This window comes from Cricetulus griseus (genome assembly GCF_003668045.3).
Source record: "Cricetulus griseus strain 17A/GY chromosome 1 unlocalized genomic scaffold, alternate assembly CriGri-PICRH-1.0 chr1_0, whole genome shotgun sequence".
NCBI lineage: Eukaryota > Metazoa > Chordata > Mammalia > Rodentia > Cricetidae > Cricetulus > Cricetulus griseus.
In genome coordinates, this window is record NW_023276806.1 from 25,982,466 (window position 1) to 26,225,074 (window position 242,609).

General features: G+C 40.1%; 3 protein-coding genes and 1 non-coding gene across 13 annotated transcripts; 2 read left to right on the forward strand and 2 right to left on the reverse strand.

Moving 5' to 3' along the window:
• Positions 1–6,173: 6,173 nt before the first annotated feature.
• Positions 6,174–25,789, reverse strand: Ints12 (integrator complex subunit 12). Of its 2 annotated transcripts, none has more exons than XM_027395740.2 (7): positions 25,653–25,789; positions 19,410–19,574; positions 17,488–17,640; positions 14,911–15,095; positions 13,208–13,367; positions 8,605–8,751; positions 6,174–6,916 (listed from the first exon to the last, which is right to left on the reverse strand). In XM_027395740.2, the coding sequence occupies exons 1-7, from the start codon at positions 25,656–25,658 to the stop codon at positions 6,332–6,334; spliced, it is 1,401 nt and encodes a 466-aa protein (XP_027251541.1). In that variant the 5' UTR covers positions 25,659–25,789; the 3' UTR covers positions 6,174–6,331. The 2 variants fall into 2 exon arrangements, with proteins under 2 accessions (XP_027251541.1, XP_027251542.1); XM_027395741.2 differs by having other exon boundaries at positions 25,591–25,726.
• Positions 25,479–124,549, forward strand: LOC100755927 (glutathione S-transferase C-terminal domain-containing protein). Of its 6 annotated transcripts, none has more exons than XM_035452041.1 (13): positions 25,782–25,976; positions 27,517–27,611; positions 32,128–32,568; positions 35,321–35,785; positions 46,087–46,338; positions 49,834–49,927; positions 108,185–108,300; positions 108,403–108,447; positions 109,927–110,055; positions 115,124–115,257; positions 117,867–117,897; positions 120,679–120,748; positions 123,869–124,533. In XM_035452041.1, the coding sequence occupies exons 3-13, from the start codon at positions 32,149–32,151 to the stop codon at positions 124,003–124,005; spliced, it is 1,893 nt and encodes a 630-aa protein (XP_035307932.1). In that variant the 5' UTR covers positions 25,782–25,976; positions 27,517–27,611; positions 32,128–32,148; the 3' UTR covers positions 124,006–124,533. The 6 variants fall into 6 exon arrangements, with proteins under 6 accessions (XP_035307934.1, XP_035307933.1, XP_035307932.1 ...); XM_027395739.2 differs by lacking the exon at positions 25,782–25,976 and adding an exon at positions 26,311–26,329 and having other exon boundaries at positions 123,869–124,549; XM_035452043.1 differs by lacking the exons at positions 25,782–25,976; positions 27,517–27,611 and adding an exon at positions 25,479–25,676 and having other exon boundaries at positions 123,869–124,549.
• A 28,306-nt stretch (positions 124,550–152,855) lies between these two features.
• Positions 152,856–217,950, forward strand: Npnt (nephronectin). Of its 4 annotated transcripts, XM_027395733.2 has the most exons (14): positions 152,856–152,926; positions 154,848–154,948; positions 170,078–170,128; positions 185,686–185,778; positions 188,770–188,862; positions 192,967–193,086; positions 194,497–194,616; positions 196,147–196,281; positions 196,551–196,673; positions 197,896–198,291; positions 209,727–209,813; positions 210,327–210,425; positions 215,207–215,463; positions 216,765–217,950. In XM_027395733.2, exons 1-14 carry the CDS (start codon positions 152,856–152,858, stop codon positions 216,846–216,848), a joined length of 1,830 nt encoding a protein of 609 aa, XP_027251534.1. In that variant the 3' UTR covers positions 216,849–217,950. The 4 variants fall into 4 exon arrangements, with proteins under 4 accessions (XP_027251534.1, XP_027251536.1, XP_027251535.1 ...); XM_027395735.2 differs by lacking the exon at positions 188,770–188,862; XM_027395734.2 differs by lacking the exon at positions 170,078–170,128.
• On the reverse strand, positions 161,179–161,280 carry LOC113831857. The gene has a single exon (XR_003481340.1). It is a non-coding gene; the product is annotated as a U6 spliceosomal RNA (small nuclear RNA).
• Positions 217,951–242,609: the final 24,659 nt, after the last annotated feature.

Sequence of the window (242,609 nt, forward strand, 5' to 3'; positions counted from 1 at the left end):
ATATTTTTTTAGTGGACTTTGCCTTAAACATATTTTTTTACACTTCTTATTTGCAAATATTCATGTTTACATGCACACATATATTCTGCAGTTTATACATGATGAGTTTAATACAGATTATACAAATATGTAGCACTCACAGAATAAACTAATTACACATAAAAATGATTAGCTGCCAATTAGAAATCTTTAATATGGGGGTCCGTTTTTTTAAACACATTTTGAATTGAAAGGGAAACATTATATATGGAGAATATCCAAAACTTATTAGAAGTGTTCACACGATAAACATGGCTTTAAATGATATATATATATATATATATGTATATATATATATGTATGTATATGTATACTAATTTAGTGTAACATAAAGAGTATGCATTGCTAACAAGTGATTGAGGTGGGTCAAAGTGGGGCAGCGTGGTTCCAAGGTCCCTGTTCCTAATGCCTGCACCACACACACTCCTTGAGTGCAAAACAGTGGTGTGAATCATGGACCTGGAGGAAACCATTCTTCTCTCTGATCCACACTTCAATATTAAGCAGCTTTTCAAAATTAGGAGCTTTCAAAGACTTCCTCATGAGCCAGGGAGAGAAAAATGAAGCGTCCAGACTTACTATTCGTTCTTTTATTGTTGTGATTAAGCACATTTGAAAGTGGAATTGCTTCAAAGCTGTCCTACATGATTATTGATGAAGCTTTAATGAGGAGACGTTTCAGATCACTCAGTGATTCGGAGACGCAGGAGGAGCGTGCATCCTACTCAGAGTCAGGGTGTAAATACCTCACTGGGCAGTTTTTATGCAGACAAGGCACTGAGGATTGCATTAGCTCTCACCATGCTCAGGGCACTGTGCTTTAATTTGGGTACTGCCCAGAGAACCATCTGTCCTCCAAAATTTCAAGCATATTCATTCAGTTAAGATATGTACCTGGATTAAAACAGTTAGTGGGACAGACACCGGGGTGAAATGAGCCCGGGAGAATGCTCACAAGAAGAGGAAAACAACAATAGTTGGATGAAACAACTTTAAAGAGAAAGTTTTATGAAGACCAAACTGTCTGGCATATGTACACTAGGTTAGCATTTGCTAAATACCTTCTGTATATCAGGAGCTCTGGCAGATTGGAGGGTATTAGCACATTTCAAATCAACGCAGTGCCTGGCCATGTAAAGTTTACATTCTAATGAGGACAGTCCTATTTATAGAACTAGAACCATGATGACCACTAGCAATAAACACAGTGTGTTTCCAGGACCCCGTAACACTGAGACTTCTAATTTTGTTTGACTTTAGTGGATACTCATTACTAAGGTAGATTTTAATTGCCCATAAAAATCCAAATGACACATTTTAAGATTTCTTACTCTGAAAGATTGGATCCATTTGATGCACAATATTATATTTATTACTGAGCAATATCTATAACAAAATAAGAGTTCTACTTCTCCTAGTGTAGCTGACTGAATCTCATACCCTCCTCTCTTATATAAAGGAAAGTTTATACTACTACTTAATTCACTAAGACAGCTTTATAAAATTTTCCTGACATTGCATTTGCATATTTTCTTTTACAAGTAGGATAACAAACAATTTTCTAAAAGATGTTAGAGACTTCAAATTTTTCTTTTAATTGCCCCATGAATTCAGTTTTAAAACATAAATTTGTTTGCCTAAGGTTAAAAAACAAAGAAATCCAAAGTTGCTACATAATGATATTATGAGAATGTCCAAAGAGACATAATTTATATACTGCAGCGTGTACCTGAACACGTGTATGCGACACTGAACTTCACACATACATAATAAAATATTGAAATAGCACAGACATGCTTTTCTGGCTGAAATAAGTGATTGGATGGAGCATCTTTGTCTACTGGTGTGGGTCTACGAATGATGCTTCCTGTCTGACTGTTGCAAATCTACACCAGGACAATCAATACATCAGTTACCTCCAGAGAAAGAACCATTATGAAGCCAGTGACTGCAACTTTTCTAGCATGACGGGCACGTCACTGTAAGTGAGCTCTGAAAAATTACATAGTACCTTCATTTTCTACTTATTCCATGTAAAATAAAATAAATTGTGATTTTAAAATTAGACATTATTTTACTAGGCCCCAGAAAAGGAAATTTGCATGCCTGTTGATAGGATGTTTATATTCAAACAGTTTAAAAGAAATTGTTGGTTGTATCAGTATAATTACAACCAGGAAAGCTAATCATCTTGTTATATTCCATTTTAAATTAATATTGTACAGAATAGGATCCTCTGAAGTGGGAAATTATTTTTACCAAGATGAAGAGGAAGCTTTTGTAACTATTTTTTATTTTTAAAATAAATAAAATTATATGCATCTTATTTACATTTTATTTTGAAATGTACATGTTCAAAACTACTAGTGTATATAGTAATAAAATGTAGTGAGTATAAAATATACATCTAGTAATATAAAATTATTATTGGTGTGGAATCATGAAAAAGTCACAAAGTTACTATTGGAACATTGTTTATACTTCAGAAAAATATCTTGAATTTGAAGGGTGGGTAGAAGCAAAGACAGATACATGGTTAGTCACAGTAATGAAGCAATTGGTGACAGATGTTAAACATTCAATCATTCCAAAATATAATTCAGATTTTGAGAAATTGTTTTTTAAATGCCTGATGCTATTTGGGATGAATATAGTTTGGGTGATTTAGAAAAATGAGTGTTTCAACTACTGAATCATGGAATTAAAAACTCTCGGATTTTCTCATTTGCTTCTGGGATTTTTTTCTACCACATTAACCTCAGCTGTATGAAAAAAAGGAGAAAATCTTAAGATATGAAAACCCTGTAAGGTGTTTGTAGTAACTATAGCTTCCAAATATACCACTGCCCTACTAACTGGTGACCTCACATTCAGCATTCAGACCTCACAAAACTCAGGCTGAACGAACTTACACATTTATATCATGGTCATGAGGATGTGATCACAGTGATCACAGTCCAATGCCTAGACAGATATTGGACTTGAAATTCTGTAGGAACTGATCCCGTGTAAAGGAAGCAACTCTTTAAAAAAAGTCTCATTTTGTAGTTGCTTCCCTCTCTATAAACACAGATATAAAAACTCATCACTAAATTATATGTTGTCTATAAAGCTACTTCAGTACAAACCTTTTCCTCAGGGCTCCTGGATCTCAAGCTAAGATGTCTTTAGACAGCTACTGTTAGAAGTAGGAACATTTGAATATTTTGAAAAATAACTCAACACTTAAGACTAGAATTGAGATCCTCTTGGTCAGGAATCCTGGGACTATATTCTTACTAAATTAGTTTTGTTTTGTTTAAACTTCCACTGAGGCATCTGAATGTATCCATCACTTTTCTAATTTATTGTGGTTTTTTATAATTATTGTACTAATGAAATTTCAAAGTGATGTTTCCTGTGTGATCTGTGATCATAATGATTTATAATTTGTAACTAATAAAACTACTACCACAACATTGTTAAGAATTGGAACCATCTGACTTTTTTTTATTTTTATTTTTTATTTTTTGGTTTTTCGAGACAGCTTTGGAGCCTATCCTGGCACTCACTCTGGAGACCAGGATGGCCTCGAACTCACGGAGAGCCACCTGCCTCTGCCTCGAAAGTGCTGGGATTAAAGGCGTGTGCCACCAACGCCCGGCACCATCTGACTTTTAAATACAGATGTGCTTTGACTTATAGTGAAGTTACATCCTGACACACACCATGGGTTTTAAATATCCTGACCCACTAACCATTAGAGTTCAGCACGAGTACTACACGAAGAGTACCAGCTGCTTGCTGGCATGATCACATGAATTACTGCAAGCTACAATCCGCTGCCCCTGCCCAGAAATGGAAGAGTATTATAAGATAACTAGAAATGCAGATTCTACTAACTGTATACCACTTTTACAATACTTAAATTACAGCATTATAGAACAGGGGCCATCTGTATTAGGTATCTTCCATTTTATATCATCTGAATTGTGTTTTATAAAGTAGAAAACTTGGACAGGCTGGGGGTTAGTGGCACACGCCTTTAATCCCAGCAAAGAGTCAGAGGCATGAAGAGTTCTTCGAGTTTGAGCCCATCCTGGTCTACAAAGTGAGTTCCTGGATAGCTAGGGCTACACAGAGAAAGTCTGTTTCGAAAAATTAAAACCAAACAAAAATTTAGCAAAGAAGGAAACTAATACAAAAGGGGTTGAGGTCATTATGACTATCATTATTTCAGTGCCATTTCTTCTTTTTCTAAGTGACTGAATTCTATGGTTAATCTCATAAAGTACAATATGAAAACCGGGAAAAAGAGACACTGACCAAAATGTAGTTTGAATTGTCAATCCTAAAAACTTACAAGAACATTTGATATTGTGGTTTGAATGTGCAACGTTCCCCACCAGCTCTCGTGTTTGGTTATTCTGTTGCCATCTGGTGGTGCTTTTGGGAAAGTTATAGCATCTACAGGAGGTTGAGACTTGCAGGAGGAAACATGTCACTGGGGGAGGGCTTTGAGGTTTTGTAGCCTTACTGTACTTCCTGTTCCTGTTAACTGTCTGCTGAGACAACCTGATCAACTGGCCTCATGCTTCTATGTCATGCCTTCAGCATCACGATGGATTCTACCCCTTGGAAACTGCAAGCCAAAATAAACCCTTTCTCCCTTAAGTTGCCTTTGTCAGATACTTTATCACAGCAGAAGAGAAAACTAAGACACCCAGTCATTTGTCCACCCACTCACTGAGCCGACAGAGAGCTGTACATTTCAGTGCTATTCAAGGAAAAACAAGCTCTCTCCCTCTCACATAACCCAAGTAGTGCAAGAAATACTTGTTTTGTTATTCAAATAAATAATCAAATAAACACATACTATTGCTACTTTCATAACTGCTTCTTGCAGCATACTTTGCAATGAGGGAAAAAAAAGGCCTAAGAGTTATTTAAGATAAATTCTATTATAAAACATATCCCTTAAAAAATCAAAATGAGTTCGGCCCCTTTACATACACACACTACCTATACAAAGAATCATATTCACTGAAATTAAACTAATTCCTAAACTCATTAAAATTTCCAAGAAATGCCACAAAAAAAATCAAAATAATTGCTTCTCTCAACTCCAGCACACTTTCTTTGATAAGGTAAAAACTCACTTCAAATGCTAATGTGTAAACTACACTAAGCATCATTTCTTTAAAGTCTTCAAGATAGTGAGTTACAGTAACTAATAGCTGCTGACATAAGCTCATGTCACATAATTTTGTTAAGCCAAAACTGCATTTGAACTATAAACAACAACTTTTTTGAACTCTTTATAAGGGGGATTTGGAGTTTTTACCAAAACAATGTTATCAACAGAAAGGTGTTTCTGAAAAACAACTACAAACAGATTTTTAAGCATGTAAATAAATATTTATTGCATCTTCAAATAATGGGTTTATTTCAGTACTGGATTCTAACTTATGAATAAATTAATGCCAATATTTAATGGAGTAGTTTTAAGTCTCTCCATAGAAAAAGACCAAGCTTAAAAGTTTTATCTTTACAAAGACTATTTATCAATTTATTTTAGACTAACGATGTAGGAAACTGAGGGATAAAGGAAGATGTTTTGAGACTAGATTTTGTGGCACACATCAAAGGTGATAAAACAATTCTACTCAGTGAATATAGGAAATTACAAGACTCAGTTTTGGGAAAAGATGAGGTATTTGTTGGCTATAAAAAGGATGCTGCACTTTGCTATATTTATTGGTCTGATACTGAAAGCATTGTATTCTTTGTTGGAATATATACATAAACTGATTGGCAACTAACTCATTAGCTTACAAGGCCAATGACTTGAATCACCTCATGTAGGATCACATTATGGCTAGAGTTCACAGGAGAAAGAGGGAGAGATTTCCCCATAAGGCAGACAGCCAATTATAAAACACTATATTGAGTCATCCCTGTCACTCATAAGGTACTTTATAGCTGGAGAATTAAATCTTGGGGTATTTTGCCAGGTGAACCATTTCTTTACATCTGCATATGCCATCAATCTCCTTAAGTTCTCAGCATAAATCAGTCACTATAATCACTATCTTCACACTTTATGAAGTTATTAAAATAAAAATGCTAAACAGACTGAAACAAATCACTCCAAGTTTGGCTAAATAATATTAGCATTTTAATGTAACAATAGAGATTTGATCATCAAGATTTTTTAATTAAGTTACAGTATATTACATGTTTGTCCCCATAGGGATTTTTTTTCTTTTATTAATCTTTAAAGCAATATGATATAAAAACCTATTTGGCCACCTTACTTCTTGAGTTTCTTTTGGGCAGCTTTCTTCTTGACCATCTGTAATCGCTTCATGGCGTTGAGCTGTGATTCCTGTGAAGTTGGCCCTTTAAGCGACGCTGAGGGGCCGCTGCTGGGCTCCGGTGTGGTTTTGCTTGTGGCACTTCCACTGGGCCCTGAGGCAGCACTGCTTCCATTCCCACTCACCTGCCCACTGCCCCCAGGAACTAGACTACTGGGACTGGGAAGACCCGCTTTGCTGACATTATCACAACTAACCGAGCGACTCAGGCCAGTCTTGCCTAGGGTTAGAGGTGGAAGTGGTTTTAATGGTACAGATGGGGAAGAGCTGTTACCAGAACCTAGTTTGGAACCTAGTCCACCTTTGGATGATGTTGCCAGACTAGTCAATCCCACAGGCTTCTGGTTAGCTGATGAGGCAGCAGGTTTTCCACTATTGTTTTGTGCTGTTGAATTCAATTTTGCTGTTGATGGACCAGCTGAAGATGTTTTGGCTGCAAAAGCTGCCCATCCAGTTAGGCCGCTAGTTACTGAAGAGGACACGTTGTTACCAGAAGAATTTCCTGAAATAACCGTGGGTGGCTAAGAAAAAAAAGATAAAGATAAATCTTGCATTAGACCCAAATATAATCAACACGTGTATGATATCTTTGAATGTAAATATTTATTCATATATAAGAAGTGATGATGTTAAAACCTGGACAATACATTAAAGTTAGGTCCCCATGTCTGTAGTCAGGAAGGATGCTATACAGCTTGTAGTTCCTGAATGCCACATTGCTTTAATGATTTCAAAGAAAATACATGAACTTCTTTGGGGGAACTAGCTTTAGATTCAATCACAAATCATAGCAGAGAATCAGACTTAGTTCTTCAAGTCACTTTTGCTACCCACAAAAGTATCACCTAGCTCATAACACATCCAAATGGAATGTATTTTTAATGGACAATAACTGTTTGCACCTAAGATATTCAGGAAAAAAATACCTAAGTCAAAGATTCAATCAATAGTTATTTACAGTTAACATGTTAAAGGAAACAACTATATACGAATGCCGAAGCCACTTAGAATAACCAAAATGCCACAAGAATTTGAACATCTACTGCACTACAAAACACACATGTTTAAACTCTGAGGACACACTACAAAGAGCTCACAAATGCAGTTTCATGTGCGTTTCCACTGAAACTACAGTAACAGATCCCCACTTTCATACAGACAACTGACAGCTACCTCCTGGGCTGCACTGTGGCATTTTGGGGCAGTCTGGCATGCTCCTAGAGGATTTGTAAGACTAACATTTCAGCCTCTGATCAACTTCCTACCTGAACTAATGAGATATAAGTGACACTGTTCTAAGACATATGATTTTTTGTCCACTTTTATATTAGAAAAAAGGCTCTTTGTGCAAATTATTTTTGAACCAATTGTATAAACACTGTCTACCTTCATATTGAGAGAATTTTCCAGGGTCTCAAAGAATACTCAGAGTTGAAGGCAGACACAGTGTTAAAAGGGAATACACAATATAGAAAAATAGTAATATAATACTTAGAATATCTAATTATTTTAGGATTAAACTATTAGGAAATAGGAAAACACCATTAGCTCTTTACAAGGTTGCTTTCAATAGTGTCTGTATATAAGCACTTTTAACCACTGGAAAAGTAATAAAATAAGAGTGCTGTGGGGCCTTTATTTGATAAGAGGAGGTAAAATTTTTGTTCACATGTTCTGAAAAGCCACACATTTTTATAATAGCATCATATAATTATTTTATGATGTCCTGATTAGGAAACCATCTTATAAACATAAATCCCTTTATTGATCTATTTTGAAAGATCCATTTTTTTCTCCTTTCCTTTCTATCAAACATAAAACTGTTTGTCACATGGCTATGTGATGCTTCATTAAAACTCACCAAAAAAAAAGACCAATGCTTGATGAAAGATAAAGAAAATAAAGTCTGTGTGTTGAGTTCTTGATTTTAAGGACTGTGTTGCTGCAAAGAGTGAAGATGGTTTAGAACACAATACAGGATTCAAGATGTGAAAAGCACAAACTTGGGAAAACTAGCAATGTCTCATATCTCAGGGCAGAAAGTCAATTTCTGATATAAATGCTCCCTCCTAGTTTATTAAGACAGACTGTCTTCACTTCCAACATGAGTCATTCAAATCATAAAATTTCTCATAAAACTTTTACTAAGCTGACTACCTTTAGTCAGCCAGACTGAGATTTAATGTAGATGAAAAGGAACACACTTTACCTTGACTTCTGCTCTCTTGAAAGCTAGGAAGGCTGTTTCCTGTTTAAGTTTGGTTTCTGGTTTCTTAACTAATGGATCCTTGACAGCTGGGGCCACAGAAACAACAGTGGGAGCTGGTTTCTGTGGGGGCTTCTGAGTTTTCTGAGCCTAGAAAAATCAGAGGGAAAAATTATATACAAAATCTTTACTGAGTAACAAAAATTTATTAGAGAACTAAAGTTACTGAATGGTAGCAATAGTTCTTAAAAATACGATGGTGATACTGAAAATAGAGCCTACAGAAAAACAATTACCAACATATAGTTTAACAGAATTTATTGGTTTCTGAACAGTAACGGTTTTCAATAAAGGAAAATCACAAACTACAGCACATCTACCCTTTGTTATCCACGTAGTACTGGATTCAGAATCTCTGATGAGTACAAAACCTGTGGACGTTCAAGTTCCTTAGGGGGAACTGGCATAGTATCTGGGCCTAGTGATGTGTGTCTGTACTTGCAGTGCTCAGGGTTGATGCAAGAGTAGGAGTTTGGGAGCAGTTTGGGCTATAAAACAAGTTCAAGGCCCGCCTGATTTATATATCAAGACTTTGTCTTAAAAACTTATGGGTTGACCAGACGTGGTGGCACATGCCTTTGATCCCAGAACGTGGGAGGTAGAAGCACATGGATGGGAGTTTCAGGCCAACCAGGGCTATATACAGAGACCCTGTCTCAAAGAGCAAGCAAGCAAGCAAGCAAGCAGAAAGAAAACCTCTATGGGTTGTGGTCTCATTGAGTAAAGAAGCTTGTTGTACAAGCCTGGTGTTCTAAGTTCAATTCCTGAAACCCATGTAAAGGTTGAGGGGAAACAAAACCAAACAACCAAAAAACACCTCCACAAAATTGTTCTCTCTCTCACCAAAACAAAATACCCCTCCAAATAGTTGTTCTCTGTCTCTTTCTCAAACACACACACACACACACACACACACACACACACACACACACACACCCCAAAATACCTCTAAAGATCGGGAGATACAGCTCAGATAACACACTTGTCTAGTAAGTAATGTCCCATGGTTCCATCTAAAGCATTAAGGGGAAATACTGTATTTACAGATAACCTGATAGTAACTCATTTCTAGTTACTAACAGCAGCTATATACTATTGCTTTAAAAATAACAGCAGGGGAAACAAGCCTGTGCATGCTTTGTACTGATGCCTTCATGCCCCTATTCCACCAAAAAGTATTTTTAACCCGAGAGGGTGGAATGCATAGAGGCTGCGTTCATAGAAACTGGGGGACAATCATCAATGCATCCAGTTGGCACCACTCATTATGAAGTCCACTTTCTTTTTTTTTTTTTTAGGGTTCAGGTGTAAGTTTCTAAGATACTAAAAGTGGATTAAAAACAACTCAGATAATTTCATTGGTTTTAAATACTGAGTAAGACGGGAAGAATTATTCATGAATAAATAATAAACCTTTGAGGTTTTTCATACTAGTGAATTAAATCCTTGGGAAAAGTGTATAAATATAAGTTTCCATGTTATCTCAGGAGAATTTTATTCATTCTCCCTAAGCATCTTCAGTTTTATTTTGACCACTAACTGATGTTAAGACAAAGCTAAATTCTCTGATAATTTTAATCATTTTTCAGATTCTTAGTGTTTACTGGATGAAACAATCCCAGCTATAGATGCAGCATGAAGCAATGACTGAAACAGTCTTTAGTGTCAAAGAGAACAAGGGCTGGAGCCCTGCTCATTACTTCTCCAGCCGTGTTACTGCAGGTGGAACGTAAATGCCTCAGAGCCTCAGTCCTTTCACCTGCAAACCGGTGGCAGCACCATCTGTTTCAAGGGTGTGTTTATGAGGATGAATTGTGATTATGAAAGAGTTTAGCCTAAGATCTCATAATGTTAAGTGCTGATAATAATAGTTACCATTACCTAGCATATCCATGGGCCTGGCTTTGATCCCCAATACATCAATAAAAATAAAATAAAACGTAATTACTGTGCAGGTTATTGTCAATTTGACACAACCTGGAGTCACCTGGGAAAACAGAAATTCAACTGAAAACTTCGTAGATCAGAATAGCCTGTGGTAGAGTCTGTGAAAGATCCTATTGGTTAATGAGTGATATGGGAGGGCTCAGCCTGGGGGGGGGGCAGCACCATCTGTAAGAGGGAGGGCCTGGGCTATATAAGAAAGATAGTCGCACATGACCTGGAAGGAGAAAGAAGCCAGGAGACAGTATTCCTCTGTGCACGGTGACATAGAAGGCAGACGTGGGGCGAAAGCAGAGGGGCCTCATACATGCTTTTACATGCACACACCTCATCATATAGACAATACAACTTCATTTTGGAAGGAACTGAAGGCCACTGAAGGAAACACAAATAAAATGAAGTATCTATTCTAGATGAGTAAATCTAAGCATTATAAAGAGCAAACCAGATCTAAGAGAAATAAAGAAACCTCTTACAAGGCTATTGAAATAGAAGTAAAGAGATCTGTAGGTTAGGGAAGTAAGAATGAAACCAACAGATGTGAAGGATGTATGATGTAACACAACTAAGTTTAGCAAACAAAGGAGTGAGAATTACGAAAGACATCAAGCATAACATCTACTCAGGCAACTGTGGGGAAAATCTAGAGAAGAATTTTAATTTAGGGATATATTTAAAGATCAGTAAGATCAAGTCAGATACAGAAGATTAAATCATGTACATAGATTGATGTAAGCTAACTTAAAAAATCAGGGAAGAAAAACAAAATTGTGTTTTTCACCGTAAGAGAATTACGGTGAAATAATAATAAAACATTTTGGAAATTTAGGTCTTTCACTAGTTATTTCTTTTTAAAATTACCAATTTTTAATGGATTGTCAATGCTCTGCAATGTGTCATACTGTTGTTGTATGGCATGCAATTCCAAATTAACAGGAAGAAGGGAAGGCTCGTGAGCCTCAGGTCGTGACAAATGGTCACATGCTGGAGAGAGCAGGAACTCCGAGAGTCCACCTCAACAAGACAGAAGGAAGCAGACAGTTTCCAGCCATGGAGACGCTGACCACTCACATTGTGTGAAGAGATATTTGGACCCTAAATCTACCTTTACACTGTACAGGAGCTCCAGGAGTTTTCACCCATGTTAGGGTGGGACTTCTGGTGCTGTAGCTGCTTTGTGTCATCCCTCCTCCTTATAATACCCTCACCAACATTCCTGTTAGTAACCCCGCTAAAAACAACATTCACCATAGTGTTCACCATAGTGGTGAACAGTGTTCACCATAGTGGACACTGGTGCAATCATTACACTGTCATGAACTCAATAGTCATGAGAGTGAGTTTGAGCCTGCGCGCGTGCGTGTGTGTGTGTGTGTGTGTGTGTGTGTGTGTGTGTGTGTGTGTGTGTGTGTGTGTGTGTGTGTGTGTGTCCATCTACCAAGGAAAAGTCTATCACACAGCTGCTCATCTGAAATAATTTTGGTTGAAGTCTTAGAGATCTAATTTCACAATAAGAAACTAAAAAACCGGAGATTTTTTTTTTTTTTGTTACAAAGAAAAAGAATATATACTAACAATTTTTTACTATTTTTGACAGAATAAAAATATTTCCTAAGCCAGGTGTTTGTGGCGCACGCCTTTAATCCCAGCACTCGGGAGGCAGAGGCAGTTGGATCTCTGTGAGTTCGAGACCAGCCTGGTCTACAAGAGCTAGTTCCAGGACAACCTCCAAAGCCACAGAGAAACCCTGTCTCGAAAAACCAAAAATAAATAAATAAATAAATAAAAATCCTATTTCTTCTTTATCTGATTAAACATAAAATAGTATCTTGACTTTTATTTTAGCTAAGAAATTGAGCTCTTAAAAAATATGTGGTCAAGCATACAGAAATTCATTTGTTTAACAGACATGGAAATGCTTCTATTGAGACTTCTTAATTGAAGACACAGGAAGGGACTCACGGGGAAGATAACAAATTGCTAGTAGATAGCAACTTCTTGATTTCTTTAGAACTTAAGAAATAAAATTAATTCACCTATGTTTTAAATTAATAAAATTATAGAACTCTTCAATGTAAGCAGTTATGTCAATGATGAGTACACTGGGGACAGTGCATTATAAACATGAGATAAAAGCCACTCAGTGTCAATGAGAAGGCTGGAGAATGTAGACAGGAAGACACAGACAGCCATAGGCCTCTGCACTTCTGTGAATTTGGTGGTTTCTACTCACTCAGAAATAATCATTTCTACTTTTTTTTTTTTTAACAACTCCACAAAGACTAGGAGTTTGTATTTTACCACTTGTGCTTCAGAGTATTATAAAATGTTTGTAATTACAGTGTCATGCTTATGAAAATATTTTTATTTTGTGTGTCTTCACTCATGTTTATTTAAATTAGGGTAGGCTAAAGGGTGACTAAAGGAGGAAATATATAATACGCTCTGTCTTTTGGCAGAGAAACATAAATCCATAAAAACAATATACATGCAAACACTTAAAAGTTATTTTTTTCAGTATGCTAAATGTCCTAATTTTCATTTTAAAGTCATATATTGACAGACCATCAGATGTTGGTTAAATATAAAGTATGACTCTTACCATTCTCTTCATTTGTCTAGTGCACCGGGCACAGTACCACACCAGGCGAGGGTCATTCACTTCTTTGTCTGTCACCTGGGGTTTGTGGCAATCTTGGTGGTAGAGGTTATGGCACTCTTGACATTCTACTAATTGATTTCCAGATGCCACGGTCATTTGCCTAAGAAGAACATTACATTAAACACGTACTTTCTTGAACATACAATTTAAAGTTGTTTCCACATTATTCTGGTAAAGTTTGTTATGTTAAAGGAAAAGAATCCCAGAAAATAATCATTTAAGACATTAATAAGAAAAATAACGAACACTAATACAAAGCCTACAAAAGACCTTCATTTGTGATAGGCTATGCTTAGTCAATAATTACAACATTTCAATTAAGTTTAGTTACATTTTTAGTCACTTCACATTGCAATCTGTTTCTATTTCTTAAGAGGAGGTAGATTCTTCTTTGACTAAGGACAGCTCTTCCGAAGTATCTCTATGAAATTCCTCTGTGAGATAGCTACACGTTGTTCAGTCTTCATCATTAGCTAAGTTAGGAAAGCTGAGTGTGGAGGCTCATTGTAACTTCAGCACACATATGGCTGAGAAAAGGATAGCTTGGGTTATATTGTGTGTTCCAGGCCAGCATGGGCTACAGTGAGAGCCTGTTTCATAAAACTTGCTTAGACAAAAAAAATTAGAAAACCAAAGTTAACTCAGGATGAGAACCTACTCTAGTCATTTACGTACTGTGCACACAGATGTTTGGTATATATCGGGTCAATGTATATAGACCTGAACAGGATGTAGTAGCAGGTGTATCAAAAAAAGACTCTATCCCAAAAGCACAGGAAAGCAATCACCACAGGCTTAGCGGGTATGCTAGGTGTCCAGAGTTACTAGGTCTTTCCCCATTAGTACTTCCATAATATTCCCTTACAAGGTACTAATTCCATGGCAGATTAGGGGTAAAATAAGCAATACATGTGGAAACAAGTATTTACTCAGAACCACACCAACCCATTTTCTATAAGGTTCACAAAAGCTGCGATTTTCCTTAGTTACAATATATTAGAAGTTAGCATTTTTTTTGTAGAATAGCCACAAAAATAATCTTTTTACATTAAGCAATGAAAGCTATTAATAATTGAACATCATCCCTTTACATTAACATATTCATAATTTAGTTATTAATTTCTGAAAAAACAAACAAACAAAAAACCCAAAGTACCTTCTACTAAGCAGAAAATACTACTAGGAGCAGATAGTTTATCTTCTGTAATTATGCATTCAAGTTTTAAAATGTCATTCAGGACAGCCTGTATTCACTTCCACTCCTCTTAGGAAAGCATGTAATGGTGTCTTCCGAAATGACATATACCAAGTTAGTTTTTTTAAGTGCCATCAGCATTCAGAAAGAAAGAAAAAGCAATGAAGATAGCTTAAAAAGAAAGATGGAATTGAGGTTCCTGGCAGATTCCCCCTCAGACAGGGTCAATACAACATAACAGATTGAAAAAGCTGTGGTCTGAAAGAGAAAATATCTGACAATTGCTGTGTTCTACTTAATTTGTTCTTCATCCCAAATAAAAACAAAACAGAAAATTCCTAATGAATTCTATGATGGGGGGGGTAGGGGTAGGGGTAGGGTTAAACATAGTAGGAGGAGACTGCTCCTTCTAAAGAAGTAAAACAATCTGTGCAGGGGTGTAACTCACCTACAAACAACACAGGCCAAGCCCATCTCCATGGCAAAATCATCAGCACTAGTCTCTTCAAAGCTGGAGAGGTCTGCCATAGCTAAATCCTTGCTGGTTTGGACAGTAATGGGAGAAGACCGTGTCTCTGGTTTCTCCAATCTAGGTTTCTTTGGAATATCAACTCCTTCAGTGACATCTTTCATCTATAAAAAGAACCCAATGATGAATGATCCCGAAATAACACAGCATAAACTCTCAATCATTGAGAGAAAGAGGGGCAATATATGACGAGGCTATTTTATAGACATTTTCACACAGAGCTATACACTTTAAAGATCTGTTGAAGAATCTTAACTATAATTTGAGTCAGAGTTGTGGGAGGAGTAGGAGAGAAGGAAGGGGTAGTGACAATGTAAATAGAGTATTCACATAGCAAATTCACAAAATAATTAAATTGAAAATTTTATAATTAGTATGTTAAAAGAAACTAGTGAGATATAAATAAATCAGAATAGTATAACAAATATCTGTATTCCACTTTGTACTATATATATTAAAAGACATGGAAATTTAATGGATATACTATCTTTTTTCTTTAATTCAAGATGCTGGACTTGAAAAAACCCAGTATTACTAATATTGCTATTTAAAACAACAACAACAAAATAACCAAAAACTTTAGATAAGGCTCCCTGATAAGCTTGCTGTGCAAGCATGAAGGACCAGAGTAGAACCCACATAAGAGCAGGCGCGGAGGTGGCCTGTAATCCCAGCACTTGGCCAGTTAATTACATTAGCTGGAATTCATGAGCTCTGGGATCAGCAAGAGGCCCTGCCTCAGTAAATAAAGTAGAGAGTAAGTGAGTGGGACATCCAGTGTTGACACTAGGCATCTACATGCACAAATACACATGCCTGCAATACACATGAACACACATAGACATAGGAACACACACTATACACATACATGTGCAAAATACCCACTAATTATGGTGAATAATATTCAAACTGTATTGAAAAAGTAGATAATGAGCTATTTTCCTATCAACACTAAATGCAATGCCATATATGGTTCAAAGCTAATTCTGACAATGTAAGACATGAAAGCTATAGGTAAATCTGTTGGATTCACAAAAATCAAATTCTGAAAATACACAGAGAATTTAGAAATTCTCATGTTTATTGGTGAGGGTCTAAATTTAGTAAAACAATGTGGCTATATCTAGTAATGATGAATATATAAGTATCTTCACATCATCCACTTACAGGTGTATAGCTTATAAAAATTATTAACATGGTCACAGAAATACATAAAGGTAGCTCACTGAAAATTTATTATAATAAAAAGGGAGAAATCTCCTAAATGTTTACCAGTAAAGTAAAATTATTTATTCATAGAATGAATGTTAATGTTAGCTGGAAAAAAACCCCAACACCAACATATAAACTTCAAGATCACGCCACAAAGACAGCTCAGTGGGAAGATGTGCTTGTAACTCTTTCCACCAGCTGTTGGAGTTCCCTGCCACATTAGGGCCCCCAAATAACACACAGAGTCTTATATTAGTTACAATGTTGCTGGCCAATGACTAGATTTCTCATTTGCTAGCTCTCTCTTAAGTATCAACCATAACCACTAATCTATATATTTTGTACAGACTTATCTTATTGAGGACACCAGCAGCATTCGTCCTCTCTTCCCCGGGGATCACATGGCGACTCTCCTCTTTACTACATTTCCCAGAATCCTCCTCAACTCCCAGCCCCACCTATCTTGCTTCCCTATTGGCCAACAGTACTTTATTTATCAAACAATAAGACAAACATATACACAGAAAGACCTCCCCCATTCTGTGCCTGCTACCAAACTTGTGAGCTGGTTTTCATTCCCAAGACACGCTTGTTGGAAAAAGAGAACCGACTCCCTTAAGTTGTTCTCTGGCTTTCAGACACACATGTGGCATACATGACATTCCCACAAATAAATTAACATAATAAAAACACAGAAAACAAAACAGCATCAAGTGAAGAAAACATAACTAAATGGCATACATAAACAGTATAATAACATTGTGGAAATATAAAAGCACAGAGATAATGCCATGTTCATGAGTATCTATTATTTAGTAATAGGATGAAAATACATGGGATAATAAGCCCCACCTGAGGGCAAGGGCTACCGAACATATTTTTAGTACATTTTTTGTTAGTTGCCAAACTTTTAATTACCGTTTATAAAATTATCCAAAATATACAATCAAGAAGTTATCGATAACCTTCTCAAGATGCCTGCCATCATGTAAAAGAGTTTAAGTTTAATCACATCAGGGTTCTTTCAGTTTCCCTTCTCAACAACTACTACAGCCAGAGTTATGGAATAAGGTCTGTATTACTTGACGACAACCATCTCAAGTATAAGTTAAATATGTGTTTCTAGATTTTGTTCATTTTTTCAACATCTCCAGCTAGCAAAATAAATTTACAGCGCAGTCGTTCTATGACTACACCCACTGCTACATGAAGTCGGCACACGGCATTCCTTCTGCCTATGGAAACGGGTTACCCTTTCATAAGCTAAGCAGAGGCAAGCCTTACTTTATCAGCAGGTCTCTTTTCAGCTTCTTTCTTTATCTTTTCAGTTGCGAGGGCTTTGCCATTACTACTGCCGGAAGGGAGACTCGATGATGCTTTGGGCTCTTGCTTGATAGAAATAGATTTTGTGCTTGAAATTTTGGGTGGTTCCACATCCTAAGGGGTTAAAATTAAAAAAAAAAGAGAGAGAGAGAGAGAGAGAGAGACCTTTATTTTGTTCAAAATCGAAGGGCTGGAGTTACTGCTCAGTGGTAGGGCACTTGCCTAGCATGCACCATGTCATATTCAATTCCCAGTACTGAAAAAAGAAACAAACACAAAAAACTAGTAATTTAAACAAGTTTCAGTTAAAAATTAAGGTGCTATACTATAGTCAATGTAACACTAACACATGGCTTCCCTAAGAAAGAACTGATTCACCACCAGCAGCTATCTGATGTTTTGATAATGTGTTTGTATGTCCATGAGATAAGCACTGCAACCATATACCCATGACCACCCAGAGTCTCTGAGGTTCTTTGTGATCATTCTCTTACAGGTTCATGTTCTAAAAAGCTGTGGGCAGTAAAGCTGGGTTGTGGGCATATCTTAGGCTTCGGATTCTGACTATACTCAAGATAGTCATATGACTCTGTCTTCCCTCTTAGTTGGGCAGCTGTGTCACCACACCTGGATGACTCTGAGGTTCAGAACTAGAATAGCAAAGACTTCTTGTGGATAGCCTGTATATGCAAGGTGGATACTACTTGGGCTAAATTACTTATTTTGCTCTAAGTTTTACAATTCTGCAAGATAGTTCTTAGTCTCCTCATTTTGCCAAGGTGGGGTGAAAAAAAGTTATTAGACAACTCAGCTCCCTAACTGTAAAGTAAGAAAAATGGGTAATACTAGAATTTCAAGATATCATTATTACAACAAAAGTTCCTAAAACGCACAAACCACTTAGGAAAGGGGCTATACCATAAAGTTTCAAGGTACGTAACTTGATATCACACAAAGAGGTAAACTGGATTTTCAAAAAGGCTTTGCTCTACAACACACTCTTGTCACATAAAGCTGCCATTCACTATCAATAATGAAAGCTACAAACTTTTGACATCCACAACCTTTACCCTTATAGTATCCTGCCCATGTTTAGTTCATTTTGTTGGAAAATTCCTGTTATTTATATTTTTATCCTTAAAACATGAGAGAACAATTAGGAATAAGTTTGCATACTTTTAACACACTAAAAAATAATTAAGAAGAACTGGAGGTTAAATTGCAAGTGCTTTTTTATACAACACATAGTAAAACAGCGCATCTTCTAGACCAGTGGCTCTCAGCCTTTCTCACGCTGTTTCTTTAATAGAGTTCATCATGTTGTGGTGACCCCCCCCCCAACCACAAAATCATTTCCATTGCTGCTACTTTTTTTTTTTTTTTTTTTTTTTTTTTAGTTTTTCGAGACAAGGTTTCTCTGTGTAGCTTTGGAGCCTATCCTGGCACTCACTCTGGAGACCAGGCTGGCCTCGAACTCACAGAGATCCGCCTGCCTCTGCCTCCCGAGTGCTGGGATTAAAGGTGTGCACCACCAACACCCTGCACCCGTTGCTATTTCTTAACTATAATTTTGCTGCTGTTATGAACTGCAATATAAATATCTAAGCTTTGCAAAGATCTTAGGAACTCTTGTGAAAGGGCTGTCATCCCGAAGGGGTCACGATCCACAGATTGAGTAGTACTGCTTGCTCTAGGCCAAATTAACCTTTCTGGGTGGCTCTTTGAAAGCCTGAGGGAAGAGAACAATGTTAAAGAATATAATTTCTTTTTGACATAAAGAGTGATCGCAATGGTAGAGAGTATTTCAGGAAAATATAAATGTTATCACTGGGCCACTATGTGCACCTCAAAAATCTTTCCAAGCTTTGTGTTCGGGTAGATACCTTTTGAGCTGGACGATAACTTGAATCAATGCCCCGAGCCAAAGACTCATCAAGCAGTGCTTTTAGCTTTTCGGCAGAATCTTTACTCTTGGAGTGTAAGAAACCCAGAGCTTTCAGAAAAATCGGATCAAGTTCCAAGTTCACAGTAGCAGCCATTGCAAACACCTGAAGAAAACAAAGGAGGGGGAGTAATTTAGATAGTGTACAATCATATATCCCTACTTTTATCTATTGTTTTCTTGCTTGTAATATTTTAAAACACCCGAAAGGTTATTAGAGGCAAAGTCATGACTGGCAATATCTGGTTCCCCTCTCCCCTCTGGAACAACAGATGTTACCAGTTTTCAATGTATCTGCATTTACAGACAGGTGATTTGTGGCCCTCCTGCCTCCACCCCCTCACTGGCGAGTTTGGAGGTGTGGGCCACCACACCTGATAATGGCAACATTTTAATATAGACAAGATCTTTAATCACAGAGCACCTTTCTAGTTATCTCTTAACAACAAAGCTATAACTTAAGGCACACAATAACTTGCCTGCTTTTAAGTCAAGTTTACTACACATCAAAATGTCTCTTTTCAAATCTCATTTTTACCACAAAAATTAAGATTTGGTGTTCATGTTGGGGGGTGTGGCAAGGATGTCACAGGAAGACAAAGGCTATGGGATCATGGTAGAAGTCACTGCCTTAGCTTTTACAACTGTTTCTTGTTTTGTTTCTGTGTACCCACCCACCCACCCCCAGCCCTCTGCTACTCTTAATATCTCAGAAAGCCCATTAGTGGTAATCTTATTATATCATATTTAGAATGTAGGATCTCTTGCATTAAGCTGTTTCTCAAAAGCAGGTCTCTGACTGGTAGTCCTTACCCACCACATGTACCCCTTAGGTCTGATAATACTTGCTGTCTGAAGGAGCTTAAACAATGGCCACACAGCTAAAGCCTCACATCAGAGGTCTGCAAAACTCTCAACAGTCAAATTTTGTTTTCAGTTAGTACTGATGTTATCAAGTGGTTCTACTTCTGGCTGTCATTTTTTTTTTTTTTTTGCAAACACCTTTCAGGCAAGGAATTATAAAAATAAAAATGTACTCTAGGTGTTCAATCCTTTGATCGATATACTAAGGTTTTAAATCTTCTTCTATCCTTAAGTTTGATGGCATAGTAATGCAGCACTGGTATAAGGCTACAGTTAAAGATCTGTCAGCAATTCCACGATAATCTCCCATTTTCAGGGGCTTATAATACCATTAAAATTTGCTGTAGGTTGGATCTTGGCATATGAAGCACTGGCTGGAAATAGATTTCATTTATTTCGTATCCTATTTTTCTCTTTATACCCTGACAAATTCCACAGGACACAGGCAGACAGATGGACACACAGACACACAGAAACACACACAGACACACACAGAAACACACACACACACACACACACACACACACACACACACACACACACACACACACACACACACACACACACCAGGCTCTCTATAAGTTCCTAAAAAGGTATTATCTACTTGATAATCAAAAATCATTGCTAACTCTATGCTCTACTAAAATACCATCTGTCTGAATTCCCTAGGCAATGGAGTTTGAAGGCTAGTGCTAGAATGAAAAAGTAACCATACCTCAAATGGTTATATTAGTAAGAACTTAACAAAATGGAATAGGCTGTATTGCTGCTTTAAATTACATCACATATATTTTCTCCAAAGAATGACAGGTTCAGGAGGATTGTTTTATAACGTATTTAAGAGGCTGAGCATCATACTCACTAATACTGAGGAAAAAAGTTTAAAATAATTTCTATGACTAAAGGGATAAACTTATCGTTCCAGATTCTACAAGACAAACACAGTCTACTCTTTCTATGACCTAATTTATACAGCTACAGACATACTAGTTTATTTAACCCAGGGCAGTCTGCTTTGGAGGAGACTGAGCAAAGAGCCAATTCCTAGACAAATCCTTGTATGATAGAAGCCTCACTTTCCTTTCTAAAAATGGAAGCAAATATTGATGTGTATGCCTGTCATCACAACTGAAATGCCTGTAGATTACGTGACCTATGGTGTAATACTACAGAGACCTTCAACATCAGCATCCAAATGGAAACCTTGGAGACAGTTCTCTTTATGAAAGTCTCACCACAATTTGCACCCTTGCCATAAATTACTGACGTGTCTTTCCAAATCAATGGTGCCCACGGGGGGATGTGGTGGGTGGGTGTGCAAGTACGTCAATTTTTAAGCTCACGGAGTAAGAAAGGTTTGGAGTCCACTGCCCCAAACTATCTAGCAACTTCCAGTTTCCCCTTTCTCTTTCTACATCATGGCTTAATTAAATTACAAATCATTCTACAAGTCCATCCAGTGTTTTCATTCAGCCCAGCCCTTCTCCCTTCCCAAGCTAAGCTTAGGAATAACACATTCCCCTATATTTCTGCTTTTTTTTCTCAAGCACTTCCTGCCTTTACTATTCTCACTAATGACATCACCTTTTTATAGCCTCCTACAAGGCAGTGTTCACAGACTTGTTCCAGCTGGAAGGTTATAAAGCCATTTATAGAGATCCTCTTCTGTATTGCTGATTTTAGAAAAAAATTCCATGACCCCACTAATCAACCCTTCCATGGTATTTTCCCTACTCTAATTAGAGAACATGAGTGCCAGGCTTTTCCTTCTCTTTCCCTGGCATTACCCTTATTTCAGCATACACTATGATCTTTTAAAACTTTTCACAATTTTATTTAGTTCTTTAATGCTAAGAGCTTCATTTTCAGCCAGTTTACCACACTTATTCTTTTTTACTATAATCAACATCCAATACCTTTAAAAATTATATCATCCATTATTTTCTCTGTTCCACTGTCTTAACTCAAGAACGTATTTTGGGCACCAAGCCAACCATTTTTCTTGGTTAATCCACCCCCCCCCCCCCCCCGCTTCTTCAACCCCACATCACACGCTCTCAGAATTTACGGTGGCTCCGTTTGTCCCCCGGGCTGCTTCTTTATCAACATTGTCTTGCTTCAACTTCTTCCCCAAACCAAACAGAAGCAGTGGGCAGCATAAAATAAGTTATAGGAAAATACAGAAAGGAAGACAGAAGAAAGAATGCTAAGTGTGAGTGAGTTTATTTTAAAAGCTTACGTGTGGCCGAAAACAAAGAAATGTAAGAAAATATTTATCACTTTAAAACTATCACTGAGCTAGTGAAGTGGTCGTGATGTTGGTGGGAGTGAATGGTTAGGCCACACTAGGAATTATCAACGCAAACCTAAGCCACAGCAGAGGTTCCACAACTGTACAGGGTCGTCTCACCGCCCCCACCTCTTTCCTGTGCTTATGGGGAGCACGCTACTTCTTTCCTTTGAGCTTTATTCTAGTACAAGCCTTTCGGTGACTCTCTTCTGGTTCTTTAAGTATCCTTATCCCATTGCTGTGATTTCAACTACTTTGTAGACATTCATCCATTTGGCATCTTCTCCCATCTACATCCAAACTAAATGCAGCTGAAAAAAAAAAGTACCATACTCTCTTACAAGTTACTAGTCCCATCTTGGCAAGTGTCACACTTGGCATTCTTATCATGTTTGTTTGGTCAATTTACTTCCCTTCTTTCTGGAAATGACAATTACACGTTTTCTTTAAAACTGCCATACACTTATCCTTTACTCTTTTCCCACTTGATTAAAAAATAATAATAATAAGGAACAGCTCTGTGCATAATGTCAGTTGGACATGGATGTTATCTTTTCCTGTGCTCTCTGGAACCTTACACTGGGGGTTATTTGAAATGTCTTATTCTGAACCCTCACCCACCACTGGTATTGACATTTATTCCTTTCTTATTCTGTCTTTTCTTGTAGCAACACTTCTCTCAAATATCACCTACTTTTTATATTTTCTATTCCTTCTGATTAATGCTTCAATTCATACAATAGGGCCTTCTTCCCATAATTATATGAAAATAATCTAATCATAGTTAACTTAGTCATACAGAAATCTAAAATATACGATTTTCCCTGCTACTCATTTCTCAGTTCTTTGTAGATTTCGGCTACATGGGTTAAAAATGAGATATTTAGGCTAGGTTCTGGATGTCTTTTATTTGCACGATACCTCCTCTTTCAAATCTGTCTCTGGGATCAACAGCACAACTGTGCAGGCATCCTCAGCAAACACAGTAGAAGTATAAACTCTTGGCTTCCACTTCCTTACTTACAGAAGGAAAAACAAAAAACAAAAAACAAAACAAAACTCTGGGTGAAATCTGTCAACCTTCAGCAAACCACCTGAGCAACCCCAATTTATTTTGCAAATTGAGAACTGCTGCTCCAGAAAACCTGCTTTTTTGCCAGTGATCGTAAACTTCTCTTTCAAGACCATGGTTCTCTCAGCCCACCCCTTTCCATAAGAGCTAACAGCAAGTTTAACCTGACTATCTTCCTGAGGCATCCTATTGAACCTGACCCCAGTGGAGACACTTGCACCCTTATCTCTCCTAACCAATTTAAAGTCCAAGTTTCCCTTTACAAGTTACTTCCCATCTCTGGCTATTATCACTTTACTGGGGTCACACTGCACTTTTGTTTTTTGTTTGCCTGGTTTGTTTTGAAACAGGGACTTTCTGTATAACAGTCTTGGCTATCCTAAAACTAACTCACAGAGATGAGCCTGCCTTTGCCTCCCGAGTGTTGGGATTAAGAGCATATGTCACCACAGCCCTCAAACATTCCTTATTTTAAGACCAAATAAATACATTAAAGGTACTTTGTATTTTATAAAATTTTCATTGCATTGCTTTATTTAATTTTAATTTTTTCTATTTCCATTCTTTCCCTGATTCATCTCATTCCTGCTGTTCTTATCATTGCTCCAACAGTCTGTCCTGGGTTCCCTGCTGTAGTTTTGCTACCAATTTGTTCTTCAGCAATCATACACATTTTGTTGTCAACTACCATCTCTAGGCAAATGTTTCCATGTGGGTTTCTCTCACTTTCTTAAGCCTGGATTCCTTGTTTCTCTTATTTCTGTGTTACTCTATAAAACAATGGCTAGACTATTATTTGGTTAACTCATCAAAGCAAAGTCTAATGTTCTCCTCTTTAACTCTACACAATTCTAATCGCTTCAGCAAAAGGCATTAAAGGAATTCAACTGTCTTTTCACCCAACAAAACCAAAACTCAAAGAGCAAAACAATCATCTATTTTAATGGGTAGGAGTATTCCAGTGTTCTATCTGAAACACTCACTTTCTATTCTTTCCTCTGTCATTAATTCACTAAACTTGCTGGCATATATCGTGTATGAGAGCAGGCGTTTGTGTGCTTGTGTGTGGTGCGGTGTGGTGGGGTGCAGTTATTTCCCTAGCAATTAGAATTTAACAGGTGCCTTTAAATGTAGATTTTTTTTGCAAAAATGTCATTTTTTTTCAAGGCTTCTGTGATGTCCCTTAAAAAATTAAGCATCCCTAGCTAAATATATACGTTCCCTTGGGTCCCTTTCATCCTGCCTACCAGTTTCAAACAAAGTTCAAAGTCGGTCCCTTGCTAATGCATGAGATAAAGGGAACTGACTATTCATGTGGGTGCAATGCTAGGGTTACCATCTCATTACAATTCTGAAAACCCACCCCATTCCTGCCTCTGCAAGATTTTGCAATCCTTTCCAGTAAACATTTTTTGAGTGCTTGGCCCTACGTACTTCTGGAAAATTAGAGCAGGGGATGGAATCCCCAATTCCAAAGCAAACCAAGCGCTACAGAATCTGAAAAGAGACAGGACACTTAGGAATGAGAATCCTTTGATGCAAACAAAACACACGGGCGGCCTCGAGTAGGGAAGTCTTTGCCAAGGGAGCCAGAAAATGGGAGGTAAAATAAGAGGTGCGGACAGGTACCCCGGAACCCTTTGACTAAGGTCTGTGACAGTTCCACGGACCCGGTCGCCAGGGGCCCGGTCCTGAGTCCACAGCACCCTGAGAGGCGCAGTCCTAACAGGAAGGGAGGAGCGGTTAGGCTGCGGCACGCAACTGCCCGCAAATTATGAGGTTTACCCTCCAGCAGGGTGGAGATCAACACCCTACGGAGCTCCACTCGGGCCGCCCCTCGCGGGCTCTCGAGCCTCCCCGAGGCGCCAGGAAGCGGGGACCCTCGTCACAACTCACCGCTCCGCCCCGCCACTCTGTCCGTTCCCGGCCGCTCTTTTCGAACCCGTCCCCGCACTAACCGGCATCGGAGGCGAGAAACAAAGGTTCCCGCAAGCGGTCGGGGAGGGGAAGGTTTCCTGGGGAGACAGCAGGAAGTGACGCGAGGCCTCTTCCGGTCCGCCGGATTATGAATGACGGTGGGCGGGGAAGTTTCCAGACACATTGCAACTTGATGGTCACTAGTGTCGCCCGCGGCCGGGGCGTCCCCGGAGGCGAGTGCTCCTCAGGCCGCGGCTTCCGGGAGGGGCCTCGGGATCCCGGCCCGCGCTGGGCGGGAAGGCGCGGCGGCCCCGTCCCCCGCACGCTCTCGCGCCCTCCCTGCCTGGCCGCGCCCCTGCGACCAGGTAAAGAGGGCGCCGCCCGGGCTGCCCGGCCGCTCCGGCCCCTCGGGGGTCGGCGGGGCTGAGCTTCGGGGCGGGCGAGGTGGCCCCGGGAACCCTCCCCTGCCCCGCAGACTCGTGGCGGAGGTGCCGGGGGAGGGCTTCGCGCCGGCCACGCTGCTGCCGGCCAACCCCCGGCCTCCGCGCTGCGCGGGTGAAGCGCCGGGGCGGCTCCGCGGTGCAGGGGTGTGGGTGGCCGCCTGCAGTCGGCGCTCGGGAGAGACCTCCTGGGGCGCGCTTGAAGTTTCCCCAAAGAGGGAGTTTGCGGTTGCGGCCCTTCCTGATTGGGCGCCGCCGTGCGTGGATACTGTTTCACGGTTAGTCCAACGGATTTGCTGCGCCTCCGGACGTTTGCTCTACAGCATCCCCACCGGAGCAGCGTCTCTCTTCGCTAATTAACTTGAACAGGAAATTCGGGGATGAGCTAGCATGAAAACTGCTCTGGCTTTCAAAAATGACTACTCCCAACACTTTGCTTGGCTTGGGAGTTATATGACCCCCCCCTCCTTTCCCCGAGCCGTGTCCATCCACAAATTACTTGTCATAGAGTCCTTACGGTCAAGGAAAGACAGACTAATGCATCTCCTGCCAAAATATTGCAAGGAATGTGGCGTTTGTCAGGTTTTTCTTGTGCTTTTCTACAGAAAGGGTGTTTTAAAGGGAAGAATACCAAAACCAGCAAGGAACTAGTGATGGTTTTAAACCTGTAAATATGGTCGTTGAAATGCCACGAGAATAAACTGTTATAATACAACAGCTGATATGCCGTCATATTTACTAGATCAAGCGTTAAGCTATATGATGTTTTTTTTTTTTTAATAATTGCATTGTGGGAGCACACCCTACGAAAATGATTGCCTTAAGTATTCGAATTACTTAAAATTGTATTTCATTTGTACACGGAGGCTTCATTTTAAGAGGCCTAACTTCAAATAAGACTGAGGTTTGAACATTGCTTTATGTTATTATTATTATTACTATTAATTATTTAAATTGTTATTTAAATTAGTAAGGGACCTTGGGGAGGTGGGCTTTCTAGGAAGGGAAGATAGGATGCAGTCGTATACAGTGGGGAGGGGAAAAGTGGAAAGATTGCTTCTATGTATTTGCTCACTTTAAACAAATCTAAAAGCTTTTGTGGTTGTGGACCTATAAAGAATGGTTTTAAACCTGTTATGCTTTCTAGGTGTTATTTCAGCAACACATGGCTTGAAATAAGCACATACAATCCAGTTGGTCTTACTAATAGCAGTAATTTAGCAGACATTAAAACATCTGGGACTAACCAGGTGCCACATCTGTAGTTACCTGGTATGTGTTTTTATCCTTAAATCCAAAGTAACTTCCCGGGATTCTGCTGTGATCACTTCTTGGGATACAGGAGTTTAAGCTTTGTAAGATACAATAAGTATTGTTTGCCGAGATAATTCAGCATTTTTATTTCAGGCTTGTTGATCCTTTCAACATGTTTACATTTCATGCTGTCAATCCGTGTTTACCACAGGTCAGATTTAGCTGCAAGCATTATGACTCCATAGCAACAGACAAGTCTTTGCATCTCCAGAGAGATAAAGTACTACTTCTGTAACTAAGATTTCAGTAAGCATTTCACTACCAAACTTGTCTTATTTCATAAATATTTATTGCCCTGGTAATAGCTATTTTAATGAGGGGCTAATTGCCTGGGACCAATCATCCTACAAGTTGCATAATATAATGAACTCTAAAAGCTGCATTTCTCTTTTTGGCTTTTAGTTAAAGGTAGTTAGCTAGCTATCTGTGAAGAAGCATTTCTAAAAATCTGTATTCTATAGAGTACTGTGGGGTTTGTAACTGACTAGTGCTGCTTTGTGAGAAGTGAAAGCATGAGCAATACCGCCATTCAATATAGTGAACATTTTCTGATGGAGAGAAGTTGAACAGGTATAAACAGATTTCAGTATTTGAGAGAAACATGCAAATACTCATACTAAACTATGCCAAACTTAATTTTGTATAATACAGTCTGCTAAGGTGTATACTGACTTAACTTTCCACTTATATTCCACCATTTTATGACTCCTTGGTTTTAAACCTCAGTTCCAAATTTTCAGTGTTTGTGGAAAACAGTACTTTGCCGTTCAACATAGTCCACACGTTTCCTGGCAAGAAATTTGGAAATAAAAAGCATAAGTTGAATTTTCCCCATTAAGATTTTAATTGCGTCACTAGGTAAATCATTTGTGACTAAATTATAATGGATAGTAGGGGCTGAGGTGTAACTTCGTGGCAGAGTGCTTACCGGACACATGTGAGGCCTGGGCTTTGATCTGTAGCACTACCTGAAACAAAGTAGCTAGCATTTACTTAGGGGCATCCTATGTAACACATCCTTGTCTGTTACCATAGCACACCATATGGAAGGTGCTGCTATTACTGTCCTCATTTCAGAACTGAGAAAACTAAGATGAAGGAAAATTGTATAGCTCCTAAGAATCAGACAGAACCAGTGTTTAAGCCCAGTTTGTTTGTTCAAGAGTCTGGGCTTTTACCTATCACTAGACATGTGTGTAGACTCTAGTAGTTAAGGTTCCTAGTTTTTTTGTCTGAATATCAGTATTTATGTCTTGTTTCCTTGTTCACATGCTTGGATGGACTCCAGTTACATTCATCCTGAGTCAGCTCATGGAGGTGGATTTATTTTTTCATTTTTATTTACACTTAGCCTAGATTAAGTTAGAAGAGAAAATGGTGTCAGTAAATGAGGCTGATGTATCAGACTGAGGTCCTCGATAGTATTCTTGTTCTGTCGTTGGTAATCATGTGTATATTTCATTGTCTTTATTCATCCCATAAACTAAAGCTTGAGTATTATTAATCATTAAAGGTGTCATGTGATATGCTAACAAGGAAAAGAATGTTGGGTAACAAGCTAAGGAGTGATGGGAGTGTGTTTCCAGTCATGTGGTCAGGGAAGGTTTCTTGAGATAATATGTGCCAGAGAAGCCAGTGACATGAGGAAGGGAAAATGAACAGCCAAACACAAAAGTTTTCATGTAGGGGGTTCTGGCCCCTTTGAGGAACAGGAAGAAGTATTGGTGGGAGCAATGAGAAAGGATATTAAATGAAGTCAGAGACTAAAGAGAGGGTCACATTTGTTCACACTGTTCATTCTAAGTGTGCGGAGAGACTGCTGGGTAACACTGTGCAGGGCACATGTTTTGAAGGATGATGGTTGGAGAACTCACCTGTGTGGGAAGTGGGGGATGAGATGATTCACTTCTATAGGCTGGTGATGACCTCGATTAAAGTGGTAGTAGGAGATGCTAAGGAACTAGATTTAGGTTCTGTTTCAGGAGGAGATAGCAAGATATGAGAGATAAGGGGGTTTACTTGGGGCTTGAGTCTCTGAGGTAGGGGAATAATGTTGCTGTTTGATCAGCAACGGGGTCAGTAAAGAAAAGGAACAGATTTAGGAAAAGCCAGTTGAATTGTTAGGGAGCCTGGAGCTCAGGCACAATGTGCCTGAAATAAATGCAGGAGTCAAGCAATATTTAAAGCCACTGGCACTGCAGAGCACATAGAATAGTACTGTTGAAATGTGACTTCTGAGGCATTTAACTAATTATTCTTTATCGATAAAAATTGGGAGTCAGATTTTGTGGTAAGAAACTGAATGATCAGACAAGCTTTGGAGCAGCTACCAGTGACTTCCTGTCTCTTCCTTCCTCCTAAAGGGCTGAGATCCTTGCTAAGTCCTGGCTTACTACTTCTCAGTCTTCTGAAACCTCTATGGTTAATTTTGCCCTCTGATTCAAAATAAACTTTATTGTCAGAATGCAATCAACATATCACACAACAGACTATCTGTAATGATGATGGGTTTTGAAATCAGTCAAGAGCCATAATTTAAAAGGAAGGGGGAAAACAGCATAAAATCAGATTTACTCAGAGTAATAGAGAACTTTCGATATTTCTTCAGGTTTTGCGGTTGCTTTTTCTGGTTTTAGGGATTATATATACTAGGCCAGTGTTCTGCCACTGAGCTACACCTTAGCCTTTTTTTAAATTAAATACAAAATGTCTAGTTGGCTAAGTATTATACCTGTTACTTAAAACAACCATTTTAAAACATACCCTTGAAGATTTCTACGTAATGAGACTGAAGCTTTAATATTGTCTTTTAACCTACTTATTTCTCCTGCAAATTCCCAATTGTGTTGACATAAGAGATAGATGCACATGCTATTGGTGCCTGAGGCTTTATGTTTTTGTCTGCTGTTTTGCCATTTCCTTCAATGACCGCAGTATGGCGTATGCCAGAATTGAGAAAGCAAATGACAGGTCTGTGCTTGACAAAACTCTATGAGGCAATGCAAGTTGTGCTCTAGAAACCTTGGGGACCCTGAAATTGACTCTGGAGTGTCTGTCTTAAAGTTCATGTGTAGCTAGGGAATTGTCAAGAAAAACAAAAGGGAAAAGGAATTTCTTTTTGCTTGATATTTATGAACTTTAAGTCAAAACTATGTTCTACTCCTGAAAACACAGTGCAAGCCATAGCACCCAACAGATTTGTACAAGTTTACTAATTGTTTGATATTTAACAGTTTTACTAGTAATGAGAAATTGCCCAGGGAGAGTAATTTGATTTTGTTTTTCGAGACAGGGTTTCTCTGTATTGCTTTGGAGACTGTCCCGGAACTTGCTCTGTAGATCAGGCTGTCCTTGAACTCACAGAGATCCACCTGCCTCTGCCTCCCGAGTGCTGGGATTAAAGGTTTGTGCCACCAGCGCCTGGCTAAGGAGAGTAATTTTTTTCAACTCCACAATTGTTAACCAACATTTTGATCTCAAAGAGGGAGAGAAGAAAACCCACCAATGTTGGTATTGAAAAAAACACTAAGAAATCAGTTGTACTTTGCATTTTCTCTGGACAGCTCATTCATTTTTCTGATTTCACCCTGGGAAAGTATTTCTATTTTATTTTGTTGACATTTCACAGTAGTAAGTACTCAAAGTGAATCAAGTTTATAAATGCCTTTTTCATGGTTCTTTTGTAATTTCTACAAATGCACAGGCACCCCTCACACACACACACACACACACACACACACACACACACATACACACATGCACATATATTTTTTTTTTCCTATTACACCTTCTGGTTACATAATTCTAAATGCTTTTAAAGAGTGCCATCTAGCGTTCGTTTTTGAATTGTGGTTTATGGATTAGAATGTGGTTAACTCAAAAGCAAAAAGTCATCATTGACAAAAACCTTAAAGAACTGATTTGGCCTCAAGATATGCGTCTTTAAATCAACCAGTGTGTATACTCATACATGCATCCCTTCAGCAAATATTTTTTAATACGGATATTTAGCAGGCCCTATTTTAAGTGTAATAGTTCACAAAATACTCTTTCAGGATATTCAAATCATCTAACAGACAAATGGCATATTGAAAAAATAGTGTATTATAATGGTACCAAGTGCTGAGGAGGAATTACAGCTTAGAAGGCAAAGTGAAGGGAGTATGTTGGTTGGGGTTTATAATATAAAAAGTAGCCAAGGATCTCAGTAAGATGCTACCTATTATTATAGGCAGAGCTCTGTGTTCCAGAAATACCGAGTATGAAGATCTTGTGGTTGGATTGTAGATAGAGTTTGGGAGAATCTTAATTCACTTTGGGGGAAGCAGTAAGCAATGAAAAACAATGAGATGAACTCGAGGCAGAATAATTACATTAGGATCTGTGTAGGCAGTGTGGAAGGCCTGACTGATTTCAGTAGGGTGGAAAGATACTACAGGATGAGTGGCAGAACTTCATGGGGACAGGGAGAGGCAGAGGCAACTGATATAATTTAGAAGTGATGGTGACTCAGAAGTCATTGAGATGGTGTAGTATTTATACTTCAGAGAGATCCTGATTAACAGAACACCAAGGTTACTCATCTTAGAATCATTTAGAAACACTGAAAATGTTTAATCATGCAGAATGGGGAAAAATTTTCTTTCGGAAGCCATTCATCCTTGAAGTAAAAATTCTTGGCTGATATTTTGAAAACACTTAATTTTTTAGCTTCTAAACTGTTATATCTGAAGGCCTCTAACCATCTTGGTTTTTGTTATAGGTGTCCAATGAAAAGAAAAAAATGAAAGGCATTAAGAAGAGTCCTACGGCAGAGTCTCTGTACCTGGAGTACTCTCACCAAACAGAAGGGTGCATCTTTCCTCTCCACACGTCTGTAGCTCTGTTTTTATTATCTTACTGTGACTGCAAGGTCTTTAATGTCTACTTAGTATTTACTGAAGAAAACACAGACACTTCACTCCTAAGAGAGGCACTGTCCCAGGATGTGGACATACAGGTCATTTCAAGACAGGATGTCCCACCGATAGTCCAGAATTGCTGCTTGCCTGCGGTGGTAGAAAAATCAGATGTTTTCTGTAGAGCAGGACTTGCCGTTGTTCTGAGACACATAATCCAGAAATCCTATGAAGCTAAGCCGTCAAGAAAGGAAATTTTGGAACTTCTGGGTTTTAAAAAGACTTGTCTTAAAGCCTGTGCTGAAGTAAGTATATGGTCTCTTGGTTTTTTAAAGCTATAAGTAATAACATTCACTCCAACATGATTGTAACTTCTTATCAGAGAGTCAAAAGGTTTCTTTAGATGTGTCATCATTACGGGGCAATACTAAACAATAAGAATTTCAGATGTTTTTATGAAGTTTAGACACATTGTTTTGAAATAATGCTCCCCTTTTATATTGAGGGTCTTTAAAAGATATGTCCATATAATGTAAGAGCTGAAGTCATAGTGCCTTGTAAGCCATGGGGAGTTTTAAAGGCTTTTGGGGTGATTTAGTTACTTTCCTATTGTTGTGATAAGATGCCATGCCCAAGCAACTTGTAACACGAAAAATAAAAGACCCAGAGACTGATATTGGGGCTAAAGTGTCATCCTGAATATCAGAAAAAACAAAGCAGCTAGCCAATAGCTCTCACCTCTAGCTCAGGCTGAAAGGACTGATTCACAAATGAGCTACTCCAAGTCTCAAACTGCTGCCTCTCCTCAGTCTTGCAGGAGAATGAATGCCACTCTGAGACCTTGCTTCTGTCTTATGTACTTCCTAATGTTGGGATTAAAGAGATATAATTCTCTTTTAGACTGATTCACTCTAGTGTAGCTCTGGGTGGCCTTGGACTCAGAGATCTGTCTATCTCTTAATCCTGAGTCCTAGGATTAAAGGTGTGTACCACCACCTCCTAGCTTCTGACTGCTGGAATTAAAGGTGTGTGCCTGGTTTCTTTGGCCTGTGGCTTACTTTGCTTTCTGAATCCTCAGGCAAGCTTTAATAAATCATAAACAGTATCTCACCATAGCAACTTATAGAAGACTGAGTTTTTTGGAGGGTTAGTTTTGGGGCATTAGAGTTCATGGCCATCATGGCAGAGAGTGTGGCAGCAGGCAGGCATGTTGCTGAAACAGTAGTTGGGATCTCATCTTCAGACACACCCTCAAGGCAGAGTATGTACAGAGAATGGCTTGAGATTTTCAAAATCTCAAAACTGTTCAAGAGCCACATTTCCTCCAACAAGGCCGTGCCTCTTAAGCCTTCCCAGACAGTTCCACCAAGTGGGGATCAAGTATTTAAATATATGAGCCTGTGTGGGCTTATTCTCACTTAAACCACCACGTTCTACTTGATAGCCTCTACAGGCTAGTGGCCTGTGAATTGTGAAATGCATTTAGTTCATCTTCAAAAGTCCCCATATCTTTCAGCACTGTTCAATACTGTTTCAAAGTCTAAAGTTTCTTCTGACACTTCAGGCAATCTTTTAATTGTAACCACATGTGAAATCAAAAAGCAAATTACATACTTCCAACATACAATGACATTTAAGTAATATTAACATTCCAAAAGGGAGTTAGGAAATATTGGACCAGTGTAAGACTGAAATCCTAAAGGACCAACCCTAGATACTGTAGCTCCATGTCTGAAATCAGAGGGCTTAGATGGCTCCACTATTTGGACCTAGCTGATTGCAACACACTTCTTTCTCTTGGCCTGGTTCCACCCCATCTGTAGCATTCTATGACAGATATCTCTTGGCTGTGGTATCCTGGGGTCCCCAGCACAATTCAGGCTTCATTTTCCCAGCTTTATGCAGTGGCCTCTTGAGGCTACCATGCAGGGACTTGATTGCCTTACACCTGGCCTCAGCAGTGCTCCTTACCCGTGGAGCAAGATTTTGTAATCCCTTAATTCTTGTATCTGTCCTAACTCTAAAGCCAGACCATACGCTGTCCACTTGGGTTGGAGCTTGGCTCCCTCCTTGACTTTCATTTATAGAAGCTTTTTTGTTGTTGCTTTGTAGCAGCAGGAAATCCCTCAAGCATTTTCCTTGTACAAGTTGGAAGTGTAACTGGGTAGGCTCTTGTCCTGAGGTGACCCCTCCTTTTACTCTATTTTGCCTAGGGCCTGTCCTTATTGAGCACAAACAAACCTTGGCTCCAAGGTTAACTTGTTCCATTTCCTGGTGCTCTTTTTCCCTTCCATCTGTACATTTTGTATTTCCTTTTGTATCGCTCTTTCTTTTTTACTTTAGATCTGCATAAGAGTGATACTAATAACCAACCATAGGACAGTCAATATTAGGCTGTCTTGAAGTCTCCTCAGCCAAGGAAATTAGTTCATTCCTTTTTAATTTAGCCACAGGCAGATTCTTAGGACACAGGCAAAAAGCAGCCACATTTCTTTGCCAAAGCATCACAAGAATGGTTTCTAGACTGGTGGCTGATATTGTTTCTCTTGAGCTGGGGTCTCTATGGGCTCCATTGTTCTCAGCACTATGGTCTTCCAAGCTCCTACTAGGACGGCCCCTTGAGCACGTCTTCTAGCATTCAACTGCTTTCCTAGTCCAAAGTCTTTCATGCCTGTCACATCTCCAGCAAGGCCATACTTCCTAATCCTTCCCAAACAGCTCCAACAAACTGGACCAAGTATTCAAATAGTGAGTCTGTTGTCACTCAAACCCCCATGGGAGGCAGTGATTTATTCAGTAGGATGATACAGAATTGCAGAAGCTGCATCATTAAGGTCTCCACTTTTGAAACATTGTAATGTGTTTTCTGATCCAGCACAGAAGTCAAGCCAAGGATGTTATAGCCCATCACTTAATTTATTTAAACCATTATATTTTTAGTTTTGAGCCTAGCCTTTAATGGCTGAATCATTATCTCTCAGCCTTAAGTCACTCTTATTTCCCAACTAACAGGATATTGGAGAGGAGAGAATGGCTCATGTCTTGATTGTCTTGTAGGTCAGTGAGTGGACCAGGCTATGTGAACTCACCATCCCTTTGGCTGTTGAGAATTTTCTCCAAGAGTCTTCTGACCAGTCCCCAGCTATCCCTGAAGAAATCCTACAGCTTGAGAGAAAGCTCAGTGAGCCTGTCAGAGTACACAATGATGACAAACTCCGTAGACAGAAGCTAAAGCAACAGAAGACTGCTGGAGTTGAGCCTCCCTCTGGCAAGGGAAAAGCAAAGGGCAAGGCTGGTGCACAGAAACCATCCAAAGAGTTGTCTGGCTCGTCCAAGAGTCTGGAACTAAAGGTGGCATTCTCAAAGCTCACAATGCAAGACACAGCTGATACCAACAGGGAGCCTTCTCACATCAGGAAAGCAAAAGCCTCTGCCCTTCCGCCTCTGGAGCACGTGTTTGCAGAAGGACTGTACTTCACCTTGGCGGACATTGTGCTTTTGCCCTGTGTTCATCACTTTTTGGTAAGCCATTGTCTGGAGTCCGTGTGTTACTATGAGTTTCAGTTTGTTGAGTTGCTTAGGTCTGAATTTGGTTCTGCTTCCTACTCTGTCATAGTTCTAAGCAAATTCTTAACAGTTTCTGTTCTCTAATGTGTAAAATGGAGGTCACAGGACCTTTGTGTCATTAGGCTCTTGTTGTCTTCCCTCCAGAGGTACATGTGTTAAAGGCTTGTTCCCTGGACTGTAACATGTCTGGGAGATGGTGAGACCTATGCAAGGCGGCCTTGGCAATGGCTGTATGCTGGTTAGCTGGATGTAGGCACTCTGGCCACTCTGTCTCTTTCAGCTTCTTTATTTGCATGAAGGGAATAGGTCTCCTCCACTGTACCTTCCTGCCAGTGTTCTGGGCCACCACACGTCCAAGATAATAGGGCCAAGTGACCATGGACTGAAATCTCTGGAACTGTGTGGCAAAGTTGACATTTTCCTTACTAAGTTTATGTTGCTAGTCTTTCTCTGTCCTGCCATCCAGCTCCCAAATAAACAACACGGAGACTTCTTAATTAATTCTTAAAGTTTGACTGATAGCTTAGACTTGTTTCTAATTAGCTCTTATAACTTAAACTAACCCATTTTTATTTATCTACATGTTGCCGAGTAACTCGTGACTTTTACCTCTTTCCTTGCATGTCTGTTCCTTCTGCATGCACTGGTGACTCTGCCTTCCTCTCTGCCCCCAAAACCCTACCTAGCTATTGGCCATTCAGCTTTTTATTAAACCAGTCTGAGTAACACATCTTCACAGTGTGCCAAAAGATTATTCCACAGCAATTTATTATCTCAGTAATTTTTTTAAAGATTTATTTATCACATATACCATGTTCTGCATGTATTTATTCTTACACCCCAGAAGAGGACACCTGATCTCTTTATAGATGGTTATGAGCCACCATGTAGGTGCTGGGAATTGAACTCAGTACCTTTGGAAGAGCAGATGGCACTCTTAAACCCTGAGCCATCTCTCCAGCCCTCAGTAATTTTGTTATAGTGATGAAAAACTGATTAATATACTCTGTAATGTGATCAATGTAAGGAATGAAGAAAATTATGGTTAATTTTGAGTTATGAAAATGCTAGTAACTGATACCATTGTTAACTTTACTTTGCTATTAAAATTATCTTTATGATATTATTAATTCCAGGATTAAAAAACTAAGAAAAGACTAAAAATTAAAAATACTTCTCAGCTGTATTTTATAATGAAATTGTCAATTAAAATACTAACCATTATACTGAGCATTATCAAATCAGAATTTTTTTTCCCTCATTTGAATCTTCTCTCTAAAATTACTTGCTTTTCAATGATATGGGATAATTTACATGTGATGTTCTCTTTCCTAATAGTTTGTGTGTGTGTGTGTGTGTATGTATGTATGTATGTATGTATGTATGTATGTATCTATCTATCTATCTATCTATCTATCTATCTATCTATCTTCTAGTCCTCTGGGAGGTAGTGGCGGGGAACCAGGTGAAAATGCCATAATGTACAAGGCAGGCTTGCTTTTGCATCCTTCCAGTGGGTTCTTTATAGCTGCATTTTTCCTGCTCTGAAGCTTGTTCCCCTTTTCCCTAATAAGGACCCAGAGACCAGGCTTTATCCTCATTATATATCACCCTGTCTTAGATGTCTCCATTGGAAGGTGAAAAAAGACTTCTAATGAAAGTCTGTAAATTCGGAGTTTGTACAATATGGAGAAATTGTTTAAGAAACCTTTTGTTTCAAAAGTGAAATGAAACAAGAACAGCAACTAAAATTATTTCAGAATTAATCATCTTGGAAAAATACAGATTTGGGAAGCATTTAGGCACTGATTGGTATTTTAAATATCCTATGACTATCTTTTCCTAGTTGAGTGATTTCTAGTCTCATTTATCTCTGATTCTTCCCTTTTAATTCTATAAACATCAGTCTCTAGAGTAGTCATACATTTTGAAAGATTTGGTATTTATGATTTTAAATTTTTGAGAGTTCATAGAGGTACACTCTCTTTGTAGGCATTCCTGAAAGTGTTTATGTTGGGAGCTGTGCTGTTCTGAGTACTAGGAATGCAGTGCAGAGCAAAGCAGTTAAGATCCCAGAAGTCATTGGAGTTAATTTCTACTTAGGGGAATGAAGAAATGAACAAGTAAACAAACAAATAATATTTATATAAAGTAATGTTAAATGCTACAGAGAAAATAAGAGTATTTGATTTTTAATTCAAGAAAGCAAAACCCAAATTGGATTCACCTGCATGAAGGTGACTTCAGGTCGTCCAGATGGCCCCATTCATCTAGGATGATTTGCATTTCATTTTAGATGAATTTAAATGCCATTTCCTTGATTGGGATTAATCAAAGCAAAAGCATTTCTAATTGACAGGATTTTTCCCATCTGTAATCAGGTAAAATATCAACTTGACTATTACTAAGTAAGTCTGATGCTACAGAGGAGCACTGGGTTTAAAATAGAGCAAACCGGCCAGTGAAAAGGCTTAGCGAGTAAATTCATGTACTCTGTGTGAGCAAGACATACTGAGTTCCGTCCATGGCACCCACAGTGGAAGGAAAGAACAGATGTGTGAAAGCCATCCCCTGACCTTCACAAACTTGTCTGAGCATAAGCATGCCTGTGCTGAAACACTCACACCACGTACATCCAGTAATAATAAGCTTAGAAAACTGTTAGGAAATAAGGTAAAAACACATATTGTTTTCTATTACATGGTTTTGAAACAGAGACACATATATCCTAGGCTAGCTGTAGATTTCTTATCTAGCTGAGGATGACTATAAACTTCTGATCCTCCTGCCTCTGCCTTCCAAATATTGGAATAGTGGCATGTATCACTACACCCAGTACACAATGAGGAACTAAACTAGGGCTTCATGTATGCTAGGCAAGCACTCTGTCAACCGAGCTATATTCACAGCCCATTATTTTAATGACATTTAATATATAAAATAATTTGTGTTTATTCCTTTGTATTTTTCCTGGATTTGCACGTTTTCTTTCAGGAATTCATCTTTCTTTGTCAAGAAAGAGGTATAACATATATTAAGCAACCTTTCTTGGTGTTGTTTCTGTTATATTTTCCTCCCCTGAGTCATTTTGAATGATGCAGTTACTGGAAGGTTTGAGATGCCACACATGGGTGCTGAGAACAGAACTTGGGTCCTCAGGAAGAGCAGCAAGTACTCTTAAATGAAGAGCCATCTGTCTAGCCACCATGTAGGTGTTTTATATTATGAGACAAGTATTAGCAGCATTTGTTGGAAATAATTTACCTTCTAGCTATTCTCATGGGTACAATATGTTTCACTCCTAGCTGTTTTGTTTTTCTCTTCTACCTGTCACAGAAGTCATGTGCCCTTCTCAGTGAGCTCAAAGGGCACAAGACAGTTTACTATCATAATATATGTTATACCTCTTTCACATATGTAAAAATTAAAATCTAAGAATTATAAGAAAGAGAACATGTAATAGGTGTTTTTTGAGACTAGTTTATCTCACTTAATACAATAACTTCTAAATGTGTATATTTTCTTGCTAATTTCATTTCTCTTTACAGCTAAATAAGATCCATTGTGTACATGCATTACAATTTTCATTATCCATTTATTTTTTGATGAACATTGATACTGATTCTATTTCCTGACTGTTTTAAGTAGTGTGCCAATAAACATGTCCAGGAATGGTGCAGCTGGGTCTTATGGTACTTTAGTTTTTAGGTTTTGGGAGGACTTATATAGTGTGTGTGTGTGTGTGTGTGTGTGTGTGTGTTTGTGTGTGTGTGTGTGTGTGTGTTGCACAGAGAGGCCAGAGAATGATGTCAGGTGTGCTTTTCTGTCTCTGTCTTATTACCTTGAGATAGTATCTCTCAGTGAACTTTGGGCTAGGCTGGTGGTCAGCAAGCCCCAGCAATCCTCTCTCTCTTATCCCCTCCCCCACCTTGCCTTTTCATTTTCCTGGGGAATCCAACACAGGTCCTCCTGCTTGCACAGCAAGTGCTCTTACCTGCTAGGCCATTTTCCAGCCCTACCTTGATTCTTAGTGTGGTGGCTCTACCTGTTTATCTTCCCACCAGCAGTAACTTAGGGTTTCTCCTTCTACCCATTCTGAGAAGCATTTTGTTATTTGTTTTCTTGATAATAGCCATTTTGATCAGGGAGAGATGAAATCTCAAAGTGGTCTTCAAACGCATTTCCCTGATGGCTGAGGACGGTGAGGACCTCTCAAATATTTATTGGCCATTTCTGTTTCTTCTTTTGAGAACTGTCTATTCAGTTCATTAGCTCATATTCTCATTGGAAAATTTTGTTTTATTTTTTCTTGTTTTTTCAAGACAGAGTTTTGCTGTGTAGCCCTGGCTATTCTGGAACTCCCTCTGTAGATGATGTTGGGCTCTATCTCTGAGATCCACCTGCCTCTGCCTCCCAAAGACAGGCACCTAGCACCCAGCTGAAAGATTGTGTTTACCTGGTGCAGTTCTCTGTGGCAGTTTACCTGTTGCAATTCTCTTAACTCCCGTCCGAAATTTAGTTAGGTAAAGATTTCATCCCATTCTTCAGGCTCTTTTCCCTCTACTGATGCTTTCCTTTACTGGGCAGAGATTTTTAATTTCATGCAGTGCCGTTTTTGGGATCTTAAGGTCACTTCTTATGCTATTGGAGTTTTGTTCGGAAATTTTAGATTTTAAATTAAGGTCTTTGATGGGTTTTGAATGGATTTTTCTTCTGAATGAGAGATAAATCTTATTTTGTTCTGCAATGGATATCCATTGTGACAGCACCATTTATTGAATAGGCTATCTTTTATCCCCCAGCATATTGCTCGTTTGTTTGGTTTTTTTTGTTATGTTCTATGTGTCAATAGGAAGCCCCTCTCTGCTATAATCCTGGGGCGGGGGAACCACGTGGCAGGGGCTGGAGAGGTGGCTCAGCAGTTAAGAGCTTGTACCGCTCTCCTAGAGAACCTGCTCTTGATTGCAGCACATGAGTCAGGTGGCTTATTACTGCCTGTAACTCCAGCGCCAGAGGACTCTGTCTCTGTGTGTGTGCGCAGACACACCCACAGAGACTCACAAACACACATAGATACACACATGCATACACATACACAAGAACACACTTGTGCACGCACACACACATAATGAAGGAACTTTGTAACCTGTGAGATTAAGATATCTAGATAAACGCCAGCCGAACACAAGCCAGAGCTTGCCAGGGGCAGCAAGGCAGGGATGCCTGAGAGAAGGGGCTTCCAAGTGCCTTGTCTGTCCCTTAAAACCCTATCTCTCCTCATCCTTACCTCACCTTGACCACGCCCTAATGGGCGTGGTTAGGCTTCTAGCAGGCGTGGCTTACACTGTCCCCTACACACACACACAATATTTTTGAACATCCTTGTCAAAAAATTAGGTACCATCACTACCTGGTTTCTGTTTCTGGGTCCTCTCTTGTGCTGCATTTGTCTGGATGCATGTTTTTGTGCCGGCGTCTAGTCTCTTTATCTCTACTGCTTTGTAATGTAATTTAAGGGCAGATATTGTCCTGCTTCCAGCATTGCTTTTTCTGTTTAGGATTCTTTGGCTACATGTGATCTTTTGTGTTTCCATATGGATTTTAAGATTTTTTTTCTTTTGCTAGTTTGTGAAGAATATCATTGGGTTTTTGAAAATGAGATTTGTACTGATTATAGATAAACTTTTATAGCTATTTTATTCTAAGTATCAAACTGAAAAATCCTTCAGTTTGTATGGCAAGCACTTTCACCCTTTGAGCCATCTTGCCTGCCATGTTTTTGCAATTTTAATTCTGCCAGTGCAGGAGTGTGGAAGGTGTTTCTATCTTCTGGTGTCTTCAGTTTCTTCTTCCATGTCTTAAAGTTTTCAGTGTAGAGGTCTTTCATTGTCTGGGTGAAATTTCTTATTTTATTTTCAATAAAATTTAATTTACTGGGAATGGGATATTTTCCCTAATTTCTCTTTCATTAAGTTTCTTATTAACAAATAAAAAAAGTAACTGATTTTTGCATGTTGATTTTTTATCCTACAGCTTTACTAAAAAGTGTTTATCATATATAAAAGTTTCCTGGTGAAGTCCATAGAGTATTTTAAATATAGAGCTATGTAACAAATAGGGATAATTTGACTCCTTCTGTTCCTGTTTATATCCTGATTATATATCTTTTCAGCCCCAGTTCTAGTTAAGACTTCCAAGACTATATTGAAAAGAGTGGGGAGAGTTGGCGCCCTCGTCTCATTCTAGATTTTATAGGAAATGTCTCCTCAATCTTTCCTGAATTGATGTAATATTGTCTGTGGGTTTGCCATATGTAGTTATTTTTATGCTTAGGTATATTCCAAGTATTCCCAACTTTAGAATTCTTTAGAACTTATCATGAAGGCGTGCTGAACTTTGTCAGATACCTTTTCTGCATCTATCAAGGCAACCATATAATCTTTTTTAGTTACATTTTTATGGCTCATTTCATTTATTGCTCTGTATATGTTGTGCCAACTTTGCATTCTTGAGATGCAACCAGCATGATATCATGTATGGTCTTACTGTGTTCTTGAATTCAACTGCAAGCATTTTATTGAGGGGTTTTGCATCTATGTTTATTAGGGAAATTTGTCTATAGTTTTCTTTTTTCTGTTGTGTCTTTATTCAGTGCTGATACCAGATTAAAACTGCCTTTGTAGCATTCTTTTATTTTGTACTTTGTGGGACAAATTGAGAAATACTGGTTGTTAGATCTTCCTTAAAATTGGGTAGAATTCGTCAGGAAATCCATCTGATGCAAGGCTGTACTTTGTGGGGATACTTTTCATTACTGTCTGTGGTGGTTTCAATGAGGATGGTTCCCAAAGACTCATAATTGAAAATTTGGTCCCCAGTTGGTGGAACTGTTTGGGAATGGTTAGGAGGTGTGGCCTTGTTGAAGGAGGTGTGTCACTAGGGGTAGGCTTGGAGGTTTCAAAAGACTTGCACAATTCCCAGTTCCTGCTCTCTTTCTTTCTGCTTCCTATTTGCTAGTCAAGATGTGAGCTCTCAGCTGCTGCTCCAGCTGTTCCTGCTGCCCTGCCTTTGCTCTAGTCTCAACCCTAACCCTGAAACCATAAGCCAAAGAAATAAATGTTGTCTTTTATAAGCTGCCTTGATTATGATGCTTTATCAAAGCAATAAAAACCTAACTAAGATACTGTTTTAACCCCTTTGCTTGTTTTGATCTTTTAAAATTGTTTCTCTCTTTTTTAATTTTGATAGTCATATGAATATAGAAACCCATTTCTTCTAGATTTTCCAGCTTTTTGGAAGATATGTTTTCATAGTATTACCTAATGATCATCTGGCTTGGAGGATTGTTGATTGCTGTTCTTACAACAACTCCCCTTTCACCTCTTGTTTTGTTTTGTTGCTCTCTTTTGGTTAGTTTGGCTAAGGATTTGTTCATCTTGCTATCCTTTTAAGAACCATCTAATGCATTTTAGTTTAGCTTCTTTTTATAGAATCTTGGGTTGGATGATTAGGGTATCTGAGATCTCTGTGACTTTTTTATGAGCTGTAAGCTTTCCTTTTAGGAAAATCTCAGGGGATTCTGGCTGAATGTGTTATGTTTTCATTTGCTCCTAGAACTTTTTAAATATCCTTCCAGATTCCTCAATGGCCCTGTTCATTGAATGTGTATTGTTTAGGCTCCATTGTCTTTGTGTAGATTCTGAGATTTCTTTTGCAGTTGCCTTCTAGTTTTATTTCACTCTAGTCTGATGAGATACATTTTTTTTCCTTATTGTATTTGTGGGATCTTGCCTTGTGGTCTATAATGTAATCAATTTCAGAGTAGGTTCCATGCACCCCGGGGAAGAATATGTGTTTGTTAGATGGAATATTATGTAGCTATCTGTTGAAACAGTTGAGCTATAGTAGTGTAATTTAGCTTTAATGTTTCTTTGCTGGTTATTAGTTTGGAATATCTATCTAACAGGATATTGAAGTCTCCAACTATTATTGTATCAGGACCTTTGAAGCCTTTGGTGCCCTTCGTGGTTTTATGAAACTGAAAGCTCTAAGATTCAGTTCCAAAAATACTTAGAATTGATATGTCTTCTTGATGGATTGTTGTCTGTATTAACATGTAGTTGTCCTCCTTATCTCTTCTGCTCCATTTTGCTTTGAAGTCTACATTAGCAGATGTGAAAACCCTCTTGCAAGCTCTCTTACTGCTTTTATTTGCTTAGTAGGTTAACTTGCATCCTTTGACTCAGCTTTTGGACATTTTTGCTGGCTAAGTGTATTTCTTAGAAAAAAAAGAAAGTATTTAGATACTGTTTTGTTTGTTTTAAATGCAGTAAGTTAGTCTGTATCTTTTTAACTGGTGAATCCATTTGCAAATAAAGTCATTATTGAGAGAGATTTGTTACTTCCTGTGATGTGGTTTGGTGGTTCTGGTTGGTTGGATTATTGTTACTTGTTTTCTTCTCTTCTGTGTTAGGCACAATTAATTTCATACAGTCCTTCATTCTTCTGTTGCTTTCATAGATTGTTCTTTCCTACATGTTTTATGTGAAATTGTCGTTCTTTCTCTTCTGTTTATAGTGTTACTTAAAGAATTTTCTCCAGTGCTGGTGTGGCTGACATGAATTGCTCTAATTTGTGCTTTTCTTGAACTGCTTTTATTTCTCCTTTCATTCTAAAAGATAATCTTGCTATTTATAGAAATCCAGGTTGACAGTTAACTGACTTTTGGGGCTTGAAATAGATCATTCCATGTTTTCTTGGCTTTAAGAATTGCTCATTATTTTGATGTTTCCACCTCTGTATGTGAGTTGGCATTTTCCCCTTACAGCTTTTAACATTGATGCTTTGCTTTGTATTTTTGGACATTTTGACTATGATATTTTATATAGAGATTCTTTTCTGGCCATAACTATTAAGGACCTATAAATGCATCTTGATTTGGATGTCTATCCCTTTCTTGTGTCTATCTGTTACAATTTTATTGAATAAATTGCCGATGCATTTATGTTTTGTCTCAGCTTTTCCTTGGGTTCAGTCTCATGAATGTATCTTGAAAGTTTTGGTGACATCTGTACATCTGAATTTATTATTGTTATGACTTTTTCTCTGTCCCTGAAATCTGTTCTCTCTCTTTGTCTTGTTTCTTCTTGATGATGATGTGTGTGCACGTGCTGTGTGTGTGTGTGTGTGTGTGTGTGTGTGTGTGTGTGTGTGTGTGTGTGTGTGATGTTTTCCTGCTTGTGTAACAAGCACTTTATCCACTAAACTCTCTTTAGCCCCCTCAAAGAAGCTTTCAACTATGTTTTTATTTGATAAACTGATCCTTTTATTTCAATAATTTAGTTCTTGTTCAGAGTCTCAATTTCCTTACTGATATTCTTTTTTTCTTCTCCCAAGTTATTTACAATTTCATTTACTTTGGTTACTTTCTTGTCTGGATCCTGAATTGATTTTCTTGCCTTGTTCATCTGCTCAGTTGAGTGCTCTGCATGGTCATTGATTCCTTTTTAATGTACAACTTGGAAATCTTTTGACATTTGAGTAATCTCACCATCTTTGGTCTTCATTATTTGGGAGTTAGGAGCTTACGAAAGAGAAAGTATTTTTCTGTGTTTGTCCTCTGACCTTTACATACTGCCATGGGTAATAGTCAAGTGCCTGAACTCAAACACTTGTATCATTAAGACATCATACATAAAAATTAAAATATATATGAAGTAATGGTAATCTCCATAGTGAGAATATAAAATGGTATGGCCATCATGGAGATAATTCTGTAGTTTCAACCTACCAGTTCTCTTCATGATAAACCAATATCTAGAAACATGCCAGTGTCCATCAACTACTGAATTATCAGTTAAGTGCAGGAGACTGGCTCTTCACAATGACTGCTACTACTAATAAGGAGAGCAAAGTACTGATGAACAAATATGAGTCAGTGTTGGAGACATAATGCTAAGTGATAAAAGACAAATGTTTTTTTATGATGGTATTAACTTACATGAAAGGCAGCATTACACACAGAAAACCAATCACTGGCTACCTGCAACTGCTTGTGAGTGCAGAAGTGTTCTGCAAATTGTCAGTGTTGTGGTGTCTTAGAGCTGGATAGAGGTGATAGTTGTATAGTCTTTAGAATTTCCCAAAGTTCATTTGAATTGTACCTTTGGGATGTGTGAGTTTTATGATATGCAATACTTCATTGCTACTGATACAAAGTTAAAAATAAATATTTTAAAAATTTTTTTCTTTCCCAGGTAATTATCTGCAGGAAATATTATGAGAAGCTGGAGCAGTTTCCCCTGCTAACCTCTTGGTATCAGAGGATTCAGGAAGTGCCAAAAGTAAAGACAGCAGCTTCCAAGTGGGGGATCCACTTCCTGTGTTTACCAGAATTGCTGAATTCTGAAAGTAAACCACACCTGAACTCTGATGAAGTGACAGCTGTAGAGGAACCAAGTGACCCTTTATTTACAGGAGGACCAAGACCAACCATGACCAAGTTAACGGTATTTAGCTTGTTTATTAGTTTTTTGTTTTTTTTTTAAAGTCCCTTTGAGCATTCTTTCCCAACTAGTAACCATTTTCTGATATCGTCTATTACACATTTTTCTAGCTATTCGTATCATTATTTATCAAATAATGCTTCTGCTATTTTTGTGTTCAAATAAATCACAATAAATTGAATAATTTTAAGGCCATTTGTCTTTGAAACTAAGTCAAAATGCATAGTTTAAAAGTAGTATTTTTTTTAAACATGCTTAAATATTTACATTGTAGAGCAATGTAACATCATATCTGGTCAAGGGTATCATTTTAATCAAGCTTGCTGTGTTAGAGAACTTTGATTTCAGTCTTTATTTTAATTATTTATTGAGTTAATGCTTTTTAGTCTGATTTATGAGATTAACAGCATAATCTTTATCTATTTTCATACAAGTGTCATGATTTTATTACTTTTTTAATTCTAATTTTTTTGAGGATTTTTTTACATGAGTACTGTATTTATATCATTTTTACCTTCCCTCTTTCTTCTCCAATTTTTTCTGTGTCACTCCGATTCTCAAATTCATGGCCTTTAATTATTCTTATTTTACACACACACACACACACACACACACACACACACACACACAGTCGTCTTGTCAGTGAACTTGTAACCACACATCTTTGGGCATGGCCTCAGGCAGATAGAAGCAGTACAAGAGGAGTTTGAGACACTTGAGGCGTGGTTTTCCTTGGTATACTCTTTCTGGAGGGTCAGCGGATTTGGTAGGGAGCCCTGGGAAACGCTCCAGTGGTTCTTTGTATTTTTCTATGTAATTGTTCCCCAATAAGCATCTTGGGCTTAGTGATATTACATCCTCGCCTTCGTGTACACACACATACAAATAAATAAATAAATAAAAATAAAACAAAAGCCCAATGAATCCATTCAGTGTTGCTCGTATATGTATGCATTTAAGGTGCCCACTTAGGATTGGATAACCTATCAGGGAATTTGCTCCTGGGGAAAACTGATTCTCCCTTTCTCTTGCAGCAGCCATAACTGTGTGTAGATTTTCGTCTAGGGAAAGGGCCTTGTGGTATTTCCCCCATCTGAGGTTGGCTTGACGATTTCATGGGAGCACTTTCTTTACCATATATAGAAGATACTATCTTGAAGAGAACATATTAGGCCCCTGGATTTTACAGTCTGTACCTTCTTCAACATTTTCTGAGACTTAGGCCTTGTGTTGTAGTTAATATCAACTGAGGTTGGACACACAATAAACTCTTACTCTTTGTATTTTGACCAGTTGTGGATTTCTGTAATAGCCTTCATCTGCTGCAAACAGAAGCATTTTTGATTAGGGATGAGGCTACCCTTATCTGTGGATTTAAGGGTAAGTATTTAGAATTCAGTTAGGCAGTAGTGGGTTCTCTTATAGAGTCCATGACCTCTAGACACCGGTAGTGGGCTATGTTTATAGTCCTAGGATTGAATTCTCTACCAATGAGCAGGCCTTAAATCCAATTAGATAGCTATTGACTAACTACAAGAGAAAGACAACACTATTGTATCTTTGTGAGTATCTTTCATGCTGGTCATTTTTGTGGTTCATGGCCTTTACAGCTAAGTAGAACTGTTGATTGCTTTTCTTCCTTGGTAGCTTGCATGGTAACTACAGATACTATCAAAGATAATCCTCAGGGAGGAGGCTTCCAGGTCAGTTCTAGCTTACTTCCTGTCTCTGAAATGTGTGGTGTCTTCAACAATCCGGTCTTGCCATTAAGTTCTGGGAAGTAGCCAAATTGCAATAGCAATAGCAGTAACCTGTATTGTTGTGGGAGGTTGCAGTCTTTAAATTTAAGATGATGATTTAAAGTTAAATTTAAAGAAATAGAATTTAAATAAATCATTAAATTAAATTTAAAGATTAAAAAAATACAAAAATATTTACCTCAATTTACTTTCCAAAGTGTGTATACTTGAGGATGGTACATTTTTGTGTGTGTGTACAAGTAGTATCTCAATATAGTTTTTTTTTTTTAAAAGACCCTAAAGTAGGAATAAGATTGGAAATGGGTAATAACAAACTCAGAGTAAAGGCAATAGAAATGCCATAGGTGATTTCAGAGAGATGTGTTGCTTATTCTTCTGGAAATAAGTGAGTACTCGATTTCTAGATCTATAGTTATACCTGTTTCCCTAGTAAAATGATTGTTCACTTTTTTGGAGGACCCAAATTCAATTAGTATTCATAATGGAAAGTGATCTCATGAATAACTGTTATAAGATAGTTAAAGGTGAATTATCAGCAATTTTTATTGTATTTTACCTGCTCTCTTATGTTTTATTTTCTCTTGGGAAAGATGAGGGTTTTTAATGTTGCCTACTCTGGCTTGACTTTTGGGCTCAAGTGGTTCTCTCACTTCAGACTTTGTAGTGCTGAGACTTACAGATATACACCATTTTCCCTGACTATAAATTGTCTTTAAACAGGCTTCCTAGAGGTGATATCTGAACAGTGGATATGGACTCACAAGTTGTGATTGGAAGACTATAAATCCATATATTTGTTATGCCACTGTCTATAGAACAAATTATAAAATTTAAAACTTTTGGTTGTTGTTTGGTTGGTTCGAGATGGATCTTATGTAACTCAGGTTAGCCTTCATTTCCTGATCCAAGTGCTGGGATTGAAGCAGTGTTTCACCATGCTAAGGTTTAGATGCATAATTTCTAACACAGGAAAGAACAATGAAAGACAATTTAATGAATTTTAAAAAGTTTTTCTATCTATTAGAGAGACTATCATCAGATAAAATGATAGAGTGATGTTCTGGGTTATGAGTTATGTTAGCATCTTTTAGGTACAGTAAGTATAGCTGGTAGGTTAAATAAGTGGTTGTCATGTATAAAGATAGACATTGATGGACAATGGAAGGTCACAGTTTTTTTAATAATCTCTATAAATTTATTTTGATAAACTTACTTTGTTTTCAAGTGACTTTTCTCTATTGTACCATATGTATTATTTGTTTATGTGTATGGTGTTTTGTATGTATGTGCATGCGTGTATGTGTACCACATGCTTGCCTAGTGCCAGCGGAAGTCAGAAGACATTGGATTCCCTGTAACTCATGTTAAGGGTGGTTGTGAACTACATGTGGGTGCTGGGAACCAAACCCAGGTTCTCTGCAAGAGGAACACATGCTTTTAACTCCTGAGCCGTTTCTCTAGTCCCTACCTAGTATATTTATTGGCTTATTACTTTCACATATTTTCAGCATTACTTTTTACTAATTAAAAAGTAATAGGAATATACTGATTTCAAAATAACATTTTGAACAGATATTTTATATTTTTTAAGACATTCTGTATTTTTTATGTAACTAAATATTTGGCACACATGATTAATTTTAGTTATCTTTTGTTAGTATAAAAAAAATAGAACTGTGGTCTTTGAAAACGGGATTTTATTGGTGAACTAACTTGGAAAGCTTACTTCCTTTTCTAGGAAACAGGCATTGAAGCAATGTTTTCTCCGCACCCTTGTCCCTCTTGGACCCTTGACTGGAACAGCCTTCCTGCTGCTGTCAGCCCAAAAGAAGGTGAGCTTTGGTTTGCCTGTTGGTGTAAGATTTTACAGTCAATCTGGACTCACTTCAGAGCCATCTTCCCGTACTCAAAATGTCTTTGTCTGTACTTAATATTTCAGTAATGTATCTAGTATCCATTGAATTTTCATTTCATTTTTACTTTTAGAATTTCATATCACTCAGATTTAATGTTTTTCTCATTTTCCTACATTGACTTAATTCATTTTTTCTTTGATGACATATTTTAAAACAAATCTTTATTTTTTATTTTATTTTTTTATTTAAATGTTTCCATTACTACTCATATTTACATATCCATCCCCTCCATTCCCTCGCCCTCCCATCTTCCCATGTTCCTTACCAACCCCCCCCAACCCATCCCCCAACTCCTCCCCAGGGATAGTGAGGCCCTCCACAAGGGATCTTCAAAGTCTGTCATATCATTTGGGTGAAGGCCTAGGCCCTCCTTCTTGTATCTGGGCTTCAATAGTATCCCCCCATAGGGATGGGCTCCCATAGTCCATTTGTGCTCTACGAATAAATATTGGCTCCACTGTTAGAGGTCCTATAGACTGCCTTGGCCTCCTAGCTGGCACCCACATTCAGAGGGCCTGGTTTGGTCCAATGCTGTTTCCCCAGCTTTATGACTAGGGTCTCCATGCTCTCAGTAGGTCAGGCCCACTGTTTCTGTGGGTTTCTCTAGCACCATCTTGGCTCCTTTGTTCATCCCTCCTCCCTCTCCATAACTGGATTCCAGGAGTATGGTTCAGTGCTTAGCTGTGGGTGCCTGTCTCTGCTTGGAAAAGCTGCTGGATGAAGGCTCTAGGAATGCTAACCAAGGTAGACATCAATCTCATTATAGGGGAGGAGCATCAATGGCATCTTCTCCACCACTGTCTGGATTCTTAGTTGGGGTCATCCCTGTGGATCCCCTACCATTTCCCCTGTGCCAGACCTCTCTCCAAACCTGTACGGTCTCCCTCTATCAAGGCATCTTCTTTCTTGCCCCAATCTTAAGTATTACATTTTAGAATATACAAATGACATCATCAATCACTACAATTCCATTTATCACACTTAATAAAAATTAAGAAAATTCATTCATCATCTAGTAATTTATAATTCTTTCCTCGACTGTTTCAAATTTTGTTTTAAAGGAATGTCTCTTACTGCTTGATGTTTATTTGAATAACTATATATTTTATTACCCTCAATTATATTTGGCTTGTTTTAAATAAATCTTTCCATGGTCCTATTTCAATTTCCTGATTTTATAATTTTTACATTGGATACTTAAAACTGTACTTACTTACTAATATGTGATATTCATGGAGTTCTAATTTTGCTATTGTTTCTTCTGGTGAGTGCACTCCTAATTACTTACTTTTCTGTGGATTTTATAATGTTGGAGTGTGAATTCTGTTTGTTGTTACCTTTATCTGTGGCTCTCAAAAGTTTTGGGTTAAGGGTAAATCTCACAGAGTTAATATTTCCTCATTTCAAGCATCTCCAAATGTAGAACTTAGGACTCTAATCATTATCCTGTCAGCTTCCAGTTCTGTCTGTCTATCCTTATTTGGAGCTGAGATCAGTCACCTTTGTTGTTGGGTGGAAAATTTGTATGTGTTTTCTCAGAGTTACAGCTTTCAGTGTTTTCCTTTTATGTAGTCATGGTTGCCCCAGCTCTGTGGAGACAGTCAAGGACGAGCTTCTGTTCTCCATCCTGCTGTTATGGTGCAGGTCTCTAATAGGCAAAAATGTCTTCAGGGCAGCCATGGTGCCAATTCAAGGTTATTACACTGGTTTTTCAGCCCTTTGCCCTTTTCAAAACCTTTATGGATTTTCCTGACTTTCAAAAACTGCATTAAACACGTAAAGGGAACTTGTTGGTTTTTAAATACCATTTAAAATGCCTTTTTAGGTGGAAAATTTTTTAATATAGATCAAAGATTTATTACTTCAATTGTTCTCTTGTTCTTTAGTTTTATTTTTGCTGCAACTGAGTTTTAAAAAAATGTATTAGTTCTTCTAGAATCCTGTTCAATGTGTTTTGATTATATTCATCCCCATCCTCCGTCTGTTCCCAGATCCTCTTCACAATGTCCTACTCATTCAACATTGTATTTCTTTTTAACCCACCAAAAACATTTTGTGCTTCCTAAATATTTTCCGAAGTGTAGGTTTCCACTGGAGCACTCTCTACTTACAGGGACACACACTTAGAGAAAACTGAGTCTCCCCATCTCATCAGCCAGCAGTTATCAATAGTAGGGGTCCTGGGATCTGGTCTTTCTAGGGGTGGCACAAGTCTTGCACATCCCTGAAGGTGAAGTTTTCCTGTCAAGCAAATTGCTCCCAACTAACCACACAGAAGCTTAATATTAATTATGTATGCTCGGCCAGTAGCTCAGGCTTGTTACTAGCTAACTCTTACATTTTAATGAACCCATATTCCCTTTTTTTTTTTTTTTTTTTTTTTTTTCCTTTTGGTTTTCAGATACAGGGTTTTTCTGTGAATCCTTGGCTGTCCTAACACTCGCTCTGTAGAACAGGCTGGCCTCAAACTTCTGAGTGCTGGGATTAAAGTTGTGCACCACCACTGCCTGGATTAACCCATATTTCTTCTCTATGCTTTGCCACCTGCCTTGATACCTTTCCTCAGTACAACACGTCCATCTTGCTTTTCTCTGCCATTTTTCTTCCAGCAATTTTAGTTTGGGTCTCTTGCCTAACCTCATCCTGTTTAGCTATTGGCCAGTCAGCTTCTTTATAAAACCAGTCACAACCACATGTATTCACACAGTCTATGGGAATATTCCACACATCCCATCACAACTGCTGTGAATTCATATGTGTAGCTGCTCTGCTATATCCAGAAATACTGTTATGTTTTCATTTCTGTACTGTCTCTGGCTCTTACACTCTTTCCACCCCTCTCTGCAATGGTCTCTTCGTCTTGAGAGAAGACTAATGTATTTATGTTCAATGAGGCTGAGCATTCAGAATTCTCTTGTTCTCCGCACTTGGCCAGTTGTGGATCACTAGGTTAATTGTCTAGCTAGAAGGGATGGATGTACTTGTTTTTGTAAAGCATCAAAAGACAGTACTGGAATAAGAAGAGTTAAAATGGAATGGAGGAGGGAAGAGCAGAGTACAGGAGGAGGTCCTGGGAGGGGTAACTAACACTGAAGACCTTTGGGAAAGCAACTACTCTAGATTCTTTCTAGAATATGTGTGCACACACACAAAAGAGTTACAATGGAGCAGTCCTGGTCCTGCAATGGGACAGCAATCCCCTCCTAGATAACACAGTGCCTCACTGCAGACGGGTGGCTCCTCCTAGATAACACAGTGCCTCACTGCAGACAGATGGCTCAGTGGTTACGAGCACTTGCTGCTCTTATCGAGGATCTAACTTTGGATCCTAGCACATATATGGCGTCTCATAACTGTGCAAGGGATCTCATGACCTCTTCTGATCCCATGGATACCAGGCACACCTGTGGTGCACATGCATACATGAAGGCAAAACACATAAAGTAAATCTGAAAATTAAAGGGGGCGGGGGCAGAGACAGGAATGTGTTACTCCTTTTGTAGCTGTTGGCCAGTGAGATTCCATAGACATTGCAACATATTGCTAGTGCTTTTGATTACCCCCAGAACTTTGACAGTAAGACCCTATTGTTGAAGACAACACATACTTAAGTCATGGAACATGGAGAAATCAAGCTAGTACTGATGTAGAAACTTCCTCCCTACTTGCATACCTTTAATTGGATCATCTGGCTTTTATAAATAGTGGGAAAAATAAGATGATGTGACAGCAAATCACCATGGTTTATCCACATGTCAGTCAGTGACTCTCACCTATCCCCACGTCAGTCAGTGACTCTCACCTGTCCACACGTCAGTCAGTGACTCTCACCTATCCACATGTCAATCAGTGACTCTCACCTGTCCATGTCAGTCAGTGACTCTCACCTGTCCACATGTCAGTCAGTGACTCTCACCTATCCACATGTCAGTCAGTGACTCTCACCTATCCACATGTCAGTCAGTGACTCTCACCTATCCACATGTCAGTCATTGACTCTCACCTATCCACACGTCAGTCAGTGACTCTCACCTATCCACACATCAGTCATTGACTCTCACCTAAAAAGGTTTTCAATCTTGGGTAAACTGGGGCAGAATTGTCTGGGGTTTTAGATTTGATGTTTCTTACAACATTCATTTAACAATATATAAACAATTTGACACCTACTGTAAGAACCATTTTTTTTTAATTTTTACTAACAAAGGTTGTGTTTTGTTAGTAATCCTCATGCTAGAATCGTTTTAAGTCTCTGCAATCTACCACTTTCTACTGTAACGTATTTCTCTTCTTATAGACTGATATCTTGTACTATCACCTTCAGTTTTACTTTTAAATCTATATTATCTCCATGTCCTTACTTTTATTTTTCTACCTGTCTGGATACAACAATTCCCATTATTGTTGTCTATTCAAATTATACTCATCATTTAAGAATCAATTCAACTGCTGCTTTGTTTATTAAGCCATATTTCATAGAATCACCTTCCCAGATTCAAAACCTAGTTGGGCAGCCATGTGCACAGGTAACCTGTAAGCTGATGCTCAACTTCTCTGTATTTTGGTTGCTTCAATTGCATCTGTAAAGGGATGAAAACGATATTGTCTTTTAGAATTATTTCTACATTCAGTGAATTAGTATGCGAAGCACTCAATACAATGCCTAGTAAACTGTAATTATTAATGTTAGCTAATAGCGTAGTTGGAATAATCACTCCCAACATCGTATGAGTTTATTTTTATTTATGCTATATGTGAGTAAGTATATGTGTGATATTTGTGTTTGCATTTGCATACCATGCTGTATGTGTGGTCATAGGACAAATATCTCAAATTGCTTCTCTTCTTGCACCTTTATGTGGGTTCTATGGATTGTACTGGGGCGTTCTCACAAGCTTCTTCACCTGATAGTTCATATTGCTAGTCCTACTTTAGGGCTCTCTCTCTCTCTCTCTCTCTCTCTCTCTCTCTCTCTCTCTCTCTCTCTGTCTCTGTCTCTCTCTCTCTCTGTCTCTGTGTGTGTGTGTGTGTGTGTGTGTGTGTGTGTGTGTGTGTGTGTGTGTGTTTGCAAGTGGAGGCCAGAGGTTGACATTGGGTATCTTTCTCAATTGCTCTCCACTTTATCCACCTGTCTGTCTATTTGTCTGTTCGTCCATCTGTCCATCTAGCCATCCATCTATATCTATCTGTATATTTTAATACGGGCTTTCTTACTGAACCTGGAGTTGATCATTTGGGTAGGATGGCTGGTCAGGGATCTGATTACGCTCCCTTCAGTGCTGGGCTTACAGTTATGTGCCAACATACCTGGCTTTTACTATATGCAAGAAATCTGAATTCAGATCCCCATTTTTGCTTGGCAAGTACTTTACCAACTGAGCCATCTCTGCACTCACCACCCCAAATACTTAATTTCGTATATTTAATTTTGGTTTTTAAATCATGTTTCTTATCCATTATACTTACTTATATACATGATTTTTCTTCTCAAATACACTAAGTTTTTTGAAAACAGTAGTCCTCTGGATAGGTGTGCAGCAATTTTATTAAGTTGAATCAATTCTAACTACTTTTTCTCTTAATCCCAATTCTCCCTAAACGTAGGAAAATAATTGAGATTGTTTAGTTTGAATAAAAGAAAGCTAAAGATTTGATGTGCTTTATTATTTTTATAGCCTGAAAATAAATTGCTCAAATATTCCCCTTTACATCAAAATATGTAACTAGTCCCAAGAACATTCTGTTACACAGCCATACTGGAATATTTAACTTAGAATGTCTTATCTAACCTATAGTCTACTGGATGTGGCATATTTAATTTTATGCCTCTTCATTCTAATAATATTTTTTTTTTAAATAACAGTATGGTCTCTCAAGTAGTTAAGGCTTTTCTTTCTTTCTTTCTTTTGTTTTTTCTCTCTTTTTTTTTTCCCTTGACTGTCTGAATTTAGATTTATCTGCTGTTTCCTTGGACTAATCAGTTCCCTATTTTGTCATCATATTTGTTCATTTGCTTAGTCCTATAATATAAAAACATACTTTCAGAATTACTTTCACCACATTTATGTGAAAAATTTACCTAAGTTGACTTCCATCTAGTTTATAGTCTGTATGAACTTAAGCTGTGTTCATGAGAACATCAAAGTTCTTGTGAAGATAATTACAATCTCTTCAAGATGAATTCTGTTTTTAAAAAGGAATGAAGGGTCATGTCTACTGCTAGAAAAAGACTTGGTGAATATTTGAGTAGTCAGCAAACTAGCAAGCACTCTGCCCCTGAGCAGCACTCCCAACCCCATCCTGTTTCTTTCATTTAGCACAAGGGGTTGTTTAATCAAGGGGAAACTGTGGACCATGCCTTTTGGGGGGAAACAGCTAAGTGGGAATGGAGGTCTAAAAGGAGTCTAACCCTGTGCAGATGAGCCTTTACTATTCTTGCCAGCCCTGAGGGTATGGAAATACATAGAAGCAGTACTTTGGCTAGTCTTGTCTTAAAGTCGGGAGTTCAGAAAGTTTATGATAATAAAATGTTGTAAGCACATGTCAGTAGTATCCTTCCTCAGACCCTCCCAGTATAAAGTCTTGTTCTTGGGCCTTTAGGTGGAGTGCACTAGTGCCTTTTCGTGGTAAGCCATTGCTTCTTCCTTCAGGACTTCCATCTCCACTGTTTGGAAGGCTATTAAAACAGATCACTATTCAAGTGTTTCTTGGGCAGGCCATGGGTTTCTGAGAATTATATAGCTGCTGCTCCTTCTGTTACTTGGGAGCCTTTCTGTGCAATGTAGCCTATTGGAAATTGACATGATTCAAGGCTGCCTCAGTCTTTGCACTAGATAACATGGACAGCCCCAAAACTTTAGAAAAATGTTCTTACAATTTAATTCCTTTTCCATTTTGATCATAGGAATCTGGGCATACTTAACTCAGAACTCTGCAAATTTGTTACGATTTTCCTTTTATGTCAGAATGAAGTTCTCAATAAACACTTAATTTTATTTGTCTTACTATCTGAGGTTAAATGACTCAAAAGCAATATATATATATATATAAACACAAAATAATGCCAATGAACTTGTTTAGAACATAATAAGATTGCAATGAGAGGAATTTTTATTTGCCTAGCAGTATTCTTGACTCAGTGCCAGAACAATGATAAACATTGATAAACATAATAGGTATATAAGATGTTACACTCACCCTGTAAAATCCTTTGGGAATTTCTATTCTTAAAGTTATTTTTTTTTAATTTTTAAGTCTTGTGTCATACAATTTGATCATATTCTTTTACCTTACAACTCATCCCAGATTTTCCCTACCTAGCTATGCACATAGCTTCATCTGTTTTCTCTTTCAAAAAGAGAACGGGGAACAAGAAAACAAATATCAAAAAAGCAAAACTAAATAACAAGTACCAAGCTAAACTAAAGCAAAATACAAAGTATACAAAACTACAGAGTCTATTTGGCCAACTACTCCTGATGATGGGACCTGCCCTAGTGTGTGGTTGATTTACCCAGTGTCGCTCCATTGTCAAACACTGATTTTTCTTGTCTCAGCAGGGATCAGTTGTGCATGGTTTCTTGGTAAGGAGTGGGAAATTGTGCTCACTTTGCCTTCTCCATGCTGGCAGTTTTGTCTTGCTTGAATTTGTGCAGGTCTTATGCTGCTGTCAGAATCTCTGTGAGTTCTTGTGTGTATAAGCCCTGTTATATCTGGAAGATGCTGTTCCCTTGGAATTGTCCACCACTCTGGCTGTTGCCATCTTTTTACCTCCTGTTCTGCACAAATCCCTGAGCCTTGCGAGGGGGGTTGGATAAAGGCATCCTATTTGGGACTGAGTTGCTCCTAAGTCTCTTACTTTCTGAATATTTTCCAGTTGTGGGTTTTTCCCTAGGGCCTATGACCTATCTAGTCTCAGATTTTTTGGCCTCATGAGCAGTGCCAGATATGGGTTCTATGGGTTCTATCCATGAAGTGGGCCTTAAGTCTATGCAAAATGAGATGGTGAGTCACAGGATTTGTAGCTAGGTGGAATTGTTTTTCTCCTCCAGTAGCATAAAGTCCCTTCTAGCACTGTGCTTCAGGAATGCTTGTCAATACAGGTGCCCGCTAATTAGGTACCAGTTCAATTTCTCCATATTCATGACATAAGTAAGTGTTGTCTTGAGCAATGGGTCCTTACTGTCTATTGTGGAGGGTAACCAATAGCTTTGCAGGAAGGGTTTTGGGACTCCTTTGGTCAATAACTCAACAAGATGTAATCTCAAACGGGGTCTTACTTCATGCTATAAGTTACCTAGTTGGAACACTTGCCTCTCCCAATATATGGTAACTCCATTTAACATATATATATATATGAAGCTTCTATAGCAGTAGGTTTTCATATATCTTTTCAAAAGGCCTTTAGTGTGGATGAGTGAGCAAGTATTATGTAGTACAGTGTACAGTCCTTTGTGTATGTGCCCAAGAATGGGATAACTGGATCTTGTGATAGATCAAGTTTCAGCTTTCTAAGGAACATCCACATTGATTTTTATAGTGGCTTTACAAGTTTGCACTCCTACTGGCAGGGAATAAGTGTTCCCTCTCCTTTCATCCTTGCCAGCATTTGCTGTCGTATATGTTGTTCATCTTGGCCACTCTGACTATACTAGAATGAAATCTCAAAATAGCTTTAATTTGAATTTCCATTATGGCTCAGTGTATTGAACTTTTTAAAAGTGTTCTTAGCCATTTGTGTTTCATCTTTTGAGAACTCCTTTTAGTTCTGTAGCCCATTTTTAAATTGGGTTATTTTCTTGGCCTTAAGTTCTCAGTATATTTTAGTATTTTCATATACCAATGAATTCAAGCCTATTTCCCGCTTTCTTTTTATGAGATTCAGGGTGTCTGGTTTAATGTTGAGGTCCTTAATCCATTTGAAGTTGAGTTTTGTATAGGGTAATAGATAGGCATCTGTTTTCATTGTGTCCCCTAAATTTGAGTATGTTGTGCTTTCATTTTCATTCGATTATAAAAATAATTTCTTTCTTAATTTCTGTTGTGGCTCAATTTTTATGAATTGTTCTGTTTCTCATCCACCCTATATGACTTAAGATCTTGAAGCCACATAGTGTATAGCTCATTTTATTGTACTTTATATTATTTTATTTTATTGTTCAGACTAGATCTCACTACATAGCCATGGATGGCTTAGAACTTTTGTGTACCTTGGGCTTGCTTGGAATTCACAGAGATTTTTTACCTCTGCCTCTTGAGTGCTAGGATTAAAGGAACAGGCCACCATGCCCATGGTTCATTTTTGTATCTTTTTTGTTTTTGTGTTTTTCTGTTTGTAAATCATAACACTAGATTTCCTCCTTTCCTTTTTTAAAGGTGTATTAACTGTGCTGTATGATCAAAGGGTAAATAGATAAAAGTGTGTTTTTTTCTCTATGGATGGATGTTGCAATTTCTTTTCTTTTTTTTTTTTTTTGTACTTTTGTTGGTTCTTTGTGCATTTCATATCATGCATTCTGAACCCACTTATCTCTCCATGTCCTCGAATCTGCCCTCTGCCCTTGCAGCTTCCCCCCAAATCAAAACCAAATTTAAGAGAAAACCCCCCAAAGAGTCCAAACAAAATAAGAAAACAAAACAAAAACAAAAAAGAAGAATCTTGTCATAGAAGCTGTAGTATGGACTGTTGAGACATTTTACCTTTTAGTCTGTTCATCTTTACTTACAACTAACTGTTCATTGCCAAGAGTCATTGGTCTGGCTCGAGGCCTCTGGCTTCTGCCACACCAGCGATAATGGATTCTTTTACTGGGGTTCTCTTAGATATCCTGTTGTTGTCCTGTGCCATGGAGATCCTGTTGTTTTGGATCTGTAGGTTTGTCCCCTTGACATGCTCCAGCAGTTCATAGATTCAGTGGATGCTGGGGTGGGCCAATTCATAGTCCTGGTTGTGTGCCTAAGTGGTGGCTGGGCTGATCAGTTTCCTGGTGGTGTTCTATATTCTTTTGTCCTCTAGGGACAGCCTTCAGGGACCCTTTTTATAGATCTTCATAGGTGGAGACCATGGTAGCTTATTTCCCATTTTTTTAATTTTTTTTTTAAATTTTATTTTACATTCCAACCAAAGTTCTCCCTCCTACCCTTCCTCCTGCTCCCCCCCCCCAGCTCCCCAACCCCAACCCACTCCCCCATCCACTCCTTCCAATAGGTAAGGGATCCCATGAGGAGTCAACAAGATTATGATGGAGAAATCTAGAGGGACAGCTGAACCAAGCTTGTGAAAACTCATGTACTATGGAGGGACACCCGTGGAGCCTCCATGGGACTGAACTAGGCCCTCTGTATGTGGGAGACAGTTGTGAAGCTTGGACTATCTAAGGGGCCCCTGGCAGTAGGACTAAGATCGATCCCCGGTGCATGAGCTAGCTTGTTGAAGCCCATTCCCTGTGGTGGGCAGGAGCTTGGTCCTATCCCAGCTTAATGTCCCAGGAAAGTATTTAACAGCCAGTGTCTAGTGTTGAAGATACTGTATGTTTTAAGGGAACTTTTGAAAAAGTAGTATTTGATGTGAAGAAGTATCTACATAATCATACAAGTTTATCTGAGTTTATTTCCATTAAGACAAGTGTACAATTAAGTGACAAGTTGAGTACTACTGAACAATGAAGGTCATTCAGATCTGTTTCTAATCCTGTGGAATCATTTGTTACCACACTAAGGAGATGTAAGAGTCTATACCAGTTATTTTAGAATTGTTATGAACTTGTTGATATGGAACTTAGATTACAGGTTCAAAGATGATACTTAGTAGTATTTTATGGAGGTGGTATTGCAACAGAAGATTAAAGTAGGGTTCATGTGAGTGAGGAAATTCTTGTTCCTGAACCCAGCCTAGGCAAGGCTTCAACCCCTTCTCATTTAATGCTGAAGTGCCATTGTGGAGGGGCACTGCCATCCAGAGATCTTCCTAGGACATCTGAGCATTTTGTCTTACCATGTAACAAACAGTATCATGCACCTTTTCTAGGGCTGGGGATATGTGTCCACTTAAAGGAAGTGGCTTTTAGGAATTTTTTTTCTTTTTTGTTAGTTTTTGCATTATCACAGACAATTGGGTACCGCAGTTAATATGTTTTGATGCTTTATAATGAGGCTCTGAACCAAAGGTACTTGTAGTAAAAGTGTTCAATTGCAGCTATTGGCATCCTTCTCACTGCAGATAAAAGAGCTGGCTGCAGAAAATGTTGGCAGATATATATCAACTACATAGACTTTCCCAGAAAGGTCTGAAAGACAACTTCTGTTTCTGATTAACAAAACCAATTCTATTTTACACACTCACATAATTTAACTCATATTCCTTTACATGTTTTATTAAACATTTCACAGGAAATAGCATAGTTTTTAAACTTAAAACCTCTTGATATGGTTAAATGTGCAAGAATTATTTTTTATGCCTAAGTGGTCATAATTATATTTGGAGATGAGACCATCAATAATGAGTGTCCTTACTTTCTGCGTATGAAAACTAATGAGTATTAAGTCTTTCAATTAAATTGACGTGCTCTGTGCTATTCCAGATGCTTATAATAAAATCAGCTCAACTACACAATGAACTGTTCTCGTCTGTGCTTTAAACCACTTCCTCTCAGAACCCAAACTCATTCATTATTTTTATTTAATTAGGCCAACTCCCATTGCAGAGAAGGCTGAAGCACAGATACTTCCCTAAGAGCTATGCAGACACAATATCTCACAAGCACTGAAGCAATGTAGTTGTCTAAGATTCATCTATCAGAAAGAAAATTAGTATCCTTAAGCATGGGGTAAAAAACTGTAGTTAAAAATTAGAAAGCTGTATTTAATAGCATACACACACAGTACTAGTTGTGAACCATATAGTGTATATGGATGTATATTTTATGGACTTATTTGTAGAGATACTGTTTTATGTAGAAACCTGTACTCAAATTTGTAATTTGACCATATTCTTTATTCATAAAAGTAAAAATTTGTATCTTTTCTATGCAAAAGTAGATTGTTATAAATTATCAAACAGATGGCATTTCATTTTTAATTCCTATTTAATTTCTATTTAATTTCTTTTAGTTTCACCCTCCCTGGGGAGCGGAGGGAGGATGGGGTAGCAGGCTGTTGGAGGACAGGGGAGCAGGGGAAGGAAAGGGCGCTGGGACTGGCATGTGAAGCAGGCTTGCTTCTAATTTAAATAAAAAAAAGGTATAAAAAATTTCACACAGATCTTAGAGGAGCTCTGACAATGGGCAGAGACCATAGCTCCTCACTATCCAAATGTTTTTGATGTCGAGAACAAGAAACCTCTTGAGGAGTTCATGCAGTACACCTTCAAAGCAGAGAGTAGGCTGAATTGGAGTGGCAAACTAGAGATGGCTGGCAGGGAAACTGTGGGAATTCCGAGCCAAGGAAGATGTCAGGCCTCACCCGCAATGAGAAGAGTCGAAGCTGTTGGAGAGGTTAAGAACTAACACACATCTTGTGACACACAAAAAGACACGTCTGTCAATCAGCTGAACTCAAGGTCTCTGCATACTGCGCTTCCTAATACAGTCATCCTTACAGTGTTCATGCAGATCTCTGCCTGTGAGCCACACTACAGCTAGTACAATACTAACTGTATTGCTAGTGCCAAAATAAAATTCACATTTAGTAACTTAGGGAAAGGAAGTCTAGTGATCTTAGAATATTTTAGAACAATAGTTCATCTTCCATAAGCTACTTAAATTCATACGTAATTTCCCCTGAAAGTTACTTTTAGTAATCATACCTGGTCTAGACATTTGGTGCTAAGTATGACCATTCATAAAATACCAAAGGTGTGCGGAAGAAGGGTCAGGGTGAGAGATTGTAATAATCCTCCAGTTAATGAGTCTTTGCTCAAAGGCTTTAAATTTGAAATAATTTGATTAAAAACATATAAAATGAATATGTTAAGAATTTCTCATTTCCTAGACAAATTTAGATTTTTGTTGCTGGAATGTGGTTTCTTCAAATAATTGAATCTATTTTCCAGCATTATTTCTACTATTCTGTGAGAACTAGCAGATCATATTAAAGCAAGTGATTTCCCAGCACTTATGCTGTAACTATGGGAAGGACTGCAGATCATGAAGTATCTATTGACACTGCTCACATTCTGAAAATAGTTACTTACAGTGCTTTCTCTGCGATTAAAGATTATGATCATAAGGAGTGAGTTTTGTGTTTGTTATTTTTTAAATAAATGGTGTCCTTTCACTCTAGGTCTCTTCTTTCTTGTGCAGCTTATATTGTTAGCAATGATAAGTAAACTATTAAACTAAAGCAGCTACATTTATGTAGGTCCCATCTTGGGACAGTTGGTTGGTCGTTGGTTTGTTGGTTGTTTTGTTTTTGAGATGGAGTCTCACTGTGTAGCACTAGCTAGCCTTAACTCAGTAGACCAGGCTGGCCTTAAATTTACTATAACCCTGCTTCCTGAATGCTAGGGTTATAGGTCTCTACCACCTAACCTTTATATACAAGCTCCTGCCTGCTAAGTTAGTTGGTTTTCATTTGTGTGTGTGCATACCTGCATGTGAATGTGTGTTTCTGTTTGTATGTGTGCATGCATGTATGTGAATGTGTGTGTTTCTGTTTGAGTGTCTGCATACCTGTATGTGAATGTGTGTGTTTCTGTTTGCATGTGAGCATATCTGTATGTGAATGTGTGTGTTTCGGTTTGTATGTGTGCATATCTGTATGTGAATGTGTGTGTGTGTTTTTTTTTTTGTGGGTGTGCATACCTGTATGTGAATGTGTGTGTTTCTGTTTGTATGTGTGCATACCTGTATGTGAATGTGTGTGTTTCTGTTTGTTTGTATGGGTGCATACCTGTATGTGAATGTGTGTGTTTCTGTTTGTTTGTGTGTGTGTGTATACCTGCATGTGAATATGTGTGCTTCTGTTTCAAGGAGTAGAAATGATCACTACTACCTGAGCTTTTATGTGCACCTGTAAATACTTTATTTGCTTGTAAAGGCTTCATTGCACCCCCAAGAAGATAGATACATCCTCTTGATCTGCTATGAGAGGGAAGCCCTTGTTAGTTGTGAATGCGTGTAGACTATAAAAAGTTCTTAAGGAAAGATTTTAGTACAAACGTGACATTTCGTTTTTGGAAGCTAATAGTAAAAACTCTAGTAAGAACATATTTTGTCTTTACAAAAATTTTTACTGGATCTTTACATTTTTATACCTTTTTATTAAATATTTTTTTAGAACTTTTTGTTTGTTTGTTCATTTGTTTTTTGAGACAGGGTTTCTCTGTAGCTTTGGAGCCTGTCCTGGAACTCACTCTGTAGACCAGGCTGGCCTTGAACACACAGAGATCTGCCTCCTGAGTTCTGAGATTAAAAGCTTGTGCTACCAACACCTTAATAAAACTTGTCATTTAAAGTGATACTATGTTAAATAACTAAGCTTCTTTATATAATTATATTGTAATATTTGCTTTTGAAAACAGTAACTAATTTTTGAAAATACAGTCACCTAATATAACTTCTAATTTTTAATGGTTCCATAGTATTCTGCAAGTAGATTTAATATATTTTGCCAAATTATCAGCAACTAAGTACACAGTTACTTTGAACTTATCAATGCCGTGGACAGTGACAGCATTGTGAAAGCATCCTATACCTAGGTTTTTCTGGTTTTGGTAATTTCTCAGAGAATGTGAACATATTTGCTCTTCATGATACATACTGATTTCTCAAGCAATTTTGTAAGTCTTCTTTTTTTTCATAACATTGTTCATGGCTTCTGCTTCATTTCACTTTTGCTGACATTAACTCACAGAATTAAAAACAAAACAAAAAAACAGCTAATTAAGATGAATCGTTATTTTGTTTTTTTTGTTTTTTAGCATAGCAAAGTTGAATAAGTTCAGGTACTACATTTTGCTTAATAACTGTCTTGTCAATTTAAATAGATTCTTCAACAAATAAATGTATTAATCTTTATCTGCTAAAGACATTTTATGAGAATGTTGACTTTTTAGCTTCATATAAAATATTTTTTGGAAATGGAATCAATCCATAATCTTTGTATTTTAATTCCATCTCTATGTAGAGAATTGTAGCCATAGCAGTTAGTTTCTGATAGTTCTTAGAATTGACAGCCTCAGATAGGTAAAACAGTATACAGCCTGATCTCATAAGTCATCTGGTAATGATCAGGTCAAAATCTAAGAATATAGAGGGTAGGGATGCCTGCTATGTGTTGAAAGGTCCTCAATGAGTTGAAAAAGGTCGTTGCAGGGAAGAAATTTTGAAATAGACACAAGCATGATGAGGAGCTTGGAAGAGAGCTCAGGCCAGAGCACTGGAGATAGCATGGCGGGGTTTCTGGGGAAAGAAAATCAGAGCCCAGTGGCAAAGGAACGGTTCTCTTAAATCTTTCTGGGGATGGGAGTAGTTTCACAGCACAAGCCCATAACTAAGCTGATTCCCAAGTAGGAGCCAGGGGTAGGGGAGCAGGGTATGTGGCCACCAGTGCTCCCTTTAATATAAACTCACTTTCCTACTAAGAAAGCCTGGCCTGACACCTGGAAGTCTGTAGCTAGTGATTCCAATAGTGTCCTAGTACCTGCTGGAGTTAGAGGAGAAGGGTTGCTGAAGTGTGGGGCTCGTAAGGCTGGAGCAGCAGCTGGATTCTTACTTCACATTCTTACATGTATTATATCCCTGTCAAGTTTTTGTTTCTGTTTTACTGTTTTTGTTTTGTTTTGAGACAGGGTCTCTCTGTGTAGCTCTGACTGTTGTGGAACTCGCTCTGTAGACTAGGCTGGCCTTGAACTCACAGAGATCTATGAAGTTAGTTTTTATGTGTTGATTTAGCAAAGTCATAAAAATGCCATTGTGTTTTCATCATACTTTAGGAGTCAAGGAAATTAATTTTAATAGTTGAAGGAAAATAGCATACCTATTTAAAAAGAATTGGTCATTCAAGTGAACCCCACTGAAAAATGTAACTCATGGGGTGGATTGGAGACTACTTGGCCCAGTTTTTCTTACTCCTACCTGGCTGGTTGTTAGTAATTGTGTTTACTTTAAATTAAAAGGGTGATTCCCTTCAAGTTGCTTTCTCCACAAAATGGACTGAGCTATGAGGGGACTCAGACTTAGATTTCATGTTTGTGACCAACACCAAGTCTGATTTAGTGATGTCTTAGGTAAGCCTTTTATTTGCTGTGAAGAGACACCATGACCAGGGCAACTCTTATAAAGGAAAAACATTTAATTGGGGTGGCTTACATTTTCAGAGGTCCATTATCCTCATGGTGCGAGATGACAGTGTGCAGACATGACATGGTGCTGGAAAAGTAGCTGAGAGTGCTACATCTTGACTTGCAGGCAACAAGAAGTGGTCTGAGACACTGGACATAGCTTGAGCATATATGAGACCTCAAACCCTGCCTCCATAGTAACACACTTCCTCCAATAAGGCCACACCTACTTTAACTAGGCCATACCTCCTAATGGTACCCACTCCCTTTGGGGGGCTAATTTCTTTCAAACCAACCAGTGACTAACAAAACTAATCCACTGCGTGTGGGAGGATGGGTTGTGTGAGAGTTACCTGTAGTTACAAAACATAATACTGCATTTGAGTATTGCATAATATTGTCTACTCGGAGTGCTCCTAGGAAGAAAATAGTAAAAGAACAGAAGAGTTATCTTTGAGATGTGATGCCTAAAAATGTGATCCCAGTGGTACAACTCACGTGTCTATATGATCTCAACAGTTTTTTATTATAGTGAAACTTGCATTTTTTTAAGAAGAGCCACAAACACAATACATGAATTATTCAAAACAGTCTTTAAACAATTCATTGTTATAAATTGTGTACCAAAATAGTAGATAACACAGTGCAGCAGTTGTTGCCATAATCTTGTGAGTGGGCATCTCTGTGGATCTGAGAAACGGTGCCAAAATAGGATGCATGTGTGCTCTTTACATTCATATGTGGGCGACCTGTGCTTATGTAACCAAGGACTTTGGTCAGCTAGTAATAGATGCATTTGCTCATATTTGGAGGCACAGGGAAGGAGGCAGGAGGGGGGAAAGGAGGAGAAAGACAGGGAGGAGGGAGAGCTGGAGCTAGATAGAGAGACAGTGAGAATTTCAATGTAATACTCAGTGAACGAACTCTATGTCAGGTGGCCTATAGTATGGCTTCCTATTTGAGGAACCCATATGAACAGGCAATGCCAATAAACTTATATCACTTTGGTATCTCTTAGAACTTTTAAAGGAAATAGTAAAAGGTGTTCTGTGAGACTTTCTTCTGAGACTTTGATCTTAACCAGCTTTTGCCAACTGTGTCCCATTTAAGAATATAATTTCTTAGCCGAGCGGTGGTGGCATACGCCTTTAATCCCAGCACTTGGGAGGCAGAGGCAGGGGCAGAGGCAGATGGATCTCTCTGAGTTCGAGACCAGCCTGGTCTACAAGAGCTAGTTTCAGGAAAGCCTCCAAAGCTACAGAGAAACCCTGTCTGGAAAAATACAACAACAAAAAGAATATAATTTTTTTTAGGGATTGCTGTGGAGGAAGGGTAGAGGCAGCAGGTGCTATCAAAAGCCAGAGAGAAGGGTAGTTTGTTGATGGTTTTGGAAGTTTCCAAGCAGCTCAAGAGTAAGCAGGGGATTATCGTTGTTTATCATTCTGTAGGAGAAGGCTCTGACTCAGCTTACTAAACATTATTTATTTACTGAACATAAAGCAGTGTTTTCCTGGCTTCTTCATTTTATAAACTATTATTTGACTGTGATGGCTCATCTAAAGTTTTTCTTCCCTTTTTTTTTTTTTTTTTTTCTTCTTACTGAGTCCATGGAACATCATTCTGTTCATAATACAAATCTGGAATTTCCATAAAGTTGACTGCTGACTGGCTTGCTTTGTCGTTTCATTCCTGGAGCATATCAGTGTATGAATATACTGTGGAAAGAAATGTGGCCAGAAACAGTGAGAGGATCACTGTGACTGTGTTGTAGCCAGGTCACTCTCTCCTCGTGCCTTAGGTTGATGTTACGTCTCTGTCTGTGTTTGTGAAGTTTGTCCCCCATAAATCTGTGAGTCTGAGCAATCTAACTGTAGGGTTGCTCTTTACTTGGGCATTGGCAGCTCAAGAGCTAAGGACTGGGTAGGGATGGGTCTCGGCACCAAGGATGACAGTGTCCTAGAAGCTGTGAGTGAAACAGCAATACATTCCTTGGCTTATTGTCAGACTAGAAATGTCGGCATCTTCATTCCCTGAAGCCAGATTTCAAGTGTTTTCCCCAGGGGCTTTGTCATATGGAAAACAGTCAGTCTTCCCCTGAATAATTCCTGTCACCTAATAAATGATTCACACTGGAGCTGTCAGCTCTGTGATGGGCACCTGACTAAGGGGCATATGAGTGACACATTGTAATAAGAAGTTTACCTGAAATCTTAGTTGAATGTATTCTGAAACTGAAAGATTCTCCTTGATGCTTTTAAAGGATATTAGCATTTTTAATACCATGACAAACTGGTTTATTCAGAGTTAGCTCCTTGTTCTGAGTCAGTTAGCATCTAGTTTAAAGGGGATATACATGGAAACACAAGAAAAATGAGTCCTGGGTGGGTAGGTCCAAGTGGATGCAGTTCTGTACCTGACCTGCTGACATGTCTGCACCTGTCACCTCAAAGAAAACAGAAGCTGGTGTTAATATTTTCCCAAATAATGGTTTGGTCATGTTTGGTAGACTTTGTTTATTGCAGTGTAAAAATTGACATTTCAGAGCTCTGGGGTGCCATTTATAACAGCCGGTTTCTACCGATGAACTTTTTTCTTCTACTTCCAGTTCCTCATAGGCCTTTAAAATTTGTTGATAATTTTAAGTTGAGTCATACTTTTACTTAACTTTAGCTTTACCTGTGTAGTTCTGTTTTGTGTATGATACCTTTTGGGGGATGATGTATATTTCAGTCCTGTAAAAATATGTAAAACATGACTCAGATTTTGAAAGACCAGTCAATCAATTTGCTTTCAATTTGTTTAACAACAAACTTCACTTACTTACATAAGACACATTTTATTTTATTTATGTGTATGGATGTTTTGCCTGTGGTCCTCATGTCTGGTACCTGCAGAGACCAGAGAGGACATGGGATCCCCTGGAACGGGATTTAGGGACAGTTGTAAATCACAGTGCCAGTGCTGGGAATCAAGCCCAGGTCCACTGAAAGACCAGCCAATGCTCTTAACTGTTGAGCCATCTCTCCAGCTCCAGAAAGTAAGTGATTTATACTATGTCTGCTTAGTACATAGTATATCACCGATATTTACATAATGAACAAGACAAACATAACAGCTAACAAAATAAGTTGGTAAAATATAAAGCCTGTCCAATGTTAAGTGACTTTCAATAGCTGTAAAATATTTTGCTACAGTTGTAGATTCAAGTAAAATACATAAAGCGGAGTCTTAAGTAACTAATAATTTATAATACTGTACATCTCCAGTAGATAATACTTGTTTTAGACTCTGTAATAATTCACTTATTTATGGGTGGGTATATCAGATTTAGAGAAAGAAATGGCATATTAGTATATTAGTGTGCTCATGCTGCCCATAACAAGGTACCAGACTGGGTGTGTTTAACAATGTAAGTTATTTTTTCTCAGTTCTAGTGGCTAGAAGTCCAAAATCATGTGGTCCGCATATGACTTTCTGGTCAAGGTCCTCTTCTGGCTTACAGGTGACTGCCATCTTGCTGAGTCCTCCTGTGTGGTCTCTCCTCTGTACTCATGCACCCCCAGTGTCTTTTATTCTTCGTATATGGACATCAGTGCTCTTATTCTTGGCTCCACCCTCAATGTGTCATTTTCATAATCACCTCTTGAAAGAGCCTATCTTTAAAGATACATTTATATTGAAGGTTAAGTCTTTAGTGTGTATGCATGTGCAAATTTGAGCATAGGGACAATAATATAGTCAAAACAGCTTTTATTAGTGATTATGAGCTAACATTCGACAAATGAACTTTTTCCTCTTTAAACTTCTAAGAATAAATTAGAAAGTATTTCATAGTTCCACCATATCTTTTAAAGTTAGGCAAGGAAACAGACTAGTGAGTATGATAGCTTTCAGAAGTTGTTTTGCTTTGCTCTGTATGTAGAGTACATGAGGCAAAGGAGGTGGTCTAACAGTTTGTCCAACAGTTCTGGATGTTCCAGTCTAAGCTAGAATAGTCCATCACCTTAAGCCTCTGACTTAGGATCACATATCATAGTGAGAACTCATGACAGCAAACTACTCACCTCTGGGGCCAGGAAAATAGAAGAGGAAGAAACCAGGGTCCCACAGTCACTTGTGAGGACATGCCTCAAATAATCTAAGGACCTACTACTAAGCTCCACACCTCCAAATGGTCCACAGTACCCCCCAAACGGTCCATTGGCACGACCCTACAGTTTAGTCCTTTAACACATAGACTTTGGGGAAGAGTGAGTATATTCATACAGTTCCAAGAAGATTGGCCTTGAAAGCCAAAATTCACTCCAAGTTGGGTGTAGATGTACTGGGTGATATAAGCAGTTTACACTTCTCAGTATTTGTTGTCTTTGCTCCTTTTACATTCTTTAGGAGTGCTCTTTTATTTCTTATAATGGGGAAGGAAATGTAACTGGAGCCCAAGAGCTGGAGTACCTGGAACAAGGTGAAACTGGAGACAGGGACTGTCTATGTCAGCTAAAGTCACAGGGATGGAGCTGTTGCGGGAATGAGAGGGCAAGAAATGCTCTGGCCTGTCCTCTTGGTGCCATCTTGGATTTTTCAGTAGCACTCACTGCCTAAAACCCCTGGCGGACACAGAGTAGGGAAACAGAAATGTAGGTCCTTTGTAGTGTGATGTTTTACTCTTTTTGTCTTTTTGAGGGGCCTGCCACCCAGCTTCCAAATAAATCACACAGAGTTTTATTCTTACATTATGAATGCCCGGCCTTACCTTGGCTTGTTTCTTGCCAGTTTTTCTTAATTTAAATTATACCATCTATTTTTTGCCTCTGGGCTTTTCCCTTTTCTTACTTCTGTAATCTTACTTTTGTCTTACTCTGTGGCTGGGTGGGTGGCTAGGTGAATGGCCCCTGATATTCTCTTAACCTTGTTCTCTTGCTGTTTCCTCATCTTCTTGCTCATTTCTCCTTCTATTTATTCTCTCTACTTGCCAGCCCCACCTATCCTTGCCCCTGCCTTGCTATTGGCCATTCAGCTTTTTATTAGGACCATCAAGTGTTTTAGACAGGCAAGTATCACAGCTTCACAGAGTTAAACAAATGCAGTATAAACAAAAGTCACACACCTTAAAATAATATTCTACCACAGTCCTTGGTGAATAGGACAGAGCCAGTTTGGGACAGTGATTGGATATCAGAACAAAGGTCTATGCAAACTGTTGGTTTATTTGTACTGAAGATTCAATTTTTTTTTTTTTTTACTTAGTTAATCTTTACTGTTATAAATTCCATTCATGACTATGGATTCATAGAGTAAGATAGGCTTTTAGTGAAAATCTCCCTTTTTCGTGTTTTCACTGAATAGATGTGGAATGACTTAGCTCTTTTTTTCTTGTTGACCATGAGGTGCAAAGGCACAGTGATTTCAGCCATTTACCACTCAGTGCATTTGTTGTCATCAGCCAGCCTTGTTAACATATCCAAAACACCCTTCCTCACATGTTATTTTAATTTTATTATAATACGTTAATTTGGAGACAAGATTTATTACTATGTGAAAAATTATAAGTGTATGACTTGTAACATTTTTGGAGAATTGCTGCAGCATGTCAGGATCTACGTCCATATGATTGAACCAGTTTTTACCGCTTTTGTCTATGCTGAAGTCATTTTCTAGGATCTCGTATTGCCTGATTGACGTGTTGATGAAGGTAACGGGGTCAGCTGTTGTCTGATCACTAGATTCTTGGTTTTCACAATCAGTTATGGGCGGCGGTGTTTTTCTGTTTTGAATAGTTTATACACATTTCTTTGCACATGCTTTAACAAAATTTGCTAAGCCTGTGGAGTGAAGAAACTAGGAGACAGCTGAACATGAACTGATAAACAAAAACTGCAAGCATTTTGTCTTCCCTCCTTAAGTCGTTTAACCTGTCAATGGACCTAGAGCAGGCATTGTGGTCTTCTAAGGGCTGCTTCCCAAACCCGTTAGAGCAGTGCTCTGTGTCAGTCTCCTCTAAACTCATGGGTCCCACCTCCTCCTCGCCTCCTCTCTCTCTCTCTCTCTCTCTCTGTGTGTATATACGTATGTAAAGTCATTCTAACACATAAGCAGTTAAGTTCTTCAATTTTGATTTCATATTTTACAAGGTTGTAGACACATTAAGATGTGAGAAAATTACTAGTTTTCCTTCTCATGAAAGAATTCCATATATAGTTCTTTGCTTTTTCTTTAACTTAGAACATTTTTTTCACAAAAAACTGTTTTCATAAGAAATAGCATAATGTTTTTATCTGCTTTTGTCTGTAGATGTGTATTTTGTAGGTACAGATTAAGCATTATTGCCTTGAAAATTAGCTCGTAGCTTCTTTTGATACATTTTTTTTGGTAGAGGGAAAAGATGGAGGGACCATTACATCTATCATTTCCTCTTTTACATTCACTTAGCAAATGTGCTAGGATTGTGGAGTGAAGGGGCTGGAAATGCATTAGTTTCTAAGGGAATATAAACCATTTCATTACTCAAGGGCTAAACCAATAAAAAGCTGTGAATACCTTAATTTCCTATCCTTGAAAATGGTATACATACTTTAAATTAAATTCAGACTAATTTTTATTAAACATTAACATAGTGTTTATATTGTGCTTTTATGGTCTGTTCTGTAAGGAAGTACAAAGCAAAAATCATGAGGATATACTTTTTTCTAAAATGTTTTAAGTGAAGAAATGGTGTTATATTTTCTAAACATGTGAAGAGGATTATACTAACTAAATAAAATCAATTTCTTTTAAAACAATGTTTCAGCTAGGTGGCACACACTGATAATCCTAGTGCTTGAGAGGCAGGGGCAAGGAGGACCAGGAGTTTAAGACCACCTCTGCTACAGTCTCAGGCCAGCTTGCTATATAAGGGTTTTTTCTCAGAAACTGCATAATAAACAAATGGTGATATTTTGTTTTAATAATTTCTATTAAATTGGAGAAATAGGAAACTTTATAAAAGCACTGTATATGTACACATACATACACACACACACACACACACACACACACACACACCCATGTAAGTGTCTTTGTTTTTTCAAGTCTTAACATAGAACATCGTTGTAAATCCAAAACTTTCAGGAGCCAAACATGATAGCAGGAACAGCCAATACTGGGTAGTAAAATTATCCTAACCCACCATATCAACCACCATAGGAACTCAAGGGTTGAAGCTGCGGCTTGTTGTGACCATTTGACGGCCCTTTGTTACTGCTTTCTTTCCTCTCGGGTTTTTACTGCGGGTTGCAGACTGCAGGTTTCTGAAGGGTTCGTCTATCTTCCTGCCTCATGACTCTGAAGTTCCCACTTCTATTTCCCAGAGTACCAAAAAAATATTATCAATTAATACTTCAGCTAGAAAATTTTGCAGCTCCGTGGTTACATTGCTCCTTTGTCTTTAATCTGCCAAAGTTTCTAATGTTGACAAATATGTAACTTACAAAAGTAGAAAACAAATGTTTGTTTGCATAGGTCATAATTACAGAGGCTGGCAAAAGAAATATTAGAGCAAAGGAACATTCATTTAACTTCACAAGGGCAAGCAGTGTAGAATGCCTAAGTTTTAAAACCTAGCATGTATGAAGTTGTTCTTTCTCTATCCTTTTTAGTGTTTTTCTTTTTATTTAGCTTTTATGTTAAATATACTTAGGTATTGCTTTTTCCCATGTAGCTCCTAAGAAAAGTTGAGTCACAAAAATGAACTCCTAATTATATTCTCCAATTCTAATTTATACTGTGCTGGTTTTCTTCTCTAGGTTGAGGAAGTTATGTTGACTGATTTTTCTGTGGCTCTTGTCTCTAATATACTACTCTGTATTTCAGGGAATCTTGTGACTTTATGTGTGCTCCTCAGTCTCCTTCTTCCCTCAAACCCACTGAAGCTTGTTGTCAGATAATGTTCATAATATAAATTCTATCCATGCCCAGCCTCTGTTCTCTAATGGAAAGATGCAAGTGGCAATAGCTTTCTTCATAATCATGGGAGTGTGGGGAGTTACTCTTTGTTAAAAGATGAGTAAATTATTCATTAAATAAAAATGCATTGTTATTTTTAACCAAATACATTCTGATAGCAAGGGAAGTGAATTTTGAGTTTATGTATTTTGCACAAGTAGGAAAGTTCACATTCTATAGCTTTGTATTTAACTTATGCTTGTATATACATGTATGTGTTCAAATGTGTTCATATGATTATCTTTCTAAAACTAATTACCTGTTGGGACCAGCTGACCTGTCAAACATGCCTGAAAAGGGGAGTGAGGATTGAGAAAAGAAAGCAAAAGACAGAAGATAGAGTGAGGAGGTCTCTCAGTGAACACTATAGATGCCCCAAGTGTATTACTCACAGACTTTATATGCTCCAAGCAAAAGGCGAGGGCAAAAGACTCCCTTACCGTGATACAAGGAACTAACAAACATAATTACCTCCTTAATACTCAGAACATCTAGTACCAGGCCCTAAGCCAAACATCCTGTTATTTTACTTTGAGGTACAGTTTGAGCTCTCTGACCTTAAGTCAAAATGGAACAAAGTCAATACTGTGGGCTCCCACAATTACTTTTCATATAGAGTATGTATTTTTCAGACATAATTTTTCCCTGTGTATATCTGCATATTTCTTCACATTTCTCTAGCATTGTCGACCAAAAAGAGCTGTTGTCCCTTATCGCATATCTAACTTTCAGTGCACAGCTTAGATGTTACATAGCAGCCTTTCCTCAGCCTCCCTGCTCCCCCCTCCCTTCTCCCCGGCCCTTGTTTCTCTGCAATACTACATTTTAATTTTCTGCCCTACTTTACTTAAGTGCCTGTTTTCTCCTCAAGGGGTAGTGATCAGGTCAAAGATATAGCCAATAGACAGAATCCTAAAATCTACCAGTGGTGAGAAGAGCCAACTGAAATAATGTTTTTAAGACACTTAGTTGCTCATTTGGCAGAATGATGTGCCTGTTAAATTCAGGGTATTCTTTATAGCCCCATTGTTTCCTTATATAATTAAAATTGTATTAATGAATGTTTCTATCCTGTGATCTCTTACAAATCCCACTGTGTCTTAGATATAGTGAGGTTTTTTTCTTTTTCAGTTTGGTATGGTTGATTTTGTTGTTGGTTAAGACAGGGTCTCATGTATCACAAGCTGGCCTCAAGCTTCTTATATAGCCATGGATTCCTAATCCTGCTCTATCAGTCTCCCAAGTGCTAGCTAGGATACTATCATTCCTGTTGACATGGTGTTTAATGTATATATTAAGAAATCTTTAATAAACTGTGTTTAGTAAAGCAACTTAGAAGAGGAGCGATTGGTTCTGACTGTGAGTAGAAGACTGTATTCTTACAGCATTTGAATCTTCACATTTGAGACATAATTTTAGCAGGTTACATGGGAAAGGGACACATTGGAATCTAGGAAAGCATGGCATTTCAGAAAGCACTGGAACTGTTACATGAACAGTAGAACCCAACTCAGAAGATTTTATGTGGAATAAATACATCTAAAGTTAGGTATAGTAAAACAGAAAATAGTAGCTTTGGTTTTAACAGTCTGTATGTAGATCATATGTTGTTATAAAACCTCAATGTATAGCATACATGCACTTAAATATTATTTTACAGTGGACTGAAGGGTGTCTGGCGACATTTTTGTAATGCTATACCAATTTGAAAGTAAAAAAAAAAATATTCAAGAGTATCTCAGCTACGTATTCTTCTGTTTGCTTGAAAAACTGAAACTGTCAGATTTTAGAGACTATTCATATTTATAAACTGGAAAGAGAAATATTTAAGTGACAGCTTAATTTCTTGATACGGGAAATTTGTAAGGGGTAAACTGCATGATGTCAAGGACCCTTTCCTAAACTTGAATGTATATTCTGTAACTCCATAGCTAAGCTTTTCTGTTACACCCTTTTAAACTGTTTGTTCTGATATGCTTTCAGGCTTATATAAAAGTTGCAAGAATAGTAAAATAAAATTCTCATTCAATTTTTAGTCTCATTTCCCAGTGTGAATATTTTGCCGACATTTCTTTTATATATTGTCCCCACCTCTACCCCGCCCCCACCCCGAAACTGTTTGAGATAGTTGCAGTTGAAAGGGCCTACATTTGTTCCTGCATGCACAGGACCCTGGGGCATGTTAAAATAAAAATAAAAGAAAACACAGTGACATTTTCTGAGAAAAAAAAAAAAAGACAATTAGCAGCACTACTGAGTTGCCATGGGTATAGTACTATAATCTGAAACTCGGGCCCTATTCAGATTTTGCAGTTTGTTGCATTGATGTCTTTTATTACCAGAGAAAAGGCCCCTGTTAGTTATTTCTCTCTCTCTCTCTCTCTCTCTCTCTCTCTCTCTCTCTCTCTCTCTCTCTCTCTCTCTCTCTCTCTCACTTTCTTTGTCTTCCTTGACCCTAATGACTTAGAAAAATAGGACTAATTGCTTTATATGTGTCCCTCAACCTTAGTTATCTAATGTTCCCCTAACTAGACCTGGCCATGCTCTCTAAGCACAGGACATTTTCTTTGCAGTGGATCATAACAAAAATTAAAAAAAAAAAAAAAAAACAACTTAAAAGTTGAGTTTTGTTTGTAGAGAATGCTATTGTAATTCCTTAGAGCATTTGCAGTTTTCTCCTTTCTTTAACTTATGCTTCAGGGTTTTCATTTTTAGCCTGTAGTGCTATCAATAAAGAATTGTGTGGTAACACGTAGTATGCAGTGGCTCCTCCTCAGATTACTAGTTTGTCAGGTACACCTAGTGTTAAATAAAGGTAAGTACAGAGGCTGTTTGCTAAGTCATATACAATAATCTGCTATCTCATTTAGTGAGGACATGGGCTTGGATGTGAAATAGAGCATTGTTCAAGAACTATTTTAAATTTTATGTGCATGTGTGTTTGTGCACTTTATTCATACCTGGTACTGGTGGAGGCCACAGTATTCCCTGGTAGTGGAGTTACATGTGGTTGTGAACTGCTGTATGGGTGTTCGGAATCTAACACAGGACCTCTGGAAGAGCTGTTAGTGCTGTTAACTGCTGATCATCTCATCTCTCTAGCCCTCAAAAGCTGTTTTTGACAAATGTAAACAAAGCTTGAAATTAATGAATTACAAAGATCTATTTTTGCCAAATGTTGTCTGTCTACTGACAGTAAAGGATTTAGACATGTCCTATTTATGTTCAATTAATATTAGTTAATGTTTAGATGTTTCAAGGAAGATATTTGGTTAGGTCAGAACTATTTTTAAATTGACACTATTCTTTCCATAGATAAATACATACTACTTAGTCTATATGCCTGTTCTTTCTTTTTTACTTCTTTCCCCTATGGAAAGAAACAAGTTCTGTCTGATTACAAAGCCTGCTGTACAGATGTTGAATCTAATTGTGTGCTCCATATGGTTCCCTGCCAAGAAAAGCATGTTAATAATAATAATAATCAACCTTGCTTAGCCAGAGCACGCAAAGGTATTTCTAACATTTCCCATGATATATACCCAGGGACACGTCAAACATGGTGTCCCCACCACATTGGTCACCCATGGCTTATTAACAGCAAACTGCTGTAGACAATGAAGTGTGAAACGGATGAGGTCTGCAGGGAATTTGATCTGAGCTTTCCAGGTTGAACAAGAGTGTCCTTGCAATATTCAACTATGTTGTTCATTGCACAGTACCTTCCCTTGAGGCTCGTGTTTATGATGTTCTGAAACAATGTTCCTAACATATGTGCCTCCACATCTGGCTAGACACCTACTAGAATAAAGTATCTAGGAAATCTTGTTGTATCTTGTACCTTAGCTGATAAGAAGTCTGAGCCACTTAAAAATGTCCCGACAAGAAAGAATGCATGGGTCATTTTGAGAGAAGATACTTTTCACTGGAACAGTAGACATAAGAGGAGGAAATGTATCTTTTCGTGCAAGCATTGGTTCCATAGCAATTCCTACAGTTGCCTCAGGTATGAATATGTTCTCAGTTACAAAGGATTAATTCATAATATATATTTGATTTATGAAGTTGGTTGAGTAATCAAATCAAACATAGATTGCTTCAGCTATGAGTCTGAAAGTGCCGTGTGATGGAACTTAGTTTGTAAGTATGCCTGACTTTAAAACCATGTCCTATACCTATGTAGCTATTTCAGCTAAGTTGCTTAAGTTATTTGATCCTTACATTTTTCAAAATAAATAAATAATCGCAAATTTGTTTCACATTAATTTAATAAATATGTAATATAACTTTAATTCAGTACTTTTGTGTCTTCCTTGAGACACAAAGAATAGAATAAAATTGCTAGTATTGGATTGCATTTTATTTTGTAATATTTTATTTTTCTTTTTATTTCATACATGAGATTTTTCTTTCCAATCAAAACTGGATTTATGAATCTATTAGCATTCTTAGTGAGTATTGAGCTGCAGAGCAGATTAAACAAGGAAATGTGAGAATTCTTTTGAATGTAGGTTGTCATTTTAATCCCTTCTGTCGGCTTCTTAAAACTCTGTGATAAAACAAATTTGGGCCAAACAGCTGTAAATCAAAAGGAAACCTTCCCCAGCTGTCCTGGGTGCCTCTAGGGTACATGGCATCTCCGTTCTCCAGGGCTTGTGGCATCTCCATTGTTCCTCAGGATTCGTGGCACCTCTGTTCTTCTCTAGGGTGTGTGGCATCTCCACTGTTTTATAAGGAGTATGGTGTCTCCGTTGTACCCAGGAAGGGTGTGTGGCATCTCTCTTACGATGAAGAATCATCATGGCTTCACAGCACATGGGAAGCTGTCGTTGCTTCAGAATGCTTTAGTCACTCTAATAATGCTTTAATAAAATTTCAGTTTCAGATTTTTACATTTCTATAAAAGGAACTACTATGTTTTATGCATAATTGTTCCAATTTGGTCTAATTTCGAGTAATTTTTTTCTTTGATGTCAAAGTTGTGGCCCCTTTGTGGCAACTGTAGAGGACAGGCTCATGCCTTTGTATGGGGCATCTATCATACCTTTCCTTCTGGTCGAGGTGGGCAGTGTGTTTGAATTTTGACTTTTCTTGCTTCTGGGGACATATATTTGGGTTACATTATTTGGGTAAGATTAGATGATGCAACCAGAGTGGCTCATACTTGATTCTATCTTCAGGAAATTTAATATTCTCTGTTTATCCTTTCAAATAAACAATTTCCAAAGTGGATATTTTAGAGAATGTTAGCTTTAAATAAAATGTGTGTGTGTGTGTGTGTGAGTGTGTGTGTGTGTATGTGTGTGTGAGTGTGTGTGTGTAGTGTGTGTGTGTATGTGTGAGTGTGTGTGTGTGTGAGTGTGTGTGTAAGTGTGTGTGAGTGTGTGTGTAAGTGTGTGTGAGTGTGTGTGTGTGAGTGTGTGTGTGTAAGTGTGTGTGAGTGTGTGTGTGTGTGTGAGTGTGTGTGTATGTGTGTGTGTGAGTGTGTGTGTGAGTGTGTGTGTGTGTAAGTGTGTGTGTGTGTAAGTGTGTGTGTGTGAGTGTGTGTGTGTGTATGCACACACATATATGTATATATATTTATATTTCACTCTGCCATCTAGAACCTTTCAGTCTTACAAAAACAGGATTTGGGGCTTAGTGTGCTTTTTAAAACTTCATTTCCTATTACATTCTTGGTAAAATTCAATTTGTTTTATTGTTAGTTTTATTTTATTCTTAGTGTTGACATATATTTCTTAGAAATTTTTATTATTTTAGTGTGATCTATACTCACAAATTTTTTGAAATTGTTCAAAAATATTCAGATATAACAGTTGTTTACATTTTCATTTGCCTTTATTTCTTTTTCATGCTCTTTCCTCTGCTCTTTGTTCATGAATATGTACATACGATCTTTTCCTTGAAGTGGCTGAAGGAGCTGTAGGTATTGCTCCTTCCCTTCTTCCTATGACCACAGTACGGTGCTCAGAATCAGAACCTCTAGCATTGCTCCAGTACAGTGCTCATCTCCATATCCTATATGGAGCATCAATTAACCCAAATGTGTCTCACTTGTTTTTATTTGATTTGTATCCAGTTCCAGTTTATATATCATGTTTAGTTTCAATGTGGAAAAACCGCTTCCTTTGTCATTTATAGGCTTGATGGTTTTGGAAGAATATAGGAGTCATATAAGAGGCATACCCATCACTTTGGGTTTATCTGGTGCATCCCCATCCATTTGGATTTCCTGATTAGATCTTGGTTATAAAGCTAGGACAGAAACACTGCTGCGGTACTACTACAGAAGCCTGTGATGTAGTTTTTATGGAAGGCGATGTGATGCCCCTGCTGCTGGGGATGGTCAGGCATCTCCACTATGACATTGCTCTATTTCATTCTATAACTGAAGGATGACATGCATATTCTACTCTCATTTAGTATCCTTTGATAATTCTTGCTCAAATCAGTTACTGATAATCCCTGTTTTCAAAATGGTGATTCACTAGCATCCATATTCCCTTCTATATTCATTCCTTGGTAAGCTAAGGAAAGATTTCCCTTCTCCCCTCACTGATTTATTTGTTCTGTATAATATTAGATTAATATTGATATTTATTTTCCAATGCTTTACATATCATTGCCAATTTTGACTTGAGTTCCTAAGAGCCTTGAGAAGCTAAGTTTAAGCCCTGAAACCCACATAGTAGAAGAGGAAAACAGAGTCTTCCAAGTTGTCCTCTCACCACCACATGCAAGCTGTAGCATGTATTTGCCCTTACATGCACTGATACAAATACATGTTCTTAAACGTCAGTATAATATGCTGTCACTAGAGCACAAAGCAATAACCCCATGTATTTATGGTATAGATTCTTACTTTATTCATTGGGTTATATTCCTTATTTGTCCTTACTTATTTTGAAACTCATTTTTCCTAATGCATACACTTAAAAGGTATTTGGCAAATTTAGCATACTTACATGATAGAACAATTATGACTAGGAAGGGAAACTTTCTCTGCCTTTTAAAATATAGCCACAAAAATAACCACAGTTACCATGATGTGGCATAAAATTAATTATTTATATGTACCACATTTTCTTCATTCATCTCGTCTGGTTCCATTTCCTCAAGGTTGTGAATAGAGCAGTTATAAACACAAACGTCTAAGTATCTCTATGATACATTGTCTTCAGAGCCTTTGGGGTATATTCCCAAGAGTAGTATAGCAAGGTTATACAGTATTTTTATTTTCAGTATTGTGGGCATTCTCCATTTCATTCTTCATGTGGAAACCCAGTTTTCCCAGTACCATTTGCTAAAGATACAGTTTTTCCCACATGTATAATTTTGAAAGTGTTATCAAAAATTAGGTGACTATAACTCTAGGATGTTATTCCACTAGACATTTATCTACATTTCTAGTTTGTGCCAGCACCACGCTAGTGTTTGTTTTTAGATTTCTCAGGGAATGTCTTCATTTCTCCTCTATTTTCAATGAATATTATTAACATAATTTTTAATTCAAATTGCATTTTTCACAAACTTAGGGAAAAAAATCTCACCATCCAAGTGGAAGCACAGAAGACCCATTTGATCCTAAGCAGAAAGAGCAGTGTTAGAGGTATTATAATACCCAATATGAAGTTACACTACAGAGTGATAATGATAAAACCAGAATAGGCACTGGGAAGATGGCTCAGTCAGCAAAGAGACCATGAGTTCAGATCACCACTACCTATGTTGAAAGCTGGGCATGGTGGTGTGCAGCTGTGTAACCACAATGCTGGGGAGTCAGAGACAGTAGGATCCCAGGACTGCTGGCCAGTCCTTCTACCCTTTACTGTCTTGGACAGGAAGGATTCTTCTGCTCTTCACACTCAGCCTTTATCTCATGATTTTTATTCTTTTCTGTTTTCGTGATTACAACTCTCATTCCTCACCCTCTGTGTACAGTATTGCTCTAGGTATTTCCTGTAGTTCTGGCTTGATAGTCATGAACTGCCTTAGTTTGTGCTTGTTTTGAAATATCCTTATTTATCTATCAATTTTTAAAAGATAGCACTGCTGCAAATGGCCTTTTATATCAGTTCTGATTGTTTTTATATTACCTAGCCCAAATATGCCAAGTTCTTAAAGCGGGCAAATGAAAGTCTTAGAAGACTGGTTAGGCTTTCTAGGTGTCCCTATTAACAACACATACTTTATTATTACAAAGGGATTTTCTTTTTATTGCACTGTTGCTAGTACAGTAAGCTTGGGGCTATTATATATCCAAAGGCAAATGTCCAAAAACTTGAACCTTATTTCAAAATATAGACACATTGTAACTGAATCTTATAAGAACATAAAGTTAGAGCCCATGTTATGTCTTTCCTAGCAGCAACATCAAATGACTCAAAAGCTCATTTAATCCAGCTCTTTGCAGAACAAGAGTGAAGGCCCAGACTGAACCAGGCTTCTGTTGCTGCATCTAAACTACCTCAGAGTTTAGTGACGTAAGAGAACTAGCTTCAGTTGCTGTGTGTGGTTCAGCCTCCTGGCGTGGTTGAAGTGGCCTCTTCCAGTGTTAGAGTCCGTGTGTTCATAGTGCTGTGGTCTCCTCACAAACCTAGACTGCTCCAAGTCCATTACATGTCTGTTGTGAGGATTCTGTTCCTCAAGAGATGTTGGAGTGAGTCTCAGATTCTCCATGGATGTTTGCGGGAACCTTAGTTCTGTGGGCCTCTCATGGGAAAGCTCACACATGGCAACTAGCTTCTGTCTGTGTGCCAGGGAGCTGCAAGCCAAAGAGAGAAGTCTGTTCTGAAAGTAAAACTGGGAAGTGGCAAAGCATCTTTACTGTATTCTTTTCCATCTACGTTGATCACTAGGGTTGGTCCACAGTCATGGGGAGGAGACGTCACCTAGGTATGAATGCAATAGAAAGGATCTTTAGTGAACATGGCAAACTTGTGGTTTCTGTAATGTAACACTTGTGTTACTGTGCTAGAACCCAATCTGCACTGTTAATACATATATTAACAAAATTAGGATTTGTGAAAATAGCCTTATATAAACATTCAAAGAGAATATGAGCATTACTGATGTTTACTGTATTTTGCCATATTCCAGCCTATTATCTAATTCCTAGCCCTCCTCTGATTGGCCAGGTCCAATTAGTTGGAGTTGAAACATCCCTAACCTAGGCAATTTATAAAAGCACTTAACTTCAGATTTCTGCATTTATAATAGGAAGTCTCTGTGAGAGTTTCTTGCCTCTGGTCACTGTTTTTGATCAGACTTAATAAATAAAAAGTCATTGTTAATTTTCTGTGATATGATACCATGCATTATGATGTTAGAAAAAAAGCACTTTGACATTAGGGAATCACACATGCTAAAATATTTACAGCTGAAGTATTGTAATTGTTTGGGATTTTTGTTAAGACTAAAACAAAATTCATTCTAACATTATTTTTGTATGAACTGGAATTAACTGTATTGTAAATAAGTTTGACTTTGATTCTAAATTTAAATTTTTATTTTATATTTGCATTTCCTACCAACCCATTGTCATTAACCCATGCATAACTAAGGGGCTGCCTTTCACAGTGGCTAGCCTGTGCCTCAGCGTTATACATACCACAGTGTTTGGTTCCTTTGCCAGTGGACTCCAGCCCAAGCTCAGCCTTGCTTTTCACAAGCTGACAAGGGCTTGCTACGATTCTGGAAATTTCTTTATCTGCATAAATCATGTGAGCACAGCAGGAAGCCCACCCTGAGAGCTGTGTTATGCTCCTTTGAAGTTGGATTAAGACCTCACTAAGCAGGGTGTGCTTGGTAATTATGAGGCTTGAAAACTTGACTCCTGAAAATACATAGCTCAGATATTTTTAGTTTTAATAGGATTAGGTCTATTACAAAAGAATTTGAGAGTGTATGTTATATTCCTGTAAAAGTGTGTTTGTGGGTTCATTTGGTATGAAATGAGATGATCTGCTTTTCCCTCTGTGTCAGAAAAATAAAAAGTGCATTTGCTGATCCTGTGGAGACCATGAGAAATATGAATAAAAGTCACATCTCATAAAGTATTTAAATGCCTGTTGGTCTGTACAATAATATTTTTTTAGCCACCTCCCTGAAACACCACATTGTAAACAAATCTTCACTGTATAACATTATGGAACAGGCAAACTGTGGAGACAATGAGACCAGCTGCTTCCTGGTTAGTGGGAAAGAAAAGACAAATGCGGCTTGGAAGATTAAGATGGAAAAGCCTTCTTCATGGCCCTCTAATAGTGGGTGTGTAAAATACACTTGTACAGTCCCTCAGAATGTGTATACCACCAAGAGCAAACCTTCATTGGAACTGGATCGGGTGGGGGATCAGGTGTGCTTTTGTGGTTTGAGGTGCTGTTCATGGGAGAGCCTGAGACTAGAAGTTATTTAATTAAATGGCAAAGTTTTACATGTTTTTCTCCATTTTCTGAAATTAAAATTGTTATGAACCATAGTCTGTAAATATATGAGTACACACACACACACACAAAAAAAAAAACTCATTCACACATGCTGGGGGAAGCAGGGAAGAGAGAGATTGATTAATATCTTTAATGTACCTTATCCTGAGTTACACAGATATTTAACCACTCAATAAAACATTGATGTTTGAAAACATCCATTCACTAACAAAGCTTACTCACATTGAGATTTATGGGAGTCTTTTGCAATTCCAAAGTTAGAGTTGGATTTTTCTGATGATTTCTACTGTTTGCCTTTTCTGTGTCTAATTTCTTCTTTCTTTCATATATATCATTGGTTATTCATTTGATTGAGTGTTTAATCATTTCCTTTTCTATCTTTATTGCTTTCCAATGAGTGCATTTCTAGTAAAGGCTCTAGACTTCTTCTGAGACATGCTTTGTCTATATCTTATAGCTTTAATATATTTCTCTTAATACTGTTCATGTCTTAAGAGTATGTCATTTGGTTTTGATTATTTTGTCCATCCAAGAATTGTTTATGGACTGTTTTTAATTTCCAAGGTCGAAATGATTTTTCTTTCTAATAGTGTTTTAACTTTTTAAAAAGTGTGTGTGTGTGTGTGTGTGTGTGTGTGTGTGTGTGTGTGTGTGTGCGTGCGCGCGCGCATGCGTGTGCACGTGCACATACTCTCACTTGTGTAGGTGTGTGCAGGTATACTCATCATTGCAGGTATTTGTAAAGGCCAGAGGTTGACAGGTTGACATTGGGTTGTCCTCTTCAATCATGTTTCCATTTAACATTTTGAGTTAGGTATCTCACTAACTTGAAAAACACCCTAAGACTTTTCTGTCTCCTCCCATTAGCACTAGGGTTACAGACATGTGCCTCCATGCCTGGCTTTTGTGTGGGTGCTGGGGATCTGAACTCATGTCCTAATGTCTGAGCAGCAAACCATCTCCACAGCCCTAAAACAGTTGTGATGAATTTAGTCAAAATCTAAAATCCAATACAAGACCCATTTCATTAATGTTATGGACATTTTTCTCATCTTTAGAACAGATACGTATACAATTGTATGTGTCATTTTATCAGTGACCAAAGACACACTTTCTTGGTATTCTTCAAGGAATAAACTAATAAAATCTTCAGAAGCACACTCATTCTACCCAACTCCCACATTAAAAAAAAAAAAAATTAAAAAAATAAAAAACTACAACAAAAGAGGGTCAGTTTTTAACAAGGAATTATTGAAGTAAGTAGTGTAACACTACTCAGGGACAGACATTTAAATGAGCGTGTTCTTAAAATGCATGTGTGTAAATATGATGTTGCCCAGACACTCCAACTAATGAATACTCTCACAAACAAACTGCCTTCCTGGTTGGTAACTACTGTCTAATTTAGTTAGAGTCCATGAAGAGGAAAGGTAGAACACGCACTAAATTACCAATTGTTTTCTGTCAGGATGTGTGTTCTCAGAACAACCAGTTCTTGTCAGCCTCTTGATAAGCACATGCCCCCTGGTAAGCACACCCCATCCGTTCTCAAGAAAAACCACTGCCCTAGGAAACTCTATGATGGTGCAGTACATCTTCACACAGGAGAACAGCTCTGTGGCTTTCCATTCCTCTGTTTCTATACGATCTGCTGTAGGTACACCCTTTAATTTAAGAGATTCACCAAGTGCCCTTCCTTTATAATCTGCGTGTAGATCTAGTCACATGGCTTAATGGCGTCTTTGGAGTGTTCACCCTTCCTCCTACTTCCCTGCCACTCTTCAACACAAGCTGCTTTAAGCATCCTTGGCAGTTGTTTCCACATCTTAGTGCGTCTGTGTCATTGAACTCAATTCGGTGGCTCAGAGCTAGAGTCATCCTAAATCATTAAAATATTGTCTCCGAACATCATTTCAGGGTGAGGTAGCATATGCAGTTCATCACCTGACTCCTTCACTTGCTCAGAAGTCATAATTAGGTTCTTGGCTGCCATTAGCTTCCCCATCCCAGAGGGGAAGTGCCGATGGCTGTTCTGGAAGCTGTCAATCATCATGGCCAAAGCTGAGCCTCCAGGTCACAACCATCATGGTTGTGGCTGCTTGGCATGGCTGTTACTACTACCATCTTTTTGTCTCTTTTTGAGTCAGTCTCATGATGTTGCTCAGGCTGGCCTCAGACGCACTACTTAGCCAAAGCTCGTTCAGACTTTTGTGCCTCCTGCTTCTATGTCACGATCACATCATAACAGATGTGCGTTCTTGCTTCTGTGTCCTGCTCACTAACTTGGTGGTGGTGGTAACTTAAGCATCTATATCTTTGAGGAGCCAATAAGGACATTTACTATGCCTATCTCGTGTTGACTGTTTCGTTCATTGTGTTAGTTGCTTCTTTTCCTGAGTTTTGCTAGATTGATTCCGTTTTGCTTGCTCCCCTATTTTTATCTATGAGCTGTGATGTTAAGGTCACAAACTCATGGTCCTTTGGTCAGAACCACAGATTTGTATGGTCACCCACATATACTGGTAAACATCTTTTAAAATTAATGTGGCAACTTTTTAAAAATATGTGCTTGTAAGTGAGTAATTTTTTTTTTTTTTTGGAACTGGCTCAGAGGAGGTGGGATCTGATAAACATGGAGGGTGGACTTGGGTCATTTTTGTGTGGTTTATAATTGTTCCTGAGCATGAAGAATTGACTTCAGAGAAGTTTCTGCACAGTCTGATGACCCCATTCCTTATGGACAGAAAGCTCCACTTCCTCAGCCTCGGAAAACTGATTTGGATTTCCAGTAGGACTGAGGAGAGTCTTGGGAGAGAAGGGTCTGTGTGCATGGCTGGTGAGTGGAGGAGGAGATGGGTTACTTCATCACAGATTCACAGACTCTGCACATCCCAGCCTATAATACCTGCATGTATCAGGCGAATGACCCAACGCTCGCTCCTGTGTTCTTCCCATTTACTTCAACCTTTCCTTGACTTTTACTTTTCAGCCCTCCTGTGTTTCCCCTTGGGGAATGTACAAGTAACTAACTGAAGTAAAGATCAGAGAATTTTGTTACTATAAAACTCCTTAAGGAATTCTAGAGAAAGTGTCCTCCAAGTGCAGAGATTCATGTGCTAACCAGGAATCGCCTCAACTCCATCCCATCCTAATCTAAAAAGTAAAACTTCCTGCCCCAAATTAATCTATTAAGTAGCATCACAGTCCAACCCCTATCACCATCCTTAGAACTGATGAGAGTATCTTGGTTATTTCCTATTTCTTGCTATTATGAATAGAAAGGCAATGAATATGGCTGAGTAAGTATCCCTGTGGTTAGATGAAGAGTCCTTTGGGTATATGCCCAAGAGTGATATAGCTGGATCTTGGGGTAGATAGGTTCCCATCTTAACAGATGTCTAGATGCCTTAGTGCTTGGGACTGTCCATCCCAATAAAAACTCTATTTAAGCTCAGTTTATGGGGTGGTAGGATACATAAGACAATAGTATCTTTTTGATCATTGTGTCATAAAGTGCTCCCTCTCTTGTAATACTTACAAGAAAGTGTTTTCTATAATTTTGAAAGCTACAATAATATCTCACCTTTGTGAATGTTGCCAGATGTCTACAGCAATAAGAATGTATCTGTGAACTACCACAAATTATGTGCCTCAGGTCTCTTAAAGCAGTTGGAGAATTTCCTCCCTCTAGTGGGAAAGGATAGATATGAAAGGTAACTAATGTTTACTGAAAGTTGGTAGTTTTCCAGGAACTGTGCTGTGGTCCTATTTATTTCTCACAATATTCCTATGGAAGAGTTTTTTATTTATATTACAGAGAGAAAGCAAATACTCTGAAGATCAGTTACTTGACAGGGTCAAATAGCTAATGAATACATGAGCCAAACAAATGCCAAACCTTTGTACTTCAATAGTAGTGTATTATTTCATATGGTAGTCCACATTTCTACAAGAAACTCCCATCCCATCTATCAATCATAGTCTGTTTTTCCTTTCTTGCCAATGGTCTCAAATTTCACTGGCTGTCTTCCAGGCATCCTAAAAGGAAATTAAAAGTAGAAGTTTTTAGAATAAACACGAAAAGCAGCAAAAAGCACTCTATTTTAAGCCCAGAATAAGAGTGAGCACAGAAAACTACATCAAGCAGTTTGAATATACCAATTCTCATAAAAATTAGGAAATATACCTCATTGGCCACTTTATTATAATGTTGTATATAACTATGGTTAGAGTAATTAAAGAAAGATTAAATTATGAAGCCAGGAAGAGGACACAGTGGGCAAAGTACTTACCGTAGAAGCATTAGGACCTCAGTTTGAATACTTATTATCCATTTAAATGCCAGTGGTGACCCCGTGAAGGGGTCACAGACACAGGCAGGTTCTTGGGGTGGCTGCTGGTCTCCTTGAGCTGAAGATTAGATCAGAGACCCGTTCTCAAAACAATAAATTATAGGAGCACTGAGATGACATCCCAGTGTCATCTTTGGCCTCCTCATGTGTGTACACAGGTAAGCTGCACAAGAAAGCACACACACACAAAGAAAGGGAAAATTATATCCAACTCACCTCCAAGATAGTTAAAAAACATATAACTGAACTTTAAGTTTTCAAATTATAAAACAAATGCTTTTTGAGTTTTTTACAAAACGTAAAAAAAAAGAATCCCAAATGATTGTCACAAAGAATGGGTAAATTATAAATCAACAACAAAACAGAGTAGTGAGAATAAAGTTTCATTTCATGTATCAACATAGGTAGAACTTGTGAATCTAATATTGAGTGAGAAATTGAAGCTTCAAAAACTATCCTTATAAATGCATTAATTTAAGACTTAAAATTAACCAAAGCTAAACAGCAACATTATTGGAGATGCATAGTTCTAGAGCACATATTTACAGAAGGGTGGTTCTTCAATTGCAGCAAAGTGAAGGAGATACCTTTGGTTAGGGACATGCACATAAGACTGCAAAAGGATTAGTAATGTTCTGTTTCTTAAGCGGATTATTAGATACCTCAGTTTTCGTTACCACTGTGCATAACTTCCATATGCTTAAAATGTGTGTTTATGTATAAAATGTTTAACAGCATCTTTGCTATGTGTTGGTATTAGTTACCTAGAAATATTTAGATAGATATTTAGAGGAGCTTTTTAAAGATATTAGACAGATGACTCATCATTGTTATTATTACCAAATAAAATATAAAATAACAGAATAGCTACATCAAGAAGCACATTTGAAACAATATATGTTTATCTAAGAAATATTTTACATAAAAGTTTTTTAGTATATGAAATAGAAATTTAATTTCCTAAATTATGGTATGCTCGTAGTAAACAAATCATCTGAAATTCATGATTCTTAGGACTAGTGAAAAGGATAAATACAATAACAACACTGTATTAAATTCTAGAGAAAACATCATCTATTTTTATGCCCTGAGAAATTTATAGAAATGTGGGGGCCACTTTTGTCCTCTACTCGTCATGAGTGAGCATCTTTAGGATTATTTTATTGCAAAACATGACTTCTCCTTTATGACTGAATAATTATGTTAATTTTTACATACACAGGTAGATAAGGTAAGCTAACTTTGAATTTTATTTCAGTATATCTACAAAGAATTTTACCAAAATTTTGTTATAAAAAGAGTTAAAACTAGCAGGGCTGAGAGAAAACTTAAGTTGTGTCTGTGAAGTTTATGGAAGATTTTTCTAAAGGGTTAAGATTAAGCCAAATCTCAGCCAGGTTTGGTGGCTTAGGCCTTTAATACCAGCACTCAGGGAGGCAGAGGCAGGCCAGCCTGGTCTACAGAGCTAGTTCTAGGACAGCCAGGGCTACACAGAAGAACAACCCTGTCACAAAACACCAAAATAATAATAATAATAATAATAATAATAATAATAATAATAATAATAATAGTAATAATGAGGAGGAGGAGGAGGAGAAAGATTAAATCACATCTCTAAGAAAAACTATTAAGATTTAGTAACTTTTATGTGTTTTCTATTGTGTTTGCATTTTATTGCATTATAATCCACAATTAATGATTTAATGCTAATTTGTATCCAACATTATAAAGGCAATATTATTTTTTATTTCTTATATATTACATGTGAATTAAAAAACTTGGCTTCCTAAGTTTTAATTTAGTTAGTTAAAACTCTAAGGCATACAGTTATTTCTAAAGATATTCAAATATTTTTTCTTCTAAAAGTATTTTTTTCACCCAGTAATTCTTCATTCTATTTATAATTCTGGGACGACACAAAATGTTGGATTGTGATTGGCGGATGTCTTTTGAAACAGGTGGTTTGGGAACAGAATACAATCTAATGCCTTGTATCAGGGTCACTATATGAAAGTTGTTCTTTTTTTCTTTTAACTTTTCCTGAAACTAATCTCCTTTAAAGCTAATACTGCAGACAAACAATGCCCCTTTTCACTTCTGGATAAAAATGGGTCAGGAGGGGATTAAAGACTGGCATCGCACTGAAGTGAAGTAGTGAAATTTTACTTTTTACACCCCTCCTTGTTACTTGAGAATTCTGAAATTGCTGGTTAATTCTGACCCCTTCCGTTTGCTTCCTCTTTCTGGCCTTGGTATGTGAGCCCTTTTGTTCATCTGTGCCTGCAGTGTTTTCTTAGAAATTTCCCATTGCAGTTGCTAGTTTTTGACTACCTGTCAGCACAGAGTCTGTTTATTCCATCACTACCTGGTTTCTGCCTGTGGGCCTTTTTTCCTTTTCTCAGTGTCTGGTACTGTCAGCACTGTGTCCACCCTCGGGAGCCTCCTTCTTAGGCTTTAGTCTAACTGAAGTGTTTGAGTCAATAAATGTATTGGAGGTCTACTTGGTACAAAACCAGTACACATTTAGTATAGAGTTGGATAAGGTGTGATTGCAGTTTCACTGGGAATCTTTTAAAATAGGATTGAGATCAGCTTAGAGAACCTCAGAACCTGCATCCTGTTCACACATTCATGGGAAGAGCTGTGCTGCTCTGAGGTAATGAATGGGCTTTTGAGCCTCTTCTATACAATGAGGGCTCAATGAATGCATTTCTGTGGTTTGATATAGGGAATTGTCAGTATTGAAGAAACAGTGGACAATGTACCTAGCAGATTACTGGGTGGGAGGATTCCAGCACACAAGTGAGATTCTTAGTATTATTTTTTCATTTGGCCATTTAAAACACATCCATTTTTTCCACAATATTTTCCTCTTCTCAAACCTATCAATTATAAGAAGAATTTATGTCTTAATTTTTGTTTACTATAAAAATAACTGATCTGACTAAATGAGTTCTAAGGTTTCCTCCATCTTTGTCTGTAAGTGGATCTTCATTTAAGGAAATGAGTCCTAGATTTTCCATGTCAATTCAGTTATATAACTGTTTTACATTATCTCTCTTCAAACTTTCATTTCTTCTCCTCTCTTCACTCAAAGAAATAGAAACAATTAGAGTTTCTACATTCGTCTGTCAGACACCAATATGCATGCTTATACCTCCACACATAACATGTTCCTGTGTAAGCACAAGTCTTCCACTGTGTACTGTGTCTTAGCCTCTAATGCTTAGGAGCTTTTGTTTTCAACTCCACATATAGTCAAGTAATAAAGACACTAATGGACCTTCCAGCTTAAAATCCTATTACTTAACCACAGACCTGCTGCCATCCACAGACACATTCCTCTTTAATACTAAAGTTCATGCTTGTTCCTTTTTTCCTTCATATTTTTCTTCCAATCTTTTGTCAGTTATTAGATGCCCATTTTTAAATGTCTCAAAAGTAGTACACTCAATACTCAGGTAGTTTACTCAGATAGTCAGCTTCTCTTTAGCTGACACATTTTTTTTCTAAAGCATTTGAGAGACTCTGCTAAACATAATGACATTTTACTCAAATACTATAGCATGTATCTCCTAAACAAGAGCATTTTCCTATTCTATCTTCTAATTATTACTGGCAGTTAATATGCCCCTCTATTGAAGAATGGATTGAGAAAATGTGGTACATTTATACAATGGAGTACTACTCAGCAGAAAAAAGCAATGGAATCTTGAAATTCGCTGGCAAATGGATGGAACTAGAGGAAACCATCCTGAGTGAGGTAACCCAGTCAGAAAAAGACAAGCAAGAGCCCTCACCCAGTGGCTGATGGAAACAGAGACAGACATCCACAGATATACAATGAGCCGAAATCGGGAATTTAGTTGAAGAGAGGGAGGAATGAAGAACGAAGGGGTCTGTACTAGGATGGAGAAACCCACAGGAACTGTTGGCCTGAACAAGGGAGAGCACATCGACCCCAGATGCTGTCCAGGAGGCCTGTACAAGACTGATCCAGACCCCAGAACATGGATGTCAATAAGGAGGCCTCTGCACTCCAGGGAGCCTCTGGTAGTGGATTAGTATTTTTCCCTGGTGCAAGAAGGGACTTTGAGAGCCCATCCCATATGAAGGGTTACACTCTGGCCCTGGACACATGGGGAAGGGCCCAGGATCAGCATAGGAAGACTTGGTGGACTTTGCTGAGCTCCCGTTGAGGGCCCTACCCTGCCTGGGGAGTAGTGGGTGGATGGGGTTGGGGGGATGGGCTGGGGGTGGGGGAGAAAGTTTGGGGGTGAGGGGAGGGAGAGGGAGAAGGGACTTGAAATAAGCTTGTTCCCTAACTAGAACTAATAAAATAAAATAAAATTTAAAAAAAATATGCTATTATGGGTACACTGTCTATGTACAAATTCTCCAGATAGCATGCTCACTGTCTTTTAATGTCCAGGAACAAACCAACATCTTGAGTATGTCTTAATTGGACCATGACTTTTAAATTTTTATAACAACATTTTAAAAAGAAGGTATACCCGTTATTTTGCAGAATGTCTTTAATTTTTATTTGTTTCTTTTGTTAAATAAATATTGAACTATTAACAAGTCTTCAATGAGATGACTCATAAGCATTTTGGCCAGCATACTGGATTATACATGCTCTCACTATCATATGGAACACATGACACCAGTTTGATGCATGATATTAAGTTTGATCACCTGTTTAAATGAGAGTTTCTCATTATAAAAACAGTAGTTTTCTTTTGTCATGTATTAGTTTTCTGTTACTGTTATAAAATACTTGAACAAAAGCAATTTAAGGAAGAAAGGATTTGTTTATCTTACTGTTCCAGAGGGATATTAATGGTGGGGATGGCATGGCATGACAGCAGTAGCAGGAATCTGGGTGATCACATGTTATCCACAGACAGGAACAGAAAGATGAGTCTATGAGCTCTGACAGCCCACTTCTGTGGTGGACTTCCTCCTGCAAGGATGAATATTTTGCCTCTGTGTGTGTGTGCGCCCACAAGCCTCATGTGCATACCTGGTTCCTGAGGAGTCCAGAAGAGGTCATCAAACCCCTGAAGCTGGGGTTATAAATTATTCTGATTCATCACATGGGTGCTAAGAACCAAACCTGAGTCTTCTGCAAGAACAGCCAGTGCTTTTAACCACTGAGTCATTTCTCCAGCCCCAAGGACAGCACCTTTTAATTTAGCTTATATAAGTTCTCAAGGCAATGTAAAAATACAGCTAAAATTCTTGCTAAAATCTCACACAGTGACCTCTAGTCTGGTTACTGCTAGAATCTTTTTTCCTCTCTGAAGCCTCATGAGCTGGCCCCTCCTCTGTCTACATTGCTGTCAGCACTACTGTCTTCCAGGCTCCTAGTGGAAGAGCCTGCTAAGCTCTGCTTTATAGCATTCAACACCATCTCTGGTTCCCTTCTTGTCCTCTTGCTTGCTTCCAGAAATCTTTTTAAAATGTCTGTCAAATATACCCCAAATGCATCAAATTCAAAGTCAAATCCAAAGCTTCTCTGTAGATTATTAAGCTTTGCAAACCCCAGATCCCCAGATACTTCTAAGTCTCCTCTCCTGCCAGTCTTATCTTCACTAACTATATTTCCCCTGCATAATTTGTGTCCTTCACTTCCTTCATTCAAATCCCAAACATCATCAGACAGGCTCTTTCAGATCACTGTAGCTACAGCAAGTCTCCTTCTCCTTACCCTGTGTCTTTAATTTTTCTCCCTGATGTATATATTTGGTTTTGTATATCTAGTGACCTCTAACAGCAGGAATCATACCAACCTTTAAAATAGTACTACCTTAGTAAGTGTCCATTGACTTAGCAGCTTGAATACCTCTTAGTCTCCTCTTTTTTTATTATGTATACAGTGTTCTATCTGCACACATGCTTGCACACCAGAAAAAGACATCAGATCTCATTATAGATGGTTGTGAACCACCATGTGGTTGCTGGGAATTGAACTCAGGACCTCTGAAAGAGCAGGCAGTGCTCTTAACCTCTGAGCCATCTCTCCAGCCCTTAGTCTCCTCTTAATGTTTATCTCAGTTAGTGTTGCTATTGTGAGATGAACACCATGACCACAGCAACATGAAGAGGAAAGGGTTCATTTGGCTTATACATTCAAATCACTGTTATCTTTGAAGGAGATCAGGACAGAAACTCAAACAGGGTGGAACCTGGAGACAGGGGCTGATGCAGAGGCCATGGAGGAGCGCTGCTTACTTGCTTGCTCCCCATGGCTTGCTCAGGCTTCTTTCTTATAGAACACAGGGCCATCAGCCAAGGGATGGCTCCACCCACAATGGACTGCCCTATATCCCCCACATATTAAAACAGTACTCTACAGGCTTGCCTATAGCCTGATTTTCTGGGTGCATTTTTTTTTCAGTCGAGGTTCCTTCCTCTCAGATGACTTTAGCTTGAGTCAAGTTGACATAAAACAAGCCAGCACAATTATGTAAACAAATAAGGTATTTCCTCTTGTGGTGGTTTGAATGGAAATAGCCCCCACAAGCTCATGGAGTAGCATTGTTGGAGGTGTGGCCTTATTGGAGTGGGTGTAGCCTTGTTGGAGGAAGTGTGTCACAGGGGGTGGGCTTTGAGGTTTCAGAAGCTCAAGGCAGGCCACTGTCACACTCTCTTCCTACTGCCTTAAGATCCAAATGTAGAACTATCAACTACTTTTCCAGCATCATGGCTGCCTATGTGTGGCCGTGCTCCCCAGAATGAGAATAATAGACTAACCCTCTGAACTGCAAGCCAGCCTCACTTAGATGTTTTCCTTTGCAAGGATTCCTATGGTCATGGTGTGTCTTTATAGCAATAGAACCTAAACTAAGTCACCCCTCTTCCAAAAGTCTCTTATTTCATAATTGATTTTTTTTCCTCATGAAATATTGCTTGCAATTTTTCAAAGTATACAAGTTAACAAAGAAATTGTGCTTTTATGGGTTGTATAAATTGGCAAGTTATTTATAGTTTTACTTCTTACTATTAATCTAATCTCTCTCTTTTTTTTTTTTTTTTTCCTCACTGCTTGGCTATGAGACCTTAAAAGGCAATCAGAACTCTTGCATACTAACCTACAATTGTTGCTTTTTATTATAAATGAAAATACAAAGTCTTTTACAAAAGTCATTAATTTATTCATTTTAAAAGTATCATAATATTTATTTTGCTTTCCTACATAATACTTTTTATTGGCTTTGAAGGGAGTATGTTCTGACTTCTCTCTTTTACTTGAAAGTGAAAACTAATGAAAGTAATGGAAACAGATGAACAATTTTGACTAACCTCCATGTTTCTGGTATCTTATCTTCTGTTTATTTGGCTTCTCTGTGAAAATAAAGAACCATACATATATAAAACCTCAAATCTCATTTTAGGAGCTCTTAGCAGTCACCAAATTATTATCGTGTGTTTAAAGAGATTCCTGTGCCTGTACTGTGTGTTGTAGATATGGGTATGCATAAAAATGCCTCATGCTCTCCTGCATGTTATATCCATAACATCAGATGGCAGATTTATTCAAATTAGTTTTTCACTGGGTATCCAAAAATGTTAAATGTTTAGATATATATATATATATATATATATATATTATATATATATCATGAGAAACCTATTTTTTAAACATTAAGAAGTATGTTGAGTATGGTGATGCTCCAATTTTATATTTTCAGAGTGTTTTTTAAATTGCAGTAAATATATAATATCTTCTTAGTATCTAAGAAGAAATGTTGAAATTAGTATTATATTTGACTTTATTTTATTTCTTATTGAAAATAAAGTTATTTCATGTAATATATGCTTTCTCTGTCTTAGAAAACAATCAATAAAAAAGACAAGCAAACAAGGATAAAACAAAACAAACTAACAAAAAGAATAGCAAACTGAAAAAGAACGTGAGAAACACACACACACACACACACACACACACACACACACACACACCATAAAAAGTCAAAATTGTAAACCAGAATATACAAGCAAAAGATCAGTCAGGTTGAAAAAATAAGAATGCCAAATAAAGCTATATAGACCCCCCCAAAAAAGAAAAACCACCTCCAAGAATATTTTTGAATTCATTTGTGTTTGCTATCTACTGTTGATCCCAGGGCCTACCGTTGTGGTTTGTATACCCAATGAGACTCCCTTGGAAAAACTAACTTCTCCTTTGCTTCTTGGTTGCGGATGGGAACTTGTGCCTACTACCCCATCTCAGCGCCGGGATGCTCTCTAGTTTGGATCTGTGCAGGCCCTGTGCTTATTGCTTCTGTCTCTAAGAGTTCTGGTCCTGTTGAATCAGGAAGAAACTGTTTTCTTGGTGTCATCATCTCTGGCTCTTACAGTCTTTCCACCTCCTCTTCTGCTAAGTTCTCTGAGCCCTGAAGAAAAGGATTTGATGAGGACACTCCATTTTGATCTGTCCAGTTGTGAGTATCTAACTATCTTTGGAATGCCAGCCCAAAAATAATGACCCAGAGACTTAATATTATTTGTGAAAGCTTGGCCTTCGATTAGGCTTTTTCCAAACTAGCTCTTATAACTTTATTAACCTATATCACTTTTAATCTATGTTCTGTCATGTGGCTCCATTACCTCTTCTTAGTATGGTACATCTAACTTGCTCTAAGTATGCTGGCAAAATCATGCACTTAGATTTCTCCTCCCAGTTTTTCCTCTCTTTTCCTGGAAGTTGGACCTACCCTCTGCCTGCCTAGCTATTGGCCATTTATTTAGCTCTTTATTAAACCAATCAGAAAACACGTTGGCAAAGAAATATCTTCAAGGTATAAACAAATATTCCACAATATTTTCCCCTTTTTGTCTAAATAAAGAGGAACAGTTTTAACTCTAACACATTAAAAATATATACAATAAGAAGAGTTATTGGGTAAGGGTTATATTTACAATGTCCAGTCCATTGTATTTGGCAAATTCAGAGAAACTACTATCCATCCTATCTTGATGAGTCCAAAGTTTTATGCCTAAATCATTTTATATCATAGTTTGTATTAGCATCCTAAAAATATTTTTAGACTTAAAAACATTTTCTTAGGTAAACAAGTTTTTATGTCTCTTAACCTTATTCACTTTTCATCTCTTTTGTGAATTTCATAACAAGGAAAACTGTAACTGTAACTATCTAGTCTTTAACTCCATCGAAGATCATTGAAGGATATAATATTACCTGAGTAAACAGGGTTCCAGTGCCAATTCGTTTAAGGGTACTTCCCACTTTCTCTTCTAAAAGGTTCAGTGTGGCTGGATTTATACTGAGGTATTTGGTCCATTTGGACTTAAGGTTTGTGCATGGTGATAGATACAGATCTATCTGCAGTCTTCTACATGCCAGCATCCAGTTATGCCAGCACCATTTGTTGAAGATGCTTTCTTTTTTCCATTATATAGTTTTAGCTTCTTTGTCAAAGATCAGGTGTTCATAGGTGTGTGGGTTAATATCAGGGTCTTCAATTCGATACCATTGGTCTACATGTCTATTTTTGTGCCAATAGCAAGCTGTTTTCATTACTATGGCTCTGTAGTATAGCTTAAAGTCAGGGATGGTGATGCCTCCAGAAGTTCCTTTATTGTACAGGGTTGTTTTGGCTATCCTGGGTCTTTTGTTTCTCCATATAAAGTTGAGTATTGTCCTTTCAAGGTTTGTGAAGAATTGTGCTGGGATTTTGATAGGGATTGCTTTGAATCTGTAGATTCCTTTTGGCAAGATTGCCATTTTTACTATGTTGATCCTACCTATCCAAGAGCATGGGAGATCTTTCCATTTTCTGGTATCTTCTGTAATTTCTTTTTTTTTTTTTTTTTTTTTTAATGACTCAAAGTTCTTGTCATTCAGGTCTTTCACCTATTTGGGCAGAATTATCCCAAGATATTTTATGTTATTTGTGGCTATTGTAAAGGGTAATGCTTCTCTGATTTCTTTCTCAGCCCCTTTATTGTCTATATATAGTAGGGCTACTGATTTTTTTTTTTTTTGAGTTAATATTGTAGCCTGCCACTTTGCTGAAGGTGTTTATCAGCTGTAGGAGTTCCCTGGTAGAATTCTTTGGGTCAGTTATGTAGACTATCATATCATCTGCAAATAGTGAAAGTTTGACTTCTTCCTTTCCAATTTGTATCTCCTTGATCTCCTTTTGTTGTCTTATTGCTCTAGCAAGAACTTAAGTACAATATTGAAGAGGTATGGAGAGAGTGGACAACCTTGTCTTGTTCCCGATTTTAGAGGAATCGCCTTGAGTTTCTCACATATTAAACCCCACACACTTATAGTGGGAGACTTCAACACCCCATTTTCACAATTGGACAGGACTACCAGACAAAAACTAAACAAAGAAACAAGGGAACTAACAGAAGTTATGACCCAATTGGGTTTAATAGACATCTATAGAACACTAAAGAATATGCCTTCTTCTCCGCGCCACATGGAATCCTCTCTAATATCTACCACATACTGGGCAATTAAGCAAACCTCAACAGATATAAAAAAAATCGGAATAATCCCCTGTATCTTATCTCACCACCATGGCTTAAAATTAGAATTCAGCAACAACACAAATTGCAGAAACCCCACAAACTCATGGAAATTGAACAGTGTTCAATTGTATCACTCTTGGGTAAAGGAAGAAATAAAGAAATCAAAGACTTCCTGAATTCAATGAAAATGAAGCCACAACATACCCAAACCTATGGGACACTCTGAAAGCAGTTCTAAGAGGAAAGTTCATAGCACTAAGTGCCTACATGAAGAAATTGGAGAATAGCCACACTAGAGAATTAACACCTGAAAGCTCTAGAACAAAAAGAAGAAGTAAACTCACCCAGGAGGAGTAGATGCCAGGAAATAATCAAATTGAAAGCTGAAATCAATAAAGTATAAACAAAGCAATACAAAAAACAATGAAACAAAGAGTTGATTCTTTGAGAAAACCAACAAGATAGACAAACTTTTATACCTTTCTGCTTTTTAACTAAATCGGTGCCTTTTATATCCATTTCAACTTCTGTCACATGACATTTCCTAGGGGAAAAATAGACTTTAGTGTGTGTTTCCTGATATTTTTGAGCTTAATTTTAAAAATACCAAAGAATTAGACCTAGTTAAACTTATCTCATGTTAGAAATACAAATTAAACCTAGTAACAGTACATAGGGGAGGCAGTATAGAATATACAGAAGTAAAAAAGTTTTTAAAGAGACTAAGCCTACTATATAACAAACATTAATAGCAGTGTGTATATTTTGGCCTTATTAAATATTTTACTGATAAGGATTTATGATTAGTTCCTGGTCTGTCGGGATCATAACCCTGGCTTCGTTATGGTTATCTATGAGTGATACTATTTTTCATTACACTCATTCCTCTCACAGTACAATATCAGAGCCAGCTTTGTGAGCTGTTGTGAAAGGACAAGGAGACAGACAAAACAACATGCTCAGCACAGTATAATCATTCCTGTTACCAATCCCAGCGAATAAGGATATCCACTCTGTGGCTGTTTGGTGTGTGCATTAGTGGTGCCTTCCTAATGCGCAGGCCTTTAATACTGTTGCTCATGTCATGGTGACCCCCAACCATGAAATTATTTTTGTTGTTACTTTATAACTGTAATCTTGCTACTGTTTATGAATCATAATGTAAATATATTTGGAGATAGGGGTCAAGGCTCGCAGATTGAGAACCACTGATCTAAAGACTTGTATCTACACCTTCCCGTATATTTAGCTCATCTTTCTTATTCCCTGTTTCTGGCTTCTTCTCAGTATTCAGAACTCAGTCTGGTTCCTTGATCTTTGAGAACTTCCCCCAACTACCTAACTACCTACTCTAAAATATTCTGTTAATCAGTTCAATTGCTTTTTCAAAAAAAAAAAAATCACTACACTCTAAGAAAGTTAGCATTCCCATTTGGAGTGACCACTATACAATTTAATCTAATTATATCTAATTACAAGGTAGAAGCTAAGAAAGAATTATTGGGGGGGGGCTCAAAAAGGTAATTAAAGTACCTTCCTGTTGTTAACTTGAGTTTCTAAAATGAAAAATGAGCAGCTGTTTTCCAAAGTTAACTCTTTAGTTTTAAAAGCTTTCATCTTGTGAACAACTTGGAAAATATTGTGCTATTTAAAAAAGAAAAATTTCACAGATAAATATTTATTTTGTATGATACAAGTCCATTTGAATGAAATGAAAATATATGTGTTCAGTTAACTCTGGTTATAGTATTCTGCAGTCATAATGTTTTTATTCATCTTGGAGAAATAATGGCAGAAATAAGGTTTAGGTTTTCCATTAGTCACTTTAAGCTCTTCTATAAACAAAGTGACTTGGCATATCATGTGACTGTTCTCTGTTGAGCTTTTCTCCATCCCACCCAGTATGTCTAAACATTCTTACCATCAGCCTTCTAAAAGGCAGCCTAGAGTTGGATCCAGAAAGGTGAGGGGTGCCTGCTATTTTTAGTCTGCATCTGTAGTACTGTACCTTAAAAGATCTTGATCTATTTTCATTTCTTTCTTCTAAAATAACCCGATTTTGCCACAAATTGATTGCTCAACCTCCTGTATCATTTTCTGTACAGTCCAAAAGGTTGCTATAGTCCCAAGGTGGAGAAGTGGCTCTTTTTGGAAAGGGTAACACTGCAAGGTCAATTTATTAAAGGAAGTGATTTCTGAGAACTCTAATACCTTATTCCAAACTGACTTTCACAACGTAAACTGAGCCTTTATACTGCTAAGCCTGTTGGATGAATTTTTATTTAGAAGGAAAACTGAAATAAAATATATTTTATGGCTGATTCTGAAGAATTAAATTTCTCCCTAGTGTGTAATTTCTCTGAGAAACTTACCTCATTTTCTTGCGCTCTTCCACATAAGAAAAGGTAATTATAGCACTGACATCTAACAGTCTTCATACATGTCAGGTTGAAAATAAGATTGAAATTGATATTAGAAATCTTTATTGAGTCCTTCTTCCCAACTTGTGACTTTAAGCAAGTGCTAATTGTCCTAGAGAAATGTGCATTGTCCTCATTTGTAAAATAAAAATGTCATCTGCATCAACAACCTGAGAGAGTTTTGAGGTGATGATATATTGAATGTGTAAGTGCTCCCTAGATTGCAGAGTCCTGACAGCAGGAAGTGTTATCAGTCATGTTAGAAGCAGCTGAGATACATGCGTGTTTGTTTTCATTATATCTACTGTAAGTATTTGTTATACAACATGGTTAACAAGCCACATTTCATAAGCTCTTCTGGGATATCCTATACCAAGTAAATAAGGTATATGTTCATTAAGGTAGAAACCATGCATTCTACATGCTTATATCCCCAGTATTGTGCAGCTATGCTGGTTGCCTGGCCTGTGTGTTGAGCAAGGATAAAGTGGCTTCTTTTGACATTATGAATTTCCATGGATGCTTCCTGTCTTTTGTGGTCATAATTGTCAAATGTTCTATCAGGGTATGCAGTAGAATTCCACTAGTAAAGATACCATGACACTATTATAGTCAGTGATTTCATAGACCAGAACCAGTGTGTGTGGGTGGCACAGAGGTATGAGGTGAGTGAGTGTCAGTACCCACTGCTGCAAGAGTCTGCTCACTGGGATCCGTGTGTCCAGGAGGGTTAGTCATGCTAGCCTGAAAATGACTTTTTAACCCAAAGGACCATTTAAAGTCTTAGCATATCTGACATGTTATCTCTAAAATGAAAGTGACTTCGCATTGCTGCTTTCTTATTCTCTCACAAGAGTTTTCGAACCTTTTTCCTACCTTAGACACTTTCAGAATTGATTTGTTTTATTGTTATAACAGTCAACCAGTCAGAGCATTATTAATCTGTTTCATACATAGAAGCTGTAAAACTTAGCACACTGAATTGAAATGCAGTTTAAAGCACAATTGAATAATCATTCATTTAAAGAAATTATCATCTGATATAAAAGAACTGATGTGGCTAGTTAACTGTGGTAACCCATGAGGAGGCAGAGGTGAGTCTGTCTGGTTACTGGAGAACCCATCATTACAGGCTTTGATCCTTACCAAGAGGTAAGGGCTTGTTGTTATTTAGATTGTTTCATTTGTTTTTTCTTAAGGCAGAGAGGAGCCTCGAAGATATTTTTAAAAAAGATTTCTGGGTAGCTATGAGAAGACTTAAGTCCGCACATCAGCACATCAGGTAGAGCTCTCTCAGATTAACTACTCTGCATAGCCAGAAAGTCACATCTCAGGGTGCTGCTAGGGAAGAAGGAAAGGTCCCTAGGGGAGTGCAGGAGATTCACGGTCCCCAACTCCATGGTTCACAGTGACTCAGTGGCTTCACCAAATCAAATCTGTTTTCTTAATTATATCACTTAATAGCAATGAGCGTCAGTTGAGGTTGAATGCTCTAGAAAGTTTTATGAATAATCTAATATATTATTTATAATAAAAATGATTCAGACTGGCATTATCAAAGAACATCTTTAGTGTGTATAGCTGCAAGAATAAGAGTGCTATCTATTCAGATAGAAATCGGCCTTAAGCACATTACATATTAAATAAGGCCATGTTGTGTTTAGGATGCCAAGCTTAAAATCACCAGCAGTGCCCTTCACACCTGCCCCTGCTTACAATTTCAGATCTGTCTGATCCTCCCCCTCCCAAAACCCTACATGGAGCCCTGGTTTTCAAGCACAAATGAACTCATGGTGGTTTCCACTAAACAAGATAGATTGTTCTTAACAGGCCTCCCCCAGTTCATTCAGTAGTAAATTTCCATTATAGGTCTCTGGGAAGTCTTCTCTTGATGTATCAAACATTGTTTCATCTGCAGTACACATGGTCTTCCTAGGTACGCTGTAGGACCTTAAGGGCAGATATCGTATCTTACACATTGTGAGATCTGGCCTTGGCATACGAGCAAATACTTGGCCTGCAGTAGGTTACTGTTTCATGAAAGGATCATAAGTACCCTTGGAAGGTTCATTCTATTGCCCTATTCTGCATGCCAAAAGTCTTAACATTGCCTATAACCATAGGTGCTCTGTCCTTTGGTTGTTTCTTTCTGGAAGGTGGTGATTAGCGATGTGTTCTCTGTTGAATAAATTTTCTTTTGTTTTCCTGATTTTGTAGTTTCGTAAGTAGATGTGTTTTAAAAGTCACTAAACCATTAGTTTTCAGTCTTTTTCTTCAGATAAGTTGTATTTTTTAATTCATACAATGTTGATCGTGCTGTAGCTTAGAGAACAAAATAGCCAAAGAATCTCTATTGAAGAAATCTTTATTGAAGAAATGTTTAACCCAACCATCTTAACTTCCTTGTATAAGCAAGTTATAACATGCAGGGTGCATTGTGTTTCACATCAAGAAACAAAACATTGAGAACTGCCCAGACCCCAAAGGGTGTCACAGCCCAGTTTTGCTCTGTTTCTTGCATTGGCTTTTTTAAAACAAGTCTTCTGACCTAAAAACCTTGTCTTCCCCATGTTCCAACAGGCAGAAAGCAGTCACATGGTCTAGATAATCAAATGTATCCTAATGTGAGTTAGAAAAAGATCCCACTGCAGAAGAATCATGACATCATATGTATTCAAATGTTCTCTGCTTGGGTGTTTTTTTCCACTGCACTTAAAGGACCATCATCTGTAGTGAAGCTAAAAGTAGATTGCAATTTTATATTTGTAAATTGTTTTAGATACAAGGACACTGAATAAAAATACAACGTAGGTTTGATTTTTAAATTAATACAAGTTCTAAAACACTGCCTTTTACCCTGTTGGATGTACTTGAGATCCTGTTTATGTTTCCAGGATCTTCATAATATTTGTAAATCTGGAATGGGAAGAGAGAATGTTCTATTGGAGGCAGTTTTTAAAGTTTCTAGGCATCTGGCTGCTGTATTTTTAGCTCAACCTTTGTGAATACTGTGTGAACCTTTTAGTTCCTCCACTGAAACACAAATCTCAAAAGCTCTCTGTCTTCAGCCTTCATTTTGGCATAGATGTGTTTACTTGTAAAGAGTCATAGGAAGGCAAGTCTTTATCAGAGCTTGCTTTTGAGACACACATTAAGAGAGGCTGTTCTGAGCTCTTGATAGAAGTAGAATTGCAGCTGGGCACTCCATTTAGTAAGTTTTTTTTCTTTTCTACAAATACACAAAAAAACCCACAGAATTCCTTTTTACTTTGTCTTACAAAACTGCACAGATAGGAAGAAGTTGTTAAATGTATGTGCTCTCTCTTTGCTTCATTGTGACCACTTAGCAGCAGCATTTGGGACTCTAGCCCTCAGACAGACCCTCAAAGTTCATTTACTTGTGTTTTGTTTTCTGACTTTGCTGCTTTTCTCCTTTCTTCTTATTTCATGTGTGGTTCATGCCGTGCACATGGAGCGATCAGAGGACAGCATGTAGGAGTTAGTTGCCTTCTACCATGGGTGTCCCCAGCGACACTCAGATCATCGGGCGTGGAGGCAAACACCCTTACCTACCAAGCCATATTCTTCACCGTCCATATTCTTAGTCACTTATTCCAAATTAAACCTTCATTGCTGTAAGAGTTATAAGACAAACTGGGACGGTTAGATGGAGAGATAGACGGAAGTGTGGTACATCATTTACAGTGAGTTGTTAACGGTAGAAGCTACATGGAAGGCGTAGTGTCTGCCATGGTTTTGATGTTGCTCGTGGTGGGTACTACTACTAGTGGGTCATAGGTCATTGAGATTATTGCTCCAAGAAGGATGTGTTAGTCTCCTGGTAAGTTCTAAAGAAGAAAAGCTATTATAAAAGGCTGAGCGTGTGTCAACAAGGTAGTTCAGCCAGGACAGCTGCTTGCTGCCAAGCCTGATGACCTAAGTTCTATCCCTAAGACTCTGATAAAGGAAGTGAGAGAACTGACTCCCAAGCTAGTTGTCTCCTGACCTCCCCACCATTCCATAGCATAAGCATACAGATACACACAGTAAACCAATCAATATATCAGTTTAGTAAACCAGTCAATTAATAGATCAGTTTTGTTGTTGTTGTGGAAGCCAACCCAACCCCAATGTCTGAAGCATCCTGCCTCACTGTGTAATTTTTTTTTCTTCTGTCACATGCTGTGGGCCCCAAAGCAACTAGTATTGTCATAGTTGGACTTTGAGCACCTCTCCTTCCTAAGTAAGCTGCCTTAGGTATTTTGTTGCAATAATAAATACTAACGCAGAAGTGTCCACTGATAAATTGTTTCAGTTGTGCTGTGTTTGAAAATTGTCATGATAAAAGCTCAGGTGGTTTTCATGAAGATAATACTACAGGAACTCGTTTATTCTGAGTGTAAATGTTTATATTACATAATTAGAGGGAACTGAGTATTCTTTTAGAATAAAAACCCACATTAATCTATCTTCACAAATGAGATCACTGGGTTGATTTTCAAACTCTTAATTTCTGAAACTTAGGTTGGGCATGGTAAATAATTGAGAATGTATAAAAATTCAGGCATGTGATAACAATTGTATTATTGAATATTGAATAGAACACAGGTTATTGAAGCCATGGTGTATACATATTCAGTGTAATACTGTGTACCATTAAAGTATATGCTCAGAGACAAATGCACTGACATAAAGATGTCTGTGACATGATATTTTGTATATAGCTCGAAAGGTAAGGATTAGAGATATGGTATATGTGTGTCGATGTTACTTTTAAAATAGGTATTACAAATTTTTTCCAATAAAATTTTCCTAGTTTTTAAATTTAATTTAGTAACATAAGAAAGAATAAAAATGGGAAAAGGAAGAAAAGAGAAACATTTTTTCTCTTAAACTAGAGCAAGAAAATCTTGAAATTTTTACATATTTCTTATCAAATTGAAGGAATGTGTTTTATATATAAGACAAACAACAAAGCCATTCATGTTTCTGAGGATGTTTGAGGATGCCACAAGTGGGCTTTTGAAGGGCAGTTACAGTGATCTCATGCGCTGGCCCCAGAGCATTTCATACTTGGAAATGCCCATCCTTAGTCCCTAATTGCATTAATGCCTGACTCATGTGGGAAGGAAGCTTTGATGTGGAGAAAGGAAAATCCATTTTTCTCTGAATACAGTTCTGATACAGCTCCTTTGAATACAGTAACCACTGATACAGTTCTGACTGTGTGACACCTGTGCTCCCTGGTTTCTCAGGGTCCCAGAGAGAGAGAGAGAGGGGGAGAGAGAGAGAGAGAGAGAGAGAGAGAGAGAGAGAGAGAGAGAGAGAGAGAGAGAGAGAGAGACAGAGAGAGACAGAGACAGAGACAGAGAGACAGAGAGTTCAAGGATACAAAAATAACTAAAATGTTCTTACTATAACTCTATAAGGAGATTTAAGCAGTGTTAAAGTTGGTAATCTTTTACAGTGTATCTCTGGAAGCAATGGAGGACTAGAGTATTATTTTTTCTTCATGTATTCATATTGATTAAACTCTGTATGGTCCTCAATTTAATTCTTCAGATATTACTTGATTCAGAAGAAACTGCCTTCATTGAAAGAAAAGTTGCATAGTGTGTTAGTTACTTTCCTGTTGCAATGATAAAATTCCAGGACTAAGAACAAGTTATAGAAGAAACAGTTTATTTTTGCTTTTGGCCCTAGAGGGACAGTCCATCATGGTTGGGAAAGCATGCAGCAGGAACAGGAAACAGACCCATCACATTTCTATCAGCATACAGGAAGCCAAGAGATAATGGGAAGTGGGGTAAAGCTGTAAACGTTAAAATGTTTTCCCTACCTCCCAGTGATGTTTTTCCTTCAGCAAATGTTCCATAACCTCTCCAAACAGCTCTACCAACTGGGGTCAAGCATTCAAGTACATATTGATTAAGATAATATAATCAAAATTAGAGCTAGTCTCTGGGTTCTACTTTTCTAGCTCACAGTAATTGCATGAAATTTGTAGTCCATTCTTTGGTGTGTGTGTGTGTGTGTGTGTGTGTGTGTGTGTGTGTGTGTGTGTGTGTATACAAGTGGACATTTGTACATATGACACTCTTCTCCTCTATCCTATCATCCTGTCCATTATGTCTGATTGGTCCCTCAAAACACTAAATGTTTTCTTCATTTCTTATTTTCCCCAGGCAAAATGTCCATTGACCGAGCTTTGAGGAAGCAGCAACAGTTAAACAACCTTGTTTACATGGTGCTAAATCAAGCCAAACCTGGTGACAGAATTGTGGATTTCTGCAGTGGCGGGGTATCACATGTCTCCTCTTGTCCTTTAGCTTTTCCAAGATCACTGTCTAGCAATGAACAAAGCCATGGGAGCCACAGCTGACTTTTTTGTCTTGCTTTTCAGGGCCATGTTGGAATTGTGCTTGCGCATATGCTGCCTTCTTGCCAGGTGAGGGTGAATAGGAGACTACGTAGAACAGTTTAGCTAAGTACAGCTCAGGGGCCTAATCCTAACTCTTGGCTTTGCAAATTATTTGCTCATCAAGTATGTGGCACATACTTTCCTTGGAAGTAAACTCCTGAGATCAGAATAAAGCTAACCTCGTTTTCACCACAGTCACAACTACAAGTGCTTCCAAGGACTGTATTTTAACATAAACGATCTGGTTTCAAATGTTATTTTTAAAAAATATATAGTCAGCTGGGGCAGAGTGTGACCTCTCCAGGCACTGTGACTACTGTGAGAAGAAAATGTAGAGCTGACAGATAGTCAGACACCTGATGGAAAAATGACTGGGATGGGGTTTGTTGTCTTTCATTTAGAGCAGTGGCCCTCAACCTGTGGGTCATGATGACCCCCTGACAATCCTCTCTCCCCAAACCTATTTATGTCACAGTTCATTACAGCAGCAAAATCACAGTTAGGAAGTAGCAACAAAAATAATGTATGGTTGAGGGTCACCACACATGAGGAACTGTACTAAAGGGTCACAACATTAGGAAGACTGAGAACCACTGCCTTGAAGAATAAAGGGCAAAATAAGTAAAAGTCTGAGGAGGAGAAGAGGCAAGCCCTGCAGTAGTATTGAGGAAGAGTTCTGTGACTAGCTGAGAGGAAGCACGCACAGAGCAGAGTCCTGAGAAGCAGGGTGGGGGTGGGGCATCTCTTCCCCTGTCTAATGATTCTCCTGGAAAAGGGCTTCAGCTAGATAAAACCAGAAGGCTTTTAGTATCAACTGTCTATCAAGTGTTTTATGGAAAGTGATAAAGTATTTTTCTATAATGCATGCATAACGAAAAAATAAATAACAACGACGTCTTAATTTTATCTATGAATACTGGTGGAGGCTTCTACCTCATCGCACCAATCCAAGCTCTTTACTCCAGCTTTTGGAACCTTGTTTTATCGTAAATCTGTGATCTGCCCTCCCATTATTTCTTCCACCTCGTCTCCATCCTTTACACCTGCCCTCTTTCCCACGCTTGTTGTTTCCGTGCACCGGGTCCCCATCAGTTTTCTCAGCTCCTTAAATCCTGATCGACCATGACCTTCCTCAGGCCACGTTCCCTTAGCTAACTTCTGTGCGTCTCCAGGCCTTCCTGGAAAGCAGCCTTAGTCTTCACTTCTGATTACATTCCACTTGCCTGTCTTTAACTGAACACATAGCACACTGTTACTTCACTTTCTTTCACTTACATCATTACATGCTAAACTTCAGAGTTCAAGACATTGTTCATTTTGTACCAAGGAAGCTGTCATACAGGATAGAGGTTTAGTAAATGCATCATGCATTATTATTAAGATATGAAATATAAGTCTGTCTCAAAAAAAAAAAAAAAAAAGATACGAATTTAGTAATAATGCTTGGCGTTAATGTCTGAATTGTGTTACTGAGTGTACTGGATTTTTCTCCTGTGTAAAATCTAGGTTACATTAATAGAAAACAAGGAATTATCACTAATCCGTGCCAAGAAGAGAAGTGACGAACTAGGTTTAAGCAATATTTGGTTTATTCAAGCAAATATGGAGTATTTTACAGGAATGTTTAACATTGGGGTAAGTAGTCCTTAATTTTGGTTTCTCTAATTAGCTAAATAATTTTATTTTGGTTAACTAAAGAAAACAATTTTGTATTCTTTCCTAAGCAAGGGCATATTTAACTTGTATGTGCTCTTGACTATAGCATGACATTACTGCACTCACAGTCCTTTCCCGTTGCGTGACAGATAACATCTGCTCATGCTTTGGACAAGAATTTTATCTGATGCCCTGGAAGGTGATGAGTGCCAAGAACAGTGTTTGGCACGGAGAAAATGCTAGTCATGGTTATTAACGTGGTTATTAATCAGATTATCTTACCTTATCTTACCTTAGTCTACACCAAAAAGAAAAAAAAAAAAAAACAACCCCCCCAAAAAAATACAGCAGAAGAGCACTAAACAAAACAAATCAAAGTGAAAAAATATTTGATATTTACATGTTATTTTGAGCTTATAAACATTATGGTTATATTTTTGAATCCTTGGGCCAAGTTGTTATTATTTAATTAAGAATAATTAAGAGGCCATCTCATAGCTGCTTTATTCTTCAGGTTCTAGACTCTTGTGGAATTTGTGCTTCAGTAAGGTCTAATGTCTTGTCAATACTCCTATTCATTTAAAAAGTTTTATTAATATGAGTATATCCTCACCATAGATAAATACCTTATAAAATGAAAAGGCCATCCCTTGTATACTTAGTCTTGTATACTGAAAGATAAGTATTATGAATAACTTTTGGTCTTTATGCATTTATGCACATAGACAAATGCTGATTTATGTATGAGCCTTGGGGAGCCAGTGTAACCTAGATCCCTCTATAACTGGACATTGGCATACATTTTCCCCTAGTTATTAAGCATATTCTTCTTACTTTCATAATAGCTCTTTATGTTTTTTTCAAAGCATTTTGATATAGTTCTGTGTAACTGCCCATCCCCACTCTGTTCACACCTTACTGGATAGAACTGTCACCCACATCTAGAACTCAGAGATTCTGTAGCAATTGTTATTTTTGTGTACTAAAACTCATGTCGTAAACATTGACTACTGAAAATGGTGACGGTTTGTTTTGCTTTTTTCAACTAAAACGCAATCAATTTATGTCCTTTGTAGATGTGAAAAAATGTTTGAAATAGCAGGAGATTGCTACCATGTACCCACCTCCCAAACATGACATTTTCACCTCACTAGTCCTGTTTGTCCTCTGTGGCTACAGGTGTGAAGGCATTCTGATAATCTTCTAGCTTCGTCAATTGAAATGTGTGTGTCCTTTTGGAAACAGAATTTTTTTTCCCCTATATTTCACTATTATATACCTGTCATGGATTTTTCCCTTCTGTAGTTACTTTGGCTGTCCCTGTGTGCTGTATAGTGATTTTTTATTTACTATTTTCACTGTTTTAATTGACTATATGTAACATAGTATTTTTATATTTACAAACATCTAAGCAATCTATATAGAAATAAGCATGTGAAATACATATTAAAATTGTAAACACGAGTATTTCTTTTCATGTGACATGGAGACATGCTCTTGACTTGGACGGACTTAAATCATGATAAGCCAATAATAGAGATTGTCATAAGTAGAAAATGTGTATAATACCAAACGCAATAAGGAGCTGCTCAAGTCCTTGTGATGACATGGCTAAGACCTGAGCTGTACTGCTCTCTAGCACCACAGAGAGGTTCATCAGGGGGACTGTTAGCCCAGGATCAAGCATCAGATACGATGCTTACTGAATATCTATTACTGTTGTACCACCATAAAGTCAAAAACTAAATAAATAAATAAATAAATGGAGCCATTGTTAGTCATTGATTATTTGTATTTTTCCTTCAAAACACATATTTCATTATTATAAGAATACCATTTTATTAATACTGGTTTTGATTTAATGGCTAATATACATCATAAGGAAAATATAATTTTTCCAAGAAGCATCCAAAAAAAGGCTTTTAGAATTTTTCATCATGCTCAGCTGCATGGCCCCTGCTTTGACTAAGTATTGATTACTATACATTTAAAGGATGCTTTTAATAAAAGATTATTTGTAGGAATATAGTATTAATGTTATTTTAAAATGTATTGATATTTTTTTCCACTGGCCATATTTTATTTTTTTATTTGAAATAGAAACAAGATTGAATTACATGATGATCCCAGTTCCCTTCTCCCTCCCATCCTCCCCTACCACCCCCCAACTAAAACCCTACCTGTCACACACCCTTCTCATGTAATGTATTGATATTTTTGAGTACTGTATTTACATCATTCCCACACCACTATCTACCCGCTCCACCTCCTTCCATGTCCCCCCAATCAAATCTCTTTCAACTTTATGACCTCTTCCTTATTGGTGGGTGGGTGGTGGGTGGGTGGTGTGTGTGTGTGTGGGTGGGTGGGTGGGTGTGTGAATGCAGCCTGCTGAGTCCATTTAGGATGACCTCCTGGATTGGGTAGCCTGTCCAGGGCCTGCTCCTTAGAGAAGGACGACTCTCCCTCCCTTAGCAGCCACTGATGACCAGGAGTAGGGATTTGTGAGCTCTCCCATCTATGTCTGTTCTCATTGTATAGCTCTTGTTTAGGAGAGCACGTTTTAGGCTTTCATGGGTGCAGCCTAGGTGTCATAATTAGAGCACACTGTCTCACAGCAGCCAGCCTGCTCCTGTGGCTTTTACAGTCTTTCCACCCCGTCTTCCGCAACGCCCCCTGAGCCGCAGATTGTGTTGTAGACATATCAGTTGGGTTTCCACACTCAGTTCTTGACTTTTGGGCCAGGAGTAGGTTCCTGTGACAGTCTCCATTTTCTTTTTTCTTTAATCCTTTCTGTTCAACGAAACCTTCTTTAAAGGCCCCCTCCTCCAGAAGACCTCATGACTTCCACCCTTTCCCATCTTTTAATGTTTCTGACTATACTTACATTATTTTTGTTTGTTTTGTTATTTTTTGAGACAGGTCTCGTGTAGCCCAGGTTGGCCTTGAACTCATTATATAGCCAAGGATAACTTTGAGCTCCTGATCCACCTATCTCTGCCTCTCAAGTGTTGTCATTACATGTATGCAACATTGCACTGGGCTCTGCACCCTATTTAAGGGCACAAACATCCCACCAAGTGTTACTGGATCATCTGCAGTACTACTGTGCTTTTGCTTGTGTAGTGTTCTGCTCCTGTGTGTTGTCTGACAGTGAGCCATGTTAGTTATTACCAGAGTTGTAGGTTTGTTCCAACTTAAGTTGATTGATATATTCAGTCCTTTGGATTCCATTGGTACCATAACAGAGCATAGAATAGGAGCCACAATTTTGATATTTTATTCTTCACAATAACCATCATAATGATAAATAGGAAGACCTTAGAATTTTTTGATAAATGAAATAATAAATGTATTATTTCATTTCTGGAACTCTAAGCCTTTAATGATCAAAATAAAAAATTGCTCAACACAATTACTCACATTCACATTGCTGCAGAACCTCTGTAAGCCAGTGTGGTGAGAGGACCTGCGCTGTTCTGAACTGGGCAAAAAGACAAGGCTGTGCTCTTTCCTCCTGTCTCAACAAGATGGCCCAGTCCAGAACTGAAAGATGATATAAAAATGGACATGTATAGGCATTGGATCTGATTAATTTCAGAGCATGATTATTTGTAATATTTTCTAATAACTTTTTTAATTTTTAAAAATTTAAATAGTAAATATGAATGGCATCTTAAAGTAACACATATTTATTATCTAACAGTTAAGTAGATGAGAAATCTATATCACGAGAAGTCAGTCAAGCTGACTCTTACCTGAAGTCTCTAAGGCGGAGAGGTGGGGACTCACTGAGCTACTTAATAGAGCTTGGTTTCATACACTTATGTCTCCCTCCTAGCTATGGGCCAAGAGTCCTCAGCTTCTAGAGGCCACCCACATTCCCTGCTTCCCCTCTGTGGAAGCCTGCGGTGTCAGTCCACGCTGTGGTTTATGTTTATGTTTTCTTGACCTCCTGTCTTATTCTTATACAGAATTCTCTGTTTGTGATTAGGCTGAATCCCCCCTGTTATCTTGAACTGTAGCGAGTCACATCTGCAAATGTCTTTCTGCCCTGGCTGAGCATTCTGATCTAGGAACAGCCCCTGGCTCATTTGTTTCCCCCTGCAGTTTGTTTGCAAAGTCTTGTTAATTGTTAGTTTTCCACATGTGGATCTTACTGCTTACATACCTCTGTCTGCTACACTTATTACCCTGGCCCCTATATTGCCTAAATTTTAACAATTAAAAACTAGACTGCAGGGGTTGGAGAGATGACTCAGCAGTTAAGAGCACTAGCTGATCTTCCAGAGGACCCAGGTTCAAATCCCAGCAGCCATATGGCAGCTCACAACTCTCTGTAACTCCAAGATCAGACACCCTCACACAGACATACATACAGGCAAAACACCAATACACATAAAATAAAAATAAATTTTAAAAAACAAAATTTAAAAAATCTAGACTATAGAAATATAATTAGATTCATCCTCAATTTTGAGTTAGATTGTGTCATAGGTACTAGTGGTATGTCTGGTTGTCTCTACATTCGAAGCATTTGTAATCATTGACCCTCCCTACCTTATATAATTAAAAGCTTCAGAATGGCATTAATCTAGTTTATCATTTTGTCTGTATTTACATTCCATTATCAACAAATGGTTCCCCAGAGATATGGTGTACATATTAATAAATAATAATAATAATTAGTTCTTTCACAGTATTTTCTATTTATCAAATTAAGCTGGCTATTTACCAAAATTAACCAATTAGTTTTTTTTTCTTTTTCATTTGAGATTTTTGGCTCATTAATTTGGTATTTGGAATACTTCATCTGTTGTGTGGGGGTTTTTTGTTTGTTTGCTTTCTTCAGTGAATGCTCAAACATCCCCATCATGGGTCCTTTTGAGAAACTTCAGCTGTATTCAAGTGCTTGTTGCTTTCTCATCTGAGATGTTCTGGCTCATCTTGCTTATTTCTTGCTTCATGTGTCAGAACTGTTTCTGAGTGTTCAGAACTCGGAATGTAGTTAAGATGCTGAGCACTGAGGTCTGCTTCTGTTTCCCAGGTCGCGCTGCATGCTTGTGGAGTAGCAACAGACATGGTGATTGAGCACTGCGTCCAAACACGGGCTTCTTTCATCACGTGCCCCTGCTGCTACGGGTTCATTCAGAACACGTCCAAGTTCAACTTCCCAAAAAGGTGAACTTTAGCTTTTTACCTAAGACACTGATGTGAGAGTGAGTTGCTACACAAGACTTGTTTAATAAAGATGCAGTGAGAGCCGGGCGGTGGTGGTGCATGCCTTCAATCTCAGCACTCAGGCAGATCTGTGTGTTCGAAGCCAGCCTGGTCTACAGAGTGAGTTCCAGGACAGCCAGAGCTACACGGAGAAACCCTGTCTCAAAAAACCACAAATCAATCAATAAATAAATAAGGTTCCAGTGATGTTTTAATTTGAGATTATTTACCTTTTCCACAGCATGGCAGATCAGCATTAAGAGGAGTGACTGTCCTCTGTCTGTCCCCGCCTTTTCTTCCTGATCCAGTTAGATGCAAGTCTGTTTAGGAGCCAGACCAGTAGAAGTCTGATGGCTTCCGCACCCCCTGTGTTCTAACTGAAATCAGAGCCACCCTCTCTCAGAGGCAGTGGAGTGTGATGGCCAAGTGTTGGCGTCTAGAAACATCCTGACCAGGTGCAGCACTGGCTGCTTATCTCTCTATAAGTCCTTTCGCCTCAGACAAGTTACTTGACTATTTTCCCTTGTTTTCTCATGTACAAAATGAGCTTGTACTAGGCTCCACCACAAGGGCTTCGGTGAGCATTTAATAACGGTATGTGTATTACTTAGAAGCAGCAAAGGGGCCAAGTACATGCCTATAATCCTGACACCATGTCGGCTGAAGTAGGATTGCCTCAGGTTCAAAACCAGCCTAGGCACAGAGTAAGACTGTCTCTGTAGTCAAACAACGGAAAGAATAAGAGGGCACAGAGAAGTCTTCCGCACATGTGAATTGTTGCTATTGGTTACTTGGCATCCATAGCGCCTCCAGGATGGCTCAGCACGTGACAGCGTCTGCCAACCAAATCAGACGACCTGAGCTTGATCCCCAGACCCTCTGACCTCCACACACCACACACGTGCCCTGCCATTCGAACCCACCCACATATACAATAAATAAATAAATATGTAAATAAATAAAAATGTAGACTTTTATTTAAAAATAATAATAAGTGGTATTCATGGGTATTGATTAAATTTGACAGCCATAAAAGAGGAAGAAATTTTAATTCTCACCATTTTTATTGGAGGACAACCTTGTGTGGCATTTTACTCTCTGGCTCATAGCTAATAAAAATCAGATGCTAAATACATCAGTGTTGGAACTTCTGTTCTATGTCAAAAAAAAAAAAAACCCTCATAGGACACAAAATCAGTCACAGTCACATTACTTTTAAAAACCTTAGAAATTTTTCATTAGAATTTACTTAGTCTTTAATATAAGTAACAATATGAAACAAAACTTTTCTTTTTTCTTTCATTATTTTGCTCTTGCCACAATTCACAAATTGAGAGGAAACCAAAGGAAGCAATGGAAGATAGAATATTTATGTATATAAATTACATACAGATGTATAATTTGAGACCTATTGAACAGTTAAAACCTGAAAAAAATGTGTGATTTTTACAGTGCATCAAGACCTATGTAAGTCTAAGAGGTGTGTAAGAATAATAATTTGACCTTATCAGACTTATATCCTGGTTGTACTAATTTAAAAATCTCAATTTCATGTCACCCTTTTTATAACCTTGTGGATTTACTGTCATTTTGCTCTTGTCCTTGTAACTATTTAGAACATTCATTTCTTTGTATATGAGAACTAGCTAGTTCATCAAAAGTAGAGGTATGAATCCACACTCTATTCCTAAATTATGTAAAAGCACGAATTATTTTCACTTGATTATAATGAAGTTAATATCATATAAATAGGCCTGTTCTTAATGAGTTAAGAGAGTGAAGGCTACAGCACTGGAATGGACTGTGTTGAATACACATTACCTTTAATATTTATGGCAGCTTTGGTTTCTGGTTCATTTTTTCCTAATGTTTGACATCTAATAAACAACTTGTCTACAACTTAAGTATATAAAACAACCAATAGAGAGTTCTTTCTGCAACTCCATCCTTTATCAAGCTTTATTCTTCCAGACAGCTTTCCCTGTGCCTTAATATTCCAGCTCAGTGCCAGGCAGTTAAGGACAGCTCTCCATTCCAGAGCCTGTTATTGTTGGTTAAATTAGTCAGTCTTGTGTCTGTTTACCAACTTTCCTATTCCTTCCCACAAAAGGCTCATTAAAGGCCCATATGTCACTGTACTCCTCATGAATGGCATGGCACTTCCCACAACACCCTGCATGGCATGCCGCTCCTTCCTGTGCAGTTGTGAGGAATGAAGTATGTCTTCAGTGGTGGTTGCCTCCTGATCCGTTGGCCTTGCCACGTCTGAGTCATAATAAAACCGCACGGTACAGCACCAGAATGTATGTGTGTGTGTGTGTGTGTCGTGAGAAAGACCAGAAGTGGTTGTGTTTTCTTAACAATATTAACTATCTGTGCAATAAGCTCTTTAAAACTCATGACATCCTGATGCTCTACTGATAGCTTCCCATGAGCACATTTCAAACAGATGCAGTTCTCCATTCAGGATAATGTTTTATACTCTTCAGATACAATATGTATTTTCATTTATAATTCAAGTTATTTGACCTTCAAAGTAGTAACTAATTCCTTTTTGTTTTCTATTCTAGTGAAAAATTCAAGAAAACTTTATCATACAAGGTAACCTTATTAAAAAGACCTGGATGTGTTCTGAATATACGTTATTTGTGCATTTGGCTTTTGTTTTATTGGAGATAGGCTCTCACCTTATATCCTGGAACTCATTATTTGACCAAGCTGGCTTCAAATTCGTGGTCGCCTCAGTCTCCCAAGTACTGGGACTATATACATGAACTTCTGTGACTTCTTTCTGAACAACTTTTGACCCTTCCGATATTTTTCCATCTCAGATTTTGTCTTCTGTAATCTACAGACATATTGAGTTGCTCAAAAATATCCAATATGGCCTTTTAAAAATTTCAAGTCCAGATTAATTATTTGACTAGTGAATTAGATCTGGGAAGGACAAGAGATTTTTTTTCCACCTTCTTACACACATTAACATGTTAGCTGGCATGGTAAATGCTGCCAGAGCTGAGAGATTCTGGCCAGGGACAGAAGACAGCTGTGACAGCAGCAGTAGCCAGAGTCTCATTATCTCCCAGCTGACTCCCCTCCCTGAGGCCCTCTTCCCAGGATATGGACCTGCTCTCACCTGCAGAGGGAAACTGTTTTCAAGGCTGTTCACTCTAATGATGGGCTTGGAAAGATAATCCAGAATACAGGGAAATTGTTCTAGAAAGAGGGCTCTGCTGGCCACATCCAAGTTTCCCAGATTCTCCATTACCCTTGTCAGTTATATTATTTTTATTGTTCTTAAGTTATGAACCTTTGAGGAATAAAACAAATCAAATAAAAGAGGTATTTGATGGTGAGCTACCCACACGTAGATCTTAGGATGTTTGTCCCAGAGTTTGTCACCCCCTGGTCAATTCTTGCCTACAGAAACTCAAGAAATACTTGGAGGCCTGTCTCCTAAAAGTCGAGATAGTTTTAACAACTGTTCAATAACATGACATATATAATCTAAGAAGTAATATTTGAGCTAAATGCAAAGGTAATTCTGTTAGAGTTTAGTAGTTAGTTTGCATTTAAGTTCAGTTAATTCCACTTTTTACGTAGACCCACTGGAACGTAGTTTCATTATGTGGACCAGTCCTACATTTCAGTACTTTTACTCCCTCCATCTAACAATGAAGTACTGCCTCTTTAAACATTCATTTCTACCACTCTAAGGGCCTTTATGCTTCCTAAATGCCCACTCCCAGCTCTGTCTCCCACCCTACCTATTGCCCTCCCCCCCTCCCCATGCACAGCTCTCCCCTCCCCTCTCCCCTGCACACAGAACACTTGAGAGAGAGTTCTCATCTCACACTTTGCTCCGGAATCAGAACCTTGCTATCTTCTCTGGCCAGATTAGAAGTGTTCATATCCTAGGGAACTTCTAGATTTAGAGGGCAAGCATTAGGAGCCCCCCCCCACCCCAATCCTTCACTCACAGGTTCTACTTGTGACAAACAAAAGTGGGGAGGGAGCTGGGCTGGTGAGGGGAAGGGTACCCTTAGTCTTACTGGCTGGAGAAGAATTTACAGTAGTAAAGGGGAGAAGAAGCAGAGAGCAGAAGCGCCCCCCACCCCTGCCAGCACCCCAGTTCATAGTGTTTATCTACTGTTACTCCAGCCCTCCCAGGATCTGCTCGGCCACCAGCCCTCAGAGGTTTGGGGTTGAAGCCTGAGATATGTCATCCCTTCCTGGATGCCATGGCAAAATGTTACCCCGTTATTTCCTAGGACTTCATTTCTTAGTGTTCTCACATTTTGAGAACATCTGCATGTGGCCTGCTCTTTCAGAACCTTTTCCTAAAGAGAACAGAAGTAATTCTGGAGAGGGATGGTAAAACTCAAGCCCAGAGCATTGAACCCCACCTCAAGCTCTGATTGCTTCAATATTACCTTTGCTTATAAGCAATGGGTCTGTTTAGAAACTCCATGGAGACAAAGGGAGTACTTATTCTTGCTTCTTCAGATCCAATAATTCTAAATTCTTCTGTTCCTTTTTGATGCCAGCAAATTTGTGGAGGCTTTGTAAATGTATTTATTCAAACCACTGTATTTCCTGCCCTTTGCCATTAAATTTTATAGTGACTATTAAAATGTTTTAATACATAAGGGTTAAGAGAAAAAAAGTACCCTTATTACAAAAAATTAAGAAAAAAAATAATTGCCACAAACATTTCACTTACCTGATAGAAAAATAGAGGCTTCACATTCAGAGGCTGAGACAACAGGGTTACAGGTTTGAGGCCAGCCTACTAGGAAGACTGAGAGAAGAAAATAGAGCGGGGGGAGGGGGGACCATTTAAACTTAAGGTGCAGAGTACTGAGAATCAGAGTCTTGAGTTCACCCTGTTCACTGAACCTATAGGTGGGGCCATGTTTCCACTCCAGACCTGCAGCTGCTCTAGGTGTCTAAGGAGTCCTGGCCTCTTTCTCCTCATGTAGGATGAGAAGCCACATCAAGCATCTTCTTAAAGTCCCACCCAAGAGATTCAGATTACCTTTAGAAAGGAAAGTTAAGAAAGTATAATTGCAAAATGTAACTGTCTTGTCCTGATCAGAGGATGTAACAACTTGGTAAAATGGCTTGAGGTTTTTCTCCACATCTGTCCTTAAGAACTGCCTCTGAAGAACAGTCAACTTGAGGGGGAGAAGTTGCTGAGTAGACGATTCTTAGGGTTGCTCTTTTCAGCCATTCAATTCTGTGCAGTAGTTTTTATTAAATGAGGCACTGCTGAACCCCAGAAAAGCATGTCATTGTTTCCTCTGTCTGTCTCTGAGTTCCTTTTACAACCCTGAAGCACTAAGTTGGAATAAACCTACATTCTTTTCATGCTCCTTTTAGGAACACATGATTCTGTGCAGATTTGCAGATCAGACAGCTGTTCAGCTCCCACCCCAGAGAAGACTCATAGGTATGTGTTTTCACCGAACAGCTGCTGGGGAGAGTACATCCCCTATGCCTGGGAACAAGTGGATAGGGTCTACTTGGGGAAAACTACTGGTCCATTTATCATTAAGAAAACATGTTCTTCCGGGGAACTATAATGCGCATAACAGGGCTTTATAACTGTAACAGCATGTCACATCTTGGTTAGCATCTGTGTCTTTAAATCCATTTCAGTGTCGTACACTGAACAGATTTCACAAAATCTTTTCTACTGTTAGGAATTTCAGAATCTACCCAGTCACAAAGAAAATGATAAAAATGTAAATGTCAACTCCATGTGCCAAAGTTGAGTCATGAAAAATGTATAAAGAATGAGAATGTGTCTTTCTTAGACAAAAGTATACTTACACACAGATATATTCAGCATTTGCAGTATTGAACATTACCCAGGTTAAAAGACCACAGAACCATTCCAAGTATTATAATAGCAACTGTTATCACACACACATAAATGAGATGCAATCACTTACATTTTACTGAGGACAGGAGTAAGGCAAAGTCTGCCTGACATTCCTCATCTGACAGATGCTAGAGCCACACTAGGACCTCAGATTATTTGGTTCTAGACACAGAGCTCTTGTTCACTTCTGCAGTACAGCTTCTCAGCTTCTTTCATAGCACCAAAAGTTTTGGGTCTAAAATAGGGATTACGATAAATGGGTGGGATGAAGTCACATCTTAATTTTTTTTCTTAGAAATCCCACATTGGTTACTGTCATACACTCTAAAATTCCATGTGTACTTGAGTAGACTGTCATTTCTTTGAGCCCAGTGAAGTAGTTTATATTCAAGAAGATGTTATATGGTACATAATTACCTTTTCATTCTAAAGCAAGGTGCTCACACTAGGAAAGGCGCTGAGATGCAGCTAAGGGACTTCCCTTCCTGTTCTCACTGGGCCCAGAACTGCCATCTCTTGCTTAAGTGATGTTAAGTGTCACTACAACTTTCATTTTTTTTTCTGTTCTTCCTTCTGATTTCCCATTTCTGATTTTTTAAGTCAGTGTAATGTACCCTTGTTATAATTACACCAGATGTGTGTCTTGGTCTTTATAGGCTTAGTCTTTACAAGCAAGGGAAACTGATGGTCCACATTTCTAGAGATCAGGGTGTTAATCTGCTGGGTGTCTGCTGTGTCTGCTTGCAGAGTCATGACAATATAGACAGTATCAAATGCCAAAGGCGAAGGTACATCAGCAGTGAGTGGGAGAGAGAGCACAAGAGCGAGCGAGTGAGCGAGCACAGGCCAGCAGTGGAAGGGAGCGCCTTCATATAAGGACACAGGGAATGCTTTCATGAGATGGTTGGAGTCAAACATGTCTCTTTGTAAGAAATTCACAATAATGGGCCCACCCTACAGTAACAGCCTGCATTCACCTCATACTAATGGCCTAACTCTGGCTTCTTGGGGCTTACATCCTAGCACAGTTGCACTGGAGATTATGTTTCCAGAGTGTGCTTTTGGGGGAACACATAAACCATAGTCATGGTTGGTGCAGGGGATAGATGTGACCATTGTCAGTCAGTGTGAGTTTTAAGTGTCAGGTGAGAGCAATGACTAGAAGGGAAATTGCCAGGGTTGGGGCCGAAGCACATCTGGCAAGATTGCTGAAGGGAAGCGGCAGGGTAGGGGTTCAGACAACCCAGAGTCTGTCACAGATCTTGCCACTTCCATATTAATGAACATTTTTAGAAAATTTACCAACCCCCAAAAGATAGATTGCCAACAACTGAAAGTTGTAGTGACACTTAACATAGGAAAATATGAACTTCTTCTACAAGATGAAAAAGGAAAACTTAACTGTACTGGGATTAGAGCCAAGAGTCAGTGAGCTGCCTTGTAAAGCCAGGGTGGGTCCTGAAGGAATGTAGAGCATCCCGTTCTGACTGGGATGTTTCCTTTTAACTGAAAAGTAGATGGGAGCATTCACACGGGTCTTAAAGAAGAAGGTATTTTAAAGGAAGAAAGAGACCAGCCTTTTACCTGTTGGTGAGGAGGTGGTTTTTCTAAATGGAATTCTAGATACCTCTTTTGTATCAGTTTCTAACACACTTAATCTTCATGGTGTGTGAGTCCTTTTAAGGTAGAGAATAATACCAACCTTGTGAATCTGTCTTGTTTATTTTTCCTTGCTCATTTCATCTTTCCCTGTTTTTGTTTTATCTGAGAGCATCCCATGTTTTACCCGAGAGGTTTTTTTGTTTCAGTGATGTGTCCTCACTGCTGACGTCACTTCAGCAGACTCCAGCTAAGCGACCATATTGTAAAAGCATGTTTAAGCATTATAATTGTCAAAGAAAAATGGAAGGAGGGAGATTCTGCTATCAGTAACCTCTTCCAAGAAAATGAAAATTTAGATATTGAATGCTGAACAGTTCAGATTATAAAAGCAAGTGGTGGCTTTAATTTAGTAAATCTCAAATCATTTTTTTTTCCTAATCTACTTTTGAAATTTTAAATTTGTACTTCCAAAGGAAAACTAACAAGCTGCCTGCTTGACAGTCGGGTTCCCTCTTTTGTTTCTCAAACATTGCAAAGGAAATAGAAAACCAGGATCTCAGTGAGATGAGGGCTGAAAATGAGTACAGTCATACCCAGCATTACATTTCTGCCTGAAATAACTAGCACACTCTTAAGATTTTCTCAGATATTTTTCATTTCATATTTCTTCATAATCCTGTAAAACTACAGGTAGAAATATGACATGTGTTTCAGATGGCGCTTTGTCAATATATTACTTTAGATATTCTCAGAGACAGGTTTTTTTAGAATATTACTAATAATGTGACTTTATAGGAATGCAGAACTATTATAATCCCTATAAGTATCCTGTAAAATGGATTTTGACCAAAGTATCAAGTAGAATGTGCAGCTGCAATTTGAGATATACTTATCACTATGCTTTTAAAAGTTAGCCTTCTGTAAATTACTAGCCAAGATAAATCTGTGAAGTGTGTCTTCACACTGGTCAAAAGCTAAGCTTAAAGTAAACTGTACTGAAGGATGTTGTCACTGAAGATTCCTGTGTCTGCATGGAAATGGCATAGCTATTAAGGTGTCTCAAGATGCATTTCTTTGTTTCAGGGAAGAAGTGCATGTGCCTGGTGGATATGGACCGCGCAACCGCTGCGGAAGAGCACGGCTACTCTGTTCAAGTGCTATCTATGGAGCCAGAGAGCTGCTCTCCCAAAAATAACATGATTGTGGGTGTCCCCGTTTAGAATGAGGCTCTTGTTCTTGATGTTTTGCCACTGGCTTCCTGGTGAAAGCCCAGGGGCATGCAGGGAGTTCTTGGTGTCTTACTGGAAGCAAAGCTGGGCATCTCAAACCCGCCCAGGGTTACAGGGAATCTTGGAAAAGGGACTTTGACTGTGTGTGCAGACGCATGGATGACTGGCTTCCTAGAGGGAATCCCTTCCCTGAAGCCTCAGCTGCCAAACAAATCATTCTCACTGGCCAAGTTTCCATCAGCAGAGCCATTTCCTCACACATTTTCTTGATTGTGTCAGTGGGATATTCAAACCAAGTTATGTTCTCAAAGCCTTCATTTTATAATCTTGAGGTATTCACACATGGTGATCAAAAGTAAACTCAAAGGTGGTTGTGGTTTTTATAGTTTTAAAAAACAATGTACCTTTTCTAATATTTTTAATCTAGAATGGTAAATGTAGTGTGACTTTTTAATCTGAATTTGTGTATCATGGAATATACTTCTTTTAAATATATGTCCCATAAATTATCAAATGAGATTATTGCTGGTTCTAACACTTCATGTGAAAATTTATAAGTCAATTACACTAAACTATACATCATAAAGGTGAAATTTAGGTATAATTTTAACTAAGTAGTAAATATAATCATTATTTAATTTCAGCATATAGTTAACCAATGCTGAGATCTGTGATTTTCAAGACCTTGGCCTAGCTTTTTCTGAAAATACAAGAATGAATTACATACCAAATGAGATCTTCTAGATCTAGGAGAGAAAAAACAAAAATTAATTAAGTTCTATATATTATACCTTAATGTGTGGCCTTATGTTTGAGTGTGCGATGTGCAGACTCTGGCTTAGTGGTGCTGTCTGCTACATTTTCTTTGCAGCAGCTAGCTTTAATGACAGACCCAGACAGCTCTCTCTTGTGCTGCTAACTTTATGACCAAAGTGTCAGAGTTGATAGTTTATCTTGATGTTTTCATATCTAACAAAGAAGACCTTAAGGACTTTATTTGACTGCCACTTTAAATACAGGAATATTTTGTAAGACAATGTAGATGGGGAGGAGGCTTTTCGGTTTTATGAGATGAGTTTATTTAAGATGAGAAAATCATCAGGTCTAAGTATTTCATACATTCATATCTGTCACTACAACTTACTCCTTTTTTAAATTGAGGTATAACTTGCATATGATGTAATATATAGATTTTTATTGTTATTTAACTGAAAAACTTTGCATACAATATATTCAGATCCTGATTCCCCTCCTCCCAGATTCTTCCCATGCATCCACCAAATTCCACCCCTTTCTCTATCTCTTTAGAAAGCAATCAAACAAAAAAATTAGAATAAAAGAAGAAACAAAAAAAACAAAAACACAAAATATTGGAAACTATAGTATACAAGCAGAAGACCAATAAAACAAAAAAGCTTAGTTTAAAAAAAGAGTACATCAATTTGAAGGAGAGCAGAGAGGGTTGGGAAGGAGGAAAGGAAAGGAGGCCTGTTGTAATCAAATTATAATCTCAAATGCCCAAACAAAACAACAGGAGACAAAAGTGTCTACAAAAATACCATTGAGTTTGTTTTGTGTTGGCCATCTATTGCTGGGCATGGGGCCTGTCTTTGGGTTTCTATTGCTATGAAGAGCCATGACCACAGCAACTCTTATAAAGGAAAACACCTAATTAGGGGCTGGTTTTACAGTATTAGAGGTTTAGTCCATTATCAGAATGGCAGGAAGCAGGGTATTACACAAGCAGACATGGTGCTGGAGACGTATTGAGTTCTACATCTTGATCCAGAGGCAGCAGAAGTGAATGCCACACTAGGCCAAGCTTGAGCCAGTTCTGAGACCTCAAAGCCCACCCCCCCAGTGCCACTTCCTCCAACAAGGCCACACCTACTCCAGCAGGGCTGGAGCTCCTAACGTTCCAAACATTCAAACACATCAGTCTGTGGGGGCCATTCCTAGTCACACCACCCCAGGGCCTGTCCTTCAGTGTGGTTAATATACCTAGTGGGACTCCACTGGAGAAAACCCTGCAGATAGCTTCTTCATTATGTGTGGGAGCCTCATCTGGCTTGACCCTGTGCATGCTGCTACAGTCTCTGAGTACATATATGTTTCAGTCCTGTTGTGTTGGCTTTTATAACCTTTCCACTTTCTCTTCCCATGGCTCCCTATGCCCTGAGAGGGCAAGTTTGATAAGGACTGTGTGTTCCAAAATCTCTCAGTCTCTGTATACTGTCCAGCTGTGGGGCCCTGTACCTTTTCTGAAAAGCAGTGCATGTAGGTGCATGGATCTAATTTTGAATTCACTGATCTGTTTGATTATTTTGTTTATCTCAATTGTCAAAACTTTATAGAAAAATCTGAAAATTGGTTGGATTTTTTTTCACCATTTTACATTGCTTTGGCTGCATTAGGACTATTGTATTCCTACAAAAATCTCAGAATTAGTTTCTCAATTTATTTTTAATTCTTATAAAAAGAACAGTTGGGAATTTTAATACTGATCTTGGGAGATCTATTTGTGGACATTGAACATCTTAATACTGGATCTGTAAGCATGAATATAAGACAACAGTTTCCATATTTTCAAGTCTCCTTTAATTACTTGGTAATATTTTCTCATTTTCACTGTAGAGGAATTTGTGTTTACCTGTGGGTTTGATGCTGTTCTCACTACCCGAAGTAATCTTTTTTACCCTTCCACTAGTGCAAGCTCACTCATTCTCGTGTTTTGAAAGAAGTCTTTCCCACCCTCTCTGGAGCTGAGGAACCTACTACAGAATTCCTAACATCAAAGGAATGATGGTAGTCCTCAGATGACTCCAGGCATCCCTCCCTTCCAGGATCGAAAGCTTGTATAATAATTATAGAGGGAAAAACAAAACACAAAGAAAGGAAGGGACCCCACTGAGCTCCCACACTTCTTCTCAGCATGGCATTCACCTGTGATGGTTGTGGTTGGTAATAGATATTGGTGCTGTGATTGCTCATTTAAAATAATTTTTGTTATAACTGAAAACATAGCCAAGACTCTTTCTCATCCAGGACAAATAAAAGGAACTGGGATCAAGCAAGAGAAAGATGGTTGCAATGACAATAATTTCAGCAAGTGACCTGGTCTCACCCCAAAACTGCCCCCCCCCACCATCTGTGTCTTCCAACAGAGCTCATCTTTCATTGACTTCTGGGGTTGACTCAGAGAGGCAGGGCTGTAACTAGTAATAGCTAGGCTACTTCATCTTATCTGGGAGACAAGTTTCAGTCATACAGGAAATCAAAATATTTTCAGGACCCACAGACAAAATAATAAAGTGATAAATATTTAGTCTCATGGTTCAAGAGAATTTGCAATGAACAGAAATTTCCAAAAAAAAAAAGCTATGTGCCTGAGAAATAGTTAAAAGCATGTACTGTTCTTGAAGAGGAACTAAGGTTGGGTCCCAGCATCAACACTGGGCATCTCAAAATGCTCGGAACCCCAGCTCCAGGGAATAAAATGCCCTCTTCTGGCCTCTGGGAGCACTTGCACTCATGTCATATACCCACATACAGGCACAGGCACGTAAAAAATCAATAAGGGTAGAACAAGCTTTGCTACATTCTTCACATTTCCAGGGGTTCTCTGCAATATGAAATCTATGCAGGTAATTTTAAAAGCCCCATGATCTTTAAATTGCAAACACTTTAAAAGTTCAGTCTCTAAAGCATCTAAGTCTCTTTCAAAGTTCAAGCCTCTCTAAAATATCCACTCTTTCTAAAAATACCAAGCCTTTCTAAAACTCCAGAATCTGTAAAAGTTCAGAAACAACTGTGGGCTCCTATAAAATCAAAATAAGTGGAATCCTTCCTTACTCCATGAGGGAAGAAGCAGTGTGAAAAGTTAAGTGCTTAATGCCTGGAACCCACCCATGAGCTTCTGGGCTCCAAAGGACCTGTGCAGCTACTTCCATTTCTCTGGCTCTGCCATCACAGCACACATAGCTCATCTCATAGGATCAGTCTGGCTCCACCCCATGGCTGCTTCTGTTCTTGGTGGTGGTCCCATGCTACTGGCATCTCCAAAACATGGGGATCTCCACCGCAGCTGGGCTGACTCTTCTCACTAGTGTCCACTAGGCTCTCTGCAAGCCTCAACTTCTCTGCATGATGCCTCAATCCCAGGGCTTTTACTGCAGCTAAGACTGCACCTTCACCAATAGCCTCTTATGATCCAAGCCCCAGCTTCTCTCAGTGACTCCTTCCTGTCTTCAAAATCAATAGCACCTGTGAAACTTACAAATTAAAAAATTAGCTAAGCATTCAAATCTGTTTTCCAATACTTATGAAAGAAACATTACATGTGTGTGCATGCAGACACACATGTACTTTTATGTAGGGCACACGTCTATGATGAGTGTCTTCCTCAAATGCCCTCTGCCTTATTTTTGGAGACAAGGTCTCTCACAAAGCTTGCACCCATTGATTCTACTAACTGGCTACCAGTGAGTTTATGTGTATAATTATGATAACTCCCTTGCTGGAATTTTAGCTTTACAATATCTCATTTAGGATCCAGGATTATAGTTACGCTATTTAAATTAGTATCTGGCACATATAGGAACTTCATAAATATAAAGTAAGCAATGTATTCTAATCCCTTCCCTAGTGGGGAAACAGATATTTATTACTTCATGTGTATTTAATGTTTGTTTACATTGGGGTGGGTGTTGTTTAATATCCTTAAAATCTATCAATTCAGTCCCATTCTAAAGAAGACTGAGGGTGTGATAGTTACTCTGTTATACCATCTCAATCATTTTTATGAAAAGGATACTGGACAGTTATATTCCCTGTTTGTGGAAGAAAAGACAGAATAAGCTTACGCTGAAGTGAAGAGAGAAATGTCTCCACAAATGTCTGTTTGGTGTTTGCCATTGTGAGCCTGTCCTGGTATAGAGCATAGTTCAAGCTAGTTGCTTATGAGTAGCCAGTGATTAAAATATTCTGAATTACCATCAAGGAAATAAAACACAGGATGTAGAGTACACAGAGATATGTCACAACCACTCTTCAATGAGAAAAGTGTGCTCCTCATATGAGGGAGAACCAGACATCAGGCTGCATCTCAGTAGAGGTGAGGACCCCAAGACAAGTTTCCTGCTGTGCCTTGAACAGTCAGTTCCATTATTTGCCAATAACAGGTAGTTATAGTTTAGGAATACTGTACATATTCTCAGAACACCTTTATCTCTAATTTTTTCTTGATAATGAGAAAAATAAGCTAGAACTTCTTGGATATACAAGAAAAATCAACTTGGGATAAAAATATATACAATATGGTTGGTATACATGACTAAGAATTTACTATATATAATGTTAATGGTGAATTTTGTACATAATCAGGTTTACTGCAGTAAAATTTTGTAAATGATCATGTTATTTATTTCCTTGACCTAAATGTATTATTCATACTACATCTTTTCTTTCTTTTTTTTTTTTTTTTTCCCAAGACAGGGTTTCTCTGTATTGTTTTGGAGTCTGTCCTGGGACTCACTCTGTAGACCAGGCTGGCCTTGAACTCACAGAGATCTGCCTGCCTCTGCCTCCCAAGTGCTGGGATTAGAGGCGTGTGCCACCAACGCCTGGCTCATACTATATCTTTCATAAGTCACCCAACAATTTTTTTATGTACAATGGAACTGAAAACTTGTGTCATTAGACCTGAGACTGGTATTCTCTACATCCAAAGGTCAATAATGGTGAAATGTAGGGGATGATAATGATGTTCTTTCTAGAGGTTCTTAGCTATTTGGAGGCATGTTTATTGCTGAATTAAGAGCAGCCAAATGCTTTGAGAAAGCATCTCTGTATGGGATGGGGAATGAAATGGAGGGAGAGAACATTTAGTTCAATGACCATAGCTCCATGTCCTCTTTTGTCTTGCCCGAAGAGAGCATCATTGGATTATTTCTAGAATTGTATGACTGGAAATAGCCTGTGTAGCTGTTAAACACGTAATACATTTCTAATGTACCATAAACACATGACTGTGCGAAAGGATAATAGCTATGAACTGACTTTCCTTGCTTTAAATTAGAAAGCATTTCAAAGTATTACTATTACACGATGATCAGTAGTCTGTAAGGTTAAGATATCTTAATTTAAATAAACACCAGCCAAATGCAAGCCAGAGCGTGCCAGGCAGGCAGGCCAAAGAGAAGGGCTCCCATGTGCCGTGCAGCCCCTTAAAAACCTATTACGAATCATCCTGACCTCACCTTGACCACACCCTGACAGGCGTGGTCAGACACACCTGTAGCCAGCTTCTAGCAGGCGAGGCTTACACTGTCCCCTACATATGACTTTTAACTTGTGTTCCCCATTATTATTGTTAGTATGATGGTAGTCAAATTCCCATTGGACCGGACAATTTTAATTATGGAGTTTACATCTTGTTTCCTATGTCTAAGTATTTCTAAAGTTCTCTTTCATTCCAAGAATAGTTTCTGCCATCTCCTTAGCCACGAATCTTGGATGCATTACTGAACTCATAAGTGATCTGAACAGAGTAATTATTGTCAATTACTTCTGTAATTGCTAACACCATTAATCTTCTTAACTAACAGACAGCAACTCTACCTGTTCTTTCTCAAAATAGCCTTTGCTGGCCATTTGCTCTTCTATCCAAAAATTAGGACCTGCTTGTCATGCTCCAGAAATTTTATTTTTTTATTTTTATTTTATTTTATTTTAATTTTATTTTATTTTTTGAGTAGGACTAACTGGAGAAGAAATGGCATTTTAGCAGTGTACAGTGTGGTTTCTGAACCTTCTGCATATGAGCAATTTTACAATGAAGAGTTTGGAAATTTTAGCAAATTTTAAAAATATACACATTGAAACAATCATCTGGTTTTCTCCTTTTAGTAGTTCCATGGGGTTAATTCAGCAGCAGACCTTCTTCATGTTAAATTGTCCTTGAATTGGTCAAGATAAGTTTGGCCTATTTCTAGTATTTTATTCCTAAGTTTATCTTTATTCACAAGCTTGACAGGGCTTCTGGAATTATCCTGACCTGTTAATGATGTCTAGATCAATGAGGTTCTTCTAACACTATTTAAGAAAAACTTTTTTTGCAGATAGGGATTATCTGTCTCCTTTAAAATTTATTATTTTATTTCACATGTATAGGTGTTTTGTTTGCATGTATGTCTGTGCACAATATGTATGCCTGGTGCCCATCAAATTCCTTGGAACTAGAGTTACAGACAACCATGAGCTGCTATGTGGGTGTTGAGAATTGAACTCAGAGTTTCTAGAAGAGCAGCCAGTGCTATTAACCTCTGACCCATCCCTTGAATCTGGAATTGTCTTTAATTTAATGCCCTATCCACTGGCCTATAAAGCCATCTCAGATATTTAGGTTAGAAGTATCGGAATTAGGATTAAGCTGTATTGTTTCCTTGGTAGTTGTTAATATATTTGGATTTCCCATTTCTTCTGGAATCTCTTTAAAGTTACATTTTTCTTGGACATTTTCTGGGTTGATTTCTTCATTTCTTTATTTAGATTAGTTATAAATTTTAAAGCTAGGCATCTAGCTGACTTTGAAAAAATCCTGTATTTCTTTTACCCTCTAGGAATTTGTGTTCTCATCTAATACTTACACCGTCTGAATCATATTTTCTAAATTTATTGCCTAATACATTGAATCACTTGAACTTCCTAGAGCCAAGATAAATTAGATCTCTTTTTTCAAATCTACCTGGGACTTTAACCCTAATATATCAGGTTAAACTGACAGTGTTTCTTCTTTAGGAAGATTTTGCTGGCAGCCATTAGCAAGGTACTGCAAGCTTTTTTTCTTTCCATGACTTTTTAATGTATAAATATTTACTGTATATAATGTTTACACACATTGTTGTGGTTCTTGGGAGGTTTTTGCTGTATATATCAAAAAGAGCAATTTTCAACAACGAATTTTAGGAATATACTGATAATGTACAGTAGATATCAGGTATGGTGATTTGAATGAGAGTAGCTCCCATAGGCTCATATATTTGAATGCTTGGTCCTTGGCTGGTGGAACAGTTTGAAAAGGATTAGGAGGTGTAGCCTTGTAGAGAAGATGTGTCACTGGGGGGCAGGCTTTGAGGTTTCCAAAGATTGCTGATGCTCTCTCTCTACATCAGGGCTGTATCTCAAGATGTGAGTTCTCAGCCACCCTGGACTCCAGCTGTCTAAAATCTTCAACCAGATTATAAATTGTCATTTTTTCTTTTGTAAGTTCTCTTTGTCATGGTAGCTTATCACAGAAGTATAAAAGAAAAATGTATAAGGCATGGGAGAACAAACCTTTAATTCCAGCACTTTGGAGGAAGAGTTCAGTGGAATAATGTGAGTTTGAGGCAAGCCTGGTCTACACTGTGAGTTCCAGGCCAACCAGAGCTCCATAGTGAAACTCTCTCTCAAAAAAGAAATGATACTCTAGAGTGGACCTCTGGAGACTTTGGTGTACACTCAAATCCTCTTTGTTTTCCTGTCACCCAGTCCTAACTGAAATGTGCTGTAAATGTAAAATGTAAATGTAAAAACCGATGGGAAGCATCCTGGATCTCTCTAATGATGAAGCAGAATAGTTGAAAGCCTGTGGGTTGTCACTAAATATGAACTGGATGGAAGTTTATTATCCAATGTGATGGAAGGGGAGGGGCATGTTAGGGAGTTTCTGTCCCTGCAGGCATCCAGGAGATCTTCCAACTGCTGGTCTTTCATGGTGGTTTTTATGACTTCGTGTGTGTGTGTGTGTGTGTGTGTGTGTGTGTGTGTGTGTGTGTGTGTGTGTGTGTGTGTGTAAAACAGCTTTCCATTTTTAAAATTTGCATTTTCTTTATTCATTTACCTGTTTTTTTGTTTGTTTATTTGATTGGTTGGTTGGTTTTTTTTTTGAGACAGGGTTTCTCTGTGTAGCCCTGGCTATCTTGGAAATCTGGCTGGCTGACCTTGTACTCACAGATATTCACTTGCCTCTGCCTAAGTGCTGGGATTGAAGATGTGTGCCACTATGCCTGGCTAGCTACCCAACCTTTAGGAGATTATGTAGCAGGATCTTTCTTTTGATCCACCAACCAGCTCCCAAATCAAGACACGGAAACTTCTTATAATTTTGGTTGTGAGCCTAGCCTTTAACATCTCTCCAGCCAACCTGGAGACTTCTTATTAGTTATGAATGCTTGACCTTATCTTAGCTCTTATTTCTTGCTAGCTCTTATAATTTAACCTCTTTCTCTTCATCTACATTTTGCCTAGGGGCTTTTTACCTTTCTTTCCTTCCGTATATCTTACTTTCATTGCTTCTCGTGTCTGGCTGGTGGCTGCCTGACTTCTGGCCCTGGGCATGACCCATTCTTTCTCCCTCGTTCTCTTCTCCATCCTCTCTCCTCTCACCTAGATTTCTCCTCCTATTTATTCTCTCTGCCCACCAGCCCCACCTGTTCTTCTCCAGCCTAGCTATTTGTCACTCAGCTTTTTAGTAGACCAATCAGGTGCCTTAGTCAGGCAAGGTGAAACAGCAACACATCTTTTCATAATTAAACAAATGCAGCAAAAACAAATGCAACACATGTCTTCATTGTTAACCAATACAACGTAAAGAAATGCAACACACCTGTATACAGTTAAAGTAAATTGTGTAGCATCAGCAAATGTAACATATCTTTACATAGTTAAAATAATATCTGAGGAGGTGTGGAGGCCACATCTCCATAAGAGTATATGACAGGAAGATAGCTGATGAATACTGGCAGTAGGAAAGAATGGGGGGGGGCGTGGAGTCTCATATTTTCCTTTAATGCTAAGTGCTTTGTCTTATCCCTTTATCTGAACAGGCAGATTCCACTGTTGTAGAATATTTATTTAAGGTGTGTTATTTTTGTTTATGCTCTGGAAAATTGTTTAATAGTGTAAAGATATGTTTGATTAAATAGAATCTACCTGTGGTCAGGAGGCTGGGTCAGTAGCTAGCTGACAGGAAGCTGCAGGGAGGAGCCAGGTGGAGAAGGGTTTATAAGGTGGGGTGAGAATGAGCACTAGGACTTCTTGGGAGACCCAAGGTGAGCTGCTTGCAAGTCAACCTCTCTGGGCAGCAGGATTCTACCTCAACCTTTGAATCTTGAGTTTTTTAGTGGGACAGAGATTTAAATAAGTTTCCTTAGTAGCTTTGAAAGAGTCGGTGCCTGAGGGAACAGAATTCCCTCAGGCTTCAGCTCTTCTGGCCTAGCAGCTAGCCACTGCTGGTAATGTTGAAACTGCAGTTACCAAGCTGTAGCATAAAAGGCCCAAACAGAGAAAAACAACATTTCACCATCCTCAATCTGAGGCTCTCCCCGTCCAAGCTCCCAAATGTGCCCCGGCTCTAGCCACTCCACTTGCTCCAATCCATAGCACTCAAAGGCTTTCGTCACCCCTCATTTTATTAGAACCAAAGTTGCTCAGAGGAAGACATCTTCCTCAAGGGGTGCAACTACAAAGGAATGGCCAATGAACACAATCGTGTGCCCACAAAGCCTGGCAGGCAGTCTCTTACCCACAGATGATTTAAAGTATCTGCTTATTGACCAGAGTGTATGGAGCTGTCTTCCAATATAACCTATGGTGAATACTGACTTTTAGCCCGGATCCACTTGCTGCCCTGCAGTCTGAAGGCCACTCCCTGTCCCTCCTATCCCAGTTAACCCTTCAGATCTGGCCAACAACTCCAACTCACCCTGTCCACTAGGCATTTAGGGGTCTTCAGTTACTCATTATTTCACATGGCTACTCACCTGCAGAATAGCACTGTACTTTGTAAGGGTTGTACCATAGAGTAACAGTCTTCTCTCAATGGAACTTAAGACACTCATCTTCCCAAAGCACACTCCTGCCAGGTAAGCTCCCGAGATGAGCCTCACAGCAAAAGCCACCAAAGCCAGATAAATGATCACAGGGCCAAAAAGGCCTTTTCAGTGGGACCAATCTTGGTTATGGGCTGCAAGCCCCTAACTGCATGCCTGGCCTACAGCTCTGGTCTTACCCAGAGATGTGTCTTCTACAAACTCGCTCCCCTTTACATGCACACCGAGGACCTGTAGTTTGTACACTATTGTCTCCTGTCTGTCTCTCCATTTACACGGAGAATAAATGAAAAGCAGAGCCAGCCCTGCAGGCCAGCTAAGGGATGTGGTTTCAGCTCAGCTAGAACTCTGTTGTCATCTTTTCTCAGGAGCTACAAAGATTTTTTTTCTAAAGCAACACTGTGCAGGGTACATTCCATTCAGGTGTTAAAGCTAGAGGGCTTACTCAGAGCCCTTCTGACCCTCCGCACAAGAGCCCCGAGGGCTAGAGTGGAAAAGCTTTGACTATTATTAGTCTGGAAAGAACAGAATGGTAGATGCCCAAATTCCAGCCCAAGGCCAAAGCCAGCCACCATGATTTTTACTAATAAAATTTTGTTAGAAAATAATCACACTCACCTGTTTTGCATGTGGTTTTGTTCTGTTTTAGTGTCAAATACTGACCTCAGTACCTTGCACGTGCTAGGCCAGTGGTCACCATATCTCCTTAAAAAAAGAAAAAGGGGCTGGAGAGATGGCTCAGCGGCTAAGAGCACTGGCTGCTTTTCCAGAGGTCCTGAGTTGAATTCCCAGCAACCACTTGGTGACTCTCAACCATCTGTAATGAGATCTGGTGCCCTCTTCTGGCCTGCAGGCAGAATACTGTATACATAATAAATTAAAAAAAAAAAAAAAAAGGATTGAGACACTTCCCAGACTGGCCTTGAACTCTCCATCTTGTCTCCCAGACACTAAGGTTAGATGTGCTATCATATTCAGTTGTTCTGGTTTTTTTTCCCTGTGTGTTTTCTATGGATGTTTTTGCACTTCATACCACAGAACTGATCAGTTTCAATGGAGATTGGTCACTAAATCTGAAAGTGAATAACATACTCTTGCAATTTTTAGAAAAAAAATTTACTGGCCCTGAGTTAAATGGTGAATTGAAAATCAGTCACTACTCAAGAAAGAGTATCTTACTCTAGAGTAGTGTTTTCAGACAGTGACTCAGATCGACATACAGGATCCATCATTCCAATAAATGCTGTGTGTCCATGTTGTATGCATGTATGTTGCTACTAAGAGAGGACCCTCCTATCAAAAGGTTCTCAAGGGGGTTTTATGACTCCAAATTTATCAAGAACTAATTTTCTGTAAGTGAATGTTAGTTTTTGAAGTGTATGGAGAGTAAGTAAAACTGACCCAAAGGATTGTGGAAAGAATGGGGAAATTAGTAAATACTGTTGACTTGAGGAATATGTCTCATTTACCTTTACTTGGGGACAGAGTACATGTGTCACAGTGCGTGTGGAGGTCAGCAAACAACTTTGTGGATATGATCCTCTTCCCCCACCTTCATGTGGTCTAATGCCTCAGCTCAGGCTGTCAGGCCTGAAGAGCAAATGCTTTCACCCAGCCAGCAGCCAGCCCACCCCCAAGGAAGGAATAAGTCTCCAGTTATCCTTAGTCATATTTTTATTATCACGTAGTATTCAAAATTCCTTATTTTCACTGCTTTGCCTGATGGGTTATCTACATCAGATTGCTCTATGACCATGTCTGTGAGGCATGTTTTTTTTTTTTTTCATTTTATTTATTATGTATATAGCATTCTGCTTCCATGTATATCTGCACACCAGAAGAGGGCACCAGATCTCTTAACGGATGGTTGTGAGCCACCATGTGGTTGCAGGGAATTGAACTCAGGACCTCTGGAAGAGCAGAGGTGCTCTTAACCTCTGAGCCATCTCTCCAGCCCCAGAGGGCATGTTCTCAGTAGTTAATTGGTGTAGGGCCCAGCTCATTGTGTATTTAAGGTAGTGAGGAAGCCAGAGGAAGCAAGCCAATGAGCAGTGTTCCCCTGTAACTTCTGCTTCAGTTCCTGCCCCCAGGTTCTTGCCTTGAGTTCCTGCCATGACTTCTCGAAATGGACCATAGCCTATAAGCCAAATAAACCCTTCCCTCTCCAAGTTGCTTTTGCTCAATGTCTTATCACTGCAACAAAAAGCAAATTAGAATTATAAACCATAAATTAATTTCTAAATACAAATATTATCCTATAACAGTCTTGAAGTGAGAAGCCATTCAATTCTTGGAGGAACAGAGTGATGGCTCAAAGTACTGTTTTCTGAAATGAGAGTAGCCACGTGCGATGTGATGCCTGTAGACCCAGCTACTGAGGTTGACATGAGAGGATCATTGACCTCAGCAATTCCAAGCCAAGCTAGGCAACATGGTCAGACTTTTTAAAAATGAGGGAATTGCTGGGCCTTTAATCTCAGCACTCTCAAGTCAGAGGAAGGTGGATCTCTGTGAGTTCCAGGAAAGGCTCCAAAGCTATCGAGACCCTGTCTCAAAAGTAAAAAAAAAATAAAATTAAATTAAAAAATGAAGGGCATTAGGAAAAGGAAAGTAAGGAGAACGGGGAGGGAAGGAGGAAAGAGCCCTGTGTTTGTAGCACCCTTGGAATTAAGTTGGCCATCTCACAACAAAATAAATGTAAATTTACTTCATGAGGAGCAGAGGCTAGTGTTCCCAATGATCTTGCCAAATGAGGATGGATAGTCTGGTAGAAATGGAAATGGGTCAAAGACCAGGCCAGCCTGAGGTACAAAATGTCTCCAAAAACAAAAAACAAAACAAAACAAAAAAACCACAGGCTTAGAGCTGTTCTTGATCTTATTATGTCCTAGGAACTATGGGGGAAAAGCAGTGATACAATGGAGCAGCACACTTTGTACGCATTTCAACAGTCTCTTTTTAATCTTCAAGTCATTCATTACATATGATGGGTACTGAAACTGTGAGGAATGAAGTTGATTCTGGCATCCCAAAAATAACTGCAAATACACTAATGGCTACTATTTCACTTCTATCAGAAATTACAAGTAGAATAAAATGTAATGCCAGTCTCCTACTTTTTCACACAACTAGATGAAAGTACGACATTTTGGGGTCTTCCGATATAAAACTTCTAGTTCATCACTCTTTGAAAACTAATAACTAGTCTATTTCCTTGTGAGAGTAAAACTCTGGCGTGAGGTCTCAAGCGTTGTCCTTGAGGAAGGACACCACTCTCTGGGTGCTCATATTACGCATGTGACACTCAAGCTATCATTCTCCATCAAATTACTTTTGGTCGTTTTATTTCACTATCCTTGTAGAACATGAGTTCATGGCAATGGCATTTGTGCTTTGTGACATGGGGACTAGAATTTCCGGGTAACGTTTTTAAAATCACACAAATGGTAGCTGATTATCAGTTATCCTCTTCTAGGTGATGACATTCATGTTGTTGTCCTCTTCATCTTGCAGCCTCCCAGAGCCAATGTATTCATCCAAAGTTACCAGCAGCGTTACCAATGATGAACATTGTTCTTTTCAAGCTGAATTTGTAACGTGTATATTGTCATTTTCAATTACTAAATTATTAAAAGAAACATGTGAGTGCTACTTGTAGCCATGTCCTTGCTAATGCCAGAGATGCTGCCAAGCTCTCCCCATCACAGGAAGGAATGTGTACTTAGGTTGGATTGCCTTCTAATCCTATTATTCTAGTCATCAAAGTCTAATCCTAGATTATACTAATGAAAGCAGTAATTTAGAGCTAATCTAAAATATCCTTTAAAATATTTGACTTAACTTTTTTCTATAATTTTCTGTGAACAATATAATAACAAGAGAAACCAAACAATGCATACATTATTGCAGCTGGAATTTAGTAAGAATGTAGCAAGTACAAACAAAAGTCATCAGAATTTTCATTGTTGCAACCAAATGCCAAATAAGGGGAAGATTTATTTCGGCTCACAGTTTCAGAAGTATTAGTCTCTCATGATTTGGAGAGAGTGGTGGAGCAGGAAGTTCGTATGATAGCAGCCAGGACATCAAGCCAAGCAGTAACTAGAGGGCACTAAATCGGGATATAGCCCCCAAGGACATGCCCCCCAGTGACCTACTTCCTCCAACCCGCCTTTGCCTTCTGTAGTCCCATTGCCTCCCGTGGTCTATTCAAATATTAACCCGACCAAGAGGAAGCAATTCACTAGGCCAGTCATCTTATGATTTTAATCATCTCTGGAAATGATCTCAGAGGCACACTTAGGGGTATGCTTTCCTCATCTCCTAGGGTTTCTCAATCCTATGGAGTTGCTAAGAATGATTCTCACAGATCATGAATCTACTAAGTAAGTGATCTGTGTGTAAAAAAAATGGGTGTTGTTTTAAGTTTTCCTGATACTCTGTCCTTTCTGGGTCTGCTGGTTTAGAGTCGATGGACTTTTCTTCAGTTGTCTGTACACCTACTATCCACTGTTTGTGCTTCTGGTCATGTGTGTGTCCCCACCCCCCCACCGCCTCGAGGAAGCTGACAGTGGGGAACATCAGCAGAAAATCCGAAGCAGTAGTATGTCTGTTGTTCCTCCATTCCTGCTTCCGTGAAGCTGTCTTTGAAGCTCTGCATGACTTAACTATGGCACTCAGCTATGTTCCCTTCCTGAACGCTTTACACTCACGGATGCTTACCTGCCTCCTGCTTTTGCTAGTCTCTTAGCATCTCGTCATCCTTACTCCTGTCTTTGTTCCTTCTTCCATGTGAAGATGCAGCAAGCGAGAGCATCCTGGGAACACAGGAAACCCCGCCAAACATCCAATACTCTGTCAGTTGATCTTGCACTTTTTACCTTCCAAAACTGAGAAAATAATTGTTTTCATAAATCATCCAGGCTCTTTTGGCTATAGCAGTAATAATAAGGTAAGGCAAACCACCTGACTGAAGTCTTGATATGAATTGGAAAAGGACTGTTTGAAAATTAGCTTTTTTAAACCTGAATATATTGGAATATGGGAAAACTATGATAAAGATTTTAATTTACAAGGTAAGCAATTTTGGGTTAACTATTCACAGCCCCTTGGTTAATGTTTATCTTTACTGTCTCTTGTAGTTACACTTCCTGAACTAGGTCAAGTTGTTTTTCCTATTCAATTTTTAATTTGGGAGACTTAAAAATAAATATTCTTCACCTGCTTTATGTTGCTACTATTATTTAAAGGGAAATAAAATTTAATAACTCAGCAAGCATGAAACATAGGCCACAGAGTAAAATATTTCCTATTGATTCAAAGCATTATACCTGGTGTGGTGATTTGAATATGAATGACCTCCATACATTCATACATTTGAATGCTTGGCCATTAACAACTTGAGAGGTTGGTAGGTGTGGCCTTGTTGGAAGAAGTGTGTCACTGGGCATGGGCTTTGAGGTTACAAAAGCCCACACCAGGCCTAGTTCTCTCTCTTCTGCTATGTATGGATCTGGATATACAATTCTCAGCTACTCTCCGCACCATGTCTGTCTGTGTGTTGTCATACTGATAATGGTCTGAATCTCTGAAACTGTAAGCCAGTCCCCAGTTAAATGTTTTCCTTTATAAGAGTCGCCATGGTTGTGGTGTCTCTTCCAGCAATAGAACACTGACTAAGACACATGGGAATATGTAAAGTCCTAAAATCCACTAATAAGTATACACTCAAGAATTAAATATATACTCAAATTAGACATCTCATTTATTTGTATAAACAAACTAAAATATCATCCTCATTTCAAATCAAATATAAATGTCTTTCAACTTATACTACTGTCTATTATATTAGCCAACCAATCAAGAACCAATGTTAATTGTTAAAAGCACACCTAATAGCAGCTTATGTATCTACCTCATGCTTTCTTCCTGTTAACATTTATGTTTCTAACACACGCATGCACACACATACACACACATACACACATGCACACACACACACTTTAGAGAAACTATTTAAATGTTATAGTAAAAACACTTCTCAGATAATAAAACTCTGTTAATGCCCAAGAAAATGAAAATGGGTCCTTAGAAATCCCTTTTGTTGTGCATTTGGCCTCACACTTTGCCACTCAGAACTGTAGTTTTCAAGCTGTGTTTCTTTCTGAACATTGATTACAGGGCTCATCTGTCTTTTCTGTAAGTAATGGGGCAGGATCCAAATGTCTGGCTCTCCCATTGCCGTGTACCCTGCATTTAACCCCAGGCCCTCAATGATCACTCGCTGAATGGAGTCAGAACCAAAGAAACAGCCCATGAACTATGTTTTCACAAGTCCCACCGATGCTTCTGGTGACCAGCTAATTCCAGAAACCTACGCTGGTCTTAACACTTAAAATCTAGGGGAGATTTCAGCTCTCATCTCATTTTCTGTACTTGTCTGGCAACCAAATGACATGAAGTCTGGGAAATTAAATAACTTGTCACATACGATCATGTTTTCGTCTTTAGCAAATGAGAAAATGACACTAAAAGATAGAGTTCTTACCAAAAAAGGCAAACTATTTTACTACTTGGCCTTAGGGACTGAGAAAGGCCAGCCCCGTGCAGGCAAAGGACAATCAGAGCTGGGTTCACAGCAGTGCCTGCTCACTTCTGGTCCTGGCCCAGGACCCCATCACAGAAAACTAGAGGGACCTCCTCCTCTGTGCTCCTTCTCTTCTCTTGGCTTCCATCCAGTTGTGCCTAAGAAGAAATGAGGCTTTCTCTTACTGAACATCCATAAAGCCCTCTTCCCCCACACCCCCTCTCCTCTGGGCAACATAAGCTGGGCAAAAATCACTGAAGCTATTATTTCCTCCAGAATCTAGCAACAATTTGAAATTCACTTGCTAACATGATATTTTGTAAAAATACACCAAAAATGCTTCATACCCCAGCATCCTACCTCTGCCTGCATATTAACATGATTAGAAAAATATTTGTGCCTAGATATTCATCAGAAAGTAAACATTTATTCACCTAGCTGTTATTTCCAGAATCATTTCACTATGTTTAGATGGAATTTGCTTCAACCCACAATAATTCTTAAATCTTTTCAAAGGAATGCTTCAGTAATCTCTTCAAGAGTGTGATGGCATCAGTTTTAAAGCAAAATTTATTATCTGTTGGGAAACAATCCTCATGAAAAGTATACTGTCGCAAAGACTATAAATACAAATAAGCAGCAAATGGTGAAGAACTTACTGTGTGGCAATCGTTATGCATGGAATACCACGTTTGTCTGAACAATGTCTGCTAGTTAGGCAACTATGCATGACCATGCAGGGGTACATATACACATCTGTAAGTATGAGTCCTCTCGAAGTATGATTACTACTGAGGCAACAATGGGATTTGCCTAACGAGTGGCGGTGCACTGTTATTGCTGGGACTCTGGGAAGGAGAAGGAGATGTTTGTGGTGATTGTATCCATTCCCTTTCCTTCCAGCTCAGAAATCTTTCACTTGAAAATGTCCTATCTAGAGCTATGTAGCCACTTTATGACGAGGAAATATGGACTTTCGGACACACTTTGAATGGAGGCTGGGTCCTTGTTTGTCACTAAACCTGAATTTCATGTACCCTAACATGTACAGGACTTAGCACACAATTGTTATATTTACTTCTAGGGAGTGGAACCCAGGGGTTACAGGGAAGAATATAGTTTACTTCCCTTTATGTCACTTTCATTATTTTTAAGTGTGTGTGTGTGTGTGTGTGTGTGTGTGTGTGTGTGTGTGTGTGTGTGTGTGTCTACAGAGGCCAGAGGCATCAGCTCCTCCTGGAACTGGAGTTGCAGACAATTGTGAGTTACTCATCATGGGTGCTAGGAATGGAACTCCAGTTCTCTTCAAGAGCATCAAGTGCTCTTAGCCACTGACCTATCTCCACTCCAGCCCCAGCAGAGGCAGGTGAATCTCTGTGAGTTCGAGGCCAGCCTGGTCTCCAGAGCGAGTGGCAGGATAGGCTCCAAAGCTACACAGAGAAACCCTGCCTCGAAAAACCAAAAAAAAAAAAAAAAAAAAACCTTTCAGAAAATGTTTCCAACTACATACTTACACAAATTAGTTCTCCACTATAATATAAGTAACTATTTATTTAAAAAGTTAATGCAAACATTTTAGTATTTTAAAGATTTTACATTATATGATTTGTTGAGAAAGGTGAGATGATTTAACTTTCAGTTTTTAAAAATATCAAGTTTTATTATTCAAGTTAGAAAATGTTATTTCAATGAAACTCTTTGTTCCAGAGATGAATTCTGATACTGAAGAGGTGGCTCTGGGAAGTGCTAGTCAAGCTAGCTGCCTACCTGCCGTGACTCAACTGAGGCCTCCAAATTGGGGCGAGAGAGGCCTGAGTTTGGAGCTTCAGGATGATGGTGGCAGCAGGAACTGCCTCTCCAGGAACTTTTCGTCACTTTTGGTCTTGATACAAAGCCCAGCGGGCCTTGAGTCGGCCCCATCTCCTGAGTGCTGGGATTACAGACTCACAGGTGTGCCCCACCACAGCTGACTGGCTTGTTCCTTGGTTTTGTTTTGCCACATTGTAGAGGATGATTTGGAACTCCTTCTGCCTCAACCTTCCTAGCAACTGAAACTACTGGGCCATGCCACTGCCTGACTTCTAGAAGCTTTCTGAACTAGGCCCTTTCTAGTTTCCACCAAACTCAGAAGTAAAGGAATCATAGGAAAAACATAAAATGGTCTCTCCATGGAGACTTCTGAGATTTCTCACACTGCCTCCATTAAGCTATGTCATAATAAAGAGGAAATTTGCTTTCAGATCATGGGTTGAGGGTTGAAAGCAAGCTAAGTGGGTAAAGGCACCTGCCCCAAAGCCTGGTGACATGAGTTTGATCCCTGTGACCTGTAATGTAGAAAGAGAGAACAGATTCCTGCAATTTGCCCTCTGACCTCCACAGATTCCTTGTCAGCAGTGCCACTTAATAAGTAAATTAATTAAGATAAATAAAACCAGCCATTTGATAATTGTTCCCAGCATGAGTATGAACTGAATATTTTCTACCAAATGTGTCACATCCTGTGGTTTTTTTGTAAATAATGCATCAGATGGGCAGGGATTCTGGCACTTTGGAGCCAAAGGATACTGAGTGTTACAGCTCGAATGGAAAGGTATTCTAGCACTCAGGGACCAAGGAAATCCCCAGGTCACAGAAAGTGAAGTAGCTTACAGCCCTGCTCCAGGGAAAAGCTTCCCCAGCATAACAAAGTTGTTATTGTTTGTCTCTAGTGCCTGCTCCAGCGAAAGTGTTACAGCCATGCTCCACTTAGCTCTGATCTCCTGCTCCAGTGAAGCTGTTACTTCTCTCCTCTGCTCCTCTCTCCTCTTCCTTCTAACAAGAAGGAAGGTCTCACCCAAACTTCATTCAAGAGATTTATTGGGAGGGAAGGATCCAGGAGAGTGGCTGCCCTCTGCCAGGGTGGAATGAGACAGCTGAACAGCCACAAGCTGAATAGGCACAGGGTTCATATAGGGCTTCTTAGAGGTGGAGTTTTTTCAGGGAGATTTCCAGGGTGGGGATTGGTCAGATTTCAACCCCTGAGCTCAGATTGGCTAGATCTTGTACTCAGGGATTGGTTGGCTTTCTGCTCAGGTTCAGGGCAGATTTGGCTCTGGTTTCAGTGCCAAAGTGTGCTTTCACTGGTCCTTTTTTGTTTGTTTGTTTGTTTGTTTTTGTTTTTTGTTTTTAGGTTTTTTTGTTGTTGTTTTTGGCTCTAATTTTAGGGTCAGGGTGTATTTCTTTCCCTGGCTCTGATTCCAGGGCCAAAGTGTTTCTTTGGCTCTGCTCAGGATGTGTTTCTGTGGCTGGCCCTTTTCCCCTACGGTTTTAAATACAAAAATTTAATCAGCATTTGACCTGGAAACATTTAACATTCAAATGTACTAAAAATGCTATTTCAAGTTAGAATTTCATATAATTAGTGAAAAGAAATTTATAACTTAAAACTCAGTGGGGCTGGAGACAGCTCAGCAGTTGAAAGTGCTTGTTACTCTTGTGGAAGACCTGGGTTCAGTCCCCAATACCCACCCAGTGGTTCACAATCACTTGTAACTCAGGGGATTTTATGCCCTCTTCTTGCCTCCTTGGGCAGCAGATACTCATGTGATACAGACATAGATTCATTCAGGCACACACATTTACATAAAATAAATATTTTTAATAACTCACTTATTGAATAGTGTATAAATACAGAAAATATCCCTTTTAATATGTCCAGTTTTCTTCAATGCCCCAGTAATGTGAACTTGTCCACTGGAGTTTGTCTGAGACTTCTCAAACACTGAAACACAGTGTCCAGATCATAGCACTATACGTTTCTCCTCAGTTCTCTTTTTGAGACCTCTTCCTCCAAATATAGCCTCCGAGTTGAGTCCATTCCATGGTGATACCAAATAATTTCAATCCCCTCTCATCAGGCAAAAGACGGGCACCTGCCCACAAACCAGGCAAGGCTGAATATTTTTCTCTTGAGAGCTAGAGCCTCTTTGGGGTGGTAATGTGACTAGACTTCCAAGGCCCTGAAGAATGAGTGACTGGGCCATCCCTAGAAGGGTATGCAGACAGCTAGCTTGCTGATTGGATCTGGACAAAGCAGAGAAAATAGAAAAACAAAAAAAAGCACAGGTGAAAGAAAATGTAAGTGGGGGTGGGGGATTGGCGGGGATGCCAGTTCCTGGAGACTCTTCCGTTTTCTGCTCTAATTCCTCATGAGTGCTGACTGCCCTTCTCCTCATGCATTCCAAAGAAGCCCCTGAATAAGAAAGTGTCCTTTAAGAAACCAGAATGAGCTTGCTTGGATCCTATATACCTAAGATTGAAGCTGTGGCGTGCTAAAAACTCTCCGTGTGTAATGGCAGCCATAGCAAGGGGACAGTTAATGACAACACCTTCCTTGACATACTTCCATCCAAGATTTGTGCTCATTCTTCTGAGACTACTGACATTTAAGCTCGATGTTAATTACACTATCAACTTAGATATATACTGCCTCAGAGAAAGTCAGGCCATCACATTCTGTGACTCAATTCCTTTGTAGAAAATGAGTTGTAAAATTTATGACTCACTCTCCACTTCCCATACTCCCAATGTGAAGACGCTCCATTTTCCTCGATGAAGAAGAATGGCAGGCGCCGCACGGCTCTGTCTTCTCCCTGGCATCTATTAACATTTGCTGTCTTTTTTATTTTTTTCATGCTGATCTTCTGATAAACACTGCCTGGCAAGCTCTGATGCCTTTAGCAATTCTGTCAGGTCTCAGCTAGTTTGTGACCAACATAAAACTATTTCTGATTTTGGATACATCGCTGGTCCATTTATCTTCCCATCTACAGGGCAAGGTAAAGTTAAGATGTACTGAGGGGGATGTCATACTTTCTTTTCCTGCTGCTGTGATAAAACACCTTGACAAGAACACTGCAGGGAAAAATGGTTTATTCCTGCTCAAGTTCTAAGGTCTAGTCCATCATGTTGGCAGAGTCAAGTCTGTCGGGGCTCAGAGCAACTGGTCTGTGACATCCGAAACCAAGAAGCAAAGGCCATGAATCCATGCTTCTGCTCAGCTCCCTTTCTCCATTTGTACAGTTCATCATTCCAGCTGGAGAACGGTACCACCCAAGGCATGTGGACCTTCCTGCCTCAATTAACGTAATCAAGAAAATCCCTCGTGGGTATGCCCAGAAGTCCATCTCCCAGACAATCTATACTTTGCTATGCTGACAATTAACACAACTATAGCAGAGGCTATAAAAGAGTTTATTTCACAGGTAGGAGAGCCATAAGAAACTCAGATTCCTGCCTAGTAGGAAACCTGTCCAGCTGCCCTGAACTTTGCATTAGGGAAAAGTATTTCTTACTGTGGGTCTGAGGATAGTGTGTAACAGAAGGTAATTTGCCTTACCATTCCTACTTTTGTGATACTAAACACTTCTTATACACATGGAACAGTCTTTCCATTTTGACAAGTAGCAAAGATGAATCAAAATTTCTTTAAAATTTGTGAGTGAAAACCATCTGTAACACAAAAGAGGCTGAAGAATGGGACACTAAATATTATTCTATTTTAGAACTCTGGAAACCACTTTATAATTTGTTGTTCGGTGTTTCTAGCCATTTCAATTCTTCTAGCTCAATTCAAATAGAATCCGAAAGACTATCAAATCAAGCCTTCCATTTTCCTTTGCAAAATTATTTGAAAATGAATGAGAAATACTCAGAATTTAAATAACTGTGCCTGGAGCTTTTCTTTCCTCATGTATTATATTAGCTAAAAGAGTGATACTTTTGTTTGTAAGGAGAACACTAACATAAAATTTTGAATTATTAAATGTTAATGGTTTCATTACATTTTAATGTTTATATATGTATATACATTTAAATTACCAATTTAATTTTTATAATTTTTATAACTAACTAGCTTATAGAATATTGTTGCTTTTCCATAATGTTTGTTTTGAGACTGGGCCGCATTATGTTGCCCCACTGACTCATGCAATTCTCCGACCTTAGTCTCTTCAGTATAGGGATGACAGGTATGCACCTTAATGTCAAACTACAATAGATTTATTTTATTTTACTTAAGATTCTTTTTAAGGTGTGTGTGTGTGTGTGTGTGTGTGTGTGTGTGTGTGTGCAGGTGCCTGTAGAGACCAGAAGAGGGCACTGGAGTTCAGGCACTGGAGTCCAGGCACTGGAGTAAGCGCCCGTGGTTGTGAGCCACCAGATACGGGTACTGGGAACAGAACTCAGTTCTCTGGAAGAATATTAAGTCCTGTTAACTGCTGAGACTTCTCTCCAGCCCCTACTAGCTCTTTTTGTCCAGTTACATAATGATGTCAATTTTTTTAAATAAGAAAAAAAGGCTTCATGCCTTCAAAACATTGTTTTTATTTAATTGTATCAAATGTTTACAGAATTAAAACAGAAATTAAAGCACCTTCCTTTTTTTTTTCTTAACATTGACAAGAATTTCCCCAGTACTTCACTATATAGTAATCTTGCTTTTAGTTTGAGTTTTGATTCCATCATGCTCAAATCCATATCTAGTCTGCAAATACATTTTCTAATGAGGTCTCCATGGGGCTGACATAGGCTGTATCGGGTACTCAGGAGTTCTTCTTAGGTGTAAGTAAACAACTGAGCCACAATACTACCATGACTACATCTGGCACCTGCCTTCTCTGAAGGACAAAGGATGGGGCCCACACTTTGCCCACATAGGAGCATGTAGTGCTCCTCTTCAGCAAACAGCTCACACAGCAGCAGAGCTCAGGTGCAAAATGTAACTGCCTGGACATAATTACCTTATCCTTTCTGAGCATTTCTGAAACAGCATTATAGGCATGGTGTCCGGGGTCCCTCCAAGGGATGTAACACAGAAGAGTCACGTAAATGGTACCTAATGTTATGATTTACTACTCAGTGTATTTGTTTCTCCCTGAATACAGTTTGCTTGTGTGGCAGCCATTTTTACTAGCAATATAGGTCTCATGCTACCTTTTCTGGGTGATAGGAGAAAAGAGTTAGAATGTTAACGTAGGTCAAATTCTCATGCAGAAGGAGAAGGAAGTTTGTTAACTGGGACCTACATAAGAATGATATTAACTTGCTTAGAATGGATTCTTTAGATATGTCCTAGATTATACTTACTAATCACTACTCCTCAGGGTTTTAGCTTTGGTATTTATATCTGAGATAGATGTACATGGGAGAAAGATTTTCCACCATGTTTGGATATCAATGTCTTTAAACTCCTTTGTTATGATGTGTATCCATGCATGACATTGCACATGTACGGAGGCCAAATGGCAACCCTGCTGAGCAGATTCTCTCTCCCGCCAGGTCAACATACAGATGTATCAAGCAGATGTAAAAAAAAAAAATGAGGTTGTTAGTGTATTTTCTGTTCCTTATTGCTTCTAGTAAGGTGTCAAAAGAAAGTTCAGCTAAGAACTGCTTAGTTTATATGCAGAAATAGAAGGAAATGGGGCTATCTAGATGTTCAGTGGCTGCAATATTGAAGAGTTATTTTTCTGCCCCAAATGTTCATAGAGATGAATGAATGGTCAAAGTCAGGGTATTGTCCACCCAAACAGCTTTTTGCATTTCTGATGGCCTTAAGGTGGCCTTTGTAAAGACCAGAGAGGAAGGTATGGATAGAGGAAGCACAGAACTAGGAACTAAGCCTAGAACAGATGTTAGCTGTGGTTATCTGAACAAGAAATGGACCAAGAGCAATTAGACCACAAGCTTATAGGGTTTACAGAAGCCTAGTCGCCACAGAAACCATGAGTCTGGCCTGGAAATGTCTGTCTCTTTGAAATCCTTAAAGCAACATAGGCTCAAACCTTCAAACCAGTGCAGGTTGAAAGAGTTGTGAGTGATGGGTAGGCCCTAACAAGGACATACACACCAACAGTAATCTCTGATGTGGCTAGGAGTGGTTATGGGCAAAGTGGATCTTCCATGGGGAGTGAGCTGGCCAGACTGCCCGACCAAGGCTCTCCTTCCATTGCCACAACAGCTACAAAGTTCCTACGGAGCAGGGATGAAGATGGCTGTGTGTGTCCTCTTTCCAGGCTTTTTCATAGCAGTAAACTTATGCCCGTGGCACCACACTGCAGCTGGGGTTGGGGAGTGGTAGCTTGCTCATGGTTTCCATGACACTGGCTATCAGAAGCTACTCCAGACCTTGATGGAGAAAAGAGAAGTCATCTTGCTCTACCCTTGAGTTGGACACCCACCCTTGCCCTCCTATACCCCTCTCTCTGAGTCTAGGTTCAAAACCCACCTCTCCAGTGGTTCCCAAACTCCTGCAACTAAAATCACACTCCTCAGCCTTCCCTTATCCTCCTCACCTCCCCCCTGCTCTGCTCCTTCACTGGGATATAAAGTCCCTCAGGGCAGGGCTTGATCTTGTCTTTGGCTGGAATCTTGGCACCTAAAAATGACTGTAGTGTCGGGATGATTATGTGTTGAAATAAAAGGACTAGGTAATTAGGCGTTGTAATTTCTGAATGTTGGAACTTAGATATTTGGTTCTAATTAGTAGTTTCTATCACGGTGCCACCAATGGCAGATAGTGATATGTATGTGAAAAAAATTGGAATCACTCCTTGGAAGGTATCACTGTGTGTTAGGAAACCTAACCTACAGTTTGTCCTACTGGTTAAGTGCAGTTATTGCTAAAAGCAAGATATTGGATCTCATTCTTGCTGTGTGTTTTAAGGCTGAAATAGTGGAGCAGAAGATGCAGCTAGGGCTTGCCTAGCATGTAGGAAACCTTGGACTTAATCTCTAACACTGGAAAACACAAAAATGACTGAGATGGTGAAGTGTTGGAGGAATTCCATTGCTTTTTAAAAATCACTGGGCCAGGCGTTGGTGGCGCATGCCTTTAATCCCAGCACTCGGGAGGCAGAGGCAGGTGGATCTCTGTGAGTTCGAGGCCAGCCTGATCTCCAGAGAGAGTGCCAGGATAGACTCCAAAGCTACACAGGGAAACCCTGTCTCGAAAAACAAAAAACAAACAAACAAAAAAATCACTGGTGTTCATTAATTTTGAAACAATGACCTGATACACCTTAGAAATCCTGTATACTCTCCTCAAACCATAATTCAACAGACTGATATAATTACCATCACTCAAGGCAGAAGCTAAAGTTCACCAGGCAGTATATCTGTCAACCCAACGCAACCTATTGCCTCATGCCAGTCAGTGTGCTGAGCAGCCAGGATGTAGTGACATAGTAAATATTATCTTTGGCTTCCTATTGGTTGGCGAGACGGAAAGTGGCAGAGGGGTAATGATGGGAGAGCTTGTCCCCTACAGGGTAATTAGAACACAATTCACCAAGAGCTACTCTTGGAGACATATTGTATTACAGAAGGCCATACCACAGGAGACAAGCCAAAAAGAAAAAAAAATTCAGAAATACATGTTTGGTTATCAGCTAAGCATGGACTCAAAAATGCAACTGGAGATCATTCAAGTGAAGACGGAAAAGATGGAGTATTTTCCTGGCCATAGAAGACCTGTGTCAGAGCATGTGATCTCTCCATCTTATCTCCACTATTCTGAATTTATTTTCTTGTCCATAGACTAACTCAAATATCCACTATGTTAATGGAGGTTATTCAGGAGCCCAACACAGGGCAACGAAAGCAACTGAGGAGTGGCCAGTGGACCTGGAAGCAAGCCTACATTCATAAAAGTTTGATTTTCTGCTGAAAAAAAAAACAAAACTATTTTGACTCTTACATTTTTGGACTTCCTTAGAAGTATCTGAAATGGATGACACCAAGCTGTTCATCTAAAACAATGTCCCAAGCCTGAACTGGCATGGATGTTTTCTGAGATTAAAATAGAAACATGTTTTAATAACAGAAAACAACTTGGAAACCAAAGAGACGTTTAAGGTGGAACCATTATTTTTCCTTTTCTTACAGAAAGTTCCTGTTTTTACACACACTGATAAATCAGGATAGTGCAGCCACCCTGCCACAGAACTTTCCTTTTAACAACTTGAGCTAGCAGAAATCTCAAAAAAGATGAGTAGGGAGTGACATTTGCAATGTAGCAAATACTTTCAACATTTACAAGCATCTCCTATGTTCCGGGCAGTGTTGTAGGCACTACACAAAGACAGCCATTCTTCTAGAGTTTACATTGTAGCAGAAAGAAGACATGTAAACAAATTATACAGTAAGACAGAGGAGCAGTAGGATGGGGAAAAGACAAAGTATAATGAGAAGCAACCCAGAGGAATATTCAAGAGTTTTAGATAGTATTCATATTTGGTTCCTCAGGTGATTTTTGAACAGACTAAAGGAAGTGAGGTAGTGAGCTGTACAGACAATGCCCTTAATGTGAGGGCATGCCTAGAGGGTTCCAGAAGGCCAAGAGACCCATGGACTGAGAAGAGAGGAGACAGGACAGCCACTGCGGTATGGTTTGAGGAGAGGAATGATTGAAGTTTAAACATATATTTTAGGGTATACTTGCACAGGAGCAGTCCTTTGGTTTAATGCTTTTTACTCTGTAACAACAGAGCAATAACCACCTCAAACGGTTCTGCAGAGTTCCCCTCAAGACCAGCCACCACAAGCTGCCTAGGTGGTATCAGCCCTTGGTCTGGCGGAGTGCGCGAGTGGAGCTGCGGGAGACAGGAACAGTCCCTTCTTCAAACCCGGACCCGAGATCCAAACACCCCTTTCAGTTAAAAAGGCATGCTGCTGTGCCAGCTCTGCACGAGAAGCAATCTCCGAGTCTGCCTTCGCTAATCAGTCCAAGAACCTCTCCCGTGTTGGTGCGGGAGAGCTTGGGTTCTCCCCTGCAGCCCACCTATCTGGGGAGCCCCCACCTGTCTGGGGGAGGCTCGCAGAACGCGTACCGCCCCCCCCGCCCCGCCCAGCCCACCCGCGCCCGGGCCTCCCGCAGCTTTCCTAGGGCTCACCCGTTCCCGGCAGGTCACCCAGCTCGCCCTCTCCCAGGCTGTGCTCGCAACTTTTCTCACAGCCCCGGGCGAGCGCCACTCGTGGTAGACGCTGCTGGCGCGCGGCGTCCCCGCCCCTGAGCTGGCCCATCGGCGGGGGCCCGGGGAGGGGCGAGCCCCGGCGCGCGCCCAGGGCACGAGGGCGGCAGGGCAGGGAGGGCAGGGAGGGCGGCGGGCTGTGCGGCGCGTCCCTCCCGCCTCGCCCTCCCCGCGGGCGGCGCGGCTCCCGCCGCAGCACCTCCCCTCGCCCGGAGGGAGCCGGAGGGGCTCCGCCAGCCCGCCGCAGACCTGCCCGGCTGCGCGCCGCGCCCTGTGCGTCCCAGCAGCTGCGGGTGTCGCGCCGAAAGCAACCGGGAGATCCCGGGACGCACAGCTTCCCGCAACCCCGAGCACCCCGCGCCCCGGCCCGCCGGCATGGCTGTGCTCCTGGCGGCGGTGCTCGCGTCCTCGCTCTACCTGCAGGCGGCCGCCGACTTCGATGGGAGGTGAGACGGGTCCCCAGCGTCCTCTCCTTCCCCGCAAGGACCCCCGATCGCGCAGCCCCGCTCGGGGCTGGGGAGCCACAGGCTCGTGCCCCGTGTGCGGTGAGCGCGAGTCGGCGCAGGGACACAGGTGACGAGTGGGGCGTCCCTGCAGCCCGCGGCCAGTGCTCAGGGTGGACTGTGTCCCGAGGGGAAACTTGCAGGTGACCCGGCGGCGGCTCGACAAAGGGTGGCGTCGAGGACGCTACTCGGGACCGAGGGGCAGCCGTGAGCTCCCCTCTTGGTTTCTGGAGGGGACCACAGCTCAGCATGAGGACTGAGAGGGGACGCTCCGTGTGTGTGTGTGTGTGTGTGTGTGTGTGTGTGTGTGTGTGTGTGTGTGTGTGTGTGTGTGTGTGTGTGTGTGTGTGTGTGTGTGTGTGTCACGACTGAGAGGGGACGCTCTGTGTGTGTGTGTGTGTGTGTGTGTGTGTGTCCACGACTGCGAGGGGACGCTGTGTGTGTGTGTGTGTGTGTGTGTGTGTGTGTGTGTGTGTGTGTGTGTGTGTGTCCCGTCCGTCCGTCCGTCCACGCGGCACCGCTCAGACCTGCGGGCCTGACGGATGCGTGCTCTGACAGGTCCCAACAACCTGGAGCTGGGTCTCCGCTGTCACTCAGCGTGTCCTCCAGAGGCTGTGCCGCGCGCTCTCCTCCGAGATCCCCAGCTCTGCCTGAGGGTCGCTCCCCTCAGTCCCCACTGAAGGCCTCAGCTGGACAGGTTTCTCGGTGGCTCACACCGCCGCCCACCCCTGCCCCCACCCCTCAGAGCCTGTCCCTCTGCTGCCTTGAAGATACCGCACCTGTTTTACCTGCAATCTTGGAACGAATCAATTCCAGGATTGATTGGCTTTCTTGTCCCTGGAGGGGACTGGAGGGGAAGCCACGGAGCGCGGAAGAGAGAAGGCGGTCGCTCTCCTTGTTCACCACCTGGTCGGAGGAAATAGAAAGTTAGGGATTATTTTGTACTTTGGGCCTGAGGGTAAAGAGGAGATGAATTGAAAAGATAAAGAGTTGAAGGAAAAGTGGGAAGCAGTCAGGGGCTAAGGCTTTTATTTTCAAAATCAATTCTTTGCCTGAATTTGAACTCGTGGTGCATTGCTTTGGGGCACACACATTTACAAGAAGCTCTGTTTAGCTGTACAGGAGCAAGACAGTCTGGTAGGTATGAATCTAAACAGGGTGCGAAGGGCTATCTGATGTATAGGAGCTGCATCTTAAGCTTTCAGTCGTTTGGGGCATACTTTACATTAGAGAGGGAAATACTGTGAATTGCTGATACAGACAGCTCGCATTACACTCCCCACAGTTTAAATCCCTTGGTTTTAGACCTCTCCTATAGCTTGGCAGTGGTAGGAGCTTTGTTGCATTTGCCCATTTCCTTATCTGCCATTTATACTAAGCAGAAATTCTTTTAGCTCTGACAGCTCTTCTGTTGTTTAACATTTTTCAGTGTACAGTGCATCCGTGTACAGTACATTAGTCAAAACTGCCCCCGTCCTGTCCCCCTCATCCCGTACCCCCCCAAGTCCCCCACTCCAACAGCTGTGAGTCTGGGGCATCTGTTTTATTTCAGTCTTTCAGAAAACACCCTGTGAACGGTGGCCTGAGGTTTGGTTTCAGCTGGCACTGTTTCTTTTCCCTACTCCTGTGTGTGTGTGTGTGTGTGTGTGTGTGTGTGTGTGTGTGTGTGTGTGTAACTTTACAATTAAAAATTAGATCATTGAAAAACTTCTACTGAGAAGGTGTCTTGTCATACCGACAGTAAGGATTCTGGGAGAAAGTGCTGGGTGTGGTTTAAATATATTTTTCTAAATAAAACAAAGAGAAAACTATTTTAAATCTCAAGTGTCTTTACTTATTTTACAATTTTTTGTTTGTTTGGTAGGTGGCCCAGGCAAATAGTTTCTTCCATCGGCCTGTGTCGTTATGGTGGCAGGATTGACTGCTGCTGGGGCTGGGCTCGACAGTCCTGGGGACAGTGTCAACGTGAGTACAGGTCTGGAGGCTCCAGGTCCTGGGGAGTATATCTTTCCACCATGGTTCTAGACTTTACTCTGCACTTTGGAGGGTTTGCCATTGCTGAACAGTTCTTGGCTGTGCAGATCTGACCCAAATTCTTATTCCGCCCCTTTCCAACCAAAAGCGCCTGGGCTGTGGTGCCAACTGTACCATTCACAGAGCCATCTACCATGCTGCCCATTTTAAAATTGTATTATTTTATGTATGTGAGTATTTTGCCTGCATGCATGTCTGTGCACTTTGTGGGTGTTGGGATTGAACCCAGGTCCTCTAGAAGAGCAGCCAGTACTCTTAACCACTGAGCCATCTCTCCAACCCTGTGCTACCCATTTAGATTTTGTCCTCAGCTTCTTCCACTACAGCATTCTTATCAGGCTTATTTCTTCCTTTGCCCCAAGCTCTGAGATGAAGGTGAGATAATGTGTCTAGACAATATTTACACTAAATAAACACGGAACCCAAGAATACCTATAAAATCTTCACCAGAGTCATTGGGTAAGGTGGCACATTTGCCATTTTCTTTTTTTAGGAAGAGAAGTATTGACATCTACATGGGCCAACCAATAGAGTCATGGGAAACATCATTTGTAAATTCCACAATTAATCAGTCATATAGTAAGTGCCAAACTAGAACACTGATTTCTATGTTACTCATGATCAAAATAGACACTCAGATGATAAAGTTCCTAGCCCTAAACGGAAATTTTAGTAATTTAGCATGTTTCTCAGATTTTCCTTAGATCTTTATCTCAAACATTTATCTTGGTCTTCCTATTTTCTCCTCCCCTTCCACAAAGAGACATACCCCACCACAAATGATCAAGTAGTTTTCCAAGGCATCTTTTGAGCAGTGTCTGGTAAGATGGTGGGAACTGAGCTGGCCTTCCCATTGGCACAACTTGTCGGGTGTGATACCATAGAGAAGGATGATGAAGAAGCCTAGGGGGCAGTAGAGGATATGGCAGTGGCCTAGATATGGCTTGGCAGTGTAAGAAGTCAGGAAGATGATGAGTTCCATCAGCCATTATCAAGAATACTCAGAGGTTTAAGTTTGTTGAGGAAGGAGAGTGATTGTCACAGGTTGATCAGTGGACATTCAGGCTGTTGTCTCTGGTTGGGGACAAGGAAGGGAAGAGGACTAATGTTTGGCTTCCTGTGACTTATGAGCACTGGCCTCTTGCTCCTTTGGGGCATTGCCTCCTGCTAAAGAGAGATGGAGTTGCTGGTTTCTAGTACATGAAAGGACCAGGCACCATAGTCCTGCTTTCACTGGTCAGTCTTCTTTCCGAGGAAGTTGGTCCAGGACAGGACTGGTCCTTGGTAGGATGTAGCCTTCTGCCGAATACATGACAGTGTTAGGAATCCTGGCAGTCAGAGGCTGTCGGGTATAAAGGTTGATGACAGGATCGATCGTCTCTCTTGGCCCAGTAGTTTCACTAAACAAATCCATCCCAGATGAGAGCAGGGTCAGCCTCTTTGTCGGAAGGAGCTCACTTGCCTTCTTCTCTGGTGGAACTTTCAGGAAACTGGCAAATTGAACAGTGAAGGGCCTGGAGGTCCATGCAGTTGCCCAGCCCCACCCAGGTTAAGGAGCCATGCCCTGGCAGAACGCCTTGTGCAGCAGTGGGGCACACCTTCACACCTGCCCTGGAGGCAGGGATTAGGAGAATGTAGGTTCGATGCCAGGTGTGTTGAAAGAATTGTAGGGTGAAAACTCCTGAGCTCTCTCAAGAGGTCCTGCTGTGGAATTCCCCCAGCAACACTAGGAACTGTTCTATTTTTCTGTACCAAGTAATTAAAATTTCTTAAGTATGCACTAGCTTGGCAAATCTAAATCTGGACAAGTACAGAGGCCTTTTAAAGTTACAGTGGTGTTATGAAATGTAACCATCAAGAGCTTTCCAAGACTTTTTCTTTCTCCTGTGCATTTCTTACCAGATTGGAGACACTGTCATTTTCAAACCTGCCTTGTGTTTCTAAAGAATGCGAAGTGGGGGCATGCAGTATTTCTCTTTTCTCCTTTGTTATCCCAGAGAACGTGAGGAAAGTGCAATGTAGAAAGCAGAGATTCAAATGGTCATGTTACAAGGTGTGGTTAAGACTGTCTTTCGAACACCATAGTTCATCTGAGATGTGCTACGGTTCAGCAGCCAGTGTAACTAAGGGCAACATGGACGTTGGTTCTAGACAGCCTGGTTTGAAATTCCAGTTTGACCTTCTCGGCTGTGTGACCTTGGTTGAATAATTCATCGTTCCTGTGATTCCTCCATTTTCTTCATCTCTAAAATCAGTCTGAGATATTACACCCCTTACCGGCACACAACACTGAAATGAGCTAGCATTTGCAAAGCACTGAAATTCCTCCTGGCCTTAGCAAAGGCTACAGTTGTACCTGGTTATGTCAATGTTCCTGATGACTACAGCCCTGCAGAGTGCAGGAAGAGTTAATCCATGCTATCGAATCTGGAAAAATACCATCTTTGTATCACTACTGGCCAGACTAAAAATAACGGTGCCAAGGTTCCCTGTTTTAATGAAATGAAGTTCCTTTACATCGAAAGGGGCCTTAGCCACTGAAGATGGTGAGACTGTGAAGATGAACTAAGGGGTAGAAGCATTCTTTAGTCTGTTTGCCTTTTGCAGAATCTTAGATGGTCCAAACATCTCCTTATGGGCTCAGGGTCTGCCTGCCTTTGTTTTGATCTAAGGTAGAGGAATGTGAGGGCAAGAGGTCAGCTCAAAGGAGCGGAACAGCACCAAAGGTGGCTTGCGGGATGAAGGGAGCATCCAAACACTCCCGACTGTTGTGAATGCCTTTATGAAACTGGAAGTTTTGCATCCAATTCAAGGAAAAAGCCTTGAGTTAAATTGGGTATTAGGCTACCTATGTGATTTCTAACCTGGTTCTAAAAAATACAGTGTGAACAATACTTTTGGCTCTCTGGCCCTTCAGCAGTCTGAGTGTTCTTTTCCATGCCACTTCCATATCAAAGGTGCCATGGTTCTCCTTTGAATGACTCCCTCTGGGATTTTCCTTCAAAACAGCACAGCAAAGCAAATGCTAGCTGTGACCACCTATTACATAGAGCCCTTCAGTTTGTCTCTAAGGGTTTGTATTCCTGGGGAAAGCAGTGCCCACATTATGTTGTATTGGATTTTATGGCCTTTGTGCCGAGACCCTACAGTGGGTATCTACTCCACTGGGTTGAACATTCGTGACATGTTTTGACCCAACAGTCACCTGAGTCAGACATCTACACAAAACCTTCTCCATCTCACCCCTACTTGCTCTCCTTTTCCTGGACTTGTTTAGAGAGACTGACATGGCAGAGTCATGGAACTGTCTGATCTCCCGCCTGGCTTGCCACCGTTAGTTATAAAGCCACATTTAACTCAGGGACTTCAATGTTTTCCTCCAGGACTAAGGAAGGGCAGAGTAGAGGAGTAGCCCAGGGGGCATGGGTCTGTCCTCATATTTCCTGCCTGTGAACCCAGAGGCCAATCCCAGCATTGCTGCCATGCTGGAAAGACACGACAGTTTCCAGAAATAGGCAGGCTGTGTTTTCATAGTTCTTTTTTGGGTCAGACCTTTGGTGTCTTTCTATTCTTTGACTCTTTTTTTTTTGTGTGTGTGTTCTTGGCTCATAAATAGATCTCTTGCATATTGAAAATTCCACATTTGATTTCCTAATTGTCTTGGGTTTTAAATTATTGCATATTAACGGGGTTCTTTATTTTCAGAAGGAATTTTCTTATGTTCACCTATTGGTGGCTACATATTTGCAGCACACAATATGTTAGTCTCTCAAGTATTGTCACAACGTATTTGTTTCTTGTAATTTTCTGTTCTTTGGCTTCACCCTCATCTCAATGACAAATTTCATAAGGATTATGTAAATTTTCTCTCTCCCCCTGCCAAGTTGAGATTTCTCCGGTCTCTATGTTTCATTTCACAAACAAGTAAAAGGGGTAGATAACTTGGGTTTGCATTGAGCTCCCCCAACTTTTTGAAGCTGCTTAGCCACCTGGCTTCCTGCAAAGTTAACTGGAGAACTTGTCTGATGAGAAAGAACAGAGTGTCTGGCACTAAGCTCTACAATTTACTCCTTTGTCATGGAGACCAGATTGGACATACGACTTAATGACAATAGTATTTTTGTTGAAAGCACTTTCCAGAGATGCAAAGGGAAATTCAAAGTACAGCTCAATCCAGGCTTCAGCTTAGAGTTCTTTGGCTGTCAGGGAACTGAAGGAAATGATATGAATTAAGACGGTATCCTTTATCCTTAAGAGCAGGGCAAATGCAGATGTCTGTTATGTTTCCTCCGGAGAGTCGGGAAAGTGAGCACTTACACCCACAGACAGACTGCTCTGTTAGCTCTGATCTCATTCTTCCTGTCATGTCTCTTAAGTTAGTTAAGGCTGCAGCCGGGCACAGCCCACCTGAAGATTTCAGACTTATCAACTCTAAACTTCAGGTTAGTAAAAAAGGGACTGTGGAATAGCAATTTCTTCTGAAACTGTTTTGTGGCTATCTGATTATTGGAGCTGGACAGTGTATGTTATTTGCTGGTGGCTGTGGACATAGGGAGGATTGGTCAGGACAGTACTGGATTGCTTCTGCATTTCAAGTAGAGGCTGTTTGACCAAGGCACAGAGCTTCATTACAGTTAACGAGGTACTTACATTTTACTTTTGCTTTCTTGTATCTTTGCTCAGAAATGGAGTCTTGTAAAAAGATGATTTATTAATTTTTTGATCCTTGCACGGGTCATTGATTTGTTGTCCACATTCACACTACTTCATAAACTGTGTCTTTGGTAATTTAGGATTTGAATGCCCTCTTTAAAATAATTATGAGCCCATTGGAAATTCTTCTTTTCGGCCCTGAGGATAAAATCCTGGGGCTTGCACATGCTGGGCAAGTACTCTGCACAGAGAAGCTCCACCTACCCCTCAAAGGAAGTCATCTTGGAAAGTCACACGTATTTTTCCTGTTGCAGAGGTTATTCCTAGCAAACACTTTTCCACAGGTAGCTTACAAGCAAAGCAACTTTTGTTGAGCTTGGATGATGTCTTATGTTAACAGCTTATTTATAACTGTACAATTGTGTGTGTCCCAGGAATAACTGGGAATCTGGGTAGGAGTGCTGTCTGCAGCCATATTAGAGACTGCTGTCAGGCAGCAATGGTCAGCTTAAAGGATCCGAAGAAACCCCATTGTCCTGAGTTCATTAGCTTCCTCTCCTAATTATGGGGTTAGAACAGAGACTCTCCTCTGTTTGTTTTTAAAGTAGGAATAAAAGCAAGGAATGGATAACTTTAGAATTACTTTTGTCACCAAACCCGAACCCCCAAATCCTTAGGAAGTGAAGTTGGGCTTCTTGTTGTTTCTAACAAAGGTTATTCACTGACCACTTCCCTGGAAAGGCTGTTTAAGAACACCATGTCCCTTGAGTGACTCTGAGTGGTCTAGGAATGCAGATTCTAAGCACAAGGTAGTGTTGAAGAATCTTGACCTTTTCAAACAGGTAGCGTTTGAGTGTGTGTAGTCTTCAAAGTGAAGTTGTAAAGAAATGGCTTTGCTCTTTCCTTTCTTTCCACAATTAGAGCTGATCTTTGCAATTATTCTATTAAGAGCCACTGATTTCCCAAGCTCCTTCCCACAGTTAATTTTGGGCAGCTCTTAACCTTTACGGATTAGAAGTTTTAGTACTTCTCAGGTTGAAGGGCCAGACTAGTGCAAAGGGAAGCACCTTAGACTCTTGAGAGTTAGTGGCCTGCCTGTTCCCTCACACCCCTGACACAGGAACACACCAGCTCAGAAACCTGACCTGCTGCACACAGCAGGTGTGCTTCCTTACCAAACACCCTTCCTTGCTGTGTCCTGCATAGCCTTTCTATCTGATACTCTGCCGGATTCATGCTCTGTGTGGTTCAAGTCAGACCAACTGCTTTTGAGATGAGGGTCAGGGTGTTGACCCACTCCATATGGATCCTACAGCAATTAAGGGATGGTATTCTTGGACCGTAACTGTGAAGGTCTGGGGGAGGGGAGGAAGCAGAGTCTGCTGACCTAAACTTTATTAAGGTCTCTCACAACACAGAGGTAGCATTGCCTTTTCTTCTCTTTTTCCATTTCCTCATTCAAAACTCACCGTAAGTTTACAGATTCACACAAATACAGAAATCGATGCAAAAACTGTGGATCACTTTGCAATTTGTGTGTCATCCTTGCACAGGAGCCATGCTGCTCTCTGTAGCATTGCAATTTTAGTAGATGCACTGCCAGAGAGAGCATGGCTTGGCTTTGAGTTGTTTGGAGGTTTTAAAATTTTTCCCCAAATTTTCTTTTTAGAATCTCAATTTATTTATTTAGGAAGGAAAATGTATTCATTTCCTGATATAACGACTCCTCAGGGAAATAAGTGTCTTTGATGGTCCTATATACCTTGCAGAGATATTGTTCATTTTTGCGCACCTTCTCTCTCGGTCTCCCTTACCATCTGTCTGCTCTACACAATTAGAGGATAGTAGATAAACTGCTCTATGCCTTCCTCGCAGAACATCTTAAAGCTATTTCCTTATCATCTGTATATAAAAAGTCCCCTTTTTATGGATTCATTGTGTAGCCATCCTGTAATTCATTAACCAGTCCTTTAGTTCTGAATCTGTATGCTGCTTCTAAAACAACCTTGAACATAATGCTGAAAAATGCTGAGTTACAGCATTCTAATGTGTAGGAAAGACAAATGTTTGTGTATGCCCGAATGGCATACATATTCTTAGCTTTGGTCAGTTGGAGAGTGGCTTACCACTTGGTGATGCTGAATCCAGAAACTGGTCTGTTGTTCGTTGCTTGATTTTAGGATGCTCTCCTCCCATCTGTCTTCCAAGGAAGCATCTGGTTAGTTGGATCCTAGTTTCCTATTTCTCCCTAGACTGCTGACGTTGGCTGATGTTGGTAGGATGGGCTGAAATTTGTCCATTTGCCAAAATCTGTCCCCCCCCACCCCGACTTGCCATCAGATTGTCTACTTTTCATGAACCTTTTTTTTTCTTGTTAGAAAGACTCAGACACTCTTTAAGGAATTGCTTCTATTATCTTTGAACTTCAGCCCTAATTCAGCGTGTCTATGCGCATGGTGTGTGCTGTGTTACTGGATCCCTGATCTATAAAGGAAAGGAGTAAAAGGCAAGAGTGGAATGCTCTCTGGGACACATTGTAACAAAAAGATCAAAAGCTCTTAGGAAAATGTTTTCAGCACTTTGGGGATATGGATTTGCATTTCCATTGTCTATTCTGGACAAGTTATTTACATAACTCATCTTTTGTTTAAAAAAGTAAGAAGTGCATATTTAAGTAAAAAATTGAAAAGGAGGGGTGGAGGGCAAGAAGCAGGGAGAGAGAGAGCCTATTGGAGCTGCAATAGTGGTAAGTATTTGTTACCGTTTTGTTTTTTTGACACTAAGTTCTAGGCCCAAGTGGACAATCATTGTTTCTTACTAATATTTGCAGAAATGTCTAAATAGTTTTAAGATTGTCACTTTTCATGCAACATCAGCATAAATTAAAACTCTTCTATACCTTAACAGAAGTATTTTAAAGACCAGTCCTTACAGGTTCATGTAAACATGACTCAGCCTTTTAAATGACTTTGCAGTTTGCTGTCATACAGAAGTACAATAATAATCTCCTACTCATATGCACTAAGGTGGTTTTCAGTGTTGTGTTGTTACAAGTTACACCAGCTACAATAACTAGCTGGACATGTGTCATCATCTCTGCTCTATACAACGAAATATGGGAGAATCCTACAGTGACATCCTATTCCTACACACAGAGAGATTTCATTTTACTGTATGTTTTCCTTATAAAAATGTAATTAAAAGAAGAACAAATCATGAATGATTTTTATAAAGTGACATTTTCTGCTCAGTCACTTTCTACTTTTAGTACCTTTGAAGATGCCTTAAAAGATAATGTAGACTTGATCTCCTTAATCCTATTTGTTTATGTTCCACCTTGTTTGGAAATTGTGCTTTTGCAAAATCTTTTTCATCTTTTTTAAAAGAAAGAAATGAAAGTAAAAAAAAAAATGGGAGGCAGAGAGCAGGAGGCAAGCATTGTGGGTAGAGTAGATGTAGGCAATCAGTGGGCTCCACTATAAAGAGGTCTGCAAAGAAACCAGTGGGAAATTCTTACATTAATTTATTCCCATTAAATACCACCATATTAACTCACCACCATCTTACTATGCTCCCTTCAGGCCCATGGAAAGTATGGTTATGGGGGCAGAGACAAACACAGATATCATGTCCAGGCACCATTTACCCTTCTTACATTATTGTGTGGTTAACGGTCAGTGAACCCAGCAACAATGCTGGTTTCTTGGCTATGTTCATTTCTTCAAAGCCTTCTATATGTGTATAGAGGAGTCCACATGATCCCTGCTTGATTTCCTGATCTACCTGGACTAGAGGGCTGCTCTATGTAAGCCACTTAGGCCTGAATAGACTAGAAACAGAGCATGAAGAAAGTACTGTACATGTGATGGGCTGGAACCCAAACTTAAGTCTTTGCTTTTCACTACAGTGTGAGGAAGTGCTGATTCACATGGACTCCTCGCCAAGTTCTTTTAGCAAAGGGACCTGAAATCGGGGTGCATGTATGCCCTATAGAATTTTTCTTGGTCCCTCCCTTCCTCTGTTCTTCCATCTCTTCCTTCTTCTTTCCTCCCTCCTCTCTCAAAACAAACCATCACAGAAGTCCAAATAATCACAAAAGGATGGTACATGCTCTGAAATGTCGCTAGGAGAAGTAGAGATGCCCATTCATGGGCATCTAGACAACGACATGAAGCAGCAATCCAATGTGCTTGGATTCTCGCATTGAACAGCCCTAGAGAATGGAAGAGTTAGCATTTTCTACTTAATGAAAACAAATGAAAGATCTGCCTTCAAAAAGTAGTAGATAGACAAGACAGTTTAGCTTAGGGAAGAAATCAGTGGCAGTGGTCTAAAGTGGTTGTTAGTGATTCCTTAGGAACATGTTGGGACAAGAAGCAAAATGATCGTGCTCACTAAAAAATTACATGTTATAATGTAGAGCATTTGGTTAAGTAATACCAAATATAATTTTCTACTTTAATGTATACCAGCATCATTACAGATTTTTTGATTCTCTTATTATTAATAATAATACACAATTAAAAAGACAATTATAGTCATAATAAGGTTCCCATTAAAGGCAACATAAGGAGTGTAGTACAGCCCAGATGAGTTATTACTATATGTGGTAAGAAATACTCAAATAGACATCATCTGTTTGTTCATTCCATATAATTTCATAGTTTTTATAAAGGGTTTCAGTTTAATTTATTCTGATAAAACTACTAAATCAATGTAACTTTGGTGGAGGAAGATGGATACAAATATCAGAATTGTTTTTAACTTTGGAATATGGTAGATGATTTTGGAGAACAAATATATGTTTCTGTTTTATCAGAAGCCCCCACTTTGCAGTGTAGCTTGTTATACTAAAAGTCAGGGCCAGTATTGGTAGGAACTACACTTTGTGAAATGAAGATTTGTGACTAAGGATTTGATATAGATGATTTTGTTGGCAAAATTTAAAGCTGAATACTTCATTTGGTCAGTGTCTGTCTAACCACCCTATGGAGTAATGATGTAAATTCCCCAGAACTGGCTGTTTTCCTAGTAAAACATGACCAGTCCCTGTGGTTGGCCAGGGTTGCCTTTCACAAAGGTCTTCCGTGGACTCTGTAACATTAGTAGCTATTTCTTCACAGTTTAAAATTGTGCTAGTAAACACAAAAGGGAGAACACCACTCAGCAATTCCAAGACTAATACACACTTTGTGAAATCAGGGTTATTCTTCCAGTCATGGCAGTGCATGTCTTTGATCCTAGTCCTCTGGAGGCCAAAGCAGGCAGATTTCCATGAGTTCAAGGCCACCCTGGTCTACAGAGTGAGCTCCAGGTTAGGCAGAAATATACAGTGAGATCCTGTTAAAACCAAAACCAAATCAACCACAAACCAACAACCTTTAGTCTTATTTTCATAAATGGTGAGTTCAGTTTCAGTGAATTCCTGCATGTATGTCTAGGCAACATATCCGTGCCTGGTGACAATGGAGGCTAGAAGAAGGCACAGATCCCCTGGAACTAGAGTTACAAAAGGGTGCTACCTGTCATGTGAGTGCTGACAATTAAACCTGGGTCCTCTAGAAGAGCTGCCACTGCTCTTAATTGCTGAGCTGTCTCTCCAGGCTCCTTTTTTTTCATCTTTAAAATTGTGTGTGTGTGTGCATGCATGTATGTATGTGTGAATTGCTGGGAGGGACAGGGGTGGGGCGGTAGGTCCATACACATGAGTGCAGGCTCCTGTAATAGCTAGAGGAAGGTATTGGATCCCCTGGAGCTACAATTGCAGGTGGCCATGAGCAACTCAGTGTGAATGTTGGGAACCAGTGAGATCCTCTGCAATAACTATTTGTGTTTGTAATCACCAAGCCATTCCTTCAGCCCCTAGACTTTTCTAATATAAGCTCCTCACAACCCAAAAGTCTTTAGTATCTCCTATTTTGATATATACTTATGTCAGTTAATATTTTTACTGGATATTACATTTTCTATGTTATGTGGTATTTTGAGAGATATTTTTAGAGAGTTTTTTTAAAATTTGCTAATGAACTAAACTACTCACTATATTTTGGTATCTATTTATATATGGCTAGGAATTTAAGATTCTGATATAGTTTCACTTTTTATGTAAAAATTGGGTTTTGAAGCCAGGCATGGTGGCAAATGCCTTTAATCCCAGAACTTGGGAAGCAGGGGTAGGCAGATGCAGGAAGATATTTGTGAGTTTGAGGCCAGCCTGGTCTACAAAGCAAGCTCCAGGACAGATAGAACTATTACAAAGAGAAACCCTGTCTCTAAAACCATAAATAAACAATACATATATTTGGATTTTGAAATGTTTTTTTAGAGCCAAGAATGTATAGAATTACTAAGAAGTAATGTATAGATTTGCTGAATGTCCTGTTCTCTGAGCTAATGAGTTCTCTATCTTTAATTGTTGTGAAGGAACATTGAAAACTGGGCTCTTCTAGGTTCTTAACATGCCTGTGTTCTGCTGTCTGTCATCTTGGATGTTTGTGTGTAACTGAGCCAAGCTGGGTAATTGACTGTGAAGAGATTTTCCCAGATGAATGCCAAGTTTTTGACAATGAAAACTATAAAATTTAAGGTTGGGATATGGAGAACTTTCTAAGCTTGCTAGTTTTGGTAGCTGACGGTTAGGATTTGGCAGATGGAACATTGTTCCTTTCCCTTTCATACTCTTCCATCACTTTTGTCCCAGTGAGGACTTGGCACCTGGCCTGCTGGGCCCCATGTTTAAGGCACTCTGTGCCTCAGTCTAGCTCATGTGGTAATTGTGCCATCCATAAGTTTCCTACCCAAAGGTTTTAAATGGCCTAACCATTGGGCATCTCACAACCCTTCACAGTAATTTAAACTGCAAACAAGAAGGTGGGCACCATGGGTATTTTCAGTTACTAACTTATGTATTGTGTTCTTAGCCCTTGTCTGACTTCTCCTCACTTATTTTCCTCCTACCCCTTATAGTTCTCACCATGCAGTCCAGGCTGCCCTCAAACTTCTGGGTCTTCTGCCTCTGCCTCTGCCTCTTGATCACTGCTATTACACGTGCATACCACCATGCATGGCTGTTGCTGTAGTTTTCTTGTCCCGCCAGGTCTCGCCACCCTTCTCAGCCCCAAATAAACACACAAACACTTTATTAATTATTAAACTATTGGCCAATGGCCAGGGCTTCTTATTGGCTAGCTCTGTTTTAATTATTAACCCATAACTACTAATCTATGTATTTCTACATGGCCTTATTATACCAGAGAACACCTGGAGTGTCCTATTCTCTGGTCTCCACATGGCAACTCTGCCTTCCTTTCCCAGAATTCTCCTCGTTTCCTAGTCACACCTACCTTCCTGCCTCTATTGGATATTTGCCAAACAGTGTTTTATTCATAACCAATAAAAGAACTATATATACAGAAGGACATCCCCCATCGTGTGGCTATAAATATTGTCTTCCATTGCTAGAGAGCAAGCTCAGGGCTCACACACATGACAGACACACACTGTACAGCAGAAGTGCATCTCCCCTCATTTCCTGTAACATTGTCTGAAGCTCAGGGCTGTCTCCATGTCCACCTGTGTCAGCAGGTAGGAAAGCTAATCATTGAATAGTTCACTTTATTGGGTTTGTCACTATTTCATAAACTTATCACTGTACTTATTAATTTTAGTGGTGTATAGCAAAACACAGTGCGTTATCAGTGAGAAGTCTCAGATGAACTGCAGCAGTCAGTCTCTTGGGACAGGTTGTAAGCCACTACTCTAGAGTCCTGAACTATAAACCAGTGGCTGTGGTGACAATGTTGAATGTACTTAACTCTCATGACCATTTACAATAGCTGTGGAGAAAGAAGTGATTAGGAGAAAGTGGGATGGATTTTCCTGTGTGATATGCTCTTAATGAAGCCATCCTAGGGCTTCTTGCACTACCTAAGACACAAAACCTGCAGGGTGTTTATTTTAGGTCACTTTTCAAATTGTGCTGTAGGTTCCTAGGAAAATGTCCTTATCCAACATTAGAGAATAGACCCCAGAAACTTTCTGGAAGCCTTCTGTTTCATGGTTTTTGGTTTGATTTGGTTTGGTTTTTGGTTTTTCAAGACAGGGTTTCTCTGTGCAGCTTTGGAGCCTGCCCTGGAGTTCACTCTGTAGACCAGGCTGGCCTGGAACTCAAAGAGATCCACCTGCCTCTGCCTCCTGAATGCTGGGATTAAAGGTGTGGATCACCACCATCTGGCCTATTCCTTTAACTTAAAAATAAGTTTTGTATAGGTTTTAAAATCTAAATTTTAGAATGTGGAACACTGTTGAGATTTAAGCTAGATGTTTTAAGAAAAATGCATACTTACACCAATAAATTTACTAAATCTAGTTTGTTCAGGCTAACTTATACTAATTTTTATAAAGTGACCCAACCTAAAGATATTATAAGGATATTGAATGTTGGTCTGTGTGGAGAGCTAGATTGAAAATAGTGACGTTCTCTATCCTGTAATGACTCTCTCTTCCTTTGCTTAGCATAATTTAAAATATTTTTCCTGATAAATTTTCAAAACTGGTTATGGAATGTATTAAATAAATAGTATTCTTATTTCTTATGCATAATCATGGCCATAAACACACCTTGTAAATATGCCATCTAGAATGTTCTTTATGCTTTGATTTATTTTCAGTGTTTTCTTAAATGATACTTGATGCATTTCATTATTCCATTTAAAGAAATGGGTTGCTATCAAGATATGATGGATTATTATAAAACTAAAGTCAATATAAACAAAGTAGAAATTATAAACATAACCAATATGAGTTAAAATTCTAGCAAACAAAGGCTGTGGAGCTAGATCAGTGGATCATGAGGACCTGAGTTTGAACCCCCAGCACCCATATAAAAAACCACGAGTGACTGCACATTCCTCTAACTCCAGCATTAGGAGGCAGAAGCAAGCAGATGCCAGGAGGGAGCTTGCTGGCAGCCAGCCTAACCCAAAGGACCAGCGTCTAGTTCAGTAAGAGAACCTGTCTCCAGGCAAGAATAAGGCAGAGAAAAATAGAGGAAGCTGCCGAGTGTCTTCTTCCAGCCTCTGCATGTGCTCATACTGACACACACACCCCCATTCTCACATGTATGCAGCACGCACACACACACTCATGCATACATGCCTGCACACAAATCACGTCACATATAAACAACAAATCAAAAAGTTTGGCAAGAAAATGTAATATTTGCCTATAATAAAAACTGTGGAATTATTCTGGATAAATAGTTAAAATTATTTCTCTGAGTCAAGTCAGACCTACAAATTCTTCTTCTGTTACTCTAAAAAGACTCTAATAAATTAGACAAGTACATGAAAGGGTCATAGTTAAAGTGGATGTTTTCTATTTTAAAGAGGGAAGGCGTCCATCCTAAAGAGAACTAATATAAACCATCTCTTCTCTCACCCCTTGGGCTGTAAGCTGGTCCAACACTGGCCATTGTTTGAAGTGTTTTGAGTTTCTTCCCTTCGCTTTCATTTAATGGGGATATTTATGCATCTCCACGAGAAATGGCTATGGTTTTACAGTTGATTCTTGTTGCTATTGACAACCAAAGCATCCATGCAAGAAGACAGTGCTGTGAAAGGGAAGAAAACAAACGTTCATATGTCCTCCCCAAAGCTGGAGAGAAAAGGGAGCATACAGTATGTGAGAAAAAGGTAAGTGAATGGCTGCCAATGTGAGAACTACCAGCCCTGGGTATTGGTTGAGCCAAAGTTTTTTTTAAAAAAATTCAGATGCTTTGTCCAACATTGATTTAAATAAAAGGATACTGGCTCTAGGAGCCAACAGTTAGTGTTTTGAAAATGAAATATTGGAAGATGCAGCATCAAAAAAAGCTCTGAAATATTTTATTAGAATTTGGACTATAGGTGGCCATCATGATGGCTGTCAAGGTGGCTCAGTGGGTACAGATGCTTGCTGCCATCCCTGAGAGCCTGAGTGCGATCCCCAGGACCAACATGGCCAAAGGAGAGAACCAACTCAGATAAGTTGTCTTCTAGTCTCCCTATATACACTGCGGTATACGTGCACCTGTACATAACCACACACACACACACACACACACACACACACACACACACACACACAAAAATGTTTTAAAATGTTTTAAAAGAATTTAGACTATAGAAGAATAGCATAACTTCAATTATTGCTTAATATTTTTGTTACAAATGTTTTCTAATAAAAAAATGATGACTAAAATACTACTATTTTAAACATGTCCTAGATATTTTTTTGTTTGTTTCAGAAAAGCACTGAAAGTTGAATGTGTGTAAGTCTCCGGGAATGTAACAAGTTGGTCATACCCAAGCCCTGCCTCCTTACAGAGAAAAGATCTGGAATTTCTTTTTTTGGCCATTTGTTTTGCAGCTTTCTACGTCTTAAGGCAGAGACTAGCAAGGATAAGGTGCCAACTCAAAGGTTAGATGAACATATTTCTTGACATAATTTTGGCTAATATATGTCTTGAAAGCCATAACATCTGAATGACACTTTATAAAGCTACAAGACTTAACATTACTTGGTTTTGAGTAGCTTATTTGGGGGAAATTATTCCACAGGATGGTTTTTTCTTTTTCTGCTTTTAGTTATTTTAAGCTAACTTTAACTGAGTCCTTAGATTAAACTCTTCCCTCTCAGTTTCTATTTCTCCCTCTTGTTTTTACAAATCTAAAAAACTGACCTCCAATCTAACCTAAAGAGCAGTTTAAAATTTTAATGTTTAAAGATGAAAATCTAGAAAAACAAAGTCCACCAAATTACTAACGCCAACCCATCACTAACCTGTGGGAACTGTGTTTTGTGTTCATTAGTTCTTCGTGGAATAATTCAGGTAAGAAATATTTTTACTGTGTCAAATAACAAGCTGGATATTGAACATACCCTCAACCTGATGCTTTGATGCAATAGTATTCCTTGGTTAAAACATCTGCACAGTGAGTATGGTCATTTAGCAAGACTTTCACCATTTTTAGTGAGCAAGTGGGGTAAGATAATACAAAAGTAAAACATGCAGTCTGTTCTAAGGAGGTAACACAAGGTGGTTGCTGGAGGATGCCATCCCATGACATGGAGACATTTTAAAGGTAGGATTTCAAGAACATTTGGTGAGAGAGTCAAAATTTTGGGGGGAGGGTTTTTCTGGCCCTGAGTAGAATCCTACATACAGAACAATCTCTCTCTCTCTCTCTCTCTCTCTCTCTCTCTCTCTCTCTCTCTCTCTCTCTCTTTCTCTTCTCCTCCTCCTCCTCCTCCTCCTCCTCCTCCTCCTCCTCCCCATAAACTATCTCTATCTATGTATATCTATTTACCCCCAGGTCAGCTTCAAACAAACTCACTATGTAATCCAGGCTGACATAAAATTCTGAATCTTCCTGCCTGGACCTCCCAAATTCTGTGATTACAGGTGTAGACTACCAGATCCAGCATCCTAGAATAACTCTTCTTTAAAAAAAAATTAATTATGGTATAATTACATTATTCCATCCTCCCTCCAACCTCTCTCATATACCCCCTCTCATATTGATGGCCCTTTTTCCCTTAATTATTGTTACATATACATATGCAAATAAGTATATAAATGCAACCTACTGAGTCCGTATAGTGTTGCTTGTATGTATATGTTTTTAAAGGCTGACACTTAGGAGTTGGTTATATTGGATAACCATTTAGGGGATTTCTTCCTGGGGGAAGACTAATTCGTCCTCTCTCAGATGTCCTTAAATGCCTGCAGCTTTTCATGTAGGGTGGTGCCTGAGATATTTCCTCCGTCCATATTGTTATGTCAACTTATGTTTAAACAGCTCTTGATGAATGTGTTGGTTGACATGAAGATCACAAACAGAGCTCGGAGCTGTGTTTCCCTGCATTGTAGGATGAAGAGTATACCATGTTTAAATTGCCTTTCGTTTCCCATGTCCATCTTTTGCAGCTAAAAATTCATTGGAAGTAGGAAGTCTTTCTAGTTGTTTGTTGCTAAAATAAAACCTTTTGCGCTGTCTTTGGTTGGCACCACTTCCTTCCCATGTTTCGAATAATGTCTTTCCATAAGGCCCTCAGTGGAACAGTTTTGGTTAGCTCACAGTGCTTGCACTTAGGAAAATAACTAGAAGAAAATCGCGTTGAACTATGAACCTTAGCATTTACAGTTACTATGATTTCCTAGGAGATAAAGTTAGGAGCCAGGAATGCACACAGATGAGCAAAGAATGGACCTTGGTTGTCAAGGGGCTCAGATAGATAAGATGGTTGGTCTTTGTTCCTTTTATAATTCTAACATAGGAAGACGTTAGAGATAAAGTGTAGAGAATGTGCAAAAAAAGATGGCTCAGTGGGCAAATGCTGCATGGCCAGGTGACCTGGGATCAACTCTGGAACCTTTATAAAGGTAGACAGGAAAGAACTGACTCCACACACATACCATGGCACTCATGCCCTCACATGTATCTCCCCTCTCCCAATAATAATAATAATAATAAATATTTTTAGAAGAGTTGAGGAAGTTCAGAGAAAGAATCTGTCCTGCTGAGTAGGAGCAATGGTAAATTTATAGGCTCCATGGTGTTCAGTTCATTGATCTGTTCAGCAGGTAATGTGTTGAGTAGAACGATGTGCTTGATCTTGGGGGCACCAATGCAGACATCTCAGCAACAGTGCCTTCATGCAACTCAGCATCAATGCTTAAGGTCCACATAGCACTGGATGAGAGAGATGCATTGTAATGTGATGTGTTTTGATGATGGATACTGGGAGTGTGCCTCTCAGTGGATGGTGCCATCAACCAGGAATGATGGGCTGTGATGACACAGCTAAATTGTGATGGATAAGGCGAGTGAAGGGCACTCTTAGAAGACAGAAAACATCGAGAAGATCTCAGAAGCCAAAATGAGCACATTCCGGGAAACGTATGGATCCTTGTTCAGCAGTGGGATGTGTGTTTGAAGGATGTCTGATAAGAGAAGCAAGTAGGAATGTCTCCGGGAGCCTTTGATGTCATATTAAATAAATTAGCCTTGACCACAAGGTACTAAAGTACCACAGTGAAGATTTTAAACAAGGAAATTGCACACTATTTTAGATCATATCAGCCAGTGTTGATGAGTCAAGCCTAACATATAGGTGGGTTTCTTTCTGGTCAGGGTGTTTGAGCTTGTTTTTGAAATTGTCAGTGTTTCACGGGAAACATGGATGCCACTTGGCCTTGCTTCTGGGAACCTGTGGGCTAGAGTTTGTTAAGAAGCAACCGGACGGAAGAAGCACATGCTGACTTCCTTCAGGGCAAGTGCCTGGCACATGAAGGCATTTGAGGTTTGGGGCTAATTTTGGAACTTCCTCTTTGGCAATTTAAGGAATAACTATTTGAGGTTCGGATCTGGAGTCTACAGCCCACATGGAGAAGTTCAACATGGTTTTAAGTAAAGGATAGTAAGGTTATGGAAAACTCTAAGCCAGTGATGGGGAGTCACAGCATGAAGGCAGTGGCGGGACAGGGTTTGGTGAGGATCTTTTCCGAGAGGCAGCTGAGAGTCCTACCTCATAGGACTATTAAGTAAGGATGAGATAAGAACATATTTATGGAGCACTTAGCTCGGGGGCTGGCCAATACTCACTCTCAACAAAGTGGCTGTTGTGGAGGGGAGTGAAGAAGATGGAATCAAGGAGGACTCAAAAGTTTCCGCTGTGTCACTTGGTGAACTATAGAACACAGGAGAAGGTGTGAATGTTGATGCCAATCTGGGATGTGAGGAGTGTGGAACACTTGAGAGACTTTGGAGTGATGTATAACAACAGCGTGGGGGCCGGAAGGCACAGGCTGACTCTGGTTCCCCCCACCATGGACCACGCATGTCTTCCTTCCTGCTCTTGGACCCTTCCAGCCAACTTGATAATTGCCACAAATACCTAATAGGGGGTCAGATTTAAGCAAAAGAATGTGTCATAGGCACTGTCCTGTCACAGCTGCTGAAATGTTTTCTAGTTTTCAGTTTGTGTAGACATTCCTTTCGGTTTGCCCTTCGGCTCACATTTGAATGGAACCAATGATTCAGCATTTCTTCATCTCAAGGGTTGAAGAAAGGTCATTCTCTATAAGGAGACTGTCTTTCTCTCTGGTTAGCCTTTACTATTTTATGTCCCTACCATTTCTAACTATAGACAGATGTTGGGCAGAAAGTGAATGGTTCCTGGGAAGGACGAGCAGGGTTGTTTTTTGAGTTTGTACACCCTCCTAACTGAGTCAAGCCCCAGTTCAAATGCCACTCTGTTTTGTATGTCGCCCTTGCTGTCACAGCTGACCGCTGCCCCTTCTCTACCTTTTGTTATTGCATTTGCATGGAACCTGGTTCATGCTACCCCAAGCTATGGTGGTGGTTTGTGAACCAACATTATTCGTTCTGCTGGAGTGTTTGCCTGTGAAGGTAAGCCTGTGTTTTAGACACCTTTATACCAATAGTAACAGTTCTGCAGTGTGCCATCCATTCAGTTCAGTCCACTGCTAAATGTCTAATGGATAGGAACTTCTATTTTATAGGAACCATAAACTATGAAGCAGCCAGGCCCAGCGACACATGCATTTAATCCCAACTTTTGGGAGGCAGGGGTGGCTCTATGAGTTCCATTGCAGGCTGGGCTGTGTAGAGACCCTGATTTTTTTCAAAAAAAATCAAACAAAATATGAAGGAGATATGATCTTAATAAACAGGTTATTATTTTTAGGAAGGATAATTTACTATGAAAATTAATTTCTTCACTCTGCCTCTCTTGTGACTTTATATTTCATTAACTCTTAAGGTTTGGAAAGGAAGTCAGTTTACATGCCTTTAATCTACTGTGCATAATCCAATGATTAGTCACAGCTCTGGATAGGACCCTGACCGGGATCTTCAGCTTGCCCTCTGTTGAAAGGATTTCTTTTTCTTTTTCTTTTTTTCCCCCCTTTAGCATGGCCCCTTCAAGTTCAGACCTTTTCTGCCTTCTGCGCCTCTCTGGCCCTTTCTTACGCTGCTCATGCTGAGTCCCTTACGCTGTCCACATGATAAATGTCTGCTCATCCTTTCAGATGCAGTGCACGGTCCTGAAAGCAGCCCCTGGCATCTTTCTGACTCCCACATCCGTGCAGAGAAATTCTTCAGTGCTCTTTTAACACCTTGTATACCTGTCATGGCTGTCTTTGTCAGAAGACTGTTGCATTTCAAGGGAGCTTCTGTATATTTAAAGAACTCAAGGTCTGGGAGCTAGATTTGTAAAACTCAAAACATACTGTGAAATATGTAGATGGAAATATATGTGTTTGTGATTATAATAGACATATACACAGAGGCTTAGAAAAGCCCCGAGGAAGGCTGTACTTAGTACAAGAGGCTAACGCAAATATTGGTGATAGTGAAGCTTAAAATGAGTAGTGAAGCCTGAGCTATGAGCCTAACAGACAAGGGGAGAAGGGCATTCTATGTGACAGCATGGAGATTTAGAGTGTTGCTTCCTGGGAACCACAGTTAACTGTATGTGGTTGGAGATGAAGCAAGAGGTCTGGGAAGGATTCAGTCCTAGGATATGGTTTGAATGCTATCCTAAGTGCCCAACCAAGGATGATTAGATAAGTCAAATGAAAGGGACTCAATGAGTGAGTATCGGAGGAGAATACCACCCCGAAATCGTGGTTTAGGGAGGGCCCTCTAATGGTGGGTGAGGCCTGGATTGAAATCCACATGCTAGAAGGGAGAACAACCATTGTGTCCTCTCTTCTTTAGCAGTTTTATTCTAGTGGGCATTTAGGCTATAAGATTTTGGCTAGGGTTTTCTATCAGAGAACAAGTAACAGTTCCTTAAAAAGAAACTGAAAAGGCCAAATTCATAAATATTCCACATTATGTCAGTCTAGGCCCAGCTATAATATTGATTTAATTTTTGAAATAATGTGTGGCTTGATTCGCGTATTAGTGAACCTTTTAAGCACAGGGCTTTTTGTTACTGAAGAAAGTAAAGATGGCTACATTAAAATTTTTATGGCTTTTATGATGACTCTTCAGTGAGCTTGAAAATAGAGAGGATCAAATCTTCAACTAAAATAGGCAAGATAAATTCAAGCTAGTTGAGTACTATGATGTGTTTCTTTATTTCCTGATTAATTGTTGTACTGTGCTAGCTGGTCCCCTGTGAGCATCCTCTGATGGGGAATGTACTGTGTATGTTTATCTTATTGACTGTTAAATAAAATACTGTTTGGCCAATGAAACGGCAAGTTAGGCAGGACTAGGAGTCAAAGAGGATTCTGGGAAATGTAGTAGAGAAGTGATGATCCAGACAGGAAATGACATAGCAAGGAGACTCATATTTAAGCGAAGGAGAAACAGGAAGGGTCCCTCTTTCCCGTTCACCTCCTTCAGTGGTACAATGTGATCCACCAACAAGGAGGGACGCCAATAAGGCATCTGATAAGATAAGTCTTATAAAATACATAGATTTATGATAATTAAGACTGAGCTAACAGATGAGGAATCCTAGTCATTGGCTAAGCAACATTGTACCTAATACAAGTTTCTCTGTATTTATTTGGGCCCTAACTCGGTGGGCGGCTGGCGTAGAGCGCACACATGGCGGTGGGGCTTGGTGGCTTTTGGCAGAAAGATTTATCGTAACAATCTGTTAGCACTACTTTCTACAACATTTTCTAACTTACCCAAATCCACAGGACCAGTCAGTGCTTCTTCTGCATCCTTTGTTCTCAAGTCACCTGTGCTTGCTCCTGTCTCTTCTATTGGACCTATCTGTCCCAGGGTGAGGGATTGGTCTCATTTAATTTTACATCCACAGTTCTTAATGCAGTGTCCCAGAGAGGGGGCTTTTCCTCTTTGCCATCTTTAGAACCCTAGTTTAATAAATGTTTATGTTGTAAGGGCTATTGTCCTATGTACTTTATTTTAGAGTGCAATTTCAATCTGAGTCTTATGAGTTTTCTGTTAAGTAAAGGCAAAAGATGAATTTTGAGCTTCTCATCTATATTTGAAGGGGAAAGGTAGCTGAGTAATATTTATAGTTCATTTATTTGCCCAGTGGAAGGTCTGGAACCTCACCCACCTATCTTATTCCAACATCTCCTAATCAACAACACATTGAAAAATACCAATGGTGCGCGCGCATACACACACACACACACACACACACACACACACACACACACAGTCTTCATGTTATCAAAGATATTCATGTTATCAATCACTTCTCTCTCTCAGTCTCTCTCTCTCTCTCTCTCTCTCTCTCTCTCTCTCTCTCTCACACACACACACACACACACTCACAAAACTATCTAGGTATCCATGTTATCAACCACTTCTCTCTTTTTTATTCAATAAAGTTTAAATTGATGGAAGAAAGAATGGGTCTAGTGAATATCCAGAAATCCCATCATGACTAATTCTTATCTCACTAACATTTCATACATATTAGATTATCCATAGCATGAGCTGAGACTTCACATCCTGGTATCCTGTAGATGCCGTTTTCACATTATTTCAATGGTGCTTATAATATCATGCTTTTCCAGTTTTATCATACATCTTTCATGCTACCTGACATCCTCTACAAAGAAGCATTAGGTTCTCGTATGTTTTTAGAATCTCTCCAAACCCATGGATTCTGTTGTTCAGTTTTTATCAGTTGGCATCATTACTCTTCTTAACATACACACCATCCCAAGTCTGGCCAGTGAGATCTCACCATGCCAATCCATGTACTTGGCATAGATCTCCAAAATTCATCTCAAATCTGGCTACTGGGAACTCACCATGCCAATCCACATGCTTGCATAGATCTCCAACATCTAAAACTGCTTTTCTGCTTTTGTCATGAAAAACATTGTATCTTTCCTTCCAAGGCCATGTTTTTCCTCTTTGAAAAGAGATATTTAGAAATAAAAACCCAAGCTCCAGTGTGCATCTTGCTATAGACTGCCACCTTAACAAAAACAAAACAACAAAAAAATTATCGGCTCTTCCTAATAAATAGTCACAGTTTCTAGGAATAAAGACTATCAGTGAGAGATGGAATAGGCACTTGAGAAATTCATCTGGATTGCGTGTTCCAGGGGTAAAAATAAAGCAAGTTCTTGCTGAAAGTTTTTGGAAGGCATTGTTATTTAACTTCATGCTTTAAATGGCTATCGATCTATTGGTCCTGGCTTTTTGACTCTAGCTCATTGTTAATTAAACTGTTTATTATAGTAAAGGTCACTTTTGCAAAAAGCTGAAAAACCTTAGATGTAGCAATACGCCATTACAGCTTCAGAATCTAGTGTTTATGCACACAGCAAGCAAAAACAAAGATTATTGTATTTTTAAATATTGTAGCATATTCCGTTAGAGTCTATGGAAATTGTAGACTGTTTCTTCAAGGTACCTTTTCCTTAGAAATGTCACTTAAATACTATTATGCATTTGACCCCAACCTCTACTACCATCCCTTTCTGCCTAGCATTTTATTATTATCTCTCCTCCCTCTTTCCCAAATTACCTCAAATGCTGGCCTTCCTCATCTTCCTTAAGCCATCAGAGGAGTAGATTGAACATTGACCCAAATTAAGGAATTTTTACTGAAATTGGTCAACTCACTTAACCTGGGCTGATACAATGCCAATGTCCACTTCTTTCCTGCCTTATATGGGTACTACAGCAAGGAATTCAGCTCCATGAAATGTAGTTCAATGGTTTTAGTTTAGTGTTCAAGAGAACATTTACTAGATAGCCTTTTAAATGATAATCAGAGGTATTTACACTTTTTAATTACAGCAGGAATTGAATGTTTTGAACTTGTTGAATAATAGACACAACAACATAGTGTTTGTAGCAAGCTTAGAGTTGTTTCTCTGGAGATCTTGCATGCTGGGCTTTGTTCTACCTCTTGATGGCTCAGGGCCCTTTCCAAGAGTTCTTTATAAAACTCTGTCTCCATTTCTTCCAGCTTCTATTAATAAGCAGTGAGGTATTTCATGTTGCTTTTAGCAGCGTTTTCGCTTCCAAGGTCAACTGGGCTTTGAAAAGGATATTCTCTTCATATTTACATTCCCACCCCTCAAATCTATCCAAATCAGCTCCATGGAGTGACTGGGAGTTACGGGAGTCTCTTGGCTTTACAGCTGTTCATTCTTCTCCTCAGCTCTTGAATGCCTTTTGTCACCTTGTTCCTAAGTAAGGTGATCTGGAGGAGAAGGCACAACACTACAGCAACTGTTGCAGATGACACTTTAAGACTCAAAGGCCTTCTTATGTTAAGAAAATCCCTGTCAAGGATAGGGCTTAGGTTGGCTTTGTCCTCATCACGTTCCAGAACACTTGTCCTCTTGGCATCTTAACATGTCCTTATTTACAGATGTTGGCCCTTAACGTCCAGTGTGATTCACTTACATATGAAATATTATAAAATTGATGTGAGATCAACTGTCCCCTGGCCTTGGATAACTTAATATTATTTCATCAGAGTTAGGTAGCACTGTTGAGCTCTCAGATCCCCAGTTGCAACAATTAGGATGGTTCTGAGTAAAATTTTAGCATGCAGTTAAACAGAAATTGCACTGGGTCGTCAAAGAGCTGTGTTTGCTTTGACTGTGGAGACTTGTTTCATTTTCTAGTCAAAACAGTGACTTAGCAGTTATTCTAAGCCTCTAGGAGATATGACAGGAACGTTGGAGTGAGTTTTGAGTGTGGTTTCCCTATGTGGGCTTCATTCTTGTAACTGATTTTGAAGGGAGGAAAATATCTCAGCTCTGTGATCCTTATGTGACTTTTGTTTACTCAGCTGTGAGGGTGGCAGGGACAGCGCACCATCAAATGTGGTCCATTTCTCTTGTTCTTGGTCCACACAGAGATGAGAGATGCCATCTTTCCCCCTCTGATTACCTGTGGCATCTATAGGCACAGTGTGTTTCCTCCGGGTTCAGTGCACCATCTGCTTTGGGTGGCTTAGGAGATTGCTACTAAAGGAAAACAAATCATCTATCCTTTCTCCTTTTGGTCAGGTGGATGACCCAAGTCACAGAATAATGAAGATTAGGAGTGCCATTTTTGCTGATGCTTGACAGCCACCCTGCAGTGGAACTAGTGATTACTAGGCAGGTCAGCTTGCACAAAAGTGGAGAGCCAGTTTCACAGTTTTCAAAAATGGGCACGTGCTTTCTGGTTACTTACATGTATAAATGAAGCCATTTGCATGCCTGCATGAATGTTTGATAATGTAGATATAAAAAACAGGACACTTTCTATTCCTGTACTAGTCGTTACTAATAGGACTTCCAACTACTGTATATCCAAAAAGCAAAACAAAATACCCCTTGTCTGTCTTGACAAGAACAGGTTAAGTTCGTATTCCACATCCTGGTGTCTGAGACTAGTCAGGTAGGAGTAGTTGTATTTGGGCACGACAATGACACAAGGAATGGGGCTAATGTTATGATTTTTTGTTTTGCTCCATCTTTCTTTCCATTCTTAAGACCACTGGTCACAAAAGAGCTGTAGCTCTCCGTTCCCAGCAAGAACACAGATATGGGCATATCTGACAGGCTCCCCTAAGTAGCATTCTAATGGCTCCACTCAATTATTTTTGTTTCTATATAAACTAGCTGGAACTTAGTCTTTGTGGTTACTTCTATCTGCCAAGGAGGATAAGAGATGTAATATTTCATTGTAAATTTATCCCACACTATGAAATAGAAACCAAAACGACATTGTGTATTAAGGCAAAGAGGAAATGAAAGACAGGAATCCAGAGTCCTGCCGTCCTTTTATGATCTTCCTTAGGTTTCCTTTGATCCCATCTGCTGTTATAAGCACCTCGAACGACAGCCTCCAAGAACACTTCCCACTCGGTGAGAGCCCCGTCCGCTGCCTTCCCCTCTCCACCTGCTCACAGGCCTAAGTCTTTGCTGCAGTCTCCACTGCCCTTTCCTCCAACAGTTGCCCTCCATGGTTGTAGTTGAGACTTGAGGCTCTGTAGTGACCGCCATTATCCATACTCCCCCCTGCTTTTCAGTTCTCATCCTGGCCCCTGTCGTGGCTTAGAGAAACCAGTCACACAATTAATTTCCAATCTCCCATCGCTCCTCCATCTATTGATGCTTGTGTAGTATAATACATCGAGTGTGGTGAATGTTGTTTTTACTGACCTCTACCTCACACCTATAACCAAGATCATGGGGGAAAGTCCTTGTATGAAAAATTGGGTAAAGAGTTTTAGTTTTCTGTGGTGAGGAAAATAATTGATTATATCAGCTCTGTGTGTATTGTTTTAATATCTTCTAATAGCTTTTTGAAAAAAAAAACCACGCTTTTAATAGCTGCTGGGTATTTGTAATTGCTGGTTATTTCAGGTAGAAATGCATAAGCATTTTTCTTTAAAATACTGAGTCCCAAAACTTAGAAGAGCCATTAGCTGTCCTGACCCCTTGCAATGTGTACATATGATGGACCTAAGATTAGGGCATCCTGCTGAGAACAAAGAAAGAAGGAGAGAAGACAAAAAAGCTCTTTGTGAGGAGAAAGCACCTGAAAACCGTGAATGTGTGGCCATCAGCTGGTCAGAGAGGTCAAAGGCAATACAACCTGAGGGCCACAAGTTTGCACCAGGAAGTGTCCTCCTCTGAGTGAAACTCATGTTTGCAAGTTCTATTTTTAGTGATACCTTTTCATATTTTTCATAGATATTTTCAAAGTCCAGTTGCTCTAGGAAGTTAACACTTTGACTTATATATAACAAAAATGTAATAAAAAATATACTTTCAAAGAAAATATAGCATTCTGGGTACTGCAGGAGACTCATTTAGGTTACGTTCATATACAAAACTGTTACAATCAATGGGATAATTCTCTTTAGGTTTTTACAATATTTATTCATGTACGTGTGTACATGCACACGTGCCATGGTGCACGTGGGGGTCAGAGGTCAGTTCGTGGGAATTGTTGGTTCTCTCCTCCTACCATGTAGGTCCTTGAGGTCAAACTCAGGTCATCAGACTTGGTGACAGGCACCTTTGCCTGCTGAGCCGTCTTAACAGTCCTAAAATATTTCCTTTTAAAAATGATTTTTTCAAACTTTCATTTCCTGAGGATGAGGCCTAGATATTACAGAGGACCTTGTTTAGAGGACTTCCTTTAAAAACTCCACTCAGTAGAAACTACTTATCATTCACTGAGTAATGTTGGAAGGCTTTCTAGAAAGTTCTTTACTTCTCAGAGAGATGAACACATTTCCTTCCCTTTGAATGTATGCCATATCTGAAATCAGAGTTCAAGAAATCTCCAAGTGCCTTTCTCTGTGTTCTGCCCATCCTCTCTTTGTAGGCTTTGCATCTACACAGACCTAACTGGCATAACCATAGGCTGACAGTAACACTAAAGCCGGCGGAATACCAGCAGAGGCTGAGTGAGGGGGTGTAAAAAGCAAACACAGGATGTGTGCTGGTTTGCAGGAGTTCCAAAGGACATATTGGAGAATTGTCAGAGGAAACTGGAAGTATATCACTGAATGGAGCAAAGACGGGCTGGTGTGGGAATGAACAGGTGCCTAGGGCTTCGGAAGGCAGAGGCATGGTTGACTGCATTGCCTTAGATCAAGGCCTCTCTCTGCTTTTCACTTGGTGGTTTCCAAAGCTCACCTCTTCCTGTCATAAGCACAAATCATGGTTGACTGGGTCTAACCTGATCTATAATTTCTCTGATCAATTGCTCCCTTTGCCTCTGAGTCATTTCCAGTTCACTGTGCACACCATCACCTCATCAGTATACTCACATCGTTGACATTTATGCAGTAATTCTCCTGATCAGAAACTTCTTTGAATTTCCTGCAGACAGAGTAACACTCCTCAGTTTGGAAGTTGAGGACCCCACCATCCCATACCAATTATGAATAGCTGCTTCCTGTTCTTTCATGAGCACTTACTCATTTTAATAGCTACCCAGGCCTCCTGAGTGACCTCCCACTAATCTATGGTCAACTTTGCTGCTTTTTCTTCTCCAGAGAGGATCTTCTTCCTTCTCTGTCCCTGTGTTTCAAGATGCCTCGCATGTGTTTTTAGAAGGCTTTCTAGTTCAAGCCCTATTTGATAACCATTATGCTCATACATAATTATTCTCTTGAGTTGAAAACTTGTGTAATGGTGCTAGGGTGATGATGTCTCGGTGTTTTAAGTGTATGGACTACTCTTGCAGAGGACCCAAGTCTCATTCACAACACCCATGTTAGGTGGCTCATAACAGCCTGTAAGTCCAGCTCTAATGGAGTTAGATGCCCTCTTCTGGACTCTTCAGACACCTGCATTCACACATGCACATATTTACACACACACACACACACACACACACACACACACACAGTCTAAAAAAGGAACATGAAAACGTTTTGTCTCTTTAAATAGATTGTGAGATCCTTGAAGTCAGAAATCATGCTGACTGCCATTTTTCATCTATTATAATATTGGTCATCATGAATATAATGGGTATAGTAGAACAGTGTTTCCAAGCCTTGGCTCCATGACATTCTGTTGTCTTTTGGATAATTTGTTTGTGGGTGGGAGGTCTGAACACAATGGATGTCCTGTATGCCCTATATGCCAGCAGAACTGAAAATATCTCTAGTCAGTGCCAGATGTCCTGAGTATGCAAAGAATACCCATGAAAACCCACTGACACAAGACAAACAGGGTAAACTTGTTTGTTTATCCAATTTGTTATCCAAATTGAGAGAAGGCTTGAGTTCCTGAGAGAAGTGGATTTGGTTAAAATGGAGAGAAGAATAAGGTTAAACTGGAAACTGTCAATTTAGCTGAGATGCAGGAAGCTCCTATAAATTGAAGAGGAACTGTAATGATGTCAGGGTTAAGAAAGATCAAGATGATGGTGAAAATCCCTATGAGCAGAAGTTGTTGAAGGACTTCCTTTTAGCTTCTTTCATTTTGAATCAACTTGTTCTCAGACTGTCATTGCCCATAAAATGAATATTTTGTTGTTTAACAAGAAACTTATGTCTCCTTGGTTTTTTGAGCATATTGTTGATCAAACCCAGGGTCTCCCAAAGTCTAGGAAAGTGTTTTACCACCAAGTCACATCCTAGCCTGGAAAGCTATATTGATTTCTTATAAACCCAGTAAACTCAGACTAAGTTCTGTGGATGTGTACTTGAGAGAATAAGTTTTGAAATTGTCTATGAACATTTTTGTAAAGTTGTATGTTACCTTTATTAATTATTTGAGTAGTATTCTCAGTTGACAACATTTTTCGGTCCCACGTGAATATGTAAACATATTTGCATATATGATAAATCCTTCTCAGATCTTCAACTCCTTTCATCTTTGTTGACTGCAACACACTTCTTTCTCTTGAGCTGGTTCCACTTCTTGTTGGCCACTCTCCTCAGCAGGTATACCAAGACTCTGACATCCCCAATATTTTGAGGAAATTTAGGCTTCACCTTCATAACTTCATATACTAGTCTCTCTGGGCCTACACCCAGGGATACACCTGCCACACACCTGAACTCTGTGGCTTTCCTTAGTCTGGTAGGGAGAATCCATAACCTCTTTCTTGTATCCTTGACTCTACAGACAGAACTCCATTGCCAAAGCTGCCAAGTTCTACTGCTTGCTGGGGCTGGAATATGGCCTCTTTGTTCAATTACATCTTTACCATCTTTCTTTTTTTTTTCCCCTTTGTTTTTTCGAGACAATCTTCACCAGCTTTCTGTTTTTGATGGTTTCTTTCGGCCTAAGCTTGGCTGTCCTGAAACTCCATCTGTAGAACAGGCTGGACTCAAACTCAGAGATCCAGTAGCCTCTATCTCTAGAGAAATTGGATTAAAGGTGTGTACCACCACACCCAGCCCTAAACTTTTCTTTAATTCCTTTTCACACTGAGGTCACCACTCCCTTTATGTCATTTAACTCCAGCATTTTCTTCAATATGTTAATTGTTAATTTCATTGAACATAGGATTTAGCTCCATTACACTTTCTGGTACCCCTTTTCTCCTTATATTGTTCATTTTGTAACTTTCCTTGCTCAACTTGCTCCTTTTCATTATAGATGTTCAATAGAGTTAACACTGATAACCACAAGACAGAGTTGATACTAGGCTGTTTGGAGATTTCCTCTGCCAAATCAATTAATTCAAAACTCTTCAATTTAGTCTCAGGCAGATTTTTCAAGCAAGAGCAAAAAGCAGACACATGTTTCACAAAAATATCACATAAGCAGTCTCTAGGCTACATGCTAACATTCTTCTCCACTTAAACATCTTAAGCTGAGTTCCCACATTTCAAATCACCACCATTGTCTTCCGTGTTCCTACTAGGATGGCCCATTAAGCGCCATTTAAAGCATTCAACTGCTTTTCTAATCCAAATCCCTCATCTTCATTCTTCCAAACAAAAGTATGATCAGGCCTATCCCAGCAATAACACTCCCTGGTACCAACTTCTGTCTATTGTTGTGAAGAGACACCATCACCATGGCAACTCTCAGAAAGGATAACATCTGATCAGGGCTGGCTTACAGTTCAGAGGTATAGTCAGTCCATTATCATCCTGGTGGGAAACATGGCATCATGCAGACAGACATAGTGTTGGAGAGGTAGCTGAGAATTCTACATCTTGATCTGTAGGCATCAGAAGGACACTGTGCCACACAGGGTGTAGCTTGAGCATATAAGACCTCAAAGCCAGCCTCCACAGTGACACACTTCCCCCTAACAAGGCCACAACTCTTAATAGTTCCACTACCTATGGGTCACGTATTAAGACACATGAGTCTATGGGAATTATTCCTCTTCAAACCATGATAGCATGCATGCATATTTGTAGTGTGGACAGTGGAAGGGAACAGTGGTTTTATAACTTTATTGTAAGTTCTTAGTTTTTCATCATCACATTGGTCCATGACTGTGGTGCTTTATGGAAGATGCACTGTTGACCTGAGATTGACACACAGGGTCCTCTTTCCACAGCGGTATGTCAGCCACAGTGCAAACATGGAGAGTGCATCGGGCCAAACAAGTGCAAGTGTCATCCTGGATTTGCTGGGAAAACCTGCAACCAAGGTAGGAATACAGTGTGAAAACCGTGACCCCTACATCCTTACAAATAAAAAACTCTCATCCCAACCATTTTCCAACCGTTTTCATAGCTGCCTCTCCCAATTATGAAAGAATTAAAAGTAAGAATGATAAATCTTAGAAAAATCCATTTTCTTAAAGGGTGTTCCCTTACTTGTGTTCATGGATACTCATTAAAATGTGTTTGTGAATCAGCATTATGTGTGAAACACATTATGATCCATCTGGAACGTAAGTCTTATATTCTGGGGTCCTGAGAGGCATCAGCAGATAAAGGCACTTCCTAGGCAATCCTGGTGACCCAAGTTTGATCCCTAGAACCCACATAAAGGTGGATGGAAGGAACTAAATTTACAAAGTTGTCCTTTGACCTCCACACGTGTGCCATGGTACATGTACCAGTATTACATACACACACACACACACACACACACACACACACACACACACACACAATAAACACATACATAAATACATTTTCGAAGTCTTAAATTCTAGAATTTCTTGTTTTTCCACTATTGAGTTGGTAAGCCTCTTAAGAAGTTGAGTGCCATATGTTATAATTAGGTATGTAGTTGAGTGCCATATGTTATAATTAGGTATGTAGGTAGTAACAAAACTGTTGCATTTTTCATTTGGAGAGACTAAAGGTCAGAGATATTAATTGTCTAGCCTGAATTGACAGAACTGGTAGAGAAAAGCTGTGTTGACTTAGAGCTGTGGCTTATATAGTTCATACTCTTTTTCCTATGCTAAGTTTTCAGTGAAAAATTAAAACTGGAAACATGATTCTTTCACTCTTCCTAACAAGCTACCTAGGCTCATCTTCTTAATTAATTGTACCTGCAGATTTCAACTACCAGAGTTAAAAATAGAGAAAAGTTAGTGTTAACTTTTATTTTAAAAGATCAGAGTCACATTTTACTTGAAAAAAAAGAACTCATGTGTCTTAAAATCTGTCTGACTTCACTGTCCCTGAAAAATAGCAGTGATGGCACACCCAGCGGGCGAGCCTCACTCTAGTGTAGCTAGGACCTCTTGCAGTCCCTCTGATTTCTGGGTTCCTGAGGACTGTTAGCACAGGACTGACTCGTGCTAAGTGCACATGAGTAATGAAATGACTGATTTATACAATGGCTCTTGGCCATAGAGTCTTAGAAACCCACGAGAGTTCCATGCAGATTTTTGGATTCACATCATACACAGTCTGAATCCACAGACCCAGCCCTGTCAGTTGCAAGCTGTGGGGAATAGTCTGGGTAAGTGTGAGCTCAGCCTGGAGTCCTGTAAGCCTTACTGGAGCAAGCTGTGCAGAATTACCATACAATAAACTAACTGACGGCCTTTATCTAGGCCCACGCACTTTCATGGAGTGGAAATCATGCCACAGAGATGCCAGAAATCAAAAGAATTTTTTTCTCAAGGAAAGAAATGTCAAGAAGCAGTAGATTTGAAATAATTTCACATAACTGGAAATTAGCATGTGATTCAAGTTAGGCATTGGGGTAAGGCAATCTTGCTACAAGTCATATCTGCAAAGCAGCAGCCTTGCAGAGCTGCTCCGTAGGAAAAAACAAAAAACAAAAAACCCAGCCTGAGTGGGTAACATACTGACCCAGGGCTTGAGAAATGCCTGGGGGCCACCAGAGTTCAGGGCAAGCTGTGCTTCCCTCTGGCTGGATTCGGCAGTCCCTCCACACGCTTGGTGCCTTTCTCTTCCTTCTGAGTCGTTTTCTGGATTTGTTGCTCCAAGATGAGGTATATAGTTATGGTTTTGAAATAATTAGCATTCTCTATAAGATACATGCTGCCTTTCACAGTGGATGGATTTCTAACTCAAATTCTGACAAGATCGTGTTTAATCATTTGCTCTCCCCCTGTTATTCTCCAATAGGGTTATTTGTGCCTATTTCCTTCTCCTGAAGTGTCTCTACCCAAACAAATCCACCCCCATCCAAGAAAGAATATGATTATGAATAATCTCTTTACAACCAGGGAATGCTTTTTAGCATGTAAAGATATCATGCCATCATATATTTTTATAAATATACGTACATTTCACACTAATTTCAAAAGAAACACTTTATAAATATCAATTACTAGTGTTTTGGCTTGGTTTCTGTTCCATGTATTGATTTCCCCATCCCAAGGAAAGAACACCAGAGAGCCATACAGAACCAGACATTAAGTCTGGGTATACTACTTACAGCAGAATGCCAGTTGCCTTGCTCAGCACAATTGTAAGTGCTTTTGCCCTAACTATGGTGTTATCAACAACTTTGCTTTTTAAAAGTTCCAACTCCAGAAACAAATGTGCCTTTGATTTGGGAAGTTAAGTGGCTGATAAACAGAATGTGTTATAAAGCAGAAAACAAAAGGGCTGCCCTTTTGACATTCTGCTCTGAGCCCAGCCATCTCATGATGTTTTGCTAAATAGCAATTGCAACAGTTAACATGGTTTTTCATAAAGTTCTAATGTACATTCTAATGAAATGTGAACTAAATATGGCACATGTTTTTACTTTTGAATGAAAGCATGATGAGCTGTCATGCTAGGATTTAGGTAAAATCCATATGTAAATAAGCATTTGCATTACTTGGGAATATTTTAAACCACTATTAGCAATGTAACAATGTAAGATAAGTCTTAAGTTGGTCATTTAAATATTCTAAACATTGTTAGTTGATTAATTGGTTTCATGTTTTCTGTTGATGATGAAAGCCACACATTAATCTTATTTTGGTTTTTAATGATATGAAAATGATGGATTATTAATTTATAATTTTTCTCTGGAAAGGAAAATGGCTATCAAATTTTCAGAAAGAGAATTTTTTAAAAAAGCATAATTAGCCAAAGAGTCCTTTTAAGCTCCATCAATATTTTGTAATTGTTTAATATATACTTGTAAAGGTTTTTAGGGCTAAAACTGACATCAGTTCAAAGCTGACTCTAATTACCTTCTCCCTGCTGTGAAGATGAGCCCTTCTACCCAACTCCTCTTGACCAAGGCAGTGAACAGCCTCTTTTCCAACCCCTGGATCATCAAGCCACAAGTGTACCTTCAAGGGGTGAGCGTTTTGTCTCAGGTGGTCGCTCCTCCCACCTGACGGCTTCCTGCACTTACGTCACTTCTTGCAAATGCCTGAAGACTAGTGCAGAAGTGGCAAGCCTTCAGCCTGAGCATGTGAAGCGAGCCGTGGAGTTGCCACCTGTTGCTGATTCTCTGTGCCTTGGAAAACGTGGCGCCTTCTCTTCTCTTACTGTATCACATGCCATTACTTTCCCTTCTGTTCTCTGAGTTTGGAAACCATTTCCAAAAATCAGGTAGACAGATAGTTTGCATTTTCATATGTAGGCGAAATCAGAGATTCCTCTACTAAGCTATGGGTTTGGATGACTTTTTTTTCCAGGGTGATTTTGAAAGTAATTTAGTGCCCTCCTCCTCTGACTGTCAGGGATGTGGAATTTTAGGCTCGTTTATAAATCGAACCACACATTTGCTTCTTTCTTTCGGCGCACACTGCGCAATGTCATAAGGGTTGAGCTCTAGTTCTAATTAGTTGTTAACTGGCAACCCGTTTAAAGTGCCTGACCTTAGCACCACTCTAGTAGGGGACAGTAGAATAGTTCCTGCCCTGCTTGTCTGTGGAGCCAGTGTGAGGGTCCTGCACCAAAGCTGTTGTTATCACTGTTGTTATATTCATGGTGATGGGAGTCTGTGGGTGTACAAGGTGGTAGAATATCTTTCCAGTTCTTTGAGATTTTATCCTTACCCATTCATAGGCATAAGAACTCAGGGCTACTGAAATAGTTTATGAATAATTATTGTTTCTGCTGATGTAAACCTGTGCATGTCCTGCACTATGGACAAGGACAATGGTGTTCACTTTAGAGTTGGTCATCATTAGGGGAAAGTTATGGCCTTTGCTATTTTGACATGTGTTTGCCTATGGCCTTACTTTAGTGAGATAAAGTTTTAAAGGTTAGGTTTCTGAAACATCATCCACTTTAAGCATCAAAAGGAAAACAGTCCAAGTACATTAAAGTGAATGGATGATGGTTTTCTGTAAAACCATGGTGGCTATCTTATTTAAGGAGTCTCTTCCAAGTTTTTCCAAGCTACCTTTCTTTGTCTGTATGCTAATTCAGTTTCTGACTCTCTTCCACCTGAAGTCTAATAATGATGCTATGCAGCTTGCATTTCTGTTGTGGGCCAGCTCCCCTCCGTGTCTCTACCTTCCCCCTCCAAGCTCCCAAATCCAACAAGCTGCTTAAATGTACCCTTGATTATAATGCTCTTCATGAATTATATGCATAATATTTAAAGTGTTTGAATGTAAGGGATTCGATTATATTCTTTAGTGTAAGATAAGTGCATGCTAGAATTCATTGTAGTTTTATTATAGATCTATATTATAGATCTTCCAAGGCAAGATTAAAAGTAAACTTAAAGACACTAGAATTTATTTCCTAGACTTGCTTGTCAACTTTTAAATTTCTTTGAGACAGTGAGCATCACGAGGAGTATGTCATGTTTTTAATAAGGACATTTGCCACAGTTTGAAAGTGTCATTGAAACTTTTGACTTAATTTGATAAAATACAAATGTGAATACCACATTTATCAGAAGCAACACATAGCAACTCAATTTTATAAGGCTTTGGGTCAACAAAAAAATAAGGTGGGATAATTATAGGCTAGAAACATTCAAGAAAATGGAAAGGGAATAGGTTCTTCAGCAGGGTGCCAGGAGCTTTGGTGTTCCTACTCACCAGGACTTGTTACTGGGTCAGTGCTGATGAAAGGTAGCTGGAACCCTGTTTTGTGTTGCCTGCGGTGGCTCTCATAAGGGTTATTGTGAAGTTTGTTGGACATGTGGCCAGGCAGTCACCAGGGACACTAACATAACACCAACCACCTGTCAAGGGAACCACATCCAGCTCATTAACAACTGCTAGGGCCATTCTCAAGTTGCTTTCCATATGCTTGGATTTTTACGTCGCATTTTATAACAGGTAAAACAACCATCTCCTCTCCTTTTACCCATTGGATGCTCTGTTTTCTTCCTTTTCCCTATTTTTTCATAGAGTAATTTTCACATTTTTAAAAGTTTTTTATATCCTTTCAATTTTAAGATTCCTAACCACAAAGCACTTTCCCAGTGAGAAGGAAAAGATAAACCTGGGTAAAGTCAGTCTTTAAGAGCCCTGGCAACCCAGCCTGGATGCCCAAAGGTCTCCTAAAGGGCCTCACTGACCAGCCCTGGGGCCAGGCTGTGGAAGCACTGCCTCCACTGGGGACACAGTGTCTGGAGAGATTCCCACTGGCATCAAACACTCCTTGCTTATGAGCTGCCTGGGGTTATAAACAGCTGCTGGTTCTGGTAAGGAACCTCCAGAAGTTTCTGTTGCTCTCTAAAAATAAACTGGGGAATCTTAATTGATACTTTAAACAGCCCTCTCTGGAAATGCAGAACTGAATCTCATTCTTACTTTGAGGTACTGATTTGTTGCATGCCTTTGAGCACAGGCCAAGAAACGATTCTGTCTGATAGCGTGCTCAGATTAAACACTTCTCTCTGGGGAGTCAAGGCCAGTGCCACTCTGCATGGGTGATGTTAAGGATGCTAACAAAATTTTTAGACGATAAGAAAGATTTCCCTGACTCAAATGTATAATAAAATTTCAAGTACAAGCTAGAGAGTATGAACAGGGTGCAGAATTTCACCACAGGCAGTTCTGCTCATTCATTCAACAGAGGGGCAGTCAACATTTTTGATAGAATAATCTATAAAGTATCTTCTATGAGTGGAGAGGTTTCTTAAAAAATGCTTAAAATGTGATTCTGTTTTGAAAACCTTTGACTGGACAAAAGACAATAAAGCGAAGAATTGTAGAAAACATAGGAAATGACAAAGGTATTTGCTGTGTTTATCTAACCTCTCCAGACTTTGCCCAGCTGGCGATGTGCTTACACTGTGGTAAAGGTAGAAAATAGACCAAGTTGGAAAATCAGTAAGATGTGAAAATACTCTTAGATGTAATATTTATTTGGTGACTTTAAAACTCGATGTAACCAGATGCCTCAGTGAAACACTCCACTCCTCTAGTAAATGAGCAGGTCAGAGGTCACTGTGATTAGATTTGGAAACAACTCTGCAGCTAGATATATTAACTATATTTTTATTCAGTGATATGGATAAATTGGTAATTAAATTACACTAGTAAGGTACTTCTGCTATTGTTTCTAGACAAATATGTGGTCATGTTTCTTTTTAATGAGGTCTATGTTATGGGCATTACTATTTCAGTGCTTTAAGTCATTTTGAATTTTATGTTGACTTGAGGGAGTGTTCGATTTGTGCTGGAAAACCTTTATATTGTGGAATTCATTAATTTCACATTGATATTTAAGCCAATAAACATAAAATACAGAATGATGTTTTGTCCCTTAGTGTTCCCACATGCTCCTCTTAGCTGCCAATGAATGAGAATGTACTGGAAGGCTTGAAAGTCTTGTTTTGTGACTTGAATGGATTAGTAAAATAGGAAGATGAATTTTCTTTAATCCAAGGTCAGTACAGAACTTGTCAGACTGAACAAGAGAAGTCACGATGGTGATTGGTCTGCTCCATGCTGTTTTTCCCCCTCTGAAAACTTAGCTGACCTTTGAAAAGGTCAAATCATTCTAATGTCTTAATGTTTGCACATTCTCCATGAAGTGAAAAGTGTCATGTAATGCCCCCTTTAGTAGAATCCATTATCAAGAGGGATTCTGATGGCAGGACACTTGTATCTTAAGCTTAGTGGCAGTCAGGTAGATAAACAGTAGAACACCCCTACCCTTGAGCAAGGGTGCTGCTCTTTGTGGAGATTACAGACAGCTACACATCTGTGAGGAGAAGGCTCCCATCTGTCCCCCCAGGATCAGAGATCCATAACGTTCCCGGCAACGTCTAGTTGCTCCTAGTGTCATGTTCATGTTAAGATGGTACACACAGGCTTTGTCTGTCATGGAAGGGATGATCTCACTGTCTTGACCCATTTTGGGGTTTTGTTTTGTTTTGTTTTGTTTTGTTTTGCCTTCATCTTTCATATTGAGACGCATTTAAAACATTTTCCCATTAGTGGTGAGTTTTGTGATTTTTCTGCTTTAATCCTCATTCCTTGCAGATTTAAACGAGTGTGGCCTGAAGCCGAGGCCCTGTAAGCACAGATGCATGAACACTTTCGGCAGCTACAAGTGCTATTGTCTCAACGGATACATGCTTATGCCAGACGGGTCCTGCTCAAGTATGTCAAGAATCTTAACCGTTTTATAAGTGCTCTAGGCTTGATTTCTGACATGCTTTGGTAGCCTGCCTTTGGGGAAGCCACCTCTTCATCTCTCCTGAACGGGATGTGTGAATGTGTTTGTATGCATGCCTGAGGACCTGAAGATCAAAAGAGAGGTGCATGTTTATATACATGACACTCTCTTACTGCACAGGCCAGCATTGGTTTATAAATTGTATCTAGAGCAAGAGTCATATTTTCTAATGCTTTTCTTATTATGTCAATCCCAGTGTTCTCCCTGGGTATAGAAGAACCATCCCAGGTGAAAGAATGTTAACAATCACTGGGATATTGCTTAGAAGTGTTCAAAAACACTTCTAAGTTTATTTTTAGAATTCTTGATAATAAGTTCTGGATAATTTAAGGATTATTTAAAGAGAAGAACTGCTTTAAGTGAAAATGAATATAACATCGAAAATTTGAGCTTTTTTTTTTTTTTTTTAAATTGGGTCTCACATATCCCAGGCTAGCCTCCAATTTGCTGTATAGCTGAGAGTGACCTTGAATGGCTAATATTGCTTCCTCCACCTCCTGAGTCCTGGGGTTACAGGCATGCACTACCACCATTGCCTTTATGAGATGCTGGAGATAGATGCTTCATGTATGCTAGGCAAGCACTCTACCAACTGAGCTACATTCCCAGGCCCAAGAGGGTCCATCTTACATGTATCTTTTTAAGAGACTAGTATGGTGCTTCCTGTTATCACTTGATTGTGTTTTTAAGATGGGCACTACCCTAAAATTCTCTGTAGACTGAAAATTGTATTGAACTTGAGTTTCAATGATAATCAACAAGTAGTGACCTGACTTTTATTTTTAACCCAACAACTAATTAACTAAGATAATTTTATATAAAAATAATAGTATCTAATTCTATTTGGTGCTATACAGACACATCACTGGAACTTTTGGTTGGAGAAAATATATCTTTAATTGCATTTGACAATGATTCCAGAGTCCCCTAACATTGCTGGACTCACTAGGAAATCTTCTCTGGTCCTATAGAGAATTTCAATGTGTAGCTGAGACAGATAATTGGATATTTTGGTTCGGAATGGCATTTAGTCTAGTAATTTGGAGAAATGCCTCAGTTCTACCTGGATGATATGTGTCAGGGCAAGCATTCTCCCTACCCGCCAATCCTTGAGAACATTAAAGGGCTTCTCCAGGTGATGATGGAGCAGGGCCTCTTCTCAACCATCCCACGTTGGAGAGCATCCTTTATCCCTGTTTTACCCTTCTTAGAATGTTGGTTAATCGACTCCCCATTGTTGAGTCAGTGTCACCAATTAAAGGAGATGTGAAAAACAGTGCTTAAGTTACAGGTACTTTCTACCTCTTGGAGACAACCAGTCACTCTCTTTCCAGGTGCCCTGTCATGTTCAATGGCAAACTGTCAGTATGGCTGTGATGTTGTCAAAGGACAGATCCGATGCCAGTGTCCTTCCCCTGGTCTGCAGCTAGCTCCTGATGGGAGGACCTGTGTGGGTGAGTTCAGTCACCAACTTCTGCCAGTAGATCTTGTGGGATTGAGGAATACAGTGGAGGGTAAAAGGGAAAAAGCAGCTGTTTAGTCAGATACAGAGCTACCTGCTGGAAGATATCAGGTATTTTAGAAGAGGGTTTCTATGAATGCATCAACACAATCTTGTATTTGAAAGCAAAGGGACAGGGGCAAGCATCAGACAGCGGAAACCAAGTGTGCAGAAACACTGAAGCACAGCAGTACTGTGTTCAGGAAAAGTGGGTCTCAGTTTCTGTAACCCAGAGAGGAGGGAGCAGTGGAGCTGCACAGGTCACGGAGTCTACATTATCACATGTTTTGTACCACAGCATTTTTCCAGAACATTGAGATGGCAGTGAAGATTGTGGCAGAGTCTGGGCTTTCTGAACCTGCCTGAGCTGCGCACTCGCTATGTAATCTTAGGAAAAGAGCTTCCTTTCTTTGAGCTTAGGTCTCTCTTTCCTTAAAATGGAAACAACACCGAGTAGAGTCACTGTGAATGTTGAATGAGAGCACGTGTTCAGAGAGCTCAGAAGAGCTCAGCAGTCCCCAGCATGTGGGGAGCCCTGCACGGAGGAGCCATTCACTGTGACCCATTTACGAAGTGGTTGCTGTATTTGAGATACTGCTAAGTGCTGGGTGCATGGCAATAGACAAAGCACATGAGGTTTTGGTCCTCACAAAGTTGACTGTCTAAAGGGAAGACAGAAAATAAATAATAAAAACACTAACCATGGTAGCATAACTACTAAGCAAAACAAAACCAGAAAGGATCTGTCTTAGAAAACAATCAGTAGGGAATAATAATTAATAATAATATTAATAACCACTAGGGAAGTCCTAAAGTTAGACCTGGGCCATATATAGAACCTGGTTTATAAAGAACCTGCCCAGGACCTGGAGAGGTGGACGGCGAAGAGTGCTGGCTACTCTTTCAGAATTCCCAGCACTCACAATAGAGCTCACAAACATCTGTAACTCCAGCTCTGGGGTGTCCTTGCCCCTCTGGCCTCCTCAGGCACCAGGCATGCACACAGTGCATATATCTGTATGCAGTCAAAACAGCCATACATAGAAATTTTTTTTTTAAAATTAAAGAACCTGCTGAGAGGTGAAGTGATTTGAAGGTGATAAGATTGGCAGCAAAAATCCCAGTTTCATGACTTCCTGTCTCGGTCTAAAGCAGGAGGTGGTGGGTAGGACTGGGGTAGTGGAGGGCGCTAGGCGGGTTCCAGTAAGTTTTTAGAGGTAGAAATAACAGGACTCGGTAATTCAGGAGTTGGTGGAGAAAGGTTTAGCATGTGTGCTTCCAAGTCAAGCAACTAAGTAGATACAGCATAGTAGCTACTGATGTTGGGCGTGAGGGAGGAAACGCTTGGTTTGGGAGCATGAGTTCAAAGCTGAAGATGTGGAATTCCTGTCTGTTACAGGGGTAGCCGCCGGGGTGGAGATACCAGTTATGATGACACGCCTGTGTTTGCTCTTCTTAAGATGTAATTAACTTACGTTTCTAGATATTGATGAGTGTGCTACTGGAAGAGTCTCCTGCCCCCGATTTAGGCAATGTGTCAACACATTTGGGAGTTACATCTGCAAGTGTCATACTGGCTTTGACCTCATGTACATTGGAGGCAAATATCAATGTCACGGTAATGAAACTGTTGCTTTCCTGTATATACTTTCTTCCAGTAGCATTGACAAGTCTCCAGCTGTGGTAATAACTGGACCATCTGGGACAGGAGAGGCTACAGGCATTAAGTGAGCAGGGTCTACTTCACCTAGTAGCCATTCTGGAGCCACCCGTACTGTATCCCTTCTGTTCATTGTCGTTTTATGTGGACCTCGGTGTACATTTCATGTCGTCACATTTACCTCCACGTGTTTTTCTGTCGCCCCCCCCCCCCCCCCGCCCATGCAGACATTGACGAGTGCGCCCTCGGGCAGCACCAGTGCAGCAGCTCTGCTCGATGTTACAACATGCACGGGTCCTACAAGTGTAAATGCAAAGATGGATACGAGGGTGATGGACTGAACTGTGTGTGTGAGTAAATCCTGCCCCCGGCTCTCGGTTCTTCAGGAAATATGGGATTGCATAAAGACGGATGCTATGGAGGATGAGGGATACAATGGTTGTTGAAGACATGGTTTTCATACCTAGTAACATCAACCTGATCTATAAACAGTAAAAATCACTTAGAAAAAGACTCACGACTGCTTTCTAGCATTAAATGCCTTAGAATTTACAGTCTAGGAGTTGCTTCCTTTCAGCTAGAAATAAAGGACAGGGTCCTTCCTGGGAATTGGAGTTTGTTGAATCTGAAATAAACATCCATTGTTAACATTGCATTATGATAATTGGGATGTAGTCTACATGTTTGTTTTCTACTGAAAATAATTCCAGTATTTATTTTCCCCACATTTAAAACTGCTTTGCTTTTAAATTTTTCTAAGTTAACTTTGGAGTAGTGGGTTGCTAGACAAACATGAAAAATGCATGCTCTTGAAGATGAAAGCCTGAGAAGCCAAAGGCCATAATTTGCCGCACATTTCATGTAACATAGATAATTTTTAAAAATTCCCTGAGTAAAATATTTACTGAAAAACCACAAGGCATAAAATCCTGTGGATTAAAGGGTTTTTGAAGTGTTGTGGCAGTCGTTCCTACTCTAGAATATATCATTCCAGGCAGATTAAATATTGATTCCTTTTGGTAAAGATTATCAATGGGAAATATTCCATAGATGGTTTTTTTAACTTCAGAAAATCTCTTTTTTAGAAAGCAAATGTAAATTAGTAAATATGAAGAAAATCCAAGTATAAAACTAACACAAGTAAAATCCATCTAGAGTATAGGTGAGGAAGAATCTGCCTAGTTTGTAGAGTTTTAAGCATGGTTGCATAATACATGCAGGAGAGAAACACTACACAGACTGCATTTCTCACAAAAATGTAATCTTTCCACATTTGGAAAAATACTGATTTCTGTTACTCTTGCTTTAGAAATATTGAAAACATTTCCGTGTTTCAAATAATACATATTCACTGTAGAAACACCAATATATTTTTGCATGTATCCTAAAAGACGCACATACTTGTTATTCAGAAAACAGTGTGACTTCTTATAGACAGGAATATGGTAAATGTGAAAAATAGGACTAGTTAGCATGAGGGGTTTCTGTGCATGTGTATGTTTGCAGTTTCCTGTTGTACTTTTTTAGAGAGGAATATTTTCATACTTATTTAATCTTTGAATTTTTCTCCAGATATTCCCAAGGTCATGATTGAGCCTTCAGGTCCGGTTCATGTGCCAGAGAGAAATGTTACAACCGTAAAGGGTGATGGAGGACATGTTAATAGGATTCCTGATGCTGGAAGTACTAGGTGGCCCCTGAAGACACCATATATTCCTCCTGTCATTACCATCAGGCCTACTTATAGGCCAACAACAAGACCTACACCAAATCCAACGCCACAGCCTACTCCACCACCCCCACCACCCCTCCCAACAGAGCTCAAAACAACCCCACTACCACCGACCCCAGAAAGGCCATCCTCCAGACCGACAACTATAGCACCTGCTACCAGTACAGCTGCTCGAGTGACTACGGTTGACAATGGGATACAGACGGATCCTCAGAAACCCAGAGGAGATGTGTTCAGTAAGTCACATAAGTTATTATCTGTTTTACGATTTACTTGTTTTATGTGGATGAGTGTTTTGCCTTCATGTGTGTATTGTGTACTGGGTCCATACCAGGTGCTCACTTAGGTCAGAAGAGGGCATTGGATTCCCCAGACCTGGAACTGCAGTTGGTTGTGAGCCACCATGTGTGTGCTGGGAATCAGACCTGGATCCTCTGCAAGAGCAATGACTGCTACTAACCCTGAGCCATCTCTCCCGCCTCAATTCTCTTCTTTTAGTAGACCTTTTAAGGTGGCATTCAACCCTAGGCCATCTTTTTAGGAAATCCAACCGATAAAAAGAGCTGGCTGTTTAAGGTCCATCCATGCTGATTGATGTGTAGCACAGAAAGCTGTGTGAAGAGTCAATGTGGTTGGGCAAGTAGGAGGGAATGTGTAGAGATGGGAGGACTCTCACAAAAGTCAGGCAGCAAATCACAGATCTTATTCACCGTGGGAATTCTCCTAACATATTTGGCTTTACTTGGTAGTGTTCAAAAGTGGGAAACTGACTATGTCTAATGCTATTTAACTTTTAACCTAACTGTTCATTCATTAAGTGAATACTTTTGAGCATCCTTAGGGGTGACAAACCATGTTAGATATTGGGCTCACAAAGATAAAACAAAAAGGTTTAGTCTAGTGAGAAAGACAATCCTGGTAGTTGCCTGGGGTCCTATGCCAGGGAGTGGAATGGGATTTGTGTAGACTGTTCTAATGACGGAGTGAAGGGGTCAGATTTTTTACATGGAACATTCACGGACTGTTGAGTGAAATTGGACAAAGCAAATGAGGGAAGAGAGGCTTCACAGTTACAGGAGGCAGGGTGTGGACTGACAGCTGGAGGGTTACATCAGGGAGACAGATGAGAGGCTGATCATCTGCCCCTCACACAGGCTGTTAGCTGGTGTAGCATGGAGAGTCCTAGCTCTTCACAGGGATTGAGCAGACGGTAAAACCACCTGTGGAGACAGGCTATGGAAAGGAAAGTAAGAGTGAGGGAGACTACCATTGGCATGGTTGTGCTGTCTGCTTTGCGTGTACTCACGTATATTTAGCTTCTTGTGCATTCACAATGTCTCTCACCCCTTTCCCTTTCTTTCATTACTAATTTATGCTTTTCACTATGATGGAGCCAAAGTGTGCCATTTAAATTAAATGTCACTGTAATATTTTATGGTGTTTGTAATCTGTGTGTGTGTGTGTGTGTGTGTGTGTGTTTGTGTGTGTGTTTGTGTGTGTGTGTATACACATGTGCAGAGTGTGTACATGCTTGCATATGTGTGTATGTGGAGACCAAGAGACAACTTGGGGTGTTATTTCTCAGGTGGAGTCAACTTTTTTTTTTCTTTTGAGACAGGTTCTCTCATTGATCTGGGATTGCCCATAGGCCAGGCTGGCTAGCTGGTGAGGTGCTGGGATCCATCTCTCTCTGTTTCTCCAGCGTGGTGGTTACAAGTGCACCAGGCACTGCACTGGCTGAGCTATCTCCCCAGCCGCCATGATGACTGTGGTTCTTCTGAAGAGAAGGCTTAAGCTGTTTTTAGCCTACATGAGATTATCAGTTTTTTGCCCCCCCCACCCCCGTTGGGGTTGTTGTCCATTTAAAGGGAGACTGAGATTCATTCTGTTGTGGTTGTGCATGTTTTAGGCAGTCTGCATAAGTTTTAGGGGAATTAGATGGTAGATCTCAAAATATACTTCTCATATGTGCATATCTATTTGGGTTTTAAATTGATTGTTGTAATTCTCTTTCTGTGTGTGTTGTCTCTCTCTCCTTTGTATTTTCCTATCTTTTTGTGGTCATCATATACTGTGATGTTTACTCACGTCTCAACCAAGTGATGCCTTTGCTGATCATGAAAAGTTGGCAACATAGCATAAATACACACACACACACACACACACACACACACACACACACACACACACACGAACACACACACACACACACACACACACACACACACAGAGATGGAGAGAACATCTTTCCAGGTATTTCTTTTAATGGTTTCCCCTTTTAAAGAGCCCCTCTGAATGTTTTTCTCTTCACACAGAGATACACAGTGAGGAATTCAAAATGGTGTTGAAGTTTACCAGAAGAAGCTAGCAGTGTAAGATTGGGAGAACCAGCAGTGTGTAAGACTGGGCAGTGTAAGACTGGGGAAGAGCCTAGCAGCCATGAATCTTCAGAGCACTCACTGAAAGAGAGTGATCCTCAGGACATTCTGTGGGAGATCACTTTGATCCTGTGCCAGGGCTGTCACATGCCACAGATAACCTTGCCACTCAGACACCCTGCCAGGAATTAAAGTCCACTCTCACTTCATCTTCAGCAATAGCTACTCCTAAGTTTAGAGCGTAGGAGAATATTTTGGAGACATCTTAACTCGGTTTCTTGTGGTTATAGCATGTATTCTGAAAAGTGAAAGGTTACCAAGTTTTTTTTTTTTATTAAGAAAGAAAACATTATTCATTCACTGTGAAAAAGAAAGGAACTTTGGCACATTTTTAGTTCACCTAAATTTTTTTATTTTAAAAAAGATTATATCTAAGGTGTCACTGTTTATTGCCAAGAACTTATGCCCCTTTGGACCAAGTCTTCTCTGTCTTGGTTTATAGATCCCAAATCCACCATGCATCCACAGTCTAAACGACTGTGAAATACATATTTTCAGGATTTTTTTTTTACAAACATAATCATGCGCTGACTGTATATGACACCCTCAAGGACTCTTTCCACCTCGAAATGTATCAGTGTTAACAAAAAGAGAAATGTTAACTCTGTGGAACTGTCATCTCTCAAAGCATGTCTATTTCCTAGCTCCCCAAGATAGTTAAAATAAATTTTTACTTGATGGTCTTATTATCAAAAAGGTAGTCAGTTTAAAGGCTCACAAGTATTTTAATATGTGTGAAACAATCCCAAAACACATTGTGGATTTGCAAAGAGCACCATGGACACCAACACTTTGTTCCTTTGCTCCTGCTACCAAAGAAAGGGATACAGAATTTCAGACTTTTAAACTTCAAGTAAGAGGTTGTTGTGCTAATTGCCATAGTCTCTGGGCATTTTAATTTGGGGCCTAGGAACATTACGAAGGCAACATTACTTAAGTGTCCAAGAGTCTCATTCTTATATCCCATGACTTTATGAGGTCTCTGAGGTCACCCCTGTTACATACAGCATCTTTCCCCATAACCCAGATCACAACTGAGATATCCTTGTTTAACCTAAATTTCTGAAACCGTAATATTGTCATCTACTCAGAGGCAATATCTCTCAGTCATTGTTTTAAGATTTACTTCTCATGTACTTCAACAAATGCGTCAGAGAATGAATCAACTCTTTCTTCAGACTAAGTAATTGGAATTTCATTTTCTGTTGCAGCTGTATTCCACTTCTCGGTTCTGATGGCCTTCCAAATGATAGGTTATTTCAGGTTACAAGTTTACTCTCACCCTGGTGTGGGGTAACACAACCACGGACAGTAAATAGTCTCTAGAAAATTTTATATCCACTGTACTTTAAAATGTTCAGCCTGATGTTGAGAGCTAGTATAAGTCATGGAAAGGGAATATGAAAATATGCTGAAGCACATGGGATGGATTCCCTCTAGGACTCTTCTTACGATACACTGAGACAGAAAGCCTGGTTTTGCTTCACACCTCTGGTATTTATGAGTTTTCAACTTTGCTCAATTACCCAGGCCTTCTTTTCCACTGAGTGGGTTCAAGGTCAGAGAGAATTCAAGTGAAAATTGTATGAATAACTAACTATGATGAAGTAGAAAAGATAAGTTACTACATTTATTTATTCACTGTAACCATACTGGGGAAAATTAATATATTAAAAAGTCACCTTTCATGTAGGATATGAAATTTTAAGCACCTTTTTCAAAATAAGAATAGTCTGAGGTAGTGCTTCTCCACCTTCCTAGTGCTGTGACCCTTTAGTACAGTTCCTCATGTTGTGGTGACCACAACCATAAAATTATTTTCATTGTCACTTCGTAGCTATAATTTTGCTTCTGTTATGAATTATGATATTTTTGGAGACAGAGGTTTGTGAAAGGGATCATGACCCACAGGTTGAAAACCACTGCTGTAAGGGAACTAAGGACAACAGAATATAATGTAATTAGTCTCTGCCACATTCTTTCACAAATGGTGGAGGACCAGCCTTGCTCTTGCTGCTGTTTTAGAATGAGTTGAAAGCCGCATCCACAGCAAGAGGGCAGTTGCCTGCTTCCTCCCGACCTCTGCCATGCAGCGTGCAATCCTGGGGGTTTGCTTTCCTGTTGTTTCTCTTCCACAACTTTTGTCTGTAGATCCAGTGTTTCAAGTCCCGGGCATATTATTTCTCTTTTCTAATTCTGTGTGGTGATGAGTAAACTGATTGTTTCAGCAGAGGGGTGCAAAGGTCTTCCGACTGGTTTGTTCCCAAATAAACAGTGAGGTGTGCAGAGACCCCGAGACAATGCTGAGGTCCACGGGGAGATTAAATCTCTGCTGGTACTGTGGAGAAATGAGTTGCTGCTGTTCACAGGTCTGGGTCTGGTGCTATGGATTCCAAGAGTTTCTAAGATTTTTTGATTTGTATTTTAATGGGATCCTGTGGTGAGTGGCAAAGAAAAATATGGTTGTTTTCAGAAAGGATAAATTGAGTTCTTAGTGAATGTGACCTAGGTTAGAGATCAGAAGTTTTTCAAGTTCTGTGCACATTTGCCTATGGAGTTATTAATTAAAAAGACCCTGTTTGGGGCATGTTACCAAATTCTTGTGTCTCCCTTTCCTCACCTGAATGGTGAGGTAGTTGCAGTATGCACCTCATCGGGTAGCTGTGGTGAGTTAGGTGGGAATGTCCATGAAAAACACTATCACAGTGATTACCACATAAGAACATTAGCTGTTTCTGCCACCACTGATGCCGAATTCGTTCTTATAGTAATTACAGCGTTTCCTAATCAACTCATAAAAGTAAGCCATATAGCCTTGTGATGACTTTTTTTTTTAATTCTGATGCTTTTTATTATGGTTGACTAAAGTTTTAATGCTATTTTTGGCTCATATCTTTTCAAAGGTAATTGATCTGCAAGTGTGAACAGAAAGTGATAATAAATACGAGATACTTTGCATATCCTTTGTTTATTACCAAATGATTAGAATGCTGTGTTTAGATCAGGTATTCATAGCACATACAAAGTTAAATGGATATTAAAAAGGAGGCAGCGTCACCTCAACTTTTCCACTGTGAATATAATGACAGTGGTCTCCCAGATATGAACCTGTCCAGGTGGCAAGCTTTCATGAAGGGTCTTGTGAATAACATAAACAAAAGCTTCCTTCCTTGTAATAGATGATTTGGACTAGTGGGTGACAACTGTCTTGTAAGTAGGCGGGCTCTGTGCTCAGGTGTGCTGAACCCAGTTCAAATAACCCTGGTGAGGTGTTTACTTAACACCTGTGTGGAGGTGCACATGCTGGCCTGGGGGAGCCTCGCCCTCGCCCTCATGGTTTGCATTGGCCTAGAAGAGGGTAGGAGAACCAAGCTTGTAGGATAGACTCTTGATCCTTACAGCCATGCATAATGAAGATTCATGATTTGGAGTCTCCGTCCCCTTAGGAGTTCCCTGGGTAACGCCTCTGAGTTGTTGCAAAACTTCATAAAAGGCACAGAGAATGCTGAGGAGGGAGGGAGGGGTCTGCCTCCACCACAGGACTCATTACTGGGCACCTGGGCCTCTCTTCTCTCCCAGGAGAGTTCATTTTCCCCAGCCCTGTTCATTGCTTTCAGCTCTGTCTTCTGACCTCTGTAGGTCCTTCCTATGGGATATGGTGTTGGAAGCCAGACCTCATTTCTGTAGGGCCCAGCAACCATTACCTTGTTTCGAGTAACCAACATTTGGCTAAGATGTCTCTTGCGTGAGGGTAAGGAAATTGCAGAAACACATTTCCAATCTTTTTATTTCCTTCTCTCTGCTGAGTATGTTCTGCATTTGGAGTGGGAGCAGGAGGGAGAGGAGAGAGAGGGCACTACCCCACAGAGCCCTAGGAAGGCTCCATTCTGTAGTCTCTTAAAATGCCTAATTGTCTCCCACCTCAAGGACATTAGAAAAGAAAAGAGATGGATAATACATCAGTACGGTTCTCTTCAGTGAAGAAAACTGCTAAGCATAGAAAGAATTCAAGACAGGGTTATCTGTAATCTTTATCCAACAACTAGTGCCAGAACCAACCCGGGAGATGTCATACAAACTACCTGGAGCAGAAGCGAAATGCTTAAACCTTCCTGTAATAAATAATGCTTACGGGTCTGCAAGCAGCTTGGTCGTGGGAGGTATATACAGTAATATTTACATTTTCTTCTCTGTATTTACTGTTAAGGTTTTATTGGGTAAAAACTGCAGCTGACTGTTTGAGAAACCTTATTTATGAATATAGACTATATGTTAATATTATCACATCTCTGGAGAAACTGTATTTGATAGAATTTACTAAGATGACATTTTTTTTTTTCAAAAAGGGCTGCTGCTTTTCATAGCTGCTTTTCCCCCATGAGCACCAGACTCTGCAGCCATTATGAGACAGTCCTGTGTCCTTAGCCCACTGCAATCATACTTTATCCCACACCCTCCATCTTTGGGGTTCAGTGCCCTCTGTATCCCACAGTCTCCATCTTTGGGGGTTAGTACCTTCTTTCTTTTAGTTAGAAGCAACAAGCAAGATTCTTTTTTTTTTCTTTTTGAGACAGAGTCTCACTATGTAGTCTTGACTGGCCTGGGACTCACTATGTAGGCCATGGTGACCTTGAATTCATACAGATTTGCTTGCCTTTGCCTCCCAAGTGCTGAGATTGAAGCCATGTGCCATCACACCACAAAGTGTTTTTATTGGTGCAATACTGAACAATGTCAGAAAAATGTTGGGTAACTTCTTTTACAGTACTTGTAGTCCTAAGTGCCTTCTACCCCCACTTTCCTCCTTGCCATCTCCACTTGGAGCAGAATAATTTTCTCATGCAAACCTCACCTTGCCACTACTGTAAAGCCCTTTAGGGTGTCCAGTTTCTGCCAAGATAAAATCCAAAATTTTAAAAAAGGCTTTAAACAGTCACCCCAAAGCTCCAATTTCATCTGGAACCTTTCTCCCTGTGCTCTGCCTCTCCCCTAGACTCTTGAGCTGCCTGGTGGTCCACCTTTTAATTCTTCAGGGCCTTCACTCACAGTAACTCGTCCTTCAGATCTTAGTACAAACCTCACTTCTCGGAGAGTTTCAGCATTTCCCCTTCCTGGATGAGCGTTGCCAGGCTTCACCTAAGTAGCATCTTCTGCTTTTGCATTAAAGCACCCACTATGCCCATCTTTACCTCGAAGAATGTGGGTCAAATGATGGCAAGAGTGAAGTATGCTCCTTGCTTTACAGGTGCTTAGCCCAGTCCCCTGCTCCACACACACTGATGCTCTGGACTTTGATGGGGACACTGAAGGAAAGAACAGGAACATGGTTAGCATGTTTTATTCTTTTGAATCTTTATAATTATACCATTCTAAGTCTGAGAAAGTATCAGATATGTTTCTATTTATTGTATATTTAAATGAATACGAGCCAAAATATCGAGGAAGGGAGAGTAGTGGAATTCCATGGGTCCATCCTTGCTATTTCGTTTTCAGGTATTTTAATTAACATTTTCTGCATCAATTAAAATCACTCCCCTGAATCAAAGGACATATTTTGATTTCACAGATACTTCTGTGCTACAAACTTGCTTACATCCAATATGAAGACTGTTCAAACTTCTGTGAACAATCCAGATGCAAACATCAGATATGGCGATACCGTGTAGCTATGTCTTTCTAGAACTCCCCTTTTTCAGATTGTCTTAGGGATTTTTCATATTTAAACTTTTTCTTCTTAACAGCCCCAAAATATAAAATTATAAAAGAATAAATGTTAGTACTCAGGCATCTGTACTGGCCTGCCCTTGGGGTTCTGACAGGATTCACCCTCAGCTGCCGCCACTAAGAGCACCAGCTGTGCAATTCACTATGTTCCTCTTAAAAGGGCCCCCACCTCCTCTCTCTCTCAGCCTCTCCCTCTCCCCCTCTCTCCCTCTTTCCTCTCTCCTGCTGCTCCTGTCTCTGGAGGCTGGGTTCCCCTTCCCCTATCCCTTTCCCTAATTAAAAAAAAAAAAAAACCCTCTACTTGAACCCTATCACATGGTGTCTTTCTCACACCACTTTTTAAAAATTACAACAATAAAAAACCAGCAAATAAAAAAAGCAGTTTAATTTCCAACATTCAGACTATTGCGTTATTAATGTCTTCCTTATGACCCTTTTTTTCTAGTCTTTTTTTAAAAACTTTCTTAATGAGTTGTTAAGCACTACTCAAATCTCTATACTTATTTCAGTTGGTATTTTCACACACTGTTACGCATGTCCGGCAGGGTATTATGTCCTCTGTTGACACTTCAGTGTGATGTCTTAGTAAGCCACACTGATGTGCTGAGGAAATTAAATAACCTGGGAGGGTTCAGGGTGTCATCCCAACTCTGTGAGCCTTGACAGGTGCTGAGCACATCAGGCCAGTGAATCCTTGGGAATGTGGAAGCATCACCCACTGTTATCAGCCATTAGAGGGGGGGTTTACTCTTTTCCAAATGCATGACCTCGGCCCTTCCTTTCTCTTTACCCTGTTGTGTGGCACTCTGGCCACTGCTGTGTACTTGCATGACTGTTCTGTGCAGTCTTTACTCCTGCTGCCCAGGGCACCATTTTCCTCACTCCAGCTTTGTGCTATATGAGTAAAAGGTTCTGCCTATTTCCCTTTCAGTTTAAATTGTTATTTCCAGAGAAAACCCTCCCAATCTTCCTTAATAGCCTAACACCATGTGTCAGAGCACCTGGACACATCAAAAGCAGACGAGTGCCAGTGTACAGTCCTTTGTCATAATGCCCATAGACTCTACACTTCAAGAATTCAGTTTCTCTATGCCTGAGGTCATTTCTGTTACTAGAGAATAGAACAAAAGCACAATTATGTCTTAATGTTTTTATAGCTTATACCATGAGAAGTGAAGCAGATCTACCCACAACTTTGTACTCCTAATAAATAAGAAAGGTTTTCTCTCGGAGTCTGAAAATGACAAAAGGAAAGTTGTCGTTGGATGTAATTGCTGTTAATAATTCAGTACTCCCAGGGACCAGTGAGAAGGCTATCCACAGTGCTCATCTGTCTGCTGTTTTAGCTTCAACTTTGTAATCCCTGTCTGTGTGTGGTTGGTGTGTGTGTGTGTGTGTGTGTGTGTGTGTGTGTGTGTGTGTGTATGTGTGTGTGGTGTGTATATGTGTGGTGTGTGTGTGTGGAACAGTCCAGATGTAGTAGGCTAAAAACAGTTACAAATAGCACAAGACTCCTTGCTAACAGTAATAACATAATTAGAGAAAAAGAACCTTGCGAATGTCATCAGTTTTGCAGTAGTCTATATCTTTTATTCCCTGTCTTATAAAAATAAAGTATTAATTAAAGTTCTGGCAAAGAGAAGGGAGTATTCCCTGGCCTCTGGTCAAGAATTCCCCTAACCACCAACAACTTTCCCACATTTTCCCCTACTATCTGACCCAGCTATTCTTCTTGGCATCTTCAGGCATTTTTTCCTTCCTGCTCCTTTTCAAAACTTAAAATGCCCATTTATCTCTGTGTTTGATGTTGGTGTCTGCCATTAGAATTAAGCTGCCCCCTTGTTGGTCTTGTTCACGCTCTTTGCACCGTCTCCTCGGTGCTCACCACGGGGTTGGGCACCTGGTTGGACATCAAATGCACATGGAATGAAGGCATAAGTGAGGACTTGAATGAACCCCTTCTGAAGTACATTCTTCAGCTCTGCCCCACTTGTGACAGTTGATTAAGGGTGTAGACAAGAACATGGTTTGTGACAGGATCTTTGCATTTGCTCAGTGATCACCGAGTGCCTGTCACCAGGTCAAGCCCTGGAAATGCCATGAGAGTCAAATGTGATGGATGCCATCAAAGACATCAGGGACTAGCAGAGAGACAGATGTGTGTGTGTGTGTGTGTGTGTGTGTGTGTGTGTGTGTGTGTGTGTGTGTAAATAGCTACAATTCCTTACAAAAGCATATGAAAGAAGTGGGCAAATGGGGCTGTTGACAATCAGTGGGGAATTTAATGAAAGTTTTCAGAGTGTGCTCTGATGTTTATGCTGGACCTGAAAGGAAGAGGGGATGTTGCCAGGTTAATTAGTAGAAAAAAAAAGCACCAGTGTCAGGGATGTGGAAATGAACAGCACTCATGGACACTGTTGTGTGTTTTGTTGGGTGGATTGCTAATGCTGCATCAGGAAACCTCCTATATTTGATCTTACAGGATTGGGGAACCTGCTTAGATAGGGAGCACTGTGGTAATAGGTGAGTATGAGTGTCCAACAGTGTGCAGAGTTGTGTTGAGGGAGGTGGGTGCCGTGATTAGAAACAGACTGTTCACTACCATAGTGGCATTTTCAGTTAAAGTTCATAATGCATTTTACACAGAGATGAATTTTACAATTCTTTTTGCTAGAAATTAGAAGTTGTTTCATCGTTCTCTCTCTCTCTCTCTCTCTCTCTCTCTCTCTCTCTCTCTCTCTCTCTCTCTCTCGTGTATGTATATGTTCATGTGTGTGCATGTATGTGAGCACATGTGTACATGTGTTGAGACCAGAGGCCAACATTGTTACTCTCCACCTTGTTTTCATTCATTCATTCATTTTTGAAGCTCCAGGACAGTTTGATTAGTTGCAAGCTGTACATTTCCACAGCTGCTAGGAGGAAGGGGTGGTGAGGAGAAGGTGAAGTCGCGCCTTTTAAGTCAGGAATGGAGGTTAGATCTGAAGCAGATAGAAAGAAAGCAAAGTTTTATCTTCAAACTAAACTCAAAAACGAAGGGGCCTGATCAGTGAAGATCTGCCTTCTGCTTCGTTGTTTAGAGAAGGTCTCTCACCAAACAGAAGCATCTGTTTCGCTGGGTGGATTGGCCAAATAGTTTTAGGACACCTCCTGTCTCTGACCCCACAGCACTGGAGTGGTAGATGGGCTGTTACCCCAGCTTTTTATGTGGGGGCTGGATATCCAAACCCAGGGCTCACTCATCTACAGCAGGTATTTTAACAACTGAACAATCCCCCTGGCCCATTAACTTGTTCTTCTTTAGAATTTTAGGAAGTTTGAAAGTTGTGTTTTTAACTTGTATCCACATCAGTGTGGGAGTACAGATCTCTGCACAGCGAATCCTATCACTCTTTATGTCAGATGAGCTGAAATGCACAGGCTTTCCCCTGGTCCCTGTTACAGACAGGGATGTCTTTTCACCGTCTCATTTAAAGAAGGGAAACAAACCATTAGCTTCTGTCTTGCAGTTCCACGACAGCCTTCAAATGACCTGTTTGAAATATTTGAAATTGAAAGAGGAATCAGCGCGGATGATGAAGCAAAGGACGACCCAGGTAGATGCTGTTACATGCCAGTCTTGCCCTCCAGCTCAAGAGAAGAACTTTAATTTTCTTTTCATTTGGGATACACAATATTGAGTTTCTTTAATATGGGAAAATAAAAGTGTAGCTCACCAGTCACATTCAATGAAGTTAGGTGATTTCTTCTCTTTTGTTGTTTTTATGCAACTCAGTTGGTTCAGTCATTTGAACAAAAATAATTATGAGTCGTCATATTGACATCACATTAAAGTAGTGCTTGAATTGTGAGATGGAAGTCATATTTTAACAGTTACAATCCAACAAAGATATGAGTTGGGAGCACCCTTGGTTCCGTTTCCACAACTGAGCGTCTCTTCAGTTGTGCTGGCAAAAAATACATGGCATTTCCCTTTGAGGGCAGGCAAGGTGTTCTGATGGGATATTAAGTTTGTTTGGGGACAAAACCCTGGCTATGTAGACACCTCTGGTTTACAAATCACTGTTTGTTGAGTTTGTGATCATATCTTTCTGGCCACCTCCTTGCAGGTATTCTCATACACAGTTGTAATTTTGACCATGGACTTTGTGGATGGATCAGAGAAAAAGACAGCGACTTGCACTGGGAGCCGGTCAGGGACCCAGCAGGTAAAGGCACATCAAGTAACGCCTTCTGGCACTGTTTGATCCTTTTGACCATAACAACAACACAAACACGATCCATCCCTGTTGTGTAGATTAATATTCTTTAGGAGAGGGTGTTTGGTAGCAGTCTATTAGACTCGAGTCTTGGGACACAAGTAGTTATTCATGAAGCCAGATGATTTGCCTCCAAAAGCTAGGCAAATAAGCATTTAAACTCATCCTAGAATAAAATTTCAAGGTACTTACAGCATCCAGTTCCTCTGAGTAAAAGCAGTGACATAGTGTTCTCTCCCCTGTAGTGACAGTCTTGGGTATTTTTGTCAGTTTGATTTGTTAATGAAGATTTGAGCAGTAAATAATGGAGATAATTGAAATTTATACAACACAGTACCTCTATGGGAAAAAATAGCTATAAGTCACATCCTAGAGGGAAGAGTACTCGTCACCACCATTGCATCCGAGAGGGAAGCTATTAAAATGCTCATCTTGGAAAATTAGCAGGATTGCAAATTGTACAATACTTACTAATGTAAGCGTTCAGTGCTTATTAAGTATTTTGTCTTGTTGCAAGAAGTAAAGCCACACATTGGACTCTTCCTTCCCTCAGTAATTAAATGGTTTTTTGTTTATTTTGTTTTTGTTTTTTTGAGTGAAGCCAACTTAATGGAAGAGTGAGTTCCATTGCTTCTTATGTTCCTTTTGGTTCTGATTCTAACCTCTAAGAAAAACACACATGATATGCAGGGAAAGTGTGCTGTTTTATGGACTTCTGAAGGCTAGTTTTCAAATGCCATCCTGTCTTTAGAATGTAATACAGAAAAACTAGCTTGTGAACACGTACACTCTAAAATAGGAGCTGTGCTGCAAAGGTCAGTGGGACTTTGAGGCAAGCAGATGGTAGTTGGTTCCCTCAGGACACCAATAGTGCTTATAGTATATTTCTGCAATGGACAGTCTCAGAAACAAGGCTTCAAGTAATCATTCCCAACTACTTTCATTGGAGCTTCTAATTTAATTAAATATAGTTGAAAGGATATTGAATTGAAATAGAAAGGTATTTTAGAATCAATATTTAAGGCAAAAATTTTAAAAAATGAATATTCAATAAATTGATACAGTTTTTAAGATTTGTTTTTGTAGCCAGGCGGTGGTGGCACACGCCTTTAATCCCAGCACTTAGGAGGCAGAGGCAGGTGGATCTCTGAGTTCAAGGCCAGCCTGGTCTACAGAGTGAGTTCTAGGACAGCCAAGACCATACAGAGAAACCTTGTCTTGAAAAAAACAAAAGAAGATTTGTTTTTGTTATAAAAGCCATGAAATCCTTCATCTAGTGCTCCTCTCACTCTGTCATGAATTACTCATACCCATGTAGGGTCACCTATGAGCAAAATGTTATCATCACAAGTGTCTGTAAGTAACAGACTCAACAGATGCTAACATCTGCTCTATCCCTAGCACAATCCTCACCTCATTAATTTTATCCAATCCTTGTGTCCATCCAGTGAATCAGATGATGCTCTCTTTATTTCACAAGAGGATCGTTGATGCCCAGAGAGGCAATGTAAGGCCCCTCCGGCTGCAGAGCTAAAGTGATGAAATTTACTGTGGTGTAGAATCAGTTAGGTGCCTGTAGCAGTAACGTGTGGTTCTGAACCTGATGTAGTTAGTGTATCAAGCCTCTAAGTGGGACTGGGTTGTACTCTTGGCCCTCAGTAATTTGCAATAGAAAGAAGGATCTTCTACAGGCATTTGTGATGAGCCTGTCAGTGGTGGTCATGGCCATGATGAATAATAATAAAGAGCAATTCATTCTATGTGTAAAAAAAAAAAAAAACAAACTCATTGTCTCTGTAGGATACTGTTTGCAGTAGCCCCTGTAAACTAGCCTGAAGACACATGAAACTTGGAATGTTAGGTGTGTGTTTTAAGTGGTCATTGGACTGCGTTAGAGCAGAACAAATGGAAAAGATGTGACAGAGCCTAGGTGATAGGCTAACACCTCACCGTTAGATCTGGTTCCTGTAGGATGCTTTTCTAGTTTTCACCAAAAACTTGGATAAATGGATATCAAATTGAGATATGGAAGAAAGCTTGACCTAACTGCAACTGTAAGCTGGACAGAAAAGTGATTGTGTGCCGGCAGAACCATCATCCAAGAGGTTAGGTTAATGGGCTACCCTACAGGGATAAACTGATGCTGAGCATGTCTCGGGGTCTAGAAAGCAACTGCAGCTGTGGAAAGATGTAAGCAAGCACAACAGTGACGGGCAATGACATCATCTTGAGTGAATCCTGCGACCGTTGTTTCCAGAAGGGGGACTATTTCTGTAGATCTGGTCCTTTTCCAGAAGGAAAACCATGCTACGGTGAAGTGGCTGTTCCACTTCTGAGAGCATTTCTCATGTGAGACGTAGGTGCCCATCACTCAGAAGAGAGTGACCTGGGCGGAGAGGTTTGTCTTCCTTTACCTGTGAGGATGGGTGAAGGCCAGAATGCTCAACTGGGGAAAAGCAATAGAGTTGTACTGCTTTGAACCAATTGACCCACAGTTAGAATTGTTCTTTGTGATTCAAAGGGATGGGAAGTAGTATCCATGGCAGAAAACAACACAGACGGGTTTTGGTTAACCCTGAAAAAGAACTTTCACTATCGCCACTGGAAAGAGCAGGCTGGTGTGGGGAGACGAGCCTCTGTTGGAGGGGTGTCCTCTGGCAAGATGCTGTTAAAGGGCTAAAGCTTCCCATGAGGTGACCTCTTAGTCCAGCTGTGAGGGTCTGTGTTCATGTGGAAAATGTCTCTCAGGAGAATTTCCCAAGGGAATTGGAAATCAAGTTTTCTGCTTGGAGAAAAGGATGGGAAGACCAAAAGATGGCAGAGAGTTGGAGGATGATGGGAGTGTAGACGCCATTCAGAACTGTTCCTCAGAGCATGATGGGGAATTCTGACCATATACCCCTGACCTCTACATGTGAGCTATAGCATGTGGGCAGCCTCACTCCTCCCAACAAATGGTCACTCAATCAATAAATGAAAATTTAAAACTAAAAAACAAAATTAAACCCAGTATGGAAGAAGACTAGTAGCAACTTTATTCATCATTATCCCAATTTTAGGGTTTTGAGTATGTGTATAAAAGAATTGTTTGAATCTTGGGTGCATTGGTTTGTTAGGTGCTCTGTTTGCATGCAGTATCTCGAAAAATATATTGGCATACATTCCACAGAGATTTAAGATAATCCCTGTTTTCTTAAAACTTGCAAGTTCACTGTAATAATCTTACCTTAGCCTTAACCACAGCACCTGTGATGACTCAGAAGCCAACTTAGAGACAGACATTTAACATGCACATAAAATTTTCGGCCAAGTATTTTGGGGGTGTTGATATGTGAGGGAGTAGAGTCACAACGAGGGAGGAAACCAACACATTGTGTGTTTTTATTGACTTGGATGCATGAGTCAACAACCAATTTTCTGGCAGGTTTTTGCTATAATTTTGGAACATCAATCATTTATTCAACAAATAGCCGGTGTCCACTCTATCCTAGGATATTAATGGGAAGGTTTGAGATTCAGGGGTGGAACTGGCTTCAGTTATTTACAGCCTACAGGGAGCATTTAGCACAGAACATGGGTATGCCACAGTTACTTTTGAGTAACTGTTACCTAGGAGAATACCAACTGAATGTGGTAGAGAAAAACCCACTGGAATAAGATGACATCCCAAGTCTCTTGCTGCGTCTTGTAGAAACAAAGCATAAGGTGATGACAATGGTCAGTCTGTCTTTGAACTGAAAAGGAAATGAAGTTTCTCCCACAGCAGATACATGCGTTCAGCATTCCAACCACATTCTTCCTGTGGACAAATCAGTGTCGAAACTCCCAGTGTGTTTTCAGTTGGCTGTGACAAAGCGGCCTGAAGGGATTACATCTGTACATGCCCTGACTTTCCACTCCCAACTTTCTCTTGCGAAGCACAGCCCCTCTTTCCTGGTGCTTAATCTTCTCCCCCCCCCCGCCTCAATTGTGCTTCTCTAACAAAAGAGAGATAGGAAATGGATAGATTCAGGGGTCTGAGGACAGCCAGGGTGACATGTCAAAAGTGGAGGTTTTTATTGTTTTTGTGTTCACTTAGATATAACAAGACAGATACACAGAGACACACAGTTATAGATGTGCTTTTTAGTGTCTGTCTTTTAAGTCACTAAACTCCAAATGAAACTGATACCTCGGGAAGGTGTGGAGAGTGTCCAGGCTGCCTGTATGTCTTCCTGGAGTTAGCTGTGCCCCTTGTGTGAGAAAGATAGCAAACTGTTTAAAACATCCTTCTGCAGTTAAGGACTATGTTTTTAAGTGGGGAGGAGAGAATAAGCAGAAATAATGCTCTTTCGGGTACTCTGTGTTCTATTGTCCAGAGGTTAATTGATTACAAACAAATTTTACCCAGGAAATTATGGGTCATTTCTACTAGACTAGTGTGGGATGCGTTGGTGAAGATCAGAAGGTAGTACTTGTGTGTGCCTAGGGATGTCTGATGGTATCCAAGGAAACCGTCAGTGTTTGGAGTCAGTGTTTGGAGTCAGATACTAATCATGTGTTGTCTTTGTTCTCTAAGGCAAAGTGCGTAGGTGTTATTTGCAAACAATAGGCACAGAAATAAGCTCTATTTTTCTTCTTCAAAAAAGATCTGGCTGTCTTTATTAATGAATGTTAAAGTCTGAAGTTTACTACGAACCTCCAGTCCATGCAATTTGTGCTGGAAAGAGGCCCTGCTTTTCCCGTTCCAGGTGGACAGTATCTCACAGTGTCTGCAGCCAAAGCCCCAGGGGGAAGAGCTGCCCGCCTGGTGCTGCCTCTCGGCCACCTCATGCATTCGGGGGACCTGTGCCTGTCCTTCAGGCACAAGGTGGCGGGGCTGCACTCCGGCACACTGCAGGTGTTTGTGAGAAAACATGGTGCCCACGGAGCAGCCCTATGGGGAAGAAATGGTGGCCATGGCTGGAGGCAAACCCAGATCACCTTGCGAGGGGCTGACGTCAAGAGCGTAAGTAGTTCCTCAAATGGAGGCTCTGCCTTCAGAGGCAGATCCGGAATAGGTCTAGAAGAAGCCTTGCTCTGTGGATTCAGATCCAATGGTTTTTGGCTTTTCCTGGGCACAAGAGCCTCATCCATTGCCTCTTTCTGAAATTCTTAACTGCTTCTTCATCCTTCTTTGTTGCAACCTTGACCGCCACACCCTCACTCCTTTGGGATGACAAACTGTTTTCAAGGAGAGAAAATTAGCAAAATTAAAAAAAAAAAAGCTAAACATAAGTTGATAGAAACATCCAGGGTCTCGGGTGTTGTAATAGTGTCTGGTTTTTCTTTACCTTCAATTCCTTAAGCTTCCAACTTGTACTCTGATAGCCTCTGTGGAGGTAGTTCTTCTTTCTATTTTAAGTGATCCTTTGAAATTCATTTTCCCCTATGGCCCAGAAATCATAGTTAAGCAATTCCAGATGGGTTCCCAGATCCAGGGTTGAAAAGCATTGTTCAGGTGATGTAAAACTGTATTTCAGTTTTAAAATTTATATTAAATAACCAAGTCTTGGCTAGTGAGAAAATGATCTGTCGCATCCCACCAAAATAATGGGTGAGTTTTGGAAAACATCATCTTTATGTAGATTCTTACACAACTTTGTTGTGAAGAACCTCCATTCTTACAGACTCTCCTGAAATCATGTTAGAACCACAGTCCCCATTACAGCTTTCATGGGGGCCCTGGGATCTTGTGTACGTTTTACCTTTGTTTTCTTACTATTTATATTGGAGAAGTAAGACAGGGAAGTGCATTGCTTCAAGTCACAGTACTGAAAGTTTTGTCCAGTTTTAAGCAGGGATGCCCTTTGGAGGATAAAATGTGAGAGCAGACATTGGGCATCAGTGTGCTTAGACTATGGTATATGCTTCTGTCCCACTGTGGACAGTGAGGGATGTTATCAGGAGAAAACCAAGGCAGGCTGCAAGACTTGGATCTTACAGCTCTTTAGCCCCTGCTTTCTTAGATCTATGGTCCACCACACTCTTCTTTCTTCTAAACCTTGGTAATCTTTGACCAGTGTCCACTGCAAGCATTCCTGCAGTCAACTAGTGTGTAGTGAGAATGACAATTTGAAGAATAACTGATCAAAGTGCATATGGAAAGGCTCGGGGCCTGGGTTGATGCTGGCACCTGAGTCCTGGTGTTTCCTTTTGCTATAGAAGTCTAATGTTTGGTTTGGGGGAAGGGTTGCCTTATTCTGCTCCATGAGTGAGCACTGGGAAGGGGCAGACAAGGCCTGACCAGTGTGTGCATTCTCTCCCTAGGTCATCTTCAAAGGTGAAAAAAGGCGTGGCCACACAGGGGAGATTGGATTGGATGATGTGAGCTTGAAAAAAGGTCACTGCTGAGAAGAACTCTAGCAGCTCCAGAGCTCGCAGTGAACTGTGTCGTTCTTCCTCTTTTTCCAATCCTTGCCTTCTCATCTCCCCCTTATCAGGCCTAGGGCAAGAGTGGTTCAGGAGGAAGGCTAGTTGGTGACGCAGGTCTTGGTGGCCTGCTTTTGTGCAATCCCAATGAACAGTGATACCCTCCTTGAAGTTTGGGAGCATCTGGAGACACATCTAGGCCCTTCTGGGATGGTACCTTCCACCCTGTGTCTCCTTTATGAAGGTCTTTGGCACATGTGACCCATGCCATCCTTCATCCTGGTTACAGAGTGGGCCTGATAGCCAGTTGTGGGAGAAGTTTCCATTCTGTGATCTGTCCAGTGTTGTGCCATGAGTAGTGCTGACTTTGCTTACAGTATGATGTACAGCGTGCTTGTGAAACTAGTTGATTCTTTTCACTTGTTCTGGCCTGACCTCACTCTGACTTTTACTGCCTCACACTTTATAATAGAAGGGCGCATAACATATTAATATGCATTTATTCTTGTAAACTGTTTTTCTTTTAAAGAGAGTTATGTAGGGTGGGCATGGAATTCCTTGTTAGTAGTACTGTGATTGTGTAAATGTGCTATTAATATAAGTATATATGTGTTCCTGATATTCACAGACTCTAGTTGCAAGGTCAAAGGCAGCTTATGACAGCTTGAGCTAAAAAAATGCATGGTGAAATGTCATCCATGCCATGACCTTATACTGACAGAGGTGTCTGGGTGGGGTAGTGGAATGACTTTATTTCCATGCCCTTGAGTTTGATCTTTACAAAAGAAAGTAAACCATTAAGGGAAGCAAGGACCTGCAGTTAATGTATAAAACCTTTATGCTTTGAGTTATACTTTAAACCAACATCTTTCACCATTGTAACATGGCTCCACTGGTGAGAAACTTGGTAGAGACGTGTGGGGAGTGGAAGTGTAGAGGCCCATGGGCCATTCACAATGAGCTTCAAGTTGACAGCATGCCCACTAGTGTAGCTCATGGCTTCCGAGTTAGCCCAGGCTGGGATGGGAAGCAGGCCTGTGCACCAAGGCACTGCATGCAATGGAATGAGACACACGCAACACAGGAGGGCAGGATTGGAATTCTAATATCCACAAAGCTCCAACTGAAGCTCTTCCCTGTCGTACCTTTGCTCAATTAAAAACTCATAACTTTAAAACGTCAACTTTCTCCTTATATTGCTTTCGTTTCTGATTAAGTAATCAAAATATTTTCTGCTGTCTTTGCCAGGAAACACAGAGATGATTAAAGGGTTGGAAAGAAAGATCTATGAGGAAAAAGTAAAGGAACTGGGATTGTTCAGCCTGGAGAAAAGAAGACTGAGGGGCAAACCATTGATGGGTTTCCAGTATGTGAAGGGTTGGCACCAAGAGCTTGGAGACCAGCTGTTCTCCATGTGCACTGAGAATAGAACAAGAGGGAACAGGCTTAGGCTAGAGTGTAAGGGGGCACTTCCTGGCAGGGGCAGTTGTTAAGCCAAATACTTTACAAAAAGGAAGTGTGAACTCTCCCTCCCTCCCTACCTCCCTCACTCCTCTCCCTCCCTCCTCTCCCGACTCCCTCTCTCTCCCCTTCTCCTGTTCATCTCCTTTCTTCCTCTCCATCTCCCTTTCCTTTCCCCACATTTAAAAAACTACATTCAAATTTTACCTATTTAAGGTGCTTACTTCAAGGTAAAGTACCAGATTATGGACTCTAGAAGACACAGTGGTCCTCACAGTATATATCAATAAGTCTTCAGAAATAAGTGATTTGGACTAAGCTCTGAGCCAGGCAGTCTTCTCTTGATCTGTTGGAAAGAGCACTCAACAGCCAACAGCAGCACTGAAACAACAAATCCCCCAAACTATTTTTGAAGAGGTTACAACAGATGTAGCAGAAGCTTACTAATGTACTTAGGTGGCAGTGTTAATGTTTGATTTCTGGGTAAGGATGTGACCCTGTTGGTTGTTCAGTAGTTGCTCATTGTTTTTCAGAGAGACCCCATCAAGAAACATGAGTCAGAGAGACTTCGTTTGGTGCATTGTCTCTGCTTTGCATGTGACAAGTTAATGTGACTACTGAACATATGTCAGTCACAGCACTGTCAGCCCTTGCCCTTACCTCCTCCCATGGTCCACTTTCCGTAGGAGCCTTCCAATTCCACAAGCTGGTAATTTTTTTTTTTAAAACAGGTCCAAGTGACTTTGTCATCTAATTGATAGAGACAGAGTTGGGACTTCTGATCTGACCTGAGTCTTTAGCTAAAGCCTGATAATATGTTCTTAGTTCCATTTTTCATGGTTCAGTTCCTTTTTGGTCATGTTATCTACACATAAAGATGAAAGGGGAAAGCAATTGAGAATTTCACTTTTAGGTGCCAATAAGACATTGCACTACACTGAAGAAGTTATCCAAAGTACTGTATAGCATCTTGTTTATTATTTAATGTTTTCTAAAGTGAAAAAGTTCATGGTTTTCAAAATGGTCAAATAAAAGCAATCTTTGTAAATAAAAACACTGTTAATAATACTGGTTGTCTCTTTCCTGTTTTTTGGCTTCTGGTTTTTGTGCCTGGGGTCCTAGAGCAATACACTGCTGTTTTACACCTACGCTTGAATTTTCTTTGCTACCTGGAAAAGTGGGAACACAGATATTATTATACTTCCAAGGTTATAAACCTGAAGTCTATTTCATCACACCCACAGATAGGAGAGAATGGGACAATGGACCCTATTCTTGCCTGTTGAGAGAGATGTTGGGAGATGTTGGGCCCCAGCCTCCACTGGGTCTCTGTGAGTTGCTTGTCAGCCAATAATCACAGGTGCATCCTGTTATCTAGTTCTGGGACCTGGGAGAGTGGAACCAATAAATGAGATTGACTAAAGTCTCTAACAATAGCCAACTTTATTCAGAGCATCAGACAATTTATATATTGAGGGTTAGGAAAGAGGGGTCCCATAAGTAAAGTTCTCATGAGTCCAGTGTGTACACGGTCACAAGAACAAGCTGTACATGGCAAAAACATTTTTCCATACAGGCACATAAACATTCAATTGAGTAACAACATCAAGAAATAACGAGTAATTTGAAGTAAACTTACTGTTATCCACTACCCCTGGGAGGAACAAAAAACACATTCCAAGAACAATTCCTTGCTTTGAAGAAACTGAGGTCACAAGTGTATTGTCCTGTTTTCATGTAGTGTTCTCACAAGCGCTCAGAATTCTCACATGACTCCAGTCTTGGGCCACATTCTGACAACACTCCATGCCTTCTTTCTTCCCAGTACTCAGAAAACTCTTAACTGTTGGGAACCCAAATCTTCCATAATTGAAGTATGCTTTCCTACCTCAGGATTCTTTCTAATCCCTTGGAGATCTGGGAAAACCCAGCTGAAGCTCTGCTGAGCCCTGGGGGTTTGGGAAGCAGATACGAAGGAGATCCAGAATGTGATTATTGATTTGTGTAACAGATTTTTGAGCAATATATATGGCTCTGGGGACCAATCCCCAAGGATACTTGTCCTGAGGGGACTTAGGGACCTTCATGGAGCTAGATTTCTGAGCATCACTGCCTGGAAATCACCAGCAGCCATGTTTAAACTCTCAATGCAGCCTGGCAGGATGGGACTCAAGATTCTTCATTTCTGACCAATTTCCAGGTGATAACCTGCACTGTTGATGCATGGGTCACAAAGTGAGTGACAAGGCTTTAGATAGTGAACTGGGCAGGGCCTTTATTATCATTAGTGTTCAGTATTGGAAAGCCTGAAGGTCAGTGGTTGTAAGATCTACATTAATAAAACTTCAACAAGTTATATTAATAGTACCTTTTTTTCTGTAAAAGCATTCTTGAGCATAGGATATTTAAACATGCCTACATGGTACACAACATTGCCTTGACAGATAGGAATTCAGAATACGGAAATCATAATTGAAAACACATTAATGTAGACACATATGAGCCAGGCTGGTGTTGCAGAATTGTGGCTCCAGTATGGGGGACTAGGGTGTGCTGAGGCAGGAGGATCATGAGTTCAAAGCAACTTAGACTTCATAATGAAAACCCCTGTCTCAAAAAATTAAAACAAACTGCACACATGCACACGCATGTGCGCACACTCCCGCTCAGCTCATGAGAGACACAGAAAGAGAAGCGATCCAGGAATTGTACATTCAAGAGAGATGAATGATCTTGGAATAAATAGCATGCAGGAGTGATGGGGAATGTTCTTCTTTGTGTATCTTTCTTTTATTGGTTAATGAATAAAACACTGATTGGCTAATTGGCCAGGCAGGAAGTGACATAGCTGGGCAGAATCAGATATAAGCAGGGACAAACAGGAAATTGTTCTCTTCTCTGCAGAGACACTGAGTAGTCATGTAACAGACAAAGGAGTTGCAGGTCTCGCATTCCCCAGTAAGATAAGACCACATGGGAATACTTAGATTAATAGAAATGGGTTAATAATTAAGATAGGGCTAGCCAATAAGAAACCCTAGACAGTGGCCAATAGTTTCATAATTTTTGTTTGTTTGTTTGTTTTTGGTTTTTTAAGACAGGGTTTTCCTGTGGCTTAGGAGGCTGTCCTGGAACTCGCTCTTGTAGACCAGGCTGGTCTGGAACTCACAGAGATTCACCTGCCTCTGCTTCTGCCTCCCGAGTGCTGAGATTAAAGGCATGGGCCACCAACACCCGGCAATAGTTTCATAATTAATATAGTGTCTGTGTGCTTCTTTGGGGCTGAGAAGGGTGGTGGGACCCAGCTGGGCCAAGAATCTCATGCTACACAGGAGAGAACCCTTAGCTGTGTTTTAGAATTCTAGGACAGAGAAACCTGAAAGAAACTTAGAATTACAGCTCCAAATTGATTTTTCTGGGGTCAGTTCATTAAAAGATGAAGTACAAAGCCTTAACATGAACAGGGCATTTGAGTTTTAAGCATACAGATTCCTACATTGTAGGCTGCAGTTCACCTTTCCCCATATTTCCAGATCACACCCCTATAGTGTCCTGCAGTTTCCACATGTGTGTTATATTAACCTAAATTAGTGTATGATACAGACCTTCAGTATTCAATGATGCTGGTAAACATTTTTGGCTATCACATCTTTGGGGACTACTGGTGTCTAATGTATAGAAATCTGGTCTGTTATTAATGTCCTATAAAGTACAGGACAAATTCCACACAGTATTAGGTTATCTGGCCTTAAACAGCAATGGTAACAAAGTTGGGAAAACCTGATCTAAATCAGTGACTTACAAAGCACTGTGGTTTGAATTTAGACTGGGTACTAGGGTGTTGTTTTCCTCGGTGCTGTTGGTGTTGGAGAAACTAAGAGACAGGACCAGCAGAAGGTCTTATGTCACATGGGATGTGTCTTCAAGGGGAATGGTGGGAATCCCAGCCCTGCTTGTCTCTCCCCTTCAGCATCCACTCTGCCATGAAGTGAAAAGCTTTACTCACTACTGACTCCCCACCCCTCTACAAGCGCTAAACAAACCCACTGACAGAACCATGGACTGAAATTGAAGCCCAGATATGTTTTCACTTTGTAAGCTGATTATCTCAAATGCTGATTGTCATAAAAAGTGTAGTCTCCTACCAGCATCAGTACCGGAATGTGTTAGAAATGCATTAGAAACTTTTCCACCTCCATATCAGGTCTACAGGAAGCAGAGCTTGAGGTGGGCCCAGCACTGCTAAAACAAGTTCTCTAGGTACTCCTGACACAGGTTAGCCTGATATTAAATTTACTTGCCATCTCTCTCCACCACCCATGGAGGTGACAGCCATGACACTATTACCCCTACTCCTAGCCGCTGGTTCCTACTACAGTGTGACTTAAATGCAGTCTCCATCCACACCTAGCAGGACCATAGGGGCATTTGGTAGTTATGATCTCTCACTTCATAATCCCTGAAGCCTCTTCTCCCATGGCATTGATGAGCCAGACTCCCATAGACTGTAAAGTCAGTGTAGCTCCAACTGTATTAGTTACAGTCAACTGTTAGTCATCTTCCCCAAGCCTCTTCTCCTAATTCCTTCCTTCTCTGAATGAAAATTATTTCATTTATTTCACTGATCCTTAAATCTGCCTCTTTTCTATTTTCCTTATTTTTATCTACTTGAGTCTTCGACAAATTCTGAAAGTGTTGCCGCCCCTGAATGAAAATGCAAACTATTGTGCTTTACACGATTTTCATTTCAGAGCTAAAAGAAAGAACTCTTCCATGATGATTTAAGTCATAGCTACTTTACACAAAGGAGCAAGTGCCATCACATTCATACAGACTAGAGTTTTCTTGTTACCTTCTGTAGGGAGTGTTTTTGGGTACATGGTTTCAAATCTATTGTTAAATAAGATAATTTTGGTTTTTGTTTGTTTTTTAAATACTGGTGATGTATTATTTATGATTTAATAAAGCTTGCCTGAAGGATCAGAATGCAAAGCTAGCCACAGTCATAGAAGCTGGGCAGTGATGGCACACACCTTTAATCCCAGGACTCAGGAGACAGAGGCAGATGGATCTCTATGAGTTCAAGGTCACCCAGGGCTGAATGAGAGTGAATCATTCTAAAAGAGAAACAGAGCTCATGCCTTTAATCCCAGCACTAGAGAGGTATATAAGAGGGGAGAAGGGCATTCCGTATGCAGTCTCAGGTAATTAGTCTCCAGCCACAATGAGGACAGGATCTCTCCAGCCCTGGTTGAGGTAAGAGCTCTGGCAGCTTCACTGCTTTGCTTCTCTGATCTTCATCTTGAACCCCATTATCTGTCTCTGGGTTTATATTATTTGTGATACAAAAGACACCTTGGTCCTTCTGGAGTTGAAGTTACTGAATCATTTGAGGAGCTGAACAGGTGAATGAGGGGGTGGGAAGCTCAGGATTTCAGTCAGCAGGAAACAATTGCATGCCTCTGTGTTCCCAGTTACGAAGATCCACAGCACAAGCCCCGCCTGTGATGCGAAGCCTACCTCGGGCTAGTTGAAGGAAATTCCTATAACAAGGCTCCTCAGGTGATGTCCGTGCCCATGCAGGTCTTTGCAAGTCTCTCCTTAGCACTTACAGCTTTTCTATGGAGCTCTCCCACATGTACAGTCCCCGTGGAACAAACACACCCATCCTGACCAAGCCAGTGTCTGTATCTGCTGCCTCAGCACCACCTGGGAATGTGTTAGACGATCCTCAGCTCAGCCTGGACCTCCAGAGTCGAACCCTGGGGTGGGGCAACATTCTGGCTTTAACAGTGATCCTGATGCTAACAACTGTGTCACCTAAAGCTTGAGAACCATCTCTTGAAGATGGCTGCCCTTTGACCTGCCTCAGTTGGTGGAGCACCTTCCCCAGCCAGGGCTGCAGCCACATGCCATGAAGGACCTGAAAGAGTGAGGTTCATCACTGTGAAGGGGCCACCTCTGAATGGGGAGAACCGGAATTGTTTTGCCATTAGTGTGACTCTCAGCATGCTGTTCATATGCTGAAAATTTACCAAGAGGTTTCCATAGTCTTTTATTTAGTGCTGGCTGTAATCAAGGACATAGAAACTATTGCTTCCTATATCAGACTTGAGATGGAGTGGCTTGTAAAGAACTTGTTGATACGAAAGGTGGAGTGCTTCTAGACCCCAAGGGACAGTCGTACCAAGTTATACCAGATGGTTCAAAGGTAAGTAGAGGGGATGTTTCTGGCAGCAGGGTGTTTTTAGATCTTTGGGTAAATTATTGGAGCCATGTATATTAATTATTACTCAAGAAAATGGCAATCTACAACTTCATAGGCTCCATATGAACGCCAATGTGGGGAACAGTCACAAAGAAGGATTTAGGAGTTGCATTGCATAATAACAACAACTTCATTTTGAAAAACAAAAACCCAAGGAATGACTGGCATTTATCTTCGTACCCAAGGCAATTAGACCCTATGCTTTTTCTGCATCTTCCTATATGTTTAAGTCTTTGGTGAAGCAGCTAGTAAATTTAAAAGAACCATCTACATCTGCCATGTGACACACACACACACACACACACACACACACACACACACACACACACACACACACACACACACTCCTCTTTGTCCTTAACTCCCATTTGTGCTACTGTTCATCGAGAAGTCAGTTGTTCCTGGTCACAAGGGCAGCCATGAGTTTCTGTTTTTATTAACATGCCCCCGTTCTGTTTGACTGTAGCTTTAGACCACCAGTCTTGCAGAGCAATCTTCGGGATTGCTGAGAATCTGGCTTTCATTTGCTGCTGTACTCAGCTGTAATTCTCAAGCACTGTGACCAGTGACCACATTTGGCTACAACTCAGGGCACTTTATAAACTGTTCCTTCATCTTGTATACCACTTTCCTCAGATTTCGTAGCTAATGCTTTGGTTAAACAGTGTGTGGTAGGGAGGGGGGAGGGATAGCTAGAAAGAACATTCATGAGGCAACTAGGGAGATCCAATTTGGACACAAGCTTCTCTGTCAAGAATGAATGATCATGCCCACATACCTCTAGCCCACTTGTCAGACGCCATCCCTCTATGCTGGGCTTCGGCTCTTGTCTTGGCCTGTGTGGATAACAAGGAAATTGGGAGCTAGCTGTAAGATTATTTCATAGTTTGCAAGTGCTTTTTAGTAACACCTCATTTTACCTCATTTAAAGATAAAACTTCCTCATTGGACTGCAGTGCTTTGAATGTAGATAATCTCAAGCCCCTTATATGGTAGACAAGAAGTCAGCATCATGGAGTTAACAAAATCCACCAAGGTCAAGTGCATACTAGTAAGCCATGGAATATATTCAAGACCTGGCTTTTCAGTTTCTTCCCCATGGCAGAAGCTAGCAAGGCAAGTCCTCAGAGCCTGGGAATGTGGGGCAGAGGCAGAAAGAGGCCTGGGGTATAAATATGCACATGTTTATACTCAGGAAAGCTAGTTTCTATATTAGCAAATGCACAAAAATGATAAATACTTATTATGGAACGACAAACAATTCAGAAAGAAAAGAGGATCTCATACCTCAGCCTGGTAATCTTGGCTGGGACTTGGGTGGACACCCATCTGAGAATTTTTCTTCTCTTTGTTGCTATGCTATCTAATCTTGCAGGTGAAGCCTGGACATAAGTACTCTTACAGAATCCATCTCCTTGAAGTTGGATCTGGGTCTACTACCTCATGTTAACAGCAGCATAGAAATCTCTGGAAAGGATTCAGCATAAACATGACGTCTTTTCTCGGGGACTTTGACCTGTCTCTGTAGAAAAGCCCTGTTAAATTCCAGAAACCTAATGATGCTTTGGGACATGGTTCACAACCCCTTTGTAATTGCTGGCCTCTTTTCTTTCCTGGTCTTGCTCCAGTGACCCAGGGAAACATTCCCTGGAGGCCCTGGGATGTAGCGCAGTAGGTCAGACTCTGGGGAAGCTGGACCTGAGCAGATCGTTGTCCTTTAGGAACAGAAATGGGAGGGGCAGCTGTCTAATGGCAATCTCTCCTTTTCCATCCAAAAGCATTTCATTACCCACCCACCCCATCCCCCCACACACACAAGATAAAGAGCTTCAGAGGGGAGTTAGCAAAGGGCAGCTATGGAGTGGGTTTCCTGGCTCCATGGTAAGCTCGCTGCACTATTCTCTAAGCTGTTGCTAATTAACACATTACAGCATTGAGGCTAAAGTCAATATTTAGATGCCCTTGCTCTTAGCAAAGCTTTGTTCTGGAAGACTGAAGGCAGGACACCTGGGAGGCTAACAGAAACCAGCCTCATCTGTGACCCATCCCAATCCTGGAAAATCACTCATACCTGCATCTGGCACCCTCCCCACAGCCAAGATTCAGCAGACTGGATTTGCTTGAAAATAGCATTTAATTCCAACAAATGCTTCAGTTGCTGGATATCAGAAACCCAAAAGCAAAGCAAAACAAAACAACAAAGTGGCACATGATCAGATGCTGAGAGAATTCTTTAAAAACATCAGGAAAGCAGACAGGAGTCTCAGGGTTACATCTGAAAACAAAATGGCAAAGACAAACCAATCCTTGCCTTATTCCATATGGATTGGTTTCTGACTGAGGAGGTTTGCACAGGGAATTAAGGGGCTCCGGAGGCAGCAGGCCCCTTCCTGAGACGCTGCTATGCACTCCTATGCACTCGGCAGCAAGCACACCAGCAGGATGAGCTGACACCCAGAGCCATAAAAGCTGGAGTAGGTACTTTAGCCTCCAAATAGCACTCTAGAGCAATGGTCCTCACCCTTCCTAGTGCTGTGACCCTTAATGCATTAAAACATGGATTTCTCATGTTGTGGTGATTCCCCCAAACATAAATTATTTCCATTGCTACTTCGTAACTGTCATTTTGCTGCTGTTATGAATCGTACGGAAGATATTTTTTGGAGATAGATGGTTGCTAAAGGGGTTGAGAACCACTGATCTACATTGGGTGAACATTATCAACTTTTGCAATATATTTTCTCCAAGGTTGGGGGGAAACCTTAGCTGTCTTCTCCACAGAGGACTGAGAGAACTGGGTCTCTGGAGACTCAGATGGTTCCCTCATTCCTCTGTGTGCCTCTTTGAGTATCCTGGGCCAGGCAGAATGTTCTGTGGCAGTGCTACTGGATTGTTCTGTCTCTCGGGGCTTGAACCCAGAGAAGCCACACCAGAGAGAGAGAAAGCAAACCATGTGTAATTAATCAGATAAGCTGCTACAAAGGAAGAAAAGTGACCCCTGTGAGCCCTGGCAGAAAGAAGCCTGTGTTATGTTGCAGGGGATGAGAACCATATAGTCACTGCTTTTGTATTTGATATATGTCATGTGTGTTTGTTTTTGGACCAATATGCCATAGCCAGCATGTGGCAGTCAGAGAACAACTTGCTGGAATCTCTTCTCTCTCCACAGTGTGAGTTCCTGAGAATTGAACTTGGGTCTTTAGTCTTCGCAGCAGATGCCTCTACCCAGTGAGCTATCCCACAAGCCCCATGTGAAAGAATAAACAAGAAAAGAAAGGTGAAGTGAGTACCTTTTGGCAGGCCCTGCCAAGGGATGCCACTAGCAAACACTCCATGCACAACAAAGTTAGTACATGAGGTTTATTGGGGAGGGGGAGAGCAAAAGAGTGAAAGGCCAGTCAGAGTCGGGACATGAGCGAGGCAAGAGAGGAGATAGGAGACCAGAGAGGAAAGACAGAGAGAGGAGTAAGAGGCAAGAGATACAAGACAAGAGAACGAGCTGTGCTCTGGGGGACACTTTTAAAGGCTGCACATGTCGAATAGTTGACTGTGGAAAGGTGCCTGACAACAGGTGATGACATAACTGCTTTGGCAGCAGAGGCAGGCTGACGCAGCAGTGGAAACCAACATCATGGTTACCTGTTTGTTTTTGAGACCGTCTTACTCTGTATCCCTGGCTGGCCTAGAACTCAGTATGTAAATCACTCTGGCCTCAAACTCATGGAGAACACCTGCTTTTGCCTCCTGAGTGCTACTATGAAAGGCAGATGCCACCACACTCAGCATAAAATAAATAGTTCTTAGCATTTTTGTTTTGTTTTGTGGTTTTGATTTTTTGAGACAGTCTCACTATGAAACCGCCTCTGCCTCCTGGGTGCTGGAGGTAAAAAGATGAACAATATTCCCACAAATGTCAGCTTTCACACAACATGTGTTTATTAGCTTTCTTTTTCAAAGCACGCTGTAATTGGCTTCTCCATTTCAGGGTCTTTTTGTTTTCTTTCTAAGATCTTACAAGGCCACCAATATAGGTACAGACAGGGATGTGGCCCCATATAAGACTGGGTTATGCCAAAGGGCCACTTCTAAGCTTACAGAGTTGAGCTTAGCAAGTTCCTTGCTTCACCTGCATTTTCTTTGTCTCGAAGCTTCCCAAGTTTCTGCCATTGTTTGCCCTGTTTGCTTCCTTAGTCAGCCAAAGAAGAAAAGACCTAGGAAGATGGGCATTGATATCTTGTGGCACATTGTCACATATATGTTACCACACAATTGTTCTTTAAATAGGCCAGATCAGCAGCACAAAGACCTTCCCCAGTTCTGCCCTAAACAAGCTCAAGTGGGGCCCTAGACTGTTAATTCTCCATTCCCTGCAAGATCAGGACAAACTTTGGAAGCAGTGAATTTTCAAATGGCTCTGGTGATCTTGGGAGGAAAACTGCAAACTACTGTTTCTACTTTGATATGCTAGCTTTCCCCCACACTCAAAGGCAAATGTCTCTCATTCATGCTTTCATGAAATCACTAAGGGAATGAGCTGCCATGACTATCTCCTTAAGTGGGTCACACTTGTATGCCAGCTGTACCAGGTTATTTTTCTTCAATTTAAATCTCTAGATATTTTTAAAACTGCTACTAATAGTGTGTTCTAGCCCCTGTGGCCTGCTATTCTTAACAAGAGTATATCTTGTCAAGTTGATTCCATCTTGACTAATCCAGGAAGATTAGCCAGCTGTTCTAAACAAGTTCCATTTTTGCTTCCAAGTGTGTGTGACCTCATCAGGGCACTGCTCAGGAGGATACAGTGTTGAGTGCTGCCTTGACCCCACCCTTCTGTTCACCTACTATAGAAACCCCGTGGTTTCCTGGGCATGAAGGATATCCTCACATTGAAGGGAATGGTTGGCAGCTCCTGATGTGAGGTCACTGGCTATTTTGTCCCAAGTATAAGAGTTCCCTTCCACCCAGCAATGCCATTTCCAAACTCCTGGCATTTTTAAAGGAGATTAAAAGTTCCATAGTGAAACTGGGGTCAATCTAGTTATATTTAAAACTCAGATGTAAGTGAATAATGAAGACACGGTTCTTAGTTTATATTCTGTGAAGCTCTTTGCTGCTTCAATAAACAGCATTAGTGATTTCTTTCTAAGTTACCATCTCAGTGGGGCTTCTAAAAGATGTTGTGAGCAACCATTTCTTGTTTAGAAATGTCGGCCACTCAGCTCTTGCTCCTTCCTTTACAGAGCGAGTGTGTTTTGGTTCTAGTGCACATGTTTGTTCATTTAGAAAACCTGACGAGACAGTGAGCACTTACTTCTCTAAATTGTCCTTCTCTCTGTTTAGTATTTCTTGGAGCATGTTTGTGGTGTTGTGGTGCACATGAGTGTGTGTGTGTGGAAGCCAGAAGACAATCTCAAGTGTCTCTACTGGGGCACCAACCATCTTGCTTTTGAAACAGGGTCTCTCACTGACCTAGAATTCACCAATAAGGCTATGATGGCTGGTCTGTGACCTTGGGGTTCTGCCTGTCTGTTTCCTGGTACTGGGATTATAAGCATATGCCACCATGGCAGGAAACAGTGTTTCCTGCTATCCTTACACGCACACCCACTCTTTGCTTCCTACACATTCTCACTTGCCTCTAGATTCCTCCTTTTCATGTCAGACTTTATGTGTGTGGAAATGACGCTTGGGTTGTGACTGGTTTTCCCCTTGCCTGGATTCCCTTCAGCCTGCAAATTTAGTAAGTTCTTTTTAGGGATCTGGCTGCATTCCCCCATCTCATTCTCTCTGCCCCTATAAGGATAGACCAGTGAATGTTAATGTCTCTGCCCACAGTGTGGTCCATGATCCCCTGTCAAGTGAGATGAATGAAGCCTCTTCTGTCTCCCCATGAAGTCTCCACATGGTTTTATTTCCAAACTCTTAAGGCCCCAGTGAGGACTGCCCAGGGAAGAGGACAGTCTTGGTGTCTATAATTGCCTAGCTGTTCTGGCCAAGAGTATCTCTGAGGAGGAAGCCATTGTGGTCATAGATCCAAGCTGCGTTCTTAAATCACTGATGTAAGTAGTGAGTTGGACTCTGATTTAGTCTTTTTCATTTTATCCCTTATACAGAGGAAATGGGGTACTATTAACTGAGGTCCCCAAATACCCACTAGTACTGTGTACCTGGCTCTACTGTATCCTTTCCCTCTCTGGGGACCTGATGGAATGGAATAAGGAGTTTTGTAGGCAGCGGCATTTGTGACTTCATAGGACCTGGTCAGGAAGGCAGACAAAAAGCCGGATGTCCTGCAAAATGAGGGCACTTGGGATGTGGGCCACCAAGCCAAGATAAGTTCTTCCTGCTTCCAGCCAAATCACAGAAACCCAAGCCAAAGGAACTTTGGGCAGGAAGCCAAGCCTGAGAAGCCAACTAGAACCATGGCTGGAGAGGTGCCCAGGCTGACATTTTCAGTGACTCATGTTATTGGAGAAGGTCAGCTGGTCACGACCTGAGAGAATCGGAGCTGACTCAGCTGCAGTGCTGTGGGTTTCAGGGTCTCGAAGGAGGATCCAAGGAAAGAACCTAGATCTCTGTGAGGGAAACCAAGAATCACAACTTTGAGCCAGCCATGGTGGCACATGCCTTTAAACCTAGCACTCAGAAGGCAGAGGCAGGCTGATTTTATGAGCTCAAGGCCAGCCTGGTTTACACGGTGAGTTCCAGGATAGACAGCACTACATAGAGAGACTCTGTCTTTAAAAAAAGAAAAAGAAAAACAAAGAAAAAAAGAATCACAACTTTGATCAATAGACTCCCTTGAGGTGACCATATTCCTCTACACTGGAGCTCAGAGAGTCCATAAAGGGACCAGGGTGGCCTGTTTCACAAGGAGAGTGGTGTGGACAATGGGTGATACTGAGACATGGCATCCCTATAGAGTCTGAAACATCCTGTGTCACCCAAAATGAGCATTCAGAAGAGTGACCTCCACCCTCTCGTTCCACTTAGTAATAGGTTGGTCTTTTCAGTATATTCAAGGTTGGGGACACACAGAGGGGGAAAGCAAGTGTTCATTGTTCCTCCCAGGCAATGGAACAAGCACACATTGACAGGAAGTGTCTGTCTTCAGGGCCTTCATGGAAGCCTCTACTGGCTCTCAGCAATGGTAGAATCCATGGCCATAGCAATGCCAACACCATAACTGTTGCAAATGAATTGATTCTCCATTTTGGCTCTCTGCAGGCCCTGTCCCTTCTCTTATAGTTCTGTATGCTGTAGGAGTAGTATCTGGGAAGTTAAGTATGGATTCCTATCTCTGGAATTTCATTCTCATCTGGTCACTTGTGCCCTTCTAGATTGGGAACTCAAGAGGCCTGTTCTTACCAGTCTTTACAGTCCAGGAATCCCCAGCCGTAGGACCTGGGCAGCTGATTTGTCCTCTCTGTGCTTAGTTCCCTACTTGCTGTTCTTCTCCACCCAGTTTACATGCAGATCAGTTTGAGCATTAATGAGTGTGTGGCACTTAGCACCATACTAGGAAGTCATTCCTCTGATCACTAACCTGTGGTCATCAGATGCTGATTTAGATTGCCAATGTTAACATATTTGTAGTAAATGCATGTGTATATGTCCCTACATTTAGATCCCAGTTTCTGTCTCTCAAACACCTACATCTCCAAATGACTGACTGACACCAGGCTGCAAAGAGCACCTACACAATGACTAGAATGCACCTGTCACTTTCAGAGCAAGATCATCATACAATGACTATTAATCCCTAAGCCTAGACTGTGGATGAAATCACTTGCTTACTTAGTACAACTGTATGAGGAGCAAGATGAATGGGACCATGCAGCTATCACTCACCCATCTACAGATCAATCTAGTAGGGCTTTGGAGATTCTCCAGGGCAGGGGACAGAATGTTGAATAAAAATAACATTATATGGCATATTTGTGGCAAAGAATTTAGGAAACAGATTTGGGGCAAGGAAATCCACTGGTGGTCATGAGACCATGACTGCTCATTCATCTTTGAAGTAAGGACTTTGGAATAGCTGTGAGTCAAAAGGCGTGGGGAATCCAAAGCCCGTCTCAGGCTATGGGGCTCAGATTCCTAAAGAGAATAAACCTTTGGCATCTAAACTAAATAAATGATTAATTAACCAATAGGGCAAGGCACAGTTTTTTGGGTTTTTTTAAAGTATGCAGATAGTTCTACTTTTATTATACTCAGTACTATGTTTGTTTTCCCCCTTTTGGAACCATTTATAAGACACCCCACATCTGGAATGTTGGTCACCCCAGGCTGAACAAACTAGGAGTTTGGGGACAGAATAATTATCTAACTAGCTAACATGTTGCAAAGCTAAGTTGCTGAGCAGACTGTGTCCTATGGAAAGGGAAACTACTAAAGCAGGGACATCCCTGGTGAACATGTGACACTTGTCTAACACAGGCTCACCACCAGCATAAATGACTTGACAGACTCTAAGTGAAGGCACAGTTTTTTATATTAGTTAGATATTTCTCCTGTTTAAACCTAGAGAGGGGTAGCATGGCACAAAGCCAGTGTACCTACCACTTGCTAAGAGCCAGAACAAAATATGGAAACCACACAGGTTCAGAAACTATGACTAAGTATAAGTATTCATTGAGAGCTCATGATGTTTCTTTAAATAACTCATTTTAGAGAGAAATGTTATTTCCCTTTATCTATAGATGAGGAAATAGAGACCTAAAGCGTATGGCCAAATCACACTGTTGGTAAAAATCATATTGACTCTGGTGTCCACTCTTTCCAGCAGAGCACATGCTCGATGCTTTTTCCCCTGCCCACTTCCAGTTGGCTCTGAGCAGTGTGGGCACCTCTGTTTACAAGTTCAATAGCCAGAGCAGGGCGGGGGTCAGAGAGGGTGCAGGGAGACATGTAGACGAGATTCTCATGCTCTCCTGAGAGTCTTGCCCACCCAGAATCCTGCAATTGATGCATTTACAACCTTGAGACCAGTGTCCCATCATCCATGTTTCAAAGCAACCCCTGCATCCCTCAACTAGATGACTTTGAGAAGCATCAGCGCTAAATACTTTTCATGTTATTAGGCATTTCATGTTTTAAAAGACAGTATCATTTTCCAGGCCCAAATTTCAAAATCGAGTAATGAAGATGGCTCCAACAAATGAAGTCGTCATCCACTAGTCTGATGTGCCAAGAATAAAATGCTTCTCATTAAATGCAGTCCTGTGCTTACTCGGTACAGTGTCATTACCCTCACATCCTTCATGAGTAAAGAAGCTAACAAGTATGAAGTTGCTTTGGGGGCAGGGGGCGTGTTACAAACAGAGGTCAAATTTAATCCAGGGGTTCTACAACCCTGGAACGCTGCAGGACTGTGTGAGGTATCAGGTGCATTCATACCTCGACCAGGGACCCCTGTGGGAGAAGCAGGCCTGAGGTCCAGGGAGGTTTCTCCTGCTCATTGTTTGAAAATTTCCTTACTACTTTTGCTCCACACAAAGGCTTCTGCCTTTTACACTTTAGAAACGGGCTATTCAGGAAGCAGGAAACCTTTAAACCACAGTAGATACCATCGGCTTACTATAATGCCAGCCCTGGATGGTGGCCAGCCGGCCTCCAGGGAATAGTAGAGCCACAAGGTCATGTGTAAGGGGAATTGGGAGTGGGTTGGCCTCTGGTTCTTCCCTGCCGAGTAACAATAAGGATTGCTATGATTGTTTTATAGAGAAGAGAAATAGAGGCCATAGATGTTTAGCCCGGGTCTCCCAAACTCATTGAGTTAGCAATGTGCAAAGCACCCAGATGTTAACATTGCCTTTGTAACATCTAAGAGGAACAGAGAGTGCAGTTACTACAGTCCTCCCCTCTAGTGACCTTACCTCACCTCCCCATACATCTCAGTGCTGCTGCTACTGCTACCGGCATGCCACAGTTGTATACAAAAGCTCTGGAGCCACAGCAGCTGCTACAGGACTGAAATGGATGGCGTCGGCGTCAGGAAGTAGCCTCCACATTGGGTTTCCCTAGATCTCACAGATCCAGCTTGCTTTTTTTTTCAGTTCCTTGAGTCTGTCAGTTTTCTTAGAGCTGTGGTTCTCAACCTATGGGTTGCGACCCCTTTGGGGTCATGAATCAGATAGCCTGCACATCAGATATTTATTTACATTACAGTTTGTAACAGTAGAGAAATTATAGTTAGGGAGTAGCGCTGAGATCATTTTATGGTTGGCGGTCACCACAACGTGAACTGTATTAAGGGTTCCTAGCATTAGGAAGGTTGAGAACCCGCTGGCTTAGAGTGAAACACAACCTGAGTGGCACAGTGACCTGGCTGCTGAATGGGGGCTCCAGTGGGACACCAGGGCTCTGTCAGAAGTCAATGTCTGCATTGTGCCATCTGCTGTTCCTGAGTGCAGTAAGAACATCATTCTTGAAGAAGCCTCACTTTCAGCACTAGCTATAGGGACATTTGCCGGTGGCTTCCATATGTTCCCTTTCAGCCCTCTAGATGATGGTAGCTCAGGGCTAATCTGGTGCTTTGGGTGGAGCTGTCCACATTTGCTTGGCTTAGGGACCCAAGCTCCTCAGAGCACTCTTCTGGCATTCTCTACTGGCAGGAATGTGAGCATTTACTCCTGCTGCTCCTAACCAGGTAGGGCTCCCATAATCTACTAAGAAAACCCAGAGACTCCCCTTCCCTGGACTGTGTGGGGTGAAGGTGACTCTTACACACTGGTGGCAGCATCTGAAGGGGAAATTATTTCATTATTCTTCATCGATATAAAATCGGAACCCAGATATCAGGGTAAGAACCTGAACGATCAGAGAAGCTGTAGAGAAGCCAACCAGTGATCTACTTCTTCTATTCCTCCATCCAAAAGGGCCAAGACCTCTCTAAGCCTGGCTGTACTACTTCCTGTCTATCTGTCCTCAATCCCCCAAAACCTCTGTGGTTAATTTTGGTCAGCTAGTGGCTAGCTCCACCCTCTGATTCAAAACAAACTTTATTGTCAGAATGCAACCAGCATATCACAGAACACCAGTTGTGTTTGAGTTCTAAGCCCATTTTTTTTCCCCTGGGCCCCATCTTTGTAAGCCGCTTCCACCTCTGCCAACCCTATGCTTTGCTTACACTAAGGCCCGGTTAATGTGTTTTGAATGAATAACCCAAACACACTTTGCAAAATAAAAAAATAACATTTAATTAACTCAATGCAGCTGTGAAATCATCCTGTGTTGATATTGCTCATATAATTTCCCTTGGTGCACAAAATGTTTTCATGCCTAGACGCATGATGGTAGCCTGCCAGGATGAAGTTGCAATGCTTGCCATTTTCTGAGGCCCACTAGATGCTGCAGGTACAGGCTGCATGATATACGGGAGATTTGTTACCTGTGTCATATTGTCCCCAGAAGGAACTATTGTGGTTCTCCCAGCAAGCACTTCAAGGACCATTCAGAGAAGGGATTAAGTGATTTTTTAAAATTTTGTTTGTGGATTCTTTTTCTTTTTGAGAGTTGTCATATAAAAAAAAATCCTGGGAAATTCTTAAGAGTTTCCATATAATTTGATGAGTTACATGCTTAGTCTATTACTGTGATGAATCTTGACATTTAATTTTACTGAACAATGCAGTTTATGTAGTATCTGTCACTGAGGAATACTTGTAGCTTTTTATATAAAGGGCTGAAATTTTGATGCATTGAAAAACCTGTGTCACCTTGAATGGCACACAGCATTTCTGGGCTAGCACTCTGTAAGAGGACAGTTAGTCCCCATAGCTCCCTAACTGTCATCATCACACATCATTGATATTATGAAGATTCTGGATAGGAATCTAGCCATAGTTTGGAATTTTTGGTACTTGTAGTCTGTGGCAGTCAAAGAATACAGAAGGCTGCAGCTCTGACTTTAGCATCTTCTTTGTCCTCTGGAGCAGCTCTGCTTCCTTTGTGAATCCATCATTCAGTCCGTATTTACTGAGGTGCCTGCCAGGGATCAACACCAGTGACTGTGTAGTCAAGAAATATGCTATGGAGGTCAAATTTAACTACTCTAGAGATCCAGCTTTGGAAGCTGGATATAGACTGTAATGGAAGACAACGGATATCCCTTCCTCAGTAGAATAGCTAGGGTGGTCTCTGCAATCACAGTCACCAGCATCGGTGACATCAAGGCCTAGATGAGTCATGTTTACTCAACTATACCATAACAGTAACCATTCCTTTTTTTTTATTCTGTCATAAACAACTTGCTGGGCTGGGCGAGTGTCACAGATGCTCAAGCCAGAGTTCTCCAGCCCCATCTTCTGTCACATGGTATTTCACCTCTACTTTGTGGAAGGACACCACTAAAATACCCTGGGAGAGGACAAGAACGGCAGAGAGTGACACACAGTGTACATTATATATCATCAATGGTGTTTTCTTCCTCATTCAGCAGGGGTGACCCAAGATAACCCCACCCATAGAGTGATTTGTCTGCAGCATGAAGCATGAAAAGGGGCTATTCACTCCTGTTTTGAATTACTCCAGAGATTCCATTGATCTGTGCTTTATTTGAGCTAATTTTTTGGAAGCAGAAGTGTCACTCACCTCAAGAAGCTCAGTCACCTCAGGGAGCTCTATCACCTCAGGGAGCTCACCTCAGGAAGCTCAGTCACCTCGGGGAGCTCAGTCACCTCAGGAGTTCACCTCAGGGAACTTACCTCAGGGAGCTCACCTTATAGTTAGATCTGCTAACTATAAGCACATGAAGCAGCAGCAGACAAAGCAGGTCACAACTAAGTGTAAAAGTTTGTGCTACAACAAGTTAACATGGACACTGAGAAAGTAGAAGTCAAATGCCATGACCTTCACAGCTTTGGAATTGCTCTGACTAGAAATGAAAAAATGCCAGACAAACGTACAGGAAATCTGGGATCTAATGGGCTGTGTGCTGTTATGGACACACACCAGAAGCCCAGGAATCTTGTCACATTATTCTATACAGTTGGCTGAGGAGGTGGGTCTATTGTATACAACACAACTAGGAGGCAGGTTAGCTAATTGGTGGAGGGGTCTTTGTAGGGGACAGTCTCATGCTGCAATCACCAGCAAGGAGAAGGCTACACACAATGTCAGCATCTGTACCCTGAGGAGGTCATTGTCATTCCCATGGGTCTGAGGCATTGGGCCCTTAACATGGCTGTGCACATGTTACTTACATTCACTCAGGACTTCATCTGCTCCCTCACAGACTAGGGAGATTTGCAAAAGATGAAGGACATGAGGTAGCTTTTAAAAGATGGCTTTTGGAAAGCATGTGTGGTAGGGTAGTGAAGGTGAACCCCTGTGTTGGAGGCTTTGCTCTGCCTCCCCTGCTGACAGAAGGCTAGAACTCCTGTCTCCATGGTATCTTCAAAGCTTTTTGCTGCTGTGGAAAATCACCACTCAATACAATCACGGTATCAAAGCCCCAACTTAAGCCTCAGCTCCAAGAATGTGTGCATTTCCTGCATGGCACGACTGGTAACATAACCCTGTCCATTAGGGAACTTGTAAATAAATAAACCCTTACATTCCAGATCAACCCATCCAGCCCCTGACAAAACTTATGGCTTGTACTGCAAGGTTAAAAATTATCCAAGAGTACCCAGTGAGCTTGCTCGCTGGGCCATCTGCAGGGAAAGGGCACCAGCCATGAGCATGGTTGCAGACAGCCTGAGTCCCTGGAAGGACTCAGACCTGAGACTAGAAAGTCTGGGAGGAAACAAAGTGATAAAGATGCTTGGGAGTCACAGCAACCTGCTTCCCTAGATGAAGTGAGGCTCAGTCTGTCTTGGTCTGCTGTTAACATGGGGAGTGAGAGTCATAGTGGAATTCCTTTTTTAATTGCATTCTGGGTAACTGCTCCAACAAGCAGTCATCATAAGCCTGCTCCATTTCTAGGATGGTTTGTGACATTGCCTGGTTGATATTAAGTCTATGATATTGGGGGTATGCCCTATTTCCTTTTAAGATGAGCAAAACTGTTAAGGGAATGTTGTTTATTCAGCCACACAGATGAATATAGATGAACACATCCTTATTCACTAAGGGAGATGGAAGAACAAGCCTGAGAACACATCTGCATAGCCATCAACAAGACACTGTTTATCCTAACTAAATGCTTCCGGTGCCTGGGGCTTTCCGAAAGGCATCATGGCAAACCACAGAATGCAATTATATTAGAGTCTATGAGGAAATGTATCTATGGACATAAGAAGAATCCATGTTGCATTGCTTAGGTGGGAAAGCAGTTCCTTAGCTGAGAATTCTAGAATCTCCTCATTAGTGTAAGATGGAGGCTGTTTTTTAAGACAGGATTTCTCTGCATAATAACCCTAGCTGTCCTGGAACTTGAAGGCCTCAAAGGCTGTTTTTTACATTCCTATTTTTATTGGATTTTTGGGGTCTTCCAAATTCTCCTGTTTGAGACTTTGTGTTTGAAGAGCTAAAATAAATAAATAATAAACAACAAAAAACCCCAAAACAAAAAACAAACAAAGGTGGCCAGGTGGTGGTAGCCCAAACCTTCAATCCCAGCAGTCAGGAGGCAGAAGCAGGTGGATCTCTATGAGCTCGAGGCCAGCCTGGTCTACAGAGTTCTAAGACAGCCAAGGCTACACAGAGAAACCTTGTCTCAAAAAACAAGCAAGCAAACAAACAAACAAAAGGAACACAAGAAAAAAGAAATTTTTATCAAAATCGTTGTTTAGTTTTGCTAAAATGTTGTTAATGAATCTCCCTGAGTTGTCTCAGTGACCAACATTTCTACTATTCTCGATTTTTCACGTGCAAACTACTTTAAAAGATGTGAACTCCAAGGAAACACTACTAACCCACATCTCTGCGACTTAGGCGTTCAGACTGTCTGGCTCCTACCTCCAGACTGCAGAATGGCACTGAGCCAGAAACTGGCCTGGAACTATGGAGGGAGTAAGGAGCTGGCCAGGACAGGTTGTCCCAGGTGAGGGGGTGGGCGGAGCCAGAGGATCTGAGGAGGAGGCAAAAAGTAGGCAGGCCCAACAGAGGGACTGACATTTCTGAAGGCTGCCTCCCCATGCCTGCAGGGGGAGCCGAGATAGGTGGACTGGTGGCTTCAAAGGGCCTTGCAGAGTCTCAGTCACTCTCAGATCAGATCTGAGTGTTACAATGTAAATGGCAGTGGCTTGGGTATGTAAAAACATCTTTTCTGGCTTCCGGTAACATCAGATTTTGGATTTAAGAAGATGTCAGGAGGAAACTAAACTCAGGGGAGCGTGAGGGGTGGGAGGATTACAGATGTGGGAGGTGTCAAGGTGGAGGGCATCTCTGTCCAGGAACTGACAGTGAATTCCCCGTGGAGTCCCTGGGCGCTGTCTCCCTGACCCACAGAGGACTTGCGAAGCAAGCACGTTGGCGTTGAATCACGATTTTCCACTGCTGGCAACAAAAGCATCATGAGGAATCCACCCACATTTAATGAGCTTGCACATGCGCCAGACACTGGGACTCTGTGCATGTTGCTTCATCCAGTCCTCACACAACCCCAGGCAGACACACCATTGTCACACCTGATTGCAAAATGAGGCTCAGAGGCCAGGGAAGGTTACAGGGAAAAGCTGCCCAGGTTACACATGTGCTGAGGAGCAGCGTGTGCTTGCATGAAGGTAGAGCTTCTGACTCCAGGGCAGTTCCTTACATGTTTCCAGTGTAATATCAGGTAACAAGTATGATTTCTTGGATGATACGTTTGTCCAAGAGTTATTTACAGATGGCCAGAAGGTATCTGATGGTTAATTCTAGCTGTGACTTACTAGTGTGTTCCATACTCTGCTCCTACTGGTCTCTGCAGAAGGAAACCTGTGGGGAGGGGATTAGAGCAGAAGGTAGGGGATGAGCAAGACAGCTATGAAAGCTCTGATCCTGGGTCTGGACTTTGTGGTGTGAGACTTGGGCAAGGGGCTCAACCAGCTGAGGATTCCTCCCATGGGAAAGGGGGTGGAGGGTGGTGGGTCTTACAGAGCTAGTGCAGACTGAAGGAACTCCTAGCACAAAGCATGGTGGCTTTCCCTCATAGGTGGCAGAGAAAAGCTACTGATGGGCCCCACAATATGGCACTGGCCAGCAGCACTAGCCTGGAGTTCAGGCTGACCAAGGTTCCTATCTTGCCTTAATCTCCCACTTTCCCTCTAAAAAGGAGGGCATTCATTAATTTATTCTTTATTTATGGATCATCTCTCTCTTCTGTTGATACCTATCTACTCTCTCTGTCTAACCTAATCAATCTGTCATTGATTTGCTGAGGGAAAGCCTACTTACACTTGCAAACACACAACAGTCTCCTTGGAAACTGCAATCCGCTACAGAAACAGAAAAGGACACTAGGTCCTATGACACTAGGACACTATGATAAGTTCATAGACAGGGGAGGCAGGGGTTTGCTGGAACCATACAGAATTATCCTCAGCATGGTTTCTGGGTGCAGGGGCAGGTGCTAAAGAAACTTCCAAGGCGAACCTCAGTTCATGAGTAGAAATGAGGCAGACGAAGCCAGAACAGGAAAGTGAGAAGGGAGGAGTGGAAGAGGCCCAAGTCAACTGGCCAAATGAAATCTGTTCATGAGTTGCTTAATATCTGGTCCCTCAGTGTGCACCTGCTTGATAAATGACAATGCTGTCCTTACTTTAGAGCATATGAAATATAGGATTTGCTCATTCAACTTCAGGGTCAATGCTCTCTGCAAACTCTCAAGTGGTCTCCTGAATGTCCAAAGCTCTCTTTATACTCATCTAAAGAACCACCACCACACTCCAGTCCTGTTCTCTGGCATTGTGGTAAAAAAAAAAAAAAAAAAAGCCAGCAGTCTCATGTCACCATGGATGGCCAGTGGCATGGTGCACATTGCTTTCCTAGGGAATCTGGTGATTTTCTCAGCCTCAATAAACAGTCATGGATCCTTCCAGGGGTCTCATGACTTCTTAGACTGTGTGACATGAGGAAGAGGGATGCAAGAATTGAACAGCTGAGTGTTCAGTCCACAGTTACCTTGCGGACAAAGATGTGTGATGCTCTACCGGCCTTCCACACAGCTTTCTTGGTGGTGGTGTGCATCTTGATATGCATGATACTTTAACCCAATTTCTAACTGAGTCTGATTCTCTGCGCCCACTGACTCCTGGGAAAACAGTACTCAGTTCTCAGAAGAGCACTTGGAGAGGAACGAGAGCAAAGTGGAGCTCACGAAGAAACATTCATGCAGAAGTGGCCAATGACTGCTTCTCCACATGTAGTGAAAGGGCAGCAGTGTTGTTCCAGCAGTGTTACAGGGCCTGCTTGCTCTAAAAAGCTGTGAGTTCGGCCAGATAATGAGCACATTACACCAGCTTTATTATCATGCTTGATCAGGGTCAGCGAGATGACTCTGTGGGTAACAGTAGGTGCTGCCAGCCTGAAGGCCTGAGTTTACTCTCCAGGATCTACATGGTGCAAGGAGAGAACTGACTCCTGGAAGTTGTCCTGTTACCTCCACACACATGCTGTGACATACATAAGTAAACACAATGTAAGTACATAAATGTAAAAATGTCTTCAAGGAGCTCAGGTAGGGCTTTTAGAATGCTCAAATCTAAAATGAGAGCTCTTACTAAACACTGCTGAGGAAGATGACAGTGGTGACCTCTTCCATTTGCTGCTGGAAGTGGAAGTTGCTAGAACCACTCTGGTAAATACACTGCCTTAGAGAGGTTCGAATACACACCTCCCCTCCCAGAGAGCCACAAGTGTGAGGGAGACAAAGGTGCAAAGACTCAGAACCACAGACGTGTGTCTAGTCACTGGACGAGTGCTCCTAGTCACTGATGCCTAAAGCAGCCGGGCAGTGACCCAACAGAGAATGGACCTACTGTGTCACGGAGTGCATATGGAGTGCATTTGCAGAGTTCACACTGACACTAGACAGGAATGAGGAGGGTCTGTTATGCTACAGCCAATGCTGTGGACTTCTCGCT

What these genes read in the sequence shown, in the direction of transcription:
- Npnt (XM_027395733.2), top strand. Translation starts at nt 152,856, where the DNA reads ATGGCTGTGCTCCTGGCGGCGGTGCTCGCGTCCTCGCTCTACCTGCAG. An exon ending in GCCAGACGGGTCCTGCTCAA is followed by an intron (nt 193,087 to 194,496) that starts GTATGTCAAGAA and finishes CTCTCTTTCCAG; the next exon opens with GTGCCCTGTCATGTTCAATG. An exon ending in TGATGGACTGAACTGTGTGT is followed by an intron (nt 196,674 to 197,895) that starts GTGAGTAAATCC and finishes ATTTTTCTCCAG; the next exon opens with ATATTCCCAAGGTCATGATT.
- Ints12 (XM_027395740.2), bottom strand. An exon ending in TTGGCCTGTGTTGTTTGTAG is followed by an intron (nt 13,368 to 14,910) that starts GTGAGTTACACC and finishes TGTTCTTCTTAG; the next exon opens with GCAAATGACCGTGGCATCTG. An exon ending in CTAGACAAATGAAGAGAATG is followed by an intron (nt 8,752 to 13,207) that starts GTAAGAGTCATA and finishes TGATTTTTCTAG; the next exon opens with GCTCAGAAAACTCAGAAGCC.
- LOC100755927 (XM_035452043.1), top strand. Translation starts at nt 32,149, where the DNA reads ATGAAAGGCATTAAGAAGAGTCCTACGGCAGAGTCTCTGTACCTGGAG. An exon ending in CAGGAATGTTTAACATTGGG is followed by an intron (nt 110,056 to 115,123) that starts GTAAGTAGTCCT and finishes TCTGTTTCCCAG; the next exon opens with GTCGCGCTGCATGCTTGTGG. An exon ending in AAGTTCAACTTCCCAAAAAG is followed by an intron (nt 115,258 to 117,866) that starts GTGAACTTTAGC and finishes TTTCTATTCTAG; the next exon opens with TGAAAAATTCAAGAAAACTT.